Raw genomic sequence first — 282,859 nt, 5'->3', positions numbered from 1 at the left:
CCCAAAAATCAGAGCCAGGACCCAGGGAATCACCACGAGCCCCTGCTCAGGGTCAGGAGGAGCAGAGGAGCCACCTGGAACCACAGAGAATTTCTGCTTTAAACCTGCAGAAAATCCTGCAGAATCTGCTTTAAACCACAGGAGAGAATTCACCCCACCCTCTGATCAGTGGGAACAGGGGATGCAGATGTTTTTCAGAGTCAGAGAAGGGGAGACACAGCAACTTGGGAAGGAAGGTTTCCTCAGTACAGTGGTTTTCCTCTCAAGGTTGTAAGGATACAGAATTTCATATTGAACTCCAAATTTCATACTGGATCCCAAAATTTCATACTGAACCCCAAAATGTCACACTGGCAGCACCCAGCCTTTTGTGGAGGGTGATGGGCAAGAGGCCAGGAGGAGTTTTTGGTGCCTTTGGGGACCAGGGAGAGCAGAGACATTTCTCAGTCACCCTGAGGAACTTGGACTGAAGTCACTCGAGTCTCACTGGAGCTGTGTGGGAACAAGAAGCTTTAATTCAATTTCCCAGTGCAAACACAGATCCAGCACAGGGAAGAGGTTTGCAATCCCCACCAGAGCATTTCAGCTGCAAGGAGAATTCCCTGCAGCTTTTCCATCAGGCCATTAAGAAACTTCTTATTCCTAACCCTGAACAAACTGCTATTTCTGCAATGGCTGGGCTATGAGTAACAATAATTTCACTTTTAAAAAACAAACCAATTTCCAGCTGTACTTAGAGTCATTCCTCAAGGACCAGACTTCAGGATGCAACCCCAGATCCAATCCAAATTTCCCCTGACCTGAGACAGTTCACCTCAAGCAAGACCTTTACAGGTCTCAGTGGTGCTTTGAAGGCAAATTATCCAAGGATTGTCTCTTTGGGAAGATACCTAAACATCAATTGTTAAGCACAAGATTATTTTGACATCAGCTTTTAAGAACAGTTTTAGATGTCAGTGAAAAAAATGCAGAGAAAATGTTGGGAGGTGTTAAGAAAAATCTTAATTAAGACACTTAAAAGCATAACTCTTTTTTTTTTTTCTCTAATTAACACAGACATAAGTACCAGGCAGAGGAGCAGCGAGGCAAAGGAACTAAAAAGGGAGAACATGTAAAAAAACCCCTAAAGGATAAAAAAACAAAAGAAAACAAAATAAAAACTTATCCAGAGGTGGCTGCAATGCTCCAGGAACACTGGGAGTGCCTCATATCCTTGTCTGGGAGCAGCTCCTGCTGCTCTGCTGAGATTGGGATTGATTTCAGCAAAGCCTGAGACAGTGGCAGATCTTTGCTGCCCTTTGATAAATGACCATCCTTGTCATTAATGAGCACCATCATTAATGACTGGGCTATTGGGGCTGCTGTCTCTGGGTTTTGGGGTTTTTTACAATCTCTGGGGTTTTGCTCCTCACACTGGAAGAAGTGCTGCTGTTCTGGGTGCAAGGGTAAAAAAAACCCCAAAACCCCTCTCCACTCTTCTCCAGCACTATTCCCACTTCAATTACAGAGACAGCACAGCTAAAGTGTGGCAAATCCACCAAATTAAGGGAAAAAAAAGGAAATCTGTGTGTTTTTCTGCTCTAATCCCACCATTTCACACCCTCTCCCTCCACCTGCTCACCAAACCACCAGCAAGGCTTTTCACCCTCACTTTAATTTTCTGATTTCCCCCCCTGCCACTCTTGTGCTGCTTTCCCCTGTGGGATTAAGGCAGCAGAATTCTGCAGCAATCTGTAATTAAATGCAACTCTGACAGAGTTTGCATTTGGGGCTGTTGAGACAGACACTGCAAACGAGGGTTCCAAATCCCTGCTCTGCAGGGCTGGGAGCAGAGCATGGGGTTTAAATCAGCCTCTGAAGCAGAGGATGGCTCTGCACAGCCTGCAGTGCTCCATCCAGAAGGGTTTTTCACTTTCCAAGTGTCACCCACTGCTGCTGGAGCAGAATGAAACCCATCAGAGCTCTGCAGAATGCAGCCACCCCCAGGTCAAAGCAGGATCTCTGCACATCAGCACATGGAGGTGAAGCAGGGAGTGTGGCTGCCTCTGGTTCTCCTGCTACCACACAGCACAAAACTTAATTAATAGTGTAGCACCCTCTCAAAAAAGAAAAAAAAAAAAAAAAGTCATTTAAGTTGTTTGTTTCTTTTTTTTTTTATGCTTTCTTAATTAAGCGTTTAATCATAGCTTATTTATTTTAACCCCATTTATTTTCAAGATTTAGGACCCTAAGACCCTTTGCAGAGAAGCATTCTGCTGCCTGTTAACACTTCACCACCAGGTAAAGAAATAAATAAAAGCCATGTCATTTTATGACTTCTAAGAGTCCCAAAGCTGGGGAATGATCCTTTGAAAAAGTCTCCTCTGGCCTCACAGTCTTGGATGAAAACCTCATCCAAAATAATATCACTATCAAGACAGAAGGATGCTTTTATCTGCAGCCAAGCTCCATATCAATACTGCTCAGGGAGTTATGCCAAGGCTAGTTAGTGGCTTATTTATGTTTTTCATCTCTCACAGCTTCCAAGTGCTCCACAAAAACCTTTAAGAGCTCCCAGCATTTTGGAGAAGAAATTCAGCTGCAAGGGACACACGTTGCCCAAATTCACATCCTAAGGAAGGAGCAGATCCAGAGAGCAAACTCAAAAATGGCCAAGTAAAATAAAAGTTTCTCATTTCTCTTACATAGGCTAGACAACCTTAGCATGGAACCCTTGAGATTAATTAGCTGCAGTTGCTAATAATTTATAGCCACTCAGAGAAATTTATGAGACCTCACATGCCTAACACTTGCATTAAAAAAATAATAATAATAATGAGGAAAATGCCCAACTCTTGTAGCTTTAGGAGAATTAATTTTGAGAAGCACAACTGCCCAAAGCTGCTGCTGGCTGCAGCTGGACAAAACACACTGGAGGTCATGGAGATCTACATGAAAAATCACATTTATCCAGCAATTATTTATAGAATTACAGGAATGGGTTGGAAAGGATCTTAGAGGGGCATTTTCCACTGTCCCAGGGTGCTCCAAGCTGGCCTTGGGCACTGCCAGGGATCCAGGGGCAGCCACAGATTCTCTGTGCCAGCCCTGCCCACCCTCACAGGGAACAATTCCTGCCCAATATCCAACCTAAATTTCCTTTCTTTCTGCTTGAACCCACTCCTGCTTAGTTTTAAACAGGATGAATATTTAGCTGAGAGGGAAACTGCACTTGTCTTGGTGAGGTCTTTTCCTTTTCAGTGAATATTTCATGGATGAAATTTTCTAAGTGCTAAGGATAAGACTTGGAACAATTATGTGAGGAATTAAGGGGTGTGGATCTCACATGCAGGTGAGAGGCTGGAGCAGGAACTTGGATATCCACAGACAGCAACTCAAAACAAATCATGGATATGATGATGGATTGGGTTTTGTGAGAGGTTTTATTGCAGGCAAGTAAAAAAAAAAAATTTAAAAAAAAAATAATTGGTGCTCCCACTCCCCTTTTAATTGATGGCAAAACCCTGATGGGAGCTGATTCTCAATAAAACACCCCTTGGCACCCCAGCCCTCCTGCACCACTTATCCCTCCCCAGCCTGGAGATAAACAAACTTGCTGCATTGTCCTCAAGGAAAACACATCTGGAAAAACTCCCACTGCACTGGAGCCTCTTTTGTCTGACGAGCTGAGGGTGCCACGTGTCCAGACATCCCAAAAACCAGAGGCATTATCCCACATTTCACATTTCCAGTCCTTACACACTGATGTTGAGTGCCTGGGACAGGGTTTATTATTATTTATCTTGTTTAGAATCTTATTTAGAAAGATGAGATCTTTCTAAACCACCCCCACCCCCTCCTCACCCCTGAAAAAAAAAAATACAAAAAAAACAGAAAAGAAGAAGATGAGGGAAGGAAAGGAGACAAAGGCAAAAGGAATGGAGGTGGAGGAGGGCTGAAAGGAAACATCCATTTCACAGAGCTCACATCAGAGCAGAGCTGCAGAGAGGACAAAAAGCTGATATGAAAAGTCATCAAAGCCTTTTCATGGCAGTGACCATCTCTGCCTGCCTTTCCCTGGGGAGTGCAGGAGCTCATCCCAGCCTGCAGAGCTGCTGCAAGGGGCTCTGGGGTTATTTTTGAGCTGGAGCCACCATGGCCCTGGTGACTCACTGCCTGTAATGATGGGAGTGTGTTGTTTGATCTGCACAGGCACAGTGGCCAAATCAAATTGTGCTAAAAAAAAAAATAAAATAAAAAGGGGGATTCTGAGAGGGGGAAAAAAGCTGTTTCACAGAAAATGACAAGAAAAAAAGAAGAAGGTTCATTGGAGCAGGGTCTCACACTGACACACAAGCACAGTGCCAGTTCCACCTGTTGTTTTAACCTCCCTTTTCCACCAGCTCCTCATCCTTTATGTCCTTGGCTTTCAGCCCCATCACAGAGCTGGTCCAAGGTAATGACTGGACACCAGTGAACCAGAGAGCACTCAGGGACTGGGATAAACTGGGACAGCCTAAATAGAAAATAAACCAAATTAAGACTAATCTCTGAAACACTTCCTGCCCCTCCAGCTCTGTCCCCACAGGGATTTTGTGAACTGTGCTTGTCCTTGTCCTTCCCAGCTCTTTTCCTTGGCTGGGTTTCCCTGGACAGAAATGGCAGTGGCAGGCAGCTGGCAGGGAGGGGAGCCCCAGGATGCTGCTGGGGTGCAGATGCCAGGGCAGGACCCAGCACTGCTGCTTTGAGAACCTCCAATGCAATTCCCCCAAAACAACCGTGGCCCCAAATGCACTTCAGCCACAGCAGGACTTGAAAATTGATTTTCTAACACATGAAGGAGCCACTCAGTGTCTCAGAGACCACAGCAGAAACCCCCAGAGCTGAGTCCAACTCAGGAGTTTTCACTTTTTTCACTCTTCTTCCCTTACATAAAGAAGCCAAGCAGAGCTGCCCTGGTTTCTGCTCCATATAAATCATATGGCCAGGGAGTGGGGATCACTTTGACAATGAATTAACATTTCTGGGTTGCTATTTCTGTACCTTTGTTTGCCCAGACACAAAGGCTCAGCCCTCTGTAGCTCCCAGATCACAATGTCTGTGTTGCATGAGATCATGCTTGTGCTTTTGGATGTGCCTTTTTAATTTTTTTTTTTTATTTTTTAACAGCTCTCTCTGAATTCCTCCAACTCAGCATTTTCCTTCCTCTTGCTCTCAGTTGATCAAACAATATCAGCTGGAGCCCAGGAGTTGTGCAGATACATTTTCCTTGTGTTTTTAATAATGTGCTTTGCTCCATTTGGTGATTTTGGGGAAGTACCTGACAAATCAGAGACAGTGGAGCAGAGCTGGGCACAGGAGGAGCAGAAAGAGGTGACAGTGACAGGAGGGACAAGTGGGACTTCATCTGGGTAAAGTCCTGGCTTAGTTCATCACAATCTCCCAGAGAGAGGGGAACCAAAAAACAGATTAATTATCAAACCAAGCAAGGGAGAACACCAGCAGGCTGGGAATCATGGAATGGTTTGGGTTGGAAAGGATCTCAAAGTGCCACCCCTGCCATGGCAGGGACACCTTCACTGTCCCAGGGGCAGCTTCTCTGGGCTCCCTGTGCCAGCCCTGCCACCCTACAGGGAACAATTCCTGCCCAATATCCCATCTAAACCCACTTTCTGCCAGTTTAAAGCCTTTCCCCCCCCCTTGTCCTGTCACTACTCTTATAAAAATGATACAGAATACAGAGTATACAGGAATTATTTGCCTTTTAAAGAGAAATAATCTGTTCCAGGTGGCTTTGGAAAAGGGGGACAGGGGTGCAGGGACAAGCACACTCCTGGAGCCCACAGGGTCAGGAGAGGAGCTCTGAGCCTCCAGGGACCCTGCCTGGAGGATTTCTGCCTGTTCACCCCCAGCCTCTGGAAACCATGGAGCAAATGAACATGCCAGAGATCCCAGACAGAGCTGGAGAGTTTGGGATGGCCTCAGGCTGCAGCAGGAGCCTCTCCCCGTGCTGACACTGCAGAGGGGAGAGGCAGAGAGCCAAAAGGACACTTAGGGTGCAGCAAAACCCAGGGAAACAGATTTCACAGAGACAGACACTCATTCACTCAGTCAGAAACAAATCTCCAATTTCCTGATCTCTCCCCACAGCTGGAATTTTCAAGAGGAAGGAGGATCATGGAGCCCTGAAGGAGCAGAAATCTCCTCTCTCCATGCCAGCTCACATCCTCCCCACAGGACCATAAATTTCATATCCCCCAAACAGGAAAACAGTCAATCAGGAGAGCTAATTAACAGTGTGCTTTACAAAGAGAGGCTCCCTGAAGCCCACTTCTCTCATTAGCATCCCTGCCCTTTTTAACGAGCAGGAAGGCAGGAGCTGGCAGCACCAGGTCCCAGCAGAGGGACAGGGTGGCTGCCACCACCTGCTGGGACACACAAGCCCAGCCCAGCTGTCCCACAACAACAACAACAAAAAAAAAAAGAGCTATAAAAAGAGCTGACAATATTTGAAACAACTGCTACCAATAACCTTCAGCTTTTTGGCTGACAGACCTCTTGGGTTTGCTTTCATTCCTTTAATTGATATCTTATTAAATTCCCTATAAATAGAGTGAGGAAAGTGTGGTGCTGGCAGCAAGATGGCCAAAGAGAGAGAAGAGAGGAATTCAGGAGGGAAATGAGTCATGTCCAGCTTTCCACAGATCCAGCCTGGCATGGGGACAGTGGTGCCACAAGAACCTTCTCTGGGGGATTTGGCACCAGTGCCACCAGCTCAGCCCTGGTCCTGCTTGTGCTGGGATGCCAAAAAATCCTTCAGGGAGCACAGAGCAGCCCCACAGCCCTGTCTGAGGGATGCTGCACATCCCATGTCACTGGCAGGACTCAGCTGACCCCGAGGCATGGGAGACACAGAACATCTGCACACCGAAAATCTGCACACCAAACATCTGCACACCAAACATCTGCACCCAGCACTGCACCCTCCAGCCAAATCCCCCTTTTCTCCTCCAGGAAAAAGGCAAGGCTGAGGTGCCCTGTGCTGTGCTGGTCACACCAGGATGTGGAGAGCCCTCTCCAAAATAACCAGCTCCTGGTTCTCAGGCCACCTTGCTGTCAGCACAACACCTCCCAAAAAAAATCACCACATCAGCCCCATACCCTGGACTGGCCACTCACAAGGAGGTAAGAGAGATCATTCAAACCTTATCTAAGACAGTGGGGCTGATCTCTGAATTTATGAGCACAAAGCTGCTTTATCCCCATTTTTGAGGTGGCAAAGCAAAGCAGAGCAGGAATAAGTGATGGAACCAAACCCACACTGGAATCAAGAGGCAGAAAAGGGACAGTCCCAGATCAGAGCATCCTTCCTCTGTCCCCAAGCAGTGCAGGAGCTGAGGAACTTCCCAAACAGTGAGAACTGCAAGCAGAGCCCATGGGATGCACCTGAACTGCTCCTGCAGTGTCAGCAGCCCTGCCTGAACTCCTGCCCAGTGCCTGAGTGCCACCCCTGATCCCTCGAGGGCAAGACTCCCCCAAAAGCCACTGCAAGAGCTTCCCGACCTCCACAGGGTGTTGAGAACAAACAGACAAACAAATAAACCAGGATTCTGCTCTGTTACTTTGCAAGAGCAACTTTTGTGCAGCAGCTGCCCTGCCCTGAGGGCTGCAGGCAGAGGAACCCCAGTGGCATCATGTCCCAACAGCATCAGTTAATTTCTCCCTGTAATTAATCACAAAGTTTATGATACTTCTTGAGAAAGCTGCCCATAAATAACCCCATGGGGCATGAGCTGAGTGCAGGGCACTTTTATTTTCACTCCCCATTGCAAGGATCAGGTCCAGGAGAGGGCTGGGGTTTTAGAGTCAGTAAAACTGATAACCACATGGAAAACTTGAGAGCTTTTTCCCAAATCATGCACTTGGAAGTAGTTGCTGTAAATTAACATTTCCATTAAGGCTGCACTCCAAACTAAAAGTGGACACTTTGTGCCAATTTGAGGTGGAGATGTGAGGCAGAGCAGGAAGCTGAGTGACCCCTCATGACACAGAGTCATGAAGTAAAGGATGCACAAAACTAAGAGTGTCCTTATTAAAAAAAAAACAAAAAACAAAAAAACAACAACAACAACAAAAAAAAAAACAGTGATAGAATTATGCTAAAATAAATAAATAAATAAATAAATAAATAAATAAATAAATTACTGACTATCCAGTGCCTCAACAAGTTTTGGACAAGGGGAGCTCCTCTTGTGCCTTCAGCTGCCCCTGGATGTGTCCAAGGCCAGGCTGGACAGGGTTTGGAGCAGCCTGGGGCAGTGGGAGCTGTCCCTGGCTAGACCCAGGTGATTTTTAAGGTCCCTCCCAGCCCAAACCATCCCATTCCACCACTGGCACCCCCTGAGCCATCCTGCACCAGGCTCCACCTGGTAGCACTCACTTGTCCCTGACAGGGATGGATTGCTGTGCCAAAAATCCCACTGGGAATTCTCTCTGCAAGCCAAACACAACAAGCAGAACCCTCAGACAGCCCCTGACCTCCTGCTGCTGCTCCTATATGATAAATTCCATACTGTTGGGGTTTATTTTGTTAGGAATGAAAATAATCCTTGCCACCTCCAAACAAACACTTCACTCTCTGGCCAGGAGCTTTGTTAGCACAGCTCTGTGTGCTGGGCTGTGCCCAGGGTTTGAACACAGGCTGGAGTCACAGAAATTGTCTTTTAAACCATTCTCTTTGTGGGTGCATTCAAACCATCCCCCCCTGCAGCACTGAACAGCCAGAAGCTGCTCCAAGATCATCCACATCCAAAAAGCACAATAGTGTTTGGATTTCCTTGGTGCCCCATGGAGAAAAAAAAATTAAAAATAAAGAGATGAATGAAATTTAAAAAATAAAGCAAGAGAAAATCTTTTATCCAAGGATTTTCTTCCATATACAGCCTGCTCTCTTAATGATCCTGAGATTGTTCTGCACCCATGCAAAAACTCCCTGTGCTCCACAGAAGTCAGATTTCACTCCGTGCCTGTGGGCATTAATTCAGGTTATCTCAACCCTCTTTTTGCTCCACCCACATCCATCACTCTCCTTACCTCCTGCACAGACAGGGATGTGCTCTTCCACATCACTTATCTGCCAATTTCCATTTTCAATCAGATGTCTCCCAGCATTCCCAAACTGTTACCCTGGGTTTCTTTGCCTGACACGTTGTAAAAATAACCCAGACTGCAAAGCTTAGTTGATGTTTACAGGAGCCTGTGGAAACTTCCAGCTCACAATAATTAACTTCCAATCAAATTTTATGCTACATTAAATACAAAAAAAAAAAAAAAAATAGAGGGCAGTTTGGGGAAATGCTCTAAAATCCACTGGTGGGAGACAGTGCCCTCTGGGAACAAATTAGTGACATCTATTAATGGGAGAATCCTGGGGGATTAGGAGAACTAAACAAAAGTAATAATAATTAACATTAGTCACATGAAGCATAATTGACTTGCAAGCGCTTCTGACATTATTTTTTTCTAATAAAGATGCTGGAGAATCATCAGAGTTGGCTGGGGAGTTTATCAGCACAGGCAGCAGGATTAGCTGAGCACAGAGTGTGATTCACCCTGAGGAAGTGAAGATTCACTCATCCTTCCCAGCAGGGCAAAGGAAATTTTCAGCTGATTTTTGGCTGTTCTTTCATCCCTCCCCAGCTCAGCCTGGGCAGGGGGACCCTGGGGGGACCCTTGAGGGGTCTGAGCATGGAGCTGCCTGCCAGGTTTTCCCTTTTTAGAGCTCCACACTCGTTAATTTGTGCCTGTGGAAGAGCCATCCCTCCCTTAACCCTAAACCCTGCCCTGGGTTGGGTTTATCCTGCCTAAAATTGGTGTTTGCCTCTGAGGAAAGCTTCACTTTGCACGTGAGGTGGACACAGCTCCAAGCTCTGGAATGCAAACCTCTTCCTCTGGGTTAAGTGCCTTTTCCACAAAACCTTTCTGCAAACAGCAGCTTGCTCCAAGTTTTGCAAGGTGATTTGTCAAGCCCTGAAGATGGATAAATACTGCTCCTCGTTGGAAAAGGAACAAAAACCACTCCTTTCTGTCCTGGAAAGCCACAGGCTCCATCAGAACCAATTTCTACACAGAGTAAACTTCACTTTTGGAGCAGTTTTTCCCAAGTTTGAGCACACCACTGTCCCACCCTCGCTGCCTGCTGTCACCCCCAGGATGTCTGTCCCCAAAACACATCCAGTGGTGTCCACAAAGCCTCAGCAGCCCCCAGGGCTCCTACTCACTCATTTATTAGTGTCCCTTTCTCCTGTGGGGCACTAGGACTGTTCTTTTTAACTCTCCTGTGCCCAGAATCATCCAGTTCCATTCCCTGCCAAGGCAGGGACATTTTCCACTGTCCCAGGATGATCCAAACCCCATCCAGTCTGGCCTTGGACATTCCCAGGGATCCAGGGGCAGCCACAGCTGCTCTGAGCACCCCGTGCCAGGGTCTCCCCACCCTCATAGGGGAGAATTTTTTTCCCCCAATATTCCACTCTCAGTTGGAAACCATTCCCCTTGTCCTGTCTCTTATAGAGAGTCCCTCTCCATCTTTCCTGTAGGTTCCCTTCAGGTATCCTGCACCACCCTGCTGCCCTTGCCAGCCCAACAGGAGCCTGGGTGAGCCCTGCTGGGTGCCCTGTGCCTGGTGACCTCAGCAGGGGCTGCCACTGCCACCAGCAGCAGCTCCAGCATCAGTGGCTCTGTCCCCAGTGAGCAGCAGCTGCAATAACTGCAATAATAATAACAGCTGCAATAATAATAATAGCTGCAATAATAATAACTGCAATAATAATAATAATAGCCATAATAATAACTGCAATGATAATGATGGCTGCAGTAATAATAGCTGCAATAATAATAAATAGCTGCAATAATGAGGATGACTTTGATCCTCATCTGTCCCTCCCTGAGGAGCAGTGCAGCCTTTCAGCACTCACAGTTCATTGGGAATTAACGTCCCCAGCGTGTCACACACCCTGTCCCCTGCCTGGCTGATGGCCTTTGTCTCACATCCCAGCCCAAACCCTCACAGCAGCTCCCCAGAGGTTTTGGGGAGGATGTTCCCACCCAGCTGTGCCTCTGTGCCCCTGGCCAGCCCCAGGGACTGGGAGGTTTGGACATCCCAGTCATTGCAGAAACACTGTCCCAGAGAGCCTGAGGGACACAGGTTTATGGAGGAGCCAGATCTCATTTTTCCAGCCTGAACATTCTCCTGTTGGTGCCCTCTCCACCCTCCTTCCCTTTCTATCTGCCAGCCAAGCTGGCAGCAAACACCAGAGGGTTTCCTCCCCCTCGAGCAGATGTTTCATTGCTTTTGTTGGTACAAGATGCAGGTCACGCCCTGGCAAGGCACAAATGCTGAGCTGACCCTGACAGTGAGCATCACAACAAGGATATTGGAAGTAGCAAGTCCAGAGGAACTGCTGACTGTTGCTAACTCTCCACCTAATTTATTTTTTTTTTTTTACTTCCAAGGTCTCATTTTACAGTCAACTGTTGTTTTCCTTGTGGTGGATAAATGATCTGTTGACATCCTCAGGGCAGAGAAAGTTCCCAGTGGGCAGCTCTTCCTCAGAGACTGCAACAAAACCAACCTGACGTGGCATATTTAATATTTGTAAGGTTGGAAAGAAGTGTGAAGAAAACAAGCAACTCTACTTTAAAAAATGCAATAATTTTCAGGCTTCATAACAAAGCAGAACAGCGCCCAACAAGTCACCTTTAGGCTACAACCATCTATTTTTAATGACAAGGCTCAAATAAATTTTTTATCAGTGTTGTCTCAGTGTAATCATCAGATTACAAATTCTCCTGGAGACCAGGGGCAGGAGGAGCTGGAGGAGACCCCAGGTGCCCAGGATAAGGTGTGTCCCATGCAGGATGAGGGATGCCCTGCTGGATGTGGCTCCCAAACCCTGGGAGTGCCTGCAGGGCTCCCAAATTCCCAGGGATGGTTTGTGATGCTGATACCTTCGGTTTTAGTTTTTATATTTCCAGACTCTGCACTGCATTAGGATATAACTCTGAACTCCATAGAAAGTGTCACAAGTTCTCCTCCCAGCTCAGTCACACAGAACAATCCTTGTCCAGCCCCAAAAAGTGCAAACAGAGAGAATTGAGGGGAGAATCTGGGAGGGTGGGACTGCAGAACCTGGAGCTGGGATTGGACAATGAACCCAAAATGGGAATGGACCCAAACTGATAAAAGTGTGAAACTCCTGCCTTGGGTCCATGCTGGGTGTAACCTCAGCCAGGCTCTTGCACTGCCCAAGCTGAATCCTTTCAATAAATCTCTACTTTATTCCTTTAATCTGTCCAGCCCCTGTTCCAGGGAGCCTCTCTGGGCATCACTGGCACTGCTGACCACACAGGATTTGTGTCACTCTTTGGCTCCTTCCATGAGCAAGGAGCACAAAGCTGAGCTTGGGAAGGTCATCACACCTGGGAGGGACCCCTGCCAAAAACTCTGGCCTGTCTGGGCTGCATTGCTTGCTGTTCACAGCATTCCCAGACACAGATTCCCCCATGGACATGCCCCAAACTCCCCTGCCCCTGTGCCTGAGCCAGGGTGAGTGTCCCCAAAGCCACCCAGGGCGATGTCACTCGAGATGTCCATTTCCTGCCTCCCCATCTTCATTATTTCAGGCACTGACAAATTCACTTCTGCATGGAGCTGGGCCAAAAGCAGCAGACGACTGCTCCTTCCCCCTGCTGAGGGCCCAGAGCCCAGCACACAGGGAAGGCATTACAGCTATGTAACCTGGGGTCACATTTCCCCCTGGACTCAATTACCAAGGGTTAAAAATGGAACAAGGCTTGACTTTCCCATAGGAAAGTTGCTCTCTGTTGCTCAGTGACACTTGCACAGAGAGCAGCATCCTCCTCAGCTCTGCTTCAGAGGGAGTTTCTCCCTGCTGGCAGCTCCTCTCCAGCCACATCCTGCTCACACTGAGCATCCCAGGGTGCCTGCCCCTGCTGTGGGGGGGAGCCTTCACACCCCAGCACCAAAATACAGCCCGAGCATCACAGTCCTCCCATCAGAACCCCCTCCCACACAAACAGGCTCCGTGCAGAAAATGGAGATGATTCCTGCTGGGAAAGAGGATTCAGGAAAAATGCATCTCCAGAGGCAGGGCCAGAGCTCCAGTGCAGATTCCTGCTGGGATCCCAGCGGTGGGGATGTGAAAATCAGGTGGGGATGTGAAAATCAGCCCTCTTGGGGCACTGCCACCACCTTCCCCAAGCTTTTCTCAGCCCTGGAGCAGCGTGGTCCTTGCAAGGTTTGTGTCCCACATGCAGAGCAGCACAAGGAAGAACAAACACCTCAGGTTTTCTGTGCTCATTTACCCCCCACTGCTGCTCCTCCTGCATCAGCCAGGGCTCCCCTAAAAGCTTCAGGCAACGTGAATGGGAGACAAATGAGGGAGAAGCTCCAGCAGCACAGCCCTTGGGACAGAGTGAGGCTGGGAGGGTCCCCAGCTGGGCTGGGGGATTCTGGATCTGCTCCTGCACGATGCCTGGGCAGGAAAAATTACCTGCTAGGAGAAGGAAGAGCCCAACCCACAGTGATAGTCTCATTTAGAGACCCTGCTGCTCACCCCATGCCCTCCTTGCCCATCACTCCCTCACTTTGTGTGCCAGGCTGGGTCACTCCCTCCCTGCAGAGGAGCTGGGACACTCTGCTTGTCACCTGAACACCCCACAGAGCACAGAAGGGGCAGCACAGGGCTCTGCTGGGGTTTGGTGTCCCTTGCCCACAGGGGAGGATGGTGGCCAGGTCTCACTCACTGCAGGTTGCCAAAAGCTTTAATTGGGGTCACATCTCCACAAAGAGCTCAGCACCCAACACAGTAGTGGTGTCTGCAAACCCAGCACCCAGAACACTCCAGAAAACACAGCCAGCCCTGTCTATTCTCTCTCCCACACACTCTGCAGCACACATCACCTCCACCACAACAAGGGACAGATACACATCAAGGCTCCTCTCTTGTTTCTCCTGCTGAAAGCTGCTGGCTGCAGGATCTGGCAGCCAGGGAGCTGTGGCACAGCTCACAGAGCTGCTCCAGAGGGGAGCATCAGCTCCACACACAACCCCAGCCCTGCCCTCTGCCCTGTGGCAGAGCAGCCTCATTTCTATAGCTCATTAAAGAGGGATAAAATAACCTTTAAAGGTTGCTTTCATCTGAAACGAGTCTAAAACCAAACAATGACTTGGCAAAGAGTGAATTGGATTTTTAAAAGCGATGCCTTTTACTGGAAATCTTATTTCTTTCCCTGTTTTTTTTTTTTTTCCCCTTCCCTTTTTTCTCCTTTTGAGCCTGATGGTGGATTATTTTTCCTTGACACAATCCCGCCTCCGCTGTGATAGATGACGGCACATTCAGCAGTGTTCAGCCAAAACTTTTTATCTCCATATGGAAGATGGATGGACCAGCACTCTGAAACCCTCATCAATTCCTTCAAGAACAAACAAGGATCCAGCCCAAACCCCTCCCAGGTTTGTTTAAACCACAGGGAGCACGGGGCAGATCCTATGAAGCTCCATTTATCTGGCACCATTTTCCAGGGTTTGTGAAGCCAAAGGCAACGTGCTGGAGACCCCCAGCCACATCCCTGGGAACACTGGATGGGCTTTGTGCTGGGGGCCAGCACTGCCTGCACCTTCCTCTGTGGGGCTGAGGAGATTTCCCAGCTCCCTGAGCAGGGATCACACACAGCTCCTTGAGGAAAGAGGCTGGAAAAGCCAGAGAAGAGCCAAGTGGATTTGGGGGAAAAAAAAATAAAAATCAGGCACTGCATCACTGCAGCCAATCCTTTGTAGGAATGGACAGGGCAGGAGAGCAAAGCAGATCATGGAATGGTTTGGGTTGGAAGGGACCTTAAAGATCATCTGCTTCCAACCCCTGCCACGGGCAGGGAACTTTTCCCAAGCCAGGAAATGAGGCCCTGGGGCAGCTCTGGGATTTGCAGGGTGCTCCCAGCATGGGTGACTCCCCTGCACCACCCCAGGCCACACACACGGGCTGAGGTGAGGAGCAGGTGATGCTCAGGACTCCAGGTGAGTCGAGGAAAATGGGAAATCCAGCAGCATCACAGCTCCTTCTTTCCTGTCTTTGCTTCTCACAAGAGATGAGCCACAAGCCTTCAAACATCAACTGTGAATGCAGGTGTGGGAGTGTCACACCCCACAGGACCTGCTCCCAAATCCCTGACCACTCACAGTGCCCAACAGGGTGAATTTCCCTGCATGATATTAGCAGAATTCCAGGGAAAACCTGCTGGGAGAGCGAAAACCAGGAGCAGGCAGGGCAGAAATGGCACCACAGGAGGCGCAGGGGGCTGAGGGTTGTCCAGGAAAATGTCATGGTCAAATCTTGGCAGAGGGTGCAGCAGCAACAACCATCACACAAAACAACACATGCACCACAGCACTCCCACACCTCATTAATTATGGCTGGGGCTCCCAGCACCACGTGCCAGAAAAGTTACCTAACCAGCAATAAAAACTCCTTTGGCCCCATCTCTGGTACAAAAGCCAACACTCCTCATCCCATAAAATACAAAAAGAGCCCCCAGATGTTTATAAACCTCTGTTGGGCAGCTCAGTGCAAATGTTGTTTACCAGTGGGGATGAGGCCTGAGCATGCAGCTGACAGCAGCTGTGCAGATGCTGTCCTGTGGCAGCAGGGTGATGCTCCCCAGCTTCCCTCAGCATCACAGCAGTGTCCTCAAGCCACCACCAGCTCCTGTCACTCCAACCCACTGACCAGCAGCTGTCCAGCAAGAAGGAAGCAGTTTAGATTAGGTTTGGATGGGATTTTGGGAAGGGATTGTCCCCTGGGAGGGTGGGGAGACCTTGGCACAGGTGTTCAGAGCAGCTGTGGCTGCTCCATCCCTGGAAGTGACCAAGGCCAGGCTGGACATTGGGGCTTGGAGCAGCCTGGGACAGTGGAGGGGGTGGAATTTAAATGGGAGGGGGTGGATTTAACTGGAAGGGGGTGGAATTTAAATGGGAGGGAGCAGAACTTAATTGGTCTTTAAGGACCCTCCCAACCCAAACCATTCCATCCACTGTAATTCCATGGAGGGATGGATAATGGATGGATGGATGGATGGATGGATGGATGGATGGATGGATGGATGGATGGATGGATGGATGGATGGATGGATGGATGGATGGATGGATGGATGGATGGATGGATGGATGGATGGATGGATGGATGGATGGATGGATGGATGGATGGATGGATGGATGGATGGATGGATGGATGGATGCACAGGTCATGGAAGATGCTGCCCACACACAGAACATCCACAGGGACCCCATGGTGAGTTTTTGGCTGCTGCTGTCCCCAGCCCCTGCTGTCCCCTGAGCTCAGCTCAGGCTCACCCAGAGGAACTCCACGGGATCTCCCAGTGGCAAACACCCTCCAGCTCAGTGGCAGGGCCCAGCCAAGTAAACACAGAGTGCATTTATTGCTCCTAGGAAATGCTTTCATCCCTCCTCCCCCATGCTCAATTCAGGAGAGCAGCAGCAGCTGGGAACTCTCCCTGCATGTGGTGCTGTTAACCATGGCAAGTGAACACTCTGCTGGCTTGGACAGATCATTATCCCTTCATGCACGGGGCTGGGAAGGGGGTGGCAGGCTATAATGACGCTAATTAAGTCCTTAAGTGTCTTGGTAAAAAGCAGGTAAGGCTTCAGCAGAAGGCAGAATATTCCATTAGGGCAGGCTTCACCGTAGACACAATGCTGCATAATGGGATCCTGTAATTATGCCTGCACTGCAGAGACTTTTAAAAAAAGGAACCCTGTTTTACATTCTCAAATGCAAACAGCATGAAATGATGTTGCTTAGAAACCTTTACACTCCTACAGTGTGTGCAAAAAAGTTATTCCAGACATCTGTATTTAAAATAAAATTTAAAAACAATCCTACTGCACACACTCACATGGATCTTGGCTTCACGTTGAGTGATGAAGCCTATGAAATGTCAGAGGAAATTTAAATTAAAGGGGAAAAAAAAAAGAAGACACATGCATTTAAAAAAACTTGAGCAGCTTGTTAAGTCATTTCAGGTTATGTCTGGAACTGCTCCTCCTCACCCCTTCACACTGAGCTGCATCCCCCTGCACTGATGGTGCCACTTGTACCAATCCAGCCTGAGAGGCTCACCATTATTTCCAGAGCCATGCTGACCTCAAATACCTGGGAAATATTTTCTTTTCTAGAGAAAAGGAAATTCTGGTTTCACTCCAGAACAGGCACACACAGAGCAGGGCACTGTCCAGCTGCTGGAGGCACAGGAAATGTGACAATTCCATGGACAAGCCCAGTGCCCAGACCCAAACCCCCCTGCTGCTGGCTGCTTCTGCAGGGCTCACCCCAGGCTGAGAAGGGCAGAGGGACACCAGAATTCCCAAGGTGACACAGCCAGATCTGCAGCAGCCCATGATCAGCATTTTGCCAAGCATCATCCTGCTCCTTCCTCCCACAGCAGGGATGCAGGATGTCCCCCAGGGATGGCAGGGAAAGCTCTGCACATGCATGGCACCGAGCTGATGCCCTCTCCCCCTCCCAAACACAGCTTTGCAGACATTGTTTGTCACTCCCTGCTGGCAGAGGGGAGTGGGCACAAGAGATGGAGGAGCAAAAGTGGAAATTCCTGCAGGGAAATCTTTGCTGATGGGAGATAAGGATCAGCAGCTGTGCCCCTGGTGCAGTGGCCAGATTCAGGAGGGTCTGAACAATGCCAGGGAGGGTCAGGGGGGATTTTGGGAAAGGTTCTTCCCCCAGAGGGTGCTGGCACTGCCTAGGCTCACAGGGAATGCCAGAGCTCCAGGAGAGCTTGGGCACCACTCCAGGGATGCCCAGGGTGGGATTGTTGGGGAATCTGTGCAGGGCCAGGAGTTGGATCCTTTTGGGTTTCCTCCAACTCAAAAGATTCAATAATTCTACAAACTCCACATGAAGCAACTTTTTTCATCCCTGCCCTCTGAGGTCTTTCCCAAGATTCCCTCAGCACTCAAGCCTACAGTGGCCAGAACACATTTGTCTTCAAACCACCCTTCAGAAATGCCACTTTTCCCTCTGTCCGCCACAAAGATCCTCCTCACAAGAGCAGATTAACTTTTTTAAATCCTAAATTTTAAATGGTAGAGAAATGGTCTCTGCACACAGTTCTCTGCTGTCACCTGGTGAGGTCCATAGGAGCATCCCTGGGAATTCCAGCTCCCACACTTGGCTCCTGCAGGTGTTTCAGCTCCTGCAGGGAGCTCTGACTGGTGGGGCAGGTATCTACAAGCTGCTTCACCCACAGATGCCAAGGATCCAAAGCTGGAGCCTCACTCCCCAAATTCCTTTGCACTGCCTCTGGGGCAGGAAGCATTGCTCACACCTGGATGCAGCAACTCAATTGAGCACTAAAATGCTTTAAAGCCTTCGAGTAAAACAGGCATGAAAGGTGTGAGAATCTGTGCATCACCCAGGAGGCAGAAGGCAAATCCCACACCTCACTGCACCCTGTTCTGACTGCAGGCAGCTTCAGGAGCACATCCTACCTGGGGGAATGTGCCCAGAGCCTCCTCTGGGGCAGGAGACATTCTTCTGGCCTTGATTGCTGCTAAAAATATTCCATATGAGCAGAGGGCTCAGCCTGTGCTCACCAGTCTCACTGCAGGGTGAAGCCCAGATCAGAACAAAGCAGCTCCGTGTGCAGGGGCTCTGCTGGCCCAGGGCTCGTGGATGTGGGAGCCTCAGACACCCAGAGCTGAAGGGCAGCACAGAGCACATGGACAGGATGGAGCCTCCAGTGAGTGGGAGACAGCAGGAACAGGAGTGGAAAGTGGAGATAAGGAGCTGGCTCCTTGTGAGAAGCTGGAAATCCTGTGAGTTGTGAAATAATGAGAGATCCATAATCAGCCGTCTCCACTCTGGGGTCTGCAGTCACCTGAAAATTCAGAGCGTGCTCCCCAAACCTCCTGCTCATTATCAAAGTCCAGGTTCAAACCACAGCAGCTACAAAATTATTTTTCCTAATCCCTCTATGGTGAGAGCAAACAGTTAAAGGACAAGCCCAAAGCCTGAAAGGTACCAGTGCCAAATAAAACATCCTGGCAACTTCTGCCCAAGCTCCAGAGCAAACCTCAGAACAGCAAGGAGGTCCCTTTGTCCCTTTCCTCTGTGCACTCCTAATTCAAGGGGCCAGAGCACATCTGATTTTCTTATGGATAACTCAGCAAAGTACAGGTTCCATCTGGCTGCCCTCTGCATGGATAATGGATATTTTACAGGGGGTGAACAGCCAAGAGAAATAAAGCAAAAGCCTAAAATTGCTCTTAGAGATGAGAAGCCAGACAAGCAGCACCTGCAGAGCCCACGGGATCTCTTCACCTCCTGCCCCAAGAACCCAGGACTGTAAAACCTTGGAAGTTATTTCTGCTGTGCCTTTTTAAAAAAGAAAACAACTCTAAAGGCTTGATTCACCACCCACATCAATGCAGAACATTCCCACAAAGAGTTAAAGCACAGGAAACCTGTTGATTAATTTACAGGCAACAAGCTGCTCTGCTGAAGCCCCAGGGACCTTAATCAAGCTGTTTGCTGCTTGCCAGACCAAAGCAGGAAGATGGGCAGAGCTGTCAGGATGGATTAGTGTTTGCCCACTGGCAACACTGCTCCTCAATGGGACAAACACACACACAGAGGTCTTTTCCAGCCTGAACCATTCCCTGATTCTCTGGAGGGGAAATGATGTGTCTGGGTGGCTCTGGAGCTCCCAACCTACACAGGGCATGGGTTTGTGGTTTGGGTTTTATCCCCATTGTTTGGAATTCCTTACAAAAAAAAGAGCCATTTTTTCCTTTTTTTTTTTATTATTTTTAAAAAGATCCCATCTTTTTCCATTCAATAAATTTTCCTGGCCCTCTGTTCCAGGAGAGCTGAAGTAAATTTGTTTATAACTGACCCCATTTTGAAGGGTTTGGGTGACACACATTGGGGCCAGGACATTTTACAAATTCAGCTGAAGTTGAAAAGGAACAATTTTCTTTCATTGTGACAACAAGGCTTGGCTCAGGTACCTTTTTCTCCCTGACCATGGGGTTAATGCAGCTGAATCCAAACAAACCCTCTGCCTTCCCATCTTTTAACCAACAGCAAGGAACCCAAGTGGAATTATTGCTAGAATAAGCCAGAATTACAGAACTCTGGTTATCTGCAGGGAAACTTTTCACCCTTTAAGTAACTAAACTTTCCTTACTGTGGCAATTTTGATCCTGTGAGCTGCCAGGGAGCCTCTTCCTTGGGGTTCCAGTTTAACAGGCTGCTCTGTGGCCAAGAGGATGTGGGGAACTTGTAAAACACCTGACTCCACACAGGAACCAGCAGAAAAAGCCAAACATTGATTTTATTTTGCTAAAGCTTAACAGGCCAAAAGAATTGCTCAGCTCTGAGTCCTGCTCACACCAGGTCTGTTTGAACAAGGCTATTTCCCCTGACAGCTTTCTGCTGTTGCAGCCAGCAGGAATTGAAATATCCCATGGGAATTCCTGCAGCTGAGTGCTACAGATCCACTCAGCACAGCTTTGGTAATTTACACCAGCCAAAGATCACCTTGTCCTGCCTTTACAGCTGCCCTGAGCATCACAGGGGACACCAGCTGCATGTTGACACCTCAATTCTTGCACCCAGGAAGGGATGAAGGGGATGGTGAGCACTGAGAAAATACATGTGCAGCTGAGGATTAGCAAAAGCAATTATGCAAAACAAGTAGTGGAAATAAAGAGTCACCAGGAGTTGGATCAGATTTGGAGCCCAGTCCTGCACTCAGTGGATGTGGTGATGGCAGGGAGGATTGCAGGTGCAGAAGTCATTTTTAAAGCTATTTAAATGCACAGAAGGCCCAGTGATAGTTTTGTTCACCCTTCTACCATTGGAAAATGTCTGTGGCATCCTTCTCACCCCTTTCTTTGAGTCAAGAAGAAACACTGAACACATGGGCACCAGAGGGGAAGGGCTGTGTGAGAGCTGGCCCCAGGCTGAGTGAGGGGCTCAGTCCCTCTGAACCATGAAAAAATCAGCACAGAACGAAAATGAACCATGAAAAAAGCAGCACAGAATATTTCCCAGCAGATCTCAGAGCACTTCCAGTGCTCTCTGGAGAACACTGACAGTGTCACAGTGTTCCTGGGAATAGCTGGGAAATGTGGAGGAACAGAAATGCAGGATTTTGGTCCAGGTAAAGAGCTCTTCTCCCTGCTGGATGCTCTCAGTCACTCCCTCCTCCTCATCCTGCTGAGGGGAACTCCAGGCATTGCCCCAAGCACAGCCAAATTCCACAGCAGCTCCAGCTGTGGGGTTTTCTCTGGGCAGAGACCAGCACCAAGTCTGGAGAGACCCCAATAACCAGGATGAGACAATATTTCCATTGCTCTCTCTGGGAACAGATTAGACCCGGGAAAATCTGGCACTGAACCCTGCAGGGGCTGAGACCATCAGACCTGGGTTAGTTCTTGTCACACCAGCAGAGCAGAATGACCTTGCTCTGTCAGCTCTCCATCTGCAAAGCTTCAGGTTCAAACATCACAATTACAGAGCAAAGCCAAAGTGTCAAGTGAGTCACTCCCATAAAGATGAAATAAGAAAACTCAGCTCCAATCCCTCCATCCCACTCCAGGCTCAGCAGCCAAGACTTTCCCCCATCAGCTGCAAACTCCCTGCCTTGCCAGTGAAGTAACAAGCAAAAAAACCAATAGAGTTTTAATTTTTTTTTCCCCCTCAATGCTCAAAAGCTGTGCAGCAGTTGGATTCCCACAGGCTGTAATTTCAGCACCCCTCAGCCATCCCAAATCCCTGCCAGGAGCCCATTAACACCAGGCTGACACACAGCACCTGCCTGGGCTGGGAATTATTGCTGGTACCCTGCCCTGGCTTAGCAGAGCTGCTGAGAAGGGTTCACATGGACTCAGATTTTTGAGGTGGTGAAACATGGGTAGAACAGAACATGAGGGTTTTCTGTCACAGAGATTGATGAGCAAACTGCACCCAAAATTTGGCTCCTTGGAGCTCCCTCACCATCTTCTCCTCCCTTTGACAGAGCTAAGGGTCTAAGCAGGGTCTAAACCAGTTTTTAACCCATGTTTGCACTCCCCTGGGTGCAAAACTGCCAGGGAGAACATCTGGGGAGAAAATAAAAACATCCTTGAGGGGATTCACACCCCTACAAGGAGCACAAGAATGGACCCAACATCCCAGCCCAACCAGTGCAGGTCCCACACAGCTGCTGGCAAAAAGCAAATTTTGCCCCTCCTGTGGTCCCCAAGGCTGGGAGGGGGCCATGGGAAAGGCAGAACCACTGACCCATCTCTGCTCATGGTCCCAAAGATCCCACAACCCCAGGACAGCCAAAGAGAGGAAAAGTCAGGAGTGAATCAAAGGCAACAACTGGAATGCAATTTCCCAGCAAAAAGGCAGAATAGAGACAGCACAGGCATCACAGATGATTCAGGGAAGAGAAAAATCAGGAAACTCAGTGTTCAGAACTCAGACCACACCAAAGAAAGTAAATAGACAAAATACCCATATTTTTTTCTTCACTTACTGTAGCAGGAAAATGATATAAAAATAAAGAATATAATCTTCCTGAAGCCACTGGGGCATGACTATAAATTACAGCTGCCAACAAAATCAAACCTGGAGATCACTTGCAGGAGAATTTCAGATGACTCTGTGGGTCACCTCGATCTCCAGCAGTTACAGAAGGAAAAAAAAGTGCAGAGGAACTAAATTATTTATGTCAGTCAAGCTTATCTGTCAGAGGGATACACCTTTCCTAGCACAGCACATTTCTGGGATTAATGATCAGGCACTATCTGGAGCTGGGCAGAAGAAGAAAAACCAAAGTGGTTTGGTTATTGGGGAGGAAAAAAAAATAAGATGTATCAGCCAGCTTAGCTAACAAACACTGAATTTCAGAGGAATATATCTCCCTGAAGTAGGAAAATTATATTTATGATAACTAAAAAAATTAAGCACTGAAGGGTGGAAGAACAAGAGCTCTGCTGAAATGTGAACAAGAGTGGTGCCAATGCCTGATAAACTAATTAAGATGCTAATTAAAACCAGAGCACTTTCCCATCTGGGGTTCCCAGCAGAGAATGGGTTGAGCCTGAACAAATCTCACTGGGGAAAGGGGATGGGTGGGTGGAGGAGATGCCAGAGCAGTGAGTGACAGCAGAGGGGTTTGTGCCCAAACTGCTGGAGATCTTCACAAGGGGCTGCTGAGGACACAAAAAAACCAAAAACAAAAACTAAAAAAGAAAAAACCCACCAAAAAAACAAAAAAAAAACACTAAAAAAACCTTCAAAAACTAAAAAAAAAAAAAATAAAAAAAAACAGAAAACAAAACAAAAAAGCAGCAAAGGATTCAGGGAGAGGACAAGGGAGGAGAAATAATCCAGGACTCCCCCAACTCAAAACACCCACTCCCCTGGGAGATCACAATTATCAACCCAGAAAACAGGCTGGGCTAGCAGGGGTTAAAATTCCCTCTTTTATACAAATTATTGCCAAAGGAAAGCTGAGAAAAGTTCAGAGGAGCAGCTGTGGGTGGTGGAGCTGCTGCTGATGTTCACCCAGGCTCTGGGAGAGCCCAAAAATGGGTGAGAGCAAACTGGAAATCAGCTCAGGGATGTGGAATAAGGTTTGGGAATGGAGCAGGACCTCAAAGTGATGAAAAGAAACCATGGACCTTAAAGAGGTGACAGAGTCCCAGGTTTCACTTTTTCCTTTCTGAAAAAGTTCCTGACTTTAAAAAAAAATAAAATAAAATAAAATGATGGTCTGAAATGAAGGTTTGGAAAGTCAAGATTTGCCAAAGTTTGTGCTGACTCAGCATTCCTGGATGGACACCCAGCAGGTGTCTGGAAGGAGGGGGACAAAAAGCTGCATTTGAGGCTGAGCATTGTGTGTTTATCTCTTTCAGAATGTTTATTTTGGTTTGGGTGTGGACAGACTCGTTGGAGGAAACGATTTCAAAGACAGCACATGATTGCACAAAAGCACATTGTGTGGCAATAATCCTCCCATGAAATCCATCCCACAACAACCCCCAAGGCTCAGCCCAGCCTGGGGGTTTTCACCTTGGTTTTGGTGGCCCTGAGGGACACCTGGCTTGACACAGGGAGGGACAGGTAATGCTGAGCAGCACCAGGTGTGGTCACAGCTCCATGGGGGGGTGGCAGAGCCACCAGCCCAGGAAAAGGTGACTCCTGAGCTGGGGATGCCACCACCCCCAAAATACCCACAGGACCCTCTGTCCTCAGCACAAGGGGTCTGAAAAGCCAGGAGAAGGTGCTAACCTGGAATCAGCCCTGGCCAGCAGCACTGATGCACAATTATCCCAAAAAAACAGGATGATCCCATCAGGAAAGATGGTGGTAATGAGATTTCCATAAGGGCACTTTGCTGCTGCCCTTGGGGTGCTCCCAAAGGATTTGTTCCGTTTGAGAGGCAGGGACACATTGTCCCACCTGGAATTTCACCTCAGGCTTTCCACCATTCCCTGGAGCATCTGAGACTGGTTTTGGGTGCACAAAGGATTCCTGCAGCACCAGCAGGGCTAAGAAAAGCTCCCTCCCAAACCACTCTGCTGTGAAAAAGGTGGGTGGAGGGGAAGGCAAAGGGTCATTCTTGGTTTCCACTGGCACCAATTGTGCCTCTGGCACGTTGATGGAAATTGTTTTTTTTCCACCATCAAGATAGTGAGGTTGGGCTTTTTATTTTTAAATAAACAAAGGCTGTAATGGGTAGTCTGTGCTGGGGCATGTCTGGAGCCTCCAGCTTATCAGAACTGTCATGGGACACTGGATTTTTGTTCATTTTATCTGGGGGAAAAAAAAAGAAAAAAAAAAGGAAATTACTGAAGCCCACAGGCCGAAGGGGTGGAGGGGAGGTCTCCCTTCTCTCCAGCAGATGCTGGATTTAGCATCCAGCTTTGCCTGGGAGCAGACACAGCAATTAGCACCCAAACAGCTGCTGCTGCCACCTCCAGCTCTGCTGGGGCTGCAGCACTGGTGAGCAATCCCAAGTTCCCATCAGAGCCCACCATTCCCATCTCCAGAGGGTATTTGCAGTCTGGGGATGGTCCCTGCCCAAAGGTGCAGCCCAGGGCTGGTTTTCAGTCCCTGCCTCATGCTCTGCAGTCCTGGTTCAGTGTCCAGCCTGGGACCTGGAGCCCAGCCCTGCTCTGGTGGCATCCAGGGACAACGTGGCTCAGGTCACCCCATGGCCCATCAGGGGCAGGGAGGGATGCCCTGGCACAGCAGGGCACCCAGGTCCTGCCTGATTTTCCTCTCCCAGCCTCACTCCCCCCATTTGCACATTACTGGGGGAGCAAAGGTGCTTGACAGCTGCAAAAAAAGCAGATAATTGTGCCTGCCATGCCTGTGTTTACGTAAAAGCTGCTGGTTTATGAGGAACAGCTTAGTCAAAGCACACAAAGAAACACCCTGAAATATTTTTTGAAGAGGGTTGGTTTTTGTTCTGTTGTTTTTTTTTTTTTTAATTGCTTTGAGAAGCAAAAGGTTAGCTACAGAAATAGAGAGAACAAAGCAGCTTAACAAACAACTGCTTCTTGTTTTTCTTATTCTGCACGGCCTCTCCCAAACCCTGCTCAGCCCCAGCTGCTCCCCACACCCAGCAGACCCAGCAAGGAGCACCCAAAACCCCCAAAAACATCCAGCTGGGAAGGGGGACAGCCTCTCAGGGGTCATTTCCCAGCCTGGGCAGCTCAGTTTGGGTTTGTTCCTCCACATCAGAGTGAGGGGAAGGAGAGAAGTGGGAGATTCTCCCTCCTGCTCAGCCTCTCCAGCCTTCTCCAGTCCCCAGCTGCTCCTCCTGGCACCACAAAATTCATCAGCCAAATGGCACAAGCCCTGCTCTGAACCTGTGCACATGCAGGTGTGGAGATCAAGTAAACCTGGATTTAGCATCCCTGCTATCAGCAGGAGCATCCCAAAATCACCTCTGGCCATAACACAGACCCAGCTCAGCCCAAGGCTGTGACAGTCCAGGCCATGCCCCAGGGACAGGGACAGGCAGCTCCCCTGCCAACAGCCCTCAGCAGGAAATTCTGGGGTTATTCTTACCCTGTGGCATTTAAGAGAGTTGTTTGTCTCAGCTCCATTAAACTTCAGCAAATTAAAGATAGAGGAAAATAAAAAAAAATCATAAATTATCAGCAGTTCTCAGGCTCTGAGTAACCTGTTTGCCCAGTTTCCAACACTGTTCCCAAAACAAACCATGTTATTCTAGTTTGGATAAAGAGAGAAAAAACTGTCCCTGCAGCATCCCACCACCTTCAGCTGCTGTCTGCAGGGCACAGGAGAGGAAAAGGAGAAGAAAGTTCCATATTTCCCAAAATTAATGTGGTTTTTCCTGGCCAAATGAAGGGAATGGCTTTGCTGATGGCTCAAAAGGGGAACCCCATCCCTTGGGAATGCCTGAGCTGGGATCCAGAGCCATCCCTGGATGCAGCTGAGGCACAGAGGGCTCCTTCAGAGGGTTTGATGGTTTGGATTTATTGGCATGGGAGTGCCACATGCAGGAGAAGAGAGGCACACACATTTCTGGGGCTGGGGTTCTCACACACAGGGTTTGAGCAAAAAACAAAACAGGTTTGACAGAGAGCAAATTAATTCAGCATGGAGAAGCTCTGAAAAAAATCAAAAATTATCTTTGACACACGAAAAATAGATAAATCCTCACAGGAGATTACTTTAACAAGGCAAAAAAATCCATCACAGCCCTGCAGAAAGGAGGCACAGATAAGGCTTTCAAATGGATGTGGTGTTTTTATACCCACAGTTCAGAGAGGACAGCAGGGATCTTAGCCAGGACTCCTGAACTGCCTCAGAATTTGGGGGATCATCCACAGCAGGGGGTGCAAACTGCAGGTGAGCTCAGGTACCAGCCCAGGCCTCAGTTTCCCTGTCACACAGCCAGGACAGGGGGGCAGCCCCACAGCTGCAGTGTGATATTTGTCAGTGCTGTGTCCTGAAAATATTAAATATTTCAATATTAAAGCAGCCACAGCAATCTGGGTGTTGTGGGCACCATCCCCATCCCCAGCTCTCCATCCCTCATGGCCCAACAGACCCCAAGAACTTCATCTCCCTCCTTTGTCATGCTCTGCCTTCCTGCTCTAAGATTTCACCCTTGAGGGGCACATCAGAGCTGCTTCCCAAAGCACTGAGATTGTCTTAAAACTTCTCAAATTCACACACACATACACTTTAGCCTTTGAAAAGCACACAAGTACTTGTATCCCCCTCCAAAAAAAATAAGTAACAAAAGAAAATTAGTCTCAGTAAATCTCTACATATTTTTATTTGTATGTGCTCCTCCAGGATCCCAAAATCCTTCTCAGTTTTCAGGCTGCAGCAGACCCTCCCCAGCTTGTGCAGCTCCAGAATCCACTCAGGTTCTTCATCTCCCATCCAGCACATCCCTCTGTGCTCTCCTTTCCTCCTGGGCCATTTCCAGCCCCCCTGCCATGCCCTGTGTCCCTGCTGCAGCAGTTCCCTCCAGCTCAGCCACTGCTTTTATTGTTCTCCTTCCCTTGCCAGAACAAACAGGTGCCAGGTGAGCAGCCCCTGAGGGTTCTGCAGCTGCTTTCAAGCTGGGCACACCTTGTGACACCTCACATTTGTATTTATGGCTCTCCAAAAGGTTTCACACAGATCCTCCTGCCCTCTTTATCCACCCAAGGACACTGAAGGGTGAAAGATCCAGGATGCAAACAGCAAGAACAGAGCCATGAAGGGAAGGTAATGCCTCAATCTCAGGGCAAAAAGAGCAGCCAGGCATGGGCCAGGCAGGTTATTCTGCTCCATAACTGCATCCACTGCCTGTTTGTGACACCCCTCATTGCTTCACAGAAATCCCAGTTAACCTGCTCAGCCCCAAGCCTGCACCAGTGACCTTTGCATGTGTCCCAAATTGGAGTGCACATTGTATTTCCCCAGCCCCTGGTCTGTGTTTTGCACAGACACAATGACACAAAAGAGGCAGAGCCTGCCAGCCAAACCCTGCAAAGAAGGTGGCTTTAAATAGCCCCTTTGTCTTGCTTTTCCTTGCTGAAGTATTGCATATTATTTAGAACCAGAGTTTAGTTTTATCAGGGACCCAGAAATAGAGACAATGGAGGGCTGGGTGAATTTTTTGGGTCGTGTTAAGAATTAAAGTTGCTCATTCCTTTCTGCCCTCGCCCCTTACTGTGGGATTTGTAGCTGCACCCCAAGAACTATTCCCTGAAGGGTTCCCAGACCCACAGGAATGATCCCAGCCAGGAAGGGAAGGGGTGCCCTGAGAAGGTGGGAGAAACCTCACCTCTGCAAATTGAGGGCAGAATTCTAAAAGCAAAGCTCCTGCCCTTGATGGGGAAAAAGCCAGCAACTTCAGCAGGCTCCAGGCTGTTACCCAGATGAGGTCAGAAATTAAAAGGTGTCTTGACACTAAATTAATGGGCAAACTGTCAAGAGAGCAACAGGAGTTATAAACACATTTATGTTCCAGTTCAAGGCATTTATAACTGCATGGTTAGAGTGCCAAACATGAAAACTGGAGTCCTTGCTGGTCAGGGCATGTGGGTGCTCCTTTTTAGGTGTGTGCAGCAGCCCCAGAGATGAGAAAATTTTTGAATAGGGGTGTTAGGGTTGAACACACACCCAGAAGATATTCCCATCTCTCCTGAGGGCTGTAATTATTGTATTCCCCTCCTCAGGACAGTCCCCTGCCTTGGGAAGGTTTGTATCTTTGTGTTTGCCCCACCCAGAGCAATGCAAACCAAAACCCATCCAGATCTGCAAAAAAAATAAAAATAAAATAAAAATAAAATAAAAATAAAATAAAAATAAAAATAAAAACAAAATAGAAAATAAAAATAAAAGAGGAAATAAAAATAAAATAGAAAATAAAAATAAAATAGGAATAAAAATAAAATAGAAATAAAAAAAAAAAAAAAAAAAAAAATAAAAAAAAAATAGAAATAAAAATAAAAAAAAAAAATAAAAATAGAAATAAAAAAAGAAATAAAAATAAAATAAAAAATTAAAATAAAAATAAAAATAAAATAAAATAAATAAAAATAAAAAAAAAATAAAAATAAAAATAAAAATAAAAATAAAATAAAATAAAGACATCACTAGCAAGCATCAGCTTTTCCTGAGCATCAGATTGGAGCTCTGAGAAACTGGTCTAATGGGAGGTGTCCATGGAAGGGAACAGGATGAGCTTTAAGGTCCCTTCCAACCCAAACCATTCTGGGATTCCATGGGATGAGGCTGCAGGGAATCCCCCACAGCCAAATTTCTGGGATGGTTCCACACTGTGCATTGAGATGGAAACACAACCACCTATTCTCTTATCACCTCCATGATAAATTCACATAAATGCTGCTCTTTAATCAGTAAAAAATCCACCTGAGACAATAATTTCCATTGAGCTGAGCTTGGCACGGTCCCCAGCACTTTGGGGAGTGCAGAATTGCAGCAGCAATTTGATAATGAGAGACCAGATTCTGTGGGGAGAAAAAAATCAAAGTGTGTTTGAGCAAACCATGAGGGGAGAGAAGGTGCTGCTGCCCCAGCCTGCCTGGAGCTTTGCCCACGGCTCTGAATCCATTCAGGATGGGCAGTTCAGGAATTCCAGCTGGGAATTCACTGTGCTCTGGAATATTTTGGCTCCAGTGACTCAGGGTGAGGAGCACAGCAGCAAAGACTAAACGCGAGTGGAGAATTCCCCAGTGCAGGGATTAAATCCCAAGAGAAGCTCACAGTTGAATGTCCAGGGCAGAGACGGTGTCCAGGTGATGGGCTGGGCTCAGGTGAGCCGGGCTCAGGTGAGCTGGGCTCAAAGGTGCCAGTGCCAGGCTCCACTCTGTCCTTTCCCGAGGCTCTGGCGCCATCTAAGCCCAGATTTGGGATCCTTCACCTTCCCCTTTCAGAGCAGAGGGAAAACAAAACCGTGCGGTAACAAATTCCTTTTGCTTCTCCAACACGGGGTCTGCCGGAAAACTTCCTACAGCAGGAGAAATCTGTGACTAAAAGCCGAGAAAAGCCCTTTGGGGGCACTTTGGGAGAAACCCAAGCACTGAAAAAGGTCGGATCCACCAAAAAGTGACCCAGCACAGCCGTGTGTGCTCTCTGCGCTCACTTGGAACACCCAGCTCTGCAATTTGGTTTTACACTCCGAGACCATTAACAGAGTTCAGCCAGGGAATGATTATCTAATACAGCATAAGCCCGCCTGAATTATGCAAATAAACCTTTCAGCGACTTTTGACCTTGTTGAGCTGCCCAAGGTGCAAATAATTCCGAGTTTTTCCCCCACTGAGCAAGTTCCTGATTGTTCAGGAGGATGCACATTGCTCCTGGAGTGAGAAGTCACCCTCAGCTGTGTCCCCCTCTGAGCTTTTCTCTCCTGGGACCAGCTGCTGAGTGGTTATTTGCTTTTCTTTTGATCCCTTAAGCAACCAACTTCACAGTGTCCTTTTCCTGGCATTTATTCAGCTTTGCTTTTTTTTTATTATATTTTTTTTATTTCTCTGTGAAGTACAGAGTAGCAGCACTGACTTTTTATCCTCGGCTGCCCTCCAGTGACAATGTCCACCCTGGAGCCCCACCCGAGTCAGGGGACATGGGGACCTGCACAGCTCACCAGGCTGCAGAACCTCACCTATATATAACAGGTGTACATATCAATATTTCTAAATCAAGAACCCTCGTGCCTCAGTGACAACTCCAGCTTTAAGGATTTTCTGATTTTTCAATCTCACATTCCTGCTATCTACCCAAACATTAATGATCTTTCTTTTAGCCCTTGACAATTAAGTCCATCTTGGTTCAAATTTTCCAGTCCAATATTAGAAGTTTCATCAAATGCATTTATTTACCTTTACTGTTAAGCAAACGGCAGCAGGAGCAGCTGTTGACACAATGTATTATTGAGGTCGGACTTACCTAACAGTTCATTAACTTCCAAAATGTTATCTCCAACTCTGTTTTGCAAAACTGGCTTTATAATCAAAGACTGGATGTTTAGATTTCAAAACAAAAACCAACATCAGGGAGCAGAGTTATTCATCAATTAGAAATGATCTTGCATTCCAGAGCAAACATGTAAATCTGATGGGGGCTGACCAACCCAAAACTAAACAGCAGAAAGCAGCTTCTGGAAGGAGAAATACAAGAAAGGAGAGAATAACCAACTGCAGCAGGGTTTAAAAAGCACCCAAAGCACTCATTTGGTAGGAACAGCCAGTTCTCAATCCCCTGGGGTTCAGTAAAACCCCAAAGCACAGCAGAGACCCTCCCTTGAGGCACACACACCTCTGAGCCCAGAGATGCTCCACACACCTGGGAGCAGCAACCAGCAGGAAACAAGGTCAGGAGTGGTTTGGTTCTGTTTGTTCTTTTGGTTTTGAGGGGTTTTTTTCTGTCTATTTTCTGTCTAATTCGGGTGAGGAGAAGTGTTTGCTACAGGTGCAGACACCCCAATCTCCCTTTGCATTGACCCACATTCCATTTTCTCCTGCTGGAGCATCCCTGGGAGCCTACTCTGGATTTCTGCCAATGAATTTGCCACTCGGGGCAATGCAACCTCCTGCTCCAAAGGTTCCTGGCACAGCTCCAGGGGGACTTTTCCCTCCCTCCATACCACACACACCTGTACAGAGGGAGGATCAGGCAGGAGCATCCAGCAGCACAGCTTCACCCCTCTGCACAACACATTGCTGAGTAAATTACAACAACCTCATCCTGCCAGCAGCAAAATATTTTGGGTTCCCCCAGAGGAAGAGAAAACAAAACTAAGGACTTTGTGGAAGAAGTCATTAAATCAGACCCTGCTGTAAATGCCTAAAGAAATTGATTGAGTTTCTGACGTGGGAAGAATGACAATGTTTTGCTGAAAACTGAAACTGCAGCGGGTCACACACATCCAAAAAAAAAAAAAAATAAATAAAACCAAGACAAAACCAAAACTGTAAAACTGAAACTGCAGTTTTTGCAAATCTCAAGGGCCCCGGGCCGAGGAGAGGTTAACAAGAAGCAAGTTGAGGCTTGCAGGTCCTCAGTGCTCTAAGGCAACCCCAGTAACCGAGATGCTGCTTCGCCTCAGCCCGCACGTTACTCAATGCTTTTCTTATTCCCACCCAGGATTATTTGTATTCCAGAGCGCTGGCATCTTGTGCCGGTTGGCTGAGCTCAGTTATCAGCTCCCTTCAAATCCAGCCAACCAGGCTGGCGGCTGTTGGACTTCTTGGACACGAAAAAAAAAAAAAAAAAGACGCATAAAAGGCAACAAGAACCTGACACCCGGCGGCGCGGCCAGCTCCAAGCCGTTTGTTTTCCCAGGTCTGTTCTCCCGGAGCTGGGATTGGCAGGAGATTTTGGAGCGCAGCGCTTTGAATTGCGGCGGGCGGGTTTGGCAGGGCTGCAGCGCGGGCAGCAGCTGCGAGGGATAAAAGCACATTCACGGCCTCAGCTTTGGTTTGGGGGGGGACAAAAAGCCGCCAAAGCCTCTCGGAGGTGTCTGGGGCGCTCCCAGATGTTCAGAGGTTCCCAGAGCTGAGGGTTCAGACCTGCGGCACCTGCGCTGAGCGCGGTCCCAGCGCTGACATGTCACCTGTCACCACCTCCCATAGAGCCGCTGATGCTGCTGTCGCATCCTCCCCAGCCTGGTTGTGTGTTCGGCGCTGAACGGGGCATTTCCCATGGCGGAGGGGGAGCGGGACGGAGCAGAAGCGCAGGGAGCGGAGCGGAGCGCACTTACCGGGAGCGGCGGCGCCGCGCGGGACGGACTCGGCGTTGCCCATGGGCGGACGGAGCGGGGCCGGCAGGGTCTGTGCGGGGTCGGGAGGGTCTGTGCGGGGCACTGCGGGGCGCAGGACACGCTCGGGCAGCTCTATGCTCTCCCTGCGATTCGAAGCTGCCGCCCCGCCCCGCCCCGAGCCGGCACCGCCAACCGCGGGACACGGGCGGGACACGGGCGGAGCGGACCGGCACCGGATCGGCTCTCATAGGCTCGGAACGGGGCGCTTCGAGCCGTGCCGGGCTCATTCGGGTCGGCTGGGCTCAGCCCGAGCCCGTGCAGCCGCAGGAGGAGGTGTCCACCCCGCTGTCACCCCGCGATCCCAAATATTCCCATCCCTGCGCCCGCACCGCCCGCGAACAGCGGAATTAACCCAACGCTCCCTGACAAGGCAGAATTGTTTAGGAAAAGGATTCAAACCACAGCCCGCGGCACAGCAGAGCCCTTGCTGTCACCTGTCACCTCTCCCGGGGCACAGGAAAGGTCAGGAGCCAATGTCGCACAACAGGGTCAGGATTTCTTCCCAATCCCGAGCAGCGTGTGGTCCTGTCGTGTCACAGAGCTGGGAGATTTCCAGCTGGGATGAGTCCTGCTGCCTTCTGTTCCCCATTATCTCATTTACTCTTCTGTTTGACGAGGGACTGGTGTGGACTTAGAAGGAAGTAAAAGAGCAAATCAGAAGGGTTGAAATTCCAAATTCTACTGTCACAGCAGTCCGGTCATTCCCGGGAATAAGAGAAAGAAGGAAAAGGACAGTGGGGAGGCCACCGGTTTCCTCCTCCACAGCTGCATCCAGAACATCATTACCGGGTGCCAGCAGCTTTGAATTGCTGAAATAGAGAAGAAGACACATCCCGCCCTGAAAACCATGGACAAAATAATGGGAACATGATGTGCAGACGAGTGTGCTCATGCTCGGAGCCTGGGAAAGGGCTGAGTTGGGTAAAAAAGGAACCACGGTGCTTTTGCAGGAGCGCTGCTGCCTCATCAGAGCCCACAGCACAGCCCAGGGTTAGGGGCTGGGAGCCCGGCTGAGGAAGGGATGTCCCGCTGGAGTGCGGGCAGGGGTGACAATGACATGCGGATACTCCTTATCTGACTGCTAATGCACTTTTTATCTCCTCCCTCAGGTGCCAGCGCTGTGACAAGACTCTCATACTTGAGCGACCTTCAGAGCCGCCTCCTGAGCTGGCAGTGCTGCCCTCACACGTGGCAATTTATTGTCCTTTATTGCCAGGTTCGGGGGCATTAGTGTGGCTTGGGTTTCTGATAATAACCCTGAAACATCAATCCCAATCCAGGGCAGCCTGGAGGAGACTGAAGCCAGACCTCATCAGGGGCTCCAATTTCTGTGACAAGGACAGGCTGGAGGGTCAGGTTGGATTTTGGGAAGGTTCTACCCCCAGAGGGTGCTGGGCACTGCCCAGGCTCCAGGGAATGGGCACAGCCTCGAGGCTGCCACAGCTCCAGGAGAGTTTGGACATTCCAGGCATTCCCAGAGTGAAATTTTGGGGCTGTGCAGAGCCAGGGGTTGGACTGGATGTTCTGGGATTCTATGGATAATAACAGCAGCACAAGGCAGAAGTGCTGAGTGTTCCCAGTGGATCCTGAGCAGGCTGGGACTGGTGGCAGACGGGAGCTGCAGCTGTGCTACAAAAAGTCAGAGGAATCAGTGCCTGTCTCAAAGGCAAAGGGAGGAGCTCTGTTTGTTCCCAGAGAACACTAAAACACTCAGACAGGCTCACATTCCTGAGGAGGGCGAGTAGCACACGGGGCAGCTTTCCCAGCCCTCTAATAGCAGGGAAGTCGCTTCCACCTGAGCAGGTGCAGTGGGAACCTGAGTGCAGAAGCAGCACGTGCAGAGCCCCGGGGCAGGAGCTGCAAAATCCCTGCAGGACAAACCTTGCTGGACAAACCCTGCAGCAAAACCCTGCAGGACAAACCCTGCAGCAAAACCCTGCAGGACAAACCTTGCTGGACAAACCCTGCAGCAAAACCCTGCTGAACAAACTCTGCAGCAAAACCCTGCAGGACAAACCCTGCTGAACAAACCCTGCAGGACAAACCCTGCTGAACAAACCCTGCAGGACAAACCCTGCTGCACCAACCCTGCAGGACAAATCCTGCAGGAAAACCCTACATGACAAATCCTGCAGCACCAACTCTGCTGAACAAACCCTGCATGACAAACCCCACAGAACCAACCCTGCTGCACAAACCCTGCTGCACCAATCCTGTCCTTTTTCTGCAGCTGGGCCACAATCTCAGCCCTGCCCTCCAGGCAACAACTTCCCAGCCTGTCAGAGCAGCCTCCTTTTATCTCCTGTGTTCTCCCACCGCTGCTCCAGCAGCCACCAGGCTGTCCCCAGCAGGAGGAGGAGCCTCAGGCAGGTCACATCATGTCACTGAGTCACAGAGATAAAACCCAGAGGGGACCCAGGAGAGTTGTGTGGCACTTTCCCATTTAAATCCACTGCTGGCCCCTCTGGGACAGGGCTCTCAGGAGGCACTGCCCCAGCTGCTGGCACAGCACAGAGGTTCAGAAGATGATGTCCTGGCAGAGGTTGTCTGTTTTCTTGGGCAGCTGTTGGCAAATGTTTAATCCCTCCCTGCAGCTTCCCCCATAAAAGAAGGATAGCACCACTCAGGGAGGGTTGGATGGTTGGTATTTAAAGCTGGCCTGAATTGTTTGACAGTGTCTTGAGCAGGGAAAGGGTTATCAAGCATCACATCTCCCAAAATAGCCCTTGCATTATCCTGGACTCTTCCTATGTCAGGGTCATGCTCTGGACAAAAGCCCAATTAGGTTAAATTTTCATAATGTATTTTCCACATCTAAAATATCACAGAGAGCACAAATTTCCCAAGGATATTTAGAGCCAAAATGCATTGATCCTGACCTGAAGAAAAGCTTTTTTATTCCAGGCAATCTGGCTGGCAATAACCATAGTAATGATTTTTTTAAATCACAAACATCTGTCTCTGCTGAGAACTGAGCTGAGCTTCACCCACTCACTCCATGCCAAGACCACCAAGAATCTGTCAGGCAGGACTAACCCTCAACATGTGTTATTGGCCTGGAACCAAAACCCTGCAGCAAAGAGAGGTTTAACTCCCTTAAGCTCCCCCACCTCAGCTCTAGGGACAGAGGATTTGCACTGTGAAGTGGCTGGCACAGCTGCACGGGGCAGATTTCCCAGCAGAAATGGGGAGGAAGATGCTGGTTTGCATTCCTTTCCTCTCCTCTGCTCTGAAAGCTCTGGAAGAATAACCCAGCACATGGAGCATGCAGAAATGAGAGCAGCCCTTGCAGAGGAGGTTGCCCTGGGCACATCTGAGCTCAGGAGGTGCCTGTGCACTGGCAGGGGCTTAAGGAGATGCTCTCACAATTCCCTGTCCCCTTGTGCTGCCAGAGGGATGTTTGGGAAGGTGCAGGAGACACCCTGCCTGGAGCAGTGTGCAGCAGCAGGGATCAAGCCCTTGCTAACACTGTGATATTTTTAGTTCTGTCAGTCTGATACTCCAAAAGAACCCATCCTTTCCTTCCCAAAACTCTGATAAATGCAGTAAGAGAAATGACAATCAGCTGCTCTTGTAGTTTTATCAGCAGATCTCAAAGCATTTCACAAAGCTCAACCCCCAAACTGGAGAGAGCTCAGTGCCCAGGGAAGAGGAGGAATCACAGTTTCATCAGTGGCTTAGAGGCTGTCCTGGTACAACCCCCCACATTTCCCAGTGCTCAGACTGGGTTTGCATCCCACACCTTTAGGGTATGGTTTAAAAACCCTGGATGGTTTTTAAAGACCATTCCAACCCAAACCACCCATGATTCTTTGATTTCACCCAAAATTTGGGTGCTCTGTGCCTCCCCCTCCACTCTGACAATGCTACTGAAGAGCAAAGAGTTACATTTTAGTCACTTCACATTTTTCAGTGCACTACTCTGTTAAGGGCCACTTACAGAATAACAAAACTTTGTTCTTTCTGTGCAGAACAGCTGAGTGATGTGACAGATCAGCACAGCTGATCCGAGTGAGGCTCCCTCCAGCATCCCTTGAATCCTGACCTTGGATGACTTTGCCAGCCAATGTTCTTCCCCTACTTTTCCAGCATTTTCTCTCTCTGTAAAAATCAGGTAACAACACCACTGAATTCTCACCTTGGGATGCTGAGGGAATTAAACAGGCAACTATTAAGAGAATGAATGCTCTGAAAACACAGCTGTAAGCACTGGGCAACTCAACTGCATCATCACCTTTCTCATTACAGACAAATAATCAATTATGGACCCCCCCTCACTTTGGGTCTGCAGGGACACACTCAGTGCCTCTGCTTTGAATATTTCATAGAGCCATATAGATTCCATATAGATTCCATAGATTCATATAGATTCCATAGAATCAATGAGGAACAGAGCTCCAGGATCAAATCAAGCTGTGCCCCATCCCCACCTTATCCCAGCCCAGAGCACTGAGTGTCCCTCCAGTCCTTCTTTGGACACTCCAGGGATGGCGATCCAAACCTCCCTGGGCAGTTCTAATCCCTGAACACCTTTCCATGCAGAAATTCCTGCTGCTGTCCACCCTGAGCCTGAGGCCATTCACTCTCCTCCTGTCCCTGTTCCCTGGAGCAGAGCCCCATCCCCCGGCTGCTGCCTCATGTTCAGCCCCCAGGTTCTTTTCCAGGTTCTTTTCCAGGTTCTTTTCCCCAGGGTTTCCAGCCTCTCTGCTCTCCGGGAGCTGCAGGATTCCCCCGCTAGAGGGGAGCTTCTCCCCACGAACAGCCCGGGCTGCAGCGCCGGGAGCGCTCCGAGAGGGATTTACAGGGCTTGGTTCTCACAAAAAAAAATATCCTGGAGAGCGCTGTCAGACAAGAGGAGGAGTTTTTTAATCGGTTTAGCTGGCGGGACGGGGTTTGTGGCGAGTTCTGGTGGTTCCACACACACCCCCAGCCCTGCTGGTACCTCCCAGTTCTGCTCTGGAGGGGAACCACGGTGCTCTGGCTGCACAAAAACCATGGCATGTGCAGCCCAAAAAGGGTGACATCCTTCCAGCGAGCTTGTCCAGGGTATTTCTCAGACAAAGCTGAACGCTTTCATGTCATCAGAGCGTTTTGGAAGGTTTTGGAATTGGAGGAGCAGCTCTGGAGTAACCACACACCCCGCAGCAGGGGGAGGATGCTGTGCAGCCACCCCTCACCTGCTGCCTCCTGTGAACAGCCTTCCCCGGGCCAGGAGAGGGCAGGGGGACACAAAAACCCCTGCTGGGACCACGGCACACCCGGCAGACACCTAAATGTCACCCGATAAGAGCACGGAAAACCAAAAGAAAAAGCAAACCCACATGAAATGAGATCACCGGCAGCTCCCAGAGATTTGTCCCCCCCAGCAGAGGGCACAGACACACGGACACGGACAGCCAGAAGTCGCTGTAATTACAGACACGCTTAATGAAGAGGAACCCGACACCTCCCGACCGCAGCTCGGGGGTTTATTGGGCTGAGCACCGCGGGTGATGCTTCCCTGTCCCTTTTCACCCCAGAGCTCCTCCAAGGCTGGACATGCCCATTTCTGGCCTGGGAATTTTGTTATGTGGATGCAGGCACTGTCCTGAGGACTCTGTGCACTCCCTGCAGCCTGAGCACAGCAAGAGACACTCCTTGGATCTGTTCATCCAATTCCCTCCTCCATAGAAAATCTGGTTTTCCCACAGCCCCCACTATTGTGGCCTCACAATATCCAGGAATTCACAGCTGAGTGTCCCAGGTCCTTAAATTCAGCCTGGAAAAAGATTTCTGTACAGGAAAACAGATCCTTCCAGAAAACACAATGACCAAGGTAGCCTTATTTAAACTCCTGGCAGCTATTTATTTACTCATTTTGCCACAACTATTTTAGAGGTTGTCATATGAGATGGAAACTAAAAAAAATAAAACAAAAAAACCCCACCAAAAAACTCTGGCTAATGTGACAGCTAAGCTGGACAAGATGAATCTCTCTGATTGTGACTCTTGTCACCACAAGTTAAGTCACACTTCAGTTAAATCTCAACTACTTTTCTACCAGACCAAAAATCCAGGTGTGACATTTTCTCATTGTAGGTAGAAAACATGTTGTTTATTACACAAGATACATCCCTCAGTGCCACAGAAGAGTGGGTGGTGCTGCAGGTCCCAGGGCTGAGAGTCAGCAGCTGTTTGAAATGGGGCTGGAAGTCCAGATGTGTGAGGTGTCCAAGGGCAGCTCCTGCTTTGGCTTAGCATGAGTCACTCCATCACTCCCATAAGCCACAGGATTTAGTGGATTCTTGTTTCAAATGGAAACAAATGGTGGAAAATGTGCTAAGGAATATTTCAGAGTGAGTGGAAGCTGATAAAAGCAGTGACATTTGGTGCCTGGGGCCTGCCAGGGTTACTCAAGCAACCTGAACCTTATTTCCATCCCTCTCTCCCCTCCATTGATTCCTGGGTGATTTTTAACAGGTTAAACATGACTCAGTCCTCTCTGTCTTTTGTGCAGAGGTGCTGGAGACTCAGCTCCTTGATAAGGCACAGCAGGTTCTGCAGCAGATGTGACTCTGGTGTGAATAATCCTGAGCTCACCGGTGGCCACCGCTGACGCAACGTCTCGCTGGTGACATCCCAGTGACATCGTGTTCCTGACACACCAGGCACTGCCAGGCCACCAGCCTCACCTTGCTGGGACTCCCAGGCACCCCCCTACACCCACACAGCCCCCTCAGCTGGCAGAATTTGGGGTGAAAAGAGCCACCTGGGTTGGTTTTTTCCTCTCTAACAGGCTGCAGATGGCTGGTTAATGTCCCGTCACATTCTGGAGGTGCAGGTCACTGAGTCACAGCCTGGTTTTCTCCTCTCTGCATCCAGGATTTCGCTGTGAAAGCCCTGAGGTGTCCAAGCTGTTTCCCAGAGTCCTGGGAGCACACAGCTCCAAAAGCTCTTCAGTGACAAAAATGACACAGAAGCAGCACAGCTGGGACAAACCTCCCCCAGGCTTTCTGCTTTACCCAGAAAATGCCAGAAAAGTCCAGAAAAAAGACCAAGCAGCAAATAAAATCAGCACTATGGGCTACACATAACCTGCCAAGAGCTGGTGTGGAAGTGCAGGAGGCAGCACGGCCAGGGTATGTGGGAGGAGGAAAGCTGACCCATCCTCCTCCTCCTCCTCTGCTCTGCTTCAAAATACGAGACCCGGCAGCCACAGGGGAGGCTCTGAATGTCCAGAGCACTGGGAGGACTCAGCTGTGTCTGCAGCACTCAGCAAACTCAGAATGTATGGCCAGGAGGGTCAGGAGAGAGCAATTGTGCAAGTTCTCCAAGGACTACCTGGGTTTTTTTACTATTACTAATTATAATAACATTAACCTGGACCTGATCAGGACTCTCTTTACCCTTCTCACTCCCTGGCCACGTTGTTCCCACCTTCCCTGACCCACCTGCAGCCACTCTCCATCTCCCCCTGCTCTCTGCCACCCAAAACACTGCTCAGGTTTCTCCCAGAAGGTTGTACAGAGGATGAGCAGCTCCCTGTGCCAAGCCTGCACACAGCCAGGGACCTGTCCCACCATTGTGACCCCAGTTTCCTTGTTCTGCTGCAGCACTGGTGCCACTGGGCTGGCAGGGGAGCAAGGCAGGGTGGTGCTGCTCACACAAGGACTTGTCTTTCTCTCATAGATGTGGGTCAGAGTCCCCTCTGAGCTCCCTCAGGTCAGGATTTGCTCAGGATTTGATCAGGATCACAGACACTTAGCTGGACCCACTGCAGAGCCAGATGTGACACAGATGGGGGTTTGCATTTCCCTGGAGCTCCCTGCAGCTTTTCCCTTTCTTCTGAAGTGGATTCCAGGACTTAAAACCCCTTCAAGGCCAGGCTGGCTGGAGCTCTGAGCCATCTGGTCCAGTGAAGATGTCCCTGTCTGTGACAGGGGGGTTGGAATGAGATGATCTTTAGGGTCCCTTCCATCCCAAAACCTTGTGTGTCTGTGACCCTCTCCTGGGGCAGGAACTCACCCCTTGCTCTTCTGGGGGCACAGCAGAGCCGTGCCCAGGTGCAGAGAGCAGCTCAGAGCTGGCAGGGGAGGAGCAGAGCAGGACAGGCAGCCCCAGCCCAGAAACACTCCCTGATGAAAGGGCTGGCATTTCTCACAGCATCCACAACAATCCCTTCACAGGGATCCATTTCCTGGAAGCTTTGCCTTTTTCTGTGCTGTGAAGCCCAGGCAAGCCTGAAAAACCCGTTTGTGTTTGTTTCATGTTGATTTTGTGTTATTTTTTCCCCCCTGTGTGCGGTGCCAGCGCTGCTGTGCTGTTGCTATGTTTTGTGGTGGTTAAGCACAGCCAGTGCCAGCACTGACGTGAACCCTGAGGATCTGGAAGGAGTCAAACCAGCCCTACAGCCCTGCAGGGACAGCCTGGGGCCACCCCTGCCCCACAGCCCCCTCCTCACACCCCCAGGAAGGGAGAAACAATTCAGCAGCTCCACATTTTAAATTGAGCCAAACTTGTCAGGGAAACTTGTCAAAAGAGCTGGAGTTCAGCTCAGAAACTTCCCAAGGGAATTTTTGGACCCTCCAAGATGAGGTTGGGGTAAGGTGGGTCCAGCAAGATGGGGGTTTGGGCTCTGCTCCCAGGGAACAGGGACAGGAGGAGAGGGAACAGCCTCGAGGCTCAGGGTGGGCAGCAGCAGGAATTTCCCCCTGGAAAGGGAGCTCAGGGATGGAGCCGCCCAGGGAGGGTTGGATCCCCATCCCTGGAGGTGGCACTGGGTGCTCTGGGCTGGGACAGAGTGGGATCAGGCACAGCTTGGTCTTGGAGCTCTTTTCCCACCAAAACGATTCTGGAATTCTCTGAGACTGGCAGCACTGTGGGTGAACAGCATTCCCATGGGTCTGGTGACCCGTGGGGACCAAACCCCATCACCCAAAGCACTCAGGGCTGTGTTTGCTGTCCCACAGCACAAACCCCCAAACTGGCTGGGGCTGACGCAGAGGAGAGTGCTGGGCTGAGCCCCCAGACCCTCCTCACCCCACTGCCAGCACTGTGGGTGCCTGGGGCAGGAGGGAGGGGCTGGGGTGCTCCCCCCAGCTCCCTGTGTGTCAGCTGAGCCCCAAGGCTGCTGCTGGCATTGCAAAACCCTCGCCTGCACCGTGTTTGAGGCTGGTTTTTGCCAACGTTACCAGGGTACAGCAGTGACTAATTCTCTCCGAACTTTCAGTTTCATCCTCAACCACTGCATTTCAGAGGGATCTGGTGTGTGTTGTGTGGGTAAAAATCCCTCAGACAGCTCAGGGCTGTGGCTATCTAGGGCAGAAATACCCAGATCCAGAGATCAGCCTCATCACCCAAGTGCTGCAAGGAGGTGGCTGAGCCAGACCTGGCTGAGCCAGACCTGGCAGAGCCAGAGCCCACGATGCAGATGGGGCAGGATGAGCACACTGTCCCCTCTCTGACTTTCCTACAGCTGCTGAGGCACTGCTGGCCCAAAAAAATCATCTGTTCTCTTGTAAAGTCAATGAAAAATGCTGCAAAAAATGAGAATATTTGCAGACTGAAAACTGAGCAAAATGCAGCGAGCAGCAGATTAAGCAATTTCTATACAAGCAATCTCTGGGCATTCATTAGCAATGAAGGAGCAGCAAGAGGGGTGAAGGCATGAGGACATGGATGTTTTTATTTGTGGGGAACCTGTGTTCCTGTGCCTCCCTCCTGCTCTCCAGGAACCCTCAGGGAGCCGTGGGGCTCCGTCCTGCACATTCTGGAAAAGTACAGCTGCTGGGAGAAGGCTCTGGATGCAGGCTCCGGGGCAGGGAGGGGGGTTTGCTTCCACCCCTGGCGTGTGAAAAGGAATATGGGCTTGGAAAAGCGCCATGGAAATGGTTTTCAATAACAGCCTCTGGAGACGGGGAGCGGGGAGGGGACGGGCCCCGCAGAGCTATGGCAGGAATGTCCCCTCAGGAACTCACTGTTCCTTCCTGCAGCTCCCACGTCAGCGCGGGCAGCAGGGCTCACACAGCCCCGAGCTGCAGGGATCCCCAGTGCCAGCCCCACTGGCACGGGGATGGGGGATGCAGGGATGCAGATGCTCCCGCTGTGGGTGGTGAGAGGCCAGGGTTGTCACACTGATGTCTGAGAGGAGCCAAAGGTCTTGTGAAACCCCCATGGGAGTCTCCCCTGGGTCAGGGGGGGTTCTCAGCGTGGCCAACACCTCCAAGAGTGGCCCTGGCTGTTGGTGAGCATCTCCTCCACCTTTGTGTGAGAGGAGAAATCCAACACATCTGGCTGGCTCTGCTGCTGCATTCCTTGCAGGGGGCTGGGTGGGCACTTTGTGTGTGGGCAGCAGGAGGAGGCTGAGGGGTCCCACAAACACCCCCCAGCCAGCCATGAGCATCCCAGAATCACTGAAGATCAAACCCATCCCTGAGCACTGCATGACACATCCAGCCCTTCCTTGAACACCTCCAGGCATGGGGACTCCAAACCTCCCTGGCCAGTCCCTTCCCCTTCCTTTCCATGCAGAAATTCCTCCTGATGTCCAACCTGATCCTCTTCTGGCACAACTTCAGGCCATTTCCTATTGTCCCTACTTGTTCCCTGGCAGAAGAGCCTGACTCCCACCTGGCTGGGAGGGATAAAGCCACCCCTGAGCCTCCTCTTCTCCAGGCTGAGGGCTGCTGGCACAGGCACTGCTGATCTGCAGAGCTCCCCTGTGCACCCACCCTCCCCACACAGTGCCCAGCACAGCACAGCCATCACTTTTTATAACCAGTGAGCTCCAGCCCTCTCCTGAACTCTGCAGCACGAGGGAACAGCAGTTCCTGCAGCTCAGGGAGAGGATAAACAGATCACAGCAGCCACCAGGCAAGGGGACAGGCAGCACAGCCCCTCTGCAAACACCAGCCAGGACAAGTGACAGCTCAGCTGCCACCACACTCCTTGCAAAGCCATTTCTCATCATTCAACCACCTCTCAGAGCCCCTGGCTGCAGAGAAGGAGGAGGAGGGTGAGGAAATTGAGATCCCCAGGACTGGTGATTTGGTAGAAAGCCAGGTTAAAAGGGGAACAGCTCAGAGCAACTGGTGCCACTTCTGACACTGCGATATTTTATCCCCACTTATGTCATGGTGGGAAGGGCAAAACAATGGGGAACCAGCACCTCTTCTCCAAGGGTTAAACTGTGGCCCTGAGTGGAAACTGGGAAGGGGAAATGCAGCAACAAGCCAGCCAAAGCTGGTGAGTGGCCTGGGCAAACACCAGGACAGATTTCAGGCTCTCCACCAACATCAAACAGCTCTGCAGCTTCTCCTGCACCCACAGCATTTCTGTGGCACTCCCCTCCCAAAGTCTCCAAAGCTGGAAGTACTGTGGCACCACAGGCAGCACCTGCCCATGGAAAAGAAGTGTCCCAGATTGCTGTAAGAGAGGAGAAATCCATCTGCAGCACTGCAGAGTCCAGCATGGACCAGTTTGTTGGGGATGGAGACCTCAGAGAAAACAGTGCTCAGAAACAAAGCTCTGTCCCTGAAGGGCCCCAGCTGGACATGAGTACCTGGCTCTAGGTGAGAACAAAAGTCAGAAACATTTCACCCAGTCTCAAAACCACTAAAAGAACATCACCAAGGAAAAGCTGTCAGCTTTGGAAATGCAACTATTTCAACTTTGAATTTATGGCTGAGAAAAAGCCCTTCCTGGTGCACGGGTGGGTGGAGGTAAGAGAACAGCAGGTTTCAGTAACTGGACTTGGATTAGCACAGTGATTAGTGTCACATTTTTTGTGCCACTTGTCATTGCAGTGCAGGTCCTTAGAAGGCACTGAAAAAGTTAAGAATAGCATTAAGCCTTAAAGAAAACTTTTACATCCTTTTCTATCTTCTCAGAAGCCTTTGTGTCATCACCAGCCCACCTGTGTGTCAGAGGATGAAACATTTCAGACTTCCAGTTTCAGATGTTTCACTGGCAGGACCCACAGCCATGAGCAGTCCAATCCATGACTCTGCACATCCCTTCCTGCCTGGGGAACAGATTCCAGCAGTGAACAGCCTGGCAGGGCCTGCTCCATCTGCTCAAGCCCTGCAGGCAGCAGCAGAGGTGTCCCCAGCAATGTCACATCCCCTCTCTAAAGCAGTCTGCAGTGCTATTGGGGCATTTTGGTAGCACTACAAGGCCTGCAGTAAACCATCAACCCCTTTTGATTCTTTTCAGGAATTTCTTTAGGCCCTGGTGGACAAATGGCATTCTGCTCCTCCTGAGATCTGGCTGACCTGGAATGAGAAACGGGTCCAAAATTGGTGAAAGCAACCAGCGAGTTTACAGCTCTGCATTTAGCATCCCTCTTCATCCCTCGCAGCCTCATTAAAAGTTTTGGAATCTCAAACTTGCCCAGCAGCCCATTTCAAATAAATGCAACGTCCTCAACAAACCCCAGCTGTAAACCAAGCCCAGGCCTCTGTGATTCCTGATCCATGAGCAAACCATTGGCGAGGAGCACTGGAGAGCAGAGCTCTCCCTCTGGACAAGACCTTCATGTCCTCCAGCTCTCCCTGCTTCTTCTCCTGCCTCTCTTCCAGTTGTGCACAGCTGTTTCTCCCTCTCTCCCTGCCTCCAAACCCATGAGTTTCATGCAAAAAAAAATCCCCGCACCCCCACCCAGGAAGATCGTTTTGCACCAGAAATAGAGCTCGCTATACTTGGGATGCAGCCCGGGCGCATTAAAAATAGCAGCTGGCGGTGCCAGGCGGGGCCGTGCCAGCTGCCAGGACAGACAGACAGGGTGCCAGGGGCAGGTCCTCCCCTCTCCAGGCCATAAATGACCATGGTGCTGCCCAGCAAGCCAATTGCCAGGCGGGGACAGCAGGGTGGGCTGAGCGCCGCCGGCTCCCCGCTGCCCCTCTCTCCCCAAGCTCCGCATTCCTGCGGCTCTTGGAAGGCATTAACACCAGATAAAAGTACAGAGGAGCCCAAATGGAGCATCCTGACGTCAGCCATCCCCGAAAGCCTGGAAGGGAAGCTGTAAACAGAGGAACAAAAGGAGTTATAAACACCCATCCCCACTGGCGCCTGCACACACGCGTTTAAAGGATGGAGAGAAACGAGGAAAGGTGCTGAAATTTGGGGGATGCTCAGCGCTGGGATGTCCCTGAGGGAGAAAAACCTAACAGAGTCGGAGGAGCGAAAGAAGAGACTGAAATGAATTTTTTTTCCCCTCCTTGTGAACAGCTTTGTTCCCTCCAGTTCCTCCCTGTCAGTAGGAAAGGGTGGGAGCTATTGCTCCATCCCGCTGCTCAGCTGGCTCCTCCAGGGCAGCCACAAATCCTCCGGCTCTAAGTGATGCAACAGAGCCTCCACCAAGCTCCAGCAGCCGAAAGAGCTTCAATTTTGCCCAGTCCGACTGTTCCACTCACCCTGTGCTAACCTCAGTGGGTGTTACAGATGCATTTATGCACCTTGGAAAGCCCAGAGCGCTCGGGCTCCTCATTCTCAGCCATCGGGGGGTCTAAAGGTGTTTGCAGTGGTCATCTCAAGGTGTTTCCAGTGGTCATCTAAAGGTGTTTCCAGTGGTCATCTGAAGATGTTCCCAGTGGTCATTTCAAGGTGTTTCCAGTGGTCATTTCAAGGTGTTTACAGTGGTCATCTCAAGGTGTGACCCACCCAGAGCTAGGAGAGGCAGAAGTGGCCATCACACAGACACAGTTAGAGGAGCACAGAATAGCCTGGGATGGAAAAAAATCATCTCATCCCACCTCCTGCCATGTAGGGACACCTTCCACTGTCCCAGGGTGCTCAGAGCTCCATCCAGCCTGGCCTTGGACATTTCCAGGCATCCAGGGGCATCCCCATCCTCACAGGGAACATTTTTTTTCTGCACAACTGAGCTGAATTTCCCCTCCAGGCTGGCACCCAGACATCAGGCAGGAGCCCTGCTCTCCCAGCAAAGCCCAGGGACACGGGGGAAATGCCACATGTGCCCAGACAGCCCCGAGTTCACAGCTGATGCTATCGCAGCTGACACGTGGAGGACGGCAGGCTTTGTTTTAACAACAAAGCCCCAGAAAATATCCTGTATTGTAACATTGAAACCACCTAGGTGATTAAAATAGACTCCCCAGCACGGAGTTTGTGCCATTTGTTTACATCAGTTGCCTCTCTGGCTGGTGGCAATGAGAGCTGGGCACTTCAAATCACTGCAAAGCAGCAGAGATCCCATTTTATGTCCTGTATTTTATATTCAGGGTGGATTCTTACAATCACTGAGGGATTCTCAAGGATCATCCAGTGCAGCTCCTGGCCCTGCACAGCCCCAAAATCCCACCCTGGGCATCCATGGAGTGATATCCAAGCTCTCCTGGAGATCTGGAATTCCCTGTGAGTCTGAGCAGTGCCCAAAACCTTCTGGGGGAAGAAACCTTTCCCAAAATCCACCCTAAACCTCCCTGACACAGCTCCAGTTGTTCCCTGGCTCTGTCACAGAGAGAAGGCTGGACATGATTTTGGGACAGCAAACAATTGGTATAATTTTAAACTTTTTAATAATATTAATTGAAGTTATCACCCCAAATTTTTTTGGTAATTTTTAAGGTATCACCCAAAAAATCCCTGAAATGCATCTCCACAATCATCAGGATTTCATTGCAGAAGACAAGGAAGGACAGGAGTTACCAATTGGGCTGCAAGTACAGAGTATCAGGAAATACTGTTAGAGTTAATGCACATCTGCAGTTTATATCCTCCCTAAATTAGAAAAACCTGCCATTAAAACCACATGGAGCTATGACCCAGCTGCCAATTAACAAAACCTTAACAAGATTTGAAAGAAGAACGAGACACTGATGTGCGAAATTTTTTTTAGATCATATTTTGGCAAGAATTTTGAGAATATACTGAAAATAAAACACATCTTCCCAGTGTGTAAAAGCCCTGAAAAAAAAACAAACAAACAAAAAAAAAAAAACCTTCATTAACCATCTCTACCACAACTGCTGGAGAACAAAACAAAAAAAAAAAATCCTTTCAAATTAAATTATCTCAGAAATTAGAAGTCTAGAAATGACACCGTGGTTTATTATTTGAGTACAGGTGGGAGTTAGATTTGGCTCTGAGACAGACTGTGATTCAAAAAAAATACATTGTGTAGTAAGAACCTGTTAATTTGTAGTCAACTGGTTACTGAGTTAGAAGGTAACCACGTCATATCAGAGTCCTCTGGGAGTTTATTTTTAAACGTGGCCTATAGTCTTTTTTTTTTTTGTTCTCCAGCAGTTGTGGCAGAGATGGTTCATGAAGGCTTTTTTCATGTCTTTTACACACTGGGAAGACGCATTTTATTTTAAGTATATTCTCAAAATTCTTGCCAAAATATGATCTAAATAAAATTTCACACATCAGTATCGCATTCTTCTTTCAAATCTTGTTAAGGTTTTGTTAATTGGCAGCCGGGTCATAGCTCCATGTGGTTTTAATGGCAGGTTTTTCTAATTTAGGGAGGATATAAACTGCAGATGTGCATTAACTCTAACAGTATTTCCTGATACTTTCCTGCACTTGCAAACCCCAAAGCACAGGGGGCTGAGAGCCCACCTGGAGCCCAGGTGAGAGCAAGGTCACATTTGTCTTTACAAACAAGCTGAGGATCTGCTGGTAGATATGTTTAGCACTGAGAGAAAAGAAACAATGGGATGGATTCCACTGATTGATGAACGGAAAAAGATTTTTTGCCTTTACAAACAGACTGCAGGTTTGCTGATCAATGGAATTGGATGTTGGAAGATGAAAGAAGCAACGGGGAAAAAAATGAATTCTGTAAGAATTAAAAATTAAAAGGGAGGGTTGTACATTAGAGGGGAATCTCAGGTGTCAGGTGTTTGGAAGGTCTGATCCTCTCAAGTACCTCAGCAATGGGGAAAGAGAGAGGGAAATTGGGATAAAAGGAGGCTGCATCCTCCAAAAATTGAGAGATCCCAGGGGAATGCCCCATGGCCTCTCCCTTTATTCGAATAAAGCAAAAGGACTCCTCTGCCTCCTTTTTGGACATAGACCTGTGGCGTTTGTGGATTCACTTTCCTCACAGCTGCCCCCGGTGTCTGAGCTCAGCCCGTCCCCTGCGCCAGGGGAAGCCCAGGGCGAGTCAGCAGGAAACGAATGCAAATGCTGCAGCTTGAGAACCCGGCTCAGGAAACCCCCAGCACAACCTCCCCGGGCCTCTCAGCCGATTTTGGGGTTCAGCACAGCCAGGCTGGCACTGCCAGGGGGGACAGCAGCCACACAGGGCAGCTGCAAAACCCTGGGAAGGAAAACTCCCACGGTGAAGGGAGAAAAAAACCTCCACACCTGGAGATAGGCTCCTCACACCACACAAAGACAAAAAGCAAAGCTTTTCTGGGCTGGTTTTGGCTGTTTTTCTCACAATAACAGAGCCAGCTTGCTCTGTGCCAGACTAGCAGTGTCAGCTCCAGGTAGGAGCTTGGCACTGCTCCCCAGACAGGCACAGGTTTGTACAACTGCCCTTCCAAAGTGGGAAACAGCTCTCAAAACCAGGAATTCCTCACCCAGCCCAGCAGCAGAGCAACTCAGCTGCTTCCCCTGGGTACCTGGGTTCACCCCTCAGAGGTTGTGCTCAGGGTCACAGGGACGCCAGAAAATTCTCATCCCCAGTCTCTCCTTTAATTCCTGGGTCCCATTTAACCTTTCACACCCTCGATGGGGGCTAACAGGACCCATTTGGGCCAGGCCACTCCTGGATTGCCAATCCCCATCAGCAGTGGCCTCTGTAGCAGACAGAGTGTTGTGAGGAGCCACACACAGCACAAATCTCAGAGTCAATTTGTTCTTTCAGCATGACTGGATTTGAGGCTGTGTTTTAATTGTTTTCCCAAGCTCCTTCCAGCCTTGGATGGGAGCAGATTTGGGGAAGCCAAAGCCCTGGGCAGAGTCTGGCTGGCTGCACTGAGAGTCTGTCACAGACACAGCTGTTGGACCAACGAAAGGATCAGAAGGAGGTTTAGATGGTTTGAGATGTTGTGATTTCTCACCACACTGTGACTGTCACACACCACCACCTTTTCCCCTTCCCCATCCTGCTGTGACTGCAGAGTTGGGGAGTGGGCTGCACTTAAACATCACCTCCAAACACCTCTCAGTGTCCTTTCTGCTACCCTGGAGCCAGGCAGATGAAAAATCCCAGGTGGTAACCAGGCCAGCCAGACCTGCCTGTGTCTGAACTGGATGTGATGTTCTTTTTTTTCAATGCAATGGCATCACACATCCTTGTGGCCCTGCAAGTCTGATCCTGGGGTGACTAATCCAGGATAGTCCCTAAGCCTGAGTACACCCTGCACCTCTCCAGTGCTGATTACAACAGGCAAAAGCTTTGAGAGCAGGGGATTACCCAAGACACATCTAATCTGGAGCTCTGGCTCTGTTTGCCATGTGATAACTGGGCAGGCTGTGTCCCCTGAGTTTGCTCCTCACCTGGGGATCACACAGGGCTCCTGTGCTGTGTCCCTGTGTGGGGGGCCAGGGACACCCCTGGGCTGTGGGGACACACCTGTGGGTGCTGTGCTAAGTGCTGCCGCTTCAATTTGGGGTGTTTTGGTGGCATTCTGGGGACCCCAAGGGCTGGTCTGTCCCCATGGCTGCTCTGCAGGGCACACAATGGCCATTGTTTGCCTTCGGGGCGGGTGAGCAGCCTCTGGCTCGGGAGGAACAAAGCCCGGAGCCAGTTCCTGCAAACACAAAACATGCCTTTTTATCACTTCATGACAAATTGGTTTGTCAGCAGCAGGAAGTGATGTTACAGCCGTCCTCACCGAGGGGAAACTCCTCGTGGTTTCCATGGGGATGTATGCAATCGGAGAGCTGCACATTTATCCAAACTGAAAGCCCCACACACACGCCTGCTGAGTGCCAGGGTTCTGGGTTCTGGGTACCCGTCCTGCTAGAACAGGGGGACAGCCACCTCATGTTGGAGGCAGAGAAAGGGGAATGTAAAGCCCCAAACCGGGGTGAACTGTGTAACTTGATGTTCCAATCAAACAAAGCAGCAGAGCTGGGAGAATAAGGGGTGGGAAGTAAAGATTCTTTCACAAAGTTCAGCCTGGCTGTGGCACCAGGGCATCCTTTTCCTGTGGCTCTCACCTTGCCTTCTCCATCACTGCCAGCAAACCCCCAGCCGATCCCATCCATCTCCCCAAAACTGTCCCACATTTCTCAGTCTCTCTCTCCGACCTCTCTCTCCCCCGTGTCCTCCCTTTAACACCGGGAGCATTTTGGGATCTGGGTGCGATCCCACCCGCAAAAACTTCGCAGGAGTCTGAGACTGGGCAGCGTCGGAGTCGGATTACAGGGAGCAGCAGAAAGATCCCGATAAAGACTTGGCAAAGGGCATGGGATGTGGGAGCTGGGAGCGCTGGGCGGCTCGCAGGGAGCGCTGCCCTGGCTGGCTGCTCACAGCAGGCTTTGTGCTGAAGCAGCTCTCTTTTGCACCCCTCTGTCAGGTGCCTGCTTAGGTTATAAAAGCTGATCTGCTGCCAGGTAATGAGTTTCATTGTTCCAAGAAACACATAAACAAGCTCCCGCGGCTGTCAGGGAGCGGATTTCTGTTTGAATTGCGATTAACAGGCAGGATTTTTTTTTTTATCGGTTGCGCGGCCAAGCCTGCCAAGGTTGTATTTTTCCACTGAACGAGCTCTGCTTTGCTTTGAAGGTGAAAGTTTGTTCCACCCTTTACTGCAGGTGTAAAAAGGCTCACGTATTCAGAGACACTCCTGAATATTTAATCAGGACAGCAATGGCAGGTTCGACATGCTAAAGGATTTTCCACGGACAAAGGGGTTTTGCAGGATTTGCAGCACGGGACAGGTTTGGGGGAGGATATTCACTTTGAGGTTCTGGTATACTTCAGGAAGATCTGAGTTTCTAACTTCACTTCTCAGTGCCCTGGGACCTCTCCTGCTTTAGCTGCTCCATTTTCCCCCTCCCTTGGTGTCAGGTTGAAAGCCGGCGAGGGCTGACGTGCGGCGCTGACGACAGAGGGGCAGCTGACGTGGAAGAACTCCAGAGGCAGCAGTGCATCATCCCCTCCTTCAAGGGCACCTTCTCCCACCGGAACAGCCCTGGATTTTAGCACCATTCACACCCCAGGGAAGTTGCAGAACTGCAGCAGGAGTTGGTGGTGCTTGGCTCATCTTGCTGTGCGATGACAGGACAGCTGCTTTATGATCACCAAAACATGTGCCTGTACACTAAAGATCGCAACTTAAGATCCTTGAATTTAGTCAGAAACTGCTGTGTGTGCCCAAGCAAAACTATTTTTGACGGGTAAAAGTTGGATCTGACTCTTTGAACATCAGATATGCAAGAACTCCCTTCTGGAGTGAGTATGGGAAACTCCTGCTGCTCCCTCAGCATCCCTCTCTCCGTTTCCAGCACTACCCTGCCCAGGAAACCAAGCTTCCAGCTGCATCCCACAGGCACCAGGGATGGGGATGTGACAGCAGGGATGCTGTCCTGCCCCACAGAGCCCATGAGAGGTGTAGCTCTGCCCCAGGACCAGCACTCACCCTGCTCCTGCACACAGAGCTGCTGTTGGAGCTCCCCTGCCTGGCTTTGGCTGTGCTACATCACTCTGCTCATTGCCTCTACAGAAACACCAGATCCAAGTCACTCTAGTGATAATCTCCAGCAGGAAAGAATTTATTTGGGTCTGGGTAAGGAAATCAGTGAGTTGCTGGTTACCTGATCCCTTGTCATGCCCCGATTTGTTTACAGACACAGCCCAGCCAGGCAAATACCTCACTCCAGGCACCAGTTGAGTTGCAAAAAGGATTTAAGGAGATGGGACAGAAAAAGAAAAACACGCTGGAGTTTGTGCCAAGCCTTTGAGATCTGTTACTAACAGGTTAATTTTTAGACTTAACCTTTCGAGCATTAAAAGTAAACAGGGAATAAGGAAGCTTATTCCTCCTTCTTAGGAGAAGGACTATTTTAAATTCACTGTAGCCCAGTGCCCAAGGCTCAGCTGGTTCAAATTGTTACAGCCATCAGGGCAGCCAAATCCACTCCCAGCTGAGAAGCCAGCCTTGGCTCCCTGCCACTGCACACAATTACATGGGGACAAAGAAAAGCTCAGGTTAAGAACCTGCAGTAGTTTCTAGTCAATTATGTTGTTTAAACCCATTTTTCTCAGTCAAGACCTGAGGCCAGAAGAGTTGAAAATTACAGCTCTTCACCCTCCACGCGAGTTTTGGGACTGTGAAATGCAGTGTTTTAAAGAATATGTAATCCAGATGAAAAGAAATATCATAATTTATTCCATTTGTATAAAAAAAGTTATAATCATGTAACAAAACTATGTCTTCATAAGAAGAAATATATTATTTCACATCATAAATAAACCAGCAAACATATAACCCTTGGCAACTCAAAAAAAAAGCACTCGCCTGGTGCTTTCATGTCAGTGCTTGGGAAACAAGAAGAGCTGACAGATATACACACACAGGATTATAGTACCAAAAAATACTGAGGTATTTGGTTTCTCTAGAAATGAAACTTTACGTTTGTGAAGGAAAAAACAACAAAAAACCCAACAATAACGCACTAATGTAAAAATAAATAAATAGGACTGTCATACAAAAGGGGACAGCATCAGTGTTGCTTAAAGTGTCCAGGAATGGGAATACTGGTGAGCATGCTACTAAACATGGAGCAGGCTTAGGACAGACAGAAAACAAGGAGGGACAGCTCAGGAAGAGCCAGTGTCCTTTGATCTCTGTGCAGACATCCAGACATTTGCTTGAGAAGGCAGAAACACCTGGTTTCTCTGGCTTTGGGTGAGCTCCTCTCCACTGACACCTCTCTGGGACACATGAACGACTCCCCACAAAACACAAGTGCCACTGTCCCTGTAGTTATTGCACTTCTGAGACAGCAAGTCAGAGTCCTGGCCACGTTCTTCAGCTGCTCCTTTAGCAGCTCGGGGAAGTAGTGATGGGGCTCTGAAGGTAGTTTAAAGCACTGGACGTGGTGTGAACCGGGATGGAGACGGGGAAGTTGAAGACAGTGGTGGTGGATGCCCCTCTGTCCAACACTGCCATGGCAGGGCTCCCGGCTTCTGCCGAGCAGTTGGGGGCAAGGACCTGCGACTCAAACTGCAGCAGCTGCCCCATGAAGCTGAAATTCGGGGAGATGATGCTTCTCCTCTGCTTGACAAACTCGAAGGCTTCGTCCAGTTTGACTCTGTTGGTCCTCATGAGGTAAGCGAGGCAGATGGTGGCTGAGCGGGAAATGCCAGCCTGGCAGTGCACAAAGACCCTTCCTCCCTCCTTCTTCACAGAGTCTGAAAGAATCAAAGCACACGGTTAGCAAACAAGTCTCACGGCTTCCAGAGGTGGGAAAAGCACAGACTGCTGCTTTACATTTCTTTAATCCATCCCTTCCTTAGCCTAATAGGTACACCCGGAGCTTTTGAGACAAAGGGAGTCTTTGTCCTGGGGAAAGGAGCTATTTTCACTGTGGGCTCCAGTTCCAATTATACTAATAGCTCCTCCAGGTCACTTTAGCAGTCTTGCAAGATTACTTTAATACTGATCCGCTTAAATTCACTCTTTTCTGCAAGACCAGTGCCTCTGGAATCAAGATTTTAAACAGCTTAATGAAGCTAAGATTATGCCTGTGAGTAGAATTAAACTAATGGAAATGTTCCCCGAGTGTATCTTCCCGGTGGAATGCTACTCCCCCAACCTCGGGTAGAGGTTCTATCGGGGAAAAACCATGCCAAAAAAATCACTTCCCAAGGGACATTAACCCAGAAAAAGCGCCATTTACCGATGAAATCGATCGCCTCGTTGAACCAGGAGCTGATATCTGCTTTGTGGTTGTCCTCCACGGGGATACTTTTATACTGGTAGTGCCCTTCGAAGTGGTTGGGGCAGTTGGCCGAGACATTGATGAGCGCCGTGATCCCCAAAGCGTCCAGCATGTCCTTGCGGGAGGCGTGATAGGCGCTTCCCAAGTACAGGAACGGCAGGATTTCCACGGGCCCGCCCTGCGAACAGAGAGGGAGAGCGGCGGTCACCCCCGCCCGGAGCTCGGCGGCAGCGCTCCCCGCCCGGCGCGGCTCCGCCCGCTGCCCCCGGCGCTCACCTGGTCGTAGAGCGGGGTCCCGCAGGAGCTGCAGCCCGAATCGGCGCTGCCGGGCGCGGGGCTGGCGCTCAGGGGCAGGCTGAGCCCGGCGGGGGCGGCCGGCTTGGTGCACAGCTCGGAGCAGGCGGAGGAGAAAGCTTCGTATCCTCCTGCGGGGGGAGAGGAGCGCGGGGTGAGCGCCGCACGGCCGGGGGAAGAAGAGCGGGGCTGCCCGGCCCGGCTCCCCCGGCCCCTCCGCGGCCACTCACCCTTGAGGAAGCAGATGCGGGCACCGCGGGCTTCCCTGCAGAGGGTGCCGAGCGCCAGCAGCACGGTGCTGTCGCGCTTGGGCACTTCCAGGTCGGCGCTGCGCTCGTCCAGCAGCACCACGCTGTGGAACAGCCCCTGGCGCAGGCGGGCGCGGAGCTCCTCATTGGGCACGACGTGCTCCAGAGCCAGGGCGCCCTTGGCGCGGCGCCGCACGATGGTGCTGAGGCGGACATTGCAGGAGCCGCGGATGTGCGCGGCGTTGAAGGAGAAGAAGGAGCGGCAGTCGAGGACGAGGCACTGCGAGGCGCGCTCCTGCAGCAGCCCGCGCAGCGCCTCGCAGTCCAGCGCGCACACCCGCAGGTTCACCATGGCTGGGCAGCGGAGGGAGGGCGCTGAGGGCAGGGCAGAGCGCGGAGGTGCCGCTGTCCCCGCGTGTCCCGGTGTCCCGGCCGCGCTCGGCCGCTCCCGCCCTTATATCGGGGCCGCGCCGGCGGGACGGCGTTTTCTCAATGGGGCCGCGTCACGTGGTGGCAATGGAGGGGCGGGGCGGCTCCTCTGGGTGACGTCACCCTGGCCGCGCGCCAGCATGGGCGCGCCGGCCCCGGCTGGAGTGACGTCATGGTCCGCGGGCACGGGGGCGCGCACGGGCCTGTGTGTGAACCCCCCATGCACAGCTGGACACATCTGTGCACAGCTGTACACGCACAGACCTGTGCGCGCACACGTACTACACACGACCCCCGGTATAAATATATATATACACAATATACACATAAATATATAAAATATATAAATATATAAATATATAATAAAAATATATAAGTATACAGAAGTATATATATAAATGCATAAGTATATAGAAATATATATATATAGAGAAAAATATATATATAAATATATATGTATAAATATATATAGAAATATATATAAATATAGAAATACATATTAATATATATATATAAATACATTAATATATATAAACAACCCCCAATATAAATACGTCTAAATATATAAATGCATATAAACAGATAAAATATATAAACGTATAAACATACAAATATTTAAATATAAAAATATAGAAATATTTGAATATATAAATATATAAACGTATAACACGTTGCATTTAAATACAGAAATATATAAACATATAGACATATAAATATATATTTATATAGATATATAAAAACCCATTTTAATATAAATATTAAAACGTATAAATATATATACACATACGTGTGTTTTTATATGTGTATCTGTGTTTATGTATATGTGCCTCTTTCTATGTATCTGTGTATATGTGTGTGTATATATTTATAAATATGTGTGTATATATATATATATATGTATGGTTGATTAAAAACTCTACATAAAACCCCCTCTGCCCCATTCAGGTGAGGGGGTGGAACACGATGATCTTTAAGGTTCATTTCAGCCCAAACCCATCAGTGACTGTGAAATATCGTATCTATACATATATACACATATATATACATATATTACATATATAGAGACTCTGTGTCTATAGCACACAGGGCCACAGGGACAAGGCTTAGTGGTGGATTTAACTCGGGGTTTAGAGTGGGGTTTAATTGTTGTACTCAATTATCTCAGGGGTGTTTTCCAAGCTGAATGATTCTGTGTTTGCACACTGGAGCACTCGGGCTGGGTCCCCTCCCTGCCAGCTGTCCCTGTCCTCTGCCCCACATCTCTGGGCTGGCTTTATCCTTCCACCCCCAGCAGGGACTGCTCCCTCCTGGAAAAACCCAGGCTGTGATTATTCTCCTAAAATATATGTATAAAGGAACGAGCATACACATACATAAATTGTATTCATGCATAGGCATATCTACATGCACAGACAAACCCACACACAAATAAATACGTGTACACATATATTTGTGTATTTATTTATAATGTAAACACATATTTGAGAGTCGTTCCCATCAAGCTTCATAGATATGGAAAAAAAAAAACGCAGCAGACCCATGTAAAATTCGCTTTTCCCACTGAGAACTCCCCCAGGGTCGGGGCTGCCCAGTAACCGGCAGGGCATTGCTGGGAGGTCTCTTTTTTTTCCCCCTCTTCGGTGCATCAGCACTTCCCAAAAGTTTTCTTTTTGTTGTTTTTTTTTTTTTTTCCGTGGATGACTGGCTTCCACCGAGCCACTCGGCTGTTTCTTACTCAGGGCTTCCAGTCAGCGCTGCTGCCACTTCCCCTGCTCTGCTCTGTGTCCCCTGTGTGTCCCCTCCGTGTATCCCCTCCGTGTGTCCCCTGTGTGTCCCCTGTGTGTCCCCTCCGTGTGTCCCCTGTGTGTCCCCTGTGTGTCCCCTCTGTGTGTCCCCTCCGTGTCCCCTCTGCCTTTTCCCCCCCAATTCCTCTTCCCCCCGCCCTGCCCAGCTGCTCATTCCTCGCCCCATTCTGCAGTTTTGTGTTTTCATTTCCCCCCCTCCAGCTGCTCCTTCTGGAGATCTCTGCACTCACCCACTCCTCACTTCAGGGCTCTTCTCTCCCCTCCTGTCCCACCAGGATCCCACCCATCACTCCTTTCATTTTCATTTTCATTTTCATTTTCTTTCCATCACTCCATCACATTTTCTGTCTCTCTCAATGTCCTTTGACCACCTCAGGCCAGCTGGGCTCTGTCAAACTGAGATCTCCAGGGTTTTCCAGGTTCCCAAGGGGGTCCAGGAGGAGAGGAATGGACAAGGGCACAGGTGGGTGAGTGCCAGCTCTGGCTCACCCACAAGATTGTCTCTACTCTGCTGAGCAGTGAGTTTTTCTGCCAGAAGTGCAGCCTCAAAGTGAATCTGTTATTTCAACACGTTCCTTTAAAATAAACACAGGATTGCACTTCTCATTCCATTTATTTATTGCTGTTCCTTTAGCAGTGGGTTGGAAGCAGAGTGTGGGGAGGAACACTCACACATTTGGGTGCTGGGAATTGACTCCTCTCCATCACAGCAGCACCCACCAGCTGGGCAGGTGGCACATGTGCCACCACAGGGACTCACCCCTGGTGGCAGCAGACCCAGCTGTCCTCCTGGGCTGTGCTCACCTCCAAAGATGTGATATCACTGTGACAGCAAGCTCTGGTGTCCTGGCACATCATCTGTCCAACACCAGCCTGCCCAGATTGTTCTGAGGAGATGAACAGCAGGAATTCTCCCTGATGGATTCCTTGCTAGCTTCTTGCAGCAGCAGCCAGCACAGCAGATGGACACAAGACAGGGCTGGATCCATCATCTTTCCTGGAGGAAATGGAGCTCAGGCACAGAGCTGTCTGTGGCTCTGTACACAGGAATTGCTTCACTTTGCTCCTTTAAATGTGATGTGTGAGTGATTTAAGGCATCTCCTGGCAGGAGTATGGGAGAGACAAGGACTCTGTCCAGGACAGTGGAGAATCCCTGTGGGATCAGGAACTGGGGACACCCTTTGAAAAATGAAATCCCAGAATGGTTTGGGCTGGAAGGGAAAAAAAAGCATGTGTTCCATCCTCTACCTGACTCAGAGGTATCCCTGTGCCCCTGATAGGCTTCTCTCTCCTAACCCTTCTCAGTGTCCCACAGATCTAAAACACAGAGATACTTTTACCCCTGAGCCTGGCACCTTCAATTTTTCCCAAATTTAAAGAAATTTCTAGGCCTGCCACCTGCCCAGCCAAGGGACAACGTGCTGTCCACGACACCCACTTTTCTCATCATGATGCTAACCAGCACCACACAAATATTGAATATGGGCCAGGCACCTTGGCTGCTCTGAGCCAGTGCAGGGATGACACCCCTGCCCTTGCACAAAAGGAATTTACCTCCACAACAATTATAATTGCTTTTCGATGCACTTATGTAACTGTGAGACTTTTGAATCTGGTCTTGTTTATGCCCAGTGTAAATCAGGAAGAAAAAAATTAATCACATGTGGCAGTGTGTACTTAATCACTCACAATCCTGGGCTGGCTATTTCCTTGCTTTATTTTTGTTTTCTTTTCTTAAATAAACCTGCCGTAAAAATGCAAGAAAGCAGAATACAAAACAGGCCTGAAGTGGCTTTTAGCAGCTCATAACGACTTGAATGACTTGTTAAAGGGTTCGTTTTCCTGCCCTAACAAAAGCCAGGAAACACAAAATTAACCCCTTCCTCCAAACAATCGCTGTTTGCGCTGGGGCCACGATGCCTTTGTGAGGGTAAGAATAGAAACATGAGCAGGGAGCGTGGGGGTGGAGGTGACGCTTTTCTGGGAGCAGATGGGGCTTAAACAGTTCCCTGTTCCTCTGCCAAAACATGTCCGAGGACATGAGGACACGAGGACATGAGGACATGGGGACATGGGGACATCAGTGTGAGCATTAAGGACTTCTTAGGAAAATGACTTCATGCCACTTTGATCATGGGTTATGGGGGTTTTTTTTGGTCTCAGCAGAACCTGAGACCTGTCCTGGCTCCTCCAGGGCCCAGGGGTCTCCCAGTGCAGCCTGGCTGTTGGTTTTTTTTGGAGATGACAGAGCTGCAGAGAGCTTCTGCTCTGCCTGACAGCGATGCCAGGCTGTCCCAGCTTGGTGACAAGTGATGATAACCCCTGTCCTGGAACGGGCCCATTGCACAAACCAGTTACCCGGTCACACTGGTTATTCAGGCTTTTTAACCAGTCACCCATGGCCAAAATCAAATGGAACCACTTCAAAATTACAGCACCACTGGAACAGACCCCAGCCTGGATCTCGCTGCCTTTTCAGTGCAAGTTTTGCCTGAATAAAGATATGAACTATCGAGCCCCAACACTTGAGACACAGGACAAAAATGCATGTGGGAACATTTGGAAACCGTGCTGGATGCATTTCTTCAGCATGTGTAACATTTTCTCTGAATTCAGTTTCACAACCCAGCATTTCCTTTTGTAAATATTTGGACAGATTTTACAGAGGCACGGATTCATAAGAAACAGAAGGAAAAAGAAAAGAAACATACATAGGGAGAGAAGCAAATAAAAAGAAGGAAGGAAGCAAGCAAGAAAGGAAGAAAGATGGAGAGAAAGAAAGAGAAAGAAAGGGAAACAAAAAAAGGATTTGGAGATGAAAGGTCACAATACACAGAACACTAACAATATATAATTACTGATGACTCACACTACAATGAAAACACTGGTTTTTATGCATTTAAATCCCACGATTTAACCCTTTGGCCAAGGTTTGGCTGAGCTCAGACTGCCTCAAATAATTTTTCTCAGAGAAGGGGGAATAGGGTGGCAAGAGGACAGCACAAAACCAAGCTCTGGGTTGGGGTCTCCCTCCTGGAGAGAGACTGGCTGGAAAACCTGGTACATTTATTTCTGTGGGCCATGAGTGAAAAGAGTTGGTGTAGGAGCTCAGGTATTTCAACCAGGGGCACATCTGGATCCTGATGGACTTTGGGGAATATGGAAAACCCCTTCTCACATCCCTGAGGAAATCTCAGCTCCAGCTGCTCTGGCACAGCAGCACTGGGTGCCAGTCCTGCACAGAGTGGGCTCTTCTTGGACCCCAGGCTGCTCACCACGAGCTGCTGTGAGCCCCATCCCTTCCTGACAGCATCCCAAACTCTCCAAACCACGAGGATCCCAGAGCTGCAGCTGGGCTTTGCAAGGCTTGTGTGACCCTGGACCCACCAAATAATTGTCACTGAAATTTTCACTGTGGACAGTCCCCATCCCACCTCTGCAAGGCTTGTGTGACCCTGGACCCACCAAATAATTGTCACTGAAATTTTCACTGTGGACAGTCCCCATCCCACCTCTGCAAGGCTTGTGTGACCCTGGACCCACCAAATAATTGTCACTGAAATTTTCACTGTGGGCAGTCCCCATCCCACCTCTGCAAGGCTTGTGTGACCCTGAACCCACCAAATGATTGTCACTGAAATTTTCACTGTGGACAGTCCCCATCCCAGCTCTGCAAGGCTCTGCTCTGCTGGAGCAGCTCTGCAAGTCCCAGGTTCTGCTTTCTCCTGCAGTGACTCACGGAGCTGCCTCGGGCGAGTTGCTTAGTGCTGCGTTTTAACATGATTACAGGCATTACAGAGCCAGCCTGGGACACCTCGGATTTGATATTCAAAATCGTTAAATACCTGCCTGCAAAGGAAAATCTTTGGGAATTAGTGGCACTGATACACTTCACAGCTCTGGGATCAGCTTAGTAGGGCGAATGGTTTAGGCAATTTAATCTTACATTTAATTGCCTCTATTAATCTGCTATGATTCATGTCTTGCACTAGGCATAAGGGTATTTATTCAATAAAATCGCTGCATTTGTAAAGTTCTCCTACTTCAAGATGAAAGGCATTAGATACACAATAAAATATACTTATGGGAAATTATTCTTCCTATTGCCGGAGCGGGTATTTTCTCAATAACATCTCCCGATGTCTGGTAGGGCAAGGCAAGGCTGCCGTGGGAGGAGGCTGAATTTGAATAGAAAACAAATGACGTAGCTCGCACCAAGGAGCAGGGAGAGGCGTGTTCTCCTGCCCAGAATATGAGCCTTGGGTTCATTGCCTGTCAGGTGATGTCAGCGTTTTGTGGGCGCAGTGACTCTGTAAGAGCTTCAGATTCCCAGAACCATCCGCTCTCATAAAGATTGAGATAAGGGCTGCTGAGGCACTGCCGTTTGCAGGTTGTTCTTCTGTTCTTCTTATCTTTCCAGTGGGGTGGAGGCGTCATAAACAGACGTGGCACACGAGGGGATGATGTTGAGCCTGGGATTACTCTGCCCATTAGGACAGAACAGAACTGGAAGGGGGAGAGCTGGAGTTTGGCAGCTTTTCCCTCTCATGGAGCCACCACAAACCTGTTCTCCACTCCATGTAGCTCCATCTCTTCCCACCAGGGAAGGATCTGTAAAATCAGTGTGACCTGCTGCTGTGAGACAGAATTTCACACGTAACAGCTTCTCCCAACTCACAAATAACTTTAGGTGGATAAAGCTTGGGATAATACAGGACTGAAAGCTGCAGAGCTGATGGAAAGGCATTTCTGTCTCCTCCTGAAGTCCTGTGCTAAGTGAAGGAATCAAGGGAAATCCTCCTGCTGTGCTTCCACTGCTCATCTGTGCCACTTCTGCCATCCTCCAGGTCTGAATCTGTCCCACATCTAACGGTGTTAAAAGGGGTTTTTTACTGAGGGGACAGAAAGGGAGGGAGGATGCAAAAGCAACTGGAAACTGTCCGAAATAAAGTGAGGTTTCTGTTATCAAAAAACACAATTCCTGCATTCCTGGACTATGGAGTAACTCAGTGTGGGGACTCAAGAGTGACCCTTCACGAGAGCATGTCAAAAAATAAAGACACCCATGAGGAAAGCAAGGCACGAAGAAATTCCAGTGGATATTACACTGCACATGCTCCAGCTGAGTCCCTTTATCACCCTTTTTCCTTTTTCTGTGCTTTCTTAATCTGAGCTTCCAAGGTGTTTATAACCAATTGTGGTGTTTAAACCATAAGTGTTAAAAAATCCCCCCCGTGCTGGAAAATACAGAACTGCTTATTCATTCAGTGCCCTGCCGTTTGTGACAATGTTTGCAAAATGACACGATTCCCTCATGTGATGGAGGGAGGTGATGTGTGTGTAATAGTGGTCAGTGAAAACACAGCATTACTCATAGGGGAGAAGAACACTTGGCTGTTTGGGCTTTGAAAACCTTCAGGCTGTGGAAAAAGCCAAACTTTGGCCCAGGGTGTTGTTTCCAGGAGAGTGGGGTGAGTCAGCTCCCTGCCACTCCAGGGGCACAGGCTGTGGGATCCAGGAGAGGGATCTGATGATCCATTTCTTTCTCCCTGAAATGCTTTGCCATGGCCACTCCTGACCCTCCCAGGTTGCTCGTGGGCCACTTGATAAAACCCAGGCTGAGCTGATGTCACAGCCTGGCTGTGAAAGCTCCAGGTGAGCCCAGTTTCGTGCTGTCCTCTCAAGTGCTGGACAAACTGTTTCTTGGTGGGGATGGATGAGGAGTGAGGTCACGCAGCAGCATTGGCTCAAATGAATTTGCCCAAACATGGGATGTTTCTCCTGAAGGGTGGCCACATGTGTGGACAGATGCCCTGTGGCTTTTGGAGCCTGTCCCCAGCTGTGATTTCACCTCGGCCGCTGCTCAAAATCCAGAGCTGTGTTTAGAGAGAGGCCCAGCCCAAGGGATGCTCACTGAACACACTTCTGAGAGTTTCATATGCTGCTGTGCTGTAAAGAGCTCCATTCCCATTAAAATGCCCCCAAAACAGCCATAAAAGGATGTAGGGAACCCTAAAATGGAAATGGTTGAAAACTGGGGGAGATTTTCCTTTGAGTGTGGCATCTCCTGGAAGGCACGAACAACCAGAGAGCCCCACGATGGTGCTAAGCTCACCTGGATCATCCCAGCCTCACCTGGATGGTCCTAAGCTCACTTGGATCATCCCCAGGCTCACCTGGATGGTCCTAAACTCACCTGGATCATCCCCAGGCTCACCTGGATCATCCCAGCCTCACCTGGATGGTCCTAAACTCACCTGGATCATCCCAGCCTCACCTGGATGGTCCTGACCTCACCTGGATCATCCCAGCCTCACCTGGATGGTCCTGACCTCACCTGGATGATCCCAGGCTCACCTGGAGGGGGACCCCGGGTCTGGTGAGGCTGGCAGTGACAGAAGGAAGGCAAGAGATGCTCTCTGAGTTTAAAACTGATCTCACCACTGAGAAGCACAGTGTCTCATGTGGAAATTGAGGACAGAAATCCGAGTGTTTTCCCAAGGCCTGGCACAGTTATTTCCTTATGTGTTTATGTATCTTACAGCCATCTGTGAGAATGCTCTCGTGGAATCAGGTCAATCAATAATTAACACTGCCATCCCCCAGCTAATGGGTTGAGCCAGTCACAACCATAACCAGGCTGAAGGAAAAACAAATTTGAATTGAATAACTGAATAAAATAAGGGACTTCTGTTAAATATTTTAAAAACCCAAAAAACTTTGTACTGGGTATGTTTGAGCACATTTATTTGAACAGAGCCCCTGACTTGAACACACAGGATTTCAAAAATGTGTGAAATGTGAGCCAAGGGCTGAACTTCTCCATTTGGCCTCTGATCAATTTAATAATTCAAGGCAGTTTTTTCCTTTTTTTTCCCTGTCTGTCCAGCTCAGGTTCAGCTCACGTGCCAGGTTCACCAGTGGGATGTGCCTCATCGATCAGCAATCACTTTTGTTTCTTCATTTTTTTTTTTTTCTTGAAAAAGGGGAACAAGAAGTGAAAATAGCTGAAGGAGTGAGGCACATTCTCAAATGGTAAATACAAGAGGAACATGAATCATCCCCTTATAGAAATGACGAGAAAGGATGAAAAAGGTAACGGTTTGGGAGAAGCAAGTTATGTTCTACACGGCTGATTCAGCTCTCTGGAGTGAAAATGAATCATCAGAATATTTAAATCATATTACCAGTATTAACACACACAAAACCCCCAAGCCCAGGAAACCTTTGTTATGAAATAAATTTGATAACAGGCGACAAAAGAACAAAGGAGCGCTCGCTAAAACCCGCGCTCGTGTCCCAGCCCACAGAACCCCGGAAAATCAGAGTTTGCTGCAATTACCATCACAATGCCTCACTTAAAACTGAGCACTGAGGAGCCTCACAGCCCCAAACCCTTCAGAAAAAAACAGGTAGACTCTCCTGTACCTTCCAGAGCTTTTACAGCGGGGCAGTGACACGAAGTTTTGAGAAGAAAGTGCATTTTGAGTGCATTTTGCAGGGTAATTACTGCTGAGGATGGATTCATTACCCCTGAGCAGCACAGTGTGAGTGCAGGAGACAGGCAGCAGCTCACAGACCTGAGCAGGAGGTTTGACACCAGAGCTTCTCTTATCTAATTGAACGCCAGCCCAAATTACAGCATTAATGAAGATGTAACACATCAGATTTCAGGCAGGCTCCAGGTGGAGATAACAGAAAGGTCAAAGGATGGTTTTAAATCCCTTTATTTTCCTTCCACTGGTCTGGCTCAGCTTGGCTTGGCTGGGACAAAAAGTGACCCACGTGTCTGGGGATGTTTTCTTTGCATAGGAAACATCCAGTACCAGGATATATCACAGCAGAGGCAGCAAAGCAAACCACAGGGCTCCTTTACATAATGAGCTGCAAAGGTTTTCTAGTGAGGTATCTTGTTGAGAAAAAAAAAAAAAAAAAAAAGAAAAAAAAAAAAAAAGAAAAGTACATTTGTGTAAGAAGTTTGTCACATTTAAATTTCTCAATACCAAAAGAAACACTTCTGTTCAATAGCTGGAATCCCCAGAGGGATCAAGATGAGGTAGAAATCCATCTCCAGCTGATTTCTGGTTTGTTTTTCAGTCTAAATCCTGTAGCTTCTATCTCAAATCTCCAATTCTATCTTTCAACACTGGCACTAAGGAACAAAAGCTTTCATTCTCTGCCTGTGAGCAGAGAACCCCTAACAAAGATTAGCCAAAAAACCCCTGAGCAACTATTTTAACAAAAAAAAAAACCACCAAAAAAAACCTTTTTACTAAAGGAATGCATATTCCTGAAGTAAACACAGACAGGAAAGGCAGAAAGGGAGACTGACAGGCAGGGAGACAAATGCTGCTCCACAGAGAAGCCTCTGAAACATCTGGAATGTTGCAGTGAAAGGTTATTTACCAGGAACGTCAGCCAGGCCCAGTGCAGATGGTTCTCATTAGGCTGAGATCAAGAGACCAGCAAGGCTAAAAATATGTGTTTGCTTTTTTAGCAACTGGACTTGGTTTTTCTGGGCTTCAAAAATAATAATCACCCTTACGCAACCGGTGTAAGTTAGAAGTATTTTCTTGGAATATTGTTTGGCACGCTGGTTGGGATGCAGGCTCTGCCATTGCTATTACTCACACAGCCCTTCCCCCTGAGGCTTTGGTGATGTATCTTTTACTTAGAAACAGGAGGATGGCACATTACACCGAAAAACGACGATTTTTGTTTATAAAGTGACAAAATATCTGAATCTGTGCTCTGGGCCAGGCTCTTGCTTGGAGTAAATGAGTGCAGCTTCCCTGGAATCTGCTGGAATATTGGGTGGGGGGATGTGGGGGCCACAGAGCCACTGGCAACAGCACATACCATGCCAAGCACTGCACCTGGGGCAGGTTGGGAGTGCTCTGGTTTTCTTGAGAATCTGTTTGGAAAGAGCTGGTTGGAATAAAAGGAAAATATTACACTGGTTCAGTGAGAGGGGGAGCAGGCAACTGCAATTCCAAGGGGAGAGGAGAGGCTCTGATTTCTGCTGATGGTTGATGATGCCAGCTCCCCAGAAATCCACCTGCCCTGGAGGCACTGGGGACTTAAACAAGATAAGCAGCTCTTGCATTGCCCATCATAACACATTTTGTACTGAAGGCTCTGTCAGCCAGCAGAGCACGGGGAGAGGGAAATGTCATTCCACAAAGAATGGTTCTGAGCTTCTCAATGGGCTTCTACAGCTTCCACACAGCTTTTGAAACCATGGGTTTAGTGGAAGGGAAAAGAAGGGGAGGGGAAATGTGAATGAACAATTCTCAACTACAAGATTTGAGCTCTCAGTGGAAACACCAAAGAAAATTGTTCACATCTTTCTGAAAAAACAGGTTTTGAAAGAATGGAGTTAATTAAATGGTTCCCACTGCCACGGGCTGTCCAGTTGTGACCAATTCAAATCAGAGGAAAGGCACAGGGGCTAGTGGAACCTGTTACTAAATCCAGGATTTTTGCCTGGGAAACAGAGTTTGGGAGGACACAGTCCTTTAGTTTTCAGCCTGGGTACAGCAAGGTAGTGTGACCAGCAGCAGCAAGCTGATCAGATGATGGATGAGTGCACTCTGTCACTTAGCTTTGAATCACTTCCTTTTTTTCATTTGTTTTCTTGCGGTCAGTACTGCCAGAAAAAATAATATTTTGAAGGGGAAAAGTGTGATCACTGTTCTCTCATGGGATTTCAGTTTGTGAGGGATGATTTCTCAGAGAGGCTGGCTGCAGTGGGAGAAGTTGTGAGGTCTGTCCTCTTGGGCAGATCTACAAAAATGACTTTGTGGGCTTTTATTAGAGTTTTTGGGGTTTGGGTTTGGGCTTTTTTTTCTGAGCAGAGCAGTAGAAAAAGCACCCCTGGTGTCTTTCTGTCAGTGAGGAACAGTCTAAGCAGGCTGCATTGAGAGCAGGAACTCTCTTATCTCCTTTGGAAAACAGGGGCAAAAAGCAATGGATAGAAACTGATACACACCTGAACATGAGGAAGATTTTTTTTATTTCTGTGCAGCACCAGCCCTGAACAGAAAGCAGAGAGGGGATGGAGTCTCCCTCACTGGGGATGTTCCAGAACCAATTCAGCATCAAACTCACCTCAGGAAAAGAGCAGAAGCAAATGCAAAAAAGGTGAAAGTCAGAGCTAGCATGATCAGAATGAGTAAACAATCCCCAAAGTGACAAATTCCACTCATACACAGAACTTTTCTTTTCTTTTTTTTTTTTTCAGCTCAGCACTGAGCATTTCTTGAAATAACATCATCCCCCTGTCCAGGGCTGTGCTCTGCTCAGCTTGGCAAGTGGGCGACCTTCTGTGTAATGTATAATTCAAGTATCCAATACACAAATGATTGCAGCAGAGGCAGAGAACATGCAAATTATGTCCCACATCCTGCTGTTAGTCATCCTCGGGGGGGGAACTCACCCCTCCAGAGCCAGGATCCCAGAACACACTGTATGTTTGTTAATCTTCACTTTTTAAAGTGTTTCAACAGCAGCAGCAACCTCGCAGCCCTCCTCTTGAAAATGACTGCAACCCAGAACTCCTGGAGTAAAAGACTCAGCCCTTTTCCCCAAAAATAGCAAATGAATTATCCATATTTCATTTTACTGCTGCAGAACAGTTAGAGGTATTAATTTAAATGATGATAACAAATTACACAGAATCTTCCATCAAAGGGGATCAAAGCACTTTGCATATTAATTACATTTTGGAGTAAGTCTCTGAGCTAAGCTTTATTACAGGAGATAGTGAGTTCTAGGGATTCATCTGGGTGAGAGGAAATCAGGGCACCTGGGATTTGCTGCCTGTGACGTGCAGCCTAACCTTCCTTCAGATCCTCTGTGCCTCAGTTTCTCTGCTGTAGGAGAAGAATGGTTATATTTAACTTGGTTTTGGAAGGCTGAGAAAGAAAATCCTCTGGCATAAGTGAGTTTGCAATGACAGCAGCATGCAGCAGGAAGGGAGGTGAAGTGGCAGATGTAGCCACTGAAGCTGCTGTGCCTGCCAGGAAATTTCCCACTGGGGTTTCCTTGGAGTGCCAGGGTCACTCCTTCCCCCTTCCTCTCTCAAATATCCTGAAGGCACAGCAGGGACCACCCCTGACTCACAGCCCTGAGCATCTCCTGGGCTTGGGGAGCTGCCACTTTCACTCTGACTTCCTAGGAGAGAACTTTCTGTTTCTATCTGACAGCTCAGTGCAATCTAAGGATGAGATCACCCAAGTTTTCAGGGGCTATCAACAGGAAATAGGTAGCAAAGCTCCTCTAAAATTTCAAATTTCAGTTTAGAGTGATCTACATGCTTCATGCCTGTTGCTCCACTTGTGAAACCTTTGTAGAAGAGACCAGAGGGACAAATCCTGCTCATTTAGTGTATCTGGGACAAAATAATTAATGAGAATAAATACAGAGTCACTTTTTAACAATAATGACAGGAAAAATAATTTCATTTTACAACACTGATAATCAGTGCTTATGAAAAAAGAATTGAGAGCAAACACCTTGAACAAAGGTTATTTTCCTTTGTACCTCATTTAAATAGGTCACACAGAATGGTAGATGTGACTAAACCTGCATGTGGCTGCATGTCACGAGACCAGGGACAAAATGATGAGAATCAGCACCCATAACCCAGCCCAAGAGTGAGAGGATGGGCCAAGCAACATTTGGCTCCTCATTATCAAGCACGCCAAGAATAACCAAAACAAACATGAAGCCCAGCCTTGGGTGAGTACAGGATTAGATAGGAGTGTGCAGAAGGTTACTGTGATCCCAAATCATGGCAAACACCAACTTCCTTTTGGACTTTGGCAGAAAAGATGTTTTTGAGTGCTACCTGTGTGCTCTGAGAGGTGCAAACTTTGTTTGCTCTACACAAAGTCCACATGCTGGGGGGAGCCCTGTCCTGCTATTGCCAAAGCCTGTTTATCTTGCTTAATCATTTACTGGAATTCCATTTGGTGCTGCCTGCAGTGGCAAAGGAGGGGTTACTCTGGAAAGCCAGTGCCCTGGGATGGGATTTGTTCTAGAAAGGAATTGGGATAGGATTTGTTCTCTTAGAAATGAACTGGGATGGGATTTGCTCTAGAAAGGAACTGGGATAGGACTTGCTCTCATAGAAAGGAACTGGCATGGAATTTGCTCTCTTAGAAAGGATCTGGGATGGGATTTGTTCTCTTGGAAGGGAACTGGGATGGGATTTGCTCTCTTAGAAAGGAGCTGGGATGGGATTTGTTGTCTTGGAAGGGAACTGGGATGCGATTTGTTCTCTTAGAAGGGAACTGGGATGGGATTTGCTCTCGTAGAAAGCAGAATGAACTGTACAGCACCCAGTAAGAAGGAGAGCTCAGCTGGTCCCATTTTCCTGGGAGGAACAGAAGCAGGGGAAGCTGAAGGAGACAGGAGAGTGTTCTGGGGTGAGCCCAGACCTTTTGCAACCAATGCAGTGCTCCCCACGGGGCTGCCCTTCCTCTTTCCCACGTGGCACTGCCAGCAACAGGAAAGCCACCAACGTCACCGTGGATTGGATTCCATCACCTTCAGCAGCTGGCACAGATCCCCCTCCCCAGAGCACAGCTGGGGCAGGGGATTCTGCAAACTCCATGGAGGAGCCCTTGGCAAAGTGCTCTGGCAGAGTGGAATCAAACAGATCCACTCCCTGACCCCCATCTCTGTGCCCCCCTCATCCCATCCCCATGCAAACAAAGCACAGCACGGGCAGCAAAAGGAAAAACCTTTTGGTTTTAAAGGTCTGGGCTGCCACTGCCACAGTGCCAGCACTTGACAGAGCTGCTCTGGGATTTGGCTTGTTAATGTCTGAGGAGTGAGATGAGAATGATTATGGAGATGGGAGACAGGAGTCTGGGACAAATGCTGCTGGATTGCTTCTTATGGGGCATGTTCTCATCTGCAGCCCTTTGTAATTGCAAAAAAATGGGGCCTTGCAGATACCTTGAAGGGACTGGAGACAGACAGATGCATCTCCTCATCAGGAAGTCTGTCTTGATAGGCAGCCAAGATGTGAGGGGAGCGTGCATTATTTGCTTTTATCATCACCATCACCATCCCTAACCTCATTTCCCTGGAGATTTGACTCCAGAGGAAATGCAAGAAGGGCTGTCCCGGGGTTTACACTGCTTTTGTCAACCATGCTGCCACACAAGTCCTTCCCATGGAACTTTGTGCCCAAGGAAAGGGTCACACACTGCCCAGAGCCCCCTGAACACAGCTGGTTTTTATTGCAAGCTGCACTTAAAAACCATAAGAGAGCAAAAAACTGAATGTGCTGTGAAACACCTGCAGAGGCTGCCTGGCTTCCCTCAGACACCAACAGCAGAAAATCAGCAGCAACAAGCAAAAGTTGTTTTATTTGTGCCAAAACCATAATGATGAATCCTGAGCTTTTTTTTGCATGTTGCATGTGCAGGAACATGATGTCAACACCTCTGTGCTGCAACAGGAAACAGAAGATAAGACTTGGTGAAGCTTCAGCTCTTCCTGAGAACTGACCTGCCACTGGTTTTGTTTATGTTGTGTTTTACAAAGCCGAGGTTACCAACACAAATAATCTTTTTTTGGCAACTTTGACCTTGTTTTTATTTCCCAAACACTTTTAGGTGATTGCCAGTACATCTCTTATTTCTAAATACTTGCCTAATTTTGAGAAAGATGTGTGTACACAAATGCTGCACCATCTGCAGTTTGGGCTGTACAGCCACAGCGTGGAAATTCTTGACTGGATGACAAAGTGGAATAAAAAAGAAAATTAAAAACGATGTGCTAGTCATAATTACCAGGCATTCCAGAATATATTTCTGGTGAAGTTATTTGTCCTGAAGATTCATATGCCTGCTTTATAATTGCCAGATGACTATGCAAATACTAGCAGTGACATGACAACAAATGGCATCCCCCCACGTATGGAAATGAAGCGAAATCTAAATTTACGAACCACTCATTTCATTATTCATCTAAGCCTAATCACAAGCACTGGGAAATGTCACTGTAAAATCCAGTGAGGGTTTGTTTTTTGGTTTTTTTTCCCCTGAACTGAGAATCAGAGGGCTGTTTCTTTACTCTGACAGCTCACTGAATTTAGCACCAGCCGCCCCTGGTGTACTCTCAGCTGAAATCCCACCTGAGTTTGTGGGGCACTGATGCCTGAGAGCACAGAGAGTGATGCTCCACGAGGAAAACTGCTCCTGAAAGGAGCAGAAGCCGGCACAATGGAGCCAGTGATGAAGGAGAACAATCCTGGAGGATTTCCTATTTTGCCGAGCGTCAGGAGGAAACAGCGAAGCAGCGCAAAGGAAATGAGTGCATTCCCTCAGAATGAAAAGGTCAGCCAGCCCCAACTTTGCAGCTTTGATACACAAGTAACATTCCAACTCCCATTTTTATCACAGATTATAGCTTCCCAAGGCCCTCAGGATGTTGACAGAGAGATTGTGAGGTTATTGGGTGGTGTGAGAACGGAACTACCTGTGATTTACAAAGTTGTCATTGCAGCACAGCCACTTCTGTGCCATGGGGAACAAAGAAACCAGCCAGCAGCATCCCTTCTGCATCCCCATCACACTGCTGGAAATAACAGCTGCAGCCAGAGCAGAGAGATCCAGGCTGCCCCCCTAAAGCCCTCTGCAAAGGGAGTTTAACAGAGTGCAGCCTAAAGCTGGTGAATGGAAAATCTACAGATTCTCCCAGATCTCCTTCACATGGACAACACTCTAAGTTAAACAGCAGTGGCTGTAAATACAGCAAAATCTTTGATGTAAAATATTGTTACATTTGGGGGAAAAAACTATGCAAGACTCTTGGGTTCCATCCACAATAATCCCATTGCTTCCCTGTCACAACTTTATCTCCCCTAAATTTAATTCCCTTATTTATAAAATAGAAACAATAATATTTAACTTTCTGTCATGAGCCATTGTGAAGTGGTGAATCTTCACTGCTTGTCTGAAGGAAAACCAAATTATTCTGCCTGAACAAATGGACTACTTCTACTAATGCAATAGAGGCAATGGGATCCATATTTTTTCAGTTATGCTTCAGCTTTCTCAGCTTTTGTACAGCTTTGAAAACCAACTCCCTACTCTTTATGTCTGTTAAAAACAGATGCTGAACTTGTTGATGCAGGTGTAAAAGGGTTTTATGGGATTTTAGCTGAGGAAGGACACAGCACAGAATTAAACCATGGCACTGCTGAGGTAAATGGGAATACTCACAGCTTATAATACAAACCAGCTCCTTGTGCAGCATCTTTTGTATCTCAAGAGCCTCACTGAGACATAACTAAAATACCAAATCTAAAAGGCTTCCAAACACTACCTCAAGACGAGACTGGTAGAACAAAATTTCAGCCCGTGGTACTTGAATGTATAATGAAAAATCCATTAGTGACTCACTTTTCCTAAGGATAGCAGGCAGCATCCTTATGAGTCAGCTTTCTGCTGAGAAAAAACTCCTGCCTTCAATGGAGCAGGAGCCACACCATTGAAAAGAGCTCAATTATCAGCCATTACACTGCAGGACAGAGTGGGGAACAGGTAATGAAAAGAGCAAAAACACATGAAGGACTTAGCTCATGGAGGACCTCTCAGCATTATAAGACTGACCTTTAAATTCAGTGAGGAATGAGAGTTGCATCAATCCATCACCTGCCTGGGAAATTTACTGCAGACTTCTCTGGAGGTCAGAGCACACATGGGTGCTGTGGATGCAATGCTAACAAGGATAGGGTTAAAAGAGGCAGGTGTCTGAATCAACTAAGGGAAAAAAATGAAAAAGAGGTAATTAAATATACTGAGCTTTATCAAATTTGGATGACTATAAGGGATGAGCAAACTTTTGCAGAGTGTGACAGATTAGATCTACAGATAAAGAAACAGTCATATATACGAGGAAATGTGTTGAATACTGACCAAAAAAAAGTGATATGGGTTCTGAAATGATTTAAAGGAAGTTTCTTACATCTGTCTTAGAGTAAATGAAGGGAGTCACTTCTGTGAGCACTGCACTAGCGAGTTACATTTTATTTTTCATCTCTCACTTCAGCTCCTAAGTCCTTAATCAAGCAAAACTCCCAGTGGAGTAAATTAAATCTTCCTTTTGATTTGAAACAACACAACTAATGCAAGAGAAAGCTTTTCAAGCTTTTTCACACCTCCTGGCTACCTGGAGTCACCTGCAGCAGTGCAGGGTCCACGTGAATCACAGCACCCTCGGAACCACACGGCCAATTTTGGAGGCTGGCATTCTCCCTCAGATTAGCTCTCCACTAAATTAATTCCAGCCAGCTTCAGCCTGCTTTTTGTGGGGGTGAGTCAGGGAGTTTGGCCCTCCACCTGAGATGATATTGTCTGTGCCTTTGGACAGGCACGACTGCACTGTGCTGCTTTTCACGCTTCCACTCCTCCCCTGGGAGCCCTGCCTGGGATGTGCTGCCCACACAAAGCCACTCAGCAGCAGCACCTTCTCTCATTTATTCCTAAATCAGCTTCTCAGCTGTGTCACAGATGCCCCATAAATCTGACTACAACTGACTGATTTCACAGAGATAACTCTCTGCTGAAATTCTTTACTTCCCCCTTCTCTGGCTCCCCCCCACCAAGCATTTACCATCAGTGGCTCAATCACTTTTGCAATTAACAGCAAAATGCAACAGAACATTTTCTCCAGGCACTGCTGCTGGGAAGGAACCTTCCCTTGCAGGGGTTCACTTTCAGCTTCACCATCAGTTTTGACCAATTCTTGCCCTCTCTGGGGAACCAGAGCCACCTTGCCCCATTTCCCTGCCCTGCCTCACTGGGGACATGGGAACTCGTCACTTACGTGAACTCTACGTGGCCCCACAGGCACGAGGGGAACACCAGAGGTTCCTCATTTACATAAAGCAGCTCCAGCCATGACTCATCTCTGCTTTGTCACGGTGACAAGGCTCCTGGTGGTGAGGGGACACGCCGTGTCCTCCGTCACTCCATGTCCCCAACGTCCAGCCTCTTGCAGAGATGGGGAAATAACAAAATGCAAAAAGTGCCCAGGAAATTTCCCTGCAGCGTGGGAAAGCTGAGCTTCTCCTGCTTCATCTCCTACACCTCATCTGCAAGGCTTTGCTGGTTGTAGCTTGGTGTTCCATCAAATCTCTGTCCTCCTGGAGAAAGCTCTTGTGTGAATTAACATCATGATTTACATCATTTCCCATCCATCAGCCAAGGCCAGAGGGCTCCCAGCTCAGGACTGCTTAAAAAAATTGGAAGAAGGCTGAGGGATGTTGTTTTGCACCATAAACCAGTGGTTACTCAACTGAGAATATCCTTGTCCATGTCAGCAACAAGCCTACAACTTTGGGATTGGGTATGACTCCCTGAAAAAGAGTGAATTTCAAACTCCTTAAGCTTTTAAGTTTTAGGCTAAAGGAGTTAATCTCTGTGGACAGCCTGTGTCCTGCAGGGAATGAAGTTACTTCTCTGACTTAGCTCTGGAGGAGACCTTTGAGAGGGAACCTAGGAAAATCAGTTTTATTAGGCTAATGTTAGCCTCAGTGACTTCTCTGTAATGAAGTTTTCTTCTTCCTGATCACTGTCACCAGCAAAAAAAAAAAAAAAAATCCACTGATATGGAAAAAGGAGATCAGGGAAATTCCATTGAAACAAGTTGAATTGGAAAGTTCTCTTTGTTTTTTGTTTTTTTTTTTTTTTTTTTGTTTGTTTGTTTTTTAAATATGGCTGTTCCCACGATGATTTCAGGGAAGAGAGTGAGTGAGTGTGTGAGTAAGAAGTTGAGGAAGGGGCAGGGAAATACCAAACACTTTCAGTGTACGCCCTCAAACAGTGAATGAAATTTGAAATCAGTAGAATGGAAACATTTGGGATGAAGAATGGAAGAAAGTGAAACACAAAGAATGAAAGACTCATATTTCAGTGCTGGAAAAGTCATGATGAGCAGGACAGTCATTTTTACGTGTTTGTTATATCCACACAACAAAGCCAACCAAAACAGAGGGGGCTAAATATTGTACCACTGAACCCAACCCAATATTCCAAGGTTTATTGCCTACAGCTCAGAACTAGGATAACCAAAATCTGTGTACACATTTCAGAGCCAGCACAGACCAAAGAATTTCCCTGGGCATCACAACTTTGGCAACCAATATTGCAGAATGATAAAAGAGGAACTTCAAGAGAACACGACATGGATGATTTTTAGACCTTCTTCTTCCCAGAATCTCATCCAATGCCTGCAGATTGCATGTCAGGCAATCACAGCCTGCCCAAAAGTCTGACATGTTCCCTTTTGTGGCCTCTGACCCCAGAGATTGTAGGTACAGACATATTTACACCATAGGATGCACCAGAGCCAAGCTGCATTAGCATATGGCAGCTAAGATTAATGTTTGGAAGTAGCCCAGTCTCTGAGTCAGACTGATCCTTTCCGTTCATAAACTTTAAAGTGCCAGGAAAAAAAGCAAAAAAGTCCAATTAAAATAAATCCTGGCGAACTCCACTGCAGGCTTATCATCACAGCCTGAGCAGGACAGGATTTGGTTCTTTCTCCTGTGAGAAGCTTGAGCAAGAAACCATGCCGTGGCCTCAGCAGAGGCAGGGTGAAAGGAGTGTTCTATGGCCAGGGAGGAGACTGCTGGGCCTGTGTTCCTCTAAAGGCTGGAGGAGTTTTCTGGAAGGGTTTATTTATTGCTTTGGTTTAGTGATTTCTGATTTTGGATGCTGCCATTGAATCTTTTGTGACCATCCAGCTCCCCCAAGTACATCTCCTCTTAGCTTCTGCCTTAAGCTAAATTTATCCTCACCTCCAAATTCCTGCACAGGCCTGCCTACAAGTTCCCTTCTGCTGGGCATTCCCTTCTCCAGCAGCTTCTCTCTTCACTCATTCCTATCTTTCCATGCTCCCTTGCATGCTCTGTGTCTTACAGCACTCTCCTCACCCCCATCTGAAGCCAACACCTTGAGACAGTCACCAGTTTGGAGTCTCTGTTTGGCCAAGGGGTGATTGCTGGAGCTGGCCCCAAGGATGGATGCTGGTCTGGATCTCAAGGCATCTGAACTGACCACCAAAACCAACCCCACTCCAAATCTGAGGCCAGGTACTCTTTACAAGGGTGTGGAGTGACAAGGGGAGATGGCTTCAAAGTGGAGGAGGGTGGGTGGGATATTGGGAAGGAATTGTTCCCTGGGAGAGTGGGGAGGCCCTGGGATGGAATTCCCAGAGAAGCTGTGGTTGCCCATGGATCCCTGGCACTGCCCAAGGCCAGGCTGGACATTGGGGTTTGGAGCAGCCTGGGATAGAGGAAGGTGTCCCTACAGACAAAACAAAGCCAGAGACAATGATTTCTGCCTCAATTCATTAGAGGGTTAAGAAAACATCTTTATAAAGTAATTTTCTTTGGCCACGCCCTGATTTCTGCAACAGATTCTTTAGCACTGACAAAACCTCCCCAATCCACTGACCACCACAGCAGTGCCAAGAGACTGAGTGAGAACAAGGAAAACACAAGTCTCATTTGCAGCAGAGGCAGCAATTAAAAATCCATATCCTTACTATGAAAAAGATTTAAAAAAAAAAAAAAAAAAGGAAAGGTATGTATTTCTTGTCAGTAATATCCCATTGGGCTTACTCAGCTCCACAATATCTAGAGGAAATCACTGAGAATGCTGATAAGGCAGCACAGAGGACATGCCAAAAGCAAGTCAGGGAAATGCAGCTCAACATCTCACGCACAGGGCTGGCTCCAGAGGGCCAGAGGATGGGACAGAACCCATTAAGCTGCAGTAGCAGGACTTGGCAAGCCTTCCAAGGAAACTTCCAGAGCCTTGTTTGAGAAATTCCTCCTTGTCAAGTTGTTTGGGTTCACTTATTTGCTGCCTGAGGGCCTTTGTGATGTCCTGGTGCTGCTGAATCCTCCCATTCTCATTCTGTTGTAAAAACCTGCTTTCCACGTGTTGGGAGAGCTCGACACAGACCTGACCTTGCACTTGGGTGCCTGATTTCTTGCACAGCTCACAGCTGGGAAGAAGAGATGTCATTGTGGAGACCCATTCAGAGAGGTGATTCTGGGTGCAGGCACAGCATCCCCATCCCTGCTGGGAGCCCGTGCAGCAGCTCTGGGAGAGATCCAGAACAGCACTCGGGCAGCTCCTGCAGCCTGCTGGTGCCTGTGCTGGTGGGAGCAGCCAGGCAAGCTGTGCCTGCCCTCCCCAGCCACGTCAGGTGCTCTGAGTGCCCACAGCTCCAGGGGCACCAGTCTGGTGCCTTTCCTGCCCCCTGCTCCGGGTGGGCTCCATCCCCTCCCTGCCTCCTCATCCAGGAATCTGCTGGGGCTTTGGTTACCTTCAGGGGCTGATTTCCCATGTATGATGTAGCCAGCAGAAGGGAGCTCTCAGGAGTGTTTAGGTATTTAACACCAGTGATGTTAAATCACCCTTCTCCAGTATCCAACAGTCACTGTTCCCAAGGTAAAAACCCTAACCCAACACCAGAAATTCTGCACTTCTACTGACACAGTGGCTCAGCCTTCGGAGCTGGGCTCTCAAGTTCATGCTCTCAAGTTTCTCACAGCTCCCTGTGTTCAAAGGCCCAGACCCATCTTCCAGGGAAGGGCTCTCCAGCACTGGCTGAGTATTTAAAGCAGCATTTAAGGCTCATCTCTCAGGCATATTTTCATTGACAAGACTAATTTCGATTCCAAATGTGTTACCTAAGCCCAGAAGCAAACACTTAGTGGCCTGTATCAGTTTCACAGGGAGGTATTCAGAGGTCCTCTTCCCTTCTCCTGAGTATTTCCCACTGGCTGATGTAGGAATCTCACCATCACTGTACAGCCTGTGGGCTCTCAAGTCCTTCAACTCCTGGTCCTGAACTATTCCTCTCCAGTGTAAAGGGAATTCAAGGCATTTAACTCACTAGAGAGCATTACACCTTTGAGAATCAGGTTCTAATCCTCAACTCTCCCCTGCTGCTAATCCCAAATCTCCTTGAGATTTCAGTGTTCAAAGTCCTCTATCCAGGATTTCATCCTAGTTAACTGTTAACTTGCATCTCCCTTCAGCCATGACCTTTGGTCAGGTGTTTGCAGCCTCCTGAACTCCACTGAACACTCAGCACCACAGGTGTGCTGTACAAAGCATGAGGTAAGCCTGGGACAGGGGCTGCAACTTCCTTGTGGAGTTCATTTCCACAGTGGAAAAAGAAATAAAACACAAAAAAAAAATGTCCTGCTCGCTGCGACTTTCCCATAGTAAATTCCCGGCACCCAAAACGTGTCAGGAAAACAGGCTTGGAAAAAGAAAGTTTGTATTGAAAGCAGGGTAAATTTTCTAGGGGCTTTAAGAGTGGCAGATTTCCCTTAGCATTTGCCCACTGTCCCAGGACAAGGGAGAGGCCATGTGGCTGCACAGGTCCCCTTCTCCACACTCACACATCAGTTATACCCACCCTTATGACTGAAAAATAATCAGATTATTCCTTTTGCCTATTGAGCAGGAAGAAGAGAGCTGGTTGTTATGTCTTCTTAAGGAAAAAGCTTAGCTATTCAATAAAGAAGGAACTTACACAGTAAATTCAGTAGACACTCATTTATTCTACTGTGTATTTTAAATCCAATCTCACAAAAATAGATGGGCAGCATTACATATGTGATAATGATAAACAAACTACACTGCAACAAGACTTTAAGACAACATTGAAATCTTGCTTTTTGTTCCCTGGAATTTGGGAAGTACTGCCAACACGTAGCTTACCCAAATCCTAAGAGGAAGGGCTGAACTTTCATCGCTGATTATACTTAGCACAGCACTTGTATTTGAATTCTTCACCTCCACGCGCATCCTGTTCCTTCAGCAAGATTTCCTCACACGCTGTTATTTATATTTTGAAAACGCTTTATAACTTTTTTTTTTTTTTTTTTTTTTTCTCTTCATTCTCTGCAATGTTTTTTCCTTTTCCTGAACGGCAGTTGTGCTCAGGGCTCCGGGACACACCCTGCAGAAACACAACACATAATGGGGGGCACACGCCCTGCAGAGCAATGCGCTCACCCCGATTCCCAGCCCACCCCGCCACACCAAAATGGGAATAAAAGCAACGGGGGAAATGGCCTGGGGTGGGCCCTGCATCACAACAGCCCAAACAAAAGCCAAGGGGCAGATTTTGGTTGTTTTTACACACCTCTGCAGCACAAGGGGCAGGAGTGAATAAGCACCGTGCCATCCTAAGAGTCACAGCATTCCCCATTGCTGATGGACCCAAGGATGAGTGTGTGTGCCCAGCTTTACCTTTGGCAAACAACGCTGCTCAGGACCCTGTCACAGCTCCCAGTGCAAGAGCTGTGGCAGGAGCCAGAGGCTAAAATAAAACTCGTGTGTAAGGAATCCCCAAGAGAACAGAAAAGGAAATCGTGTCTGTGAGTGTTACAGGATGTTAGATCACCCCGAGCTGTGCTGAACAGGTAAGGATTGAGGTTACGCATCTCTGGGAAAGAGAAAACTTTGAGATTACAAAACTGAGATAAGTAAAATTCATGGAATATGATGAGTTGGAAGGGATGGTCCAAGTCCAGCTCCTGGCCCTGCACAGATTCCCCCAAAATCCCACCCTGGGCATCCCTGGATAGGTGTCCAAACTCTCCCGGAGCTCTGGCATTCCCTGTGAGCCTGGGCAGTGCCCAGAACCTCCTGGGGGAACAAACCTTTCCCAAAATCCACCCTGACCCTCCCTGACACAGCTCCAGCCCTTCCCTGGGTGCTGTCCCTGCCACAGGGGAGCTGCCTCTCTGGAGGAAGATCAGGAGATATCCACTCAGTCTCCTCAAGGCTGAAATACCAAGGATGAATATCAACTCTATAAATTAACTTTATTAATGTGAAGTCAAAAGGGAAATGAAGAATATCTCAGAAACTTGGGCATTAATCATTTTACCTGCATAAACAAACTTATTTAATAAATAGCCAAGAAGATGATTCAAATAAAGCACTTTTTTAGCCACCATTTTTTTCATAGGAAGGAGGTACCAGTTTTGTTGCTGTGAGGCATTAGTCAGGTATTCAGGTAGACTCATCCATGATCTGATTTATCTGTAAGAAAGTGATCTGGAATGAGGAAAATGCTCTTTTTTTGCAAGAAGAATCATGAACACGAAATAGGACTGAAGGGATTCGTTTGCTAATTTAGAACTGAAGCTGATCTAACTCTGTAGTCTTAGGTGAGTCAATTCATCCTCCTGCTTTGGTTTCTTGGTTGCTAAAGAGGTCTGAAAATATTGGATTACTGGTTTCAGAGCAGCAGTTTGGCTCAATGAACATTCCCAATGCAATTTAAAGAGAAATTACAGTTTTAAGTCTACTGTTGTCAGAAAAAGGTTGGTTTATTGCTCTCATGGAAAAGAGAGTTAACTTTTCCATCAGCTGTCACTATCAGTTTGCTCATTCCAGTCCTAATGGTGGGACAAGCACCTCCAATAAAGGCCTTGCTTTTGCTTCTAGCACACACCATGAGCTCAGCAGCCGCACCCAGCTGGAGCAGGGACAAATTCCTGTTCTTATCTCCAGCTCGATAGAAGCCTTATGTAATTAAACAATATTGTGACCAGGGTCTTATCTCAGGGCATTAACTTCTTCTTCCCTTGGCAAGGATGTGAGCGAGCTGGACCCAAGTGCAAAGCTGCTCTGAGCCCACTGCTTTCTCCAGTTTGACCTTTTGGAGGAAAAGAAAATCCCCACCAGGTGAGCTCTGCCTGCGCTGCGTTCCTGAGACTCGAGCCTGCAGGAGGAGAACTCTTCAAGGCCACCTCCAGATTTATCTACTGTACAAGTGAAGAGCTTTTGTAAACCCTTCAGCACTCTCTTGGCTCCTGAGAGAGCTGATGCCTGTGCACAAGGCAGTTAATAACAGCTAATGATGTGGGGGCCTTGCCAGCAGCATTTTGGTTGTGTAACCACCTCGACAGGCACTGTTTGTTTTGGTTTTTTCCACTACGACTGTCCCCCCCTGGCTATGCCTGTGCAATCACTTGACCTCATGAGAGATGAGAATTGTCTCATTAATTTCACTGGGTTGCTCAGTTTTGGAGCACAATGCAAAGTGCAGCAGGATTTCGTGGCTGATCTGTTAGCAATCTGCTGAATGTGCTCGCACAGTGCAGTCGGATAGTTTAGGTGTCTGAGATGGAAAAAAAAAAACCCAACAAAAAAAACCAATTAGGTATTTTTATCTATTCCCTGGGGGCTTCTGGGGGATAATGCCGTGTTACCTCATAGTTGGGATTCCTCCAGTTTAATTTTTCATATTCCCAGCATGAATTATTTTCCCTTTCCTTGAATGAAACTGGTATTGATTAACAGCTTTGACTCTTCAGTACTTTTCCCTTGCTTGTTTCAGTCTGCATTTCTTTTTTCTTTTCTTTTTTTTTTTAACCAGGTATGGGACTAGTATCTTTGTGAAAGGAAAAAAAATGGGAATATCTGCATCTCTAAGCAAATAAATTATGACAGCAGGAGGAAGAAAGGTACAGAATAAATTAGAAATACAGTGTATTGCATACTCAGACTGCTGTCATTTCACTCTTTCTCTTGCCCTGCTTTTAGACTTAAAGGGCAAGAATAGTTGTATTTTGTTCCTGCAGTGCAGTCTAACCTGCATGTGAGTGGCAGTGATTCTGAACACAGCAGCAGCCACAGTGCCTGCAGCAAGACATCCCTGAGGGATGCTGCTGGCTGGTGACAGAATTATGGGGATGCAGCATGGAGCAGGACAGGATCACTGCTCTGAACCTGACAGGGATGCAGCCAGAAAAAGGCATGCAGGCAAAATGGAAAGACTGGGGAAATGCCTCATTTAACCAATGGGAAGTTTTTTCTAACTTTAATCCCTTGTCTTAGTTGCAAAAAAAAAAAAAAAAAAAAAAAAAAAAAAGATTTCAAAGAGAGAGTGAAAGAGCTATGCTGGCCATGAGTTTATTAGAGAATCATGGAATGGTTTGGGTTGGAAAGGAGCTTAAAGTTTGTCTAGTTCCATTCCCTGCCATGGGCAGAGACACATTCCACTGTCCCAGGCTGCTCAGAGTCCATCCAAGACACTTTGGAGATCCAGGGGCAGCCAGAGCTTCTCTGCGAATTCCATCCCTCACAGCGAAGGGTTTTTTCCCAATATCTAAGCAAAACTTAAAGTGTGCACAGGGATGGAGGGGTGGGTGCTCTTCCTCCCTTTGTGGCACTGGGAGCTGTGGGATTTTCCCCAGCTCTGAGTGCAGCCACTGGCACACGCTGGTGTTACTGGGATGCTGAGAGTGCAAAAAGCCGGATAAAGCCTGGAATAACTCCACACTCCGGGCTGGAGCCCCAGGAGGGGCTGAGGGAGCTGGAAAGGGGCTCAGAAGGAGAAAAGGAGGCTCAGGGGGAATTTCTGGCTCTGCACAACTCCCTGACAGGAGGGGACAGCCGGGTGGGCATCCAGGAGGAGAGGGAATGGCTCAGGATGGGCAGGGGAGCTCAGGGACAGCAGCAGGAATTTCCCCATGGAAAGGCAGCTCAGGGATGGGGCTGCCCGGGGAGCTTTGGATCCCCATCCCTCGGAGCTCTGGGGACAAGGTGGGGATGGGCACAGGTGTGACTGGATGATCGCAGAGCTCTCTTCCAAATTCCGCGATTCCGCACCGCCGGCAGCACCCTGAGAGCCGCGGGGCTGAGCTGAGCACGGCGGGGACCGAGCGGAACCCGCAAAACATCCCGCACCCCTGACACCCCGCACCCCTGACACCCCTGACACCCCTGACACCCGCAGCCCTCACGCCGCTCCCGGTCCCGGATCCCCGAGCGCGGCGCCTCTCCCGTAACCCGGCGGCGGAAGCCCCGGCCGGCCCGGCCGCCCAATGGGCTGGGGCTGCGCGGCGCCGGGGCCGCGGCCGGGCCGTCACTTCCTGGCCCTGCAGCCGCCGGCAGCGAGGCCACAGCCGGGGCCGGGGGCGCCCGCAGCCCGCCCGCCCTCACCGCCGCCAGCACCATGCCCTTTGACTTCAGGAGGTGAGTGTCGCCGAGAGTCGCGACACAGCCCGCCCGCCCCGCGGGGAGCGGCGGCAGCGCCGGCCCGAGCCGCTGCCCAAGCCCGCGGGTGCGCGTGGGATGGGCGGGTGGATGGATGGATGGATGGATGGATGGATGGATGGATGGATGGATGGATGGATGGATGGATGGATGGATGATGGATGGATGGATGGATGGATGGATGGATGGATGGATGGATGATGGATGGATGGATGGATGATGGATGGATGGATGGATGGATGGATGGATGGATGGATGGATGGATGGATGGATGATGGATGGATGGATGGATGGATGGATGGATGATGGATGGATGGATGGATGGATGGATGGATGATGGATGGATGGATGGATGGATGGATGGATGGATGGATGGATGGATGGGGTGTGCACAGGGAAAGGTGCCCAGCTCCACAATGCGCTTCTAGCCAGCCCAAGGGGGTGTGTGCGCTTTTTGCAGGATGGAGGGAGCAGCGGGAGTTTTGGGGTGATGGATGCAGGTGTTGGGGTGGAGGTGCTGGGCTGCTGCTCCTCCCGCAGGTGTCTGGGGTCTCATTCTTTGGGAGGGGGTCACTTTTTGTGGTGGAGCTTCTGCAGCACCTTTAGAAGGTCATGGTGCAGCTCCCATGGCAGCTTTAGAGCATTATTCCTTACAGTGGGGTTTACTGCAGCTTTAGGGCATCATTCCTTACAGTGGGGTTCAAATAAGCTTTAGGGCATCATTCCTTACAGTGGGGTTCAAATAAGCTTTAGAGCATCATTCCTTACAGTGGGGTTCACTGCAGTTTTTGAGGGTCATTCCTTACAGTGGGGTTCACTGCAGTTTTTAAGGGTCATTCCTTACAGTGGGGTTCACTGCAGTTTTTAAGGGTCATTCCTTACAGTGGGGTTCACTGCAGTTTTTGAGGGTCATTCCTTACAGTGGGGCTCCCACAGTGGCTTTAGGGGGGCTCTGTTTAGGGTGGAGCTCCCAGAGCATCTTTAAGGGGTCACTTTGCAGCGGGGCCAGAGCTGTGCCACGTGTCTCATGGTTGGGAACCAACATCAACACCTCCACCCTTGGCTTTGCCATTTTGAGCAGCTGCAAGTTGTAGGATTTGACCTTTCTGTGCAGCTCCTGCATCCCCTGGCTGTGTCAGGTACCAAAGCAGAAGTGAAAAAGACCCCTCTGACTTCACTGGAGCCAAAAGAGCAACTGTGGATTCATTTTCTTTTTTTTTTGAGCTATTCTTGAAGCAATTATTTGCACCTTTCCAAGTTCAGAGATGCCAAAGGAAAGATGAACATTTCTAATCCAGATTTTACTACAACATAAATATTACAATAAAAACCACACACATTTTGGGAAATATGCAGTTAACTGCTGTCCTTTCCATGCAGGATCATCATGACCCCTACATATGCACCCCCTTGATAGTGCAGTGCTTTAAATCTCCCAAACAAAAAGTTGTGCATTATATTTTGACTGTAATTCTAAACCAGGCCTCTCATTTATACAGGCTAACAGGATCCTGTGTGATCCATGGGGCATTGTTGAACATGGAGGCAGTTGCTTCTGAATGAAAACTTGCTGAAGCTGGAAACAGCATCTGCTGGATCATGTGGGATCCAGGGCCCTCGTTTCTGCTTTTGTGTAAAATTTGATAGAAAAATTCTTCTTTGGAGACATTCTGCCAGCTGTGAATCCTATTGCCATCCATTTTCAGACTCGTAAAATATGTGAACAATAAGAGATCTTGGGCTGTGGCTGTCACTTTGTAATAGGAGATAAAGAAAATGTTATTTCTGATGTCTTTGAAAATGTAATTTCTGTTGGGTCTCACAATGGGCATGTGGAAACATTGGCTCACCAAGAGCATAATCATCTTTAGAGACAGCACTAGTGCTTCACTTTGGAATGGAACAAAGATGTTCAGTAAAAGCTGAATTGCAGGGTTTGTGTTAATGAGTTACAAAAACAGACACATCAGTTCAGATCTGCATTTTAAAGATTCACAGTTGCAAATAACTCCTTTGTCATTCAGAGTGGAGGATTAGAAATAGACACTTCAAAGCTCTTCCTCAAATAACATAAGCTCACTGAACTTCAGCTTTTCTGCAAGGATGAATTTTTCAAGAGCTGCCATTGATAACAGGAATCTCATATTTAAAGTACAGAGGAGCTATTGTCACGTGCAAAAACCACTTTCCTGTTTTAGAAGCATGAACAGAGTTCAGGGCCAAAAGGTTTGTAAAGGTTAGAGCCCTTTTTAGCTGTTGTGGGTTTTTTTCATAGTGCAGGCAGTGGAACAAAATCTGCTGAGGCTGGAAAATTTTACTATTGTAGAGGTAAGGTATGATGCACATGAGAAAAAAAAAAACAATGCACAGGTACTTCCTGACAACTCTAGAACATGCAATACAAGGCTCTTGGAGAAATAAGGTCACCACCTTGAGTAAATTTCTGAATGAAGAAATGACATTTTCACCGTGTAAATGTCAAGGTTTTTCTCTCAGAGGTTTCAGCTGGATGTTCTTGGTTCCCTGTCTTTTACATGCCTGTGTATGACTAGAGGGTTGGATTGTTAAGAAACTTTTAGAAATGCCCCTGCTTCTCTTCTGGAATCCAAAATTCCATGTGGAAATTCCATTCTGGAGGCCACACATTTCATGGTGTATCTGAAGGAATTCTGTCCTTAGCTGCTCTGCCAAGGACATTTGGGAAGGCAAGGTTTTGTTTTTATATCCTCCCCTTTCTTAGAGCTTTATTTTTGGTATTTTAGGGTGGCAGGATGGTGACAGCTGGCACCAGGTGTAGAGAGGAGCATTGCAGACCAGATGGAAGTTTAGGCTTTGAGCTGTGTTTCCACACAAAGCAGCTCTAAGAGGAATAGATTCCCCAAATCTTATCTGGAAATGATGGAGACACAAATGACAAGTAATTGAAACAACCCAGGACCAAAAATGTTTCTGTTCTTCACCAACTAAAAGTCAAAGAAATAAATTACTTCCATTTAATTCCAAATAATTTACTTTACTTAATTTCTTTGCTCTAAACTTAGGTAGACTGAAGAACCAAAATTGCTTAAAAATCTTTCTTGGCATTTGTCTCCATCAGTCAATCTGATGTGGAAGTAGCTTGGTTTATTACCTGTACTTTTTTGTAATTTTTTTTTTCCTGTAGGACTTCTGTTTTCTTGGCTTAATCGGTGGCTCCCTTTCCTAATACAAACTGCATTTAATTAATAAATAAACCAATATTTTCACAGCAATTTCACATGAATAATAATTCTTCTGTCTCGAGTATCTTTAGGGTTTTAATAATACACAGTGTTTACCCAATGCTTTTCATTTTTCAAAGCATTTCATTCAGACTAATCCCCCCAGTCCTGCTGTGATGTTGGTACAGGACCAAGTTTTCAGCTTCCAGATTGGATCCTTCAGTACAGGTCTGTTCAGTGCCTGTCACAAGGCACCAGCCCTCCTACAGAACTACTAAATCACTTTGTATTTCCAGAAGGCCTGGTTCTTTCCTCTTTTTTAACACCCATTTGGCTGAAAAAAAGAGACAGATTTTTTTTTCCCTTCTTGCCCATCTCTTGGTTTTTAGGACTTGTGTCAGCAAAGCAGCTTTGTACATGTTTGATTGGGGATTTTGGGTTCTCTCACTGGAGCTCAGAGGGTATTTCCCCTTGGAGCATTTAAGATCTGGTGTCACCTGCACACTTGCAGCCTCTGAGGGTGGTTCAAATCATAATTAGATTAAACTCTAAGCCTGGGTCATCTTGAGTGGTGGTTGGGAGCCAGCCAGAAGGGTTCCCAACTGCTCAGGGGTTGAGAAGGACACCCATAAAAATGAGAATTACAGAGGTAAAAATGAAGTGACTCCTTTGCAATGGAGGGAGGGTGGAGAGAAGAATTGCTGCAAGTTCTCTTGGCTCTGGTGGATTTTCTTTGCACCTGCTTGTTTGCATGGAAGAGTTACTGGTGGGTTTGTAAAGACTGAAACTAATGAACCATCCTGGTCACTTTAGTTGGTTACACTGAGAAAAACTAAAATAGACCACTCTGAAATCAAGTTTTTGTTCTAATTCTGGGTAATTCACAGGTGTGCCCTGACCAGGTGTTTGGCATAGAGGGGCAAATACCTGTGACTCCTTATTTTTATGTGTAACTGAGAAATTCAGAATTTATTTCCCACTGTTAATCATTGTGATGTTTTCAGTCGGGTTTTTTAATTGTTCCTTGTTTGGTTTTGGGGTTTGGTTGTTTTTTTTTCACAGTGTGATAACCTGTATGAAGTAACAATGTGCTGTACCCGGATTTTAGAGGTCATGGGAAAGGAGCCAGGCTTAGAAAGGATTTAGATTAAATGCTGTTCTAGAGTGGAAGAGCAAAAAACTCTTATTCCATCTGCACAGTATGACAGGCCCCCACTGTCAGCTGTTCTTTGGCATGTCTGTGATAAATGATATTTCAGTGTGGGTGTGCTGATTCAGACCTATGGATCATTTTTATTGTTTTGGGACAGAGGCAGGTCTTTGCTTTAGTTCCTGAAGGTTTTTTTTTTTTAAATCAGATTTTTCAGTCTTAACCAGAGACACACTCCAACCTTCCTGCTCTTAGCAAATGGAGTATGTGTGAGTTTAAATGAGACCTAAGAGTTGTGATGGTGAATAGATAAACTGATGCTCAGACATGTGACCTGACACAGTTGGGAAATCAATTCCTGACCCAAAGAAAAATGGGGGGACCATGAAAGACAGTTTTATTCCTTTTTTTTCTGAAGCCTGGAGACTAAAATCAATTTATTTGCCTTAAGCTCACAAGTGAATGAGAAGGTGTCTGAGGAGTGATTAGTTTGTAAAAGATTTTTCTCCATAGACTCAAAGTCACCTAAAATCTGGTTTGTGCTCATTAATGTGGTCAGGAATCGATTTCACAACTGTGCCAGGTCACAAGTGTGAGCATCAGTCTGTCTGCTCTCTATTCCCCATCACAACTCTTAGCTCTAATTTAAACCCAGACATACTCCCTTTGCTAACAGCAGCAAGGTTGCAATGATTTTGTCCAAAATATTAATTCCTGTATGTGATTGAGCTGGTAGCCATCACTTCCTAAATTAATGTCTAGGGGCTGCAACAGAGCTCTGATTTGGGTAGTTACAGATTTACAGAATCACAGAATACTCTCTGCTGGCAGAAACCCACAAGGATTGAGTCCAACCTCAGAAACTTGGCATTTTTAGCCCCACGCTCTGACAAACTGAGCTCATTTCAGCAGTCACTGCATTTCCATCCCCACCTGCAGCCACGTCTGGGAGCCTGTTCCAGTTGCCATTGTGCAATGCCCCTGGTAAACAACCCTTCCAGTATGAGCAGCGTGCCTTTGGGTGCCAGGCAGTGCCATCAGTAACTTTGGCTCAACAATGGCCCTTTGAGGGCACCTGAGAAATTATTCTGCAGTCACAGCAGTCAGATGGGCAGGCAGAGCTCTACAGACTCTATTGATGTTTGTGCCCCAAATAACTGATTATACATGGTGTGCATGTGTGTAAATATTTCTAAGTCTCCCCAGTGCATCATTTCTCTCAAAATATCATCAGAGTGGAGATTTTTTTTTTTTTTTCCTGAGTAAGTAGGGAAATATTAAGGTCTGGCTTTGTAGGAGAATTTTGCATTGTTCCTTCTGAACTTTAACTGTCCTCCTTTGTTCAGTCCTTGGTGACACAGATGTTTCCTTCATGCCATCATAGTTCATTGCTGTGAAAATGACTGAATCACACTGTAAACAGAGCTGAGGCAATGGCACCAGCCTGGACTGGCAGCTGGGCACCTTGTTGAGCTTGTATTTTCAAGTGTGCTGGTGTATTTTTTAGTTCAAATGGTGGAGGTGGTGAGGAAAGAATAGTCTTGCACTGAACAAAGATGTGGAGAATCATCTGTTTTTCTTGTCTTCTGTCCAAGCACAAGCCCTGAAGTGATGTCTAGGTATTCCTGTGCAGAGCCAGCTGCTCTCGAAATGGAAAACTTGCTCTGCCAAAAAATTAACCACAGCCTTGCCACAATCTACAATCAGCTTCCTTATGCTGAAATGCCTGAGTATTTTAGTAGTAAATCTTCTTTATACTGAAATGTCTGAGTGTTTCAGTAATAATCATGGCAAACACACACACACAAGATGTAGTTGGCCAGTGCAACTCACTGTTGGAATTGTGTGTGTCTGGGTGTTTGCTTTCATGTTTGGTTTTTTTTTTGAAGGATGTTTCCAAATGAGATGTATTTAGTTTAATTCAGAGAAGCCAGAAAGATTGGCATGTAACACAAGAGCCTTTAAAATGCTGTGTTAAAATGTGCAGACCTGTATTTTGCTGCTGACAGGATTTCAGGAGGTCATGATTCCTTAGTGTTTATTGAACAATTAAAACCTAGAGCAGATACCTGCTTCCAAATTGTCCCTCTGCATAGAACACTGTGTGCCCCATAAAACATCAGTCATGTAAATGTGACTTTGTTTTCTGATAAAGGTAAAGTCTTCAAGCCTTGATTAGATTTTGTGTCACTCTAAATGAAATGTGATCCAACTGCTCTGAAATTTGAATCTGGCTGCTGTATTATAGCATTATATCTATATACCAAAAACCAGTAGTAAAGATGCAAATTGCAGCTCTTGAATCTGTATTAGTTATATTTTTTTTAGTGGGCATCCATACAAATAATTCTTGGAAATTGTGTCAAACCAGGAGCTTGACTTGGAAGCCAGGTGATGCAGAGGAGTTGTGTTTGCTTGTGGGTAACACATGCAAATTAAAAACAGGACTGAGTTGTAGAAGCTTGTACAGAAATTCTTGTCTTCTTGGGTTGGAATTGAAATAGGAGAATCTGAGCTGGTCACTGCAGAGTTCCTGAGATTCTGGAAAAGTACAATATATTTTAAATCCTTGTATGGGATAGGAGTTTCTGTTACTAATATGGAGAAATCTCAATCTGCAATAGGAATGGATTGGCCTGTGTGCTTTTGAGGGAAGCTTATGAATATGAAGTTTTTTTTTCAAGTATCCCTCTCTCCCCTTTTTGTTTGTTTTTTATTTTTTTTAATTCCTTGGATATTATATTTCTTCCTGCTCTTTTGTACCAATCTCTGATTTTTGTGCTGAGCAACCACAGCTGGGACTTAAACCAGAGAGCAGCTTCCCCAAATACAACCTGCACATTTCTGATGCTGAAATAGTTCATGTTGATCTTATTTCAAGGTGTTCAGCAGTGCAGGGCAGCAGCAGAGCCTTAGTGTTTTGTGATTCCTGGAAGCTGTGGGCAAAACTGTGGTACAGCTCTTTTTTCCAATAGCTCTCTATGGTTGTGAGTAGATAAATCCTTGGAAATCACAGTCCAGCTTTGAATTTTGCTGCAGATTCTGTTTGTTTGTGGGAAGGGAATGTGGCAGGAGCTTGAGAAGCCTGAGCTGTCCCATTGGGAGAAGGAGAAATGCTCAGGACCAGGGGGATCACAAAGGATGGGATGTGCTGGGGAGCTGCAGGAACAAGAATCTCTGAGGAGCTGAAGGCTCTGCTCCAGGAAGGGTTACAGTCAGATTATGGCATTCAAATATCTGAACAATCTGCTTTGTTTGGGGGGCAGCCACATATGTTTAATGCTCTTCCCCATTCTCTCTGCTCTCCAGAAAATGCTGCTCCCACAGTGTCCAATGGCTCTTACAGTCCAGCAAAGGGCTGGATCCCTTTAAATACCAGTCCCCTTACTTGAACATTTTTTCTTCGTGACACTTTTCTCCTGTTTTGATGAAGCAGAATGTAATTTGCTTGCTTTATTAAAAATGCATTTCTCTTCCATCCTTCATCTTGACACCTGCTTCACTGCCTAAAAGGAAATAAAATGCTTGCTGGCAAGACTCCACCTTTGAGTATTTGAGATTATATTTTCCTCCTCCTCCTCCTAATTGCCTTTGGAATGTGTTTGAGCCTCACATTTTATTTTGAAGGAAAAAGAAAAGTGATGTACTGCTTCCTGTCTTCCATCCTTCAGTGTCACCTAAAATAGTTGCACTTTTGGCATATTGCAGCAATAAAATTGCTACATGTACTCCTGAGAGAACAAGCTTGATATGCACTGGAAGAATAAAACCACAAAATTTGGCACATGGTTGACAAAAAGGTGTTCTGCAGGACAGCACAATAGAGCCACAGAGCAGGCAGAAAGGAGGAAAAAAGAGAACTGGCTCCTTGGAAAGGAATCAATCTAAGTGGGAGCAGAATGTATGAATTTTCATGCCTTTTTTTTTTTTTTTAATTTTTTTTTTTTTTTAGCAGCTGCTGTGCGGATTGAAAGTGTTTTGTCCTAGAAATAAATGGGTTTGTTTTTCTGTCCCTATGCAGATCCTGTACCTGCTAAGTACCCAGCAGGCCAGATGACATAATGTGCTCAGGCTGGTGCCTCCCAGGTTCTCTCAGCCCCTTTCCCTAAATGTCCACTTACCCAAAGGCTGGATTATATAATTAATGACAGTCCTGGCCTAACCTTGTTTTCTTGTTCTCAGGACTCCTCCTTGTTTCAGACACTTCCTCTGTTAGTTTCATTATGTTCTTGGAACTAGAATTAAGAGGGAGGAGCTGGCTGGCAAGGAAACCTATTCCTGCATTTCACTCCTGGGTTTGTAAGTGTGGAGAGTCAGCAGGTCAGAAAAAAAAATCCTGTTTGCTTTGAAAACTGTGTGTGATGTGAGTGAGAAGTCACTCATCCAGCATTTGAAAAATTGATAAACTGGTTTAAAATTCCATCAGCCCCTCCACCTCCCTGGAGGTCCTTCTCCTATCAGAGCTTGCTCAGAGGAGTTGAGGATGGAACAGTTGCCGATGTAATTGTGCAGCTGAGGTTCTGCAGAGTTTTTGTTCGTGTCCCATTGTGTGTAAATGAGGACTGGCTATTGCTTAATGATTCTTGTGTTATCTGCTGTGTTCATCTTCCAAAACGTGTTAATGACTGCTTGGGATTTACAAGTATCGGCTTTGGATGTGTGTTTGCATCTCCAGCTCTCACTCAGGGCCAGGCTTTGCTGTTTGTGTATTCAGTGTTTATTTGCTGTGTTTTTGTATTCCGTGTTTATTTTCTGTGTGAAACTGCGATTAGCAGGGTCGCTTATCTTACTTTGCACATGTTTCAAAGTTTGTGTCCCAATTCACAAAACCAGCAAGACTGGTCACAAACTGCTCTCCAGGCACTGAACCAAGCTCTGCTTTTTTTACAGCACATCCAGTTTGTTTTCCTAAAGCCACTTTCCTGCTGCTTTCCTTGTACAGACCTTCAAAGAATCAGAGAATCACAAAATGTTCTGAGCTGGAAGGGACCCACAGAGGTCATTGATCCATCTCCTGGACACAGACACCCCAACAATCCCATCTGTGCATTCCAAACTCTCCTGGACAGCCCTGGTCAGTGCCCCACAACCCTCTGGGGAAAGAACCTTTTCCTAATATCCAGCCTAAAATCCCCCCAACCATTCCTTCAGGTAGAACTTGGAGCTTTGCTAGTTTAGCTCCAGATATTTGCAGTTTTCCCATCTGTTCCCACGTGCTGGAGGGAAAGGTGGGCAGATGTTGCCAGGTGCTGCTGTGCAGAATGAACAGGCTGGAGAAGAAAGGTTTAATTGAGTGGAACAGGAATTGCACAGTGAGTCACAACAGACTCGGGTCTGTTGGATCCCAGTGCTCATCCCATCCCTGGGATCTCAGCCTGGCTCTCCACAGCTGTCCTGAGCTGCTCTCTGCACATCATGTTCTCATCTGCCAGCAGACAGGAAACATAGAAATGTCATCTAAACAAAGAATTAGCAGAATGAAGGGCTTAAAAGTAGGTAGTTCCTATTTTTTGTCCCTGCTGCTGACTTCCTACCATTGTTTTCCCATTCATTTAAGCAGATTTCACCTACTTGGTTGGGTTGGGAGGAGAGTGATTGATTTTATTGTCTGTGCTGGGTTGGAGGAGCTAAGTGTTCTTGCAGAGTTGTCAGAACATGCATTTATCTTTGGGTGGGAAGAATAACACAGAATTAAATCTTGAACTAATATGTCTCAATGAAAATAGAAAAATTAACACTTTCTTGTAGAGTAAGGTGTAAGAATAAGGCAGCTCTGCTTCTTCAAATTTTAGAATTAATTTACTATGTGTAGAAATTCTTTTTTTTTTTATAGGTTTGGGGATCAAAGTTGGACAGGTACAGCAAAGACCACAGGAATTAAAAATACAGAGAGCATTAGAACTCACCACTTTTTTAGTGTCAAGTAAGAGAAGCTTTGCTTTTAAAGGCCAGAATTTTCTTGATGCTTCCCCCAATTAAAGCCCATTCTTTCCTAGTTCATTTGCTCCAAAATGCTGGTCAGACCAGGTCTGACTATTTTTTTTATATTTTTCTGTAGCAGCTCTCAAGCACCTGGGGGACATAATGCAGCTCAGGGCATTGCTGAGCAGCCTGTGTCCCTTGCCCTGCCTCCTTTTTATTCCTCTCCTCAGCAGCAGTCTGGTGATGCCCAGCCCCTCTCAGGGTCACTGAGCAGAGGGGAGATGTGTCCTGCTCCTGCCTTATCTGTGTTTCAGATCCCAGCTGTTCTCCAGGGCCATCTTTACTGTTTTATTTTACATATTCTGTCCTTAGGCACATGGGATGGGGTAACTGAGGCCATCTCTGCACACCCCAGCTGTTACACTGCTGAATTAGAGTAATTTAACAAGTAAAGAGGTTAATATTCTTATCTCTGATCCTGGAGTTCTAGGGATAGTTTCAACAACTGTGAGTAGTAAAACTCCCCCCAACTACTTCAGACAGGCATCTGGGATTTTATTTGTATTTTTTTAAGTAGATGGTGTTTTACTAATCAAAGTAGCGCCGTGTGTGCAAACCTGACACAGCTGTGCTGTTTGTTCTGCCTCTGTATTTCCCTCAGCTTGAGCTGTCACATTGAAAGCTAAATTGGTGGCTTTAGATTTATCCATTTTACAGAAGTAACAGCTTTGCTTTTCAAGATCTTACCACGAGTGTCTGATGTGCTTTGTAGGAGGGAATGAAGGCAGAAAAGTGTGTTCTGATAGAAGTACCTGCCTGCCTTTGGTGGAGTGAGACTGTCACTAAGCCTGCTTGGTTTTATTTGGAGCTGAATGGCCCCTGAAGAGGTTAAAAGCCACCTGATGGCTTGTGCTCCTCACCTGGTGTGCTTGGGCTCCTGGTGTCCAGCAGCTCTGGTGACAAAGCTGGGATGAATTGTCCCCAAGTCATTGTTTGGGAGCAGTGACCCAAGGGAACAGAGGAGGAGTCACTGCCTGTTAAACAACTTGGAAGCTCTTAGCTAAGTGATTGGATTTTTTATTTAAAATCTATTTTTTTTTTCAGTAACCCTGCAGTATTCTCTATGCCATTTTTTTTTTTCCTAGCCCCATTTTTTTTTTTTTAATCTGTCTCAAGAGATCAATTCTGGGGGCAGCAGTTTCACAGGATTGGTCAGGCTGGAAGGGACCACAGAGGGTCACTGGTGCCACCTCCCTGCTCCACCCCAGAGCTAAGGGCAGAGTGTCCAGGCTGGTCTGGACTGTGTTCATCCTTTCCTGAGATGCTCCAGGTCCACAATCCTTCCTCAGCTCCACAGCCTCTGCTGTATCTGCTCCAGAAGCATCCATTCCTGATGTAGAAGCTGCAGCCTGAGAATCTGATTTACTTCATTAAACCATTTATTTCCTTCATTTATTTCTGTGTTGGATGCTGGGGAGAGTGCTGGCTGTGCCATCCCTGTTGTGGCTGATCACAGATCCCACCATGCCAGGTTTTCTCTTGGGCATCTCTAATTCTGAAGCTTTGCTGAGATGACCAGAGGAGCTGCCTGAGAAGTCAGCAGAGCAGACAGACAGAAGTGTCCCTGTCACAGCAACATGCCTCTGCTGGGGAGGTTTCTCTAGAAATACCACTGGGGATTAAAGCCAGGGCGTTTCCAGCCTGAGTGATGCTGCTCTGACAGCAGCAGAACTTCCTTTTCATACCTTGAATTCACATGGAAAATAACCAATATGCCTTGGGTTTTTTCCTCCCCTTCTCCTCCAAGCTGCATCAATTTGGGGAAGGGAAGCTTGTGAGACAGGGTGGTTAAAGTCTAATCTCCCCTTTCTCACACCAACCTCCTCTGAAGTGTTCCTGGAGAGAGAAAATGGAGTCTGTTTGTGCACAGTCATCTTTGAATGTCAGATGGACTTAATCCAAGTTATATTTACCATGACTAAGTTTCTCTCTGCTTCCCGTGCCCTCCTAAAAAATGATGAAGTGTTTTATGCAAAGTGGATTCTCAGCTGTAATTGGTGTCTCTGCTAAGAGCCTTAATAGTAGCAGCTACTGAATGAATCATGATCCATAAACTCTTTCTCTAGGAAAAGGTTTTCCAGAGGTGGGAGCAGCAGGAATATGAGGAAACAAAGCTGTGAGGTGGGATGGGGGGAGGCTGTTCAGAGCTCTTGTTCCAGCTCATTTCATGTGCACTCAGATGTGTTTCCTGAAGTGGGGCTGAGGTTGCTCATTCTCTTCTTGCTTCACACCTGCCTTTGGTTTCCTGAATTGCCACTGCAGCTCTTCTGTCATGAAATCAAACTTCAAAATGGACCCAGTTATACAAACTTTGTGGGAAGTGCTGGGTGTCCCTGCACCAGATCTGTAGGTTCTGTGGGCAACCCAAATAAAGGGCACAGAACCATCTCTGCTCTCTGCATGCAGTAAAACAACAAAAAGGTTCAGGGAGGCAGGTAGGAAATGGTTAAGAGGAAGAACAGAGTGACAAATCCCAAGGTTATGTCTTTGTCTCCAGGGAAAACTCATCCCCAGAGCTGAGGATGATTCCTCTCTTTAAAGCACTCAAATAGAAATTGTAGTTGGCTGGATCACTGATATCTATGTGAAGTAATTAGAGAGGCTTGTGTAATTCTGAGGGATGTTGCCTAAAAATGAATTTCTTTAGGATGTCTAAATGACAGATGCTCTCAAAGAAGAGGCAGTGGGTTTTCTTCAAGTCTGTTATCAGACAGACCTGCCTCAAAGTGACTCTTATCAAAAACCAAATGGATGCTGGCATGGGCTTGACTGTGTTTGGCACCTGCCTTGCCCTCTGTGTATCTTTCACTGTGCTGGAGTTTTTTTGATGTTGTTTTCATCAAAAGCCATCTGGGATTGTTGTTTTGAATGAATGTTCCCAGAAATGCACAGTGCAGCAGTTTTGCTGAAGGAGAAAAACCTGAGTTACAAAAAAAGTACTTTATCTTCTTTTGACAAAAAGCACCTATTTTTTTTTTTTCCCCAAGACTGAGTTTTTTTAAAACTTAATGTCTGCATGGGCTGCCTGTGTGTCATTTCTTGAACATGACAAGTACAATGTGTAACAGGAGAAATTCTCTCTTCCATTTGTAACTGGTTTACTGGTGAGTATGTCATGAGTGGACTTTGTAAAGAACAGGCAAGCTCTTTGTTTAGTCAGGAATTGGAGAAATAATGACCTCATGCCTTCTTGGGATTTGAGGTTTGCAGCCACACTCTGATCCCCTTTGCAAGGAGGACTGGACAAATGGGGAAAACCAGCAGCAGAAATATTCTAGATATTCCACTAGAATTTATCTCCAGTTTGCAGCTCCTGGCAGATGAATGGGGAGGGGCATTACCAGCAAACAAGAAGGGTAAACAAGGTTTGGTAGCTGCTTTAACCTGCTTGTATTTATTCCCAGTTCTGGCATGAAATAATTCCTCAAAGACCAATTTAGTCTCTGCCTAAAAATGCAGTTTTAGCTGCTGTGCAAGGTTTAGAGCAAAATATTAGTGTGTTTTTGGTGTGGCCATGATTTCAAAGGAGATGTAAAAAAACAGACTTATTCTTGCTTCTGCCTTAGGCAGCTGCCTTGGGAGTGAAGTCATTGCACTGCAGACACATAAATTCTGTGTGAGAAGAGGGATCTCCACAGAAACCTGAGTGGGGTGGCCCAAATCAGCCTCCCACCAAAGGGCTGAAGAGAGGGATTGTTGTTTCTTTGCTTCTTTGTGCTGTCTTTTCAACTGGAGCCCCTTGAGTGAGGGTTTTGTTGATCCAGGAAACCACCTCAGCCTGCAAAGATTTTTATTTATTTTTCTTCATTTTTCTTTATTAAAGGTTATTCTTTATTTCCACCCTGTGTCTTTGTGTCTTGGTTGTCTTGCCTTTCTCAACCTGCAGCCCATCTCTTTCTTAGTCATGTTTCTTACCAAGAAGGAGACAATCAGGGATGGCATTTCTACTGACCCTAAATCCCTTTTTTCAGGATCTGAGAGTCCCAGGATGGGTCAGGGTGGAAGGAACCACAGTGGGTCACTGGTCCAACCTTTTATATCCAGACACTTCTGGGATATCCCCAGTGAGGGAGACTCCACACCCTCAAAGTTGACTTTTTCTCTCTGAATTTGATAATTCCCCCTTTTGTGTAGTTTAGTCACTTCTGCTGTAGAATTGCCAGGTGTTGGATTAAATTCATAGGTAAATTCTGTTTCTGCTGGAAAATGTGTTGTGCCTGCAAGACACTTCAGGTTTTTTATTAGTGAAACAAATTGGTTCAGCAGCACCAGCCTGTCTCATTTATTCAAAGAGATCTCAAAGCTACTGATGTGTAATAAAATTAAGGTAGTTGTTCACTCCACACTGAGAGTGAGTAATGTCACCAGGAATTAGTGACCTCAGCTCCAAATGTGGTATCTGCTGAAAAATAGATGTCAACTTCTCTAAGTTGATGAACATGGGAGGTGGAGAGTCAAATGTTGTTTCAACACCCACATTCTTGTGGTGAATCACAGCCATGGACCCTTTCTGCTGAGCCCAGGTGACAATGGTGTATTGACACCACCACAGACCAGCCACAAGTCAGTGTCAGCCTGGACACTGATTGGTTTTGTTGGTTTTTTTTAATCATCTTTGACATCAAAAATGTAATTTGTTGTAATGAATGATCACAGCCTCCAACTTCCAGGATGTGCTGAAGTACCTGCAATAGAGCCAGTGTGCTTCAAAAAGAAGAGTGATGTTTAAATATTTGCTTCTTCTGGGGTAAGACATAATCTGCCTGAAGAACAAAACCATTTTTTCCCTGTCTGTGAACATTAATTTCTGGGAAGGGACAAAAATTAATCTTTTTGCTGCTGATTTACAGTGCCTGAATTCTATTCTGTGACCAAGTGCTACATGAGAATGTGTTACAGTTCTGCTTGATTAACTAGAATCCAAAATACAGCCCAAGAGCTCCAGTACAGCCTATCAGAGCTTCCCTTTGCTACAGGACATTCAAATTTAACCATTGTCTAGTTAGTTCTACCCAAAAGTTGTTGGTTTTTTTTAATTGCCTCACATTCTTTGCTTCTTGTTCATGAAGAACTTAACAGTGTCTTACAGAGTTGCTCTTTTCAGATTCCAGAGATGTCAGAGAGGATTCTTCTGTTTTGGAGGTGTGGAAATCTTCAGTGAAATAATGTATTTATTACTTCATTTCCTGAAATATTTCGGGTCCAAACTTGAAGCTGTTCAAGTGTCCCTGCCTGTGGCAGCTCCTGCTGAGGGACTGAGCTCATCCCCTGCTCAGGTGAAGCTTCAACCCTGAAAAAAACCAGTGTTTGGGTGCTGTGCCCTCCCTGGCACTGATGCAGCAGTCCCAGCTCAGGTGAGACCCCACCTGCAGAGCTGCCCCAGCACACCAGGAGCTGGAGCTGCTGGGAGAGCCCAGAGGAGGCTCCAGGATGGGCAGAGGGATGGAGCAGCTCTGCTGGGAGAGCTGGGATTGTTCACCTGCACAGGAGAAACTTTGGGGTGACACAACTGTGACCTCAGAGCCTGGAGGAGCTGCAGGAAAAATGGAGAGAGAATTTTACAAGAGCCTGGAGAGACAGGACACAGGGAATGGCTTCACATTGGCAGAGAGCAGGGTTAGGTGGGATATTATGAAAATATTTTTCCCTGTGATGGTGGTGAGAAGGTGTTTGGAGCCACCTGGGCATTTTTATCAATCCAAGAGTTGCAAGGACATGGCAAAAAAACTTTCTCACCTTCCTGGTGGGAATGTCAGCTAAGTGGTAAAACAGAATCCCAGAGGTGAGCTGCAGTTCTGCCCCAGATCTGGCACAATCACACAAAGATTTGTGAATTCTCTGTTAGAACCCAGTCAGGAATGATCCCTGCTCATCTCTGGGATGCTGTTTCACCAGTTTGCTGATATTCCCACCAGGAAGGTGAGAAAGTTTTTTTATCATGTCCTTTCAACTCTTGGATTGATAAAAAGTATTGTGGCATTCCCTCATGTTATGAATGTTGGTTCCTGACATTGCCAAAAGGGCTTTTTATATTTCTTTATTTGCAACCCTGCTCCTCATTGAAAGAAAAGACACTATGGATGTGTCAGGAAATTCTTTTGTTATTCTGATGACAGCCTAATTCTATCTTTAGCCTCATATTCTGGAATTGCAAGGCCCAGCCTTCCCTTTCTGAGAACACATAGGACCTGGAGGAAGAACTTTCCTAGCAGCAAGTTTATTGTTTCCACTCTGGAAGGATCTTAATTGATCAAGTCAAAGATACAACTTAGCCTTACAAGTCTGCCTTTCTGAGGGGAGGAAGAAACTTGCCAAAAGCTAAATATAAACAACATTCAGTGGAAAATGCACATGTGCCTGCCCTGGGAGTGTGGAGTGATGCCTCCCTTCCTAAAGCAGAGTGAGCTGCAGGTTAAGGGAGTTCACTGAGCAGCTGTAAATCTACACCCTGCTTTCTCCTGGTCACTTATGGTGACTCCCAGGCTGTGCCAGTGGGTGCCCAGGGTGGCACAGGGGGTCTGTGAGCAGCCCTGGTTTTTCCTGGTCACTCCCAGGCTGTGCCAGTGGGTGCCCAGGGTGGCACAGGGGGTCTGTGAGCAGCCCTGGTTTCTCCTGGTCACTCCCAGGCTGTGCCAGTGGGTGCCCAGGGTGGCACAGGGTGTCTGTGACCAGCCCTGGTTTCTCCTGGTCACTCCCAGGCTGTGCCAGTGGGTGCCCAGGGTGGCACAGGGGGTCTGTGAGCAGCTGTAAATCTACACCCTGCTTTCTCCTGGTCACTTATGGTGACTCCCAGGCTGTGCCAGTGGGTGCCCAGGGTGGCACAGGGGGTCTGTGAGCAGCCCTGGTTTTTCCTGGTCACTCCCAGGCTGTTCCAGTGGGTGCCCAGGGTGGCACAGGGGGTCTGTGAGCAGCCCTGGTTTCTCCTGGTCACTCCCAGGCTGTTCCAGTGGGTGCCCAGGGTGGCACAGGGGGTCTGTGAGCAGCCCTGGTTTCTCCTGGTCACTCCCAGGCTGTTCCAGTGGGTGCCCAGGGTGGCACAGGGGGTCTGTGAGCCCCTCTGCACATCCAGCCTCCCTGCAGCATTACTAATGCCTTCCACTGCTTTGAGTACAGCAAGGAGCTCTTGCAACAGAGCACAAGGTTCCTGTCTGTTCCCAGGGTACAAATACTCCTCCAAGTGACCAATGCCTCAGGAACCTGGAGGCTTGTTGGAATTTTTACTGCTGCTGCTTGCAGGAAGGTCTGACCTGAGGGCAAGTAAAACCTGTTCCCCTTTGCCATGCACACAGCTCCACTGCCTCCTCCCTGCTGCATTACACATCATCTCATTCTTTGCTCTTCCCAGGACAGTGTAAGTGCTCTCTGGGATTGCTTGCAGTTCTGGGAGGTAGGCAAGGAGCCAGTGGCAAAAGGAGAAAGGCTCTTCTTGTCAAGGTAGATTTTTAACCCTTAGGTCTGATAGGAGATGCCACAATTCTCTCTTTTCTTGGGGCTTAGGGTCTCCTGTTACAACAACTCTTGTCAGCTTCACAGATTTGTTTGTTTGCTTGATTTACTTATTTTTATAATTATATGTAATTAGTGAAGCCTTCTTTGGGCTTCTGTCCTCACCGCTGGCATTTGATCTCTCTGGTGTCTCACAAAAACACTGTTCAAGCTGTCATGAATCCTTCACATTTCATATCTTCCTCTAACTTGGAGATTAAATAGAGTGAAGAATGTGGCTCTTTGTCTTGGCCTGCTACCTCCATCATTCTCCTCAAACTTTGATGTCATTTGGGCTTCACCCTTGCCCAAATAAACCCCACTGCTGTTTCCACTAACAGGGGTCAGACTGAGGAAATTGTGTCAATGAACCCTGAGGACTGTTGTTCTTTTCCAGGTTTTGAACCCTCCTAGCTCAGAACTTGTCTTTTCCAAGCAATTGATTGTTCTGCCAGGAGACTTGCACATAGCCAGTGCATTTTCTTCTGGGCTGGTGATCATTTGGATTTACTTGTATCACACATCACTGAGCAAAATCCAGCTAGCAGTGTTTGCTTCTTATCCCAAACTTGTCTTTTTTGATTGTTGTGATCATTTCAGAATCCTTGTGCAAGCTTTAATACACTTCTCTTCCCTTCTACTTGGGTCAGGTTCTGGATGTCATCCTTCAAGTTTGTGCTTTCATCCATAAAACTTTAACTGAGCACTTTTTGTAGTGCCTCTGCCTAATCCAAGCTTACTTAGGCCATGAAAAAGTTAACTTTTGGTGTTGGGTGTTACTTATGTGATGAAATGACAATCTGAGAGGAGAGAACTCTGCCTCCTATGACATCAGCTTTGCAATGAGTTGTTTAAAAAGCTGGATTTTTTTTTTTTTTTAATGCAGTGATGGGCCATCATTTCAATACTAGTAAATATTTCTGATGGTGAGAACAAACTTCCTTTTATAGTATCCACATGCTGCAGATTTCACTGAATCCAGCCTGGAGCAGTTTCCTATTTCTGAGTGTTGGCTCACACTCAGCAGCTCCTGGTGCTCACGTGCTGTGTGTCTCTGTTTCTCCCTCTGCTTTTTTAGCCCTGTTGATCTATTATTGTGACTTCCAGACGACGCCAGTTTCAGCATTTAATGGGCTGGGAGAGCAGCAGCTTCCTCTGCCTGTCAGACCATGATGTCATCAGCTACTTTGGGTTCTCTCAGCATCCTGAAGCTTGGGTGGACGTGGAAAGAATGCAAACAGCACTTTCCAGATGTTCCCAGAGCAGCTGGAAAACCATACATGGATTGTTGGGTTGGGGAATATTGCTGGTGTGTTCAGCAAAAGGGTTATGAAAACACAGCTGCTGTGCAGCAGTGCTGTCAGGTGCCTCTCAGAGGGGTCTTGGGGTGTTGAGTGATGGCACAGCTAATTCAGAGCTCCAGCTGGGCAGATGAATTATTTTCCTACCTGCTCTGCATTCCCTCTCTTCCCTTCTTTCCTCCAGTTTCAGCTCCTGAGTGAAGCACAGTATCCTGATCTCCTGCAAGGCAAATGCTGCTCTGTTCCTGCAGTTCCTCAGAGTTACCTCAGCAGTTGAAAACTCAAGAAAAGAACAATAATCTAGTTTTTAAACTCCCAGCAAACCATTTGATGTAGTAGGAGCTACAGAATAAACACAGGGGTGTTTCATTGTGCAGTGTAGACTGGGAGTTTGGAAGTCCTCTCCAGGGCTGGAAAAGGCATCAGCTCTCACCCCTTGTGCCATATCCAAAAAAGTCTATTTTGAGGGAGAACCAGTCACTTCCTTCTTTTGGGTGGGTGGGTGGGGGGTTGTTTTTAATGCATTAATTGATTTTTATTGAGTGATGGAAAAAGTGAAGTCAGAGCTGCTTTGTGGTTGGGCGTGCAGGGACACAAGGTGGTAGGAAATAATCCAGCTAACACATGAGGGCAGGGAGAGTTTAACCATGGGCAGTTTAAAATAGCAAAGCTGAGCCCTATGGATATTAAAAGCTATGACTGAATCAAAACAACAGTCTAATATTAAACTGGATTTTGCTGGGGGAGGAACAAACCTGTCGGGTTAATTTCTGTTGTTGTATCCAATGTCCAAGGGATTTTTTTTTTGTTTCAACACCTGGATTTCTGACTTAGGGGTTGTCTATTTCTGGCTTTGCAGGATACAAATGACAAAGGGCAATATAGGTTGTGTTTCACTGTGGGTTTTTTGCCACACGTCTTTATTCAGGAGTCTGCAGAGTATCTTTTTCTTTTTTACAGTGATCTATAAACTTGTCCAGCATGACTTCTTGCCTGGCTGCTCTCACAGTTCAGATTGCACAGATCCACAACAGGGAGGTGGAGGGAAGTGCTTTGGAAATGGGAGCCAAGACAGAGCACAGTTACATAACTGTAAAAGAAAAGGGTTTTTTGTTTTGTTTTTCCTTCCCATATCCTCCTGCCTACTGAAAAAAATGTTGTTGGAAAGCTGGATGGAAAAAACTTCAGCATCATCCATCCCTGTGGGGGCATGAAATGCATTGAAATGTTCCACCTGTTTTATGGCTGGTGCTTTTCCTCTTTCAGGTTTGACATCTACAGGAAGGTGCCAAAAGACCTTACACAGCCAACCTACACAGGGGCCATTAGTAAGTAACTTCTTTTTGATGTCCTTGCATAGCCCTGGTCTAAAATTAAAGATTGTTTGGCCTCTCTGTCTGCAGGGAATTTTTTTTTCAGGGGATGTTAAGCATTGGAAAGGTGTCCTTTGTTGCTGAGACAGCTTGTTCTGCCCATCAAACAGTGGAGTAGCTCGTGTGAATTCATGATTGTGGAATGGTTTGGGTTGGAAGGGGCCCTCAAGAGCCTCCAGTTCCAAGCAGTGATAGAGATCCACTCTCACTCCCATGTATCAATACCCAGATTTTGGCTGATACTCATCTCTTGCCTTGGGCCCCTTTTCCTTCCTTCCTGCTCCTGAGGCAGGCTGGAGCTGAGTAATGCCATTGCACCCAGTGATGTGCAGCAAGCTGGGCAGATCTTGGTAAACATTGATCAGGCTGATCCTGCCAGGCCTGTCATTCCCCTCCTCCTGCAGCCTTCCTGTCCCACTGAGCAGGACTGGCTTTGATCAGGGAGCTGTGCCCCATCCAGCCATGCTGGGAGATGGGTCAGTAGTCCTGTGTGTCACTGCTGACGTGGGTGATGTCACATCCCTTGGTGGCAGCACTGACTCAGTGCCCGTGAATCAGGACACAGAGGAAAGCTCTCTCTGGGCTGCAGGAGCTCCTGGCTGTGGGCAGGGTCCAGGAACAGGCTGCTGTGGAGTCTCTGTCCTTGGGGATGCTCCAAACAACCTGAGCTGGCCCTGAGCAACCTGCTCAGAGCAGGGGAGTTGGATGGGATGATCTCCAGAGAGGTCCCTGCCAGCTTTGACTCTGCTGTGCTGCTGTGAAGATAACATTTCCCTAAATATTTACTCTCAGAGTCCTTGTCCTCTGAGTTCTCCTGGCCACTGAATGACTTGTATCCCAACTCCCATTTGGGTTTGCTGAAGTTGTGAACAAAGAGCTTGACTCAAACTGTTTGGGAATTCAGAGGTGGATGAGATTCAGTGTTTTGAAAGAACACTTTGAACTGGTGAGTGATCCTGTCTTCTGTTTTGGAAACGAAGAGTTCCCACACTGCCACTGGGCTCCCTTTGAGAATTTGTCTTGTTATGAATCACCTGCAAAAGAGTATTTTAGAAGCAAAAAAAAAAACCATCAAAGGCCATCCAGTTTAGGCTTTCAGATCTGCAGTAAACAGCCCAAGTGATAAGTCTGTTGTGGGAAGGCTTGAAGGTTGTGACTCTTACTTACAATTATTAGCTGACTTCTTTCTCTCTATTGTTATTTACAGCTTCTCAGGCTTTGATTTTCTTCTCGAACTGGTTCTCCTTCTTTTTCTCAGGGTGTTTTTAGGCAGCCTGATAGAAGCTTCTGAACCACACAGGCAGCCACCAAACTGGTGGCTTTGCCTGTGAGGATCCTGGGAGCAGCTTTTCTAATGGGCTTTTCTGTCTGACCAGGCTTGTAATTTGAAAGCCACTAATCTTAGGTGTTGTAAGAGGCCATGGATGAGCCCAGCCTATTGCCAGGCCAGTTGGAAGCCTGGGAAGGTTGCATGACCTGGTGATAAAATGCTTCAGGGGAGTCAGCTTGTGTTAACACTGAGGGCTTGAGTGCAGAGAAAGGTTCTGCCTTTCAAAAAAATCTCTTAGGCTTTAGTAATCATATGGAATTACTATGACTGCAACTTTATTTTGGCTTTCTTTAAGTCTTGCAAGTTTTACAGAGCAGATATAAAATAGTCTATAATATCCAACTAATAATTTAGGTCTTTTCCATCTGATTTCTGCTTAGTTCAGGTGCTGAAGCCTTTTTGGAAAAGGACTGGACTTACTGTAGAGTTTCAACAGTGGATTTTGGATTGTGAGAAGGTCTACTTAAAGAAAAAAGGCTTGAGGTTTATTAGGGGAGAAGGCACAGGTCAGATTACAGAAGAAAAGAGATGGAAAAGAGCAGCTCTGCTCCTGACACCAGGGCTGAGGGGCCCAAGGCTTTTGGGGAAGAAGCAGCTAAGGGAGAGTAAGTGTTGGGGGATTTTGAGGGAGGAGAGTAGGTGATCCTGAACATGAGCAAGTTCAGAAGCCAACTGTTGTATTACTGGGGCTTTGTCAGGTATGGCTTTTAAATTCTCAAATTTGCAGTGAACGCTGCCTAGAAGATACTTCAGATCTGTGTGGCAACCATTCAACTACAAGCATTTTTTTTAGGTATGAAGGAACCAAGAACAACCCACTGCCATTTAGTTGGAGTGAGGTTTGTCCAAAACACCACAACCACTGCTGTGGACTTCTTTTGGGAAGTGTGTAGAAATTACTCATTCCTTTTCCTCCATAAAAATCCCTTCTTCAGGCAGCATCCCTGTCGTGCTGTTGTCTCTCCCAGCAGTTTTTGCAGGTGTAACATGTCTGTGGTGCCCCTGTGGGGACAGCCTGGCCATGTTTGGGTACAGAGGCAGCAGCAGCAGCACTCCTGGCTGTCTGACAGCTGGACAGGGGCAGTGGGCTCTGGACAGGGGCAGTGGGCTCTGGACAGGGGCAGTGGGCTCTGGACAGGAGCCTGCAGCCCAGGCAGCTGCTGCCACCATCCTGCTCCCCAGCCATCTCTCTGGATGCATAGTTTACATGCACATGTTGTATGCACACATGGAAATGTTATCCAGAAATACTCTGGTGCTGTTTGGGGGCTGGAGTTTTAAATACAAACCAGGAAATATCCAAGTTATGATTCACATGGCGCCTGTAACAGGACCCGCTCCTTGTGCTTCGTAACAGTTTGCTCCACTGAATAATAAATACTATTAATTTTATGCCTTAATATAGACATGGCTCCACGTTCTCAGTCTGTGTGATGTGTTAAACACTTTGCCTTTCTCTCATTTCTCATGGGGTGGGGAGACAGAGCCAGGAATATACGTAGATGGGGTATCAAGTAGAAGGGACAAGCAGAAAAAGGTTAGTGCAGGAATAAAAAACCCTTGGCAGAGTTTCCCATCCTTTTGGGATTGCAGATTAGCCAACAGCAGCGTGTCTACACCAGCAACCTTTGATACATTGATCATGTTATCATATTAGAGCTTTAAAAAACCTGTCTCAGATGTTGTTGGAGCTCTGTGGGAATGTCGTGGTGCCCTTGCAGTTAAGTGAAGCTTTATGCATGAATTGTTTGATTCTGTCTGAGCCCAGCCTTTAATCTATTTTTCCAAATAAAATACACTTGTCAAATGTGGGTGGTAGGACTGCACATTTGCATGGAAGCAAGTAAAAGGCTTCAGTGTGAAAGAAGCAGCTGAAGCAGCCCGTGCATGAATTCCTGTGCTGGGAATGTCTGTGCCTGCAGCTCCAGGCTGAGAGAGGAGCTCCTGTTCTGCAGCTGAGGAAATGCTGCCTCTGCAGAGAGTAACTGATAATGCTGTCACATGAGTCTCATGCCAAAAACTCCCCCTGCCCTGGCAGTGTGTCTGTAGGAAGAGTTTAGCAGGCAGTGTCCTCTGTCCCAGAGTGTTCCCAGCAGATCCCTGAGAAGGAGCAGGAGGGGCAGGTTAAACATTTCTCCAGGTTTTGCTCAGTTGGCTCCTCAGTTTCCTAAGCTGGAGTTGGTTCCTTTGTCTTTAGTATCCCTCAGTGGATTTCTTCCTCAGGGCATGTATGATTCCTTTTTGTAATCTAACAGGTTTTATTTCTTAAGCATCCTCAGCGTCCATAGTCAAGAATCTTCAGAATTCAGTTGTGTTAAGGAAAATCTTCTCTTGCTTTTAACATTCCCTTTCCCTGTTCTTCCCATACTGGAAGAGACAGTGAGTTGTTCCTCTCAGTTTCTTCAGGCTGATTTTATATCCCCTCTCATGTCCACCCTCAGTAATCTTTTTTACAGCTTCAGAACTGACTCTGTGGTTTGAAGACTGGGGAAAGCATTGAGGAGCTTTCAAAGTCAGCTCCTGCCAGGCACTTCAGGGCATTCTTGCAGGGTTTTGTAGATACAGGTTAGTGGAATTTTACTGTGCTGTATTTGGTGAGTATTGTCACGAACCTTCACTGCAAGAGCTAAACTGAAGATGGACTTGAGAGAGCAAGTACTAGAAAAGAAGATATTTTGATGATATAAGTGGCAGAGAAGGAAGTTTAAAAATTGGAAGAGAGAGGAAGCTCTGGGAGAGAATTTAGTTAAGAGAGTTAGTAGTAGCAGGCTTTCCTAGAAGTGCTTGAGAGCAGAGAGGTCTGGCTGATGCTGTGGAAAGCCTTTATGGGATTATAACAAGCAGCAAGGAATATGGGAAGCAATTAAAGAAAAAAGAGCTGTCTACGTCAAACACTCTCCCTGCCACTGCTGGGGATCAGAGATCTCCAGTTTCTCTGTCAGTGATCAGCAGTACAAACACTGCACCTGCTCATGTCCTGCCTTGCTGTCTTTTTTTGGGCTCCTGTGTAGGTGTGGATGTTCTCACAAGAATTTGTGTGCTTTGAGCAGACCTTTCTCCTGCCCAGGGCTCAGCTGGGTCCCAGCCCTGGTGACCTTCTGTGTCCTGGCAGCCAAGGCTTGGGAGCAGCTGTGTGGCCATCTGAGCTTTCTCTTTAGGATTTAATATCCCTTCTTGCTTTCTGTTTTCCTACTGGTCTTCAGGATTTTTTCCCCTCTCTTTCCTCATCCTAGCTAGTGGATTTTTTGGCATCTCTGTTAATCTCTTGTACTTTAGAGAGCGTCAATAAATGAACCCACAGTTGAAATTATTCTGATGAGGAAGGGGAAACAACACATTTCTCTTTCCTCAGAGCTGGAAGAATGAGGCACCAGGCTTTAGGTCACTCAAGACTGTCTCAGTGCTTCCCTCAGCACCTCTTCCCTTCCCTTCCCTTCCCTTGCCTCTCACATTCTGCACCAAGGGAATTTGGACTGGGGCTCTTGTGTGATAAATTTGTTCCCAGCCTGTTGTTACTTGAGCTTCCCAAAGGAATGGGCTGTACAGGTCATGTGAAATAAAGTTGAGGAACAGGGCTGTCTTTTTTCTTTTTAGTGTATTTCTCAACCCTAATTAGTGGCAAAATGGTCATTTCACAGAGAGCTGTGCTGGGATGGAGGGGCTGTGCTGGGATTGTGCTCTGGAAGAGCCTGTCAGTTCCTGCCTTGCCCTTGTGTGAGTGATTCATGGTGAATTTGGGTATTGTACTGAACACAGACTTGCAGCCCTGTCTCCTTGAGCTGGCACATCCTTGTCTGCTCCAATCATCCCTGATCCATGGGATTTACAGCTGTGCTTCCCTCCTGTGTGTGACTGTCACTGCTGCTTCACTGGCCAGTGGTTTGAATAATTTCCTGGTGAGGAGTAAACAGTGACATTCCAGTTATTTTGGGTTCCTTCCATGCAATTCCAGGTTGGAATTCTTAGGAAAGACATGGGACTTGTTGTCTGAGTACCTCACAATTCCTTCAGTGGGGATTTTCCCTCTCTGCAGAGTCAGTATGTCAGCAAATGAAGAAATTACAGAAGTCAGGCACTGGCTGCACAATTCCAGTGTTGCCACTGTCCCAGCAGGATGTGAGGTGCCTTACACAGAGCTTTGAAACCTGACAAAGAGCCACAATGTCTCCTCATCCCAAAAAAAAACCATGTTAGGGCACTGTATGCTTTCAAAGCAAGGTTCTTTCTGCCTTCTGGAGGTTTTAATAGTGATAAAATTAGGAGCCAAGGCTCCAAAGAAGTGATGTTGTTAAGGAGCTGTGTCAAGAAGAGAAGGTGCTGGCACACCAACATTGTGTGCTGAAGGTGGAGAGTGCAGGAGCTGTGGGGAGGTGGAAATCATGGCAGAAAAAGTGCCCCAAAAATGAATATCCAAATATTGGAATGGCATTGAAATCACTGCTCTGTTGGGTTCTCTGGGACTCTAAAGATTGTTAATTCTCAGTTGTGTATGAGGGGAATGATATGGCTTTGTGAAACCAGTTTTGTCTTTGTTGGATGTTCAAACCTAACCTTTTCCTCTCCTCACCTCTGTTCCAGTCTCTGTCTGCTGCTGTCTCTTCATATTGTTCCTCTTCCTGTCTGAGCTCACCGGGTTCATAGCCACAGAAATGTAAGTAAAAGTCACATTTTCCCTTGTTTGTGTGGATGTGAATCTTTACAGCTTTACTGTTATCTGAGAAAAGTATTCCTGTAATTTCGCTAGGTCACTTAGTTGCCTAATGGGTTTGGGATTCCTTTAGGTTGAGTCCAAATTCTCAGACATCCATTCAGCTTTTTAATTTGCTAAAATTAATAGGCAAACTTGGTTCTGAACTATTTTTGATAGAGGAAGCTGTTCCAGACTTGCTTGATCCTTTATTAGCTGCATGCTGGATTGCATAACTAGCAGCATGGAGAAATGGATTGCATAAAATAAGAATTATTAGTTTAATATCAATAATTGCTTTTTTTAAAATAATGTCAGAGCTGAATCTCTGATTCATGCAGGTAGCTGTATTAATGTGTGAATTTTTTCTTCTTCTGTTGAATCTTCCTAGGAAGCCTTGTTCACAGATTTTGTGCCTGAGGACAAGTTGCCCCAGGTGGTGACAGCTTTGAGACAAATAGAAATAATTTCTAATTTTAAAAATTGCTCATTGAACAAGCATGAAGCACTTATTAACACCGAATTAATCAGATTTTTTTTCCTCCCCCTGTTCTCATATTCTTCCTGCCTCAAAGTAAACTTTTAGTAACTCTTAACACATCTAACTTTGTTTGGGGCTCTAGGAAACCTTCTCCATCACCCTGCTGATGTGGCAGTGAGCTCACTGAGTGTGAGGCACAGTTCCTGGATAGTTGGGAAGGGTGGAACTTCTGTCAGGCTCACATGATGCTCCTGATAGCAACAGATGTCAGTGCTGAGCAAAAAGGCTCTGAAACCTTGGTTAGATTGGGCATTTTGATAACCAAGAGGCTCTTTCATTGTTTTTGTGCAGCTCTGTCATAGACCAGGAGTGTAATTTCAGGAATAACGTTAATGTTGACTAATGTTTAACTGAAGGCAGGAGTGTAATCGAGCTGGAGATCATTTTCTGTGCCTGTTGCACGTTTGCTTCAGTGATGGTATCTCAGGTTTCTTGCTTGCTCACTGTTTCTTTGACTTCAGTTCCGTGTGTTGGCTTGTGAAATCCGGGGTCACCTTATCAGCCACTTCACAGGGCTGAGTTTCCTTGGGTTTCTTGTTTTAAAAAACAGAGCAGAGCTAGACAGACTGCTTCAAGTAAATCACTGTTCTTTTTAGATCACATTCTCTTGCCTGGTTTTCTTTTTTTTCCTTTCAGTTAATGTTTTACAGGAGGAATTAGTAATATTTACCTAGTTTTGACCCAGTTATTGGAGTGCACATCCTTATGTAGTAGCAGTTTCCTGAGTAGAAATTCCTTTTTGAACAGCACAGTTGCATAATTCTCTGAGGCCTCTTCCTGCTTTTTCCTTAAGAAGATGATGCATTTTCCACCAAAATATTGGGAAGTGCTGTAAGCATGCTCAGCTTAAGTTCCTCCTAAAAACCTCAGAGAGGTGGTGAAGTGCCTTTCCCAGCAGGAGCTGTGTGGGGAGGAGGTGTTTGCACACAATAAAGCAGTAAAATCTGAGAGAGGATGTCATGCAAGGCCATGGGACAAATGACTGCAGGAACCTGATTCGTCATGGACCATCCAACACAAAAAGCTCACACAAAAGAGTAGGAAAACCTCCTTCTGATGAGTTACAAGTCATCAGGCTCTTGCTGGGAACATTCACCCCCAGCACTTGTGAAAAAGGCTCTCCCAGAATAATGGAAATACTTCAGAAAGTCACTGCCCAGGTCAGCGACTTCGAAAGCGGGAGTAAACTTTTATTTTCCATTTCTTACTCACTGGTTTCTCTTCTGAGAAACCCAGTACAAGTTGTTGTGAGCCTCTTGTGGTTCCCTGTCAGTCAGGTGTTACTGGCAGTGAATTGTGAGGCAGCAGAGCCTCATTATTGGGAATAAGAATTGGGAGTTTTGTGTGGTCTGGAACTTGTGAGAGCTCTGTGCTGCCATTAAACTGGGTAATAGCAAACAACAGGGGAAACACTGTCTCAAAAAAGGTTTTTGAGCCTTGTTTGCCCATGATACAAATACTTACAAATATATGGAAGATTCCTTATGTGCAAACTGTTCAGTTCTCATCAACTTTTATTGCAAGCTTTATTGCAAGGGTTTTTTTTTTGTAGTATTAAGAGTCTCCTACAACAGATACCTCACCCAGACTGAAGTTTCCCAATGCCAGCCAGGACCTGAATGATTACAGGTGTGCAGTTACATGGGATGAACTTTCCTGCTTTGTCACTGCCAGCTGTGCTGTGAGACTGCATCACTCTTTCTCCTTTTGTGTCATATTTCCCTTAAAGCACTTGACAGAGCCAAGCTGGGTGGGGAGAGCTGCACAATTCTGATGACAATTTGGTGTTTTACATCAGAGACGTGGCTGAGCACTCCTGCTTCCCTCAGAGCCCTGTAACAGCCAGGAATTTGTGGGGTGTGGGCAGGGGCAGCTTCAGGGCAACCTCAGTGGTGGCCACAGGATTCCCTGTCTGACTCCCAGAGCTTCCCTTTTAAAGCAAGAGCTTTCCAAGAGGTCAGCATGGTTTGATGAGCTGGTGCTGCAACATGAGAAAAGAAGGTCTGCACCACACTGACCCCAAATTCTCACTGGCTCCTGCACTGCTGGACTTTCTTCCACATTCACATGGATGCAGCAATCTCAGTGCCTGGCATTACTCGAAATCTCAGTTTGGCTGCTCTTGCCCAACTTCAAAGCTGTTTTTCCTTGACCAGCCCATTGTTGTAGCACTGACAGTCTCAGCTGCTGAAGGCTTGTCTGGGTGGCAGAGAGCCAAGAAATGACAGCCTCATCTCAAGGATCACAGTCACAGCCCTAAAGCCAAACATTACCTGTGTGGGGAGGACAGCAGCTGTGTCAGAACTCCTGTGGGTATTTCTAAAGAGTGCTGGGTCTGTGCTGCCTCCACTTAGGAAGCCAAACCAAGGCACTGCAGGAAGCTCATGGAAGAGGTAACACACTCTAAAGGCACATCCTATTCTGCTGCTGACGGGTTTCCTGAGGAGACCAGCCCTGAGCAGGGTACAAAACTCCCAAGTTGCTCATCTTCCAGATTTATTGTGTGACCCTAAAAGGCCTGGGAGCAGCCATGAAGGAAATCCAGGCCTGGCACTTAGGTGGGGCTGCATCCTTCCCAGGAAAAGCACATTGAAGGGCTGGTGAGGCAAAAGAGCTTTTTTCTTAGTCACAACCCATCATTGCCATTAAGGGGAGGGTGAGTTTAACTCTGGATGTCAAGGATCCACTTGATTTTTAGTTTTCTTTTAGTCCAGACTGAGCATGACTGAAGACTTAGTCCAAACTTCAGGCATTGGAATGTCCCCATCCCTGGAGGTGTCCAGGGAACACCTGGATGTGGCACTCAGTGCTCTGGGCTGGGTGACAAGGCAGGGATGGGTCACAGGTTGGACTCAATGGCCTTGGAGGTCTTCTAAGTGATTCCATACCAAAAATCTTAGTGAATCTCCCCAATTCTGTAAAATATAAAGGAGGTCTATGCTCTACATTGGAATTTCTGAAAAATGAGCAGCATCAAACACTCCTGTCCCACTCAGCCAATGACTCAAATGGCTGAAGAAATTAAGCTAAAGGTTTAAATGTGTCTGGTTTTCCCTGGGCAAGATCAACAGTTGGTTGAGTTGGGAGTAGTCTGAGGGCTAGAAATGGCTTGTCCTGCCTTTAGCAGCCTCCTCATTCCTCTGCTGCTGTGTTGCAAATCAGAAGCACAGAAATCACCCATCTCTTTTCTAATTAAGTCAGCTCAACGCTAGACGTTATTAGCTGGCAAGATGATAATCTCACAGTTTTATCACCCTAATTAGGTCATGAATTATGTCCTGTAAGATCAATAATAGTTTTCCAAGTATTCCATCATTAAGGATTAAAGATGTAATTAACTAATCTGGTCTGCCTTGCATTGGCAGCCAGGGGAAGGGGTAGGAGGGTATGAATGTGGTGCTTGTGGTATGAATGTTGCTGCTCAACACTAATTTATCTGCCACAGCAAACTGTAGGAAGCAACAGACTGTTCCTAGCAGTGTTTTGCTTTTTCTTTATTTTTTTTTTTAATGTGATAACAGACAAAAACTTATCTGAAGTGACAAGTTTGCTAATTGGAAAGCTGAGCCCCCTGCGAGGCAATTAATTTATCTGCAGTAAAATTACTGCCTTTTCATGAAAGCATAAACCATGAATCATGGAATCACAGAATATCCTGGGCTGGAAGGGACCCACTAGGATGATCAAAACCCAATTCCTGGCCTGAAACAGGGTAGCCCCAAGAAGGCTGTCAGGAGTGTGGGAGGAAGCAAAACTCCAGCAGTTTCAGGGAGCAGTGTTCCCTATCCACTCTGGATTCATTTGGAGTTTCAGGGGTTCCTTGTCCACTCTGGATTCATTTGGAGTTTCAGGGGTTCCTTGTCCACTCTGGATTCATTTGGAGTTTCAGGGAGCAGTGTTCCTTGTCCACTCTGGATTCATTTGGAGTTTCAGGGGTTCCTTATTCACACTGAATTAATTTGAAGTTTCAGGGAGCAGTGTTCCTTATCCCCACTGGATTCATTTGGAGTTTCAGGGGTTCTTTGTCCACCCTGAATTCATTTGGAGTTTCAGGGAGCTGTGTTCCTTGTCCATTCTGGATTCATTTGGAGTTTCAGGGGTTCCTTGTCCACACTAGATCCATTTGCATACCCAGGACTGATCCTCCAGAGCAGCAGGATTGTCACCAGACCTGTCTTCAGAGGCTCTTTGTCCCATGGCTCTCCAGAGTGTGTGGGGTGTGTTTTGTGGCTCTCAGCCCATGGGGATGGAACCAGCCAGCAGAATGTGATTCTACTGCAAACCCTAATCTGGGAGCATAATCCAAGACATGCCACCACTCCTGTGTCCTGGCACTAAGCTGGAGATGCACCTCCAGCCCTGCAGTGGAGCCACCAGCACGGGGCAGGCAAAGGGCAATGGGAGCTGCAATCCTGCTCCTGACCTTGAGCCAGACACTTCTGTGCAGAAGGCTGCAATCCTTAGCAGCCCTGAGAGAGGTGGGCAGGTAAGAAGCTTAATTGGTGTTTGTGTGGCACCCTGGGGATTAGCTGGCCCTTGGTGGGGGCTGTGTGCCCTGTGTGGGTTTGCAGGAAGAGGAAGGTCGTGGCATGATGTCAATTCCTGACTCAAGGCTGCACTGACGTCTTTCCAACCCTTCTCCTTTCTTCCTGTCTCCTGGAGAGCTGTAATTCCTCCCTTTGTAGGGCAGCCTGCTTGCTGTGCTCCACAGCTGATCTGGGACAAGGACCTGCAGGCTGAGGAGATGGCTGGGATGCAGAAGGTGACAAATCTCAGAGCAGCAGGCACACGACGCAGTGGAGGGTTTGCTGACCTGCTTGTTGTTTCTTCACACAAACTGAAAAGAAGATTTTTATAATCTTTGCATAATGTTTTCTGGTCTGGCATCACTGGAGATGTGGTGGTGCAGGAATGTCAGCATTGGAGGGTTGTTTTTCTGGAAGGTGGTTGATTAGAGCTGAAAGGGCAAGTGGAGCCAAGAGGGCTCACCTGAGAAAATCTTTTGAGAAGCTTTGGGCTTCTTCAAGACAGAATAATTATTTTCCCTCTTAGGCATAAGGTCCTGGAGATCAGAGGGAGCCTCCTGGGAGTTGGAGGACAAGGTAAAGTGCAGCTTTCTGCTGTAAGTGGCTGTATTTTCTCTGTGGCTGATGACTGAGGAGGAGGCTGGCTGATTGTTTACTGTAAAAAGGGGAGGAAAAAAGGCTAAAACCTGGAGCAGGGACTTAGGACAAGGAGGAAGAGGACAAGGCAGATGTGTTTAGAGAGCAGCCACAGTGTGTGAAGCTCTGGAAGGTGGATGCAGTGCCCACCCTCAGATCCAAAGTGCTGCAGGCTCTTCAGCTGTTGAAGTGAATTTAGTGGCCAGAGCTGCTGGGTGGGAATAAGTCCCTGGGGAAGTTTTGTTTCTGGGGAAACAAAGCTGTTGTGTCATAAATCTGAGACCTGAGCAGGTCTGCCTTAGTTTGGGTAAAACCCTGCACCATGCTGTGCCCCCTGGCTGCTCTGGCCCCTCTCCTTGGCCCCCACGTGCCTTTGCCATGATCTGGCCAAAGGGCCCCTCCAGCTTTTTGCTTGGAACACTGGAAGTTTGCTGGAAGTTTGTAAGCAAGCAGGGTAAGCAGCCCAGCAGCATCACTCAGGAATGTGAAGTATTTCCAAGTGGCTCTTTCTAGAAGTGAAGCAGATTCCTGGTGTCTGGATCATGGAGAAACTTCCCTCCCTTCTCTGGGTCAGTGGTGGGAGGCTCCAGCTCTCACCTGTTGTGTTGTACTCATTCTACATTCAGAGCTCTGCACCCTCACCCTCCTTTACTGTGCTGCTTTTATTCAAATATTCCTTGTTGCAGCAGGAAAACACCAACTCCTGCATGTTTGGAGAAGGTACACCCTGCCCTTGGAGTCACAATATGACCAATATCACTGCCTCTCTCTGCCTGGCCTCAGGTTTTATTTCCCTTGTGACCATCCCAGATTTACCCTTGGGACACTTTGTATTCAACTATAAATTGGAGTGAATTTACTTTCTTCCACCAGAGACCTTACTGCTTCAGGGAGAGTGGCTAGAGGGGGTAAATAGTGCTTTTCATCCCAGCAGAGTCTGATTAAATGGGAGGAAGGTTTTGTGCAATTTGGCTTTTTGGCCCTGAGGAGGGGGATAGCAAGGGACATGTGAGTGCCAGCCCTTTGCCACCCAAACCTGACTGGAAGGAATAGCCTTGACCCTGGAAATTTGCATTACCTGTGAGATTTCTAGAATTCCTATACTCCAAATATTTGAGGAGATAAATGTCCAATTTGTGGAAAACAACATTTCTTGTGAGGTTTGCCCCAACAGGTGCAGCCTGTGGTGTGCTGTCATTGTAGCCCTGGTTCCCCATAGTGAGAGGGAGTATCAGTGACACACAAAGGATGCACTTTAGAGCTGGATTTGTTAGTTTGGACTCTCAGCAAGAGCTGATCATGCCATGAGGAGGCAGTGGCTGGGGCTGGGAGGGAGAAGCAGGATCCAGCTGGATGATGCTCCATGAAAGGTTGAAATGAGGGGAAGGAAAGGAGGGATCCACTGTCATGAGCTGTCTGATATCTGTGGAGTGATAGATTGGGTTATGAAATTTGGAACATGAGTAGGAGAGGAGCAGGGGGCTAAGAGGAGGAGGAGGAAGGGGCCCTGAGCCTTCCCCATGGGACAGGTTGGGAGCCACTGGTCCAGTGACCAGAGTATGGGACAGGAAACCAGTTTCCTTTATCTGCAGCTGATGGGATGTGTGACCTGGACAAGCTGCCCTAATTCTGTGCCTCAGTGATCCAGTGAGCAGCCAAGTGACCTCAGCACTTGCCTTCCTCTGTCAGAGCCTCCATGGGCTCCCCTACACAGAAATTTGTCACTTGCTCATCACCAAGAGGCTCCTTTGCTGCTGGAGCCACACAAAATCTGACAGGTTCAGGGTTAGAAATGAGAGGAATGTTGGACTTGTCTTTACAAATAAGCTGTGGGTCTGCTGCTAGATAAAACCAGCACTGAGAGAGAAAAGGAACAGTGGGAAGGATTCCACTGATTGATGAATGGAAAAATATATTTGCCTTTACAAACAGACTGCAGGTTTGCTGATCAATGGAATTGGATATTGGAAGATGAAAGAAGCAATGAAGGGAAACCATGAATTCTATAAGAATTAAAAATTAAAAGGGAGGGTTGTACATTAGAGGGGAATCTCAGGTGTCAGGTGTTTGGGAAGTCTGGACCTCTCAAGTACCTCAGCAATGGGGAAAGAGAGAGGGAAATTGGGATAAAAGGAGGCTGCATCCTCCAAAAATTGGAGAGATCCCAGGGCAATGCCCCATGGCCTCTCCCTTTATTCCAATAAAGAAAAGGACTCCTCTGTCTCCTTTTTGGACATAAACCTGTGGTGTTTGTGGATTCATTTTCCTGACAGAAATCAGCAAATACAAACACTGACAGTGCTGGGGCTCTTCTCAGAGAGCTGGGATGTTCAGCAGAGCTGCTGCACCTGCCTGTGCTCTGCTCTCCTCTGGGCATCTCAGCCAGCACAGTGCTGGGGAGGAGCCAGGGCTTATGAAATGGGCTGGCTGGAACTGGGAAATGGATGGGAGCACTGGGAGCTGCCTTGCTCTGGGGGATTAATGCCCATCCTGGCTGGAGCTGCTCCTCCTGGCCCTATTTGGGTATATGACTTAATCCCATCACTGCCCAATCTGTCAGTAATGAACACGTAGAGGAGAGAATGCATTCCACCCAGGAGGACAGGGCCCAGCCAAAAAATTGCTAACTAGGTCACTGATGAGCAATCTTTCCCCTCCCTCTGTGTCATTTTTATTAATCACTTGAAAAATAGGTTGAGTAATGATTGCAAGCAACTTGTCAAGCCAATTAAAACCAGAGAAAGGTAGGGCTGTGAAGCTGAAGACAAATGCTGTGCTGGTTTTAAATGAGTGTCTGTAAACCCCACTGACCTGTGAGTAATTGCCTCCCAAAAACCTGACAGCATGTGTGTTTCTCAGTGTGAAGGTTTTGTTTCTTCTGCATCCACAGGGCAAACAGTTCATCCTGGCCCAGGGATGTAGCAGCAGAGCAAAAATCACTTTGAATCTGTCTTGTAGCTGCCTTAGTCTGGTGTGACTGTTAGCATGTGGACTCTCCAGTGGGGCTTGTCAAAGAGTTTAATGCACTTTGAATGTGAAATAAAAGTGCTACAGAGCACTGGCTAGTTTTGTTTTTTGTAATTTGCCTGAATCTAAGTTCCCATTGCTTTATGATCTGCCCAGCTGGAAGATAAATTGTCAAATCTTACTGGTTGGAGAGGGAAAAGACCTTCTAGGTAATGTCAGCATGGTCTCAGTTCAATGGGGTGAGTCTCCCCAGAGTGGATTCTCCAGGACCATTCAGCAGATTCAGCACTGGGGTTGTTTGGGTTTATTTTCAGATGGATTGTGTGTGCCAACAATAAATATTTATACTCCTGCATTGCTGTGCCTCTCTATCTGTGTTTTGTCTCCTTTGATGTGTGCCAGCACTGTGGGTGCTATGAGACAACATTGCTCCTTGGGAAACTGCTGCAGAGTGTGTGAGATCCTGCTGTCCAGGATGTTTCTTCCCATCTGTTCCTGGCTCAAATCCTCTTCTCCTCAATTTTAGTCACCACTTTTGGTTACCATTCATAGATTGAAATGTGATATTAAGGAGTAGGATATAAATATGTCCTGCTGCCTTCCTTCTCTTGCTGCTCTGTCAGCTGGGTGGCAATAACAAAAGGCAATTAGAGACACAAATAAGCTTTCCTGGGGGGTAGTTGGGAGCAGCTTTTCTCTTGAGCTATTTATGGAACAAATGGAAAAACACATGCTTCCCTCCTGCCTGAAAGGAGTAGCAGCCCAGGGGAGGGGAGGCTTGGATCAATAACCTGCCACCTCTTCAGCATTAGGGTCTTGTTTGGTAGCACCTCTCAAAACTCAGTGGGGAGAAGAACACAAGAAGCTCAGAGCAGAAATTTTGTTTTCTGCTGGTGCAGAACTTTAAAGCCTCCTGCACTTGCTGAGCAAGAATTCAAATTAAACCATGATTTTCCCCCATTCCATCCTGGAGAGCTTTCCCTGCTCTGTGCTGTAGCCATCACACAATCAAACCTCCTCTCTCCAGTCTCCTTTTCCCCCTCCCCATGCAGGTTTTTGGCTTTTCCCTGTGGGAAGCTGCCCTGTGCCTGAACCCACCTGTGTTTTTACCCCCAGAGTGAATGAGCTCTACGTGGATGACCCAGACAAAGACAGTGGAGGGAAAATAGAAGTGAACTTGAACATCAGTTTGCCAAACCTGCACTGTGAATGTGAGTACTCCTTCCACTTAGCAGCTTTCTTTGTGCTTTAAGTACTACTTGAAATGGGCCCAGACTGGTACAGTGGCCCTTCTTCTGTACCAGGATGGAAATCAAGTATCTGCAGCCTCTGCCAATGTCCCATTGCTTTCTGTTCCAGGCCAGGGCACCTGGTTTCTTGGACCATGTGTTAGTGGCTGATCTCTCTCACTGGCTTTTTTCTTTTTTTCTAAATCTCATTGCCTTTTTCATTTAGTTATTGTTTTTTCAAATAGCAGCCTTTTTGTGTCTGGGAGCAAGAAACCTCCCAAGTTCCATTTTGCTAAAACTCTGAATGCACCAGCTGGTTGTTGGCTCTTCCCAAGTCACCTGCCTTGTGTGCCTGAAGTTTTTCTGTTTGTGTGTTTGGGATTTGCAGGCAGCTGGAAGGACATGGGAAGTGTATTTGTGTCAAATAGGCAGCATGAAAAGTTTGGTTACAAAGTTTTTCTGGCATAACAGTTTTTGACAAAGGACATTTTAGCTCAATTTAGTCATTCAGGAAAAGTGTGGATTTTTTTTTTTCAAGTAAAACCAATACATGCTTTTCCTATGCAACCTTTCTGTTATTTATTCTTTATTTTTTTGTCTTCTCCCTCCCACCCCTGCAGTGGTTGGACTGGACATCCAGGATGAGATGGGAAGGCACGAAGTGGGTCACATTGACAACTCAATGAAGATCCCTCTCAATAATGGGGAAGGCTGCAGGTTTGAGGGCCACTTCAGCATCAACAAGGTGAGTGGCAGTGGCTGAGGCTGTGCTGGCTAGAAATGCTGGCAGGACCTATTGGTAAAAGTGAAAATTTGAAAATCTATCTCTCCTTCCACTGTGTGTGTTGATGACCCTGATCAGACAGAAATTTAAATCAGTGTGGGGAGAGCAGCTACATGGCCAGACCCACAGAGAATGTGTGGGGGCTTTTCTTCACTCTCCAGAGCAGGTAATGGGGACAGAATTGCTGAACAGGTAATGGGGACAGAATTGCTGAACTGGGAGAGCAGCTCTGTGCAGCAGCCCCATGTTCAGGGGATGTGTGAAACCCCTACAGATGCCAAAGGGCTGCTGTGTTTACTCCTCACAGCTCCTGCACCTCCAAAACGTGACTCAGTGTGCAGAGGTCTTTGGCAAGGGCTGCATCCCAGCTCTGCTTTGTTCTGGCAGCTGCAGAATGACAGGAATGTTCCCTGCTGCAGGGTGCCAGGGCTCTGTGCTGGGGTGTTGGAATACAGCACGAGGCCCAGCACATGCTTGATGGGGATGCTCTGCTTCTGTCTCAAGGAATGAAAATCCAGGCCTGGAGGAGGCTCCTCTTTGGGATGGGTGTGTTCAAGATTGAATAATCTGGCTATGTAATGCTGGAGATGACTTGCTGGGGTGGGGGAGGCACTGGTGGGACCCACTGATGTCCTAAGAAGGGCACACCCTTTATTCACTCCTCTTGTGTACCACAGGCTACAGAATCCTACTTCCTTCTTTTCCTCCCAGGTCATGTTAAAGCACATCTAAAAATAACAGACAGAACCTCTTGGTGATTCTGTGGCATGGAAAGGAGCAGGGATTTAAAAAGAGGGATTTTTCCTCATCTCCAAGCCACCAGGATTGCTGGCAGCTGGTAGTCCACAAAACTGGGAAAGGGCTTCTGGAAAAGTAGAACAACCCCAGAGCACAGAGCTGAGATACCTGGGGGTTTGTCTGCTGGGTGTGGTGTGTCCTGCTCACCAAAGCAGCTCCAGAGTGCAGTGCAGAATGTGCAGTGAGGAGCTTCCTCCACTGATTTGTGTCTCATTTAGTGGCTGGGACAGCTGTCACAGGGAGGGGAGCTGACCAGGACTTCTGGCTCTGGAAACCTGAATCTCTTGTGTGTGACCTGGAAATCTGCAGAGTCTTGGCAGGAATTGGGAGCTGGAGTGGGACCTGGCCAGGCTTGGGAACTTGAGCAAGGCTTGCACTTGGGTGTTGCTGTCCCAGCTGCTGAGGGAGGACAAGGTGACAGTGTGTGACAATGATGGTGTGTGTGCTTGCTGCAGGGCCTGACGCCCTGATTGCTCAGCTTGTTTATGACACAGCTGCTGTCCACACCTGAAAGTGTTCCCAGGAGTGCACTGCTGCTCCTCAAGTCATTAAATCAGCTTTCCTGAAAGCACATGGAGTGGGCATGTGGCCTCCCATGGCCCTGCTGCTGGGGTGTCTGCAGAGAGCACACTGGGCACCAGTTGTATAACCACCCTCCCACTCCTGCCTTGGGCTGTGCCACATTGATCCAGTCTTGCTTCATTTCTCAATAGGAAAATATCCTTGCACCCTCTGTGACAGTGTTGGAGCTGTATCTGCTGAAAGACTTCAGGGCTAGTGACCTGGAAAGTGTGTGCATGCAGAGTGGTGCCATCAGAGGGCTCATTTTGTGTCTTGGAACTGAAACTTGTGTTTTTCGTTTTTTTGTGTTTCCTTACATTAAAAAAATTAAAAGGAAAGGCTCCTGCTGGCTCCTGCCAGGTGGAGAAGGGGAAGTTCTAGGTTAGTTTGCATGGGATGCCCACATGGGTTTGGTGGTGGATTTTCTCATTATATAAAATTCATTCTTGCACACAATCTCAAAGGTCAAGTTGCTCATGACTGGTACCAGAAGAGAAATCCATCCCCAGCTTCCTGGGCTGCTGTGCTGCAGTGGGCCCCTTTGCAAATGCCAGATGTGGGAGTAAGACATTGAGCAAGAGAGATGAGAATTTTATTTTAGTAGGGATGAAAGACATAGCCTTAAGTGCTGGGAATCCCTGGAGCTGGGAGTGACCCACTCACCATCTCCTGCTGAGGAGCATCAGCAGTGTGGTGGTGTTGGTCATGTGCAGGAAGGTTTCACAGATCCTTCCACCTTCCTGGATGGATCCAGGCATTCATTCCCATGTCACACCACAGAGCCTGGCAATGCCTTGAGGGATAAAATGTGAAATCCTGTCTTCCCTGTCTTGGCTAATTTTAGGTCCCTGGCAACTTCCATGTGTCGACGCACAGCGCGACGGCGCAGCCCCAGAACCCCGACATGACTCACGTCATCCACAAGCTCTCATTTGGGGACAAGTTACAGGTGAGTCTGAGAATTCCCTGGCTCTAGGGGAATGCAGTGAGAGTGGTTTAATGCCAGACACTTTGGTTTTATGGAAGGACTGTGTGTTTCTGCAATGTAAGCTCAAGTCTGGAAGAGTTCACAGCTGCCGCCAGTTGGGGCAGGAGCAGTGTCACACAACAACTGTGCTGGTTTTATCCAAAGCTGGAAAACTCCATGGCTGTCTTCTGCAGGGAGTTAGAAATGAGGGTTTGTGGCTCAGCAAAATCCTGTTTTTAGCATGAACACAGCAACCAAACCTTTCTGTCCTTGTGGAGGAGCAGTGATGCACTCAGGGAAGATGTGTGCTCGCTACTGTGTTCACCCCAGCAGCAGTCAAGCTCCTCTTAATTCACCTCACTGTACTTGTACAGCAGACACCTATTAGTCAAATCTGTTCTGTGAAACACAAGTTAGACTTAGCACTGCCAATTCCCTGCTGGGAAGAAGCTGAATGCATGCACTTGCCCAGTGGATAGAGTTTCACCAGGTGCTGCCTGTTATGTAACATTACCTGATTTCTCAATAAGGACAGATTACAGCACTTCTCTAGCCTACTTCCAAGGAGCTGGCCTCACAGGTGGGAGTTCCACATGTGCACACCCAGCTTGAGACTCACCCTAAACATTGCTTACCCATAGTCTCTCTGTAATCTTCTCTCCTCAGCACAGACATCTCATTAGTCTGCTCCTTGTACACCCACTTCCAAAAGCCTTTTTCATGCTAACAAGTCTAAGCGTTGCTTTGTAGTGCTCTGATTCTGCTCCCGGCTTCTTTTAGGAATTATCTTGTGTGGGAACCAGGAAATATTAGTGTATAAATAAGCTTGGCTTAGTGTCTGTAAAGCACACTGAGATTATGAAAAATACTAGGTGAGTGTTAATAGGGAGTTGTGCAGCCTGCGTGGGAAAGAGGAGCTGTGAGGGAACATTCCCATTGTTGTACCATGGAATCCTGGAGCAAGGCAGCTGGAGTGTGAATCAGCATGAAGGAGGAGCCTGGGGAGACAAGCAGCAAGTGTTCTTCAGTTCTTGTGGTGAGAAACCTGTCTGGCAATCGTGGAGCTGGCTCTTGATTCAGACAAGCTCAGCTGAGTTTTCAGAGTTCAGGGTAACTGCTCATGGTCTGGGTGCTGCAGGTGCTGCAGGCACTTCAGCAGCACAAATTAAAGAAGGATGTGTTCACCAGACAGGTGCTACCTCGACTCAGCAAACAGTGAGAGCCATGAGTGTGGAGAGCTTGAAATCTGCCTTGGTGCACCTTTGAATATTTCAGGTTGTCTCCAGCTGCTTTGATGTAATAAAAGCTTCTATTCCTTAAAGAGGATGAGGAGCTCCTCGTTCACTTGTGCTGGGAGTTTGTGGGTTGTTACTGACTCTGCCACAGTGATCCACTGAGGGACAGGCTGTGTTCTCCAGAAAAACCAGTCCCTTTGAAGCAGAAGTTTAAATATCATCTGGCACTGAATGAGCTTTGAGTCTTCATCAGTATTTGGTGCACAATAGTGGCAGACTTCCTGTAGATTTTTCCCTCGTTTAGATGAGATCAGAATTTAAAACTGCAGAATTATAACTCATTCAGTGAGTTCCTGCATGTCAGGTAACCCAGTAAGGAGAGAGATGAGGAAAGCAGGAGATGATGCATTTTTACTATCAGGGGCAGACACCTCTCCTGGCAAGGTTAAAACCAGGATTATTTAACACCATAATGTAGAACTCAGTAGAGATTATAATTAAAAATGCAACATCTCCTATTTGTACATCTCTCTCCTTACTGGGTTACCTGACAGCTGGAGGTAGAAAGTCACTGGTTTTAGTTTTGGTCTTGTCTACATAAGGGAAAAATCTACCAAAAGTTTGAATTGGATCTCAAAGTCTCTGGCCCAGATATTCCTTAAGAGACTTCTTAGCTGTGTCAAGAATGGAGAATAACACTGTAGCCCATTCCAGGGGCTTCTTTTTCTTCTTATGCCCTTTAGTGAGTAAAGAATGAGCACAGCCTGCAGATGTAGTTTGGGAATGGTGGTGGTTGTGTGAAATTCCAGCAGAGCAAAGCTGATCCCTGCAGCAGGATCAGCTGTTGCTTTTGCTCTTCTCCTCTTCCCAGCACCTTCCAGTTGAACTTGCTGATGGTTTTGTCTCTCCAGGATTTTCTTTCTGTTGAGCAAAACTGGTTCACTTGCTGCTTCCTCCATCATCCTCTCAGTAGGGTTGGGAATAGGGAAATGTCCACTGGGATGAGACAGATCCATGTGCTGTCAGTTGTTGAGAGGGTCTGGAAGATGGCAGTGCCCTATTGCTGAGGTGAAACTGTCACACCCATGGCCAGATCCTCCTTCCAAACTCTTCTTCCCCGAGTTAAGGTCAGGAATTTCTGGGTTGTGGAGTTCCTTGTCCTCTCTTTGTGAGCAGCACAACCTCTGACCTACAGCTGCTGCCTGGAGAGCTCACACATGGCTGGTTCTGCTGCTGGAGACACACTCCAGGTCACAGTGTGTGCAAGGCATGGAAATCCTTTCTGGGCAAAGCTCCTCAGAGCTCTGAAATCAGCTGCAGGAAGAGCTGCAGGGATGTCAGTGTGGGGTTTGTCCTTCCCATCTCCAGGCTGATGAGTTGTACAGACCCAGCTGCTCTGACATGAAACACCTTTAGAGAACTCCTGAGTTTTAACCCCAGTGTGACTCCCATTTATTTCCCTGATAAATTAATTTCACAGTTAACTCTGCAAAGCTCTTAAGAAATACCTCACAGTGAAAATTTCACAACTGGCCTCTTCCAACTGCAATTCCTTCAGCTTTGGAGTGGTTTTGGAGTTTCATCTTGTAAGATGTTGTGAAATCAGCTCTTTCACTTGGAACCAACCACTGTGATGATGGTCACTGAAAGATATTTGGGGTCATTTTTTACTGGGTTGAGGCTTTGTTTTTTTTGGGAAGGTTGAATCAGGCTGATCCCCTGGTTAAAGGGTAGGGAAGCAAAGGTCAAGAGAATCAAGTCAGAGCAGAGTTTCTTCATCCTCCTTTTTGCTTTGCAGGTCCACAATGTTCACGGAGCATTCAATGCCTTGGAGGGAGCAGACAAGCTCAGCTCAAACCGTGGGTATTGCTGGGGATTGCAGCTCTCAGCCCCCTCTGCAGGGCCATTCCTGCAGCAGCCAGGACTCTTCCATTTGCCTCTTTAGCCAAAATGATCCAGCCATTGCTGGCTGACATTTCCATTTCCTCCAGTGCTACAGAAAAGGCTTAGCCCTAAAGGTTCTTTGCAGTCCTTATGGAATTTTTTATCCATGTCCTGTTCCTGTAGTGTCCCTTTGCTGCTGTTACTTCCACCAGAAATTTTTCTTGTACTTGTGCTGCAAATTACCTTTGAATTTCTACTCTGTGGATGGCACGAGGGACATTTTCATGGCCCTTCTTTATGACCAGCACAAAAAGAAAAAATCAATGTTACAATTCAGTGCAGAGAGTTGTCTCTCAAATGTTCAGGCTCCTCCAGGACATCAATCCTGTCCATTACTTGGAACAAAATTTCTGTGGCTCTTCCTGAAGCTGTACAGATGTGGCTTGATGTTTTTTTTTTTTTTACCTCTAGGAGCCAAATATCATTATGTTACACTTGACTACAGGATCCTGCAGAGATGTCATTTAGAATTCTGTTTTAGAACTGTTTTAGCAGACATAAAACCTGAACTGAGCCATTTAAATAATGAAAAAAAAATAGTTAGGAGAAGGAAGTTGAGCAAACAAGAAAGAAATGGAAGTACACAGGTTGTGATACCTCAGGGTTTTTTTGTCAAAATGATCTCAGTGGGCTGCAGCCCTAACCTCAGCCAGTTCCTGATTTAACCAGGCTGTTTGTGGTGATGATGAAAGTGTTACCATTTATAGTTGCAGGCATTTAGGAAGGTTCTGATAACCCAAACCTTGGGTGGGTTGTGGTCCTACAGAAGTGGTGGGTGGCTTCTGGTGTCCCCAAGCACCTACAGAGTTCTGCACAAAGGGCAGAAATACGGGATGTGGCGTTTGTCACTGAGACGAGGAGGGTGACACCCTTTTGTGTGACTCTTTTTGGAAGTGTTCAGTGGGCTGGCCCCTTGCTCTCAGTGCTGACTTGTCCTTCCCTTTCCTTCCCTGAGCACAGCCCTGGCCTCTCACGACTACATCCTGAAGATTGTGCCCACGGTGTACGAGGACATGAGCGGCAAGCAGCGCTACTCCTACCAGTACACGGTGGCAAACAAGGTAAAGGGGCAGCTGCTCCTCCAGGAGGCTCCTCTGCATCCCAGGGGATGCTCAGCTCCTTCCCTCCCCTCCTGCTCCTCTCTGTGTTTGTAGGTGAGCAGTAGCCTCTGCTGGGAGAAGGAGGAACTGAAGCTCTGCAGAGCTGGCGTTTGGCATTTTGAGGTTTTTGTCAAAGCAGGTGTTGTTTTAGTTCCTGGGGAAGGTGTTTTTTTTTTCCTCACCTGTCAGTTTAGCCAATGTGGATTTCTGTGAATTGTGTGGGAGGTGTTTACAGGCTGCAGGAGCTCCTGTTGTGCCTGTCAAGATGTATCTGAAGGGGAGCTGTAATCCAGCTGGACACACAAAACATCTCTGACACCTGGTTTCAGTAACAAAGCAGTGATGGATGGATGGATGGATGGATGGATGGATGGATGAGACAAATCAATCAGCAGAGTTTTCTGTTTTTTACAAATGTTGATTTCAGACATTGAGCCAATCAATTGTAGCAGCAAATATGTGCTGTTTGAGTACTTCACAGTCCCTGCTCTATGATAGTGAATTATCACAGAATCCATTATTTTGAAAAAGATCCAAGATCACCAAATCCTCTCAGTGACCAATTCCCACCTTGTCACCCAGCCCAGAGCACTGAGTGCCACATCCAGCATTTTAATAGTTCAGTGTATTGAATTTTTTTAAAGAAAAAAAAAGAACTTATTTGCTTTTTAAGGTAGAAAGCATCTTCCAGTTGAAAATTATTTGCCATTCAGGTGCTAAATGAAAGTCCAAAATCTGTTTGTAATATCTAATTACTTCTAGTTTGCCCTAACTGATAGTTAAGCACACACTTTCCTTGACTATTTCTCAGATTAATGTTCCTGACAAGTGACTTTTGGGTTTGCTTGTTTGGTGTGTCCCAGGGACTTGGACATCTCCCTCTGTTCAGATTACAATGTATTTGTTCTGCTTAGTGTCACAACTGCTGTTCTGATAAGACTCCTGTGACAGGAGTTCTGAAAGTAATTTGGAAAATAGACAGCAGGAGCTTTTGACACTTCTGTGAGCTTGGCTGCAAATTGGGGCATTCAGCCAAGTCTGACTCATTAGGGCAGGATTGCTGGTGGGGAGAAGGGGAGAGGAAGGAAAAAATGAGGTCAGTTCTGTCAAAAATGAGGTGTTGAGAAGCACTGCTGCCTCTGGGCTTTCTTCTCATGGTGCTTCAGTCCTTTACTCCCACACTGAGCAGTGGGGAAGGGAAATGGGAATAAAGTGGGAAAGGGAAAGCACTGGAAGAGCCTGGCAGAGAGGGGCTGGGATGGGCAGAGTCTGGAGGGTAAACTCTGTCTCCTCTCTCAGCTCCTCTGCTTCCTCACTTCCCACATAACCACTGTCCCAAAGTGAGCTGCAGAACTCCAGTAAAAGCTCTGCAAATGACATGACTGAAGAGTTCTGCTTCTTTTGTTATCATGGGCTGAACCACCTAAAAATCAGAAAATCTGAGATTTATATAAGTGATAGAAGAGAAATGCTGTTCACTAGCACACAGAGAGCAAAATTAATTTTTTTTTTTGTGTCATGAGCATCCTGTTGCTTGTTCATTTTTCATCTTTCTGAAGTATCTGAGGCTGTCTTTGCCTCTTTGTGGAGGAGAATTGAACCAGGAGAGGAGATCTGAGCTGGCAGCTTGTCCCAGAGCTGAGGGAAGAGCAGCTGTGTGCAGAGACAGTTTGTGCCACACTGGGCTCTCCTTGGGCTGCTGGGTCCCCACCCTGCTTTCCTTAGATTTTTCTTCACCCTCTGAATGTCTTGATCCTTGAAAACTGAAAATATTATCTGAAGAAGATGTGACTTCAGTCTCAAAGCTGGTGTTGGTGTTGGTACTGGGCAGTGTGTCCTGCTTGGTGCTGTCCTGTGGCCCTGGACCTGTGAGGAAACAAATGGAAATTGTCACTGGAAATCTGGAAGATGTCTCTCCCAAAGCAGCTTGGGATATTTTTTTGTACTTTTGCCAATATTTTCTGAACTTTTGCCATTATTTTTCTGCATGCAGTTTCATTCTAGCTCTCAGCAGGAGTTTTTAACATGGTTTGAACGTGGTTCCAGATGATTCATACTAAGAGGACAAAGCATTCCCATTGCTGGTCTCAGTGGGGAGGGGTCTGACAGAGGAATGCAAGGACAAGGAAGGATTTTCAGGCTCTTACAAACTTAAGTTCCATTTGTTTGGGCAATGATTTATATACAAAATACAGACATACATGTGATTTACAGAACCAAAACTTCACCTTTGACTGTTTGTAGTTAAATAGAGCAGATCTAGGATGCAGAATCAATGAGAGCCTTTGTGTTTAGTCCTGTAACTCTGCATGAAAGTGGGAGTAATCACCATCACTCTGTCCACATGCTCAGGCTGGAAGGAGATGCTTTTGCTGTTACAATGATGGGAGGTGAGCAGGAATTCCCTGTTTGCTCCTTCCCCTCTGCTCAGTGGTACAAAACAGCAGGGTGAGTGCCATACCCACAGGGGCAGTGTTGTGGCAGACCCTCTCTGGGATGAGGCTGCTCACATTTGGTGCCATTTTTCTCTTTCTCTGCCCCAGGAGTACGTGGCCTACAGCCACACTGGCCGCATCATCCCGGCCATCTGGTTCCGCTACGACCTGAGCCCCATCACAGTCAAGTACACAGAGAGGAGGCAGCCCCTGTACAGGTTCATCACCTCGGTGAGTGCCCCTCCCCTTGGAACCCACCTTGTACAGGTTTATCACCTGGTGAGTGCCCCTCCCCTGCCCTTAGAACCCACCTTGTACAGGTTTATCACCTGGTGAGTGCCCCTCCCCTGCCCTTGGAACCCACCCCTGTACAGGTTTGTCACCTGGTGAGTGCCCCTCCCCTGCCCTTGGAACCCACCCCTGTACAGGTTTGTCACCTGGTGAGTGCCCCTCCCCTGCCCTTGGAACCCACCTTGTACAGGTTTGTCACCTGGTGAGTGCCCCCTGCCCTTGGAGCCCACCTTGTACAGGTTTGTCACCTGGTGAGTGCCCCCTCCCTTGGATCCAGCCCTGTACAGGTTTGTCACCTCAGTGAGTGCCCCTCCCCTGCTCCAGGTTAAGGAATGCTTTAACCCTTCCCTCCTGTCCCTATCCTATTGGCAGAGAGCCAAATTCCCCTCCTTGACCCTTCCCTAGAAGAGACTGTTATCTGGGATCCTCCTCAGCAAGGAGCTTCTTTTGAACCTTTGTTTATCCTATGCAGTGCCTAGCTCCTCCTTAGAGACTAACACAGTAAATAGCCAGGAAGGAGTTCCAGCTTACTGCACCCTGCCTGTTGTGTCTCTCCTGAGCCTTTCTTGTCCAGAGGAGTTGAGTTTGTGTCTCAGAGCATTGTCAAGTGTGGGAGATACAGCAGCACATCCCTGGGGAGGTGTGAGGTGTGAGGTGACTGATTCTGACAACTTGATTTAATATCTGGGCACAAAAAGAAGGGAACTTCATCTGTTCCAGAAGTGCCAGGCTCTGTCCAGGCAGGATGGCAGAAGCTTGGAAGTAAAGCTGATGTGGTGAGCAGGAAAACTGCAGTAAACTGCTCAGTAATGATGAGATCAAATGTGCAGAGAATCTGGTGTGGTTTGGATTGGAAAAACCTTAAAGCTCATCCCATTCCACCCCCTGCCATGGCAAGGACACCTTCCACTGTCCAGGGTGCTCCAAGCTGTGTCCAGCCTGGCCTTGGGCACTGCCAGGGATCCACAGCTGCTCTGGGCACCCTGTCCAGGGCCTCCCCACCCTTTTCCACCCAAAGTCATCCTGGTCTCACCTAGAGGGTTTTCCTTTGTTCAAGTGAAGGAAGGAGAACTCTTAGATGACACAGAGCTGCCTGTCCTTGTTACCTGCTGGTATTTGGGTGATTTTTACAATAAACAGGAAGAAAACTGCCAGTGGAGATTTTTACCAGCAGCCACTTTTCTCTTCTACAAGACACTGAATTTTTTTTGTTTTTTTTTACACTGAGTTTTACTCAGTGCTGCTGCTTGGCTTAATATGGAAATGCCAGTTCCAGGCATTTACTCCTGGGTAGAAGTGGAGAAGAGCTGCATTATCAAATTCCAGAGGTGTTTTCTTGACCAGTTATGTTTGGATCTGTCCAGAGAGCATCCTGCAGTCCTGATCTCAGCATCCAGAACAAAGCTGTGCTGGCCAAACTACTCATTATGCAAAGAGCTATTTAAAGATCCTCCAGAACTTTTAAAAAAAAAAAAAAGTCTCCAGGGAGTTGGCTTAAAATTGAAGCTGCAGTGAGCTGTGCCAGTGAGGCATGGTGGAATGTGAAGCAGTTGATAAATTAGCTGGAGTGAAAACCTCAAATTCTGATTTTTGAACTGTTTGACTGTTTTAATTAGAAGTTGCATAAACAGTGTGGCAGAGTTGCACTTCAAGATTTGGGTTTTGCAGCTTCTGATAAACAGCAAGTTCCCTTCACTGAACTTTAGACAGTGACCTCTAGAATACAGAAATAAGCAGATAAGGGGGCTTGAAATAAAATCTAAATGTCGTGGTGAAAGACTTTCTCTCCTTAGCACGTCTGCTTGGCTTCAGAACATAATCCTAAAAAAGGTCAAACATCAGCATTTCATGACTTGGCATCTCATCCTGCCTCTGCTTCTTTCCCTAAAATTATGTTCCCAGAGGTTTCTTACACATCTAGTTGGGGGTGAAGGTGTGGAGGTGTTTCCATGGGAAATGATTTGATAGCTGGGATGATTATTTAATTTTATTATCAGCATTGATTCACTGCTGATCTGCCATTATATGCCTATAAAAAGCATCTTTTTTGAGTGGTACCCTGCTTCTGAGTTGACATAAGGGACCACAGAAGAGAATTCCCTCCCTGGTTGCCACAGTGACATTTTTGGGTTTGTATTTCATTTGAGTTTGTATCCCATAACCTCAAAAACTGAAATGTGTGTTTCCTACTGAAAATCCAAAACCAGAACAGTGCTTCCACTTCTATTTCTGAAAAGATTGAAAGGTTGATTAATTTTCATTAAATAGGAATTTCATTTTCTCCTCTTCCCCAAAGCAACAGTTCTCTCCACACACCATATTCCTCCCTGGGTGAATTTTGCCCTGTTCTCTCTTTAAAGGTAGCCAGGCACTTTCTGGCAGCTGAGCTGCTTAAGGAGAGTTTTGCAGCTGATTTTTGGCTGCTTTGTTTGTCTTGTAAGTGGCTGTGGTGTCAGGCAGCACACTGGGGGCTACTCCAGTGGAATGTCCTTGCTCTTGGGGCTGTGTCAGGATGTCACCCAGGTGTGACACACTCAGGTGTGAGGCAGAGCCTTGCTCCAGGCTCTCAGTCTGGGCTGCCTGGCCTGGGGAGCTGCTCTGGGTGTCCTTTGGGCCAGGATTGCTGCACAGGAGGGCAGCCTTGGCTCTGCAGCACAAATTCCTGAGCAGCCTGGAAGGGGGAGCAGCCCTGCAGAGGATCACAGCAGCTCCAGCCCTGCCCTGTTTGCATGGCATGAGCTGTTCTTTAGCCCCTTCCTGTATCTCCAGCATGGCCTTTTGCATCACAGTTGCTCTGGAGACCAGTTAGTGATGGCCAGCACTGGGCTGAGGGCCAGCAGGGGTTGGGCTGGGGCTGTGCAGTCACTGCCTGGCTGTGGAGAGCAGCAGCTTGTTCTGGGCAGCAGCTGTTGAGCTGAAAAACCACCAGACAGGCTCTGGGACAGGGGCTCCTTCACTGCTCACTTGGGCTCCCCTGTGGCTCTCTGTAAATTTAAATTATTCCTGGGATGGAGGGGATGGTCCTGGGGATCTCAGAGAGGCTTTAGAGGGTCAGTGCTGGAGGGAAGGGCACACTGAGGGGTGATCCCATGGGAGAGGGGTGTTGGCTGTTCAGCAGAGAGCCAAAGGCATCTCCTGCTGCTGCCAAGGTTATCTGATGCTCCTTGTCACTCATGACTTTGCCCTCCAAAACTTCAGCTGTGCCAAGAGCAGCATTCCCAGATCCTCTGTCCCCATTCTAACTCATGCCTGCTCCTTAGATCTCTGTGGTGTGAAGAATTATCTTCATTTTCTGTACCATGTGAGAGGTGCTTCCTGGGCAAAGGCTTTGCTTTAGCATCAGCTTCTGGTTCTTTTGACTTGTCATGCTTGAAAAAGTTCAGTACTAAAAAGGATTTTACATTACTTGTGGGTCAGTGCTGCCACTGTCACTGTTCCATGAGTTTGCCAGAGATCCTGGAGTTAACCACAGACACTTGGCAGAATGTTAAACACAGATTTTTTTGCCTGTCAAGCTGCACTGCTTAAAATCAACTCATCCCTCAAAAGAGAAGCCATTCAAGACCTCCTGGTTGAGGTTATGGAGCAAGGGGAAAAGTTTCACTGCTGAAAATCCATGAGTTCCTGTAAGTGGCCAAGCTGAAAGTTTTATGAGATCAATGTAGGGGCTGGGAGGGGAGAACAGGCAGAAGAGCAAAGTTCTGATGAAGCATTCATAATTGAAAGAATTTTTTTTTCCTGGTATGAGAGGACTCATCTGGCCTTTAGGTATGAAAAAAAAACTGGACTGGAAATAATGGAAGGTGGGAGCTGGAGCAGAGTGGTTGCAGGCAGAGTAGTTTTTTTGCCAAGGGAGCTGGTCCTGACTGGTGTCACAGATTCAGTCCTGTGGCATTTTTATACCCAAGACCCTGTTCTGCAAGATGTGCTGAAAATCTCTAGGTGGGATTCTGCAGTTTACTTTACTAGGAATTGCCTGAGGATCCTACTGGTCCCCTATGACTTCAAAAGCAATTTTCAGACTTTTGGACATCCCAGAGGAGCTCAGTCATGTATGTGACACCTTTCTGTCACCTTGCTTGCAGCCTTGCCCCTGCTATGCATGCACTCCTGTTTAGGCATGAGCCTGCATCCCACTGTGCTGTGATCACCTGTTCCAGGTGCATTCCTCATGCCCAGAGGATGAGGGATTATTCCACTCACTGCTGGGATTATTCCACTTCTGTCTCACTTTCCCTTCATCCTTTCATGGCTGGGCCTGAGTCAAGCAGACCATGGAGCTAAAGGCAGATCACTGCCAGTAATTTATAATTAAATCTACAGAGGTGCCTGCTGCCTGCCTGTCTGTATTAGAGCTGTGATGGTGAAGGAGCACTGGTGCAGCTCCCAGCTGAGCTGGAGCCCAGCACTGCTCACCAGGACTCCAAGCCCTTTTTTCATCACCAGGACTCAAAGCTGTGTGTGCAGGAGGCCCTGAGCCAGTGCCAGGTGTGTGTGACTCATCCCCACTCAGCACTACACAGCTCTGCAGATGAATTTATATTTTTTTCTCTATTCCCCAGCCCCTTGTCTGCTGCTCTGAAGTCAGATTTTCCTGCTGTGTGATGCAGGATCTGGCTGTTGGATGGGGTTTGTGTTTGTGGTGTGACATCTCCTGTCAGCTGAGCTCTGAGCTGACATAACCCAGCTCCATGGTGGGCATTTCCCCTGGGAACTCACCCTGTGTCCTGCCCTGAGGGACAGCAGGGAGGGGCCACAGGGGCAGGAGCTGGAGCTTTTTGTCCCCTAAAATTCCTGACTTTGCCTCAGGCAGCTGCTCTGGTTTTAGCAGCCTTGATCTGCTGGAATGCTGAGTGTCCTGCAAAAGGCACATTTCCTGCAGCTCCCTGAGCTCACTAAATATCATCTCTGGGTTGTAAATACCCATGGAAAGGAGCTGTGGCTCTCACTGCCTTCGCCCACCATTAATGAGCTGTTTGTTCCTTCCCCCAGTGCTGCTGCTGCTGCTCTTACATTATTTTTTTTGTCTCTGGCTTTGCCCATGGGGTGCTGTGTGGGAGAAGAGACATGGCAGGGTGGCACCAGTTCCCTTCTGGGCCAGCTGTGTTGCAGTTTTATAAAATTCTATTTTATCATAGAACTGTTTAGGTTGGAAAAGACCCCCAGGGCCATGGAGTCACAGCTGTGCCCCATCCCCACCCTGTCCCATCCCAGAGCACTGAGTGCCACCTCCAGCTCTTCCTTGGACACTCTAGGGATGGGGATCCAAATCTCCCTGGGCAGTTCCAATCCCTGAGCTCCCTTTCCATGGGGAAATTCCTGCTGCTGTCCACCCTGAGTTTGCCCTGCCCACCCTGAGCCATTCCCTCTCTTCCTGTCCCTGTTCCTGGAGCAGATCCCAAATTCCCCCCTGGCTGTCCCCTCCTGTCAGGGAGTTGTGCAGAGCCAGAAATTCCCCCTGAGCCTCCTTTTCTCCTCCTGAGCCCCTTTCCAGCTCCCTCAGCCCCTTCCCAGCTCCAGCCCCTCCCTGTCCTTCCCAAATTGAGGATCCAGAACTGGACCCAGCACTCCCAGTGTCACCTCAGCAGTGCCAGCACAGGGGACAGTCCCTGCCCTGCTCCTGCTGCCACACTATTTTTGACACAAAAACATCTGAGTTATGCTCAAGACTGGCTTCATACAACCCACCTGGTGGGGAGGCAGAAGTCAAACACCACAGGAGGGGAAGAAAGTCCCAGGGTGCCAGCAGGGAGTGTGATACACCACAACATGCCCTAAAAATGTTACAGCCATGGTCTCATTACACAGCTCTCATTTCCTACCTCCCACATTTTTAACTGTGATGCTCTTTTAATTTGGGGTTTTACACTGTGTAGGATGAGCTGGTTCTCAGAATAACAACACCAGGTTGTGAGAAGAGGAACAAGATATGGAGCTTATCTCCTGACAAAGGAAAAAGGGGATTTGTTATGAGCTAGGAGCTGAAGGAGAGAGTAATCCCAAAGCAGTGAGCCACTGTAGCAGGGAAATATTTTGTATTGTTGGTCTTCTCCAGCCTAAATAATTCTGTGATGCTATTTCCACAAGGACTCTGATTTGACAGAATACACAGAATATTTCTGTATTTTTGTAGCACTTGAGAAGTGAAGTAGGCTAATCAGGAGATTAATTTTTTTCCCTTACCTTGTTTTTGTGTTTTAATTCAACCCAAGATCCACATCTTGTGTGGAAAACTCTGTCCCACAAAGAGTTAAGCAGCCCTTGTCATGGAAAGTGTTAGGCAGAGCTGTGCTGTCACTGGGAGCTGAGTTTCTCCCTTACTCACTGCCCTTCACATGCTCTTCCAGTGTCTTTTGCCTGTTTGTAAATGATTATCTTGTGAAATGGGGAAAACACTCCAACACTCTGGTGTTTCTAACAGAAAACAGCAGTAGGAAGATGTGAGCAACACAGAGCTTCTGGAAAGCTGAGTTAGGTGGAGTTTAGCCCAGAAAGGAGCAGTGTTTGTGCCTGGGAGCTGGGATTTGTGCTGGGCTCAGGCTGTGAGGAATTCAGCACTAATTTATTCCACTGTAGGGAATGGTTTTTATGAATGATCATCATGTAATTCCATCCCCAGTGCTCTTACCCAGTTCTTACTGTGCTTCCAGAAAATACCCCAGCAGCAGGATCCCTCCTCCAGCTTCAGCTGTGTAAAAGTTTCTCTCATTGATGACAAACCTGTCTCTTCTCTCTGCAATTCCAGATATGTGCCATCATTGGAGGAACATTTACTGTTGCTGGCATCCTGGACTCCTGCATTTTCACAGCATCAGAGGCCTGGAAGAAGATCCAGCTGGGCAAAATGCAGTAGCAATGAAATTCTACCCTCAACTCCAAGGACAGGAGCAAAGATTGACAAATCTACCACTACCTGTTTTTGTCTTTATTTTCTATTTGATTGAATCAGTATGTTTTTCTCTAATCAGGCAGTTCAGTGAAGATGTCTTCAACAAATCAAAGAAATCTCCATGCATTTCAGAGCTCTGAGAGGGAAAAGTCAGTGGAATCAGGGTGTGGATTTTGATTCCCTGCCCCCAGAAAGAGAGGTTGAAATGCCATGTCAGATGTAAGTAAGGATGGCAGTCTGTGCTCTGGGAGGTTCCTATGGCAGTGTACAAGCTAGGGAGTAGATGGCAAAGAGCTGAACTGTCTTGTGGCACTTTTTGGAGTTCTGTAGGATTTGCATGATCAGACAATCGACTTTTGTATAGGGCAAAATGACACATGAGGAAGAAATTCCACCCGTGGTGCCAAAAAGGTGATGTATCTGTTGGTGAGGAATGGAAAGTGTTAGTCCCCACAGCAAACCTGAGACAGAGGGCAGAAATAACATGGCAAGAAATGTTTTATGCTTCTGTTGAAAGCTCAGTTGTTCAGATACAACCTTTCTAAAGAAGTGAAAAAAGGAGAAGAGGAAGCCTTCCCTACCTTTACCTGGGCAAACTGTGAGCCCAGCAGTGGAGGGCATTTCTTTTACTCTGGATGTAAAAGTGGCTTCATTTCTTCCCAGTAACTGAATATCCAGTCTTTTGTTTACAGGTGGCATGAAGTAAAAACCAAACTGAGCATCACAGTTTTATGTGGCCTTTGCTTTGAAAGGGAATAGTTGTCTTTACAGCATTAGCTTTTATTTCTTCTGTTTCTAAACACAGACCACCCAAAAGTCTGGATTCTGCACTTCTGCTTTATTGTTATTGTTGTTGTTTTGGAAAAGAATTTTATATTCTCTGTGCTCAGAAAAATGGTGCAGCCTTCTGGGTGGATGAGCACAGCTTCCTCTCTTGCTTTGTGTGTGTATATTCAATACACCTTGCAAACACAGGAATTCTGACTTTTCAGGGTTTAAGGTGCCTCCCTTTTCCTTTCAAACTCAGTCAGGCATCTTTTCTGAGCCCTGCACTGACACTGTTCTCCCACAGGTACACAGGGCAGCATTCCCACAGGCTGACCCTTGCTGGGAGTTTTGTTTGATCCCTTAAAATGGTACCTGAGCTTCCCTGCCCATTCCTTCAAGCCTTGCCTTCTGCAGCCTCCAAAAAAATGGAGGTGTGAGGGGAAAACTCCTGCCAGGGGTGTCTTGCATGTCATGGTGTCATGAAATGAGACCAAATCTCCATCAGTGCATTTTCCAGAGCCTCATCAATTGTTCCTTGAGTAGTGACAGTCTCCTCATGCCTTGTGAATGCCTGAGCTGAGGATACACAAATTTTAAGTCTTTCAGGATGGATTTTAAAAAAATATATATAAAATTCTTGAACTCAGTGCTGTTAATTCTAAGATGGGTGCAGGGTTTCTCTTGGATGATATCCATTGCCTTTTCCTGGAGGCAAAATATCCAAACTTTATGCTGTGATGATATGAATAGTTGAATATTCAGTGTTATTGTTAGAGTCAGATGCATTTCAAAAGAATTCCTGATTGTCTGTTGAAATTGTCCCATTGCTTTGGAAGCAGGGAAAGTGTAGCCAGTTTTATCCACCCACCAAAAAGCAGCAGCCAGCTGCTCTCCCCCTGCCATGCTCTGCCCTGGAGTGATTTGGGACAGTTTTGGAATTTTTGCCTGTTCTTACTCTGGACTGATTGCTCTTAATTTTAGGTGTAAACTGGATTGTGTAACTTCCTGTACCCATTCATGTATGGATAGATTTTTTTTACTTTATTTTTTTCTCCCATTTTACAAAAATGAACTTGAAAATGAGATGCTTGTGTTCATTTGGGGTGTGTGTCTGTGCCTGTGAGTGGATCCCTGTGATGTGGGATTTTCCACAGCAATTGCTTCTCCTGCTGGCTGAAGGATTTCCTCTAATCCATTGTGAAATTCACAGCTAAAATACCCTGGGGGGTTTTTTTTTGGGTTTTTTTTTTTTTTTTTTTTTGCATTTGGTGAGTCTTTGCTGACAGCTTGGGAACAGTTGATTACTACAATGAGATTTTTAATATTTTAGCATCTTCCTTAAACTGAGATTTATTTAGTGCATCCTCCTCCTGAGCTGAGCAAGGGGAGATCTTTGCAGTACAGTTCATTTTCTGAAATGTCTCCTCTGGTACAATTTCTTTGGCACAAACAAAGGTGGTTGCAGATTCTTTGTGTCCCCTGGTGTGTTATTCCCATCCTTCTGCCCATTCCCTGTTTTTGTGAAACTGCCTCCTGTGCAGTCCAGGCCAATTCTCTAAACCAGACCAGTGAAATTGGTTTGTTTGGGTTGTTTTGGTTTGGTTTGTTTTTTTTGTTTTTTTTTTTTAAATAAACACTTCAGCATGCCTGTTCTCTCTGCCAAAATATCCCCTGCAATATGGTAATAAATCACTTTTTTTTTTCTTCTTTTTTTTTTTTTTTTTTCTTTTTTTTGGCAAGATGTGGAAACCAAGTTGCACTCAAGTTCTGGCAGGAGAAACAATCTGTACCTTGGTTCTCTAAACCATTCTAAACCTTTGAGTGCTTAGTTGTGCTTTTAAACATCCTTGCAAACAAAAGAATTTCGAGTCAGAGCAGAAGGAAACCCTCAGTTTTACGGTTCTGACTTTGCCCTTTCAAGTCAATCTTTTCATAGAAGTTTCCAAAAAAGACATCCCTGTAGGAAATATTTGAAATTCCCATTTTTAATTATTCTCTGTGACTCCAGACTCCACCCTACAGTGAGAACTTGAGGCATAGGATGCTTTGCAATGGTGGAGTTAAAAACTTCTAGCTGTAGGGAAAGTTATTAGCTGTATTCTAGGCAGTATCTGGACTGCTAAAGAAGATTTTTAAAAGAAAACCAAATGGAAATGGGGTACAAACATCCAGGAGAGATGCATCTGTGAATGTTTGATCTGATCTCTCAAATATTTGCATTTATGTGCGCTGTAAAAAACGAGATCTGCAGTGTGGGTGGCCCTGTCTGCCACCAATTCCTGAATATTTCTCATGTAATGTTCTTTCTCTGTGTGACACACGGGCAGCTGGGGCTGGGAATGGCTGGGATGAGTCTCTGCTTTCCAAGAGTTGTTGGAATTTGCAGTTTAGGGATGTCAGAGAGGGGCAGGGAGGAGGAGCAGCCCTGCTGTGTGTGGTACAGCAATGTTTAAAGCACAAGTCTTTTACATTTCTACAGTGGAGACTGTTAAAGGAGTTCTGGCATTTGTCTTTTTTAATTTGCAACCTTATGTTAATAAACTATTAGCCTTTTTAGTTCCATAATAATTAAAAATAAAACTCTTACATGTTTCGATTGGCTTCTTGTTGCAAAATCAATCTAAAGGGGTTTTTATTCTTTGGTTTTTAATTGTGATTTCAATGAGCTGAGTGTTATCACACAGTGAAATCACTGGGAGCCAGGTCACTGTGGTGAAAGTTAGCAGGAGGCTCTTTTGTAATCAGCCCTGAGTCATGTCTGGACATGGAGTGCTCAGTTTTGTACAGCACCAAGTGTCCCACCCTCCCTTTTTGTAGGGAAAGGTGAGTGGATTGTGCTGGCTTTGGCTTGCATTGTGCTCCTTGGTGTATGAAATAATCCCATTTTTGTCCCCCTCCTCCTTTAATATCCACTTAGCCTTGCTTCATAACTATTCAGAAATAAGTGTCTGAGGCAATTATTAAACAGTAAAGGGTTTCACCACAGGGTGTTTGTGCTCAGGATATCTGCACCATCTTCAGAAACAAATTCCCTTTATGTTGGTGTGGGCTGCACAAGATCTTTGTGCAGGAAGAGATCTGCCTGTTCCAGTGGTTGGAACTCACATTTCCACCAGTGCTGGGGTGCTGCTGAAAGTCCTTACTCAATAAATGAGAAATAAAAGCTCTGGGGAAGGTGTTTGTCCAAATCCCAGCCTGCTGCAACTCAGTCCCAAACTTTCCCAGCCTATCTTTATAAAAACCCAAACCAAACCAAGCTGTATCTCAGCCAATTAACTGGTTAATTTCTACTAATTTTAATTGACAATAAATTAATCTGAGTCCTGAAAGTATCTACTAGGGCAACATCTACCTGAAATGGAAATGGAAATGAAAAAATGAAATGGAAGTGGTTTGTGAGCTGGGTTATGGGGGCAGGGATGCAGGTGACAGTGACACAGGAGCAGGGACATGGGAATGGTGTCACTGGTGTCCCTGGGGCTGGGGGACATTGGAGTGGTGTCACTGGTGTCCCTGGGGCTGGGGGACATTGGAGTGGTGTCACTGGTGTCCCAGGGGCTGGGGGACACGGGAATGGTGTCACTGGTGTCCCCTGGGAGCAGTGTCCCGGGTCTATCCCCGTTATATCCCGGCTCTATCCCGCTCTATCCCGGCTCGATCCCGGATCTAATCACGCTCTGTCCCAGTCGATACCCGCGCTATCCGGCTCCCCTATCCCGGCTCTATCCCGCTCTGTACCAGGTCTATCCCGCTTATCCCGGCTCTATCCGGCTTATCCCGCTCTGTCCCAGTCTATCTCGCTCCTCCCGTCTCTATCCCGCTATTTATCCCGGCTCTATACGGGATCTACCAGGGTCTATACCGGGTCTATCCCGCTCTGTCCCTCTCTATCCCGGATCTATCCAGACTCTATCCCGCTCTATCCGGCTCTATCCGGATCTATCCCGCTCTATCACGCTCTGTCCCGGATCTATCCAGCTCTATCCAGCTCTATCCCGGTTCTATCCGGGTCTATCCCGGGTCTATCCCGCTCTATCCGGCTCTATCCCGCGTCTATCCCGGCTCTATCCCGCTCTATCCCGGCTCTGTCCGGTCTGTCCCGGCTCTATCCCGCTCTATCCCGCTCTATCCCGGCTCTATCCCGGCTCTATCCCGGCTCTATCCCGCTCTATCCCGGCTCTATCCCGGCTCTATCCCGGCTCTATCCCGGCTCTATCCCGCTCTATCCCGGCTCTATCCCGGCTCTATCCCGGCTCTATCCCGCTCTATCCCGGCTCTATCCCGGCTCTATCCCGCTCTATCCCGCTCTATCCCGGCTCTATCCCGGCTCTATCCCGCTCTATCCCGGCTCTATCCCGGCTCTATCCCGCTCTATCCCGCTCTATCCCGCTCTATCCCGCTCTATCCCGGCTCTGTCCCGGGTCTATCCCGCTCTATCCCGCTCTATCCCGCTCTATCCCTCTCTATCCCGCTCTATCCCGCTCTATCCCGCTCTATCCCGGCTCTATCCCGCTCTATCCCGCTCTATCCCGCTCTATCCCTCTCTATCCCGCTCTATCCCGCTCTATCCCGCTCTATCCCGGCTCTGTCCCGGGTCTATCCCGCTCTATCCCGCTCTATCCCGCTCTATCCCGGGTCTATCCCGGGTCTATCCCGCTCTATCCCGGCTCTATCCCGCTCTATCCCGGGTCTATCCCGGGTCTATCCCGCTCTATCCCGCTCTATCCCGCTCTATCCCGCTCTATCCCGCTCTATCCCGGGTCTATCCCGGGTCTATCCCGCTCTATCCCGCTCTATCCCGCTCTATCCCGCTCTATCCCGGCTCTATCCCGGCTCTATCCCGCTCTATCCCGCTCTATCCCGGCTCTATCCCGGGTCTATCCCGCTCTATCCCGGCTCTATCCCGGCTCTATCCCGCTCTATCCCGGCTCTATCCCGCTCTATCCCGGCTCTATCCCGGGTCTATCCCGCTCTATCCCGCTCTATCCCGCTCTCCCCGCTCTCCCCGCTCCGTCCCCGCTGCAGCGCTGCCCTCCGCCCGCCAGGGGGCGCTGCTCTGCAGAGGCGGCGCTGCAGCCGGAAGCGGAAGCAGAAGCGCTGCTGGCTCCTCTTCCGGGCGGGCGGCGCAGCGGCGGCAGCGGGTGAGGCACCGGGAGCCGCCATCCGGAGCCATCCGGGGCCATCGGGGGCTCCTCCGGCCGGCGGGGGCTCCGCGAGGCAGCGGGAGGGGCTCGGGTGGCCGGGGACCCGCCCGGAGCTGCGGGGCGGGGAGAGCTCGGGCCGCGGGGGGAGCTCGGCCTCCTGCAGTCTGTGCTTTCCTAAAGCGTTATTGACTTAACGCAGGCCAGCCCGCGTGGAAAGCGCCAGCGTGTGTGCACTTTAAAGTCGGGGAGTTGAGCAAAAACAGCCTTTAATTTAATTTCCCTTGGTTTAATTTATTCTTTGCTAACAGCATCAGCCGTGCCCTAGCAGGCAGTTATTAACATTTAGGAGAGGCCAGAAGTATCAGGGATTTTCAGGTGTTTATCAATATACTGTGGTGAGGAGCGTTATTGGAGGTGCCGGAGCGGTGCCTCTTCTCTCTGCCAGCCCAAAATAGACATTTTTATAAATGGGTATAAATGAGAGCAGCGTGGCTGCGGGGCAGGATCCGAGTGTCCCGAGTGCTGGGAACGGGCATATTTGGGTTGGAGGAATGCTCTGATGTGTGTCAGTCACTGCCAGTTCAGCCTTTATTAGAGCCCGGGATATCAGAGTTTGTTGATTTCAAAGAGTTAAAATTGCTTTTTTTTACCGCGGCAAGCTGTGAGCACCTCTCCAACTCGTTGGATTATTTTCTTTCGCGTGCAGCCAAAATGAAGTTCAACCCCTTTGTGACCTCGGACCGCAGCAAGAACCGCAAAAGGCATTTCAATGCCCCCTCGCACATCCGCAGGAAAATCATGTCCTCGCCGCTGTCCAAGGAGCTGCGGCAGAAATACAACGTGCGCTCCATGCCCATCCGCAAGGACGACGAGGTGCAGGTACTGCCCCGTGCTGAGCTGCTCTGCCTCTCCCCGGCCTCTCCCGGGCAGCTGCCAGCAGCAATTCCTCCGTGGAAAGGCGTTGGAAGTGCCCTGGGAGGGTTGGAGTGCTCATCTCTGGATGTGGCACTCGCTGCTCTGGGGTGGGTCATAATTTGGGTTTGATGATCTTGGAAGTGTTTTCTCAGCTGGCTGGTTCTGGGATGCTGTTTTCATCCCTTTGTAAAAGGGATGGATGAGACAAACTCGTAATGGTGCTGGTGCTTTGCCCTCAGCATGGCAGAAATAATCTAAGTTAATCAAGTCATGCCTTGGGATGTTAAGTGTTCCTTAAATTTACTTCAGTGACAGGGATGACACCAGGAACACAAGTGTGCTGGCAATTCTGCTGCACTTCGTTGGTAATCGTTCTGAATTACAAAATTTAAACATAAAGCACAAAGGACTGTCTGCTACCTGTGGTATTTGAAAGATTGGGTTAGAAATGAGCCCAAGCTAAGTGACTTTTTTATATAAAACACAAATGATTGGTGAAAATTTAGGGTAAAAACTTAAAAATTGAAACCTAACTGCAAAGCTACAGAGCTCCATGTACGTTCCATGTTATTCATGCTGAAATTGTCAGGCCACTGGTGGCTCTGTGGGCTGTGTGTGCAAGGAGCAGAGCTGGGGTCTCATCCCTGCTGGTGGGTAGGAGGGGTGGCTGTCCAGGGGCTCTGGGGCGTGTCTCAGTGTGCTGGCTCCCTGCAGGTGGTGCGGGGACACTACAAGGGGCAGCAGATCGGGAAGGTGGTGCAGGTGTACAGGAAGAAATACGTGATCTACATCGAGCGCGTGCAGCGCGAGAAGGCCAACGGCACCACCGTGCACGTGGGCATCCACCCCAGCAAGGTACAGGGCACCTGGGGCACACCTGGGGCACAGCTGGGGCACAGCTGGGGGTGGGTAGGACTGGTTACCAACTGCTGGGAATGCACCTGGATGAGAGCAACCCTGGGATCAGCGGATGGAGCAGCCCTGGGAGAAGGATCTGGGGGTGCTGGTGGCCAAGAGCTGCTCCTGCCCCAGGGGGCAGCAGGAAAGGGGCTGGGATTGTGTCCCTGTGTCCCCTCAGGTGAGACCCCACCTGCAGAGCTGCCCCAGCACAGCAGGAGCTGGAGCTGCTGGGAGAGCCCAGAGGAGGCTCCAGGATGGGCAGAGGGATGGAGCAGCTCTGCTGGGAGAGCTGAGATTGTTCACCTGCACGGGAGAAACTTTGGGGTGACACAGTTGTGGCCTTGCAGGGCCTGAAGGAGCTGCAGGAGAGATGGAGAGAGACATTACAAGGAATGATTGATAGGACCAGGGGGAATGGCTTCAACTGACAGAGCAGGGTTGGATGGGATGTTGGGAAGGAATTGTTCCCTAGCACAGGGTGCCCAGAGCAGCTGTGGCTGCCCTGGATCCCTGGAAGTCCCCAAGGCCAGGTTGGACAGGGCTTGGAGCCACTTGGGATAGTGAAAGCTGTCCTTGCCCAGATCAAGATGATCTTTATGTTCCCTCTAACCCAAAGCATTGTGTGAATAAGGAATGGAGATGCTGCCTCAGGGAAATGTTAGGGTGTTACAAGCAGAGATGTGAGTTGAAACCAAGAAGTCCTCACTGTTTCTGGGAGTGGAAAGTCACTACAGGCTTTGGAATCTTCCTAAAATACTTCTTTGAAGAGATTAATGCTTTCAAAGCACAAAATTGATCACTTAAAACAATCCTTTGTCTTTGCTATGTGCCCCTTGCACTGGATGAGGAGGATGGATGTTGGAGAGGCTTAAAGAGATGCTCAGAATTGTGATTGTTCTTGCAGGCAGTTGTGACATGGACACTTCTGAATCTGAGTTTAGCCTGAGGTATTTAGAGCTGGTATTTAGGCAAAGCCTGTTTAGATCATAACAGGAAACATTTCAAACTAAACACAAGAACTTGCCAAAACCTGGTTTGAAGCAGATGAATTCAGTCTGCTTCAGCCTTGCCATGTGGGCACAAAGATGGAGGTGTTGGTGGAAAAAATCCAGTTTTAACAGGTTTTCTGGTGTAAATGGTTGGTGTGTTCAGCAGAGGGAGGGCAGAATTATTCCAAAACATCATAACTTGTGTGCAGCAACAACATCTGACTGACAAGGTGACATTGTGGTGGAGCCAGTGCCTGTATCTGTGTGCTGAACAGCAGGGAGAGAAACTGAATTTTCTGCTGGTTCTTTACTCTGAAAATTTTCATTCATTGGGAACTAGAATAAAGCTTTGCATAAAGATTCTGGATATTAATGCAGAGAGCAGAGGAATGTTTTGTTACAGACTTGCAGTGGGCTGTGTGAACAGTTTGTACCTCTCCTGGGCAAAGAGGTGGGAATTACAGTTAAGAGAGACCTAAATGCACAAGGAACTAAGGAGAAAGTGTGCTTAGAAGGGATTTCTAGCATTTGATTATTCCTACAATTTTCCAAGTAGTGCTTTCAATAATCCCAACACAGCAATTTGCCAATTTGAGGAGGCAGGAACAGAAATCATTGAATAAATTCTTGCCTGGAAAGGTGGTGAGGCAGAAGGTGCTATGGCTGCCCCATCCCTGCAGGTGCCTTTGGTGGTGGGATCAGCTCAGTGCTGTGCTCCAGGTGGATTTGCCATTGCTTGCTGCCCTTTTCTGTGGCCAGGCAGCCTGAAGTGCTTGTGCCCTCCCAGGTGGTGATCACCAGGCTGAAGCTGGACAAGGACCGCAAGAAGATCTTGGAGCGCAAGGCCAAGTCCCGCCAGGTGGGCAAGGAGAAGGGCAAGTACAAGGAGGAGACCATCGAGAAGATGCAAGAATAGATGTTTTCCTGATTGACACCATTAAAAAAAACTGCCAAAATTCAACCTCTTGGGTGTCTTCTTTCAAAAATATGGATGTGTCCTGTTCAGCGTTTAAATATTGATTCTTGTGTTTTGGCTTTGTAAAAGATACACTAAATTAAAAAGCTGGTTTTACTATTTTTTGGAGCTATTTTTACTGTTAAAAAAAAAGTTCTTTCCCTGTAAAGAAATGTTTCAACCAACCTAAAAGAGCAGTGCAATCCTGAAACATTCATCTTAATAATCATTGTATTTGTCTCTTCACTAGATAGTCCTTTTTTTTATATTAATGTGTTAATTATGTGCACTGTATATATAATTAATTCAGATATAATATCTTATATATAATATATAAGATATATTAATATATTATATACTATTATAGATGAATGCATAATATATTAATATATAATATATGTATATATAATTAATTCAGATATAATATAATATATTAATGATAGAGCTTGAGGACAGAGGGGTGTTCACGAGGCAGAGCTGACTGGTTTGGGAAGGGAGGGATGGGGTGAAGCAGTCTCTACTGTTTGGTGGTGCTATTTTGGATGAATTTTCTCTCAGAGGAAATCTTCCCTGGTATTTTGTACCTCCATAATTGAGAGCTGCTGCAGCGTGTTAAAAACAGCCCTGCAGTTAAATGACTTTACTGGCTCAGTGAATGGAACTCTCATTGCTGGTACAGAGGAAAAGAAATTCATCTGCCTGAGCAACAATGGAATCAAAAAAAAGGATGCTGGCAATCAATTTAAATTGCATTTTAGAAGCCATTCATCGGCTGACAGTGAAGCTGTGTTTGGTGAGTGGGTTTCTCTCATGAATGCTCAGAGGTTTTGTCCCTCCAGCTCATGCTGCTTAATGTGAATTTCTCCACCTTGAGTGGGCGTTTGAGGAATTTCGCGAGGTTTGTCATTACCGGGACTTTGCCAGGCACGGAGCTGCTCTGTGGGATCGTGTCCCGCATCCCCAATTCCCTGGGGAGCTGAGTGCCAGCTCTTCCCCGGCAGGAGCTTCGTGTCCCCTTACCGGGCAGCCACTGTGGGATGGGGATGGGAGCCGGGCCGGTTATCCCATCCCGGTCCCGATCCCATCCCGGTCCCAATCCCATCCCGTTCCCGATCCCATCCCGGTCCCGATCCCATCCCGGTCCCAATCCCATCCCGTTCCCGATCCCATCCCGGTCCCGATCCCATCCCGGTCCCGATCCCATCCCGGTCCCGATCCCATCCCATGGCGGCCCCGATCCCGTTTCACGTGCCCCGCGCGCTCCCGCGGCCCCGTAGCTCCCGCCCCGCGCGCTCCCGCGGCCCCGGTGACGTGGCGGGCGCTGATTGGCGGGCGCGGGGCGCAGCGTGGAGGGAGGCGCCGCCCCCGCGCCCCTCAGAGCGCGGCCATGGCGTACGGCGGCCTGGCGGTGCCCATCATCGTCATGAGCGTGTTCTGGGGGGTGGTCGGCGGCGTCCTGCCCTGGCTCGTACCCAAGGGGCCGAACCGCGGGTGAGTGACCGGGGGGCGGCGGGCAGCGCGCACCTTCCCTGCCGTGCCCGCGGCTGTGGGGAGAGGCGCTGGCGGAGGCGGCCTGGAGCCCTGAGGCGCCCCGAGCTTCCCGGGCCTGGGGCCGCCGCAGCCCCGCGGGCTCCCGGGGCGGCCGGGCCGGGCCGAGCTGGAGCCCCTCTCGGGTTTGGGGCTCCCCCGGGGCCCTGGCACAGGTGCCCCGAGCAGCTGCGGATCCCTGGCAGTGCCCAGGGCCAGGCTGGACGGGGCTGGCAGCAGCTGGGACGGGGGAAGGTGTCCCTGCCCATGGCAGGGGGTGCAACGAGATGAGCTTTAAGGTCTTTTCCAACCGAAACCTCCGCAGACAGAACGTCCTGTGCCAAGGTGGTTCATTGTCAGGCGGTATTTGAGCAACAACTTCCTCTTTCTTTCCTTACTTGACCTTTCCTAACTCACTCCACCGTGCCCTGGTTTCACACAGGGTGAGAGTGGAAGGGCTGCAGTTTTGGGTTGCAGTTTTGGGTTAAATGTCTCCTGGTGCCCTTGTAGCTGAGGTTTTCCTGCAGTAGTTGTGGCTGCTCGGATTAAAAAGCAGACAGGTTTTTGTCTTTCTCTTTTCTCTAGGAGATAATGGCTTCTTAATCTCCCTTCCTCTCTCTGACACTCCCTCTACTCCACAGGTACCAACTGTCTTTTCTCTCAGTTCTTTATCTAAACCCTCAATATTCCTCAGTCTCTGATATTTCCTACCTCACTTTCAAACCTGATGTGTGTTTTATGCCTGTCCTCAGAAATACTTTGGAGAAATGACCTCCAGGCATAAAAGTGTGGGAATTCTGTGCCTCACTAGCAGAAATTACTGACCTACCACGAGGTTTTGTTACTCAGTTGGGGGGGGGAAATACATAGATGGAAATGTCTTTTTATACTTTAGAAAAAAACAAAACAAAAACCCTCCACTTTGTCACTGAGTTCCATGAGCTGCAGAGATCACTGTTAGAAATTTTTTCCTCTCCTCCCATTTCAAACCCATCTGTGTGTGTGTAGCTGCAGTTTTGCCATTTTCAGTTTCAAGAGCTTGGTTCTTCCTTTTTTTTTCAGCTTTCCAGTGATTTCTGGCACAGCTGTGTTTCACCAAGAAAGGACAATTTGCCACTACAGCTTTGAGGGTTTATTTTGTATTCAGTTTGTAAACCCCCTCATTCATGATACAAAATTACAAGCGACGATTTGACACTAAAATCTTCTTGAAGTAGAATTCTACAAATCATTTATTATGACAACCCAGCCTCAGTGGTTCACTGATGTGAAGAACACTGCATCAGATTTTGCTGCTGTTCTCAGTGATTTTATCAAATCCAGCTGTAAATGTTGAGCAGAGTGTCACTCCTGCAGATCTCAACCTCTGCACTTTCCTCAGCTGGAAACAGCCAGAACATTCACACTGAGTCATCTTTCATATGATCAAAGTTAAACTTGTCCTTGTTTACTGTGGGTTTTTTTTGTGGATTTTGTGGTCAATCACAACACCCCCACCTGATGACATTTCTCCTTCCTCTTGGCAGGGTTATCAACACCATGCTGGTGACCTGTGCTGTTTGCTGCTACCTGTTGTAAGTACAAATAATGTCCTGAGCAATGTCCTGTTGTCATCACAAGTTCCTTTTTTATAGCCTCAGAGCAGTTAGAAGCTTTTTGAATGTGTCACAGAGATTTGGACATGTTCTCTGACAGCTCTTGGATTTCTGAGTTCTAAAGACCTTCAGTGAAGAAATTTTCCAATTGGAAAATGGTGAATTAAAAGGAACCTGAATTCCTCTTGTTGTCCTCTGCAAGGACTTGCTGTTCCTCCTCTCCAGTTCACTGCCTCATTTCCTCAAAGTATATCAAAGTATAATGATATTTGGTCAATTCTAAGGTTTTCCTGATTCTTAGTTTGGTGTTTTTTTTTTTCCTTTTTCCTTTCCACTTTAGATCTAATTCTGAGGTAATACTGATTCAAACCCACTGAACAATTTTGCTTTTAAATTCCTTGAATACATTCTCAAAATCTGATTGAGTGGTGGGTGGAAAAGCTGCTGCATTATGGTTTTTTTAGTGAGACTTTGATATATTAAGACCATTTCTGTTTAAATGCACAGTGTGTTTTCAGGCTGCCTCCTTTCTGTAGGAGATTTGGTAGCAATAACAAAGTGACTTTTTGAGAGCTTTTTATATAAAGTTTTTTTTAAATCAAGATTTAAGCCAGCTGTAGCTCAAAGCTTGCTTGTGTTTTTTTCTCTCTCTTTTTAAAGACTGCAGAGACTGGTTTTGTGAAAAAAAAAAAAAAAAGAAATCTGCTGTGCAAAAATAACTGAAAGAATTTTTTATGGAGAGTAAAGTAGTAAAAGTCTGGTTTTGATCATAAGGGTTAATTTGTTATAAAAATTATTACTTGGATTCCATTCAAACCTGAGTGGTATTTGTACTTTCTTGAACTATTTAGGCATTATTTCTGCTACTCAAAGGAATTTAATATGAATATTTACAGAAATGCAGCTCAGTGTTGACATGTTCTAAGGGAGGTTAGGCTGTGGTACAACTTACACAGCTTGGGTTGTGATATTCAGGGTTAATATCCATTTATACCCTAGAAAATTTATTTCTATTCAGATTATTTGATATGTGAACTCCTAGGATCTTGCTTAACTGTGAAACTCCAGCAAATTTGGGCCTGTTTTGAATCCATGAAAGTTTTTTAATTAAGTTTTGCTGAGTAGATATAGAAACTTGAGAATTTGTGCAAGCAGCTTGAATTTGAGAATCTCAGTCCCCTCAAGGTCTCCTTGCCCTGCACATGAAATTTGTAGCAGCCCAGTCTCATAACAAGTCCCAAATGTTTGGCTAATAAAGGATAATTTTTTTTTTTGGTGATTTTTACTGAGTTGCTGCATTTATGTTACAGTAAGTTGGGTGGTTTTTAATTAGGAAGAAGGTTGAGCTTTGTTCTGGTTTTGTTTAAATTTAAACTTCTCACTTGGTTTTTTTTTTTTCTACAGAAATAATATCCCACTCTTCTAAAACCCTTGAGGTTTAGGGTTTGGTGTCTTTATCATGTGAAGGAGAATTTTTCTTGAAGTAGAGACCTTGTGGCATCTGCAGCATCCCCTGCATTGTGATGTGAAATGGATTTGTTGTAGGATTTCTTAACTTTTGGCTGAATTCTATGAACCTTTCAAATGTACAGTGTATGTAGGTTTAATTGATTATTTTATCTGAACAGATCCATTATAAAGCCTGCAGTCATTAACATGTTTTATAAATTGTTCTTGCATGTCCAGGGGTTCTTTGGTAATTTTGTGAGCTCTAATGAGCTCTAACTTGTTTTTTGAATTTCCTTTGGCTTTCTCCAGTTATACTTTGGGAAACAAAAAGCAGCAGCAAACTCTTAGGATGTTTTCAACCCTCAGTAGTTGCACCCAACCACAGAAATTGCATTTCTAGTGTCTGCTTGCCAGAATGCAACAAAAAGCAGATTTTCCTCCTCATCTTCCAAGAACTTGCCTCATCACACAGTCTTTCTTTTGTTACTTGCTCATTTATTCTGTATAAAATTGTGGAACAACCCTGGTTGGAAAAGACCTGAAAAGATCTGGTCCAACTTTTTTCCCTCTTGTTTTATCCAAACACATTGAAGTTTATTGTTCTTGTATCCTTTTCCTTTCATGGGAGGAGGAGGCACTGCAAACATTTAAGGCATTAATTTTAGGTGATTAAAGAAAGAGATTAATGATTCATACCACTGTTGAAGGAAGCTCAAAGAATTGTTTCTGAGGGTTCTGCACTGGCTGTGTTGAATTGAAATAATTTCTGCTAGACCTGCTTTTATACTTTTGAGTTACCTTTCCAGTTAAAAATAGGGAAAAAACAATTTCCTGTCTTCATTAAACACCACTTGACTGATTTACTGACAAATTGATTTTCACTGAGCTGAATTTGAAGTCAATCACATTTCAACTTAAAGCCATTTCTTCTGTATTTAGATTTCACAGTAGTAATTTTGAATAACCATATTGATTACATGGGATTCATTTGGTTGTTCTGTAGAAGATATTTGCATCTCATTTGTGTACAGATCCTGTACCCAGCAGCCTTTTGAAGAATAAACCATTCCCAGGAACCTCATAAAATCTAAGGCAAAGTCTAAGAAGTTCCTGCTGCAGAAATTAGAGGTTACACCATATTGTGAGGTACTGTCAGGGTCTAAATCTATTTTGCTGTGCACAAAGCAGTTCCTGAACAGTGTCATCATGTCCTAAGAGAGGACAGGGTGCCTGGAAAATTGTATTATTTGCTACTGATTTTAACAGGATTAAAATATGGCTGCCCAAATTGACATTTAAACAGAGATAGCAGGACCTTAATTTGTAACACGAGCACAGACAGATGGCAGTTGTGGTGGGAAGACCTTTTAAAAAATCTCTCTGGTACAACAGAAGGGACTTTAATTTCCTTGTCTGAGCTGGATAATTAACAGTAGCTGTTCTAAGTGGGATCTGGTAGAATTTAAGGACCTGTGGGTGGCTCGAATGCCATACCTGCTTTTAGCAGCTCTGCAACATTGCATCTTGGATCCAGAGGTTTGTTTTGTTGGGTGTTGGATTATTGTATAAAGCAGCATCACTTCAGCAAAACATGGGAAAAGCTTTTTTCATGGCTTACCTTGAATGCAGGGCAGCCTGACAGCTGCTTTGAATTCCTCAGTGCTGGCAGAGCAGGGAGCAGCAATGTGCTGCTGCCACCCTGCCTCAAACGCCTTTTGGAGCCTCCAGGCTGCTTTTCCCAAATCCTGGCTGCACAGCTTGGGGCTCTGAATGTGCTCCCAGCTCCTTTTATTCACAGCCATGCTGAGCCTGAGCTGGGGGAGCAGTGAGAGGTGAGAGAATCCTGCATGGAGTTCCTTCCTGCTCTGCAGTGACAAAGGGAATAATGTGCTTTAACAGGCTTTTAGTGTTCTACCCTCCTCCCACTTGTGTTACTTCAGGATGCTGGAGGCAGATGGCACAGTGCTCTTTGGATCTGAAAAATTAACCCTCACTAAAGAAATTCCCTGATAATTTGAAGAGCTACTTTGTTTTTCTCTGAAGTAGATTTAACACCATGGTCTCAAAATAACATTGTTGTCACTGCTTTGGACAGCAAAGTAGAAACGTGTCACCCTGAAGGTTTTTGGCTGCTCTTAGTGGTGTCTTGCTGATGTTTTAATTCCTTTGTAGAGCCTGCTACGTGTTCCAAGGCTTGTGTGACTGATGGGCTGCTGCAGGCTCAGCTCCTTGTTCTAGCTGGAGTTCTACCCCGTGCAAAACTGAAAGGGGCATTGCAAAGAAATATTGCTAAATGTGAAGAGGATTGATGTGTTTTCTTTAAGTCTGCCCCCCATCTCTTGCCTGTTACAGGCATTTTGCAGCCGACCTGCACTTGGTTTGCTGGTCAGAGCATCAAGGTTTGTGTGGAATTTTCCATGACTGCCTAAGCACTCTGATACATTTGTGGCAGCTCCCATTACAAAGCTGCTCTGCTTTTTCTCCTCCTTACAAAGCATTCTAGAAATAGCAGACAGATGAGCCAGTGTGTTCACTAAATGTGTTTATATAGTTAGTATTTAACATAGATTTAAATCCATGGAAGCATCCATTGCTTTTTCTGACTCTTGTAACGTTTACAAAGCAAATATATCTTTTAACAGTGGAATATTTATTTCTGTTTAGCTTTCCTGGATATTTTCCACAAACTACATTCCTCTTGTTCTCAGTTCTGGCCATGGCTTCTGCAGTGTTAGTTTGTGCCCTGCTCCAGTGCAAGGCTGCTGTGCTGATAATCTGGGATTTGTGTCATATTTGGCTTGTTTTTTGGTCTTTTTTTGTGTTCTTTTATACCCATTTGCTTCAGGTCCCTATTTCCTGACCTCTATCCCAGGTTTAAAATTACTTTTGTTCAGTCTCTGAAAAATATACCATGTTTGCAAGGGCAGGTTGTTGTGCACTGAGAAGCAAATGAGAGAGAGGATGTTTCTCAGAGCTTGTTGTTTAAGGGATGCTTCAAAAGCACTGAAAAAAGATCTGTCTCTTATGTTTCCATCTTCTGAGTCCCTAAACACCTGAGTTTCATGTGTCTCAAAACACTTTCCTGTCAAAAGAGAGGGCAATGCTATCAGGTGGTTTTGTGTTGCTTTCAGTTGAGCAGGACAATCTATTTCAGTTGCAGAATGATTTGGTGCCAAAATTCATTGCTGGTGTCTGGTCCTTATGTATGAGCTTGAGTAGAATTTTTATTTGACCCTAGACCTTCCTGAAATACCATTTTATTCTCTGATAGTTCTCATATTTGGATAACTTCTCCATTGTCACAAGCTGTCATTTGGCTGATTTGTTGTCTTGCAGTTGGCTGATTGCAATTCTGGCTCAACTCAACCCCCTCTTTGGGCCACAGTTAAGCAATGAAACAATCTGGTATCTCAGATATCACTGGCCTTAAGGATGTCTGTGCTGTGCTGCAGCTCATTGGCAGGTGAGTATGATCAGATTTATTGATATATTTGGTTGTTAAAGCTTCAGGAGACATTGAATAGTAATGGCAGCAGTGTGCTCAAACTGCTGTAGCTCTTTTGGAGGAGAAATCTGTCTGTAGGCTGCAACAAAACATTTTGGATGTTAAGTCTTGATTGGATACGTGAAAAGCTTGAACTGAATTATTGACAATTATTTTTCTTTCTGTCCTCTTGTGTGGTGCTGTGTTCAGGGCTTTGTAAGGAGAACAAAACATTACTTCTAAAAATATAATTGGACCAGGGTGTTTTTTAATAACTAACATAAGTGGATTTCCTTAATCTTTACCAATTGTTAAACCTCTCCTCAAGAGCCTGCTACCATTTCATCTAAGACCTGTCCTGATTTCCAAGGCAACACAGCATTGCCCTCATTCATCTGGGAAGTTGGACTGGGAGCTGCCATTAGAATGTTCTTTATCTCCTGAGCTCACAGCTGGATGGTTTCTTTTGTTTTTAATGACAGCCTGTGTGCAGCTTTAATGCTGGCTGAGCCTGGTGCTTGCTATCTGGGCAGTGCTGCTGGAATGTGCTTCTTGCAGCTCCTGGGCTTTCTGACAGGGCCAGCAAAAATAAAGTGGTGTACTAAAAGTACCTTGATACTGCTGGGCTTTTTCAGGAGGGCAGCATTTGGAATTGAAGGTTGAAATAAAGGAAATGTGGAAACAAGCAGCCATGATTATAGTTTTAAAGCTGGTAACTGAATAATTAAATACATTTTTTTTTTTGTCCTTGTACAACAGTCTCAGTTCAGTGCAGCAGGCAGTGACAGTTGATGTTATAGCTCTGTGAAATGCCTTCTGTGAAGTGTCCTGGACATTTGCTCCCCTTCAGAGAAGGTTTCCTGTGGACTGGGATGTTGTCAGACTCAGCCTGTGTGTGTGTCTGCAGCTCCTTTTAAGCACCAAGCAGAAGCTAAAGGTAGACTTGGCCCTGCTTCAATTCCAGGCCTGTAATTAGCTAAGTCAGTCAAGCAGAATTTCCTAGGAGCATTTTCACTGCTTGGGTGCTAACATATAATTAGTTAGCTAAAACAGAGAACAGTGTGTTTTGGTAATGGGCACAAGGATCCCTGAATCCCATAGGATGAATCAGTTGCCTGGGACCTGAAATTGGAGTTATCTGGACATAAAAATTTGGCTTCACAGTCAAAACCAGCAAGGACAGGCAGGAGGTGAGACACAACCTCTGGACTCCTGCTAACAGAATCAAGCCTTCCCCTCCATTTCAGTGAAGGACTTTCCAGAGAACTGGAGTTAAATTTGTACCAAGGAAGAGAGGGAACTTGTGTGCTTGAAGATTGCAGAAATTCTGTGCAGCTGTCATTTTTAAACTTATTAATGGAGCATTTCAACCCTGCATAGCACATGCAGGAGTTTATTTTAACCTTTCATCTGATTGTATTGGCTTGATTTTTAAATTAAGGTTGTTGTCTCTGGAAAAAAAAAAATTTAAAAAAGTAGAAGCATATAATAATCCTCAAATATCTGTTCTTTGTTGCTTGGAATGTGCTGTCACACCACTACAGTGTTTGAGTGCTGCTGCAGGTGCTCCATGTCCTGTCCTTGCTGCTGTGGAGTTTGTGCCTAGTCAGGAGCTGGGAGTGAGATTCCATCTGATAAGAGCTGGGATATCTCTCTGACACTGCATGGATTCCCATCAGTGTAGCAACCAGTTATTTCTGGATTTTGAGATGTGCTTTTCCAGCATTCAGGGGACACATACTATACTTGTTTCTGCCTCCTGTTCCTTTCAGCTGAGCTTTGGGTAGATTAGTATGGAAAATGCAAAGAGAATGAAGTGCTAACTCTCAAAGTGGAAAGATCCTTAAAAATAAGGATGATTAAAGCAAGCCCATTTTACTTTACCAACTGAGCAGCCTGAAAATGCTCCAGTGAGCTCCTCATGATCTGCTGAGCAACTCTGCATATTCTGGCTTGATTGATCTGTGCCAAATTCCACAAGTTTGCTCTGTGTTTTCAGGCAGTTTCCCTCCCATCCAAGGGATGATTTTGTAGCAATTCAGCTGATGCATCACCAGGTTAATGGCTTGGATGGCAACGTGTAAGAGCACCCAGAGCTCTGTAAATCCACTGTGGGCTCTTCCAAAGTGTGATCCAGCAGTGCCTTTTCTCCTTAGCTTGGTGAATTCCCAGGCTGTGCTCTCAGAGCAGGAGCTGTCTCTGTGCAAGTGGAGAAGGGCTGGCATCCAGCTCACTGGGAGCTGTTACAGCAGTGAAAACATTCCAGGGAAATAGTTGTTCTACCAGCTTATAATGTAACTAAAACTACTTGCAGTAACTTCAGAAATGCAACTGCCAAGAAAACATCCACACAGATGAATTATCTGCAGCTCTTGAGCACTGCTCAGTGCATCTGTGGAATGGAAATTGCTGTGGTTAACAGGCAGGCCTTCAATTAGCAAACTGTCTCCATGGAAGGGAATAATGAGGTTGCCTCTTGCTTTGCAGGTGAAGAAGAGATGAAAATCTCCACTGACCCAAAGGTGCCCTTGCTGTAGCTGCTTGGATATGAAGCCTGCAGTAATGCCTTAACTTTTCTAATGTTCTTCAAAATTCTGTGGTTTTTCCTACTACTCCATTTAACAGAGTGCCTAATGCAATTGATGCTCCTCTTTGGTGCTGTCAGGTTTTGACTGTTAACTCCAGATGTGATGAAAATTTCTATTTTTACGGGTCATGGAATCACAATTTATCTGTAATAACACTTTATATTTCCAGGTTTTAGCTTGTTTGTCATTGTGCTGTTCACCCCTGTTCTGCTTTGCACTGGACAAAAATGTGTGCAATAAACTGTGTGAGGAGAGGAGAAGAAAAACAGTGGTACCACATGCTGATGGCAATTTTTTTGTTGCTTTTTTTTTTTTTCAAATGAATTGTATTCTTGAGAAATCTGGCCTTAAATTTCTCATGCCTGGAAATAAAACTAATCCTCTGCTTGATACAAAATGTTCTCGTGCCATGTTTAACTATTACTTTTCTGTGGGTTTAATTGGATACTTGGAGTTGAGCTGAGGATATTTAGGTGATGTGGCTAAATTATAAGGAAGTTAAATAGTAGGAATAAATGGGGGATTGTTGCCTGTATTGAGACCTCTGGGGTAGATCTATAATAGGATTAAATTTGCAATTTCAAATTGCTGAAAGATGCAGGAATAAGTGAGTGCTTGGCTTGAGAGCCTCTTTTCCAGGAACTTCCTATTTTCTGAGGGGGACTCAGAGTAGCAAAGGTAACATGGTTAATTTGGATGAAACCTTCAGAGAGATTTTGACAGGAGGCTGATTTAATCCCTGGCATGTTTGTAGGATATTTATAGGAATTGAACAGCAAACATTGCAGTTGTTTTGTGCTGAGCTGACCCTTGCATGGTGGAATTGCAGATTTGGGAAAGCACATGGCAACATAGACAAGAGGTTCCTGAGGCTCCTGAGTCTCTGGGGTTGGGGATGGATCTCAGTTATTGAGGAGCAGCTTCAAAGGATAAAAATGCTGCTTCCTGAATGCTTCCTTATGGCCAGATAAATTACAGTTATTCCCTTCACTGTTATGCACAAGGACATAATGGAATGGTTAATATTTGATTTGCTTTTCCCTCTTGGATAGCACCATTAACATGTTCAGTGGGACAGCACTCATTACTACACAGGAAATTCCAAGATCCTGACATCTAACTGGCAGTGACCAGAACTGGACAGTGGGAATTGCAAAAGAAGGGAGAACGTGCCCATTTTTACAAATAAGCACAGCAGCTGTTGAGACTGGAATAGTGGATTTTTTTTGTCCTGTTACCTACTAAGAGCTGTATTTTACCATGTAATATGTTGTATACCATCATGTTAATTACACAGTCTGTACCAAATAATTCCTAGGAAAATTGAAACCAAATGATCATATAAAACCTGATGGTTGTTGTTTGAATTTTTAAGTGTGTGGAGGGTAAATTATGTTGACATTGTATGAGGAGAGAAATACTTGAACATATCACTGACAGTTTTAAGATTTTAAAATATGTTGATCTGCTTGTCATATTTATCCTAAAGTGAAATATCCCAAAAGTGACAAACAATTTATTGTGTTACCACTGTCTTTAACAAGCTTTCTATTTTAGGTCCTAAGCTATCACTTGTTCTAGAAGAGAGAAGTAAAGCAGAATTCCCATGGGGTGTCTCACTGGGGCTGAATTTAATGGAAAGAGCTATTCCAAGCCAGGACAAAGAAGCCATAGAGCAGTTTTCACCTAGATGCTTCCCAAACAGACATTCTCCTTTTCCAGAGTGGTTAATATTTCCTCTGAAGCAGGTGCCAGGTGGTAGCATGACTGAAGAAACTGAAAAAATAATATTTTGTGTCTGTTCTGCTGGATGTTGCATGGTGGTTGGGGAATGATCTGCTCCATGTGTGCCAGGAATTAACACTTGGGATCATTTCTTTATTTTTTTGGATGACTGCAGGAAATGAGGAGAGAGGGATTCAGCCACTGGTGTTTAACAAACAATGCAGGTGCCAGAGCTTTTATCACACAGCCCTCTGTTTTCTGACAGCAGAACAGAATGCAGAATGTTCAAGTATAAAAAAAAGAAGTTTGTGCATGTATTGAAAGATATTTGCATAAAAAATGAGGAAGGTGGAGGAAACTGACTCCTGAGTCAAGTTGTGAAAACTTTGAAGTCACAAACTCTGGCAATGTGTAAAGCAAGAGTTCAGGTCAGGGTCATTTCAAATGCTTGTAACTGCTTTTGTTCATATTGTTTAGGAAATGCAAATATCTGCATCCCCTCACAAGAAAATTTTCTGGAGAATTAAAAGAAGTTTATTTTTCCTGTTGTGGAAATCATGGAAGCATTTTACTCCTGTGAAGGGCTGAGTTATCAGAGGTGGGTGGCTGCTCCCTTGTTTCAAGAATTAAATGTCATGGACTCTGTGGGGCAAAAAAAAAGAAGAAATGAAAAAACTTATTTAAAGAATAGACGACATTCTACACAAATAGCAAGATAAGAACGGGTGGGTCTATTTTTTTATTATGTTTATTACTAAAATTTCTCCAATTGTGTCTGAAGCAGTCCAGGCTAGCCACCTGTCACTGTGAAAGGTGGTTGTGCAGTAGGAAAAATAGAGATCAGCAGGTAGAAGATGGACGGCGGGAGGGGTAAATGCAGCACAGCAGGACCGGGGTGCCGGGCGCGAGCCCAGCGCCGCCGCCGCCCCGCCGCGCTCTGCCCGCGGGCACCCGCCTCCCCGCCTTAAATACCCCCCGCGCGCCGCGCCGCGTCACGTGACACACACAGCGCCCCGCCATTGGCTGGCGCAGCCCCCTTCCCCCCGCCCCCCGCGCGCGCCCGCCCCCTCGGGCCACGTGAGGCTCGAGTCACGCGATTTCCGGGAACCCGTCAGGAAGGGACATAAACAAACAAACCCGGGGCCGCATGGAGGGGCCGGGCCGGGCCGCGCGGGGCTGCGGCCCCCGCTGAGCGCCGTGAGTGAGGGGCTCGGGGCGATCGCGGGGCTGCGGGGGACCGCGGGGCAGCGAGAGGGCCGGGGGTCGGGGGCCGCGGGTGGTCCGGCGGGAGGAGGCGGTGTGGCTGGGCAGGGGGCTGCAGGGAGGGAGGCAGAGCGGCGCGGGGGTGTGTGCCCGGCCGCCGAGGGCAGCGGGACGGGGATGCTGCCGGCGGCCCCTGCGCTCCGCTCCGCTCAGCTCCGCTCGCCCGCCGGGGGGGTGTGGCTGCCGGGGCCGCGGGAGAGCAGCGCTGCGCGGGGGGCGCCCGGTCCCGGAGCGGGGCTGAGCGGGCCGGCCTTGGGGTAGGGGCGAGGAGAAGGGGCTGCAGGCACGGAGCGCGGGCTGAGCGGAGAGCTGTCGGCGTTGTCCCCTGCAGCCTCCGCCCGGCGGGAGCGGCCCGTGCCTTTACAAGGAAAGCGAGGCTCGCAGAGGAAAGCGCCGTCCTGCCGGGGGAGCCCGGCCGCTCCGGGTGTGCGGGCGCAGGGGCTGCCCGGGAACGGACTGAAGGGTTCGGCAGGTCCTGCACTCCTCTGCCTTTCGGGCTCGGAGTCACCTCCCCCGATTGCGACCTGTTTGAGTGCTGGGGACGGCCGGGGGTGACCCGTGGGCGTGCGGGATCTCTGTGTCCAGGCGTGTTGGTGCCCGAAGGGCGGCTCCGCTCCGAAGGCTGTGGAAGCAGAGCTGGCGGAGAGGGATCCCCGCTCCGCGAGTGCGGGGCAGGGCAGGACGCGACCGTCCCCGCTCCGGCGCGGCGTTTATATAATGACAGAGCGGGGGGACGGCTGTTCGCTGCGAGCCGCGGCCCCGGGAAGGGGCTTCTCTCGGGCAGCGCGGCTGCGCTCCGGCTGCCCGCAGCCCTGGCGGGGGTCGCCGGGCGGGGGCCGCCCCCCGCGGCACACGGGTCCCTGGGCGCTGTGTCGGGCTCGGCGGGGCCGGGAGCGGCCGGGCGGGTGCGCGGAGCGGCGGGCGCGGCGCGGGGGTCGCGGGGCCGCGGCCGGGGCGGCGGGAGGGGGTTTGTTTACATGTCGCCTCACCCTAGCTTGAAAGGGCCGCTGGGCGGGTGAGCGGCGGGCGCGGCGGCCAATGGGAGCGCGCGCCGAGGAGCGGCCGGCCAATGAGCGGGCGCGGGGGGCGGGGCGGCGGCGGCTGGGGTAGGCTGCGCTGGGCGGCGGGGCGGCCATGTTGGCCGGAGGTGTGTTAGTGGGTCAGGGCCGGGCCGGGGGACGCAGGGGGGACACGGGGGAACGGGCGGGCTCCGCGCGGGCCGTGCCCGCGGGGCCGCCCGCCGTGCCCGTCCCTCCGCAGCGCTCTGCCTCAGGGGGCTGTCCCGCCGAGCGGCGGGGCCGGCCCGGGGCGGTGCCCGCTCAGGGGTCCCGTTCCCCGCGCTGAGGGGAGCACGGGGCGCTCTCCCGTGTCCTGCTCCTGGCCCGTCCCTCAGGTTTGGGGTATAAAACAGCCCCGAGTTCCCCGAGCCGCCCGCGCCTCTCAGCGTGTCCCCGCACGGGTGTCCAGCACCTTTCCGTGCCTGCTCTAAGCTCACGCAGGGAGCACCTTGATGAAAACCCCTCATGTCACCGAGGACTCAAGCCCAATCTTTATTCTTTCCCTTTTATCCTGCGCGTTGTCCCCACCCGCGGCATCGCTGCCGTGCCCTCCCCTCGTCCCCGCAGCGTTTCTGAGGGCACCGATGGCTGGGATCTGTGTCCGGGATCATTCCGATAATTCGCTATAAAACACGCGGCTTTATTCAGCAGCGGGCTGAGCGCTGCCAGCTCCAATCTGCGATTTCACTCAAAGCGATCGTGATCTTGCTGCTGCTGCCACTCCAGGGGTAACTTGTTGAAATCGGGCTCCACGTAACACAACAGAATCAGCCGCGTATTGCCGTTTAAACATTTGTAAATGTTTTAAAGATTGTGTTGAAAATGCCTCTAATGTCGCTTCTGAGCATCCTTGTGGGGAAGGTTGATTATAATTATTATTGAATGTGTTTTCGTGGTAAAAATTACAGAGGGGCAGATGTAGGTGTTTTAAAAATGTGGTCGGGTTTTGTTGTTGGCTCCTTAAATGAGAAGTCAGAATTTCTATGGAAAATAATTCATAGAATCCCAGAATGGTTTATGTTGGAAAGAATATTAGAGATTATTGAATTTAAACCCCCTGCCATGGGTATGGATGCTCTCCACTATCCCAGGCTGCTCCAGCCTGGATTTTGACACTTCCAGGGATCCAGGGGCAGCCACAGCATCTCTGGCTGTGATAGTTCTGCAAGAAACCTTTCCTGCTAAAATAATCTCAGTGAGATTCTTTTTGAAATGCAGAGACCTCAGACATGCCCACAGCCAGGAGTTCACCAGAGCCACCAGGGAATTATTCTGTGTTTGATGGGAACCTTCCTGATAAAAACAATCTGCAGCAGAGGCATCCTCAGGTGGTTTTTAAATCATGAGAGAGGCAAACAGCCTTGTGAAGGACAGAGATTGAAGTCAGCATTAGCAGGAATTAATTATTTGGAATAGACAGAAACTTCTGTCCCACTAATAGGCTGGCAGTGTGGGATAAATAAGGTTTAGATTTCGTGGCCTGCATGTCCATGCTCTGTGATTTGGGAAGTTTTATTGAATGTTTTAACATCAAACCTTGATAAGGAGATTTGGCACTGCATAAGAAGTGCTTGGGAGTCAACACTGGCATGAAAGTTAAACCAAAAGTTTTGTGAAAATTGTAAATTTAAGGTTTAGACCTTGCTATAATAATTTCCCTGACTTTTTTTTTTTTTTTAATACTTCTGGTTTGAAACTCCTACGCCACTTTTTTTTTTTTTACTTTTTGGACAGTTTTGACTGATGAATTTTTCAAATTTGCTACTGGCTTTGACGTATTCAGTACAGATGCTCCATTTCTAACAAGAGTATAACAATTGCAATTTCACAGTATGAGGACTAGACCAGACTGTACCCTTCATCATAAGACTTCAGTTGTTTTTTGTTTTTTCCTGGAAACTACAGAATTAATTTTTCTCTTAGTCTGAAAGACTCTGCCAGAAAAAAATATAGGAGCAGCCATCCTGTCAGGATGTAGAATATTGCTGGAGATTGGAAACTGAATTGTTACTTAGTTTTGCTTTTGTTTTGTGCCATTGCTGTCACCCCACGCTGCTTCAGGGGAAATCTACAGCTTAAAAAAAATGTAAATGGTAGTTTTACTACCAAATCTCGTGTGCAAACAACTGTCCTAACTCTGCAGTGTTATTTTAATAAAGGCTTATGCTATGAATATTTTAAATGTAACCATTTTTTAAAATTAATTAAAGTCTGTTAATATAGTTCTAATAAGTTTAACATGCTGCACATCCCACTCTTTGCACTAAAATAAGAATAAAATCTCAGTCTTTGTTCCAGAACATACAGAAGAGTGCTTCTGGTAGGAATATATTAGTCTGGGCATAGTTGTTACAAAATATGTTGATGCAGAATGTTTGTTAGATTCATAAGTAATCTTTTTTTTATTTTTTTTTTCTGCCTGTTGCCTGATGGTCAATATCAGTGCAGGCTGGGGTATAAACACAGGCTGGGGGTGCAGATGGAGCAGCCCTGGGAGAAGGATCTGGGGGTGCTGGTGGCCAAGAGCTGCTCCTGCCCCAGGGGGCAGCAGGAAAGGGGCTGGGATTGTGTCCCTGTGTCCCCTCAGGTGAGACCCCACCTGCAGAGCTGCCCCAGCACAGCAGGAGCTGGAGCTGCTGGGAGAGCCCAGAGGAGGCTCCAGGATGGGCAGAGGGATGGAGCAGCTCTGCTGGGAGAGCTGGGATTGTTCACCTGCACAGGAGAAGCTTTGGGGTGACACAACTGTGACCTCAGTGCCTGAAGGAGCTGCAGGAAAAATGGAGAGAGAATTTTACAAGAGCCTGGAGAGACAGGACACAGGGAATGGCACTGACAGAGGGCAGGGTTAGATGGGATGTTGAGGGTGCTGAGCCCCTGGCACAGGGTGCCCAGAGCAGCTGTGGCTGCCCCTGGATCCCTGGAAATGTCCCAGGCCAGGCTGGACAGGGTTTGAAGCCACCTGGGACAGTGGAAGGCGTCCCTGCCCCTGGCAGGGAAGTGGAACCAGATGATCTTTAAGCTTCTTTCCAGCCCAAAGCATTCAGTGACACTGTGATTCCATCAGTTTCTGGGATCTGCCTGTTCACTGGAGCACCCCAGAGCTGGGAATTGGTGTTGGCAGGGGGGGTCCATCCATGAGTTCTGGGTTTTGTGGTGGCTCCTGGGCTCTGCTGCCTGAGGTGGTGTGTGTGTGGGCAAGTAGGATTGGAAAAATAACACTGGAGGGGGAAGGGATGGTCAGTAGAGGAACAGGAATAGAGACAGTGAAGTAAGAATTTCCCTCTCCTGGAGGGAAGAGGCTTAGAAGAAGTGAAACAATCTGTGTATCTTTAGATCTTTTATGTGGCAGTGCTCCATCAGACTCAGGGTCTGGGGGTTTTAAGCAGATGTTGTTTTCTCTCCAGGACAGAAAAAGCCAAGAGCATAATGCCTGGCATTTTAATAGAAATCCTTCACCAACAAGATAGAGGGACTTGGCTGCTTTTGTGAGTCCAAGAATGAGACTGTGGTGGGAGGAAATGCAGGAAGACATTTAAATGAATGTCTTTGCTCACTGCCATGAAATAATAATAGTACTAATAAACTTAGCATCTTTGTGGTGGGGGAGAAAAGTAAAAGAGTTTTTTAAAGTCTGGATAATTACTGAAGAATCATGTAAACAGGAAAAAAAACGCAACAAAACATTTCTTCAGAAATGAAAGTAAGAAACATACGCATTCATTGATGTTGGAAAAGTCCTCCAAAGCCACTGAGCCCAAGCTGTGAGTGATTCCCACCTTGTCAAGCAGCCCAGACCTGGAGTGCCATGTCCAGACATTCCCTGGACACCTCCAGGGATGGACTCCACCCCAGGCAGTCTGCACGTTCTCAGCTTGAAAACTGCCCTGAGCAGAGGGTGTTCTGGAACAGAAAACAAGTTGGCACAAACTGTGGAAGGAAAAGATGTTTTTAAGAGAGTGCAGGAGAACAACTTGCATCTCTAACTCCAGTATTTCATAAAATGTCCAGATGCAGCAAACAGTGCATGGTACATCATGGTTCTTTCCAAGCACATGGCGTAGTTTTTGTGCTTTCTCTGAAATTCAGAGTTGGCCATGAATGTTTTAGCCTGAGCTTTTAGGTTTAGTCCTGGCAGGCTCTTGTGAGCTATTTTTTTTCATACCTGCATCAAAATTGTGACTTTGACAAGCTGTGCTGTGTGATGCAGTCACCATCATGAAAGTAATTGTTCCTGTAATGCACTTAGAGCAGGCATTTAGCTGCTGGGATAATAAGCACTGTGCAGCCAAAGAACAGCACAGCCACACTCCCTGTGCCTTTCCAGTGGTACAAAACACACAGCTGAGCTGGGACACAAATAGCAACTTTCCTTACAGCCATGGCACAAGTGACTCACACAGGTGACCCAGAGACTTTCAGAGGTGCTAAGCTAAAAGCTGAATTTTTGGGTTTTCTCTTCTAGGGGCTTCTCTGGAGGTGCTGTGTTGTGGCAGGAGGGTGTTTTAGTGGCCCAAGAGGCAGCACATGCACAGGAGCTGCACTGTGTGTCCTAAGTGCTGCATGTTTGGAGTTTAGCTCCTGTTGTGGGCTGGGGTAGACCAATATTCCCAGGTAATGCATCTGCTGCTCCCCTGTGTGAGATTCAGTCTTCTGGGCATCTTGGAATTGCTGTTCCTCTTCAGAAAGTAAATATTAAATACAGGGGATCCTTTTTATTTAGGGTTTGTCATTAGATTAATTAGGTGTTAACTCCACAAAACAGGCTTTGGCTACCTGTTGATGATTGCTGGGATTTTAAACAATGCACATGTTCATGCCTCCATCAGTAACCCAGATTGTTAAATGTTAGGTGGACACTGCTGTTCCCAAGATCACAGAATCATGGAATGGTTCAGGCTGGATGGGACCTTAAAGATTATTTCATTTTAACCCCCTGCCATGGGTGGGGACACCTTCCACTATCCCAGGGTGCTCCAAGCCCCATCCAGCCCAGTCTGGAGCACTGTCAGGGATCCAGGGGCAGCCACAGCTTCTCTGGGCACCTGTGCCAGGGCATCACCACCCTCATATCCCACCTAACCCTGCTCTGTGCCAGAGTGAGGCCATTCCCTTGTCCTGTCACTCCATCCCTTGTGGACAGTCCCTCCCCATGGGTGTGCAGGCTCCCCCAGGTGTGCTGCCCCTCCTCAGGTCCCAGGGGAGGAAGGAGCAGAGCCCTGAATTTCTCCAGAGCTGCAGACACAGAGCTCCTTAATCACCTTAATGTGATTTCCCTGCAGGCTGTTGCCAGAGGAGCCAGCACCCTGCCCACTGCTCCAGGCTCTGTATTCCACCTGTGTCTCTGCATTTGGGAAACGCTGATGGGAGGCATTGATGGAAATTGTCCTGAAGCAGAAATTCCTGCTATATTTATCTTCAGTAATTCTTAGTGTGCTGCTGTACTTGAGCTCTGCCACAGCTCTTTGAGTTCATTCAGAGCTGCATTCATTATAGATAACACAACAGCTGGACTATTCTTTTCTAACTCAGTCTTGGGCTGAAAGTGGCAGTAATGATAAATTCTGTAAAAATGGGACTTTAACTGCAGTCTACAAATTGCTTTCCTTCACAGCAAGTTCTGATTTTACACCTGTGCTTCCATATGTGTCACTGACTTGTACCATACATCTTTATTTACTGGTTCATGGAGAAACACTGGTAGTTGAGTACAAACAGCAGGAGGCTTTTAATGATGACCTTGATCTTTCTGGGAAATTTGGAAAGCAGTTGGAAGTAGGGCTGCTTTGTTGGGAGCATGAAGGATATCTGGATTGTGCAGCTCCCTGAGGCAATGTCTTTCTTTTCATGGCCTCACTGTGTTTTCCCCCTCTACAGAGCTACAAAGAAAAATCTTACATTGTGGAATAGTCAACTAGATCCTACTGGGATTCAAGTTACATTTAAATATGAAGATTATAAAATGTCAGGAATGAAATATAAAGAGAATTACAGGAATAATTGTGTTAGCTGATACACTGCTTTGACCTGAGAGGACATGCACTGGCATTCTTAAACACTGCAAGAAGTTTATCACTCAAGTCTTGGACATGGTAGAAGTATTTTGAGCCTTTAATGTTTGTTTTGAGGATTTGGAAGTGATCCAAAAGCTGGCACCTGGAAGTGTTGGTTGGTTGTTACTGAAATCAATGTCAGTAGAGATGAATTTCACCCCCCTTTGCTGTTTTTGGAACAGCTTGGGGCCCATGCTCTAACAAAAAACACAACAAAGAAAAACCAGTGAAGAAGCAGCAAATGTTTCCTTTCCTTCCCCTTTGTATCCTGGAGAAGTCTGGCAAGTCTCCTTGTGAATGCAGGCTGCTGATGATGTCAAAGTATTCATCTGATTATTGCTGCTGAAAAAGGCACCAATCTGCACGGAGAGAAAGTGTTTGTGTGTTTAGGACCATGAGCTTTGTGTCTGAGAGAATCCTGTGTTTGTTTTAAAGGCCAGGTGAGGCTGGGAAGGACCAGTCCTGCTGAGGTGTGCCCTTTGCTGGCTGGAGGGAGATGGGGCTTGCTGAGGCACAAACTTCACTTCAAATGTCACTTTTCAATAAATAAAGGGTTCCCTGGAGGTTTTGGAGCAGAAAGGAGCTTTTCTCACAAGGAACTGGCTCGTTCATCACAGGTCTGTGAGGAATGGCCACTCTGGCAGGGGTAGCAAGAGTTCAACTGAGAACTCCTGTGTAACTGGACCTGTATTTTCTTTGTATTCCAGCTGCTCTTTGCAAAGCAGCCTGTTTTGATAAGTAAAGACTTCTTTGCATAGTGTGTTTTTACCACAGTCTGATGGTCCATATGCTAAAGAGGACAAACTAGCTGAGATACCATCTGAAAGTGGGAATAATCACGGGGATGCTGTCATGTGCTGCTGGGGGAGGGTTCTGAGTGTGGGGGAACACTTAGAGTTTACTATTTGTTTTTCAAAAGAGGAGAATAAACACAGCCTGAGCAGATTGCACCAAAGCCTGACTTACAGCAATGCTGAGTGAGGATTTTCCTTACACTGTTCAAAATGCTGCATTAAGCTCAGAAGGGTCATTAGACAAACATCTGAAGTAGAGCAGATCTGTAGAAACTCCTAAACTGGTGAAACGACCAGTAGATAAATTGGTTCAATTTCAATATATGCCTTACTTGAATTAATAGAGAAGATATTTTATTAGCCAGCTGTGCACTTGGCAGGTTTTAATCTGTTCTCTTGGGGAAATCTGTCTCTCCTGCTCTGCTGCTGGATGGTTTCTGTGATGCTCTACCACTAGATGTTGCTGTGTGAGTGATTGATGGAATCTTATCTGATGCTGGATGGATTCATCCCTGAAGAAAAGGAGGAGATACCACTGAAACAGCATTTCTGCCTGCTCTGAAATTTGTATTCTGGGACTTTTGCCTGAGACATTTTTAGAGTTTATTGGCTCTGTTACATTAGTCATAAAGGTTGTGTCTCTCTTGAATACCCAGCAGTGTGCTGATTATTGTTCCCAGTTTGGCAGGGTTTTCTCTTCAGGTGTGTCTGTAGAGCTGCTGGTCTCAGCAGAGAGGAAAAAAGGCAACAAAATGTAACTTGGCCAAAAATGATTTTGCAGCAACTGTGTTCTGTAACATCTGTGGCTTTTCATTCAATGAAAGATAGCAGGAGAAGAAATTTCTATACATTCGAGCATGAGGAAAAATCAATTTTCAGGGGAAATTCTTGCCTTTGGCTGTTTTTTAAGCATTCACCTTGTTGCTGAAGGATTACTCACCTCCTTGGGGGTTTGCTGTGTTTATTCTGCACAGAAGTCAACAAATAGAAAAGCTCCATCAGGGTGAATTGAAGTTATCCTAAGGAAAAATTTCATTGCATGGATAGTGTAAACTCCCTGAGACTGAAGTAAAGCTGGAAAGGAATCTACAAGTGAATAAAACAAGAAGTTTGGAATTGGATTTGGGGAATCTGGGCTTGGAAATGCCTCAGGTAAGTCTGCTAAGATTTTATTTGCTTCTGTAAACAATTTTGCCTCTGATTAAGAACAAATTTGACCAGCACTGGGAAGGAAGATGTGTAAGAAATGAAAGGATATCTATTTTGTAGGGTCCTTTAGTGGCTGTGGTGCTGCTCTTGCTCCTGTGCTTGTTCAAGCTTCAGCCACGTTGTCTCTTGGTGAGGGAGCCTTTTATTACTGCAGTGATTCACACTCAGCACGCTGAATGACTTTCAGCAGCTCAGTGTTTCTCCCTTCCCAGCCCTCAGGGTGAGAGTGTCTAGAAGAGAAATTGAGGGCTGGAATTCAATGTAGCAGAAGGCCTTGCTGCCCATTCCCTGCATGCCCAGTCATCCTGCATAATGCTTTTTTTACCAAATTTCACTTCGTTCTTGAGAGAGAGGTAACCATCTTGATTTAGTTGTCATAAATTTTGCTTTCCTTACAATTTCATATGGAAGTTTTATGAGTTCTGATGGCTCTAAACACAGTCAACACTGCTGTAGTACAAAATGATTTGCATTAAGGGACTCCCAGATCATGCCAGGACTGGCCCTCATCCTCTGCAAATGCCAACATATCTCAAAACTTGGCAAACACAAGACTTTCAAACCAACAGGGAAGAATGAAGGAGCAGTGAAAGCTCTTGCAGCTCTGTGGTGGATAAAAATGTGTCCTTTGATTGCTCCTGCATGAGGTCAGCTGCTCTTGAAGCATTCTCTGGCTCTGGGGAATGATGTGCTTATCTGTGAAGACTAGGAGGAAATGGTGATCCTCTTTCTGTTTGTGGAAGATGAAATTTGCCTTTTTTATATCATGTTTGAACTGTGTGTTGTGTTGTAGCCCAGTGTGAGTGGAATGGACCCTCCTTTTGGGGATGCCTTTCGGAGCCACCTGTTTTCAGAGCAGACTCTGATGAGCACAGATGTCCTGGCCAGCAGCTCAGATCCAGACTTCATGTATGAACTGGTAGGTCACCTGTGTGTGCCCAGAATTTCATCTCCTAGACTGACACCAGTTCCTGTAGGAATAAAGGGGTGTTGGTTCAGGAATGCAGGAAAATTATTCATTATTCTGGCTGCTGATTAGGGAAGAGCTGAATTGCTTGTCCAGCAAATGTGATGTTTCCTCAGCAGGCACTTCTTCAAACTGGCCACTGGGACAGGCTCAAATCCACCTTCCACTAGCCCAGGGTGCTCCAAGCCCTGTCCAGCCTGACCTTGGACACTTCAGAGATGAGGCAGCCACAGCTTCTCTGTGCCAGGGCATCACCACCCTCACAGGGAAGAATTTCCCTCTGCTATGTTCTACTTCACCCAAGTTGTGAATGCAAGGGAAGGAGAATAAAAGTTGACTCACAAGCTACTTACATGAGCAGTCCCTTTTTCATTTTCTCCCTGCATCAAAGGAGAAAGGTCACTCATGGTCATTAATTGGTTGTGTTAGAATGAGGTTTTCCAGGAGCTGGTAAACTCAAGCATGTTCTCTTAAGCACACAGGAAAGATTGACCTAGATTACAGAGATGCCTGTGATGTCTTTCATATTTTAAATACATGGATAGTGGTACTGGTTTAGTTCCTGATGAGCAGATAGATCTGCAATAGCAGGAAAATACAGTGTTACAGGAATAGCAGTGTATTCAGAAAGATCTGTTGCTGAAGCACAGGAGCTGAACTTCATTCTGACCTTCAAGAGAAGCTTTTAGTTGAAAGTCAAGGTCTCTTCCTATGTCACCACTCTCTCATACTTCACTGGAATTGAGCTCTCCTTACCAGATTTAGTAGAGGAAAGAGGTGATGGATACTTTTTCTATATTAACTTTTATCTTATTGTGCACAGGACAGAGAAATGGACTATCAGCAAAGCTCCAGGGACAACTTGCTTTTCATGGAGGACTGCAAAGACCTTGAGAACCTGGAGTGTTTTACGGACACCCTGGACAAAGAAGCTGCTTTCACCTCCAAGTGGGAGCAGTGGGATACCTACTGTGAAGACCTAACTAAGTACACTAAATTAACCAGCTGTGACATCTGGGGGACAAAAGAGGTGGATTACCTGGGCCTCGATGACTTTTCCAGCCCGTACCAGGACGAAGAGGTGATAAGCAAAACACCCACGCTGGCTCAGCTGAACAGTGAGGACTCCCAGCCTGTCTCAGATTCACTTTATTACCCTGATTTGCTCTTTAGTGTAAAACAAAACCCTTTAAATCCTTTGTTACCTGGCAAAAAGATGGCGAGCAGGGCGGCGGCGCCGGTCTGCTCCTCCAAGAACGTGCAGGCGGAGGCGGCGCTGTCGGACTGTGCCCAGAAGGCCAGCAAGGCTGGCAGCCAGCCTGCCTCCAGCACCCAGGCCATGGCCAGGAGCAACCTGGGCAGCACTGAGAAGGTGAACATTCACCTGGAATGTAAAGACTATGTGAAAAAGGCAAAAGTAAAGATCAACCCCGCGCCGCAGAGCAGGCCGGCGCTGAGCCAGGCGCACGCCGACGCCGCCAAGGAGAACAGCTGCCACTGTGGGGCTGTGGCAAAGAGGCAGGAGAGGAAAGGACTGGAGTCCCCCCATGGGCACAGCACAACTCCTGGGCTGCCTTTTAAAGAGACTCAAGAGCTGCTGCTCAGCCCTCCCCAGGAGAGCCCCGGGCTGGCCGGCGGGGAGAGCAGCCTTTCCGCCAGCGCCTCCGTCTCGGACTCCTCGCAGAAGAAAGAAGAGCACAACTATTCTCTCTTTGTGACAGACACTTTGGGGGAGCAGTCAGCCAAAGCAGAGCCTGAGGAGGAGGAGGAGGATGAGGATGATATTGAAGATGAGGACCACGATGAAGGATTTGGCAGCGAGCACGAGCTGTCTGAAAACGACGATGAGGAGGAGGATTACGAGGACGACAAGGACGACGACATCAGCGACACCTTCTCAGAGCCAGGTACCAGCATGGTTGGGTTCGTGGGTTCTCATGGACTTGGCCTCTGAGTGGGAAGGAAAGCTTTTCAACTTTAGTAGTTCCAAATGAGCAGCGCTGATATTAAGTTGTGAACTCTCCTCCCACATTTTCTAAGTGCTTTGCCAAATGCAATTTATTCCAAGTATGCGAAGTCTCTGTTGCCCTATTTCATGAAAAACTGTGGTCGTGCAACAAAAATAATAATAGAGAATACAGGAAGCCCAGCTGTAGCCTGAGGTTAATCAGCTGCCTGCAAGTGTGGCCTTCTTTTTTCTTTTTTTTTTTTTTTTTAGCTCTCTGGTAGGATGTGCAGTTTTCTAGCACTTCTTGTAGCTGTGAATTTATCCAGAGTTGGATCTGTCAGGATGAAATCACATCCTGAGTGAAATCATTTCATAATTACTGAAGTCCTACCTAAAGGTGGAGTTTTTCCACAGAATCCAAAGAATGTTTGAAATTAATGGAATAATTTCTTGGTGGTTTTCTGCAGTAACTCCTAGTGGGGCTTCAGAGGATACTGAATTCCTCTCTCCTGCCTGTAGAAATGAAGTTCTAACAGCAGGAATAAGAACTAACCTTCACCTAGAAGGTAACAAAACAGTAACCTTGTAAAAAAATAAAATCTGCACAGGAAACAGATTGTAACCAAGTGTTAATTTCATTTCAGAAAGTATTACAATGTTCACATCTTTAAAATGCCCTGTAGTAGAGTGTAAGAATTAAAGTATTCAGACATTTGGCAATAAGTAACTTCGAGGGGGGTAAAGCAGCTGTAATTTTTCCTTGTTGAGAACAGCAGCTTCCCTAAAGCTTGTCAGTGTTTGTCATAATGAACTCTCAGATGAAATTATTTTCTAATTCCATTTCCTGTGTTGGCATTAAACTCATTAAGCATTCTGCCCTTTTTGCTACTTTCACATGCACACAACACATTTTTATTAACATTTTGAAGCCTCTTCCTCCCTTCTGGAGTCAATTCCCTCTGCTTTTTGTTCCAGCTCTGCAGCCCATGGGGGATGTGTTGCACTGGGATCCATGAAAAAAGAGAGGTTGTGTTAAATGCTGTGGGTGGAATTAATTAACTTCATTAATTATTTTACTGACCAACAATCCACATTCTGCAGCATTAGCTGAGGATCTGAGCTTGTCCAATCTTGCCAAACCCTTCCATAAGTGAAGCCTAAAACTCATTCACCTCAAACGTGGTGATATTAAAAATGTTATCATATATTTCATCTATTTTAGAAAATAACATCTCCAGGTATTCTAATTATGTCACTTCTGTACTTAGTGTTGCCTTTTTACCTTTAAAGGTAATTACTATGGGTAAAGTATCTAAAAATAGGCACAGCACAGGAAAGTTTAATCTTCCACAGCTCTGAAAGCAAAATGTGTTGTTATTTTGAGTGAGGATGTAATTTACTGAAAGGACAAAAATCTACTAGTTATTGCTGGCCCTCTGATGTGTTTTTATATGTAATTTGCTTTTGGTTATTCTTCACATATGATTTTGGAGTGAATGAAATGCTTTCTTCAAGTGTTATCTGAGGAAATATTTAGATATAGTGAAGGAGAAATAGCTAAAAATGTGACTGGCTCTCAGGCAAGTTTGGACAACAGTGTTTTTATTATCACCATGACACAGATTTAGCAGTTTTGGTCCCCTGCAAAAGTAGTTTATTATGGGAATTACCAGCCCAGGCCTTTTCTAGCATTTCAACGTGGTGGTTTTGTTTTTACTGAGTATATTTCTCCTATCTCATTTAGCAGAAAGACTTTTAAATGACTGTTCTTGCCATCAAGTAGTCAGGAGATTCCAGAAATGAGAAATGCAGCAATTCATCCAGTTGTCAGTAGCACTGGAGAAGAAATGAGTGAAAAAGTGCTCCTGGAGACACAGAGATTGTTTTAATCTCTGCATTAGATCAGTCTGAGCACCTCGACCATCAGCTGGGGGAGGAAAAAACCCTCAGGGAATGATTTGTGGTGAGGAGGTGAAGAGGAGCAGCTCTCTGGGTTTGTTCCATGGGCTATTTTTGGGTTTCACCTGGTGAGATGCAGAAGTCACGTGCACACTGTTCTCTGCTTCATTTAACCCTGGTGAATTTAAACCTGAAACCACAGGCAGGGATGTGAAGAATGATTTCTAGGAGAGCTTTGTGAAGGGCTTCAGAGTTCAATACAAGAACCCTTTCAGATTGCTCAGAAGCCTGCCCTGCTGGGTGATCTTTGCCAAGAGCAGGAATAAATGCAGTGCAGAGCAGCTGAAGCAGTTTGTGTTAGGCTGGGACACTTCACTGGGCTCTTTTATGTAACTTTATAATGGCAGCAGCTCAGTGTTGGGCAGGATGCATTAAGTCAATGTAATTGAAATTGCTAACTTAATTACAGTTTGAATAAGCAAACAGGAAGTTCTGATTTTAACCTTGTGGTACATTTCTACACTTCAGCTCTTACAGAGATTTGTTTTCATTGCTTGGATTAATTCTGTGTTATCATGAAGATGGGCTCAATTTATATATTTCTGTGTAATGGATTATGTAGCTTTATTTTTAGGTGGAAGGTCAGTGGGCTTTTTGAGTGTATTTTGATACTTAGATCAAACAGAATTTGAGTAAAATGGAGCTACAGACACAAATATTTATGGTATTTGAAACTGTATTTAATGTAAATTGTCAATAATTTTGGCTATACAACACAAATGTTTTATAAAGCATGTTTCATTGTTTGGTTTGCCTTTAAATTCTGCCTTTCCAATAAACCAGAGAATCCAAGCAAATGAGTTGATGAAATGATGAGAAACAGAACTTCAGGATGGATTTCATCCTGCTGCATACCTGACTTCTATTTGTGCTTTGGGTTATGATGTGAGAGACCAAAGCAAGAAAGTTTGTTTATCCTCTCTCAGCTGGTTTTTCAAGTGCAAACAGACTAATTGAATGGACTGTTTTAAAAAGAAGAAAGTGTTCTTTGTGCTGGTGGAGGATGAAGCAGAGCTGAAGCAGATGGGGTCAAGGCTTGCTAAGCCTGCACTCCATGCATGGTGGCTTTTCCTTCAGCTCCATCAGATTATGTGATGTTTACAAATGCTCCTTTTTTAAGTAGATGTAAACTATTACTTAGCATTTTAGCACAAAAGGCCATGCAGTGGTTTGAGATTGTTATTTTAGCTTTGGTATAGCTTATCTTTGTTTTCTGAAGTATATCTGGGGTTTGAAAACCTGTGGTTTGTGTTTGCATAGTTATGGTAAAATATTTCTGTGATGTGGACAGTGGCATTACAATTTCCAGGTCCTTCATGAGCAGTTCATGATATCAAGTCCATTATAATTCACCTCTAAAATATTGTACAGCTTTTCTGAGGATCATTTCTTCTCACCCCACTAAAGAGGAAGAAGAGGTTGAGCAGTGGGTCCAGATCCCTTCAGCTTAGATGATCACAGAGCCCCTTTCTCCAGCCTAGGAGGAATCAGTGCTTGGATTTATTCCCTGCAGGTCTTTGGACTCAAGGAGCAGCAGGAGTTGGACTCCATCCTGTGGGACTCAGAGTGTTCTATAATTGAATAATCTTTTCTTTATTGTCTTTTGCTACTCTGTCTTTATTATCTCCTTCTCTTTTCATGCTTTTGTGAAATGTGGAGGTGAGTTAGGATTGTGTTCCTGCCAATTCTTGGAGAAGATTGTCAGGGTGGGAGAACATGGTCCAACATCTGTCTGTTCACAGTCACTGCTGGGACTGTGGGGCACTACAGCTTAGGGGGTCAGAGAACACAAAGGGATTTTACATGCATAAATTATGTGGGTTTTTTCAGCTAATGATGCCCCATCAGTGGCTCAGGGTCTATCCTGGATTTAAGGCAAGAACCCAGGAGCAATTGATGCTGGAAACCAAATCTGTTAGATAATGCAAAACAGATCTCTCTGTGGTTTTGCTCTTAACTTAAATCCTCAGTCTGCTGCTAAAGGGCTACAAACAATTCTGTCACCAGCCTATAAACAACCCCCTGCATCCTTTTTAGGCTATGAGAACGATTGTGTGGAGGATTTGAAAGAAATGACTGCAATCTCCTCTCGGAAGAGAGGCAAGAGGAGATATTTCTGGGAGTACAGCGAGCAGCTGACGCCGTCCCAGCAGGAGAGGATGCTCAGGCCGTCCGAGTGGAGCAGGGACACCCTGCCCAGCAACCTGTACCAGAAAAATGGGCTCCACCATGGTAAGAAATCCTCCTCCAGCACCCAAATCACTGCCTGCTCCTTGTGACCCCTCCAGCAGCCAAACTCCCCTCCGTGCAAGTGCTGAGTTGTGTTTTGGCTGTGAAGCTTCAAGTGCTCTGTTTCTCAGTTAGCAGAGCTCTGCAGTGCCCAGGGAAGCACAGTGAACACACAGTGGGGACTTTGAGTGTGGTTTCTTGCAGAGGAGTGTGGATGAATTGAGAATTGTGACTTCCAAGGGCTCTCAGTGGAAAGCCCAGGAGTTGAAAGCTTTCTCAGTGTGATACTGTAAATATTGGATGGGAGGTGTGCTGCTGGTGGCTGTTGCTGTCAGTGCTGCCTGTGTTAGCAGGGAGGGCTCTGGGTGCCAAGGGCAGGGGGCTGTGCTAGGAACTGAGGACAAGCACTAAGGCACAACTGTCTCTCTGCTCCTCCCTTCTTGTTTTCCCCCTGTGAATGCAGCCAGTGAAGCAGTTACTCCTCTGGGAATAAACTATTTCCTTAAGATGCTCTCTTAGAAACTTAAACCAGTTGCTCTAATAACTGTGATTTATTCCCAGTGAGCAATTACTGTACCACAAACATGATTAACATCACCCAAATCAAACCACTCTAAGGGGTATTTTTGTTTTCTTGTCACAGGACCTCTTTTAGGCTCCTCCATTTGATTTTGGCTTTAAAGGAGCAAATTAAACCAACTTCCCTGGTTGTAAGGTTAATGTTCCCTTAGAGTTGAAAATTACTGCTTTTAATATGGCAGTTTGCCTTCTGTTAAATCAAAAGATTTTGTTGTTGTTGCTGCTGTTACCTGTAACCTTATTCAGGGAAGAAAGCATTTTTTCTTCCCATCTCCTTAGTTTTTAAAAGCTTCTTTCTCCTGTAGTGAAATATCAGTACCTAAAGTCCTTATCACTGTTCTTTCTCATGATGGAGCTTTGAGCAACCTGGTCTAATGGAAACTGCCCTTGCCCATGGCAAGGGGGAGAAAAAGATGAGTTTAAGGTCCCTTCTAACCCAAACCATTGAGTGATTCCATTACTTTATATTTGTTATTAAACAACAAATATGTATTGAGATCTCACTCCCAACAGACACTTGGACACTTAACCTTTAAGTCAAGTGCAAAACCAGGCCTTAAAGAGCTTCAAATACACATAATAAAAGGAATTAACTGGCCTTTATGTGGATCATTTCATCTCAGCACCACTGAACATTGTTTCAGCACCAGGCCTCAGTACAGAACTTTAGCAATAAGATTATTTAGGAATTTAATCCACTGGAGTGTGCAGGAGGATATTTTGGCTGAATAGGAGTTAACAAGTTTACAGCTGGAGCAAAACAACAGCATTTGAACTTGTGACATACATTTTTCAGCAGAGTTGTGTGTATGCTCTCTGTCACATCCAGTGGCCTGGCCAGCAGTATTTGCTCTTATCTGATCTGGATAGAATATGAATTGTACAAAGCTCTTTGTCTGGAAATGCTCTTTCTATTGTGAGAGGCCATAGGGATCACCTGATTCCTGCCCATTCTCCTGCAATGAACAAAGGAACTTCAACTGCACCCAAAAAAATGCTATTTTAGAGTGTTTTCTCACAGATTTGTGTATGTATTGTGTCATTTCCCTACCCATTTTTCTGCACATTTAAAACAGGAAAATATGCAGCAAAGAAGTCACGGAGGACTGATGTAGAAGACCTGACTCCCAACCCCAGAAAACTCCTCCAGATTGGTAATGAGCTGAGGAAGCTGAATAAGGTGATCAGTGACCTGACACCTGTCAGTGAACTTCCCTTAACTGCCAGACCCAGGTCAAGGAAAGAAAAGAACAAGTTGGCCTCCAGGTATGCATTGGGTAAAGCTGCAGGGATGAGAAAATTTGGATTGTTACAAGTCAGTGATAAAGATCTAAATAATTTTTGCCTGAAAAAATCCTGCTTCATTTGGCAGCTCCTGCAATGGCATTTACCAATTTATCCAATGGCAATTACCAGATTGTCAAATGGCAATTACCAGTTTATCAAAATAAATTCCCCAAGTGTCAAAGGAGAGCAGATGCAGGTAGCAGAGTGTTTGCAGTGATGGTGAGGATGGATGAGTTTGTGCAGCTCTGGGAGGGATGGTGGATGAGTTTGTGGCTCTTACTGCTCTGGAATTTCTGGTAGTGTTCTAATTCTTCCCCTCTTCTTGCCATAGGGCTTGTAGACTAAAAAAGAAAGCCCAGTATGAAGCCAATAAAGTAAAACTCTGGGGTCTCAACACGGAATATGGTAAATACAACTCTTCACATGTTAATTTTTCTTTTGTTTGGGCAAGTCTGTGATGTAACCTGGCTCATAAAGAGTTGGTACAAACCCAACCCATTGAATAAAGTGAATGGAAATTGGGTTACCTGCAATGTTGAGCTATTTTGCAAGATGGAAATGATGTCAATGTTTGCGTGTGCTGTAAATATTATTGAAAATATTGGTAATGTTTGATGTAAACTATTACATTTAATTTTACATTAAGCATGATGTGACACTTTTGACCTAGACAGCTGTGTGTGGATAACTGTGAATCCCTTCCAGGGGAATGTCATGTAAAGCTAGTCTTTTTTTTTTATTTTGCAGATAATTTACTCTTTGTCATCAACTCCATTAAACAAGAAATAGTTAATCGGGTGCAGGTACCTAAAGATGACAGAGGAATCAACATGGAACAAAAGTTGAACATACTTATTAAAGACACTCTTGGTAAGCAGTGAACTTTGTGTATTTAACTGGATACAAAGACAGAGAATCATAAATGCCCTGAGTTGGAAAGAACCCCAAAGCTCATCCCATTCCACCAGGGACACCTTCCACTGTCCCAGGCTGATCCAAGCTCTGTCCAGCCTGGCTTTGGGCACTGCCAGGGATCAGGGGCAGCCACAGCTGCTCTGGGCACCTGTGCCAGGGCCTCAGCACCCTCACAAGGAACAATTCCTTCCCAAAATCCATTCCCCCTTGTCCTGTCACTCCAGACCTTGTAAAAATTCTCTCTCCACCTCATTGTGTTATTCAGACACTGGGAGGGCACAATGAGATCACCCCAAAGCTTCTCCTCTCCAGGCTGAACAACCCCAATCCTCCCAGCAGAGCTGCTCCATCCCTCTGACCTCCCTCCCCTCAATCACCAAGCATTTCTAAAATAAGCAAGGAGCCCAGTTGTGTCCCCCTAGTGAGCAGTGACTGAGGGCAGCTCTCTCCCCTCCTTTCAGGACTCCCTGTGGCTGGGCAGACGTCGGAGTTTGTGAACCAGGTGCTGGAGAGGACGGCGGAGGGCGACGCCACGGGCGGCCTGGTGGGGCTGAGGATCCCCACGGCCAAGGTTTAGCTCAGGACTCAGCTGCTCCTGGCCCAGCTGCTGCCCCTGCTCTCCAGTTCCTCGGTGTAAATGGCAATTCTGCTCTGCATGTCAGCTTAGCGTTGTCAACACTCACCTCTAGGTTCCATTGCTTGCAAGTAACAGCGTAGGAAAACCAATCACGGCGTGGTAGAAAAATGCTGCAGAGCATTTCTGGACCATAAACCAGATCGTTTCAAAGCTGCTTTTAAGCTCAAGGGCAGGAATGAGAGTTCTCTTTCAAATGATCTAGGACCAGAATATATTTGTTTTAGAAGCAAAAAACGTGGGTTTGCTAGTGAAAATTTTGTGACAGGTTTATGGTCCAAGTGAAGTAAGAGGAAGCATTTTTTTGGTGAAGCTGTCAATGTAGGGAGTTTTTTTGTTCTTTTTTATTTTTAAATAATTGGATATTCTTTTGTTGTTCTTCAAAAAATCCAGTAAGCTTTCTTTGCAACCATTAACTTGTACATAGCACACGCAGCATTAGAGCTAGTGTGCCATAAAAAACTTTAATTTTCTGAGCTTAATAGAGTATTTAAATGTCTGTGCAAGCAAGAGAAAAAAAAAAGTATATTCTTTGTGCCTTGTATTTTGTGGAGAGAGCTATCAGTATAAGCTGGTAAAGTTTTGTATGAAGAAAACCCTGAGGGGCAAAAACCGAGCTGTATAGATGGTGAGATTTTAGGTTTTAATGTATTTGTTCCAGCTCTTAAAAATTTTTGAATGTATATAGGAATATGTTGAAAAATGTAGATATATGCCACAGAGTCTATGTATTGTATAAAAGATGGCTCTAGAAAACTCAATTTCGGTACTTTGGCCGGAAGAAAACAAATACTTGCACATTAATGCGATTGTTTATTTTTGTACCAAAGACAAATGCAACTGATATGGCGAACTGCCAGTCTAAGTAAAGTTTTGCACAGCTTATATGATACTGTACTGAATGTAAAAACAAAAGAAAAAAAAAAAAGAAAAAAAAATTAAAGGTCAGGGTTAGGGATCTTACTGAACTGTGAATTTTTTTGTTTGGGTCCAATTATCTACAGAAGGAGCATTCATACATAACAATATTATTTTGCTGTTCTTGTAGTTCGCTTCCATGGTAGATAAGTTGGTGGCCGTCTTGGAGTCTTTAAATCTTTTTTCTCTGCACTTACTGTAGGAGATTTTAATATATTTGGATTTTAGTAAGCTATTGGTAAAATAGTTTTCGACTTTGAGAATTTAAAAAGAAAAAAAAAAAAGTATTTAGCTTGTTGTAGTATACTTCCACCAAACAACCAAAATAAAATTATTTTTATTGTAAGGTGTATATATGTAAAGAGGAAAAAAAAAAGAGCTACAAATATCTAATTCCTTAGTTGCCACTTTTCCAGTTGATGTATTATTATTATGCATGTGATGTTTCCAAGGATCAACACAGGCTTCAAACAAAACAAAACGAAAAAAAAATTTATAGACTTTTATATTTTTGTACAGGTATTTGGAAACTAGCTTCTTCAGACTTATATGTGACTTATTCTTGTTAATTCAGTAGTTTCTATGATTGAAGAATATTAACACAAAGTTCTTATTTGCTCTTCTGCTAATAAGAGTTGGCTTTGTAGTCAGTGTTAACGTACAGATTAAAAGCTTTAGCCTTTGATGAGAAAGTCCTTTATCTCAAGGCAAGATCATTCTCTGGTTTCATGGACCCCCCTCCTTTTCCTCCCTGTTCTTTCTCTCCCTATTTAAAGATGACAAAACACTGTTTACTGAAAATAGAAATACCAAATATTTTCAAATGTAGCTGCTGAAAAAAGAAAAAAATGCAAAAGTCCATGAAGGCTTTCTCCCCACTCCCTTTGGGGAATTTCTCCACTTCGTTTCTAGTTTGTCTGAGTTTGTTTGTACTGTGATTCCTTTTTGTTTATAAGTAGATTATTTTTATATCCAAGCTTGTACTATAAGAGAAAAAAACCTGAATTGGTAACAGTGCAGGAAGAGTGGCCCGTGAAGGTGGTGGCCCTGCCACACTCACAGCTTCCTTTGTACCTAAATATTTTGGAAGACTCAAAAGGGAGGAGGAGGCTAAAATACCACTACTGAGCTGTACAGAAAATCTTTCCTACAAGAGACTCAACAAATACCCAGGGCAATTTAGGCAAAACTTTGTAAATCCACGTAAAGCTTGCAAAATCAGAGTGGAATGTGGGTGTTTTCCTTTGAGGAGTTTGTGGTGGTGTTGTTTGGGTGAGGTGAGAATTGGCTGCTGCTTTCCACGGTGGGTCTGGTGTGTTCCTCTTGTTCTTGTGTTGCTGCCCTGGACCCCCAAACCCCGACAGAGAATGTGTGAGCTGCAGGCTGTGCCCGGGCAGGGCTGGCACACGGGGCTTGTCCCTGTGCTCCATCCCTGCCCTGCAGCACCTCTGAGCATGGACAGAGAGCAGTTTGAAATCAGGTGAAAACTTCTGTGACAAATTCAACTGACAAGGTATTTAAAAGCCCCCACCCCCCCCCCCTTTTTTTTTTTTTTAAATTGCCTGGGAATCCTGGGCAACACGCAACTTTATAGCTTTTTATTTTTGTCTGAAAACCAGACTATGATTTTGGTCTCGCATTTCAAAGTAGACTTTGAATCTTTAGTGAGTTCCATACCCTCGCATTTCAGTGTTTCCTATGTATTATTTTAAGTTAAAGCTTTGAAATAGTTGAGCTTTTTAATGTTGACACTTTATTTTGTAACTATTTATATGTATGTATATCTTAGACAAGCACTTTGTTTAAAAAAAAAAAAAAGAGGAAAAAGAAAAAAAAAAAAAGAAACTGCGTTTTCTATGATTCCTGCCACTTGCTGCTAACTCTGGGCTGGTCAGAATGCTGCAGCGATACTTGAGATAAATAAAACCTGGCAGTAAAATGTAGAGTAAAGATAAGACCTTTTGCTGGTTTAACTTTATCATAAAGGTGACATAGGCAAGCTGTGCAGCTTTACATTTTAACCAGGGGACTCTGTGGCATTTAAACCGTCTAGAAATGGTTGTACTTTAATGCCAGTAACAATCTGCTTCCTCTAGTGTCATTACAATATATACATTTAGTGTATACTTATCACAAACAAAAATCTTATAAGGGTATAGAAACCAACAAATGTACATGTTCTGTTCTTTGGCAATTGTGGCATGCGTTTTGGGGTGATCTTTAGAGAAGACCATTTTCTAAAGATTTTCAGTGTTCATACATAGTATGTGGATCTTAACAAAGTCCTGCGTTTTATTTTTTATTTTTTTTCGTTTGTTTGTTTTTGAGTGTAGGCATTGTGAATATTCACTTTTAATCCTATATCCAAAAACAATGATCTATTTTTTTGATTGAATACAACCAGAAGCTCTTCCTTTTTCTGATACACTGGATTCTCTAGGATTTGTTTCCATATTAAAAGCATGCTGTCATAACTGCTCTTGTCGAGATCTCGTCAGTCTGAACGTAGGTGCCACACTTGGAATCGATGGGCTGCTTGTTCTGCTGTACCATGTATGACCCTCGTCCTCCCCCCTCCCTTCATGACAGATGATGATGTGGCTTTATATTGTGCCTTACTTGTACATCTAGAACTAAATGTTTTTCATTCCCTCTGAACTCGTCCAAGCTTCTGAGATGGAATCAGAGCTGGTGAAAGCGTGCTGGAGCGAGTGTGGGTAGGGCTGGTTGCAGTTTCTCTCTGTAGTCCTTTTGTATTTCTGTGGAAGACCAGTTTTTGAATGGCCTTGCAAAACGTGGGGGTGCTCCTGAAGGGTGTTTTTAAACCCCAAACCCCTTTTGCTAACGCTTCCTTTTATGGTTTATTGAACACATTTACTGATACTTGGTGAGTACTTTTTGTTTTTTGGGATGAGAGAGACTTACTACTAAAGCTGTGTTTACGTGTGGATGGGCTGGATTTTCTTATCATACCAGTTGAAATCATTGTGATTTAATAAAGTTGCATTGCTGTAAAGTTGATGTGAGAGTCAGGCTCAGCTGTGTTCAGTTCCTAATTTATAGATTGATTTCTTTCCATACTTAGAGGGCCAGGGAAAAGTTGGGTTTTTTAAAAAAGCAAACAAACAAAAAACCAACCTAAAATGAATGAAGGGTCTTTTAACTAACCTAAAAGCAAACAGACACTTTGGAAATATAGAAATGTTAGTTTAAAATTTATTTTTAAAAGACACCCTCCCCCAATATTTATCTAATATTTGCCTTCATTAATGAAACAGCTTATTCACAGCTATAATGACTGGATGTGCTTTTCCATAAATCATTTAAACATAGCTTTTTTCTTCTTTTGAAAGCTCTAAAAGGTTTTATCAGGAGAATTTCCAAGGGTTGTATCCAATCTGCCTCCAGCAGAAATAGCAAATGCAGTTCTGTTCCTCAAACGTGCTTGCTTGTCTTCCTGAAATTCTGCTGAGGCACGACCCAGTTCTGGAGGAATGTCAGGATCTGTATTTGGCCTTGAGACCTGAGTTTCAAGAGTGCATCTAATCATGATCTGAATTTCTTTTGGAGGCTTCAGTTGGAATCACCTAGTGGAGTGTGTGCTGCTAGATGTGGTCTTGGCTTGTTGACACAGCCTTGCTCACAGCTGAGGTTTATTTTGTTTACCCCAGGGATTGTGTGAAGTACATTTCAAACAGTTGCTGCCTCAGTGACTGATCCTTCTTGTAACTGTGTTAAGGGCATTAGTCTGTTGAGAAAACACCACTCTTGAATATCTCCCAATGTAAATTGGGATTCTTCAATGTCATTAATCAAAGATGGCACTTTCAGGCTGTATCTTCTTTGCAGCAAACAAAAATCTCTGTCTTTCTACAACTTGCATTTCACCAAATGCCATGTTTTCCCTCCAGTGCTTCTAGAAGGTGTCTTTGCACTCTGAACACAATCCTCAGCCTCTTAGACATCCATGAACTTCCACAGGAGCAAATACTGACTCTGCATTTATTGTCTTTTTAATGAGCTGTGGAACTAAAAGTGAAACCAGAGCTCTTTTAAGCCACACTTGCAATTTTTTGTTTCCCTCATAAAAAAAAATAAACTCCAAACTTTCTACATCATTGCTCAGAAGTTTTCTGGAGTTTGAAATATTTTGTTGTTGGGTATCTTTTAAAGTAAATTTGGGTGATTTAACTAGCTCCTGTAAGGAAAACTTCTGGATTGGATTTGGTATTGGGAAAAGCACATCCCACCCTATAGAAATCTTCTGATTAGGAAACAGAACTTAGTAAGAAAATTTAAATCCTTCTTATAATGATGGATATTCATGCATTCCGATTGGAATCATCTATCTTTTATTATATATCCAATGAAAACTTACTGCTCAGTATTTGTGGTTGGGTGAATTCTTAAGGCTGATGGCACATACAAATGCAAAAAAAAAAAAAAAAAAAAAAGAAAAAAAAAAGGCATTTTAAACAAAACATGGCATCCTGTTCCGCCTATGCTTGGGGTCATGATTGTAACGCTGTCCTTGATATTCTATAATCAACTTCCAACTGGAGCTCAGAAAAACTTACTGAAAGTCTTGTCTCTGTTAGAAAATAAATTTACCTTGTTCAAAGCATGATCTGTTAAGAGTTGCAATGTTAAATGTTGGTTAATAGTTGTGCAGTTTTATTTTTTTGAAAAGAGGCACAATTAAACTATTGACTTTGTTTACTCTGTCACCCTTGATCCCTAGCACTTCTATTCAGATACAAATTCATCAATGTATGCAACATCCTTTGTAATTTAAAATAAAAATTGTGGAGGAGATATTGTCTTGAATCACTGTGTGTGTGCAATGATGGTGAGTGGCATCTGCTGCTTTGAACTACATCCCGGGTCTCCTGGTATTTCCAGGAACTTTCCTTTGGAAGGGTTGACAGCTCTTTAAGGAAATATTTGATTTTTCCTTCCTCGTGCTCAGAGCTGCCTCACTGCCCTGCTGGGTCAGTGTGGGACCATCTGCAGAACTGGATTAGTGCCTGGAGAACCTGCAGCTCCTCTGGAAATCTCTCCAGCTCCTCTGGAAATCTCTCCAGCTCCTTTGTCCCAAAGGTCCGAGGGCAGAGGGGAAGGACACGGGGGAATCTGTGGAAAAAGCAAAAAGCTCATTGCCCTGCTGCTCATTCTGGGGCACAAAACCCACCTGGTGTCCCCAACCCTGCTCATGGCCAGTGCAGCCTGAGAAACCCGAGGATGTTTGGGATGTAAACCTGGAACTTCAGGGAATCTTCTGGCTCTGCACAACTCCCTGACAGGAGGGGACAGCCGGGTGGGCACCCAGGAGGAGAGGGAATGGCTCAGGGTGGGCAGCAGCAGGAATTTGTGCATGGAAAGGGAGCTCAGGGATGGAGCTGCCCGGGGAGCTTTGGATCCCCATCCCTGGAGTGCCCAAGGAAGGGCTGGAGGTGGCACTGGGGGACAGGGTGGGGATGGGGCACAGCTTGGGCGGGATCGGTTCGGAGGCATTTTTAACCTCGGCGATCCCGGAATTCTCTTGTTCATCCCCGTGCCCGTGGATCAGCACATTCCCCTCAGCCCCGGCCCCGCCACGTCCCCTCAGCCCCGGCCCCGCCACGTCCCCTCAGCCCCGGCCCCGCCACGTCCCCTCAGCCCCGGCCCCGCCACGTCCCCTCAGCCCCGCCCGCCTCCCGCCGCCCGCAGGGGGCGCCCGCGCTCCCCGGCCCTGCCCGGCCAAGATGGCGGCGGCGGCCGCGGCCGTGCCGCTGCGGGTTTGTCACCAAGAGATCGTCAAGTTCGACCTGGAGATCAAGGCGGCCGTGCAGGTACCGCCGCCAGCCCCGGGACACCCCGGCACGGCCGCGGGGCGAGCCGGGCCCGAGCTGACCGCGCCGTTGTGTTCCAGGACATCCGGGACTGCCCGGGGCCGCTGAGCGCCCTGACGGAGCTCAATGCCGCCGTGAAGGAGAAGTTCCGGCAGCTGCGGGGCCGCATCCAGGTGAGAGGCCCTGAGGGGCTGCTGGGGCTCCGGGCTGTGCTCCGGGCCCACCGGCTGTGCTTTGTGGGTTCTGCCGGAGTTTGGGGTGTTCTGAGCGCGTTTTGGCCTTGGGTTCGGGGATCCCGGCTGTGATTTGCGAGTCGCAGCCCTGAACTGGGGGTTTGTCAGATAAACCTGCTCCCAGTCCGCTCCCCGGCCGGGGCTGGGCTGTGCGAGCTGCGGGTCGGTGAGGTTCTGGTGCTTGTGCTCTCCGCCAAAGGAGCTGGAGCAGATGGCCAAGGAGCAGGACAAGGAGTCGGAGAAACAAGCCTTGCTGCGGGAGGTGGAGAACCACAAGAAGCAAATGCTCAGGTGGGTCTGGCAGCCGGTGCTGCTCCCAAATCCGTGTAACCAGAGTTGGGCTGACTTTGGTGCAGCGTCTCTCAGGGTCTGGTTTGGAAGGACAGACACTGACACGTGTTGTGTCCCCGACCAAGAGGTCAGGGACAGAAAGGTACAACTCCCTTCTCTGTCCTGACTTCCTAGCTCTGGTCTGTCCTTTTGAGCCCTTTTCTTCTTCCTTTGCTCCATAAATACTACACTGAGGAGTGGGAATGTCAGGGTAGAATATTTTTGTGGGTAGAAATTCAAAGAAAGTGAGGGGCTGAGGGAGCTGGAAAGGGGCTCAGCCTGGAGAAAAGGAGGCTCAGAGAGAACTTTTGGCTCTGCACAACTCCCTGACAGGAGGGGACAGCCGGGTGGGCATCCAGGAGGAGAGGGAATGGCTCAGGCTGGGCAGGGGAGCTCAGGGACAGCAGCAGGAATTTCCCCATGGAAAGGGAGCTCAGGGATAGGAGCTGCACAGGGAGGTTTGGATCCCCATCCCTGGAGGTGGCACTGGGTGCTGTGGGGACAAGGTGGGAATTGGGCACAGCTTGGACTGGTTGATGTTGGAAATATTTTCCAGCCCAAATATTTCATGGATTCTGGGGGTCCTTGCATGTACCAGTGGTGGTAGCTTTGGGAAAATTGTCTGTGCTTGTGAGGTGTTCCCATCACATTACAACACTCTGCTCTTGTGATTTCAGCAACCAGGCAGCCTGGAGAAAGGCAAATCTGGCCTGCAAAATTGCTATTGACAACTCTGAGAAAGATCAGCTGCTGCAGGGAAGAGATGTCTTAAGACAAAGGTATTGGACTGTCCCACTCTACTGAGGGATTTAAACAGTGTCTCCTGTATTCACTCATTTTAAATGGAAGTGACATATTTTTAAGTTATTTAATTATATCAAGTGTAGTTTTTCTTTTTGAGTGTATTTCCCTTTTGTGGAGATTTGGGCTGTTAAGGATTGTGATGAATTCAGGTTTTGCTGACATTGGCATGTCTAAGTAGAAAAGGGGATAAATTAATCTTCATAGCTTTACATATTGTCCTTTACATTAATTCCAGATAGGTTCTGAGCAAAAACTGGATCATTATCCAAACTGTTTTCACATACAGAACTGGATGTGAGTGTGTGCAGGCTGTGTATTGAAAGCAACAGCTGAGATACTCAGGATAATAAAATGGGTTTGTGTTGGTGCTCCCATAGCAGCTCAAGGAGTAACACAGTCCTGGGTGAACAAGTGGTGAAATACAGACCCCTGTGGGATTCTGGGCTGTTGCTTGGACTCAGGACTTTTGTATTTAGTGAAAATAATCTGAATTTCTCATGCAGTGAAAACCAGTCGTGTCTTTTATACACTGCAGAGATGTTTAGTGCCAAGTACTATTCTAATCTCCCCATCAGCAGCATTTTCCCAGAGTATCCAAAAGAATAATTTCACCCCTTCCTGCTTTTTATTTTTTTCCCTTTTCAGGAAGACCACAAAGGAAAGTCTGGCAGAGAGTGCAAGCAACATCACAGAGAGTCTGATGGGCATCAGCAGGATGATGTCCCAGCAGGTGCAGCAGAGCGAGGAGACCGTGCAGACCTTGGGTACAGCTGCATTTGGGCAGGGCTGGGGAGGAGGGAGCACCTTTGGTCAGCTCTGTCAGCAGAACTCCTCTGACAGCTGGACATAAACAGGAAATATCAGTGTGCTTTGTGTGAGGCTTCTGTTTGCTGGAGTTTCTGTTTCATCATCATGAGAAGAAGAAGGGTCAGGATGAGGTTTGTGAGCAGTGTGAGCTCACAGTGCTCAGAGTGTGTTTGGTGTTACTCTGTGCCACTCTCCTGGCATGGATTTGGGAATGCAGAGGGACACAAGCATGGATACAAGTCCCTGCACAGAGGAAGGAGTGTCTGGAAAGCTGCTTCCAGCCAGGCTCCAGCTGGGATGGCTGAGACACTGAGATCAAGTGCCTTGAACCCAAGGTCACTTGCTCTGTCAGCAGTGCATCAGGGACTGTGAAACCAAGATTTCACCCAGTTCCTTGGCTTTGACTCCTAAAACAATAAATCAAGTGACCTGTCAGAACTGGTGCTTCATGGAACATTTAGAAGTTGCTGCCTGGGCCTCTTCCTAGCTGTTCTTTTGGGTAGGAGGGAACTTTAGAGGATGTATAACACAAGTTTGCCCTCCTTGCTTTCTGCCCCATGTGAGGGTGGCAGCTGGGCACAGTTTGTTGCTGCAGGAGTAGCATTGTTCCTTGTCCCATTGAAAGGACAGTTTGGCAGGCACTTCTGTTTCTGAATGAACAGCACTTGGAATCCATCAAGGGAAGAGCTACCAAAGGTCATTTACAAAACCCAGCTGCAAATTCTGAGTTAGTAGTGGGAATTCCTGTGTCCTGAGCATTCCCTGGGATGCAGTGAGGGCTCCAGGCTCTGGAGCAGGGAAGATCTGCTTTGTCATTAACTCTGGGAAACAAGTTGTCTGTTTTCAGTTCACAAAATATCTCTTGAAATGGGATGGGACAAAGTGTTTTGCAAAAAAAATTCTGCTCTGTTTTTGTGAGCCAGACAATGCTGGATTTGACCTTTGTGTGAGCAAGCAGGACATTGTCTTACAGGCTGTGCTTTCTGTAAAGCAGAAAAAAAGGGGATTCCAGGGCTTTTGCTTTCATTTAGCAGTTTGAAAGAGGCTGAGAAGTTTGAGGCATGTGTGTGTTTTTTATTAGGCAAAAAATTGCTATGTATGTCAAAAATTGCTATTAAAAACTGTTTCAGCTGAATAATTCTGCAAGCCCATTTGAATCACACTGATTTACTGCTGGGGCTTGGGGGAGCACTCCCAGTGGTGCCATTAATATATTCCAATATTGCCCTGTCCTGCTGCTGCTGGTGATTTCTCTCTCTATTTCCTATTTCACTCTGCTTTCAACAGCACCGACAGAAAAACTTGAACTACATTTGACCTGCTAACCCAAAAATTCAAAATTCAGGAGCTTTAGTAGGATCTCTGAGCTTTTCAGTGCTCTAATTTCACCTTGCACTTTTCCTCAGCACATCAGCACCCCTAAGCTTTGAGAACTTTGTGTGTCTCACCCACAAACCAGCCTGACCCAGAAAGATCCCTCAGGCACTGTTACCAAATCTCATCCTCACACACTTTGCTGTGTGTATTTTTGAAACACTGATTAATTTTTTTTTTTTTTCTGTTCTTCTTTAATTTCAGCCAATTCTTCCAGAACTATCCTGGAAGCAAATGAAGAATTCAAATCCATGTCTGGGACCATCCAGCTGGGGAGGAAGCTGATCACCAAGTACAACCGCCGGGAGCTGACAGACAAGCTGCTCATCTTCCTGGCCCTTGCCCTCTTCCTGGCCACAGTGCTCTATATCCTCAAAAAGAGACTCTTCCCATTTTTGTAAAAATCCAACAATCACTGAACTATTAAACAAAAATTGATGATGGTGGGGCTTTTAAATGGAATAATCAAGGGATGTTGCAATAGCTGGAGGAGCGTTGGAGGAGGCTGGAATTGGTGCTGTCCCCACAGAGCTTGTGAGCTGCCTCAGAAGAGATTGATAGATCATGCTGTGGAAAGAAGAAATGCCAATTTGCCTGTGGGTTTGGGGAATCAAACACTTGGGGGACTGGGCAATTAAAGGTGCCAGTCTAAACTTTCACTGATTTTTGCCTTGAATTAGGTTTTGTCCTTGGCTTGGACTGGAAGCTGCTCTGACATCTGTGTGTAAGATGCTGAGAGTAAGAGAAAGGATGGAAGAGAAAAACTCACACATTCCATTAATAAAATATTTATTGTATACTCATGTCAACAGTTTGTTTAAAACAAAGTCTGATGGCTTGAAAGAGCCTTTCAGTGTAAAAATCCTGCTTTTTCTTTAGCAGCAGTGTTTGCTTATGGTGTTTTTTGGGAGTATAAAAGTCTGGCTCTGTCCCTCTGGTCTTGAGAGCAAAAATGGAAATCCCATTTGTTACTATGGATTCACACAATAGATAAGAGAATTAGATTGGCAATCTGTTAAAAGTAATTTTCCTCCTTTTCTTTATATGATTTCACTTCATGCTTTATCTTTGCAAGATTACTGCTAAGGTGTGGATTTGGAATTTGGTTTTACTACTATTTTATGGCTCTGGAACAGACTGGACAGAATGGATGTCATTTTCCAGACTGTTCATTCCTGGTATTTCAGGGCTGTTCTTCCTCACAGCCTTTCCTGAGATACAGAATTGCAATAAGAATGAAATAAATTGATGTGCATATTTGGGGTTTGAATGAGAGAAATTGCTCAGCTTCAAAAATCTAATATTTGTAAACAAACTATTTATGGAGAGACAATTAGAGACAAAGGAATTAGGGAAAAAATAGCAAGAAGTACTGGATTTTTTGGGAAAGAGGAGAAATTCCAGAATGCAACAGCTTGCTCTGCAGTACTTGAATCATTTCTTTCCATAGCCAAGAATCATCCAGGCTCCTGATGGGCCACAAGAAACAATGAGAGGAGTCAGGGAGAGGAATGTTATTTCTGTTTGGGGTGGGAAGGGTGATGTGGTGCAGCAGGAGGTGCCCTGGGGCAGGGCACAGCTGCTGGTGCTGCCCTGGTCCCTCCTGGCACCATTGGGTGCCCCAATCAGCCCTGAGTGCCCAGCTGGGGCTGCCTGGGTGGTGCCCTCAGACCCTCCCTGCAGGCTCATTCTGTGTCTGCCCTGCTCCTGCACCAAAGGTAGGACTTGGTTTCTCAGTTTTTGGATAAGAGATTTGGAGCAGTGTTTTGCCAAGAGGAGTTGGTTGTACCTGGCTTTTTGTTGTCTGACCCAGGGATTGTGGAAAGTTGTGCCTGGGCAGTTTTTCTGTGTCTGCAGAGGATTTTGTATTTGCACTCTGGATGTTGTGTCTCAGTGTCTTGCAGCTTTGTGCCCAAGGTTATGTTGTGAACTGTAAAAAATGGTATTGTGCTGGTTTTGTGAAAGGGAGCAGCATTTTCTTAGGTGTTGGCCTTGCCCAGAGCAGCAGAGCCATCAAGGGTGGTGAGCAGGAATTTGCTTCTGCATTTTTGGTCTTGGGGCCAAGGGCTGGAGCCCTTCTGAGAGCAGGGACTCCAAGAGTAAAAAAAAAAAAAAAAATAAAAAACCCCCAAAAAAACAAAAAAAAAATACTTGGGAAGGAAGAAAGAAAGAGTCCTCTGGAGGAATGTTCTGGTCTGTGCTGGAAGGCTCATACACAAAGCAATCAGTTACTCCTGGGCTATTCCCCCAAGCAGCAGGTACCAGGTGCCCTCCCTACAAGTGGAGGGTGTGATTTAGTGTCACAAAACAGTTGCACTAAAAGTATCTTTCCTTTGAGGAACTCTACTTGTTTAAAACAAGGAGTAAGGAACCACTAGGAGCTTGCTGTGGAGTTGTGGGGCTGAGACAGCAGTTGTGGCAGCTGGCAGCAATCAAGCAGCTGTGGGTTAATGAACTCCTGCTCATTAGCTGAGTGGTGGCTCATTAACTGGGGGCTGCAGCCATGGAAGGGACTGGGGGTGTTTGGCTGTGCAGCTGGAGCCGCTTAGGGATGAGCACGGGGCAGCTCTGATGCCTCAGCACATTTAGAGGTTTAGAACGTGGAGCTTTGTGGTGAATGCAAGGTCCTGCTGTGGAATCCAACCCATTAAGAGCAATTTGCTTTGTCTGAGCACCTGGGGGAGAAGGGAAAATGCCTGGAAGTTTCCCCTTGGAGTGTCAGAGCCAGGCAGTGCTGTTGGGTATTTCTGTGTTGTGGATCCATTCCTGGTCTCCATCCCCACGTGGCCGTGGTGGGAAGCTTTGGGCAGGAGCAGGTGCCTGCCAGGTGTCCATTGCACTCTGAAATCTACAGCATGAGGGTCACTTCCAGAGTGTTCAGCCAGGTCTGTGTTTCCTTGGAAAGCTGCCTTTTAGTGGCTGCAATAAACATGAACCTGAGGAGAATTGGAAATTTAACACACACTGTAAATGTGCTGAGAGAGACTGCCTTGATTAGACTCATAATTATTTTATTGGTGATTGTGGTGTTATCAAATACAGAAATATTGCAGGATAACTCTGGGAAAACAAATGAAAGGGATAATACTTATTTCCTCTAAGAATCAAGGAGAAATGGAGTTTGTATTTGAGGTCATTCTTTTGAAATGCTTTTCACATAACTGACTTTACCAAAATGGAAAGGTGAATTCATTGCTCGGAGGTTTCTAAAAATGTCTCTGCCAAATGTGTGTGGCTGCTGTCACATGCCAAGTGGCCCAGAGCAAGCCAGGCAAGTCAGGCTGGAATCTTTGGGGGCTGAGAATATCCAGGGGACATGTGCATACTTGTCTGCAAATATGTGGGGCTCCCCTTTGGAAAAAAAGGGGGATGGAAATCAGCTTTGATATTGCTGTGTTTGTAATGGTGTGATTCTTGCAGAAGAGAATCTGAAGAATATTTTTCCCTAGAGGTGTTGTCTTGGTGATTGTACATTGCTGCTCTGAGTGCTTGTTGTGTTTTCTTTCCACAAAGGTGAAAATTGTTCTCCTAACAAGCTGCAGGTGCTTTGTACCACAACCAACTGCCACATCCAGGCTCTTAAATCATCCTGCTGCTATCAAAAGCTGATTGTGGACTGGCTGAGGCTGTTGAATAAACACTATTTTACTATTAGCTGCTGACTTATATAAAGTAGTATAAACTCTGTGCCATGAAGGGAATGATAGTTCTGTTCAGTTGAGGTTTGGTTTCTCACAGGAGCCTGTGGTGAAGACTCCATGCCAGTTATTTTGGATGATGGATTGAGAGAGGTGTGGCTCACTGTATCTGTGCCTTGAAATTTTGATTTTCTCCCACATAGGGAGAGCTGGAGTCTGAGGGATTGGGATCTTTATTTATTAACTTAATTGAGTTCAGACTCTGGCCCTTCCTGTGCTCAGTGAGATCTCTCTCCACTTGGGTTGACACCTTCAGGTGTTTCCTTGGGTCCTGAAATACTCAGTGACTCCTTGCAAAGCCACTAAAAATAATTGAGCTGGAGTTGGTTGGCTCAGCAGGTCAGAGCCTGGTGCTGATGACCGGGCAATTTACTCAAGAGCTGGGCTTGATGATCCATGTGTGTCCTTTCCAACCCTGAATATTCTGTGACTCGAGTTGAGGAGCAAATCTGGTGAAAGTCCTGCAGGGCTGGCAGTGACCCTGGGGGACAATGACCCCTCTCCCGTGAATGCACAGGCTGCTGTCACACCTTGCCACGCCTCAGATCGCTTCTATTCGGGCATCCTTTTATTTTTACCCTCTCAGCCTGAGGCCGATCGGGTGCCATCGCGACATCAGAGCCGCATCCCGCTTATCGTGCGGGGCCGGGGCTGCGCCGGGCGGGCTCTGCCCCGCTCCGGGTGTCGGGGGCGGCATGAAAGGAAAATGCCACTCGGTGCTCCGAGCCTGGCCCGGAGATAAAGCCGCGTGTGTCCCCGGGGGCCACGATAAGCGCGCAGAGGGCAGGCGGGGAGAGCGGCTCCGCGGGCATCAGCGCACACCAGCGCCTGGAGATAGAGCCGCGTATATATAGAAGCACATGAAAGCTTTGCGCTTTCCTCTTTTCAACAGCGGCGGGGCTGAGTGCCACATCCAGGGACGCTTTGCGACCTGACCCCGCCGGGCTCTGGGCTCGCTGTCCCCCCAGTTCTTCAGTTCGCGGGATGGATGTGAAGCCCAAACCCGCCGCAGAGCGAGTTCTGCCGCGCTGATAAAGCCTCAAAGAGCGGCCAGGGCCGGCTCCCTGTCCCTTTATCTCCAAAATGGACAGCGGGACAAAATTTTCCTGTTGGGGTTATTGGCTTTTCGTAGGTGTCACCCAAGCACTGAGCAGTTTTTGCCGCTGCTGATGGGCGATAACTCTGTCAGAGGCATCTGGGCGCTGACATTATGGCCAGCCTGCCTGAAAGGAAGATAAGATTTTTCTATATTGAGTAAGTCTATTGATCCGGTCGGCCTCCTGTCCTGTGCCTGATGATAACTTGATGTTTCCAAGAGAAACAAACCTCCCCTGCTCAGTATGTTCATAGAAATACTGTATATACATATTAAAAAATGATAACTTGCTATTTTAAATATAAGCAAGCCTTCCCCTGATTTGTATGTTGATAGATATATAACACATTATATATATATATATATCAGTGCAGTGTATTTGGTTTAAATAATGAAGGATTAATTTCTCAGCCCTGTTCTTAAAGATGCTGCTTTTGCTGCTTCTCATTTGGATACTCCTAGCAGCATTTGCAATTTCTTCATCATATTATGTCCCTTTGTTTAAATGTCAGAGATGCTGTTTGAGAGTAACTACAGTAAAAATTAAAATAGTTTAAAGCCAGTGACTCCTGGCATTCACTGACTAACTTGTGGCAGTAACTTACTTATTCAAAACCAACCAATAAGATTTTTTTTCTATTGAGGAAAAAAACCCAAAACAACGGCTCTCTTTATGTGTAGATTTGTTTAGAATAGTTTTGTCTTTGGTAATTTCAGCTTTTGACCCAAACTTTTTTTCTGATCTTTCACAGACTTAATGATAAATAACTTTATAAGCATTAAATAAGGTAATGTTCATGCTGAGAGACACCAGTGGGAATTTACATTCTCATTTCTGAAAGTTAAATCATTTTTGTGAAGATGTGCGTTTGCATTTAGATTTTACATATCTCAACAAGAGCTCCCTGGTCTTATCACCTTGTCCAAAAAAAAAAAAAAAGTGTCTGTCAGAGGATTCCAGAAAAGACAGTGGGGAAAGCCTCACTCCTGCAGCAACATACAGTAAATACAGAAGGAGAAAAATCTTTAATGCTTATACTAAACTGCAGATGAAGCCTTTCCCTCTGGCCCTGCCAGCGGGGAATGGCAGCAGAGCTATTTTGGTGGATTAAAGCCGGGAGATAGCAGCGGCTCTCTGTGCCTGCCCGGTGGCTTTGTCGCGATGAGCGCCCGCGTGTTGTTAATTCGCGTATCTCAACCTCGTTCCTGGCAGGTTCTTCTGCCCTGACCCCACGGGAGAAGCTCCTGGGGGCGAGCAGAGCCCGGGGGTCCCTCGGAACGCGTCCCTCAGCCCCCGGCACTGCTGGTGACAAATGACATTTTCTGTGCCTTTGTACCCCGGGGCACAAGACGTGACGTTTGCATCCAAGATCAATTATTTTTAACTGAAGAATGATAGCCCTGCGTCTGAATTATCTCAGGGCTTAATTCGCATCAGTTAAAGCTTTTCAAAGGCTTATTAAAATTCCTTAAGTGTGTCCAGCTTATCAGCAGCTGAGTGTCGATGGCATTATACAAATGCTGCTATTGGAAATAACTGTGAAGTATTGTTTGGCCATATTACTCTCATATATATATTTTGTGCCTGGGACTATTAATACTACTTAGTACTTACATGATTCCTTTCATCTGGTGATCCCAGGGAGGCAAGGACTGCTCTGCCCTTTCTAAATACGGGAAAACTCTCACATCCAGCAGCTGTGCCTCAGGCTTGGGTTTAACATTTTCACTGGATCCTGTCAGGTTTTAATAGGGCTTTGTTAATTTGTGCTGCCACACCTTGTGTGGTGTGGGCAGCTCCTTTGCTAAGGCACCTGAGGTGCTGGAAAATGTGTAAATCTTTCTAAAATGAAACCAGGAAGGAGGTGATCTGAGCAGAAATCAGAGCAGCAACCCCTGTAATGGGGCAAAGGAAAGTCTGAGAGGAGCATGGAAGGGTTTTTGGGGGGGAGGAGGGTCTGTCACTCAGTGTCCCCATGCTGGCAGAAAATCTGAGCACAGAGCTGGATCATCACCGGGGCAGGGACAGTCTCTGAGGAGCTGAGGATATTCCTGTGCCAATCCCAGGCAGTGGTGAGGGAGCAAAAATCCTGATTGTTGTACAAATGTGATGCCTTTGGTGGCATCTGATAGAGCTGTGGTAGGATGGGATGGGTTGTTGATGTGCATTAATGCCCAGTCAGAAACCCTTGGGATTAATTTGCAAGTTTTTATATTTTTTTTTCCTTTTTTTCCCCCCTCCTACAATTTAACTCATTTCAGCCAGTGATAGAAGTTTAGATTTTATTGTCATCTGTACTTACTCCACACTGAGCTTCTGTCTGGAGAAGCAGTTTGAGGAGCTGATCATTTATTGCAGAAACCACTAGGTAGCACTGTGAAATAAAGTTCTGCACCACGCTCTGCTTCCCTGAACAAAGACCTGCCAATTCCAGCCTGGCTGGGCTCCATATGGAATGAAGACAACTAGGGTGGGTTTAAAACTTTCTCCAGGCTTGGATTCAGTCAGGTGTGGGAGAAATGAAGCTGTCAGGGGAGGGTTAGCCTCTGGGGAAGAACCATTTCCTAAAATCCAGCCTAACCTTCCCCTGACAGCCCCAGACATTCCCTTGGGTCCTGTCTCTGCTCACCAGAGAGGAAATGCAAGGCACTGATTTTATCTTGATTTAATATGTTAAATGGTGATTTTTTTCTAAGAACTAGAAACAGGTAAAAATTTGGTTTTGATCATTAACTTGTTTTCATTGAAACTACATCAGTCTTTGGTTTAGTAATCCCCCAAAATTCCTCAAATAAGGCAACTTGTCAGGATTATTTTGCAATTTTTGGGCTTCAGCAAGCTAGCAGGTTATCCTGCTTTTTAACTCTGCTCCACAGTGAGTGCACAACACCCAAACTGCAGAGCAGTCTGTGCCCATTTCTATTTCAATTCCCAGCAGCCAACGTGTGTTCCTGCAGCAGCCCCATATCACTGCTTTTTAAAATTAGCCCTGGCTTTGGCTGCTGGAGGGAGAGGGGACATGATAAAGGGATTGAGCATCACGCTCTGCCAGAGCTGCTGGGCTTAAACCATCCAGTTACAGGAACCCTGAGCTGCTCTGCTGGAAAGATCTGCCTGGTCCCTGGCTCCAGGGGTCACAGGGGTGTGTTGGTCACTGTCAAATGCTTTGGGGAACTTCAGTGCTGCCTGAGGGGCTGGAAATTCAGTGGGGATTCTTTTTATGTGTTGCTGTGGCTGTACCTGATGCAAGGGGATTTTCTATCTGCAAAATCAAGGGGTTGGGTGAGATGGTCTCTGTAGGTCCCTTCCAACTGAGTTATCCCATTCTAAAATTATTCTAGAAGGACATGGAATTGTTGGAGGGAATCCAGAGGAGGCCACGAGGTTGATAAGGGCACTGGAGCACCTTCCCTTTGGGGACAGGCTGGGAATGTTCAGCCTGGAGAAGAGAGGGGTGTGTGCAGACCCCAGAGCTCCTTCCAGGAGTGCCAGGACAAGGAGGAATGGGCTCCAATTGAAAGAGGGGAGGTGTAGGTCAGGTATAAGGAGGAAATTGTTCCCTGTGAGAGTGGAGAGGCCCTGGGGTGCCCAGAGCAGCTGTGGATCCCTGGCAGTGCCCAAGGCCAGGCTGGACAGAGCTGGGATCAGCCTGGGACAGTGGGAGGTGTCCCTGCCATGGCAGGGGTGGGATGGGATAATCTTTCAGTTCCCTTCCAACACAAACCATTCTGTGATTGTGCAGAAAAGCATTTTTTGAGGTGAATTGAATTCCCACTGTCAGGGAAACAACTGGAGAGTGCTGACCAAGGAGAGCAAAGTGTCTGAGCTGAGGCTGTCTCCAGTCCTGGGCACTCCAAAACCCTCCCAGCTCGAGCTAAAACAAGAATTTATTTTTCCTTGACAGGGGCCTGAATTGCTTGATGTCTTCACCTTTTTATAAGTTTGGCCACCCTGTCTTAGAGCAAAACAACGTTGTGGCCTCACCTGCTGCTCTGAGGGTGTCTGTTAACACTTGCTGGGCAGCTGCTCTCCTTTATCTGCCTCCTTCTGCAACATCTGCAGGCCAGTTGTGTGGGGTTTTCATCCCCTGAGGATTTATGGTGACCTCTCAGGGGCCTTCATCAGAGGATCAATACTCTCCTGACACCTGTAGATCAACATAAACTTGACCCTTGGTCTTGGCAGATCCATCAGCCCTTCCTGTGGAGCATCCCTGGGGTGGGAGGGGGTTTGGGAGGAAGCAGAGCCCCTCCATCCCAAGGTCAAAAGTCAAAATGATAAAGGAAGGCCAAGACTGTGGTACCCAGGCAGAAAATCAGGATAATAACAAGGGAGAAGCTCAGGGAAGGTCCAGCCAGGTCCCTGCAGGGTAATTTGTGCTGTGGGTGATGCTGGAGTGGAGGAAAAGCTCAGTGAAACTCCACATTCCCTGCAGGTGCTGCTCCCTCTTCGGGATTGGTGATAAGGAGGGATCTGCTGCTTTAAAAAGCTGCTGCTTATCTTTAGCTTAGGGCAGCAAAAACCTTCTCTCTTTTGAAAAACCAGTTCCTCTCTGTGCAAAGGCTTATCCCATCCATTTTTCCATCCAAGCACTCCCAAGCAGGGATTTCTGTCTCTGCAGCATTTCCAGCTGATGGAGGATTCTCATTCCTCTCTTGAACTCTGCCTCTCTAATGCCATTCATGAGGTGAAAGAATCATCTCAATATTCCACAAATGTTAGAGCTACAATTAAAATTGGCTTCTCAATTTCAAGACCTCAAAATTCTTGAGTTTGCAAAAAAAATAAAAAGCAGTGGATGCTGCAGCAATGATGAGCACTCTGCAGAGCTGGATTTTCCCAGACTGATTTTTATTTAAGGTTTTGGGGGGTTTTTTCCCTAAGAAGTGTTCCACAAAATGTCAGTAACTCAAAGAAAAAAATGAAAACCCAGTCATCAGCTTTACAACTCATTTTTAACCTCCTCTACTTTCATTCCCCCCAGAAGTGAACAGGATGCTGTTATCTTGGCTGATAAAACAGGAATGATCTCAAAGAAGAGGTTTTGAAAGTACTGGGATAATTTTGGAAGGCACACACCAAAATTTGTGTCTTATAATGGTGTAAGTAGGAATTAATTGCTTAAATGTCCTCTCCATTCCCAGCCACCTCAGTCTGAGCCTCACTCCTGCCTTTTAGCCAGTTCAGGTCCTGTTCCCTTTCCCTGGGTGTGAAATGTTGCTCCCAGGACCTTGCAGGGATGGTGATGCTCAGATCAATCCCTGTGTGTGCTGTGATCTGAAGGATCTGAGGAGCTGTGGGCAGCAAATAATCCCTGCCACGACCCAAAAGAGGTCCTGGGTGGCTTCACCGTGGGATCCCAGCCCAAGGACAGGGTTCTGCCCCCCAGGAGGATTTTGGGTGGTTGTCATCTGCACAGGCACTGCCCTGAGCCATCCATCATCTCCTGCTGTGACCTTGCACCACCTGTCTGTCCCCGGCAAGGACAGCGATTAAAACCCGAGGTAATGAGGACAGCAGGACATGAAAGGGCTTTGCAGGAGCTGATCAAAGGGGCAGAGCAGGGCGCGTTCACAGCCACAATATCGAGGCAAACAGGACTGGGGAGGTGGTCAGGAAAGGAAGAAAATTGGTGAGGATATTTAGGATTTAAGCCACAACTGTCCCTGTTGTTCCATGTGCTGCATGGGGGTGATTCTCTCGTGCTCTGGGAAATGTTTGGGAGCAGGTGTTTAGAGCTGTGGAACTTAATAACTGGTTCAACAACCAGATTAGTTGGTTCTAGGGCTAAAACTCAAATACCTTTCTAAATTCTGTTTGTTTCTTAGTGACTAGTTTTGAGAGCTGTTCACACAATTTGAAATACTCAACAAATCTACTTTCCCCCCCTTCATTTGAACCTTTTAATTCCTGACCTTGCCCACTCCACAGCAGTGCCATTCGTGCCTTCAGCTTCCCCATCTCCACAAATTATAATTTAGCTCCAGGATGTCTCCCCAAAAACAATTCATCTCAACCAACCCTAAGAGCTAATTTTATTTTGACCACCAAGAAATTTATTCCCATTTGCAAGAGGTTTTTGCGATTTTTTTTTTTGGGGGGGGGGGGGGGGGGTTTTTTGTTTGGGTGGGTTGTTTTTTTTTTTGTGTGTGTGTTTGTTGTTTTTTATTTTATGGACAACTAATTTTTCCAGCCCTACAAACTGAGCAAGTACAACCCCTGGACTGAACTGAACCTGCTGCAAACACCATGCCCCTCTCTAATGGGGTTGGTAAAAACACCCAATCTCTTGACTTAGACCTGTGGTTTAGCTATTTGACTGGATTCTTTGTTGACACACACACACAAAAAAAAAAAAATTTAAGCAGGAATGTCTTAAGAGATGTGTTACAGTCTCAGTGGGGTCAGTGCTCCAACTGCTCACACACAGCTGGTTTAAAAATGCTTTGCTCTTCTATTGTTTCTCTTCCTGGGTACTCGGTTTCTGGGAAAGACTTTTTTTTCTGTCTCAGCATATTCATCCAGGCTCCATTGAAATAATTTATATTTCATTTGGAGTTCCAGCACCACCTCCATGCAGAGGAACTCACCTGGTTTTTGTTCATCTCGGCAGCTCCAGTCTGTGCAGGACAATAGGAAATGTGGCTGGTGGGGTGATCTTGTCTCTAAATGGGTTTTTCTTGCCCACTGGAGTGGCAGGGTTTAAAATCACTGCAGGAGACAGGGAGAGATGTACAAGTAACGTCTTCTGTGTCACTTTGCCAAACCCTGATTGATGAACTTTCACAAATGCGTTGCCAGCGCTTGATCTGCTGGGAGAAGTCTCTGCTTCCCTCTCTGCCTCAAAATGCAGCATTAATTTCGTGTTTTGGGCAATAACAAACCAGCCAGGAATGAAAAATCGGGCTCCAGGCTGAAAGCCCATCCCTTTCTCGCTTTGGAGTGGCATTTTAAAGGTGTTGATTCTTCTTAATAATCCCCATTAACAAGAAATCACTTACTGCTGATACTGATCTAAATTGATGTCAGGGAGATGAATTAGGGGCTGGGGACAGAGGGTTGTTGATCTGTTGTTTTCCTGCCGAGCTTCTCAGGACCATTGAAACACTTAATTCCTGCCAGGACCGTATCTTGTTGTCGGACTCCAGAGAATAACTTCCGACTTGGAAACTCCTTGAACTTAAGGAATAAAATTCTGGCGCTTTAGGAACTGCACGTGTGCTTTTTGGGAAAAACAATTACTTCAGTTCCTACAAAACTGCTAAAGGCGAGGGATTTGGTATCAGTCCCTTACAGCTGACAACTTGTTCTTGTACAAATTGTGTGAATTCCAAAGGGTTTGGATAAACTTGCCATGAGCGGTTTGTCTCGAAGAGACTGAGCTGCTCTCACTCTGTCACCTTCAGGTGGAGCTGGGGCACTGAATTCTCAAAAAAAAAAAAAAAAAAAAAAGAAAAAAAGAAAAAAAAAAAAAAGCTGGGTTTGAACAGAGCTGCCAGTGCCAGGCTGTGTAATCCCCAAAACTCTGAGGGAAGAGCGAGATTAAATCCAAGTGCGAATTTTATTAAAAGCTTTTTTTCCCTACACCCCTTAGCCTGTCCCCGGGCACTGGATCTCTGATTTCGGGTTCTCTGGGGAAACGCCAGGATCCCGCACTCCCCCTGTGCAGCCTTTCCCAAACACAGGTTTGGTGCTGCTCTAGGGATGGGAAACACTCCAGGCTCAGACAGGAACGGGTCGGGTTTAATACGTGCGGTTTTCCTGAGCCTTTCCGAGGGCTGGAACAGAGAAGCACAACCCCGGTGATTTTGGAAGTCCTGGGGCGACCTTTTAGTCCCGTCTGACCCTGTGGAGCTGCAGCTGGAGAGCAGGAATGGGAGAAATGGGGTCTGTGAGCACAGGGAGCCCCCCTTGGCCGGTGTCCATGTGCTGGGGGCTCATTCCTGCTCTATCTCCTTGCACTTCTATTAACCCAGCTAATGGAAACGCTTTAACCTGGTGCTGCCTGGGCTCAGCCAGCTGTGCCGAAATCACTTTCTGAGCCGGCTCCAAGGCTCCGGCTGCTGCTCCAGCCCCGGCTCATCCTGCCCTGCATCTGCTCGTGATGCAATTCCCGCAGGAACGGGAAGCTTGGGGAGGAGGGGAGTGTGGGACATCCATCCCCTCTGAGAATGGGCACAGGGCAGTCCTGGAAATCAGACCCAAAGCTGGTGCCCACAGCAGGCACTGCAGAGAAAATCCCACCGGACAGTCAGATTTCTTGATAGCTGGAGGTCTGAGTAATTATGGGAGGAAAATAAACATGGTTGAAGAAAATAATGGGGTCTGAGGAAAGGAAAATGGGAATATGTGAGAAAGGGTCTATGTTGATGTGGGGAGTTACTTTTTCCTGTGGCTTTTCCTGAAGTTTCACTGCTGTCTGTCTTGTTTGTCCACATAATGAAGCTGCTCGGGGCCAGTTTCTGAAAGTTCAAGTTTTAGCTAAATCTTAATTAAATCTGTCTGCCCCCGTGCTAACTCAGGACCTCTCCTTTTTGTGAGGACTCCCTGTGTGCTCTGACCTTGGTCAAGCTCTGCAGTGGTGACAGCAGGAGTGGCAATGGGACCACTGTGACCATTTGACAGTTCAGACAAGCTACCCCCCACCCCTCACCAGTTTAAACCCAGCTTCCTCCTGCCCTACACTATTCTCTTTTCCTGGTACACCCTTGGCTCTCTTCAGGCAGGGCATTTTGGGTTGATCTGCTGCCTCTCTCCCATCTGTGTCCTCTCACACAGAGCCTGGGAGATGGTTTTCAATGACGGCAAGTGGCCTTTGCTTCTCTCTGGCCTGCCCTGTCCCCTGTTTCAGGCTGGCAGGCTCTGGTCCCCTTTGTCGCAGACCCCGTGTCCTGTGGCTGTCTGGGGTGAGCTCCCCGAGGCAGATTCCCCCCGGGATGAGGCTGAAGGTCTCTCTTTGCCCAGCCCCGAGCCCCAGGCAGGTTCTGCACCCCACACTGCATTAGGGGCTCTGTGGCAGCACCCAGGGCTCCTCTCGCATTTGCAGGGATTGGAAGGAGGTGGGAGCTCCTTATCTGTGCAATCCTACCTCGGGAGCTCTGTGGGGTTGGGAGGGAGGGAGAGGCTGCAGGCAGCTTCCATTCCCTGTCAGCCTTTCATCCTCTGTCCCAGGGCCACAGCCACCCTGTCTCCATCCCTGTTTACTGATGGGGCCGATAGGGCCGAGGCAGGAGGGGTTGCAGGTCCCCTTAATCGCCCTGTCACCGGCCGGCCAGCCTCAGACACTCTCAGAGGATGTTGTGACTGCGCTGAATTACAATGTTTGTTGTTTCTCACTCCCAATAATTGACATTTGATAGCGACTACCGTAAAAGCGGCCGAGGGGCTGAGGCTGAGGCAGAGGAGAGGCAGGAGCAGAGCGCTGGGGAGCCCCGCTCGCTGTCCCGGGGCACTTCGGGGACAATTTGGGGACAGGATTGTGGAGGGGCCGTGGAAACCTCCCGCAGATGGGCTGGGGACAGTTTGGGGGCTTTGGGTTTGACTTGGGTGTCCGTACCTCTCCTTGCAGTGATTACATCAGCCCCACGCTCCCGAAACCAGCCCGGGGACAAGGGAAGCGGCTTTAAAACTATTTTAAAAATTCCTTAAAACACAAATACCGTTTGCAGGCGGCAAAACGGGAATGCCGAAGGCGGGGTAAGGCTACACAAACCCGGGGGGACTGGCAGGGAAAGGCTCCCGGAGCGGGGGGGAGCCCCCGGGATGTGCAAGAACGCCAGGGACGCCGAGGTTCAGCCACTCTCTTTAATGACAACTCGCTGATCTCCGTCAGCTTGTACAGCAAAGGGCAACACGTACGAAGGGGCGGGCAGTGCATTTCCATACTAACTCACGTTTTAGTGCAGAACCCTACGGGACCTGGCGGGCCGGAGTGTCTGTGTCCCTCGGCCCGGCTGGGGTGGGAGTCTGTCTGTCTGTCCTCATCCCTGCTCAGGCTGGTAAAGGACACCTGGGGGTGCCGAACTGACCGAACAGCGGGGACCGTACGGGAAGTGCAAAAATTAAATGTGGATGTCAATAATAATTAGTATAGAGTAAAAGTTAAAAAAAAAAAGAAAAAAAAAAAGAAAAAAAAAAAAGAGAGTTGCAGGGCTTGGCTGGGTGTTGTTGGGAACAAGTCACGCCAAATTACCGGCTGGTTTGTAGGAAGGAAGGAAGAGAATTATCAGGGTGAAGATCCGGGTGGAAGGGGAGCGAGAGGGGCCGGGAAATGCGGGTATCCCCCGCACGAAATACCAAAACCCGCCCCGTCCGTGGCCACCACACTCGTGAGATCCTCGGGGATGCTCCACTGAACCGTCCTCGAGCCCCGCAGCCTGGAACTGTCCCGAGCCCGGCTCGCAGCCCGTCCATCCCCATCCCCGGGGGCGCGGGCTGGGCGCGGGGCTCTACCAGGCTCGGATCCCGTGCAAGCTGGAGATGCCCGCGTTGCCCTGCGGGATGGGCGTTTGCACCGAATTCAAGTCCCCCACGCTGAAGTTCATGAAGTTGTTGGCGGGCGCCGAGGGCTGCATGGGCTGCATGGAGGGGTAGCTGCAGTTGTAGTTGGCGTTGCAGGCGGGGCTGTTGTAGTTGGTGTACGCGGGGTAGGCGTTGTAGCTGTAGGGGTTGATGCTGACATTGTAGGGCGAGCTGTAGGGGGACGATTCCCCCAGGCAGGGCTTCCCATCGCGCACCAGCACGGGCACCGCGATCCGCCGCGGGGGAGGGATCCCCACCATTTCCAGCGTCTGGTCCTGTCTCTGCCTTTTGCATTTGTACCTTCGGTTCTGGAACCAAATTTTCACCTGCGTGGAGGTGAGCTTTAGGACGTTGGCTAGATGGTCCCTCTCCGGGGCCGAGAGGTATTTCTGCTGCTTGAACCTTCTCTCCAGTTCGTACACTTGGGCTTGAGAAAAGAGGACGCGAGGTTTCCTCCTTTTCCTCTGTCTGGGGCGCTCGGGATCTTCCAGGTCTCTTTTCTCCTGCTCCAGGGTCTTGTGTAGGGAGCACAGCTCTGCAGCAAAATAAACGGGCGAAGGGAAAAAAAAAAGGGGAGGGGAAAAATGGTGCAAAAAAATTAAAAATCAGTATTTATAAATTAAGAGGGTGAAACAAGAGTGAGCGAACTCTGGCTCTTTCTCAGCCTCGCAGGCCGCTCCTGCAGGAGCGAGCCCGGCCCAGCCCCGTTCTTTAGGTACCTCTGCAACAAATTTTCCGTCTTTTTTTGTTTGAAAAGATCAGTGCCCCGTGCACTCGTGTGAGTCTCACCCGCCTGGCCTGGCCTGGATTTATCGCGTGTAGCTTTGTGCTGAAACCCACCCCGACCCCGAGCGAGTCGGGAGTCGCATTTGTCTCCCGGTTCTTGTCCCCAAACTCGAGGTCTCGCGTGTCACCCTGCAGCTCTGTCCGTCCCCTTGGCAGGGGCACAGCCCTGGGGGGAGCTCAGCGGGACCCTCGGTGGGGTCAGCCCCTCCAGGGGATGAAGATGCTGCGGCTCAGCGAACCCCAAAACCGAGCGCTGTCCCCCGTTCCCCGCAGCCCTGGGGACCCGAGCGCTCGGGGAATCACCATCCCCCTGCCCTCCCTCTTTTCTCCGAGCCCCCGCAGCAGCGCTTGGCTTTACCTTTCTTGTCTGCCTTGGCCTCTTTGGCTGAATCCATCTCCATGTAGCTTTTCACGTAGTAGGAGCCGGGGAAGGTGTTTTTGCCGGGGGGCGGCTCGGGCAGCTCCTCCCGCAGCTCGGGCAGGGCCGGGGGCTCGGCACCGAACGCCTCCTGCTTGAAGGTGGCCAGCATGCAGGACGGGGAGGCCAGCGAGCCCAGCTCCATGGAGCCCAGGCCGCCCTGCTGCTGCTGCTCCAGGTTCAGAATATCCTTCACCGAGAAGGGGGTGCTTGTCACAGGGCTAGGAAACATTGCGGAGGACAGCGGGGCAGCGGCCGCAGCCCAGGGTCATGGAAAAGTAGGTGGGGAGCAGCCAAGGTGGAGCAGCGGTGGAGCGTGGGCTCCCGGAGGGGGCACATAGCATTCCCGAGAGTAGCCCTGACTTGTGCACGGCGGGCAGGTACGACCCGACCATAAGGCGAGGGAAGGAGGGACTAGGCAGTTTTTGGGTGACTTTAGCTTTCTATTGGCCAACATTGCGGTGATGGTATGAGAGATGCAAAGTTCCATGTCACCTAATATAGTAATACATCTCAAAAACAGCTCCGCTCTTTTAAAGGGGCGGCACTGCATTTATCCAGCTTTGCAGAGGGGAGTTTGTTCATCCATTTGAACCAAAAAAAAAAAAAAAAAAACCAACCAAAAAAAGAATGGCCTAATGCGTACAAAGTCACTATCTGACGCTATCTATCATACAGTCAGATTAAATAAACAGGCCGGGAGGAAACCATCAACCAAATATGTGCTGATTTAATATTTTTTTTAAGCGGGAGAACGGAGGTTTCGTTTTTAGTATTCTGCAATATCCGATGGCAGGAACTAAAAAAACGGGAGTTCACTGCTGTGCTCAAGGGGAAATCCGCGCTCAGGGTTTATACAGATATTCTGAAGCAGCACAGTGATTGCAAACTCCAGCTGACAGGAGACCCTGAGCAGCAGCTCAGGGCTTTGGAGAGAGAAATGCCGACTGGGTTTTCCTCTCGTTTTTTTGCAAAACTTAAAAAAAAAAAAAAGGCACTCTCTGAGGGAAAAAAAAAAAAAAAAAAAATTAAATAAGCACGGATGAAGGTGTTGCAAAATATCCAGGGGTAAGAGAGGAGTGAGTAAAGCAAGGGGCTGCACTATCCCCGGCCGGGCGGGTGCAGGGGCCCGGGTTCATGCGGCAGAGGTGGGGCTCATTCATTGAACTCGCATGGAGCCGCTAAAATAAACCTTAGCTGCAAAGCCGCAGGCTGCGGAGGGGCGATTCGGGGCTTTGCGGGTTAGGAGAGGTAAGAAAAAAATCAGAAATAAATAAAGAATCTCCTTTAGCGCTCCAGCGCCCGGCTGAGAGAGGCACGGGGATGGGCTCGGTGGGAGCAGAGCACAGAAACCCTGAAGGGATGCGGTGAGTTTGGGGGGCCCTTGGCTGAGCCCCGTTCTGGGGGTCAGAGCCTGCAAATCCTTTCTCCTCCCGCAGGAAGGGACCCTCCGGGCCGGCTGGAAAGGTGAGCACCTGCACACCCCCAGCAGGACGAACCCCCGAGATTTTGTGCCTCTACACCCCGGTATCTCTTCCAGAATTTAATTCTGGATGTTTTTGCGGGCGGTGCTGCCCAGAGCCGCAGCATCCCCGGCGCTCGCAGCCCGCGGCTGTGCCGGGAGCGATTTATGGCCCCGGATCTGTCCCGATGCCAGTCGGAGCGATGCTGGGAACGGGGAGGACTGAAATATTGCCATTTAATGAGGGGAGGGGTCGGCCAAGCGGCCAGCTCGATCCTCGCGGCTGCGTTTCCTGCAGACCGCCCTGTGAAATAACTCCAGGGGATGGATGCAGGAGAAAGGGTGAAGTGCCTGGGGAATGTGGAAGAGCTTTGCAGAGTGTTTGCGGCACCCCTGTCCCTCCACGGGCTTCCTTAACCTCGCCGCCTCCTTTTTATTACAAGCTTATCGGGATAGGTTAGATACAGGCTAAAATAACGAAATGATGCCGATCCTCCCCAAACCCAGAGCCGCATCCCCATCCTATGGGATGGGACAGACGGCTTCCAGCGCTCCCTTCCTCTATCCCGGGCCAGGCCTGGAGCTCGCAGGGCAGTTCTTGCCCCGGAGGTTTCCCTGGGTCCGGAGCGCATCCCGGGGAGCGGGACGTCCCGACAATCCGCGATTAATTAAGGATTGCCCGGCTCCCTCCAGCCCCCCGGTCACACGGCGGCTGCCGATCGATGTGGGCCCGGCTGCACAGGGTGGAAGTGATTAATTGAACGATAAGCCCGAGCTATCATTTGGAATGTCATTAATGCGTCGGGGAGACATTCATTGGAGACAGACAGCGTTATCTCCGCTTTATCTTCAACAATGCATCACTTTTAATACTGCAGTTTAGAAACAAATGGGGGCTTTAGCCTTAGCCCTTCTCTTCGTGTTTATATTTTTGGAAGAATCACAACTAGTGGGAGTCCCGGGCTCGGCCCCCTGATAAATGAACATTAGCACTTTTTAGAACTACTGTATCAACAAAAAGAGCTGCAGGGCCGCAATAATTGGTGAAAAAGCAAACACTCGGCAAAGAGAGGCCAGGTCTGCTCTGTGTCCGGCTGATTGATGAATAAGTTACTGACATACAGCAGCTCACGGACTTTCCGGGTCGGAGCTCAGCACCCAGTCTTCCCCCCTTTCCCACCCCCTTTTTCCCTTTCCCGGGGCTCTCCAGCAGCTCGCTGAAGCCAGGCTCGGGCTGTCCAGGGGCAGGGACAAAGGTGACCACAGCTTCCCACAGCTCCGGACACCGCTCGCAGCCCGCAGGGTGCCCGGGTGTCCCGGCGGAGCCGCGGGTGGGGACCCCGAACTCTCCAGCATCACTTTTAACTTTTGCGGACTGGGTTCTGACCCCGTTAATACAATATTAAAAAGAAAAAAAACCCCAAAAGTTAAAGCGAGCAAGGGCACTTGAAACACTTTCTGCAGACCGAGGCCCCAGGGGTGTAGGAGGGGAGATAGCAGCGGGTTTTTCGCCCTATTTTTCTGGCTGTCAGAACCAGAAACTTTCTGTGCAAAGTGGGGGTGTCCTGTTCTGTCCCCGCAGGTTGCTCTCGCTATCCCCTCGGGACTGAGCCTTGGCCTCTCGTCCACACCCGCTCGTTGCTTCTCTCCGGGATTGCTGGATGTGATTAGCGTTGAGTTTAGTGTTGTTTTCTGTAATTTTTTGTGTACTATTTTTTCTTAAAAAAAAAAAAAAGAAAAAAAAAAAAAAAAAAGAGAGAGAGAGAGAGACACCAAAAACTTTTCTTGCTAAAGCCACCCAAACAAAGAAGAAAAAATTCCCAACCCCGCAATTAGCTCCAGAGGGCACATCCTCTCTCCCTCTGAGCTTTCGACACCTCGGACTGTTTAGAGAGAGAGATGGTACCTTTTAAAAAAGTTTTCCTCTTAATCCCAGTCGGTTAAGATGTCCAGGGCCCCCTCCCGTTCTAATTCCCAGCTATCTCCCGAGGACTCTGTTTATACCTCACCAGTAAACGCCGGAGTTTGAAACCTTGTCACTAATTGAGTGCTAACACTTCAGGTGCTATAGATTTGTTAAGAGCCAGTAGTCCAGAAATAGCCTATTAGGGTTTCCTTGCGAGAACCGGTGCCAATCTCCCGGTTCCCACCGTGGCGCCGGGAGCCGCCGGCACCCCGGGATCTCTGCGGGGCCCCGAGGGTTCCCCAGAGATTTTTTGGGCAGTAATTCTTTCTGAGCCATGGGGAAGGGGTGCTGCGAACCGGCGAGCCCTGGGTGGGTAAATCCTGCCGGAGGGATCGCGGTGCTGCCGTGCGTGTCGGGGTCCAGGAGAGATTTTAGGGGCTGATGGGGGCGGCTGGGGCCAGGGAAGGTTTTGCTGTCACTCCTCTGGAATTCTGTAGAGGGAAATGAGTTTGGAGCTGTCCAGGCACTCCACCCCGCCGCAGCTAAAACCTCTTTTTCTTCATACCTTTTCTCCTACCCTTCATTTCCCCCATTTTTAAAAAAATGCCTTTTTATTATTCACTTCTTTCCTCCCGATCCTTTCAAGCTCTAACGAAGCCCGCTTTTTCCTGCCATCAAAAAGAGTTTGGACCTTGACATGAAGCCGGCCTTGGAGAGGGGCCCGGTGCTCGGGACCGCTGCGCTGCGAGCGCGGGGCTTCCCCCGGGACAATCCCGGTACCGGAGCCAGGGCAGCCGGGTGACCCCTGCCACCACCCCCCAGCTCACCCCGCGGGGGGTTCAGGGAATGATCGTGCCCCTTCCCTCCTTGCAAACGCTGCAGGGCACAGCACGGAGCGCAGCAGGCGGACAGCACCACCAGAACCTTCCCTTTATTACAGGACAATTGGTGCAGAGCCCCGGGTAAATCTCCCCGGAGCTGTTTGGGTTTGGGTACCCCAGCCCCGCTCCCGGTCTCCTCTTTCTGTCTCCGTGGGTGACTTGGGCAGGAGGACTTGGATAGCAAATGCCTCCGTGGAGTTTCCCCTCCTGCCCTGGGCTCCGTGCCTGGAATCTGACAATTCAGCTGCTTCTTGCACCTCGGGTGCTGGAAATGTTTTTGCCCCTCGTCTGAAGTGAAAGCTGGGAGAGGGGCAGATAAATGAAAAGCTTTAATTTTACCCTGCTTGTAACTTTTTTTTCTTTTCTGCTTGTAACTGTGCTGGGTTCTCTGGTGAAGAGAGAGCGATGGGGGAATTCTCCGACCTTCCTGTCGCCCTCTCCCCTTCCCCGGGCAGCGGTCGCGTTATTTGCGCTTATTTCGGACCCGCCGATTTTCTGCGCTCCAGAAAAAAAAATTTTACGCTTCCAGGTAATCCCCAAAGCGATTGTTCGTTACGTTTCCATGGGGAAAGCACTCAGGGAGAGAGCCATACGGTGATTTTTAGGGACGGGGAATTAAACGACCGAAGAGACTTCGATGTGACAATGCTTTGTCACTGGCCGGGAGGCGCCGGTGTCCGGCGATGGACAGGAAAACAGTTCCAAAAAGGAATACCTTGCGGGCACTGTGAAGTCTGGGCTGCTTCGAAGGACAAAGCTCTAAACGCGGCGGGGTTTTATCCCCATCTTCCTCTCCCGGGCCGAGGGGAACGGGAGCGGCGCTGGGCCGGGAAGCCCGAAATTGCCGCAAGATTTCAGGGTGTTTGCGGCTTGTCTGTCCGCACGATGTTTTCCAGAGGAGATAAAGTCTGACTTCTCGGGTTCTTCCTGCTGCCCGTGTAAAATCCGATCCGTCTTGCGATGTCACCGTGCGCGCTCGGCGCTCCTCGGGAGCCCGGGGGGGTCAGGGGGAGTCACGTTTAACATGAGAGGGTGTTTGGGTTTTATTTGTTATAAAAGTGTTCTGTCCTCATCCGCACACACCCGCAGAGGCGAAGAACCGGCCGCCGTCCCGGTATCGCCCGGGGAATCCATCCCCATCCTGCCCAAAACCTCTGGAAAAAAACCCTCCTTGAAGGCTCAGCTCCCCCGAGAGGGATGGAGGATGAACCCGGGCTTGAGTTACCGAGCGCTGACCCCCGGCGTCTCCCGGCCGTGACCCACAAGCGGAGAGCCATGAAATCGGCTGTCCCGGGGCTGTGTGTCCCCGTCCCTGTCCCTGTCCCCGCGGGGCCTGCTCGGGATGCCCGCTCTCCCTTCCCTGCCCATCCCCTTGCTCCAGAAAAGAGAATTCCCGGTTCGGCCCCGCTTTTTTTTGGTCTCACTTGGCGCTGGGCAGCCCCGAGAGAACCTCCCCTCTGTCCTGGGAAATTCTCCTCCGCTCCTCGGGGTGATGCTCCTGCTGGCAGCGCCGCGCCTCTTTCAGGTAATAATGATGAATTTCAAAAAAACCTCTCCTCAAAAATCAACATCCCTTCCAAATACCAAAATGAAAAAAAAAAAAAAAAAAAAAAAGGGAAGGAAGAAAGGAATACCTCCTGCTACCGTGGAGTTCTCGGACCCGCGATTATTTTTGCCCTGAGATGCGTTTGGCAGAGTTGGTTCCTCCTTTCCCACTCCTGAATCCCACAAACGGAGGCATCGGGAAAAGCTCAATCCTGCGGAGCAGGATCAGGACTTGGAGCAATTTTTTTTTTTTTTTTTTTTTTTTTAAATTTTGGGAAGCGGGGAAATTATCCGTGGTTGGGTTTTGTAAAGGTCTGACGAGGAATGGATCGGTTTCTCCGAGTTGTTCCATTTTTGCATCTTCTCTGGAAAGCAAAATCTCCGTGTGCTCCTGCGGCTCTTTTACAGAAAGCAAATATTTGGGAAGAAATCCCTGTAAAATTAAAATATATAAGAAAGATAAACTGGTAAATACACGCATGAGAAAGGGTTTTCATCAGCGTGATGAATACATAAGTTACCGTACATAAAACCCAGATATTTCAAGTGCATGACAAAAAGAAACGGGTAAAAAGAAACGAAAATCTTGTAAAAGTTCTTCTAAATTTTTAGCTTGCTCTTTTATTTTTTTTTTCCTATTCTGAGTAAAGTTTTCAAATTTTGGATATTTTCGCGCGCATTTATTATTAGTAGAATATTAGTATTATCAGTATTAGTGTTATTAGTATTTCAAAGGAAAAGTCGCATAAATAAAACCAGATCTGAATTTCTATTCCTAAAACTTTACCTTAATTATAATCCCGTTTTTCAGTGGTAGAGGGGGAAGCACCTTTTAACGGCAGCCCTTATTTTTTTTTTTTCTGGGAGCCCTGGAAATCCAACAAAAAAACTGGAGGACAGGAGGGAAAAGTGCTCGGGTGCCTCGGTGATTTCCTCCCTCCCTGCCCGGATCACACCCAGCAGCCGCCGCCTTTTCTGTTTGTCAATTAAAAAGCCAAAAAAAAACCCAAAAAAATTTCCAAGTGAAACGCACAAAACGTGAATAACCCTTTATTTTCTCGGGCAGGGTTTATTTGTGAGAAAATCGGAAGGATTCGGGGTTGGTTGTTACCACTTTTGTCCGCTCTTCTCCCCGGCGGTCTTTTGGAATTACTTTTGGTTTTTAATTACATCGTATCTACCCGTGCCTGAAAGCTAAAATTAGTGCGAGGAGCCGGCGGGGGCCGCGCTGTTTTTGGGAAAGGAGGAATCTGCGGGAAGGGATCAATCCTGGGAGAAGGGGCTTGGGTGGATCTTGGCTTTGGGATGCGGGGCTTGTGTCACCCAGGGGCGGGGGGACAGCGGGACTCATCCAGAGCTGATTTTTAAAGCCAGGACAGGGATCTGCATCCCCTGGTTGCGTTATTGCTGTGCTCGGTGTCTTTGCAACCCCCGGCTGAGCATCCCCCGGGCTCTGCAGCTCCGGGCTTTGTGTGTCTGCACATTCCTGGGGCAGCACCTGCTGCAGGTGGAGGGAGCAGAGCTCGGGGAAGGTGGTGCTGGAGAAAAACCCCCGGGCCCCTTCTGCAGGGCCTGTGTCTCCAGCTCTCTGATTTGGGAAAAGACCTCTGGTGAGGCACTGCAGCTTTTTGGGGCACCTTCACATTTAAGTTTAGAGCTGGAGTCAGGAAAGATCCTTTCCTCTCATTTCTGTTGTTTTCCTGACCCCGGCCCAGCGCAGTTTTTAATGTTCAGCCTTGATCAGAGCTCAAGAGGACATTTCCTCCTCCAGTGTTTCTCTGGGCAAAGAGGCACCACCAGATTTTTTCCATAATGATGAAAACATCTGGCCCTCTCTGAGCTGTCAGGCTCTGCTCCTTCCCAGATGCCTTCCCCACTGCAGCCCCTCGGAGCCCGAGGAATTCCCGACCTCCAGCTCAGGGACACTCGACACTCCACACAGGGGCACTGGCTCCTGCAGGGTCCTCATTCCCTGAGCTTGGATTTTAGGCACAGCCAGCCCAGGGAGGTGGAAATCTCTACCCTGAATTATTTTCTGAGTTTTTTTCCCTTCACTGTGCCCAACAGAAGTAAAGTGTAGCTCAGGATTAGCTGCTCCATGGCTTCTATCTTGGAATGAGCACATCTGTGATTTCAGCCAGAGCACTGATTTTCACTGTCAAAACATACTTTAGTAACAATGTGTTCTAAGTTTTGTGTGTCAGAGCTAGATCAGGCATCCACTTTTAAAAAAAGTCAAAAGATAATAAACTCCCCAAAGAGAAATAAGGAAAGCACTGATTCAATAAGATCCCAAAATGCTGATCAAATTGTAAACATCTGAATTACAAGGATCTCTCTTGAACTTCCATAACAGAACTGAGGTGAAGAGTTAGAAACTTTATTGACATATTGTGATTTAAAAGAAAGTCACGAAACTGAACCGCCCCTGGAAAGTGAACAAAGGTACATCAGTGGAATGACTGAAAAAATAAATACAAGAAAACACTTTGAAAGATGCATTTGGCTCCAAGTAGTGAGAGCAGCCTGAGCCCTGTCTAGAGCAACTCTCAGGATTTCAGCATATAAAAGGAAAGGGGGCGATGTCCTATGTTTAAAAATATGACTTTACTTAGTCCCAAGGAAGAATAAACAAAGCAAAGCCAAAATCCTCAATGTCTCTAGAGAAAAAAAAAAGTGTTTAACCACAATTCTAAACTATCCTTTTCCTTGTCCCTCACCACTTTTTAAAAAATGGACAAATAACAGTGCCAAGCTCCAAAGCCTTGTGTCATCTTCCAGCCTCTCCAGCTTCACTCTCATTGATGCCAAAGTTCATGGAAGAACAATAATATTTACAAAATATGAACCTGATCCAGTAGTTCACATTCAGGCAACGCTCTGCACTTGAGGTGATGGAAGCTGTGGCAAAACAGAGCAGAAAATCCCAATGTTATCTCCTGTCCTGGGAACTTGAATTTCATCAGGGATGTGAAAGCTCTGCTGGGCTGATCCTTGGCTGTGTTGGTGCAGAGGATTTTGGTACTGTGCAGGAGGTTGGGATAACTCCATGATGGAGATCTAATGGAAGGAGATTCCCATTCTTGTCCTCATTCCTACCACATTTATTCTGAATGACTTGTTAGCATTAGCTGGATTAAAGTTCCAGTTGGATAAAATGTCCTACAGCAGAGATTTCTGCATTTTGAGGGCAGTAAGTGCTGTTGTCTCTGTCTTACATTTTTATTGTAAGCTCCACTAGCCCTGGAGTAAATCCTCATTTTGAAAAAGCCCCTTGTATGACTGGAGTGACTCTGAGCTACTTTTTACATGTGTCACACATGAGCAAAAGTGAGGAGAAAGGGACACTGTGAGCTGCAAACCAGCACTCAGGATGTGACTCTGTTGTGTACATTCCCTGTCAGGCTCTTGGGTTTATTTCAGCTCTGCCTTTCCCCCCTAAAGCCTGTGTTTCCAAAGTGCACAGGATGCACAGTGCTTGTGCAGCAAAGCAAAAAATTCAATATTTAGTTTTATCCCTGTTGTTGAGCTCCCAGCCTTGTTCCACAGCAAGATCCCAAACCTCAGAGTTTTTCAGTTCCTTTTTCATTTCAGAGGTGTCCAAGTGCTCTGAAGGTATGAGAGGTTCTGCCTTTGCCTCTCCCATGTGTGGAGACAAAATAACCCAGGAATTTTAGCCCTGAATTTAAGGTGCAGAGTGTGAGGTTAAAAGAATCCATGGATTTGGGGTACTCCATGTAAGATTGCTGCATGAAAAGAATTGTGGAGGTTAAAAGATGTTACAGCATTCCTAGCATGGAGAAAGCCTGGAGAAATTGCTGTTTAATGGGGGCTAACTTGGTTTTGTTTAGGTGATTCTCATGTAGATAACAAAAAAATCCAGGTGCAGAAGTAAAATCTTTTCCTAAATGCACAGATGTGCTGCAGTCACTCAAAGCAAAAATCCTCAGGGTTTTTCTGATGCATTGTTTTTCAGCTTTGCTCTTCTCTGAGACTTTCCAAATAAAGCAGGTAGATAAAGCTTCCAAAAACAGGCAGGTACCTTTTGGCTCAGCTGCTAAAAAATGTTCAGCAAGTGAAAATAATGGAAATATCAGTCAAGTCTCCTTCAGGTGGAGAGCCAGGGGTGAGAAGTTTCTATAGCAGGCCAGTTTGGAAAGCTTTTGTGCATGAACAAGAAATGGGCAAAAAAAAGGAGCTTGCCTTGGATAAATGCCCTGAACTGAAAGTTTAAAAATTGTCCTCCCACTCAGGCAGCCCCTTTCTTTGGGATGAGAAAATCTGCTGCAGATTTTTGTGGTTGCTGCCACCAGCACCTGCATCTGCTCCACCTGCAGGCACCTGCACTGATCTAAAGCTAGAAAAAATGTGGAGCTCCTTGCTTGCTTTTTTGTTTACTTTCCATTTTGTAAATTGAAATCCACCTAGTTACAGTTCTTTAAGGGAACAGCCCATTTGTACAAACTTGCAGCATCCTTTTTACAGGGAATGCTCTCAGCCTGCTCGGTATCAGCTCTGTCTGGTTTGGGACACCCCATCCTTGAGTGGCTTCACTTTTATCAGAGGTGCTGGGACATTTTTCTGCTGGGAAAGGCCATCCTTAGGAACAGGAGCTGTTACCTCATCACCAAGGTGTGAGGTGGGCCTGGCTTTTGATCACTTGATTAACTCAGAGTCGCTGTGAGAGCTGTGGGACACCAAGGCATCCTGTCAAACCCATCCCTTTCTCCTTCCTGCCATCCAAGGCCAGAGATAAGCAATAGTGAGATGTCTGTCTGGCTGATGGAACCAGCAGTTTCTGGTCTAATCCATGCTGGGCTAGAGCACAAGTGTCTACCAAGGATCATTATGTTTTATACAATACATGCTGGTGGGTAAATTTAGAGTTGACAAGTCCCTTCCACAATTGGAGGACTCAAGGACAGTCCTATCAGGTGGCAACTGGCTGGGGGAGTATTTATAATCCATTTGCTGACTGGAATTAATATGAATCTGTCATCCCTTGTGCCACTTGGGAAACCACGTAACCAAGGGCAGACGGTGCCAAGAGCTGGGGGAGATCTTTTTTGGCAATGACTGGATGTGTTTTTCCCAGCTGATTTCAGAAAATGTTGTCACTGAGATAAAGCACTGTCTGGATCCTCTGTTTCCTGAGCCCTGCAGACCTGGGGAAACAGGGCATTTGAGAGGGGCAGGAGATTGTGGTGTGGGGCAGGCGAGGCACAGCTGGTGTGTCCGAGGAGGTGACAGCTGTGGGGACAGAGCTCAGAGCTGCTGCCAGGGCACAGCAGCATCTCCTGCTCCTGCCTGGCTCTAGCAGCTGATGCTCCCTGCAATCTGTGCCCACAGACAGGCAGCTGAGCCTTCCTCTGGTCTGATAGCTGAAATACAGCCAGGCAGCTCCTTTCTGCTCACTGGAGCCACACATTCACTCACTTTTCCCTTCCTGTTTGATATGAACACCTTGATGGAGTCACTCACCTCAACCATTGGATTTTTGTGTGTGTTAAAACCAGCTGGGAGTGTTTTCCACAGGAGTTTCCTACAGTGCTGTGCTCCTGCACACACCCAAAGGTTTCTCTTCCCCTGGGAGCAATGAAAGATGTGTACTGAGGTTTCCTGACAAATAACATCCCTTGGCTGTGCAGCTGGGTGATGTAGCTGAAATAAATGACAGTAAAATTGGGGACTGTTACAGCTGAAAGGAATTTTATGAAGTAATTAATTTTTCCCAGGTTTTCATGTTTACTTTTGCATTTCATTGTGTTCACAAGGGCAGAGAGGCTCCCTCCTTTTTCTCTACTCAGACACAAACCTCTTTCCTTGGAAATATTGTTTAGCCTCATTTTATCTCCAAGCAATAAAAGCCAAGTTATTTTTAACCCATTGATAACACGCTCCAGGACCAGCCACCCAAACTTTAGACACAAAACCTTGAAGAGAAAAAGTTTTATTCAGTGAGGTTTTCCTGGAGACTTTTCTGAGGAATAATGGGATGCTGGTGGCATTCCCAAGGGATCCATGTGGCTGTCCCCTGCCTGATACTCTGCCAGGCCCTGGCTGAGCAGCTCCTTGCCCATCCCAGATGGACACAGCCAGGTTTCAGAGCTCTCTCATGTGGGACATTTGGAAAAAGGATCAGACGTTTCCAAGCTGGGAATTTGGTTTCATTTCCTCTTTTCTGCCCCCAGACTGGGTGGAACTGGGGCTGGATGGTTACAGAGCAGGGCAGGTCATAGAGGAGCATTTTTTCCCCTGCCTGTGTCTCCAGGGCTCTGTGTGCACTGATGGCTGAGCTCAGGCACTATGGTTTAGTTCTTTAAAGTTTCAGATGTCAGTTCTAAAATGAGCACAGAAAGAATTGTTCTTCCTTTAGGATAGTCTTTCTAAACTCCCACACCCTCCTGGAATGGGAAATTTTGCCCCTGAGACCTCTTGGCTTCTCACAGAGAGATTTTATTCTATTTTTAAAGAAAATGTAAATGACTGCAATTGTGCCTGCTAAATCTCAGGAGGATCTTGCATCTCACAGCTCCAAATGAAAATTCCCTGGAGTTTTAAGTGAGATTTCAGGCAGGTTTGGAGTGCTTAGGACAGGTAAAATAACTGGGGATAATATCCAGAATTTACCATTTGGCCTGAGACTGCAGGGAAAGGGATGGAAATCTCTCTAGCTTGGCACATTGCATGCACAGAGAGAAAACTGAACTGCAACCCACAGCTTGCTTCACACCAGATCTTTTCACTGTCTGAATTTGACTCCAAGCCCACGCACGTTTCAGAAGAGATCTATATTCTGCATCCCTAAATCACATGAACTGCTGGAAGTTGGCACAGGTTTGGCCCCAAACAGAAACCAGAGAAAAGGCTTCCTTCCAGAAAATCTGTTGCCAGATGGTCATTTGGAGCAGAAGGAAAAGGAGAAAATGTGAAATACTGCTCTGCTTTGAAGAGTGGTTTCATAAATGCAGCTTCATGCACAGTTATTGTCTGTTCCTTCCAAAGTAGTGTCAAGAGGTGGATGTGTGTAATTTATCAATGTGTCTGTTCCCTGAAATTAATGGAAAATTTTAAAACCTTGGACTCTTAAATTCTTCTACTTTGCATCTCCTTTAATTCTTTTCCTCTGCACAAATCCCATTACCATGTTCCACTCATGCTGACCACTTCACAGGCCCTGCTGTTCATTTTGGTTCTCTCAGGTATTTTTTCCTCTGGTGCTTTCTGCTGGCATCACAGACAGGTCTGTAATTGCCTGGCTGCTCTCATCCCCTGATTTTGAGGACAGCCAGTGCCTTTGCCCTCTGCCTGCCTGCTGTATCTCACCTGTCCCTCACAAGTTCACTAATGGCTGAGATAACCAGCTCCATGAGGATCCAAGGATAAAATTCCTCAGGGAGAGCTGATTAGGAAATATCCCACTTTCCAGCTGGTTCTGGCCCCACTCAGAACTGAGCTGTCCCTGCTGTTGTGGTCACTGTTGAGGCTTTAGGTGAGGAGAGGAGCCAAGGCAGGGCTTGTTTGTTCCTATTTGTTTTTTCCCCCTGCAGCTGCTGATCCTCTTCCCTGCTCCTTGCAAGGCTGTGAGAACAGAGGGGTTAAACCACCTTCAGAGGAATTACATGGAAAATCAGTTCAAATATTGATTAACCAGATCTTTTAAAGTGAATTAAGTATTTTTTTCTGTGTCTGAGTCCTGTTGCACCTGTGAGGGACCCAGCAATGGGACAAAATGAAGAGGCAGGAACTGATCTCAGAAAGTTCCACCTGGATAAGAGGAAAAACCTTTTTCCTGAGTCCTGAACAGATACCAGAGAGGCTGTGGAGTCTCCTTGGGGATATCCCAGAGCAGTTCACACACACTCCTGAGCTCTTGATGCCTTCAGTTTTAGTTTTTATATTTCCAGACTCTGCACTGCGTTAGGATATAACTCTGAAATCCATGGAAAGTGTCACAAGTTCTCCTCCCAGCTCAGGCACACAGAACAATCCTTGTCCAGCCCCAAAAAGTGCAAACAGAGAGAACTGAGGGGAGAATCTGGGAGGGTGGGACTGCAGAACCTGGAGCTGGGATGGGACAATGAACCCAAAATGGGAATGGACCCAAACTGATAAAAGTGTGAAACTCCTGACTTGGGTCCATGCTGGGTGTAACCTCAGCCAGGCTCTTGCACTGCCCAAGGTGAATCCTCTGAATCCTTTGAATCAATCCCTGTTTTATTCCTTTAATCTGTCCAGCCTCTGCTCCAGGAGCCTCCCAAGGCATCACCCGAGCAGGGACCCACCCTGGTCCCTTCCAGTCCGACCCATCCTGGGATTTTGGGATCCCTGCAGCAGCTGCGGTGCTTCCCCAGCCCCTTTCTGCTCCATCAGCAGCACAAGGTTGCCTTCAAGTGAAAGCAGAAAGGAACTGCAGGGAGGGAGGGATAAAGTGTGAGCTGCACTCCCAGCTGCAGCTCTGCAGCTCAGAGCACAAGAGAATTCAGGAGTAAAAAAGACCCACCCCGATAATTTGATAAAATGTCCATAATTTTGGTAATCCCGACCAGAATCTGTAAATTCAGAGTATTTACACTCCTTTCTCACTGCTGCACAAAGGTTGAGCAGTGTGGGGAAAATTTGTGCTGCCAAAAGGAGTCAAAGCTTTGGCTTTGAGAGTCAACCCTCGAAGTTCTGGCTGTTCTCACCCTGCTCTGGTTTTTCTTCAGTAGAAATCAGTTTTTATGTCCACCCACTCTGCCTGACACAAAGGGCCAGATTCTCCCTGAGTGTGCACAAGGACAGCTTTGCTCTCCCTCCCAGCAGCTCATTGTTCTGCTTTGCTTTAAATGGAGAATAAAAAAATCTCGTGTCTTAGTGAGAGGTAGTTTTGGTCCATTTGGATTATTTTGCGACTAACTTCAGAACTAATGACACAAGTAGTCTGAGTGTAACTTTGCTGAAAATAGGCTTCTTAATTTTTATTTTCTTCTACTAAAATAGCTCTTGAAGTAACATCTCAGAGTTTACTTATAATTAACATCAAATTTCCACTGTTTCAGAGCCCATCACCCATTTTTTGGAGGTTCTAAATCAATATTATTGCTATTTTCAGTATTTGCACCTCCTCTGCTGTTACCCCCAGAGTTATATGAGAAATCTGGATACTGGCAGGAGAAAGCTGAGCTCCTTTTCATAACTGAGGAGACCTGACTAGGAGTGTCATCAAACAGATTGAAAACCTGCAGCAAACACCTCCAGCTGCTCTGTGTCCTCTCCCCATCCCTGTGGCTTCAGCAGTTGGGATGTAAAAGAGTGTGAAGGTTTTTTTTTTTTTTGTCCTTCCCGATGCTCTAAATCCACATGGGAAAGAATGTGGGAATTCTGGGGTTGGGGAACAACGTGTTGCAGGTTGTGGGGCTATATTTGACTTTTTAAGCTCTGGGCAAATCCTATTTGTTTCACATTTCCTCCCTGTCGTGGATGTGGCTGTGCTGGGAGCAAACTCAAGAAGAGAACCTAGCAGATAATTTGATTTTACCGTGTGCAAAGCAGCTCAATGCTGCATTTCTGCAGGCACAAAAGGGGCTGAGAGGGCAGAAGAATTTAACAATAAAACACTGAACGCCACAAACAACTCCCAAGTTTGTCTGTGCTGGGGTTTTTCTGGGATGCTGTAGCACCCCACCCCTGATCCAAACCTTCCATCTGTTGCTGTTTTGCTCCTGGCTGTGGCCGCGGGTCCCCGGCGCTGCCTGCCCAAGGTGTTTTCCTCCCTCTTGCTGAAGATGGTGCTGCAGAATAGGGAATTGTGGCTGGGAGAGCAGCGTGGGTGGGCACTGCTGCGGGGGGACAGGGCATCCTCCCCAGACTGTCCCGAGGCTGCCGGGGGGTCACAGGTGAGCCCCGCAGGTGAGCCCCACAGGTGAGCCCCACAGGTGAACCCCACAGGTGAGCCCCACAGGTGAATCCCACAGGTGAGCCCCACAGGTGAGCCCCACAGGTGAGCCCCACAGGTGAACCCCACAGGTGAGCCCCACAGGTGAGCCCCACAGGTGAGCCCCGCAGGTGAGCCCCACAGGTGAACCCCACAGGTGAACCCCACAGGTGAGACCCACAGGTGAGCCCCACAGGTCAACCCCACAGGTGAGCCCCACAGGTGAGCCCCACAGGTGAACCCCACAGGTGAACCCCACAGGTGAGACCCACAGGTCAACCCCACAGGTGAGCCCCACAGGTGAGCCCCACAGGTGACCCCCACAGGTGAACCGCACAGGTGAGCCCCACAGGTGAACCGCACAGGTGAGCCCCACAGGTGAACCCTACAGGTGAGCCTCACAGGTGAACCCCACAGGTGAGCCCTACAGGTGAGCCCCACAGGTGAGCCCCACAGGTGAACCCCGCAGGTGAACCCTACAGGTGAATCCCACAGGTCAACCCCACAGGTGAGCCCCACAGGTGAATCCCACAGGTCAACCCCACAGGTGAATCCCACAGGTGAGCCCCACAGGTGAGCCCCACAGGTGAGCCCCACAGGTGAACCCCACAGGTGAGACCCACAGGTGAACCCCACAGGTGAGCCCCACAGGTGAGCCCCACAGGTGACCCCCACAGGTGAACCGCACAGGTGAGCCCCACAGGTGAACCGCACAGGTGAGCCCCACAGGTGAACCCTACAGGTGAGCCTCACAGGTGAACCCCACAGGTGAGCCCTACAGGTGAGCCCCACAGGTGAGCCCCACAGGTGAACCCCGCAGGTGAACCCTACAGGTGAATCCCACAGGTCAACCCCACAGGTGAGCCCCACAGGTGAATCCCACAGGTCAACCCCACAGGTGAATCCCACAGGTGAGCCCCACAGGTGAGCCCCACAGGTGAGCCCCACAGGTGAGACCCACAGGTGAGCCCCACAGGTGAGCCCCAGGAGAGCTGGGGGATGATTCTGCCCTTTCTTCCCCTGGAAAACTGGCTGATCCTCACTCCTGCCTGCTGCACACACATGGGGCTGTTGGGGTGGGTGAAAATCCCTCACCCACATTTTTAAATATTGCTGTGCCTTTTCTGCAGGGGAGGTTTGAGCACGGGGCTGCTCCACTGACATTATACTCACTGACATTATCACACCTTAAATCAAGATATCCACGTTCTGAATCCCAGACTGATGGGGATGCAGTCATTTCCTTGCAGGGATCCTGGTTCACACTTTGCAGTCACATTTCCTGCCTGATGTGCTCTGGGGAATTTCATGGCAGCAATTTAGGATGTTACTGCTCCAGTACCACACTTTGGGGACAGGACAAGCTGCATTTATTTTTTTTTTTTTTTTTTTCTCTGTTGTACAAACTGATTTTTGCCAATGATTTCAGGTGTGGATCCCATGGGGCAGGTTTTGCCCCAGGAATGGTGAATTTTGCCTCAGCAAAATCCTAAACTGGGCTGCTGTGGTTGACCAGAGAATATCAGTCAGAGCCTAAATACTTACACCAGATTTGTTCTGGATTTGCCATACCTGCATACATTTACTTAGTCCCATTTATAAGTATTTATTCAGATTTTTAGGAGGATGATTTATTCCATAAGAAAATGATGTGCATATTTTTTTTGTTCTCCCTTTTTAAAATTTTTTTAATTTTTTTTTGGCAAGACTTGGTTTTCTTTTGTGATTTATGAAATTTATCAGGATTGAAATGGGAAATCAGGAAAGAAGTCAGGAGAAGGAATTATTATCTCAATTAAACTGCCTAATGTGTCAACTACAGATGAAAAATAAAGACCATAAAGGCCTGTTCTCTGTATAAAGCTGATTTGTTTAAGGAATTTTTAAGTAGGGAGTGAAATGAAGTATTTTTGCTGGTCAAGGTCTTCACAATGTTACTAATAGAATATATTTTGGACTTTTTCATGGTTTGAAATGGAAAATAAACTTTTCTGCTTTTCAAGTCATTAATACCTGAATGATAAAATACCCCACTCAAACCAAATGAATAAATCAGAATGAACAATTCTGATCATTTTTTCTGTAGTTCCAGTAGAAGTTATTTTCCTCAAAATTTGTTGACTTTTTTGCCATGTGGCTTCCACCATTTCAGCACTTTGACTTTCCTTTAAAACATTGTCATCATGTATAATTTGTGCAATTTTTCTCTGTAGTGCAAAGGATTTCAGGGGATGATGGTATAATTTTGATTCTATTTCTGATGTCATTTTAAATTCAAGTAGGTGAAAAAAAAACCAACCCAAAATTTAATAATTCAATGTACATCCTCCACCAAGAGTCCCTACTGGCTGCCTGTGGATAACCCAGCAGATATTTTCAGGCTGCCACTGGTTTTGTGGGCATTGATCTTGACTGGGGAGGATTTCTTATTTTCTACTCTCACCCTCTGATATTTATTCCTGCAGCACGTGGCTTTAAGGGTTGTTGTGAAGGGTTTGGACTTTTTCCATCTAAACCCAAAGGATTCTGCTTCCAAATGCTGCTGGAGATGTTTTCCCAGTGCCCGGAGCTGCAGCCTGGCAGGAGGAGACCTGGGGCACCCAGCACTGCTCTGTGTTAATTTTGGAATTTTAAGAGTCCTGCTTGGCCTGCAGGAATCCACCAACATCCAGGAGATCCTGGGCCATACCTGGAGCCTCAGGTGGATGTCCTGGAAAACAAAACACATATCAGCTGGCTCCTGTGCTTTGGCAACAAACCCCTTCCACCCTCTGCTGTTGTGCTACGTGTTTTTGGGCAAGTCACCCCTGCCTGCTCCTTTCATCCTTTGCTGTGGCTGTTTCCAGCGTCACCTCCTGGCCCAGGGACTCCTGCAGCATGTGTTTAGTATTTAGCTGGATGTGAGGAGGGTGATTAATAATCCTGAGGGCCAGAGCCACCTGCAGCAGGTCTGACAGGTCCAGCTGGCCAGGCACCCTGCAGGGCAGTGCCCACAGCTCCTGCCTGCCTCCACCTGGGGCTGCCCAAAATCTGGGGCTTGGCTAGGACAAGGGAAACAGAGAATTGGTGCATGGGTGCAGGAATGGCAGGATGGACGTGAAGTTTGGTGTCCTGGCTTTCCCTTCCTGCTGGACAGGCCATCCCCTGGCTCCTGGGGCAGTTTTTGGGGACCAGAGCAACCTCCTCTCTGCGCTGAGCTGAGTGCACAGGCTGAGCCTCATTAGCAGCTCATTAGTAGTCAGCGGAGAGGAAATGTCTCCGGAGACATTTCTTCACTCCCTGTGCCTTCCACACAATCCCAAGCCCTCCTTGCAGAGGATGGGTGTCCTCAGGGAAGGGTCGAGCTGAGTTTGCCTCTTGAAATACACCCACAGTGAGCAATTTCTGCTGGCTTGAAACCCCTGCAAGGGGGAACTGTGGAGCAGCTCAGAGTCCCCATTTGCCTTCTCATCTTTCCATATCTCCTCTGTTCCTCCCCTTTCTGCCTTGTCTGTTCTTACACTTTTCCTTTCTGCTGGTTCCTTGTCTTTCTCTTCCTTTCTCCCTCATTTTCTCCTCTCTCCTTCCTGCTCCCTTCTCCTCCTCTCTCTCTGTGCTGCTGGATATTCTGAGCAGTGACAGCAGCCTCTGAGAGCTGGAATCCAGGGAGATAACAGCACTGCCATGAGAATCAGCCTGCTCAGCCACAATTAGCCCTGCTGATATCTTTCACCTGGGCAGAGCTGCCTTATCATTGCTGCTTCTTGGAAAATGAAGGGTCACAGATAGTGATCACAGATAGCAGGACTCTGGCATTTTCATGCTGCTGGAATCCTTTTCTGGCTCCCTTCTCCCCACCATTAGTGCTGCATCCCCGTGGTTCAGCTGTGCTGCTGTCAGATGGAAAGCAGGCACTGGAGCTTCCCAGAGAGAGCCCAGGAAAATCCACCTGGTGTGGGTGACAGCACATCCAGGAATCCTGTGAGGTCCTGGAGTTCAAAGCCAGAAATAAAATAACACATCAGTGCTCCAGGGCCTCTTTCTGCTGAGTTGTTGCCCTGTCTTTGGGAGCTATTGAAGGGCACAAGGGCAGCTGTTTGGGGGATTGTTCCTGTGGGGCTGATCCAATCCCACCCTGCTCCTGCAGTTTTTCACTAGGAATATGGAGATATTGGCATATACTCCCACAATTTTTTCCCCATCCTGAATGGGTTTTTACATCTGTTTCTAAAGCCTGTAGACAGTGGGGTTGTCCTTCCTGGCCTGTGTTGGCACTTTCACCTATCTGATAAAGAGAAACGAGAGCCAACTTTGTGCTTTTGTGCTGTCATTCTGTGGGTCGTAAGATTGCAATCACAGTAAATTTTGGTTTATCCCAATGCCAGACTGGAGGCACCAGCCCTCTTTGTGACATCAGCGTGGCCTTGCCAGTGCCACAGGAGGGTTCCTGGGTCTGCCCTGCTGTTCTCCTGCCAGAGGAGTGACCTGTGAGTGCTGTGGGGGTGTGTGCCCTGGAGCGTATTAGAGCAGGGCTTGTGCAAGCCTTACTACAGCTGGGGAGCAGCAGAGCCTCGTGCAGGGCTGGGGCATCTCTGGCCTGAGCTGACCCCTGCCTTCCATGTCCCTCCAGTGACCTGTGCTGACCACAGTGCTGCTGTTCAGCACACGCCGTGCCTGCTCCAGAGCCATCACCTGCAAAATCCCTCCTTTCCCTGCTCCAAAGTGAACCCTCAGTGCAGCACCTGCTGTTGTGACCCCTGGAAGGTTTACATTCCCTCATTTTCTCATCCTGTACACAATTGCTGCGATTGGAGAACACTTGAGTTTTTAATTGGAAGATAAGGGTGGGTGTTGCACTGGGGGGTTTGTTTTTTCTGTAAAGTCTGGGTTTCCTCTTCCATCCCCTGCCCTCTGTCCTGCCTGTGCCTCGTGCTGGTAGAGAACATGATCCTCCTGTCAGCTGCCCACAACCCTTTGTCCCGACAGAAGAAAACATAGGTGAATCGCCAGAGGAATGTGAATCCAATAAATTGCAACATTTGGATGTTTATCTGACCTTCAGTGTTTACAAGGTTGGCTGGCAGTGGCACGAGAGAGGGTTTGACCAGCTTGTTGGTCAATTGGACTGAAATCTGTTCTTGTCTCTGGTCAGTCTGGCAGTGCCCTAAGAACAGCCTGTTCCAAGCAAGCTCCTAAATGAGTTTGTGTGCTGGACTGGCATCATCGTGTGTTCTCACAACTGTCTCTGCTCCTTTCCCACTCCACCCTTTCAGGGTTTTGATTTCTCTGCTATTGCTCAGAATTATTACAATATTTCCTCCCCCCAAAATGGTATGATCCTGTTATAATTTTCCTTGGGGAGGTACAGCTGTCTTTTCTCCTTTAAAGAGAGAGCCTGACTTTTTTTCCAGGCTGTGCTAAAGCTGTGATATGTGACCAGCAGAAGGAAAGTGTAGGATGGCCAAACTCAAGCAATAGGGTTCATAATGTCACAAAGCTTGGTAAACTTTATTGCAGATTTTTAAAAGCAGTATCCAAGCCTTATCTTTGTCACACTTAAGCCATTGTGCAGTTCTGGATTCTGGGCAAAGGCACTGTGGATTTCCTGCTTTTCCATGGTTTGCAAAGGGTCTGTGCTTAGGGAGTGCTGCATGAAAACCCCGTGCCTCAGATCAGGCATTTCTCAATGTGGGAAGTTTGAGGACAGATTATTTTCAGCCTCATCTCTTTTCTGGTTTTGACAAGACTGTCCCTGATAAGTCTATAGAGTGAGGAAAGCTTCGGTGATTAGACAAAAGCCTAGTCCTTATGTCCTGCTGTTATTGTCCATGGGTTGTTATAGCAGAGGTTTTGATGAACCCAAGATTGGGCCTTTAATTATTATCCCAGACTCATTGCCAGCCCTGGGCTGCTGGCTGTGGCCAGCTTTCCCCAGCCCCTGTCCCACACAAGCCACATCTCCTTCTCCAGGAATCTGCACTCAGCTGAGTCTGCTGGGCTGCTGGGACCCCCAGGAGCCCCTTTCTTTCTGCAGAGAATTCCCAACCTCCCTGGGCATCCTCTGCCCCTTTCTTGCCATCTGGCTGCTTTAAATCCCTCTTTCTGCACAGGCTGAAATGCTTTTAATGAGCTTCTGCAGACTCATCATCAGTCAGTGGCAGCTTTTGGGTCAGCAAGTGTAGGTGGGAGAAAACCACGTAATTCCTGTCACTGCTGTTGCAAAGCATCTTGTGCAGGGAGTTAATTCTGAGTGCCCAGGCAGGCACTACTTCATTTTCTGCATGGGGAGGCAAAGGACAGTGTTTCCTTCTACCAAAGGAATCTTTTTTTTGGCCAGGGTTCTCTCCTTTGATACATGGATCAGCAGCCCCAAGGCTGGGGCTTGCTGACAGCCAGGAGCTACTGCAATCATAAATAATAATAATAATCATAATAATAATAATATTTTACAGAAAGTTTCAAGCATGTGCACTGCATCCCTCTGCAAACTGATTTTGTAGTGACTTGGTTTCATGTCAGTTTAGCAAAATGCTGAATGTGCATAGTTCCTCTTCATTTTATCTTAAAATAGGACATCTAAATAAGGAGCTCTGTAGGCCTTTCCCAGTCTCTCCTGGCTGTCAGCTTTCACTGAGCTTCCCCACACCTCCCACTGCATTTTTCTCCAGGGTAGGAAGAGACTCTGCAATGTAAGTGGGATTATTCATGGGTGACAAATGTAGCCTGGTGTGACTGTGGGATATAGAAAAGCAGCTACAAACTGCAGAAAATCTGAGAAATGGAAGTGGGGTTTCTAGCAGGGATTTCGTGCCATAATGGCTCAGATAGCAGAGGGCTGAGGCTGTGCTGGGTTAAAATGCAGCCTGGTTTTAGCTTTTCCATGAGCTGCTGTTTCCAGTGGCACAGGGGAAGCTGCTGCTGCCTTTGTTCTGCACTGTGCCAGCTCTGGTTTTAACCCTGCTGAGGTTCCTCTTGCAGAGCCACCCAGGGCTGGTGTCTGTGGTGTCACCAGAGCCACTGAGATGCTGGCACTGCCCCTGGGGTATTTCCTTCCAGCAGAATTCCTTTAAAAAGCCTCCATCTCCACGGAGAAGCTCACAGCAGACTTTCCAAAGAACGGCTTCGTACTCAAAAAGAATTTCTAAATAAACTCCAAGCCACGTTTTTATAGGGAAGGATGGTATTTGCAGAAAAGGTTAAGGCTGTAGCAGGCAGTATTCTTGGAGATAGGAATTCTCAGCCCCTGCAGCTTCCCAGAATTTGACACATCTCTAACCCTTGAGCCCCCATTTCACATTCCCAATCAAGACACACACCAGGTTTGCATTTCAAAATGCAATGCTCCTCTGGCTGGGAGGTTCTTCTTTCTACAGAAAATGCACAGGAACAAAAAATGGTGAAGATTTAATGAGGATTTCATGAATTATAAGGTTATGCTTAGCCCCAGTCCTGTTCCAGGACCTGCTGGTGCTGCTGGGAAAGGCTTTGGGAGGCATCAGTGGAATTCCTGCCTTTGGAGGAGTCCAGTGCACCCCTGGCATCCCCTCTCCATAATTCACTTTTGGCTGGTCACAGGATGGCTCAGGCTTTAGCTCAAGGCTGGAGATGTGCTGAACTTGTCCCTGGAGGAACAGGCAGCAAAATTTGTGCCTGGAGCAGGTGTGAGAGAAGCCTTTCCTGCGAGAGTCTCCGAGGGGAGCATGGAAACACGAACATAACTAGCAGTGAAAACTGAGTGGGATTTGTGTTTCTGGTGAGATGTCAGGAAATAGCTTTAAAAATGCTCTGCTGAGAGGCTTCCCAGCAAGCTTTTAACTCTTCCCTCACCTGGGCAAGTGGCTGGGATGAATTCCTCAGGCGTGACGCAGCAGGAGCTGCCTGGGCTCCCCTGGCATCTCCAGGCACAGGAGGAGAGGGAAGGGCAGCACCTGGGAACCTGGGAAGAGCAGGCAGGAGTTCTGGAGCAGCTCTGACTCAGCTCACCGTGTGGGCTGACATATGGAAATTGCCATATACATTTGTAAATGTTTTGGTATGCCTGAGCGAGCCAATATCTGGAATTAATTTTGTTCTTTTGGGAGGCAAGACAGGGAGCCCGTAGAGAGGAGAAGTCCAAATGGATCCCAAGAATGAATCCTGGTGGGGTTTGTTCAGCTGGCTGAGACCTGGGTGTGGATGTGCATTTGCAGTTTGAATTTTCTGGATTTGGTTTTCCTCACCTCATTTGCAAAGTGACTCGGAGCAAATTGAACTAAGATCACTCCAGCCTTGAAGCAGACCTGTAGCTGGTATTAAACACATTTTAGTGGGTTGTGCAATGCAGAATCCTTGCTCTGCAGTCTGCTTTAGCGTTTCTTTTTCTCCCTGTGCTTCTGCACTTTTTAATGTCAGCACTGTTTCTGACTGTGCTATTTTGTGAGATGTGATGCCCTAAGGGGAGCTGGGGGTCGTTTCTCCATCACTAACCTTTGCCACTTTTGGGAGCAGGATGCAGGCTCACCATTTTACATGTTAGGAGATGAAAAATAACTTTTTTTTAGTTGAAATGGTGGGGAGGATGGTATAGGCAGAATGCTGCTACCTCAGCTGCATCACAGCCATGGTGAGGAGCAGCTCCTGCAAAAAAACAAAAAAATATGCACTTGGGATGGTGAATGGTCCAGCACAAGTTATTCCTTGGCTGTGTGCAGGTTGGTCTGAGCTGAGCAAAGCCTGTGGCAGCTCTGCTGGCAGGATGCACTCTCCTGTTGGTGTTTGACAGTCCATGACAGGATTATAAAGAGCTGCTGCACCTACAGGCAAAGAAATGCTACAGGTCCTACATTGCTGCAAATCACATTTAGGCTTGTGAAGCCCATCTCATCCAAAGGCTTCAACTGGATTAGTTATTTTTAAACCCCACAGAAGGAGTGTTAAAAATGTGCTTTTTCATGCAAGCAGCCTTAAAAAAAAATTTAAAAACCCGTGCTTTATGCTCTGAGGTGCTTTCTCATAATTTCCTCATCCCTTTGCTGCCTACACCCCAACACTGTATGAAAATGACTTTGGAGTCAACACAAAGTGCTGTTTCTGCAGTTTGCTTTTTGTAAACCTTTGGATTTTGCTTTTTTCTTTTGCTGAAACTCCAGCAAGCATCTAAGATTTCAGTATCTGAGAATTACAGCTCCTGTGACATCCCCGTCCAGAGCCACTGGCTGGTACTGATAGGTTATTAATAGCTGCCAGTGGGGAGTGAAAATGGATGTTTTAGGGTAAAATCTGGAAAGGGGTAACTTGTTGTGTGAACTGAGTCTCTCCTAGATGCAGGGTAAGTGTTATCAGCTCTTGCAGCCTGCAGCAGGGCTGGCTGGTGTGTTTGTTACTGCTCTGGCTGCCATCCAGCAGCCGGGGCTGTGGGGGCTGCCAACACCTCGGCCACAGGCAGGTGCTGTGGTCAGCCACACATCCCCTCCCTGCCTCCTCTGGGAGGCACTTCTGGAGCCTGGGCTGTGCCTAAAGTGTGGGAATTCGGGAATTCCATCTGGGAATCCAGGATCATCAGGGCAGTGAGGAGAGACCTGCAGCAGCTGCAGCCCCTCTGCTCCTTCCCTACCCCAAAGCTGCTGATTTAAAGCCATGAGGTGCCTCTGACAAGATCCCAACCCATGGGGAAACCTGAAGGGGCTTTGTCTGAGCTTGGGAAGTACAAGCTTTTTATTTTACTTTTTTTCTCTTTTTTCACCCTGAGGTTGATTCTGCATCTCCCCTCCTGCCTCAAACCAAGCTCCCAGCTCCCAGAGCAGCAGCCAGCCAGGTCTCCCTCTCTCCCTCTCCTGGGGAATGACACTCGAGGTGTGTGTCCTGCTCTGGAGGAGGGGCTGGCTCTGTCCCCATGTCCCTCTGCCACTGCCCAAGCACCTCTGTCCCCCTTGGCTGCAGCTGCTGGCTCAGCTTCACAGGGCTTTTCCTACCCCCTTATCTCAGAGCGGCTGAAATTCCAGCTCAACAAAACCCAGCCACAGACTTATTCAAAACATTTATTAGTGTTTAAGGAAAATAATAGTGTGTGAAAGGTACAGAGCTTTGTCTAAAGCCATATGCATTTTCTTTATTTACAAGCTTATTTGGCTGCAAACTCTACACGAGATAAAACTAGTAGGTTTTTCTCCCAGAGATTTGGAATTAAGGACAGTTTGTCTTTTATTTATTTTATTTTATTTTCTCCTTTTAGTTCAGCACTGTAAGTCAGGACAGCATTTTCCAGGGTTTACTGCTATCTTTTCTCCTGTAGGCGTTTTGCTTCTCTTGCAGTATTTTCATTCCAGAACAAGGCTCATTCCAGATGCAAAGCATAAAGGAAACATTCATACCTTGGCTTTTAAGCTAAACCTCCTTCATGAACAGCAAGTTCACAAGGAATGTTAATTAAAGCATCATACAGTATCTAAATGGACTTTTTTTTTTTTCTCATCTTTTTTTTTTTTATAAAGAATTAAGGCTATGTAGATGTCACAATAAAATAATCTCAGGTAAAACGCACCCTATCTGTTAGATATGAAAGAAAGGTTTAACAATAAATAAATGATTTATGCTGTCAATAACATTATGGAACTGTATAAAACTATATTTATGCAGCTTTAAACATAAAAAAAAACCATACTAGTGGCATGAATATATACAACACAGGTCATGACATACGTTTAAATTATCATAGCCAGCAGTGTTCTTTTTTTAAATGGGGACACTATAATAAATAGAAATGTTAAATATTTACAATAATAGCATATGTGGAATCAGTAGATGAACACATAAAATCTTCACACACAGAGGAAAAAAAAAAATGATGCCTTATACAAAAATCCCTCCCACCCCCTCCCCAATTTTCATTGACTAAACAAGGGGAATACACAATCTTCCCCACAGAACCAATGAATACAAATAAAACTGTATGCATGCTGAGGTGATATGTTGACTGAGACATTCAAAGATGTAGATCTCTGTTTGGTTCCCATTGATAAATCAAGACCTCTAATGACAGAGGGATCTTATTTTAGTTCAATGCAAGAACATTGGTAGCAAGCTGTTGTTTCTTGTTTGTGTTTTTTTTTGTTTTTTTGTTTTTTTGTGCTAAAATGCTTGGATTGTCTTTTTGGTTTGAGCTTGTTCTTCGTGGTGGTTCTGTGCCACCAAGGGGGAGAGGACACTTGCAGGGAAGCAGGCACACACCAGAAACCTTCCTGGGGTACCACCAGCAGGATTTTGGAGCAGAGGGGGTGGCCAAGAGAGTCTGGCCCAAACCAAGCTGCTTTTAGGGTGCCCCAGGGGTGGCTGAGCTGTCACCAGCCCCACGGGGCACATGCCACCCTCACTGTACCATCACCAAAATCTTTGCTGCTGCAGCCCTGGCCTGATCCCAGCTCTTCCCACTGAAACCAAATGAAAATTTCACTACAGAGCTTTGCTAAAACAGGGCAGGATCAAGGCCATGGCTTCAAGCAAAGACCTGGTGATCACAGAGACACCTTTTCAACTCAGCTGTCCCCTCTTGCCTCCTACGTGGTGTCTATTTAAAGCAGTGCCTCCAAGTTCTGCGGGTGGATCCCTGCATTAAACCCTGAATGTAGCTATTAGGAGCCGTGCTCACTTAGCAGGAACTGAAATCTGAGTTGGAAATTGTAGCCAAATTCCAACACCCTCCTCTCCTGTTTATGCAGCTCCTTCCCACCATGCAGCAAGCCGTACCTTGGTTCACTGGGTACGTTCTGTCTCTGCTGAACTGCCTTCCTGCCCCCACAGCTTTCCTCCCAAACTTTCTAAATGAGAAGGCTCCAATCCCTGCTGTGATTCCCACTTTCTAAGAAAAACTCCCTTTATTTTTTTTTTTTTTTCCTCTAGAGGAAGCTGAGAGCTCACCCTCCTGTCCCTGTGGGTGCTGCAGCCTCCACTTCCAGTACAATATCTGGGAATATATAGGATTGCAGAGCTGCAACCTGAGAATAACAATTGCATAGGGGGGTAGGAGAGATATGGCCAAACACCTCATCCACACTTGAAACTGCTTAAAGACAATAAGCTCTTGACACTCTTCACCTTTACTAACTCGTTCTGTGGAGATTGGTCGTCGTTACCTGCACAAGAATTAAAAATCCCAAATCAATCCCCTCTCCTTGTCTTTGGCATTTGGATAAACCAAGCTAGAGGGGCAGGTTAGAGTGGGGCTCCACATCCCAGCAAACCACACCATGCTGCTAAGGAGAGGCAGGCTTCTGATGGGCCTTCAATGCAGCCCTAATAGGAACTAAGTACATGGGGATTTATAGGGTCCTTTGCTGTCTGAGCCCATACCTGCCCCTTTAGGCTTGGGCTGTAAGGGTGGAAGACCTGTATCACTGAGGGGGCAGATGGAAGCAGAGAATATGCACAGGGATTTCAGAGGTCCATGAGAATATTTTTGGGGGCCCTCCACCCTGTGCAAGTCTTAACAGTCACATTGCCTTGTCTGGAAGCTGATTACTTGCCTTTGAAGTGACTGGGCATGGTTCTGTGATCAGCAAGTGTCAAGTTATGCAGTTGTTAAAAACTAACAGGGGGCACTTCAAACCAGGCAGCATCACCAGGTGGGAACAATGGCTCAGAAGTTACTTCAGAGAAAAGTGGTGGAGCTCCAGACCACACGGTTCCTGTGCCAGACACGGGGCAGCTACTTCATTAGAGAGCTTCACACAGAGAGCCCTGAGCTCTGGCGTTCCCAGCCACAGGCAGAAACCAAATCCCCCTGGAATTCAGCCATCTGCTGCAAGGCTGTGCCCTAAACCTTTGGAGGTGCTAAGCCACAAGCAGCCACACGCAGCCTGGCAGAGCCCGCTCGGAACCTTCTCCCCTGCCAAGGAGACCAAAGGGGAAAAAAAACAACAAAACAAACCCCAAAACAAAAAATAACCAACAAAAAAAAAAAAAAAAAAAAAAACCCAACCCAACAAGATCCTCAATTTCAGATGACGTCCACATCATTAAAAAAAAAAAAAAGGGGGGGAAGAATTTATCTGGAGACATTTTGCCACCCGAGTGCCGCGTTTGCTGGATCGATAACCCGTTGCCACTGCTCTCCCTTTGCTACTATATACACACTGATGCCGAGGTCCATAGATATCTTGCAATGCCCTGTGCTTGACCTCTGAATGGGAAATGCTTTGGAATGTCCATAGAGGGGAGGATGGAACTCGGGGGAGGAGGTTTCAGGGGAAGGAAGGAAGGAAGGAAGGAAGGAGGGGGGAGCTGGTGCCTTTTTTCACCTCCTGACGTCGGAGAAGTCGGACAGTTCATCTGCCCGGTCCAGGCTGCCGTGGGCCCCCTTGGGGCTGTGGCCCCCAGCTTTGGCCCGGGTGTTGGAGTGGCCCTTGGCCCCTCTCTCTGCCTTGGCTGCTCGTGAGCTCTCCCTGTGCTCGGGCTCAGCCTGGGCCACCATGTCCCCACGGCCAGCAGCAGCCCTGCTGCCATCCCCCACCTTCCTGTCGGCGTCCCCGTGCACGGCCGAGCTGCAGAAGCTCAGGATGGAGCAGAGGCTGCCCCAGTTCTGCTCACACTGGGCCTGGACACTCCTGGTGATGGCCTTTTTCACCTCCTCGCCGCAGGTGAGCAGGATGTTCACTAGGTCAACGTAAGGCCTGGAGGGAAAGGGAGCAGGGAGAGCAAAGTCAGAAACATTCCCAGTGACAAATCTGCCTCACCCTCCCTGGGCACAGCAAATCCAGTTGGTGGCACCCCCTGACTCAGCAGCAATTCTGCCCACGTTAATTATGGAAAATCCCATATTCTAATCAGCCATTTAGCTGCAGGAAATGCACAGTGGAATCCTGTCAAAGCCTCTCTGGATTGATCCTGCTTGCTCTCCCCCTGGAGATACTCTGGGAGAACTGGAATGTTCAGCAGAGGAACAGATGAGGTCCTGCTTGGCAAGTGGAAGAGCTCTGTCTCACACCTTCTGCCTCCCTCTCCTTCCATACCCTCCCATCTTTATGACTCAGGACACAAGGTAAAGGACACTTGCTCCTGTGCAGAGCCACCAGCTTCACCAGCCATGCCCTGCCTCTGGCTGAATGGCAGGCACAGAGCATTCACCAGCCTCAGGCTGCAAGAGGGAGGCATTTTCTCACCTCTGTCAAAGCAACACATACTCAGCTAGAGATTCTCTGGCTTTCCTCATCATCTCTGCAGCACTGGGTGCTGATCTCCAGCACAGGCAAGATCCTATCAGGACCCAGGATCTGCCTGAACAGAGCTCAGACAAATGGAATCCACTTTGGTGGCACTTTTTCTTCCCACACCAAGTTCTGTTTCTTCATTTCCTTACAGAGCTTTCAACATCCACCTTTTCCCAGCCCTGGCTCAATCCCCTCTGTGCTTCCCCACCTACCCCAAGGCAGCAGCAGCTCGAGCACAGGCACTTGGGCTTCTCAGCCACAGGTCACCAAGTGCAGCAATTTTAAAATAGTTGTGGTCACAAGTTTTGTGGGTCAATATTGATGTTGTCTATTGACACAACTGCTCAGCTGCTGCTTGCAGGCCCAGAAGGACGTGCTTAAAAATCTTCCACGGCAGGAACCATCCACAGCACAAGTGGAAAGCTGCCCAGGGTCAGCAGGGGTGGGTGGTGGGGGTGCACGTTCTGGGCACCCCATCCATCACCTCTGTGCCTGTGGACAAGCCTAAATCTCTTCTCATTAACTTAAGACAGAAGAGATGAGGAAAACCAACAGACTATGATCACTGTCTGACTTTACCCAACTGCTTAAACTCATTGTGAATCGCTAATCTTGGAGAGCCACCTATTCCCCTATCTCAAAATATTTCCCATGGTTGGATTGTTCCTGCTGCTCAGGAAAAAAAAAAAAAAAAAAAAAAAAGTTACTTGGAATGCAGCAGGGACCAATGTGCCAAGGGCTGTCACCACTTCCACCATAGCAAATCAGCCTGACCCCCACAGCTGACTCAGGAGGAGGCATCACTGCCCAGCCACGTTCCCAACACTCATCAGGAGAGAACAGAACAGCACAGAGAACAAGCCTGAGAGCTGCCACTTGCTTCTCTGCTCTCAGGTTTTTGTTTTAAATATGAAGTAGGAGATAAGAGAGAGCTTGAGCATGCTGCATACAAAGTGTATCCAGCAAAAGGATATAAACCTCCCTGCCTGAGTTTGTGAAATTGGGCATAGCCTTTGCAGAAATCTTTGGAAGAAAAAAGGTCGCTGGTATGACTAAAAAGTGGCTCAGCTGCCAAATATTTCAGGTATTCAGAGCCTGCCAGAGCCCTGTGGATTAATACTGGCCCATTTCTCCTTGCCTGTTTTACTTTCTGCATTTCAGCCTGCCTGACCAGAGTACCTGAACTGAGCACAAGGCTGCAAGTCAGCAGACGTGATTTTATTTCCAGCTCTGCCACACTTGCCTATTGATCTCGAACAAGTTCCTTGGTTCAAGAGCTTCAGAGATGGCCTCTAAATTTAGGGGAGGGGAGGAGGCTGGCTGGTTCTATTTGGGGAGTCCCACATAGGAGAGCTGAGCTCCCGCTCCGGGAGATGCTGGAGTGTAGGAAGCGCTAAATGAGATGATGCAAATTATAGGTGTTCAGCTGAATGACCCTCTCTTCTCCAACCAACAACCCCCCACAGTTCAGCTCCCCAGAAATAAGCAGCTGCCTCTGAGCATTCCTGCTTGAGCCTGTTCATAAAATAAGGATAACTCACTCCTCCTCGGACAGGCTTTTGGCTCGCACGCTTCTTTTCATCCCCAAATGATGGGGGGTGTTAATTGGTGCCAAGTACCCAATTTATAGCTGCTGACACAGCCCAGGCAGTGCCCAGAGAGGTGCTGCTGGGCAGGATGGAGCCCTGCTGCCCTTCTCCCTCAGCCAGCAGGATGCTGGGCACAGCAGCTCTGCCCCCAGCCATGCCTTTGATCCCAGCCTCAGGAATGTCCAGGGAAAGGGCCTTGCTTTCAGGCCACCAGCTTGAGCAAAGCACAGCACAGGATTTATGGGAGTAAACTGGCATTGAAGCATCTCTGTGCAACTGCAGCTGAAATATTAGTGGGGGTGGTTTTCAGCATGAAGGGAATCAGAGCACGGCTGCTTTGGGTAGTGAGGAAAATAAAATGCAAGGCTAAAATTCCCAAAGAAGTGATTCTGTAAAAAAAAAGAAAAAAATAAAAATCTGTCTGTCATGACTGCTGGGATTTGGAGTTTCTGTGCTAATATTAAGGCACAGAGGCGTGGTAGGAAGATGCTCTAAGCTTAAGCCTGATGCCAGGCTGTGGCTCAGCCTCCTTGTTTCAGCAGTGAGATGTTCACCTGCAAGAAAAACAGGCTCTGATTTTTGCATTTGTGCACAAAGAGTCAGTGCAAACAGCTTGTGCTTGGTTTGTTGCTGTCATGTAGCAGCTTTGATCAATTCCAAGCAGGATTTGTGCCTGCCATTCCTTGGAGGACAGCTGTGCTCCCAGTCAGAGGAATGAAGTCCTCCAAAATCTGACTCGTGGCTTCATTTTGTACAACCTTATGTTTCATTAAAAACCATCTGAAATTAATAAAGAGTAAGATGAATGGGAGATTACCTGGGGGACTGCAGCTCTTTCAGGGACAATTAACTACAAGAGATTTCAAAGTATGTACTTAAAGAAGAAATTATCATCTTGCTGACAACTTTGCATAAACCTTCTTCCCCCTTCTCTAGTTGTCACCTCTAACAGAATACTGGGGTCAAAATGATGCCTTTGAGCTTAGAAATAAAACAAAAAAAAAAAAAATTGAGATGCCTCTGGAAATGGCAGACACTGATGGTGTATTTGCCAGAGCACCAAGGGGACTGGCAGATCCAACTCAGCTCATTTCACCTCCTTCCACAGTCACATCTCAGCCCTGGTGCACAAACCTCAAGGGGCCCTGCAGAGAAAGCTTTACCTGGGTGCTGTACATGGGAAAACAAGAGGTGCTTAAGGCCAGAAGGAGGTGAAACAGCTCCTGGGCAGATGCACAGCCCACTGGCACTCCTGGAAGGAGCTCCCACGCTCTGACTGCACCAGCACAGAGGCACTTACTCATGCTGCAGCAGGTCTTTGAAGTGAATCATCTCCACAATGACCTGGACGTTCTCCTTGGCAGCAGAGCAGAGGTCATGCTTCAGGTAGCACTCCCGCTGTAACTGGAACACCATCTCTTTAATGGCAGGGCACTTACGGCTGATGCAGCTGAATTTATGCCTCAAGGCATGAGCCTTACACTTCAGAGCGTCTTTAATGAAGGATTTTCCCTGAGAAGGAAAGAAATGGAGTAGGTCTGTATTTTTGTCCATTAAGCACAGCAGCTGATTTATGCCCAGCCAGCTGCTTCTCTGCAGGACAATGTCAGGGGTTATTACAGTGCTGAGGATATCACTTAATGGCTTTTCCCTTCTTCTCTGTTTCTCTGCCCTAAAAGACCCTGCCAAATTACCCAGCTTTGCTATCACAGTGGACCTGAAACATCCAAGGCTTCCTCACTGCTACTTTGAGGGAAAGAGTAATTCAGTGCTGGAGTTACTGGATTAATTTGCTTCCAGGGTGGCAGAACAACAGGTCCACATAAAGGAGAGTGCATCCTGCCATGGCTGAGCTCCTCAGGACCACAAGCAGATACCCATTCAGTAAACACATGGTGGCTTTTTTTTTTTTTTAAATTTTAAAATTAGTTTACAAACTCAGAGACATGCATGCACTATCTGTATGCACCTGCCCTATTCCTCAGCTATCAGTATTTTCTTCCTCAGAGAGGGACTCAAATCAGCACTAATAATAACAATCATCATAATCCTATAGTGTCTTCATGTCTGGTGCAAGAAATTCTAAGTGAGATTAAGAAAATCACCAAGAAGCTAAAAAATAAGGTGGAGGAAAGCTGCTTTAGCAGCATCTCTTTAACTACTGTGATTCCTTCACTCAGTTGCTTGGTGGGCATCAAACCTTTCCTCTTTTATTGGACCCTGCAGCTACAGCTCTGCTCAGGCTCAGGCTGAGGAAGCCTCCTGCACTGCCTCCACCTCTTCATCAGCCTCAAATTCTTTCATGCAGGTGCTCCCTGAAGACCAAATCCTTGCTCCCCTTTACCCCAAGAGTGCACTGACCCAGCTCCAAATGATTCCCCCAGACCTGCAAACAGATGTTGTCCCCAAATTGTTTCAAGCCAGAAATGTTTCTTGCTCATCAAAGAGCTGCTCCATCCTTGTTTCCCATCCCAAAGGCCATCCTCACCCTTCCCTTCAGGAACAAACACACAGCACAGTAGGCAAATAGGGATGAAAAAGAGAATTCTTATATAAACCTAAACTGACATCAATTCTCAGGTTTCAGAGCAGAGAAAATGGCCAGTGTTAGTCTTGTCATTAAATGCAGCTTGAAATAACTGGGGATGATACAGAGAGGAGCTGTGAAAAGCCATGTCATAGCAGAGGCTAAAGTCACCTTCATGTTAAATAAAGCTCCAGGGGTTTAAATCTTCTGCTCTGCACTGGAGACAGGCTGTGTTTGATGAGCAGTATCTGGGGATCTGGCATCAATGGCACCATTCCCTGCCTTCCCAACTTCCCTTCCCTACTCCTTTGGTCAACTCTGTTCACTGACAGAAATATTGTGCAAAAATAAAGGAGAGTTTTCTGGAAGCCACGTGGAAATTAAGTTGAAGGCTTTCAGATACCCACAGAAGCAGCAATTCCCATTTTAATGGGTTGCCATTTGTACATCCTTGAGCATTTGAACCTAAATCTCCAGCACTTCAGAGAAAGTGCTGCCTGCTGGGTGATCCCACCACCCCTCTACTTTGTGCCACACTTTTAGCAGTGCCATGTAGCTGGTCAAGTTATTCTGTAATTCAAATTTAGTCAAGTTATTCTGTAAACTGCCTGGTCAGGCCAAGATGCCGCTGGCCCGTCGGAATGTTCCCTTCTCTCCACACTGAAATGGGAGAGGAGGTTTACAAGACATAATAACAGGATGTCTCAATGATGCATAAATGGTCTGGGGAGAAAATGAAGGAGACAAACTTAATACCACATACCATGGAAGTAACGTATTTTAACGTCAGTGCTCAAATCCAGAATTGAGTAGAGCAGCTTTAGGAGGTTGCCTGGGCTGGTTGTGTGCAAGTCTTGAGGGCCAACTTTAGCAACTGCCCCGTTGGGAAATGCTGAGATAATTCTAAATGAGTTGGGAGCCCAAGCTGCTCAGAGTTGGCCTTGAACAAACACGGTGTAGAGGCTTAAGCCACCCAGTGTTTCTTAAAACCATGTTTGGCTCCATAAAGGGCTCTGCTGGAGTTATCCTGGGTACAGTGAGTGGAAAGTGTTATAAATGAATCCAGGGAGCTGCAGCTACAGCCAGCCTGTCTCCTGGGACAGGTTGCACACCGCTGCTTTATTACTGTCCTGAGCTCCTCATTCTGGACCTCCCAACAGAAAAACCCCCAGTGAATTAGTAAATCACAGCAAAAGTAGGCTGGCTCCGGGTACATTTTGTGCAAAGGCGTGTTAGGGAGCTGCAGCACATGCCAAAGGTGTGTTAGGAGCAAGCAGACAGGTAGGACACGTCCCCAAGTTACCTGGGCATCGAATTTTCCAGCGTTGTGCAGGAATGTCATGCAGATCTCGTGTAAACCCCGGATCTCGCAGGAATTGTTCTCAAAGCATTCAAACACTCCACATCCCACATCACCAGCATTTACCAGGCAGTGCTGGATCTCAGCTACAACAAGGATTGGGTAGAGTTAATTTGAAGAGCTCTTCACAAGGAACTGCTGCTGGGTAGGGGAGACAAGAGTTGTTTTGCAACCAACATCAGTTTGGGAGAAAAATGCGTGACAATGGTTAATTGTACCCAAAGCATGCCCATTTTTTGCAGGAATTAGGCCAAAACTTGGGGTGTATTACGTTATGAAAGTGATATCCAACAAGTAAATGCCAAATCCACTATGCTTACGTCAAGCCATTTCACTTGAGAACTATCTCATGCTCTTGAATTCCTCAGTTGCAAAGGACAGGCATGATTTTTGCTCTCTGGCTTGTGCAAAGCCCCCCCCAGCAAATTTAAGTGCCAAAATGAGAAGCCTAGGTCCCAGCCAGACAAAATCTTTCATTTTTGATACTTTGAGCAAGTTTCTGGCCATTTAGCATAACATTTTTTATAGATCAGGTTTTGCTAGGTTTATCAGGATGTCTTGTCAAGTTAATGGCAAAGCTCCCACTGATTAAGTAAAGTCCTTTGCATCAAGAGTTGTATAAAGCTATGTATGCTCAGCTATGCTGAAATCAGTAGAAAATATTTATATTTACATATGTAATACATAAAATAGATGTACTGGAGCTAGCAGTTACATATGTGTTTATTCTGCCCTTTCAGATGTTATGTAATACTGCAAAAAATGCTGTCTAATACTCACTTTCAAAAAAAACAAAAAACCAAACCAACCCCACCAACCCAAAAATGTAATTCTTAACACGATAGCTTCTGGTCCTTTAAAAAAAAAAATTGATGTAGTAGTAGTGCCAGAGGGAAGGTGGTTGCTGAAAAAGCCTGGGGATAAAGTTAAACAGGAGCAGCTTTTAGACCTGAACTGAGGATGCTAAGAATTCCTGTACTCTGTGCCCTGTGGTACCTTTAATTAAAGTTCGCCCTTGGGAGCCAGCCTAATCCCCCTCGAACCGCAGCGTGTTTCAGCCATCCCCAGCCTCCCCCTCTGCCATGCGGTCCATTTGCAAGTCTTTACAGCAACTTTCGGTCTAATTTCCACCCGCTGCAAGGCAGAGAGAGAGGAGCCGCGGATGGAACTGCCGGAGTTCTCACGACCCCCCCGCCACCAGCTCCAACCCAAATCACTGCCGCCGCGCTTTTTTTTTTTTTTTCCCCTTTCCTTTCCCACCTTATAATTTTTTTTCCCTTCTACCTGCCCTGAAGTGCATCTGGGGGTGGGATGCAGGGATTGCCTGGGAAAGCCGCGCACAGCCAGCGGCACCGGGGGGTGGAAGGGGCACTGGAGCGCTTTGTGGAGCGCTGCGGAGCGCGGCGCGCTCGGGGCCGGGAGCGCGGCTCCGCTGCTTGTGTTGGCATCCGGATGCAAACCCTTCTTGCCGGATCACATGTCCTGGCTCCAGCGTGCTGAGAACTGCACAGTGCCGTGATTCACATGTGGCAGTCCCTAATGGGCATTCGTGCATTCCTGCTCGTGTGTGTTTAAACACGTCTCGCAGCACGGAGAGTGTTAAAAAAAAAAAAAAAAAAAAAAAAAAAAAAAAGGGGGGGAAAAAAAAAAGGGGAAAGGGAGAAAAAGGTGGGGGGGGTGGATGAAGGAGGGGGGAAGGGAAGCGTCTGGATCCCGCGCTCTCTCTTTGCACGGCTGGGAAGCGATCCAGCCAAGTGCACGCCCCAGCTCTCTCCTCCTAAGCAGATAATGCCCGGGGGAGGGAGCGCGGGGGGCGGGAGAGGAGGAGAGAAACCCCCGGCCCGTTGCATCATTGCCCGGCTCTCTCCGTTGGAGGCAGAGCCCCGCTCATCCCCCGGCCCTCCCGGGTGCCCCCGGTCCCTCCACCCGCTCCCAAACGCTGCGCCCAGAAACTTTCTGCTGGCCGGGCTCGCAGCATCTCCGCGGGGCTCGGGAGCCGGGCGCGGGGCCGCGCCTGAGCACGGGCAACACGTGCTTGGCAGAGCCGGGCTTTGAAGGTAATTAGGAGCGAGCTCCGATTTCCTGCGGTGATTTACGCCTGACAGTCGGACACCGAAATAAAACGCCGGTCATAACCTCGAGGCGGCTGCAGCAGCAGAAAGCAGCAGCAGCAGCAGCGAGGGGAGGGGGACACGCAGAGGCCACCCCGCTGCCCTCCCGGCCGTACCTGTGTTCTGCAGGGACAGGCGCCCCTTCTGCTGCGGGGTCCTGTCCTGCGGCCCCTCCGGCGGGTGCGTGGCCTCAGTGCCCGCGGCCGCCGGGGCGCTGGCCAGCAGCGTGGCCATCACCAGGGCTAGCAGCAGCAGCGCCGGGGCCACCGCCAGCTTTCCGCCGAGCTCCGCGCACATGGTCGCGCTTTCCCCCCGCCGCCGCCGCCGCGTCCTCCCCCGCGGGGTGCCGCACCCGGGCCCAGCGCGCTGCTCGCCGCGGCCCCGCGAACCGCATGTGCCCGGCGCGGCGGCGAGCGCGGAGTGGCGGCGGCGGCGCCGGAGAGGAGCCTCAAATATCCCCGCCGAGCCCCGGTGTCACTCGCATGAGGGAGCCGAGCAGGTGTCGCTCCGCGCCGCGGCCAATGGCAGCCGCCGCCCCGCTCCGCCCGCCCGCCGGGGGCCGGCCCTGCCCCGCCGGCAGGTTGCGGCCGCCCGCCCCCCGCCCCACCCGCGCTCGGGGGATGGGGGTGCGCCCGCTGGGGAGGGGGGAGGACAGCAGGGAAAAAAAAAAAAAAAAAAAAAGGTGAAAAAGCGGGATTTTGTCAGATTTTTATCAGATTTTGTCAAAGGTCGGTGCTCCCCCCGCCTCGCCACCCCCTCCGAGAGCAACTTCGGGGCGCTCCCGCCGCCGAAGAGCAGCGGGGTGCCCGCGCTGCCCCGAGCCGGCTGCCAGCGCCGGCCGTCCTGCGGCACTGCCGCCTCATGGCAAGACTTGATTTAAAAGAAAAAAAAAAAAAAATCCCTCTCCGAAGCAGCTATTGCAATGACTTTCTTGGAAACCCTCCACTCCCTCTACACCCACCCTGGGATTTTGTACCCTGCTTGCTGCGAGGGGATTTGGTCCAAATACATCACTTGAGGCGGGGGGAAAGTGGTACCCTGGGTGCAGATTCGGATGGGCAAACAGGGAGAACCCCCCTAGACCAGCACCACCATGGGGAGAGCATCACCCTTACAACCCCTCCGGGCAGCTCTGGCTGCTGCCTTTTGTCCGGTAGCTGGAGCGGGGTGAGGGACAGACAGACAGACACACACACACACCACAGGACGAGGTAGGAAAATCCGTAGCAGGTGATGAGAAGTGCCGCGCTGGCTGGGGAGGGGCGAGCGTGTCTCCCCTTGCCCTGCCGTAATGCACATCAGATGTTTCATCAGACCCCGCCGGCCCCATGCAGCCCCCCGGCAGTGCCGTGCCGAGCCGAGCCGAGCCGTGCCGGGGGCGGGGGTCCCGCCGGGGCTGGGGAGGGGGTGCGCAGCCAGGAATGTCTCCAGCTGCTGCTGCCGCCCGCTTCCTCACAGCTGTCAGAATGCACTTGAGGAAATCCACTCACACCTCCCCGAGCAAGGGTCTCCTCGGCGGGACGTGACACCGCGCCGCAGGACCATGGCTCCACGGCTACGCAGCAGCAGGCACGTCCTGACACCCCCCGGCAGCCCCCAGCCCTCCCCGGTTTTGTCTCAGGCCCACGGGGGTTTGTGCGCTGCGGCTGAGCCCTGCGAAGTTTTATTTTAATTCTTTATCCTTCCGGAGGGTTTGACATCGCAACGTCTTTTTTTTTTTTTTTTTTTTTTTTTTTTAAGGTTGAAATTCTTAACGGTGGTGCCAAGCTCGTGTGGAAATTCCCTTTTATCAACACGCTGCTGCTTTCGGAATTGCAACTTGCAGCTTTGCTCTAAGGAGCTGACTGTGCCAGTGCGGATGTCTGCAAAGCCCCCGTGCCCCTGGGTTGGGCTCTGCCCTCTCTGATAGCAGGGCTGTTAAAGGAATAGCTTTTTCTTCTTCATTTGTACCTCACCCGGAGTGCCTGGCCCTTCTTTTGTCCTTGTTCTCTTACTATTTATACTGCTGAAGAGTTTTGCTATTTAATTGCCTTTGCTAGGTCTAACTTAGCTCGAGTGTTCAAAGACCAGGGGCTGAATGAGTTGAACTCGAGCAGGAGAATTTAAGGGATGGCAGTTTTCCTCTGTTGCTCCTAATCAGCAAGTTTGTATTATATTTATATAATATATATTTTTTTCCTGGTGCCTTGGAAGTGTTTCTTGTAATGCCGTTTCCCTGCTGCTTTCAGTCTGATGCCCTCCTGCAGCCATTCCTCATCAATCTTTCTGCCTCTTTTTAAAGTTACAATTTTTGTACGTGCTTTACCCTTTTGACTTTTGAATTCTGTGCAGTCTCCATCCTCCAGACCCCATGTTCCCCCCTCTGGCTGATTTCTCTAGTCAGGTCTCCTAATTTCTCAGAGCATGTCCTTCAAGCCCCACAGCCCTGGCTGTCTTAGTGAGCTGCTCCTCCTTTTCAGCCCATAATGCATTAATTGCTCCAATCAAGGTTATTTTAACATCTTTTCCTTACCAAAACGTGCCTAAAATAGCCCCTCCTCGTGTCACTTTGGGGAAGAAATCTGCCAGCACAGTTGAGCATTTCCCATCTCCTCCTGCTCAGCGTGCAGAGCTGGGCAGCGGGTGGCACTCAGAGCTGGGGGATTTTTCCTGCTCTTTTCTCTCTCTCGATCACTCCTCAGGATGCTCCTGGGATTAGAGGACCTGGTGCCATCCAGCATTTCCTTGGGGAGTCAGGGAGCTGTGGCTGCACTTTGGAGGGTGACCTGTGGATCACGCTCCAGCGATTCAGAGTGTGGTGTGACTCTCTCCCTGGCAGCATGATGGACTGCCAGGTAAATCTATAGAATTACCAATCTCAGTGATTTAGAGGATGGTTTCCAGGACATTTGGGATGCCTGAATCCCAAAGGCATTGAGCTTGCAGCTTTGCTCCAGTGCTGGGAGCTTTTGTGGACACAGGAGCTGGTGTTTGAGCACTAACACTTTGGAGAGCATCACAACTCCTTCCAGAAGTTCTGAACACCTGTTGGCTCTCAGGAATACACTCTGAGCTGCCTTTAGTTAACACACACAGGCTTTTCTTTTTAAGAGTGTTTCACAATTCGATTAAGGCTTCATACGATCAAGCAGTGGCACGAGGGTTTTGCAACTGCCTTGAAATGGGAAGCATTTAATTGTTTGGCGTCCTTAGGGAGATGAGCTGCCCTCATGACTATTAAGAGGGCTGTGTCCCTGCAAGGCCGTTGCAGGCAGGTGAAGGCTGAGGAATGCTGTGCAAGAGGCTCCAACACACAGGCAGAGAGAGAGCACACCCAGTTCTGAAGGACGGAGAGGCCGATGACTTCAAAAGGGAAGAGGATGCTGTGGGGAAGGTGTGCCAAGGTCTGGATTCTGGGCTTTCTATCTGTGACTAAACACATTTCACAGCAGAGTTAGAGTGAGCTGTGCTGTGCAGCCCCAGCAGCGCAGTGGGATTTCATCAGACTTGAGAAAATAAGCAAGACTGGGGAATTTAGTGCTGCCTCTTCTCCTGGATAATTTTCCCACCTCGGGGCTTAGTGCAAGGTGCTGACTTGCAAATGACACATCATTACCAGGCCAGCCCAGAGCTGCAAAGCCCTGCTGGGAACGTGGTCAGGAGATTGGAGGAAGCTGCCTCTTGGACTTGGTTCCTCCTGGTGTGGGACCTGCTCTGGGAACATGTTGATTTAATTCCCACGAGCTGGTTCTCGGATGGTGCGAATAAAGCTGCTGACAGTGACTGAAATGGGATTCGACACTGGAGAACCTGTTAGGCTCAGTAAATGCAGGTCTGTTGGGAGGCTTCAAAGAGTTGTATTTTAAGCCACTTTTCCCCTCTCATCATCGATTTTGAATTTCTGGTAACTAGTTTTTATGAGGAACGAGCAGAGGTTGACGATAAAGTCGCTGAAAATGAAATGTATGAAAAGCCAAAGCTAATTATATTAAAAATGATACAGACATTCTCTTCCTGTTTGCTTGGAGAAATGTTCTCAATGAGTTATGCACCAGGTTTAAAGCTGATGTGGCTTCTTTGATAAAATATGAACTATTGGAAAGATCTATAAGAGTCAGAAACGCTGCTGAATTCTTCAGTATTTAGAGCAGCAGGAAACCACTCTGAGATATTTTTAAAGCAGGTATTTACTCAAGTAATTGGTTACTTTTAATGTGGAATAAGACAACCTGGTGCAGCTCTATTGGACTTGACATAAAAGACAGGTATGTAATTTGTGAGCAAAACAAGGTGGAATGTACACATTGTACCTGGGGAGGTATTTCAAGAAAGACAACTCCTTGAGACAAAAAGCCAAAACAACTGACACGCTGGGTTACATGCCAGAATTGCTTATTCCTCAGTTAATCAGCTGTGTAATGAGTGTCCAGAAACAATCCCTTCTGCCCAGGTAGTTTAAGTTTCAAACTTTGTCAGCTTTGTGGCCGTCATAAAATGGATTACATGGAAGTTGGAGGAAAAACACATGTTTCTGAGAACACTTTGGTTCAAATAATCATAATAATACTAAAAAAAAAAAAAAGGGGGCAGTGCCTGTGCCAACAATTTACTGCAGAATATCTGAACCAGATGCTGTTAAACTATAATTCCAAACAATTTGCCAGAATTATGTATTTACTTTATTCCTAAAGTCAAACTGAAGATATGCGTGTTTTCTATTACTGGTGGATATAAACAAAAATGTGATGTGATCACATAAGGCAGATAATGCCCAACAGTCAGGATTTCTGGGACTACTGCACGAGCTAAAGGAAAACTGGAAGTTCTGTTGGTAGTTATGTGTGACAGGCTCATCAAAATGGGGCTGTTCAGATTGAGACATATCAGACTGCAGTCTGCTTAGTCACCACAGAACAGCTTTGGCCAAAAAATCGTCCATTTCTCCCTTTTTCTCACAGTAATACATTTTTTTTTTCTGCCCTGAGACAACAGGGAAGAAGTCTGCAATGTGGAAAGTTATATTCTTAGCTAAAATAATCCATGGAAGGGTCTCCTGTTAGGAGGTACAGTTCTTATCCAGGTGAGCTGCTCAGTGATGGTTGCAATGACAGACCCTGATGTCAGAATCAGCATCTTGCAAGGACAGAGTGAGTTTTAGCAGCAGTTTTCATGACATTGCATGTCACTCCGGTTGTGGAGGCTTCTGGCTGGCACTCCCACAAGCTGAAACAATCTTCACCTGCTGTCAAGAGGCTCTCAGAAAACCTCAAATAATTTCCTGGAGTGAAGTGGCTACCTCAGGCAGCTGCAGCCTGACACAGAGGAGTGCTGAACATCCTGTGACACCCCTATTCCAGGTCAGCTCTGAATGAGCAGGGAGAAAAATCCATAAAAAAAACCAGGAGTGTTTCAAGAAGCAGCTTTGATTCAGAGAATTGTTCAGCAATGTCACTGAAACCGAATCCCCCTGAGTGCTATAAAGGAGAGAAGGATCTGCAAGAGATTTGTGGTGGAGTTTCTGGTTTCATCCAGACCACAGCCTGCTGGGACACAGCTCCAGCTCCCAGCCCAGGGCTGCAGTGTGGCATCCAGCTTGGAGGAGCATGCAAACTCCTCACAGCCCTCCTGCAAGAAACCCTGTTTGAGTTTGGGAAAGAAGAGAGCAAAAAAAGCACTTTCTGGGTCCCCCACCTGGAGACCACATGGTGCATAAAGCATCCTCTTTGTTTATGTGATTGAAGGTTAATGTGGGCTCAGTTATGGGCAGCATCAGATCCAGAGGTGAGCTGGGTTCCACCTGCAACACAGGATGGTTTGGAATTTTTGAACCCACCAAATCCTGAAGCAGCATCTACAGGAGAGGTGAGAATTATCACCATGACATTAATACCAAAGCTCAATGCAAATAATTTAATCAAGTGTCCCAGCTGACATATTTATCAGACACACCCAGTTTTTGTGTTTATGATGCAGTTACATGAAGCAGAAGTTAAAGATTGGCAAGATTTGCTAGTCCCTTCTCCTTTGAAGTGCCAGATCCTTCCAGTCTTCTGGTTCCTCCATTCCTCCTCCTCCTCCTCACCTCGTGGAGGAGTCACAAGTAATACTTGCAGTCAAAATGGATGTTGACAACATTTTTTTTTTTTTGCTCTGGGGAAAAAAAAAACAAAACCAACAAGCTACCTTGGCATTTCTGACCTTCCAATTCCCACTAAGCCTAGCAGCTTGTGGCCAGACCAAGAGCAAAATGCTGCAGCCCATTGTGGTAGAAGTATCAGAAAGGCAGGTCAGGTAACGGGACTGCAATTCCACGGGGCTCGCCAAGAAGGAAACGTGCCAATGTAATTAGAGAGGTAATTATAGCACCCGAGTCACCGCCCACAGGCTGCACAGAGCAGAGATTCCACAATCAGAGTCCAAACAATGCAGTGCTCTGGAGCTGACCTGGGATCCACAGAGCATCTGCTGCTCCTGGCAATGGCTGGAGAAACTGAGGCTCTCTTTTTGTTTTTGTGTTGAACCCGAAAAATTCAGTGTGATCCTGCAGGGCTGCTGAGAGCAGAGAGAATGAAAATCAGCTCTGCACTCTTGGGCTCTCAGTGGCCTTCCATAACCACATTTCACTTTTTACACGTGGATGTTCTTCCCACTGCTTTGGGGCTTCTCAGTTGGAGCAGACAATAATTAACCCATAGATCCAAGTGTTCCTGTGGTGTGGTTGGACCTCTCTTTTCACTCCTGTGGGACCTGGGCAGGTGCTCTGACACACAGCACAGCCTGTTGATCATGTTGGCTTAGAGGTATTGCATCCATGACCTACATGACACAATTTATAGGGTTTTATTCTTCCTGTGAAATAATGAGTACTGTGAGTTGAAATTCGCATTAAAAAACCGCCACGCTTTTAAATAAGTAGTTAATTGTCAGTTGAGGCAAAAAAAAAAAAAAAAGTTCTCCAAATTTCAGCAACTACCAGCCAGGTTTAGAAGAACCAGGAGTCAGTGTAGTGAGCAGAGTCACAGAGCTGTGGTCCTGCAACACCCACCAACACTGGAACAGGAAACTTTTAAAATACAAATTAAAGTCCTGATGCTGTCATGGACCCCCTCTTCCTACAGGGCCAATGTTGGCATCTGTTTCCAAATTAATTAGTTTTTATCCACCACAATGTAACTTGCAGGAGCTTTGCCACCACCATGTGCCTCTTGCCTGCATCACCCCCATCTGTGTTTATTGAATGTGTTTTTATGAGGAGTAGTTAAGATTTGCTCATGGTGGAAACCTTTTATTTTGTGGGGCTGTGGTGATGGGAGCCTTGTCCTGGTGTTTGTACCTTGCTGTGTGCTGGCTCTGGGGAAGTTGTATCCACAAATGTTCCCTCCTGCTTCCAGCAGGATCCCACGCCAAGGAAAACACATTCCTTGAAGAGATAGGTAATTGCTTGAGACTTTGTCTAATGTTAGAGCAAGACCAAAAGAGTGCTTGAACCAGTTTAGTATTCATAATAATACGTGGTTCAGAGCTGACTAAAAGGCTATAATTCTTTTGAGGGGTTCCTCTGACATCATAAACCACCAGAGCTCAGCCAGTCAGCAGAAAGCAAAGTTTGGATTATAGCTGGGCTCATCAGCATGGCACCATGCATGGCAGTTTCTCATGTCTGCAAAGGCATTACTTCTGAAGGTTTTTTTCTCCTCATTCCAAATTATTTTACAACCCCAAATGGAAGAATTGCTGGCTGCTGTTTTCTGTGTGAAAAACCCTCAGAGATAATACTTGCTGTCTTCCCTGTCCTGGTGTAATCAGATTTTAATCTGGAAATGTGTCCAGGAGTGCAATTCAACCCTTTCACCCCCTTAATAAGATGTGGTGCTGCAGTCCAGCTCTAGCAGCACATCTGGCTGGTGCACAGATGGCCCCTCATGAAATTGTTCTCCCATTTCCCCAAGAGTTTTGCCCATCCATGTGCCAATCCTGGGCCTCATATTTACTGCAATATATTCTGGATATGAGTTTGGTGGGTCTTTTCCTGGGGCTATTTCAGCTACACCCATTTTCATAGTCAGTAGTGGGTTCCATGTGCCAAGCATGCCTTGATTTTTGGTTGATGTCATAATGCATTCAGAAGTAGCTGGGGACCGTTTCAAAATAGAGATCTGTTTATATAAATATTTATATGTAATTTTCTGATAGCCTGGGGAAACCAAGTCAGTGACTGAGGAAATAAAATAGGCATGGAAAAAATCATAAGGGTATTGTTTATGAATATAGACAGATGATAATAACAAGCAGAACGAATTTGTTGGAGAGGGAGAACTGACATGATGGATGCTTGCTTTAACACCATGTACTAAACTTTCTGTACATCTTGTTTCAGAATTCCTATTTCTTGAAAACCCACAGGAATAAATTAGTGTGTGGGTGAGAGGTTCAGACAGAGCCCACTGGAGGGTGGAATGTGCAGAACAAGACCACAGACAGGGTGTCCATGGGTTCTGCTGCCTCCTGGGACTCCTCTCTGCCTTTTCCATTCTGTGTTTAGTCAAGTGTCTCTTCTCATAACTGGTGGCACTTTGGCTGAGGTAAAAGCTGCCTGTGCTTTTGTGTTTTCTGTCCCCAGCAGCTTTGCTGGGTGTCCTGAGAGCTTCTGCTGAGGTCCATCTGTGTGTGCAGTGTCCCCAGAAGGAAGGCTGGGGTGGCTGTCCCCTGTGTCACACCAAGTGTTTCATCCCAAGTAGGAAACAGGCTGGGATGTGGAGCAGACCCTGCTCCAAGGGGTCAGAGCAGCCTGGAGGGGACAGAGCTGCCCGTGGTGAGTGGCTGGTGACAGGGTTCCCTGTCAACATGTGTCACCCTTGGGTGATGGGGAATGGGCTCAGCAGCCTCAACTCCTCCAAAACCTTTTGGGGAAACTTTGCAGGGCACAGACTTGAGCCCAGCACAAACTGCACCCAGGCCAAGCTCAGCTTGAATGGCACCGGGCTGGGGCTGCCAGGAGGGTTTTCAATAATAACAGCAGCTGTCCCAAGCAGTGGCACAGTAATACTCATTTATATGATTTATGGGAACGCTGTATGTAATGATTCCAGCATATACAAGCAGGACTGAACTCCTTTTTAGCCTCCTGAATAGAGGCAGTTGTGTAATACCCACAGGAGCTCAGTACTTGTAGGAATATCCGGCACTGCCTGTGGCTGGAGGAGCTGTTTACATCCATCATTTCAGCTGACCCCATTAGGAGGTTTTGCAGGCAGCAAGAGAAACATCCCTGCTGTTGAACCAAGGAGAGCAGGTAGCCTGTGCTCTTCCTGAGGTTTCCATGGGGCATGGGCAGCCAGGGGATGCAGTTTGTGTTTGGGTTATCAGTGAGCCCTGAGCTGGTATTGTCTTGGCTGGCCCATCGTTGTGGGCAGACTGGCTGACTACAGTGGCTTCAGTCCTGAGATCATACCAGCAATTCTTCTTCCACAGCCAGTCTCCTGTTAGAGGCTGCTGGAACACACTGGGGTATTTCCAAAGGTTTTTTTTTTTTTTTTTTTTTTTTTTTTTTTTTTTTTTTTTTTTTTTTTTTTATCTGTCTAGGAGGGTTATAGAGTTCCCTCAATATTTGCCTCTCTTTCAATGAACATCTCTGGTGGGCTCAATGCACTAAGCAGGACCAAATCCTTGGGTTTGTATTTGCTAAAATATTCAATTTTAGCTGTTCAATTTCCTCATTTGTCAGGTGTGGAAACCTTGGGGTCCCCCTTCCAGAGCACAGGGAGCCCTGGGAGATGTGTGGATGCACATCTGTGTCCACACACATTCCCCCTGTGTGCCTGGAAAGCAGAGCTCAGCACAGATGTCCTCAGCTGGCTAAAGAGCTCTGAGGAGAGGTTCAAAGTGGCCTTGTGACAGTGATTCACAAGAACAAGTCAGGGTAATGTTGTCCAGTCTTCTATGAATTGCAGCTTAAAAAAAAAATAAAAATAAAGTAGATTGTGTTCTTTGCAATGAAAAGAAAAAGTTTCTCACAATATATTTCTACCTTATTTAAAGAGAATATTTTGGTAGTGGCTTACATTTTGGGGTTAAGTGTATTATGTTGGGCAAAATTTGATAATAGGGGCTGACCTTGATGGAGCATCACCCCAGAGTAAAGACCTAAAAGAAGAGAGCAGGATGTGATTTGAGATCAGCTTGGTTTTGGAGTACTTTGAATTTAGATACATGAGAAAGGATTGGTTTAGACAACTTTGATTAAATGTCCTTTTTTACAGTCATAAGTCTTTATAAATTGGCTGACATAATAGCTCTGTGCCTCTTCTGTGAAGTTTTCAACAAACCTGTGCAATATTTTGGAGCCTGCAAACAGCTCCTATGCCAAAATGCATCTCCTGAAATAATCAGATGATTAAATCTCCTGCCAGGAGGATATGATTTCTCTCAAATTGATGTCTAGTCCCTGCAAATTTCATCTCTTGTCTCATTAAAATGATTTGGAGTCTATTATTCTCCTACCAAAAGTTCAGTCTGTGTTTTAAGGACAGAAACATCATAACCTAAGTGAGGATGTTTTCATTTCTCAAATCTGGGGTTAGACTGTGTATCATTCTCTGACGTATCTGCTGAACATTTATGGCTGTGAATGACATTCAGTGGAGCTGGCTATCATTGTTTTACTCTGATATTTGGGTCCTGTTTTAGTCAGGTGGCACCATGTCTAAACTATGAACATGTTTCCCTTGTGTCCTATGCTGAGTGTCTGCTCTGGGGTAAGAGTGGATTTATTTGTGAATGAAGGCTTCAACAGACAATCCTTGTGCCCAAATGTCTCTTGGCAGCTCATCCTGCTGCAGCTGGGACTGCTGAGGGCAGTTCAGGCAGTTCAGAGGTGCCTCTGGCTATGCTCCAGGATAAGATTTTCTCTTTCCTTGCCATCTGACCAGTGCAATGATGACAGAGCTTCTGGAGGGGTCACTCTGCTTTTTGTGTGGCCTCATTTTGGATGAGGGCTGGCTCCCAAATTCTTCAGTTCTGGAGAAGGGACTAGCTCTTCCTGAGAGCCACATTTCTCTTCTCTTCTCTTCTCTTCTCTTCTCTTCTCTTCTCTTCTCTTCTCTTCTCTTCTCTTCTCTTCTCTTCTCTTCTCTTCTCTTCTCTTCTCTTCTCTTCTCTTCTCTTCTCTTCTCTTCTCTTCTCTTCTCTTCTCTTCTCTTCTCTTCTCTTCTCTCTGAGCTGTCTCAGAGCCAGCCTCTTCTCCTGTGACACCAGGTACTCTGACCTCTGTCCCTGTGACGTGACTTTCCACCAGACACTGCCTGATTATGTCATTTTTCTGCAGAATTTGGTCTTTGGACCAGCATGAACTGGTCCAGCAGGAGCAGCTGATTCCCACCCAGTTCATTCCCAGTTTTCAGCAGCTCACTCACAATCCTTTTTGGAAGGGCTTTATCCTGCAGGGAGGGCAGGAGGGAATTGCACACAGCTGGTGCTTTAACAAGACCCCTCTTTCTGCTTCCCTGAGGGATTCTGCCTAATTTAAGTTCATTCCCTACCTTCCTTTTCTTCACCAGTGTAGATTTTGGAGTTCCTTTGGTCAGTTGTTTGTAACCCGACTTTTCACAAAAGTTTTTTTTTTAGTGGAGCCCTGGTATGAACAAGCATCTTTTCCTTTTATTAGTTTTGCATTCTGCTCAGTGCAAGCTGCTTCCCAAATCCATTGCTGGGCTGAAGTGCTCCACCAGGACATCCCAAAGCAGTCTCCTCACTGTTTGTGCCAGGTCCATCTCCTCCCTCTGGCATTTCCAGCAGTTTTCATTGTCCCTGTCTACAAAATTCCAGTCTATGCAGGCAACAGGAAGAAAAAAAATAGAGGAAAAAATATTTTACTAATAGCTATTGCTAGGGCATTTTTGGTGTAAAGAGCTGAAGTCCTTCATGAATATTGCAGTGACTTCTCAATACAGCCCCCATCTGCTGTGCTTTTTCAGACTTCAGTTCATCTGCTCCCTCCTGCACGTCTTCACCAGTGGAATAACTTTTTCCTAGCTGAAAGCCTTTGCCAGCTGTGCTAATACTTGCTTATAAACTTGCTTACAGAGATTTCACAATTCCAGCAGGCAGGACTTTACTCTTAGCCCCTGCTTAAAGTGCAGGCTGAAATCCTGAACTTGGCCCTTTCTGAGAAGTCATTCCTTTCCCTCTGCAGACTCATTGCAGGGAGTGCTCATTCCCCAGTTTCCCATGTAAACCAGGCAGTCTTCTATGAATTGCAGCTTAAAAAAAAAAAAAAAAAGATTGTAGTCTTTGCAGTGAAACAAAAAGAAGTTTGTTACAACACATTTCCACTTTATTTAAAGAGAGTATTTTTGTAGTGACTTAAAATTTGGGGATAAGTGTATTATGTTTGGCAAAATTTGGTAATGAATGCTGGTGTCACTCAGCTGATTTTGATGGATCATCACCCCAGGGTAGCCATTTACCTGCTTATCATGTTTTTCAACCATTTTCCTTTGAAGGCTCTGAGACAGGAGACTGGCAGCCTCCTTTGGGGAGTGCTTGCACAGGCTGTGTTTGCAATCCCAGGGCAACTCTGAATCACAGAATGGGCTGGGTTGAAATGGACATTAAAAATCATCCAGTGCCATGGGCAGGGACACCTTCCACTGTGCCAGGCTGATCCAAGCCACATCCAGCCTGGCCTTGGGCACTGCCAGGGATCCAGGGGCAGCCACAGCTGCTCTGGGCACCCTCACAGAGAAGAATTTTTTATATTAAGGTTAGATATCCTATCTACTACTTTATGAGAAGTGAGGAAAATGGAGCTGCTACAAGGTCTCTTAAAGCTAAACAGTCCAATAGAGAATTAACACCTATATTATTTATACTTTTAACCTAATAATTAAATCCCTATAACTCTTAGTGTGACACTGATTGATCAACCAGAAACTACTACCTGAAACCATGAAGGAGAAGGAAAAAGAACAAAGAAAAGAGACACCACCCCAAATCCTCCATATTGTCCCATACCTATTATTACACTATAAAAACATCAAATTTAAAACCCTTTACCATGTGAAAGCACACACTTCTATTTCACTACACACCCATGATTTTAACTCCATCACTCAAATTTGGGAGCTTCTCCAAGGCCTCAAGTCCAAAGCAGTGTTTCCCCCAGGTTTGTGGGATGCAACAGGGGCAGGTGGCTCTGGAGCAGCATCTGTGAGAGCAGCACAGCCCTGGGAAGCACAGACAGAGCTGCCCCACCTGCTGCTCAGTGGCAATGAAGGGGTTTTGGACAGCAAATTCATGTAATTATGCAGAAGTTGATTTACTGTTTATTTTAAAATTTATTTATACATTTTAAAACTGCTGTTTACATGATTATGTATTTTTTTCATTGGTGTTTTTATTTTGTTGATGCACCTTGCACGAGCTTTGCAGATAAAATGATTGGTTGCAGTTCAGAGTACTTTTATTTTGCTTTTTTAAAATTTGGTATGTTGTTTTTTATTTTATTTTATTTTTTTAATTTAGTACAATTTATGTTTTAGTAGCTTTGAAGAATTTCAGAGTTTCAGGGATGAGGAGGAATAAAGAAGGAGGGAGAGAATGGCTTCATTTTGTATTCTGCCTCTCCAGCCTTGGGCTGATGTTTTTCCATACTAATAGGAAAATGTGCACTGGTTTGCTTCTGCTCTTATAGCCCTGATTGTACAAAAATGGAAAATTATCTTGGATTCAGACTCCAGGTTTTGTTTCTGTGAGCTTATTTCCAGGATCATGTTCTCTTACCCACTCATTCATTTGGATCTTCAACCCAGCAGGAATCAGTGCCCTAAGGATTAATATCAAATATTTCCCTCTCTTCTGTTACTTTTAAGCTTTTTATTTTCAGCTGGGAGTTCTGGTGTTTCTGTGCCCCATTTGCACGAGGATTTTGCTGTTTCAACCTTCATTTCCCAGGGTTATAGTACCCAGAGATTGTGTTTATTGCAGTGTTGTGGCTGTAAAGGAACAGTACGTTTTCATCCCTGAGCAGATCAATCCCAGTGAACTCTTACTCAGCAAAACTACGGGAGTTTTACTTAACATTTGCTCAGAAAATACATTCTGTGGTTAGACCCACTGGCTGATATGACCACACTTGAACAGCACAGTCAGAGCTGACCTGGCATTTCGGCTTGTGGGGTTGATGTAGAGCAAAGGCTTCTCGCTGCTTTATTTTAAAAAAAGCTGGGTAAAGCACAGGGATAACAATAAAACCATGCTTGAAAATACATGAAATTTAGGAAGAAAAGACAGAAGATCTGTGAAGCTCTGCAGTGTCCTTTAAAACAACAAACCCCCGTGATTCTCAGGCTGTTTAAAAGAGCAGGAGACAGAGAGCCAGTCCTGCTGAGGCTCTGCCAAAGCCTGGAGTGGAGGCAGACGCTGATGTCAGAAATCTGCTGGGATTGTCTTGTTTGCTCCGTGATTGACAATCCCTGTGACACCATCCCTGTGCCCAGCACGGCTCTGCTGGAGTTTTCCACTGGCTTTGGTGAGAACTGGCTCGAGTCCTGCGTTTGTCTGATGTGTTAATGTGTTAACTGTGTCAAAAACTTCGTGACACCCTTGCCTATTGTGCAGCTGGTGATCTATGGGATGATAACTGTATCTGAGGAGGACAGGCGACCACAGGAATTTCTCTCAGTGCCTGATGCATTGTTATTGAAGACAGAACCAGCCGTGGCCCTGACAGTACAATTGCATTATAAAAACAGTAGATTTTCCAGGGAGTTAAATTTTGGATTGCCATTTAATCACCAAACCAGTGAAGTGTTGTTTGACTGAATGGAGAACATTCTGCCTTTGACTGGATGGTTATTATTTTTAAGTGCCACATAATTTGCTGTTATTATTTTGGGTCAAGAATTAAAAACAAGTCCCTGGTTTGGGTCCAAGCTTTAGATAAAGAACATCACAGCAGAAACTAAGGGAGGAAAGACCAACATATCCTCTCTGACATTCCTGTCAGCCAGGGCTTTGTTGTTAAGGGTTGTATGTGTATAACTGGATGGCTTAAACATTTAATTTGCATTAGAATGTTTAATGAATATTTCAAAAAAGTAGAATCTCTGTGTTTTCAACAGCTACACCTCCTAAAAACCCTTGTAACAACCACAGCTGGGCCCCAAGGTCTTCTCTTGACTCTACCAGCTTATCACACAGAGCTCCAGTGGATTTGAGTGGGAGTTTTGCTTGAGGAAAAAGGTGATACTTGGGATTTGGAGCAGGATGTTCTGTGAAAGGACATTCACCCATAACCTGTATTGCCTTGACTTGGCAGTATTGTTTTATCTGGTGTATCTGACACTCTCCCTTTCACTGCTTACGTAAGAAAATAGTTTGTACTGTCAACAGCTCTGTTTAACCTTTAATAATAAAATTAGTAACTAGAACCAAGAGGCCCAAGTCCTGAGGCCCATATTTGGGTAAAGTTTCCACTGAAGCCAATGGTAATTTTGCCAGGGATAGGTCTGGAAAAGCCCTGAATTTTGAACTCACTATTTACCCCAGCAAGCTTTTTCAGTAGCCTCTGCTTCTGCTCTCCAAAGAGCAACTGGGACTACAGTGGCAGGGAGAGGAAACGTTAGAGGAACCTTCCTGTACTTTCCATTTAATGACTTTATTGGACGAGACATCTGATGGTACCAGGTTTTTCTAATTCCCATTTTTATAAGCCATCTAAACGTCAGTTCTGGGCATATGTTCCCGTCCCTGGAGCCTTGTTCAGACATTAGAGGAACATTTTCTGACTCAAAAGATAAACACTTCTGCTCCAGTTCAGGGACGGAAATTGTTTTCATCGCAGCAGGTGTTGCCCATTAGTTCTACTAGAACTGAAACCCTAAGCTGGGCTTTAAGGGAGATGCATAATCGAGCTCTTACATCATTGTGAGATGTACCGTACTTGAACCTTTTGCTTGCTGAGACTGTATTTCCTCCAAGAAACATCCTGTTTTGCAATCCCCCAAATTCCCCATGTGCCATACAGCATTAGGGATTTCATCACCTCCCGGGCACACAGGCTGTGCTTTCTGCACAAGACCCGTAGGGAGGGAGAGACAGAGAGCCAGACAAGTCAGAGGTTTCCATATTTCCTGATGGGACCATGTGATCCATGAAAGATGGCTTTATTTTCCTTGCCCCCCTCCTTCACTTCATGCTGTTTCCATTCTAGACCTGCTGGAGGCTGCTGATTGCATCATGTGGAGGAGAGGATCACGCTCTCCTCAGCCCTGCTCAATTGTTCCAGGTCCCATCTTGCTTTTAATGGCCTTGGCTGCTTTATTTCTGCCCTTCACTGTGTCATGTTTGAGAACAGAATATATTTCTTAGCGGTTTTTCATTTCACTCTGTCACTGTAAATCTTCATTTATAACTTTAGGATCTAATTTGATTCATCTCAATCCGCTGGGGATTGTTACTCTGGGTTTAAACAGAGGTTTGCCAGACCTCAGCAGGCTCTGACTTCCCTGAGTGTCTCCATCTGGGCACCCACCTGTGCAGGCAGGTCCTGAGCTGTGCTTAAGCTCAGCCCCTGGGGCTGTGGGGCTGAGCTGTGCCTGCACCTTTGGGCTTGGTTTGGATTTCTCTGGAGCGTGGCTGAGCCCAGCTATGGCCACTGCACCTGCTGACCCCTTGCCCAGGCACTGGGCTTGTATCTCTCTACCTGGTGATGCTGCCCTGCTCTCATCCTGTACCTGGCAAAGCACATTTTCAGGGTTGTGGGAAGCAGGGTCTGGCTCTCACTTGCTGCAAACCTTTACAATAGTGTTTTCCCTAAAGGCTGCTCACTTGTTATACTTTGTACTAATATTTCAGATGTGTTTCCAGCTCTGCTGCACTTTCACAAGTTGTGCCACAACTGCAGTGCTCATTGTTCAACAAAAATGTTCAATTTTCTAATTACTTTTCAATTATATTGCTCTATCTAACATATAGAGGAAAATGGGCTGGATTTTTATTTCCCTAAGCAATTTTCTTTGATTGTGTGTTTGATCTTTTCCTTATAACAAAAGAAAGGTAAAATCATAAAATTGTTAGGGCTGGAAAAGAAGTCTGGGATCATCAAGTCCAGCCTGTGCCCCATCCCCACCTTGTCCCCAGAGCTCTCAGTGTCACCTCCAGGGATGGGGATCCAAACCTCCCTGGGCAGTTCCATCCCTGAGCTCCCTTTCCATGGGGAAATTCCTGCTGCTGCCCACCCTGAGCCTGCCCTGCCCAGCCTGAGCCATTCCCTCTCCTCCTGTCCCTGTTCCTGGAGCAGATCCCCATCCCCCAGCTGTCCCCTCCTGTCAGGGAATTGTGCAGAGCCAAAAATTCCCCCTGAGCCTCCTTTTCTCCTCCTGAACCCCTTTCCAGCCCCCCTCGGCCCCTCCTGGGGCTCCAGCCCCTTCCCAGCTCCAGCCCCTCCCTGTCCTTCCCAAATTGAGGATCCAGAACTGGACCCAGCACTCCCAGTGTCACCTCAGCAGTGCCAGCACAGGGGACAGTCCCTGCCCTGCTCCTGCTGCCACACTATTTTAGGCACAGAATGACACAACCTCTGATTCCCTGGGTTGTCACTGCTTGGTCACTTATAGAAATGCAGTTCAAACAGCCCTGACCCTGCAGTGCACAAAGCAGAGCTGCAAAGAAAAGATGATCCAGGAGCTCCTTGCAGAAGCTCATCCTGGCTGGAATCACCTCATAGAGCTAAAACACTTTATGATCCAGCAGAGCTGTGGGGGGCAGGGAGGAGCAAAGGAGGGAAGATGTGGCCATGGCCATCCCAAGGAGCATCCTCTGGTGTCCAGCAGCTGCCCCGTGCTGCAGGATGGATCTGGCTGGGAGCAGCTGGAGCAGCACTTTTCCCTCATCCCACTAGAGGGTGGGTGCTGGTTGGACAAGCCAGGCTCAGGCTGGAGCTGTGCCCAGCTTGGCAAGGCCACAGCAGGAGTGGAGCATTAATTTATCACCTAACGAGGGTGGTGGGGCTGCCAGGACTGGCAGGTGGTACCTCACAAAATATTCAGCTTGGGGATGGATGCAGGAGCTTTCCCTCTCTGCTTCGGTCTCTGGGATCAGGAGATGCTCTGAGTGTTAATAATGTATAAATTGAGAGAGCCAACTTTTAAAAATCATTATTATTATTATTATTATTATTATTATTATTATTATTATTATTATTATTATTATTATTATTATTATTATTTTATTTTTGGGTTAAATTTATTTTTTAGTAACTTAAACCAGAAATGTCTATACTTTATTCCGAAAATAATTTGAGAGTTTTTTATCTTAGCATTTTTTATCAGGCATAGTTTAAAAGCACTTCTTTCAGAGATGGAAAAAATTCAAATAAATAGATCAAATCATATTTTTGGGGGTTTTAATATTTGCAAAATTAGTTGTTTTGAGACAGAAAGGCATACAAATAGAACAGTCATCTGATCACCACTTTCAAATTGGAGAATGGTTTGCACTTTATAACAAATCTCAGTTTAGAAAGGATATGATTTATTGTATAGCCATCAACTTCCCTAAACTCTGCTTCAAGTACAAGATATTATTTCAGGATTTTTAATTTTTTCACCTGATCTATTTGTTTGCCTTGTGGAAGCTGAGAATGCAATCTCTGTTCAGGACAGAGCCAAATGATGTTGTAGCTGAGCTATATAAATCATGTCCAAGGCAAGATGGAATAAAGGTAGAAAAGAATAAAAGTTTATAAAGTTTGGAGGGAGAGAATTTATCTACAAAATGGACCAACAATAATTTAGTGCTGAATAGGCAAGGAAAGGGATTAAAACCATGAGAAACAGAGTAAGGTGAAAAAATAATCCTATGCATCTATTTCTGTGTGAAAAGATTTAGGTAAGAACAATATTTTTGACACAAAACTCAATTAATTTATGAAGTCAAAGACTTGATCTTAAGAAGAGGATGTTCAGCTATATCAGGCTAAAATAAAGATGGAAAAAGAGAGGACAGTCTGACTTGGACTTGCTGTATTTTATCCATTCCTCTCTGGATACCACATTGCATGGACCAGGAGAGCTTTTCCCCGGGGCACAGGATTGCCCAGGTGCAAAGAGCAGCCCAGGTGCCTCGCAGGTGTGGCAGGTCCAACCTCCCATTGCAGCACCAGCACTGGCCTGTGCTGGAGACAGGAGACAGGGGAAGGTGGGTCACTGATTCTGCTCTGGCCTGACAGCTCCTGTGTTCTGTCCCACAGAAAAGGGACCAACAAAAGCTGTGCCAGGGGAGGTGACGTGCAGCTGATGAGCAATGGGATGGTGTGTGCAGCCCGGGCTGTTTGTGCTGCTGGTGCAATGGGACTGGCTGACAGCTCTGTGGGATCTCACACATGGAGGCTGTGCTCGGCAGGGATGGGAGAAACTGGACAAACTGTGGAGGGTTTTCACATATGGGGCCAATTCATGGCTGATGAACCCCCCGTGGAAGCTGCTGGCGCTGCACCAGCCGAGGCTGCCCCGCCACATCCACTGATTCATTGTGGTGCTGTTGTCATCATTAAAACACTCCAAATTTTCCCCCTAATGGGGGACCACGCTGAGTTTCAGCATGCCCTGCTCTGCTGCCTGCCTGTTTCTGTTGTTGTTACATCTTCTGGGGTTGTTTGTGTTTGTTTAAAAGGAGCCCAGTGAACTGAGCTGGCGGTTGAAGCGGCAAATGTGGCTTAGTGGGATTATAAAGACATTTGACATTCTTTGCCACCTTCTTAAATGTGTGACGTGAATGGGTTTGAGAACAGGCAATGTGGATAAAGAGGAATCAGATGACAGAAATGAGACCAGAGTGGTGGAAAGCAGAGGAGATGGGAAAACCACTGGGGTTTGTTTGTTCATGGCTGGTCCCAATCTCTCCTGTGCCCTGAAGACAAGGGATGGGAGTCTGCAGAAGGTGATACCCTAAGAAGATGATCAGGAAGGGAAAGGATAGGAATTGTGAGATTTGTGGAACTGGGAGAAGAATTCCTAGATGTTTCAGTCAGGTTGAAAGATCTGTATGTGAGCAAGGGTGAGGGAAACTCCACCAGTGTGTTGTGCACCATTCAATGTGGCCTGGTGGATTGGGTGGCCCGTGTTTGCAGGCTGCTAGAAGAGCTGTTGAGGGCATGGATGCAAAGATAAAAAAAACTGTTCTGCTGTTTTCCCAACTATTTATGGCCATGGTTTAGAAAGCAAAGGAGAGAATATGTTGAGATGAGTGATTTAGTAAAACCAAGCTCAAGTCTATTGTTACACACAGGCTCTCAGGGCATAATGTAGGGCTCACTTCCACTGCTTGCAGGGTGATGTGGAGGAGGGGACTGGAAGAGAAAAAGTAAAACTCCATGAAAATATGTGTGTGAAGCTTGAAAAGAGTAGCAGGGCCATAGGCCCTCAGTGGGAAAAGCAGGGGCATTGCATCTAAATAATATAAGGTGCTTCAGAATGGGCTGAAAGGGTGAATAAATAATCTGGAAACTAGAGAAATAACTGTGTGGGATGTTTTTATTTTTAAAAGAGCTGTTAGAATCCTAATTCCAACTAGGAATAGCAGAGGAGGCAGCCTGGGAAGTGATGTGGCAGTGAAAGAGGAAGGTGGCTCAGGTGGTGGAACTTCTCTGGCAAGCAGTGAGAATCTGCAAAATAATGAGTCCCACCCCTCATTTCACTTCTTTATGCACTTGTTCTGGCTGCTTCATGTCCTGTAAACTCTGGGTGGTGGGAATTGCACATTTCAAGAAGAAATGAGGAATTAAACAGGGCCTGGGCTGTGGCTGCCCCCGAGGTGCCACCATCCAGTGCTTGCCTTGGAGCTGTCCTCTCCTAATCTTGTCTAACATGAAGATGTGTAAGCACATCCCATCATCTATCCAGGAAAACACCAGGCTGGAAGAACATTTATTCTTTTGGGCTTAAATTTTAGCAAACTGGAGTCAGCAGCAGCTGCTCTCTCTACTGGTTTAAGCTCACTTGTAAATTTTGAATCAGAGAGTCCCAGAATGGTTTGAACTGGAAGGGACATTTAAGAAAACTTAGTTCTACTTCCCTGCCATGGGCAGGGGTTCTTTCCACTATGCTCCAAGCCCTGTCCAGCCTTGTTTGAGGGAGAAGCTGATGAGGTTTTAGCTTGAAATTAAAAAAAAAAGTCAAGAGAACAGGAGGATGAGCCAGGACTGATGTTCAAGTAGTGTTAGTCTGGTTTGTAGATGCACCATGAGAGAAGTGCAGGCAGAAGGGACAGGTGGGCACAGGGGTGAGATGGGGGCAAAAGGATGAAAAGAGGCTAAAATTGAGGATAAGGTTTGAAGTCAAAGGTTGTGGTCACTGTTGGAGACAGGAGGTTGAAGGAGATGGATATTGAGCTGTTCAGTATTAACACCTTCCTCTTTTGAGCTCTCCTCACTAATTTTTTTTTTGTTTGTTTGTTTGTTTTTTTGTTAGGTTTTTTTTTTTTGTGATTCAGTCTCTCAGCTGCTGTTTCACACTCCTTCCACTGATCACAGCCTTTTCCAGGCAAGCAGGGATGGGAATTACTTGGACTGCAGCACTTCAGCCCCAGAACAAATAGAAAATGCAGCTCCAGTGCTGCTCCAAAGGCCAAAGTTACTCCTATAAAACTACTGATGCTCCACTTAGGGATGGATTTTGCCACTGTATTTGAGACTATGGGCAAGCCGAACATCTTAAAAACTAGCAATAAAATATAAAAAAAATGTGTTTTTGCCTTCCACATCTTGCTTGTGTAATCTGCCTGCAGAATGTCTGAGCCATCTTCTCTCAATCTGGAGGTAGTTTTGGTTTCACATAGATGGTTTTTGATGGGCCACCTCCGTCAGCCACTATGTTTTGGAGCTGTAAAAAAATAAGAAAAATAATAATTTTGCTCCTCAAAAGCCAAATCAAACCACAGTACAGATCTGACAGCTGTCCAGGCAACTGAAAACAATCAGTCATAAAATGTCTTTAAATCAACAAATAGAGAACCAAAGAAATATCAAGTGAGATTAATCACTGTCAATTGTTCCAAGATTTTATAACAAAGGGGCAGGAGGAGGAATTAGTCTTGCAGACTTTACACCCCCCTTTTTAATTTTTTTTTTCAAAGGCAACAGTTATCCAAGTCAGTAAAAATGAGGTAATTATATTGCAAAATTCTTTGGATGAGAATGAGACTTAGCTCTAAAATCTGAAGCTACATTTACCCACAGCAGAAAATTGCTGGAAATCGGGTGAATAGCAGCTTGCATGTTTATTTTTCCTAGAAGAAAACAATTGAGTCTTCAGAACTCGTTTGGAAGTGACTGAAAACAGATGGCAGTGGAGATGGTTTTGCTACCCAAAAGCATCAGGGTGGTTATGGATTCCTGGGGGCTCCTCTCGTGTTTGTCTGCCTTGGGCTTCAACAAACACAAACTGGACTGGGAAGCAAAAGGAACTTTTCAGGAGTTCTCAAGCACTGGTCCCTCATACTGAGAAAATGGGAATTCAGCTTTGTTCTCCTCTCTGATGGGATCATTAGTTTTGTGTATGCAGAGCTGGCACTACCTGCCCCAAATCCTGAAAAACTGACGTTTTTTATTCTATACCAGGGGGACAAAGGTGTGCAGAATTTCCAGACAGAAGCTTGATAAAGTGAAGTGCCCTCAGGGTTGTTTGTGGGGTTGATCTTCCTGGTCATCCTTTACCAGAGTTAATTTGTTCTGTAGTAAATCCAGGTGTTTGGGATTGCAGTTCAGGACTCCATCAATAAGAGAAAAAAAAAAAAATCTCCGTTTTATGTGCAGAAGTTCTGAGTGGGTCCCCCAGTGGTTTTGGGGATCCCCTGTGCTAATGGGGGAAATAAGGAAGATGCAATGGAGGTTGGTTTTCTTTATCAGAATAAAGCTGTGTATTCAGTGTTTGAATAAAACACTTTTTTTCTGATGCTTTTTGGTGTTACTAGACTAAGAATTCAAAGTTTCCAAGCCAACAAGTAAAGGCATTAAATGGCAATTATTCTGTGCTTCCTCTAGCCAGAACACCCAAACCAGGCTTACTATTTTCCTATTAGCCATTGAGAGCAGAGATATAATTACCATTTTCCTATACCCTATATATATATATCCTGTACAAGACATGGGTTTTTCAATGTATTTTATGTATTAGCCTTCATAATTCCTCTATCTGTGTGATTTGCTGCAGGATTTGTACTGCTGTGTCCTTAGCATTGACAGAATCAGGTGTTGCTTCAATTAATTAACTGTGCAGCCTGGGGACACCCGTGGCAATACTTTGATCCAGAAAAGCAAATGTTTGATGGTTTCAGGTTGTCTGGGTGAGCAGTGCCCTGTGATTAAAGGTGAGCTCACAGATCTCTTATTTGGTGGATCAGGGAGAAGTTGCACATTGCTTTTTTGATTTTTTTTTTTTTAAACAAATTTAAGTGATGCTATGGGGAGATTCCAGAGCAAACTCCCATTTCCAGGTGGGATCTGTAGCAAAGTGCCTGAGGTCTGAAGGTGGAGCTGTCCCTTTTTTGTCACTCTCTTCATCCTTGGTTTCAGAGATGAAGATAGCCCAGCTTGATGGCCCCTGGGGCAGTTCAGGCTTTCAAGGTTTGCTGATACAAGATTAATTAGTGTAAAGTTTGACCCCTTGCCCCCCACTTTCTCTCTCTGAAGCTCTGGTGCCTTTTTATTTACCCTGCATCTTATCTCCCTTTGTTTTCCCCTCCCCAGGAGCCCAGCCCTCTCCATGGCTCCAGGCTCTCTCCCTTTCTCCCTCTCTTGTTGTCCTGCTGAGCCTCTGGAGCTCTTCTTGCTGAAGAAAGGCCAGAGTGAAAAGTCCCCACAGCCCAGCTCTCACATAATCTGATCTGAGCTTAATCCAATTTGTCTTGGCAGGGAGTTTCATGGCTGGGATGTGCAGCCTCAGAAAGCAAACCTGTGCTGGCTGCACGGTGACATTCTCCTGCCTTGCTGTGTCACAGCTGGCTTGGTCCTGGCCAAGAGGTGTTGTGGGAAAAGGTGATGCCTGAAGTTTGAGATTTCATATTTTCCAGACTCTGCACTGCATTAGGATATGACTCTGAACTCCATAGAAAGTGTCACAAGTTCTCCTCCCAGCTCAGGCACACAGAACAATCCTTGTCCAGCCCCAAAAAGTGCAAACAGAGAGAATTGAGGGGAGAATCTGGGAGGGTGGGACTGCAGAACCTGGAGCTGGGATTGGACAATGAACCCAAAATGGGAATGGACCCAAACTGATAAAAGTGTGAAACTCCTGCCTTGGGTCCATGCTGGGTGTAACCTCAGCCAGGCTCTTGCACTGCCCAAGCTGAATCCTCTGAATCCTTTGAATCAATCCCTGCTTTATTCCTTTAATCTGTCCAGCCCATTCTAAGCATCCTCTTTGGGCATCAAAGTTTTATAAATGAACTAAAAATGGATGGATGGCCTGTGGAGAAAGGACCTTATATCAATCTCCAGCAGAGGAAGAAGCTGGGACTGGGCAATTAAAAGCAGTTAAATGTGTGACTTCAAGGGCACTGAGGGAGTGACTGATTCCTGTGCAAGTCATTAGTTTGGAGGTTTCTTCCCAGCTCCACTCCTGCTAGAACCATCTCTAAGAGTTGTCTTGTGGTCCCTGGATGACCTGGCTGCTTCTCCCTGCCCTTCTCATGACTCTTGGTGGCATCAGCTGGAAGCACTGATGGATTGCTCAGATGGGTTGATAGGAAAACCTTTCTACATTTTAATGAATCAGCTGCTGAAGCAGCTCTTGGTTGCTGCCATCCACATTTCCCCCCTCACACTCAGTACAAGGGTGAGCAGAGCAATCAGGCAGAGTTTTTCTGGTGCATGGGATGGGTCTGTCCCCACAGTCATTAGCAAAGCTCCTGCAGTGAGTTCCAGCACTCCTTTTCCTTCCCCAGGAGGACTCTGAAGGATATTCTTCTTCACTGTGCTCGTTTCAGGCTTTTGGGAGTTTTGGTGGGAGCAGAGACTGAGGAGGTAGAGGAGGTGCTATAAAACTGCTGCTTCCTGATAGTGAAGAAACCAGTTTTTTTCCAAGACTTTTGACCTTCTGGGGAGCTTAAACTTGTGCTGTTGGAAATGTGTGTCCATAAGGCAGTTGGGGCCCATCTCTGAACAAAGAGTTCCTCGGGTGCTTGCTGATTTAGCACGAGGCTGCAGTGCTTGGGATGTGAGGAGTATTTCACTCATGTTTACAAAGGCATGAAATAGTGTTCCTTGTGTTAATGGTCCATTTAATAAAGGCCTTCCAGCTAGGCCATTTCAGGGCATTAATTGAACTTCTTGGGTGCTCAAGGCCATTAACCTTTGATTGTTAAAACTAATCACTCCAAGCTCTCCCCAGCATTATTGCTTCAGCACAGGAATGTGGTACACGGTGGATAAATCATTCACCACGATATCATCAGGGCTGCTGGGCTGCCATCTCATTCTGCTGGGGTACAGAATGTTACAAACCATGGCAATTAGCATTTGCAGGCACTGGGAAAAGCTGCTTGAGTGATATACATGAGTTAAAAAAAAAAAAAAAAAGAAAAAGTAAAAAAAGGGAGGAGGGAGAACAAGAGCTGAATGTTGGCAGGGAACTGCAGCCTTCCCCTGGGCAGGTGCCTCACCTGTGTGGTAGTTTGCTCTTATCTCTGCTGATCTGGACCATCTGCCAGGTCTTTTCCATCCCTGTGCTGGAGGCAGGGTTTGTTTGTGCCATAATGATGCCTTATAACGGAGCGTGCTGTGCACATATCCAGAAAACCCAAATGGATCCAGAAAAAACACTGGAGACAGTTTAGAGCTCTGTATTAGAAAGTTTATTTTCTCTTATGCTTTCCTTGCTGTCTGGGGTAGTTCTCTGGGGGATTTGAATATTTTTAGCAGTGACTTCAAGCTGCAAATCGAAGTTGGTTTGCTGGCTCAGACCAAAGCTGACAATCCATCCCAAGGTAAAACTCACCCTGCCTCTTCTGGGGCTTGTCTGAGGTTACAGTGTTCAAGGTTTCTTTACTGGTACTTTCTGGACTGCTGTAATGAGCTCTGGTCTGTGAGAACACCAAGAAAACAAACAAAAAATTGCACTGACAACTCATTCTTCCCACAGAGTTAAACCAACCAAATGAAAAGATGATCCCAAACTTTGTTTTCCCACTCTTGTTGGTCTCCTATTGCTTTTCAAAGAGGGAGGCTTCCTCTCCTTCCCATCTGGCTCCCCTGGGCACCCCCTTTTCCTCAGCTCTCCTGCTGGTTCAGTGCTGAGCTATCTGCCCATCTGAACCATCTGCTTGGAGCTTCTCAGACCTCCAGTGGTGGTTGCATCCCAACACAACTTTGGTCTTCCAGTGCTGAAACACAAGCAGAGACTTTTCTGGGAAGGAAAGGGCTCTGCCTGCCCAAAGCCAGAGGCTGGGACAAGCCCTCAGCATCCATCCCTGCTGATTCCAGGAAGCAGCTTTGGACTATTCTTGTGTGAAAAGCTGTCTCTGCTGCCCTGGGGCTGGCTGGGATCTGGAGGGGGCTGATGTGTGGCAGCCCCCAGTTACCAATCCTAGTTCCCAAAGACAGGGACTTTGGTCCCACAGACAATAAGAGCAGGATATTCACTGTGTCCGTGTCAATGTGACCTTGGAGCAATGGGACTGCAGGGTGGAGTTCCCAAATTGTGTGGCAAGTGGCTCCAGTCCTGAAGGGATCCAAAACCCTCCAGTGTGCTCATGAGTAAAAGGAGGAGGAATGTGTAGCTACTGGCTTGCTTCTAGGACACTGCAGTCCCTAAGTCTAGCCTAAAGTCGTTGCCAGAGCAATGAAAGAGCAGGGATGAGTTTGAGGGAGTGCAAAAGAACATGAGCTCACCCTGGAGGTCTTAAGCTGCCAAGGTTTTCCTGAAAAGGGAGCTGACTCCATGCAGACAGAGTACAAGGACTCAAATGTCCCCAGTAGGAAAGTTTCTATTAAAAAACCCAAATCCAGACATGTGCTTTTTTATTAATGAGAAAATTCTTCTGTTGTTTATGAGATCAACCCTTTAAGGGGGGCAATGGGAGGAGAAGAAGAAAAGAAGCTGTTTGTTAGCAAAATGAAATCCAGACAAATATTTATAGCTACTTTCAAGTGGCTTGTTCTGACATGAGTCGACTATCCTTAATACCTTCCCTTTAGCACCATTAAGCATCTCACTGGCACTCAGAACAAATTTATGAATGTCTTATAAAAGTCAACAAGCCGCAGGAAAAAAATAAATAAAAAAGAGCCTTATGCAAACAGTGCTTCATTGCAAGAACTCAAACAAAGAAGGTCACATTCATCATTTGCTCCCGGAGAGGGAAAGCCAAGAAGAAGGATGGATGATGACACAAGAGCTGGCTGAGTTGAAATCCCCACCTCACAGGAGTTTCTGTAGGTGCTGCCAGGGTGGCCACACTCTTTGCAGGCTGCTCTCCTGCCACATCTCACACGTTCCAGTAATTGCTGCTGCCCACCTGAGCTCTGGTGTGGAGTCACTGGAGGAGCTGAATTCCTGCCCAGTGGAGTGTGCTGGGCAATGGACTCGATAAATTCACTGGGAGAACTTATATTGTTGGAGCCTGTCCATCAAATAGAGGGAAGGATATCAGTATGGGGGCATTGAGGGGAGATCAGGTGGTCAAATGTGATTTCAAAGGAACATTCCTCCTGGCTTAGGATATAATGTTAATTTTCTCAGCAACTTTGAAGAGTTGATATAAAAAGTTCTGGTAGCTGTAGGTGCTGGTTCCCCATTGTATTCAAGCACTGTGATACACAAAATGGCAATTCATTATTATCTGCATTAGGATGCAGTTAATGAGGCTTTTTATCCGTTCTAGAAAGTTCTGAAGGCAGAAGGGTGATTTCACCATGAAAATTCCATTTTTTCAGTGATGTGGTGAAAAAGGGAGAACACCTGCATGGTGATTCCAGAGGTTCAAGCTGGGCTGAGCAGGGGCTGTGGGAGGAATCAGGTTCAGTTCAGAGCATTCCCAGCCACCCACTGCACTGGGGAGACATTTGGGACTGGGTTCAGGACTGGGGCATGGGGTTAAGCCTGGCTTTAGGGAAATGTTAAACCAGTGAGGAGAAGGGGATTGTGGAAGGAATATGGCTTGGAGGGTAAGAGATGGGAAAAGAGTTTAGTCTGCACAGAGGATTGATAATCCTGGGTTAAACTGGCACTGGAGGGGTTTTTATACATAGCTGGGGTTTGGCTAGACAGTCATTCCAACAAGAAAACTCCTTTCTTGTGGCACCTGTGCCTTCTCTGATGAATCCCTGAATTGTTTTCCAGCTCTCAAACCTGCACTCTATTTTCCCTTTCCCTAGATTTGGGAAATCTGATCAGATTTGGAACAGAGAGGGTTTGTATTTTCTCTTGCCAGGGTGGGGAAGCACATGTGTGCACACAGGTCCTACCTGGCACAAAACCAGCAAACACAGAACTGCATTTCACTGAAATCAGAGTCAGGTCCCACCAAGATCAGTGCTCCAGAAAGGAGCTCATCCCTTTAGCCCCCTGAGCTGTGAAATTCTTTGAATTCTGGATAAATGCAGATCACAGTGTGCATTACATGACTCCTGCTCTTGCTCTCCTGTCTTTGCTGTCGTGCAAGGGATGCTGAGAAGCACTGCTCCTAAATATAGGTTGGAAAGTCACTGTTCCTTGATAGGATTGATGCTGCCTCCAAGTCAAAAACCTCACTGGGAGTGGGGCACAGTTTGCTTGTGTCTATTTATGCAGATAACCCAGTGGAAAGGAAGTTGTTGCAGGACTTTTACCATTTTTACCTGTTAACTCCTTTTCCAGCTAAACTGGAAGGTCTGTGCCATGAGAGAGCCTGCAAGTTCATGGGAAGGGGAGTGGGAAAAGCAACCCACAAACTTTTCATCATTTAAACAGAAAAGAACTAAAGGAGAAAAAAAAAATTAAAAAATGAGTGAGGGAGGATGAAAGATCCTTGTTGTTTTGAACAGGGTTTTTCAGGGTTAAAGCTTCCCTGCTGCAGAGTTAGACTTTCTCCTGCTCTGAAACCAGGCAGAAGTTAAAAAGTTCAAGAGTATTTGCTGTTGTAAATTGTTATCCAGAACCCCAGTGCTTTTGGCTGCCTGGGCTTTATCTCTCATTTCCTTCAATATTTGAGGTAATTTTCTGCTTTATGGCATGACACAAACAGATAACAACCCCCTCAATAATTTCTTTAACCACTTGTTTTCTTTCAAACGTTTTGTCCTGCTGAATTATTGAGTCAGCTGGAATGACCTTGATGTAAACAAATACTTTTGAACTCATGTGAGGATCAAAGACAAAAGAATGTGGAACAGAGGCTGAAATCTGAAAATGATCTATGTGAGGTTGGCATCAGTCTTCTGTCTTTCTTTCATTCTTTTTTTTTTGTTGTTGTTTTTGTGATATGGAGCCCAGAGTAAATTTTCCTTGCTCAAAACTGAGGAAAATTGACTTTCAGGCAGCAGCACAATGGTTGCAACACTGGAATTTATAAAAATTAATCTGCTTTGTTTCCTGCTTTAGCATGATCATCATCAATACAAATCACAGATGATGTGGAGCAAAGCCTCTGTTGTTTTCTGATGGCTCTTTTGCTTGAATTCTGTGACTGGACTGGAATTTTAGCTGGAAAAAGTAGCAGCTAACACTGAACTGCAGGTCAAGGTCTCTGACATGGGATTTTTCTGTAGAAATTCTCTAAGATTTCTTTAAGAAATGAAGAAAGTGGGACTTCAACATCACTAGGATGTGTTTATGACTTTTAAATTTTTTCTTTTTACTATTACCAGCTTTGAAACAAATGGATCAGCTGTTTGTCATTTCTAAAGGAAGCAGCCAAAACTACATTTAACAGTAAAGTTAGAACTTTGCTGCACTGCTCAGAAGAAATGAGGGGTGAGTTGTGCTGGCAGGAGCAGTTCTGCTTCACAGTTTTTCTGACTGCTGGCACTGGAATTGAGAGGAGGTTTTGTCATCTATTAAAACTGACATTTAGCTTTGCTTAAGGTGACTTAAAAGTCTAAAAACAAATGCTCTGGAAATTTCATGTGCTGCTGTGTGAACTGCAGAGGAATAGAAGCCCTTTTCAGAAGCAGCCTCTGATTTTTGAAATGCTTGATCTCAAGTCCTTGAGCTGAGCTTGGGAGCATCTGCACCTTCCTTGGTTTTAGCTGGAAAAGAAAGGAGAAATCTGTGAAAACCAGGCTTGTTTTGTCCTTTAGGTTGGGCATCCAGGATGTTAAGAAACATTTCAGCACCTGCCTGACACATTTGCTTGTGCTATGGGGGCACTCAGAGCTGAAAAAAGACAATTTCCCAGCTCTCCTATATTTTATTTTGCAGCCTGCTCTGGATGGGATGAAGAAAAGGCTCTCTGGAGTCAAGGACAAGAGTGGTTTTCTCTTTAAAAGGTTCCCCACATCCCCCTTGATGTTGAAATTAATAAAATCCCCATTGTAGCTGTCACATCTCCTATACAGGTTTCCAGTGAGTAAAAGGTTAAATATCTAAGAAGTTGATTTTCCAGGCTCCAAGTGGCATTAAACAGTAGATAGGTTTTTATGGAAACCTCATTCTCCAGAAGCTCCTAACAGTAACAAACAAACAAACAAAAAATAGACATTATTTTTTTCCCAGCCACACAATCTTTAAAATATTAACAGGGTTTTAAATTTTTTATTTGTACTAGTAATCATTTTTCCAGTTGTTGAGCTGATCAATACTTTCATTTTTCTTCACTCCCAGCCCATCAGACATTTTATTTTAGTTTTTAACAAGAAGGAAGCTGCCTTGACTTCTTGGTCTTATTCCTATAAATATATTTCTGAGTGCAATTAAAGGAGTCTTGTCACCAGTTCCTGGATTGCACAGAAGTCCTCTCTGATACTGCAGGGCAACATTCTGCAGGCATAAATATGGGAAAGAGACTGCTGCCATTGTGACACAGCACTGAAATACTTCATATTTATTTGTACATGCCAGCCCAGTTCTGACATCAGTGGCACCAGTGTAGATCTAAATCTTCTTGGGACATTGCAGTCCTGCTCTGGGACAGAAAAACTCCCAGTAACTTTCCACTTGCCTCATGGAGACCCTCTGCTCACAAAAAAAAAAAAAAAAATTCTCTTCCTTGGAAAAATGGGGGTTTTTATTGTTTCTTTTGCTTTTGTTGGGGCAGGTGATGTCAGTGGGTTGGATGGAGCTCAGAGAACAGGGAAATGACATTCCCAGGACTCTCCACCTCACTGCAAAGGACAACTTTGCTCTCCAGACTTTTTCAGGGGTACAGGGAAGATCCCTGAGCATCCTTTCTCGAGGCTGGAGGATCCTGGTGCCGGGGAACTGAGCACTGCCTGTTCCTCAGGAGCTGCAAACCCTCTGAACTGAGCTGGATGTGCTCTTGGGGGAGGCCACTGAGACCTTGGTGCTGCCAGAGGGGAGGTGGAGAAGGGAGGGAAGGCTGGAGGTGGTGGCTGAGCACAGACATTGCCTCTTGTTCTGCAGAGCTTGTTCCTGCAGCTCTGCCACTCCTGTCATCTGCCTTTTGACAGATCTGTCCTGATTTGTTGCACTAAACACTCAGCCAAGAGCATCAATTCAACCACTCCTAAGAGCACCAGCCACAGCTTCAGAGGGGCAGATGAGGAAAGCAGGTCTGCACTGCTGCTGGTAATTTTGGTCCTCTCTGGTTTATAAAAGGAGGTGCAGAAGGGGAAGTTGCACAATCTGGGAACTTGAATGGAAAATGAAGAGGATTCACAGAGTCAGATAATTCTCCTGAGGGAAAAATAAACTCCCAAGGAAGTGAGTGGCTGGGTATTTTGAGCACAGCAAATGAGCATCTCCCAGACCTGGCTGTGTGTGGCCCTTTGCTCTCTGTGCAGCTCAGGGTTTGGGACATCTGCCACTCGTGGCCAGGGGGGCTGTGCAGTGAACAACGTGCCTTTATCCCTTCCCTGACTGAAGCTGGCTTTGCTGGCTTCTACTGATGACTCCTGTCTTGATCTCACCATTTTTTTTTTAACTAATAAAATAGCAAAAAATTATTTAGCTTTTAGCTGGTGTGAGGGGATGAAGCAAAGCACAGCCAAGTGACACAAGCCCCAGTGCCACCCAGCCCTGCCTGCTGCACTTCAGCTCCTGGTTATTGCAGAGCAGGCTTAAAAATAATTGATTTTCACTGATCTGTGTCTGGGTTACCTTCCTCCTTCCATCTCCATTCAGCTGGCAGTGGCTTCCTGGGCAGCATTCCTTGGAGGAGGCTGCTCTTCACACCTGCTGAGGTTGAACACTTTGGGACCACAGTTCTGCAGATTCTCACTGTCCCCTAAAAGCTGCTGTGGGATGAGATCCTGCTCTCCTGTCTTTAATTGTTCTAAAAACTGGGCCTTTTTTCTTGGACTGCTGCCCAAGCATTTTTACAAGTCCAGACTTTCACTCTGCCCTTGAGAGCTGCTAGGGTTTTTTCTCAGGATTTTGTTGATGGATGTCTCTCCCTGGCCTGGTTTTTAAGGAAGAGAAACCCACAGAAAAAGTTCTAAATGAGCTTGATAGATATGATAATTAGTTATTATTTGTAAATGAAAATCAAGCTGTCACTTTGACCTAATGTCCATCAACTTCCAAATATTGTTTCAGGAGCGAATATGTTGCTATTTATTTCTAATTAGATTTTTGTTGTCTTCCCCCTTTATCTTAAATGCCAGAATTAGAATATTTTATATTATGCAGCTGGAAAGAGAATTTGACATGTCCAGAGTTCTCTTAAGGAGTGACATAACCAGATAATAGACACAGTTATCTGTAGAATTGCACTGTACACAGAGCAAACACAGCTTCAAAAATTGATAATATTGTTACCACTACATCATATTTCTATTCCATGGATTGCTTGCAAAATTGTACCTCCTATTTGAGATGGAGTTCAGCTGATTTGTTTTCTATGTTGGAGCTGGAAAATGGGGTGTCCTTTGAACTTGAGGCTGCCAGGTGAAGGAGGATAAGCACAATAATAATTTGTATCCTGGTTTTGTAGACTCATTCCAGCATCCAGTATCTCTGTGACAAGTTTTGGGGTGGCACAAACTGCAATGGAAACTCCATAGGAAGATAATAAGGAACAAAAGCTTTTTTTCTGATTTATTTTTTTTAACGTTTAGGGCCCACTCAAGACACACACAGTGGATGAATTATGCTTCTGACAAGTCCCCAAAATGTAGCAAAAACAATTTATATAGAAGCTAAGGTAACTTAGATTTTTACAACTAAAACCATTTACTGTGAATTTCCCAATATCAGAAATGAAAGGATGAGTGGGAACGTGCACAAAGGATCCACATTACTTCTGCTTTAAAAATTAGGATAAATTAAAGCAATTTGAGCCCTGTTTCTTTCCTTACCTCTGCCTACTTTTCTGCTGTGCTGGTTCTCGTGGCAGTGGAGCAATTCCAGCCACTTTCCTGCTAACTCTGCCTGTTTAAGATCCTGGTGCTGAGGATTTGGCTGCTGGGGAATATCAGTTTAATGGGTTCTTACAGCTTTGTTAAAATGAGGATATTGTCCACAGCACCAGTGGAAGTGGGCAGAACTGGTGACAGTGGTTTTTGGAGAAAGGAATTTCCTCCATTCCTTCATTTCTGCGACAATTTGATGTGTGAAGTTTCCTAAACCTTCACAACGACTGTGGCCACAGATTGCAGAATTCAAGCAGAGTTTTTGCAGGGAATTGCAATCTCTTGAGTCTGTGGGAAGGAGCACAGACAGAGCTGTGCTGTGTCATGCCAGCAGAATTCCTGCAGCTCAGGTCTGATTTGGGTTGCAGCATCCATGCAAGGAGAAATCCAGATCACAAAAATACAGTGATATTTCCTTTGATTATGCCTTCCCAGTGTGCAGCTGAGAAACCTCTTGAACCAGAGATTTGTTCCTCTTTTTCCCTCTGAGATCAGTGGCAGCTGTGGGCACTCAGTAATCTCTGAAGCCCAGGCTACTATATTTAAGTGCCTAAATATAGACACAGAGGCCTAAGAGCCCGTGGGTACCATTGAAGTGGATTGGAAACTTCCCATTTGCTTTTCTGGGGGTTGGATCAGGACCTATTTCAGGTAACCAGCTAGAAAAAAAAAAAAAAAAAAAGTAAAATTGGATTCAGTGGCTTGTGCAAGATGGTTGAACAAATGGGACAAATGGCTGGCAAGGCTCAGGAGCTCTGGATGCCATTCCTGTGCTCCCACTGCCAAATTAAATTTGTTCTTTATAGAAAGAGCTCATGCTGGTGAGCCTGTTGTAGAGGTGGAAAGGCATTAATTGCATCTTCTCCAGGAGCAGAGCTGCAGGGGTATTTTGTGCTGCTCTGTGTTGTAAAGCAGGGTCTGGAGAGCAAGATGCTGCAGCCTGATTTTCTGCCTGGTTATCAAAGTGATTGAGACACAACCTCCATCAACCTCCACCTCCATTCACTGTTTGCAGTCCTTCTGCTCATCCTGAAGTGCTCCTGTGTATCTGGTTGCAGAATTCAGCTCCTCTGTTTGAAACAAAGGTGTTGAGAGAGGGAAGGCATGGAGTCAGGCTTTGCTGAAACAGTAAATGGGGTAATTTGGGGATTTCTCCTGCTTAGGCCAGACCCCTCTCCCTTTGAAGGCAGGGAGAGTTAAACCATTGACTTCTCTGCAGTGGGGTTGAGCCTGTAAATAGTTCCCAACACTTGCATATTATTAGTTGCTCTCGTGGCCAGATCTAAGCATACTTGATCTCTGGAGGAATTTGACTTTGCATACAGCCAGGCATTCCTCATTTCTCATTAGCTGGGTAAACACATTTGCAGAGAAGTTAGGTTTGTCCTCTCAACACAAGTTGCTTCTTCCTCAGAGGGTGATGAATGGCCTTGTGGAAACTGTGTGGAATACAACATTTCTGGAAAGAAATCCATAGCTTGTCTCACAATGAGCTGTGGCTGTGACAGCTGAGCAGGGGAGGCTCAGGCCAGGCATAGGTTGAAGTTTTTTGTGCTCTGGGGCCTTTGGCATGTGCTGTGTGTGTCACAGGAGATGAGGACAGCAAGTGGGGGCTCAACAGCTGGGATGGGAATCCAGGGACATGGCAGGGAGCTGCCATCCTGGAGCAGAGGGCATGGAGAGGCTTTGGAACACTCTGTAGATGAGATTTGATTAAACTTGCATAGAGCCACAGCGTGGTTTGTGCTGGAAGGGACCTTGAATTTCACCCAGTGCCACCCCCTGCCATGGCAGGGACACCTCCCACTAGAGCTGGGTGCTCCAAGCCCTGTCCAGCCTTGGACATTTTCAGGCAACCTGTGCCAGGGCCTCACCACCCTCACAGGCAACAATTTCCTCCAATATTTCACCTGTTGTCCCCCTCTGTCAGTGCAAAGCCATTCCCCTTGTGCTGGCACTCCAGTTCCTGATGAAATTACCTCTCCCAGTTCCTTGGAGAAGGGAAGGGGCTGTGAAGCCTCCACACAACTTTCTCTTCTCCAGGATGATCACCCCCAGCTTTCTCAGCCTGTCTCCATAAACTGCATCTCTTGCTTTTCTTCATCTTCTACTCCCCAGCCCAACGTTCTGCTCATCCTTTCACATCCATGCACCAAGAGAGTTTCCCCATGGATTTCTCAGGAGGAAAAGCCCCTGCAGGTGCATGGGCACCTTGCTCAGGTGAGTGGGCTGCAATGACAGGGCTGGAGGAGCAGCCAAAAGCTGGGGGGGCTGCACCCACACCAAAGGAGACTCTCAGGGTCTGGGGTGCCAGGGCTCTCCCCCAGCCACCAGGAATGATCTCAAGCCTTTGGCACTGAGGTGGGAGATGGCTCAGTCACTGCAACAGCTGTGACAGCACAGGGACATGGCTTGGACAGGACTGGACACCTTCTTAGCACTGCTGGGGGAGCTTCAGGTTGGGTTTTATTCCTCATTAAGTGCCAGTTTTGGTCCTCACTCCAGGCCAAGCTGCTGTGTCTCAGGCCATGCAATGCACCTGTGGCTGAATGAGTTGCATCCTGCCTGATATCTCTGGGCAAATTCCAGCAGAAGGCATTGGGCAGCCACACCCAGGGCCAGAATTTGCTCAAAAACACCAGGGGTTGGTTTTCCCCCCTCAATGCTCTGCATGCAAATGAAAACACAAAGCAATCCATTTTAATCTGCAGTTTCCCAGAACAAAGGGTTTGGACCTGGATGTGTGGGCACGAAATGAGTCTAAAATTAGACTTACCTAACCTTCAATTAAGCTTGATATCTGAGCATTGGTGGGAATGATCCCCAGGCCTGGAGTTATTGCCTGCTGAGAGCTGGGCTGTTTCCCTGTCTGAGGGTAGAGCTGTATTGTTCTCTGAAGGGCTGGCTGAGTCACATCTTATATGAGTTGTTTTATCACTGTAATTAGTCTACATATTGAGGGAAAAAAAAAAAGAACAAAAGAAGGGTATACAAAAGGATAAAGGCAAAACATATTAGGAGCCCCTAAAAAGCGTGAAGCTCTCCATATGATTTTTTTTTTTAGTTGAGAAATAAACCATTTCTAACTTCTTTCATTCAGGCTTCCACAGAAATGTCTCTCCCATATGTCAGTGGTGTAATCTACATAATGAACAAAACTTCACAGATGGACTGGCTGATGCAAGGGACATTCTTTAATATTGACAATTACTGAGCTTTTGCTTCTTATGTTGCATAACTTTAGAAAAGTGCTGCAGTTCAGGGAGGTGAGAATTTCTTCCAGAATAATCAGTGGCACAAAGTAGCTGGAGGAAAAGACTGACATTAAAAAGAGAGGCCCCCAACCAAAACCCTTCTTTGAATGTGTGGGCCCTTTTAAAAACAAATAAACAAACAAACCCCACTCTGATTTCATGCTTTACTTTTTGACCAATGTCCTCAATTTAATGGGTTTTTTCTCCCCACAGTTTATGCAATGATACAGCTCTTCTCACTGTCTTGGAACTTGTTTGTGCCCTTGGCTTCTGAAGTTTTGAAAACTTGTTTTAGGTTTTATTACAAATGCTTTTTTTAAACTAAAGGCCTTTTAGGAATGCAGGAAAATATTTGTTTTGAAGTCCAGCTTTCACCTTCACTGCTTTCCTTGGCCAAAACTCACCACTTATTCAAATTCACAAAGTTCTAGGACTTGAGATTTTATTTCTGTAACCCTACTTGGTAGGTTAAAGATCAAATCCCTTCTGGATCATCTCTGTCTTTCTCCAAAGATGCTTGGTGGTGACGTGGTTTTAAACTCTGCTTCAATCTCCTCTCCCAGTTATTGCTGGACCAGAGAGGTGAAGTCAGAAAGGTTGAATTTACTATGACCAGGACTTGGAAAAGCTGTGTGGAAAACAAAAGTCTAGTTTGTATGAAAGAGGACATTTTCTTTTGCTGTTTTATTGAGATGTGTCATCCCAGCCAAGAACCTGGAAGACATTAAAGTCAATGTGATTGTCACAAACATTGAAGGTTTCATTTTTTATTTTTTTTTTAATGAACCAGCTACACTTTCAGAGAGTCTGAGGTGGAACTGCAGCCCACAAGGAGCTTTGAAGGTGACATTTTGGTTATCCAGGAACAACAGTAACATGCAAGAGTTCTCAGTTCTACGTGTGTGGGGAGAATATAAAATTTTATGAAGTGATGGTTTCCAATATAACGAAAGATATCTCACTCTTGGCGTGAAACTCAGACATCCACCCATGCAAAGCCTTTGCCTGAGGCCTCCCCAAACTCACACTCTCCTCCTTTGTTCCCCAGACCTGCCTGATTCCTGGGTCTTCAGCGTTTATTCTGCCCCCAGGGTATGTCCAGCTGAAGGTGTGGTCGTGTCCCTGTACCAGCAGAGCTGTGACAGCACTGGCAGCTCTTTGGTGGCCAAATACATTTGCAATATTTGCATGGATAAAGTGTGTTCCCTTCCCTGAGGAGTGTACCTGTCCTCAGGGAGAGGTGTTTTTTCCTGATTCAGATCAGATCAGCTGAAGACTTCCATGAGAGCTCCTCTTCCACCTTTCCTCAGACTGATTTCAGGTGCTGCATGTCATCATCTCTCCCCTCCTGCCCTGCTTGCCTGGGACTGTGACCTCTGAGTGCCTCTGTCTCTATTTCAGGCACATTGTCCTGGTATTTTTTGGCCCAGAGCCTGCAGCCCCTGCTTTGCTGGCTGGAGCAGCTTCCCAGGAACTCGCTGGCAGGGGTTGAGCTGGGAATTGAGCCTGTGCTCCTGGAATCCCACTGAAATCCTCAGCCTGCTGCTGCTCCCTCCCCTCTTCTAGAGGATCTCCCAGCACACCAACATCCTGCTGAAGCTGTAGCTGAAGCCCTGGCTGACCCAAGTGAGATTCATCCATTTATTTTTGGTCCTATTAAGGAGGGCCACCTTTGGAAGCAACATCTGTCCTCAGCTCCAGGGTTGCACCTGCCTGACCCCCTCTATTTTCAAATGAATGTGAAGCCAAATTGTGGTCTCAGAATAACTGGATCTATCCATCCATCTATCCTTTCTTGAACCTGGAGAAATATCTCATCACTGTCAAATGCAATCACGTGCTCCAGGCAGCATTTGTGCTCTGATCAACGTGAGGTTTCCTTGGGGAAGGGAAGGGAGGATCCC

At 47.0% G+C, this 282,859-nt stretch overlaps 8 protein-coding genes across 11 annotated transcripts; 5 read left to right on the top strand and 3 right to left on the bottom strand.

Moving 5' to 3' along the window:
* Positions 1-53,184: 53,184 nt before the first annotated feature.
* DUSP1 (dual specificity phosphatase 1) lies at positions 53,185-55,798 on the bottom strand. 2 transcript variants are annotated; one of them, XM_079319620.1, is made up of 4 exons: positions 55,287-55,798; positions 55,039-55,187; positions 54,721-54,940; positions 53,185-54,232 (listed from the first exon to the last, which is right to left on the bottom strand). In XM_079319620.1, exons 1-4 carry the CDS (start codon positions 55,654-55,656, stop codon positions 53,862-53,864), a joined length of 1,110 nt encoding a protein of 369 aa, XP_079175746.1. In that variant the 5' UTR covers positions 55,657-55,798; the 3' UTR covers positions 53,185-53,861. The 2 variants fall into 2 exon arrangements, with proteins under 2 accessions (XP_079175746.1, XP_079175745.1); XM_079319619.1 differs by having other exon boundaries at positions 55,039-55,755.
* A 27,611-nt stretch (positions 55,799-83,409) lies between these two features.
* ERGIC1 (endoplasmic reticulum-golgi intermediate compartment 1) lies at positions 83,410-140,380 on the top strand. The gene is made up of 10 exons (XM_079320005.1): positions 83,410-83,584; positions 103,990-104,051; positions 110,005-110,077; positions 119,900-119,994; positions 120,633-120,757; positions 123,000-123,104; positions 126,156-126,216; positions 127,262-127,362; positions 129,945-130,067; positions 136,873-140,380. Exons 1-10 carry the CDS (start codon positions 83,565-83,567, stop codon positions 136,978-136,980), a joined length of 873 nt encoding a protein of 290 aa, XP_079176131.1. The 5' UTR covers positions 83,410-83,564; the 3' UTR covers positions 136,981-140,380.
* Positions 140,381-142,770: 2,390 nt separating this feature from the next.
* RPL26L1 (ribosomal protein L26 like 1) lies at positions 142,771-146,693 on the top strand. The gene is made up of 4 exons (XM_079320129.1): positions 142,771-142,925; positions 143,635-143,807; positions 144,558-144,698; positions 146,520-146,693. Exons 2-4 carry the CDS (start codon positions 143,640-143,642, stop codon positions 146,646-146,648), a joined length of 438 nt encoding a protein of 145 aa, XP_079176255.1. The 5' UTR covers positions 142,771-142,925; positions 143,635-143,639; the 3' UTR covers positions 146,649-146,693.
* A 1,326-nt stretch (positions 146,694-148,019) lies between these two features.
* ATP6V0E1 (ATPase H+ transporting V0 subunit e1) lies at positions 148,020-157,727 on the top strand. The gene is made up of 4 exons (XM_079320019.1): positions 148,020-148,178; positions 149,741-149,788; positions 154,595-154,721; positions 157,230-157,727. The coding sequence occupies exons 1-3, from the start codon at positions 148,075-148,077 to the stop codon at positions 154,686-154,688; spliced, it is 246 nt and encodes an 81-aa protein (XP_079176145.1). The 5' UTR covers positions 148,020-148,074; the 3' UTR covers positions 154,689-154,721; positions 157,230-157,727.
* Positions 157,728-160,137: 2,410 nt separating this feature from the next.
* On the top strand, positions 160,138-181,034 carry CREBRF (CREB3 regulatory factor). 2 transcript variants are annotated; one of them, XM_079320241.1, is made up of 10 exons: positions 160,138-160,252; positions 169,195-169,372; positions 170,223-170,348; positions 171,220-172,303; positions 172,812-172,910; positions 176,341-176,535; positions 178,188-178,377; positions 178,730-178,803; positions 179,146-179,268; positions 179,775-180,852. In XM_079320241.1, the coding sequence occupies exons 2-10, from the start codon at positions 169,364-169,366 to the stop codon at positions 179,888-179,890; spliced, it is 2,016 nt and encodes a 671-aa protein (XP_079176367.1). In that variant the 5' UTR covers positions 160,138-160,252; positions 169,195-169,363; the 3' UTR covers positions 179,891-180,852. The 2 variants fall into 2 exon arrangements, with proteins under 2 accessions (XP_079176367.1, XP_079176366.1); XM_079320240.1 differs by lacking the exon at positions 172,812-172,910 and having other exon boundaries at positions 179,775-181,034.
* Positions 181,035-186,539: 5,505 nt separating this feature from the next.
* Positions 186,540-191,043, top strand: BNIP1 (BCL2 interacting protein 1). 2 transcript variants are annotated; one of them, XM_079319824.1, is made up of 6 exons: positions 186,540-186,696; positions 186,777-186,869; positions 187,132-187,220; positions 187,937-188,038; positions 188,709-188,827; positions 190,449-191,043. In XM_079319824.1, exons 1-6 carry the CDS (start codon positions 186,610-186,612, stop codon positions 190,643-190,645), a joined length of 687 nt encoding a protein of 228 aa, XP_079175950.1. In that variant the 5' UTR covers positions 186,540-186,609; the 3' UTR covers positions 190,646-191,043. The 2 variants fall into 2 exon arrangements, with proteins under 2 accessions (XP_079175950.1, XP_079175949.1); XM_079319823.1 differs by having other exon boundaries at positions 187,129-187,220.
* A 13,786-nt stretch (positions 191,044-204,829) lies between these two features.
* On the bottom strand, positions 204,830-207,183 carry NKX2-5 (NK2 homeobox 5). The gene is made up of 2 exons (XM_079320175.1): positions 206,705-207,183; positions 204,830-206,095 (listed from the first exon to the last, which is right to left on the bottom strand). Exons 1-2 carry the CDS (start codon positions 206,994-206,996, stop codon positions 205,488-205,490), a joined length of 900 nt encoding a protein of 299 aa, XP_079176301.1. The 5' UTR covers positions 206,997-207,183; the 3' UTR covers positions 204,830-205,487.
* Positions 207,184-233,525: 26,342 nt separating this feature from the next.
* STC2 (stanniocalcin 2) lies at positions 233,526-244,656 on the bottom strand. The gene is made up of 4 exons (XM_079320239.1): positions 244,337-244,656; positions 242,053-242,195; positions 239,523-239,734; positions 233,526-236,096 (listed from the first exon to the last, which is right to left on the bottom strand). Exons 1-4 carry the CDS (start codon positions 244,515-244,517, stop codon positions 235,721-235,723), a joined length of 912 nt encoding a protein of 303 aa, XP_079176365.1. The 5' UTR covers positions 244,518-244,656; the 3' UTR covers positions 233,526-235,720.
* Between the last annotated feature and the right edge of the window lie 38,203 nt (positions 244,657-282,859).

This window comes from Erithacus rubecula (genome assembly GCF_903797595.1).
Source record: "Erithacus rubecula genome assembly, chromosome: 16".
Lineage (NCBI taxonomy): Eukaryota > Metazoa > Chordata > Aves > Passeriformes > Muscicapidae > Erithacus > Erithacus rubecula.
Note: the sequence above shows the minus strand (reverse complement) of the source record. Positions and strands in the feature narration are given on the sequence as shown.

Bases quoted from the DNA above. Each gene is read 5' to 3' on its own strand.
- CREBRF (XM_079320241.1), top strand. The intron at 172,911-176,340 runs GTAACAAAACAG...CATCCTTTTTAG, and splicing joins AACTAACCTTCACCTAGAAG to GCTATGAGAACGATTGTGTG. The intron at 178,378-178,729 runs GTATGCATTGGG...TTCTTGCCATAG, and splicing joins AAGAACAAGTTGGCCTCCAG to GGCTTGTAGACTAAAAAAGA.
- NKX2-5 (XM_079320175.1), bottom strand. From the start codon at position 206,996: ATGTTTCCTAGCCCTGTGACAAGCACCCCCTTCTCGGTGAAGGATATT. The intron at 206,096-206,704 runs GTAAAGCCAAGC...ATTTTGCTGCAG, and splicing joins GGCCAAGGCAGACAAGAAAG to AGCTGTGCTCCCTACACAAG.
- RPL26L1 (XM_079320129.1), top strand. From the start codon at position 143,640: ATGAAGTTCAACCCCTTTGTGACCTCGGACCGCAGCAAGAACCGCAAA. The intron at 143,808-144,557 runs GTACTGCCCCGT...GGCTCCCTGCAG, and splicing joins GCAAGGACGACGAGGTGCAG to GTGGTGCGGGGACACTACAA. The intron at 144,699-146,519 runs GTACAGGGCACC...GTGCCCTCCCAG, and splicing joins TGGGCATCCACCCCAGCAAG to GTGGTGATCACCAGGCTGAA.
- ERGIC1 (XM_079320005.1), top strand. From the start codon at position 83,565: ATGCCCTTTGACTTCAGGAG. The intron at 104,052-110,004 runs GTAAGTAACTTC...CCTCTGTTCCAG, and splicing joins AACCTACACAGGGGCCATTA to TCTCTGTCTGCTGCTGTCTC. The intron at 120,758-122,999 runs GTGAGTGGCAGT...GGCTAATTTTAG, and splicing joins GCCACTTCAGCATCAACAAG to GTCCCTGGCAACTTCCATGT.
- DUSP1 (XM_079319619.1), bottom strand. From the start codon at position 55,656: ATGGTGAACCTGCGGGTGTGCGCGCTGGACTGCGAGGCGCTGCGCGGG. The intron at 54,941-55,038 runs GTGAGCGCCGGG...CTCTGTTCGCAG, and splicing joins GGACCCCGCTCTACGACCAG to GGCGGGCCCGTGGAAATCCT. The intron at 54,233-54,720 runs GTAAATGGCGCT...TGATTCTTTCAG, and splicing joins CGAGGCGATCGATTTCATCG to ACTCTGTGAAGAAGGAGGGA.
- STC2 (XM_079320239.1), bottom strand. From the start codon at position 244,517: ATGTGCGCGGAGCTCGGCGGAAAGCTGGCGGTGGCCCCGGCGCTGCTG. The intron at 242,196-244,336 runs GTACGGCCGGGA...TCCTTGTTGTAG, and splicing joins CCTGTCCCTGCAGAACACAG to CTGAGATCCAGCACTGCCTG. The intron at 236,097-239,522 runs GTAAGTGCCTCT...CTTTCCCTCCAG, and splicing joins AAAGACCTGCTGCAGCATGA to GCCTTACGTTGACCTAGTGA.
- BNIP1 (XM_079319823.1), top strand. From the start codon at position 186,610: ATGGCGGCGGCGGCCGCGGCCGTGCCGCTGCGGGTTTGTCACCAAGAG. The intron at 187,221-187,936 runs GTGGGTCTGGCA...TTGTGATTTCAG, and splicing joins CACAAGAAGCAAATGCTCAG to CAACCAGGCAGCCTGGAGAA. The intron at 188,039-188,708 runs GTATTGGACTGT...TTCCCTTTTCAG, and splicing joins AGAGATGTCTTAAGACAAAG to GAAGACCACAAAGGAAAGTC.
- ATP6V0E1 (XM_079320019.1), top strand. From the start codon at position 148,075: ATGGCGTACGGCGGCCTGGCGGTGCCCATCATCGTCATGAGCGTGTTC. The intron at 148,179-149,740 runs GTGAGTGACCGG...TCCTCTTGGCAG, and splicing joins CCCAAGGGGCCGAACCGCGG to GGTTATCAACACCATGCTGG. The intron at 149,789-154,594 runs GTAAGTACAAAT...GTTGTCTTGCAG, and splicing joins GCTGTTTGCTGCTACCTGTT to TTGGCTGATTGCAATTCTGG.